At 45.0% G+C, this 257,500-nt stretch overlaps 5 protein-coding genes and 2 pseudogenes across 19 annotated transcripts in view; 4 read left to right on the forward strand and 3 right to left on the reverse strand.

The window, feature by feature from the left end:
- Positions 1-943: 943 nt before the first annotated feature.
- LOC121845835 lies at positions 944-5,034 on the forward strand (annotated as a pseudogene).
- A 2,316-nt stretch (positions 5,035-7,350) lies between these two features.
- On the forward strand, positions 7,351-40,600 carry LOC112240588 (annotated as a pseudogene).
- On the forward strand, positions 15,058-24,127 carry LOC121845837 (zinc finger protein 2 homolog). Its single transcript, XM_042317932.1, has 3 exons — positions 15,058-15,392; positions 22,202-22,385; positions 23,543-24,127. The coding sequence occupies exons 1-3, from the start codon at positions 15,339-15,341 to the stop codon at positions 24,031-24,033; spliced, it is 729 nt and encodes a 242-aa protein (XP_042173866.1). The 5' UTR covers positions 15,058-15,338; the 3' UTR covers positions 24,034-24,127.
- Positions 40,601-40,968: 368 nt separating the features above from the next.
- On the forward strand, positions 40,969-58,674 carry LOC112241033 (zinc finger protein OZF). Of its 5 annotated transcripts, none has more exons than XM_042317930.1 (4): positions 40,969-41,253; positions 55,058-55,404; positions 55,854-56,031; positions 57,211-58,674. In XM_042317930.1, exons 2-4 carry the CDS (start codon positions 55,399-55,401, stop codon positions 58,389-58,391), a joined length of 1,365 nt encoding a protein of 454 aa, XP_042173864.1. In that variant the 5' UTR covers positions 40,969-41,253; positions 55,058-55,398; the 3' UTR covers positions 58,392-58,674. The 5 variants fall into 5 exon arrangements, with proteins under 5 accessions (XP_042173864.1, XP_042173861.1, XP_042173860.1 ...); XM_042317928.1 differs by lacking the exon at positions 40,969-41,253 and adding an exon at positions 48,764-49,077; XM_042317931.1 differs by lacking the exon at positions 40,969-41,253 and adding an exon at positions 48,764-49,077 and having other exon boundaries at positions 55,187-55,404.
- Positions 58,675-71,873: 13,199 nt separating this feature from the next.
- On the reverse strand, positions 71,874-209,103 carry LOC112237995 (brain-specific angiogenesis inhibitor 1-associated protein 2). Of its 9 annotated transcripts, none has more exons than XM_042317935.1 (16): positions 208,765-209,102; positions 160,194-160,269; positions 153,084-153,170; positions 119,314-119,375; positions 116,504-116,575; positions 112,034-112,171; positions 95,495-95,647; positions 93,188-93,463; positions 88,088-88,255; positions 87,515-87,584; positions 86,711-86,912; positions 86,207-86,275; positions 83,282-83,435; positions 82,307-82,347; positions 73,278-73,373; positions 71,874-73,157 (listed from the first exon to the last, which is right to left on the reverse strand). In XM_042317935.1, the coding sequence occupies exons 1-15, from the start codon at positions 208,834-208,836 to the stop codon at positions 73,304-73,306; spliced, it is 1,710 nt and encodes a 569-aa protein (XP_042173869.1). In that variant the 5' UTR covers positions 208,837-209,102; the 3' UTR covers positions 71,874-73,157; positions 73,278-73,303. The 9 variants fall into 9 exon arrangements, 8 of the variants coding, with proteins under 8 accessions (XP_042173869.1, XP_042173871.1, XP_042173873.1 ...); XM_042317937.1 differs by adding an exon at positions 73,987-74,029 and having other exon boundaries at positions 71,874-73,373; positions 208,765-209,101; XR_006082802.1 differs by lacking the exon at positions 71,874-73,157 and adding an exon at positions 73,987-74,029 and having other exon boundaries at positions 73,309-73,373; positions 86,212-86,275.
- Positions 209,104-213,171: 4,068 nt separating this feature from the next.
- LOC121845836 (charged multivesicular body protein 6-like) lies at positions 213,172-222,086 on the reverse strand. 2 transcript variants are annotated; one of them, XM_042317923.1, is made up of 8 exons: positions 221,847-222,086; positions 221,294-221,403; positions 219,011-219,098; positions 218,075-218,161; positions 217,473-217,538; positions 217,233-217,313; positions 216,528-216,633; positions 213,172-215,855 (listed from the first exon to the last, which is right to left on the reverse strand). In XM_042317923.1, the coding sequence occupies exons 1-8, from the start codon at positions 221,910-221,912 to the stop codon at positions 215,806-215,808; spliced, it is 654 nt and encodes a 217-aa protein (XP_042173857.1). In that variant the 5' UTR covers positions 221,913-222,086; the 3' UTR covers positions 213,172-215,805. The 2 variants fall into 2 exon arrangements, with proteins under 2 accessions (XP_042173857.1, XP_042173859.1); XM_042317925.1 differs by having other exon boundaries at positions 216,534-216,633; positions 221,847-222,085.
- Positions 222,087-225,815: 3,729 nt separating this feature from the next.
- ttyh2l (tweety homolog 2, like) overlaps positions 225,816-257,500 on the reverse strand; it is a 95,128-nt gene continuing 63,443 nt past the window's right edge. Inside the window, exons 6-14 of one of the 2 annotated variants that reach the window (XM_042317921.1) lie at positions 251,017-251,089; positions 246,612-246,681; positions 245,733-245,788; positions 244,698-244,790; positions 233,193-233,285; positions 232,816-232,958; positions 231,750-231,935; positions 231,096-231,174; positions 225,816-226,946 (exon numbers count right to left, since the gene is read on the reverse strand). In XM_042317921.1, coding sequence (XP_042173855.1) covers positions 226,863-226,946; positions 231,096-231,174; positions 231,750-231,935; positions 232,816-232,958; positions 233,193-233,285; positions 244,698-244,790; positions 245,733-245,788; positions 246,612-246,681; positions 251,017-251,089 — 877 coding nt within the window. In that variant the 3' untranslated portion in view covers positions 225,816-226,862. The remainder of the gene's footprint in view (positions 226,947-231,095; positions 231,175-231,749; positions 231,936-232,815; positions 232,959-233,192; positions 233,286-244,697; positions 244,791-245,732; positions 245,789-246,611; positions 246,682-251,016; positions 251,090-257,500) is intronic. The other variant, XM_042317922.1, reaches the window with a different exon arrangement.

Genomic DNA, 257,500 nt, shown 5'->3' on the forward strand with positions numbered 1-257,500 from the left:
ATTATCTCATAGAACAAAATGTACTGTATAAGATCTCCTTAGCCTGTGCTGACCTTATTTTTGGTGTTCCAAAACCTTCATTTTCCCCCATTAATTTTTCCCATTGGGATGGCTGAACGAGCCAAAGGTAACTAATGTCCGAGTTTCAAGACTACAAGCTGGCAAGCTTTAAAGCTCTGTATAAATCGACATTGACATGATTGGTTGGCGGTAAGTGTATCAGTGCTTCCCTTATAAACACAAACTCCCTTCCTTGACTACTTCCTTCCAGCAGTGTGTATCAGGGAGATTCCTAGATGTGAGAAGTGTGCAGGAGGACCTGAGAGAAAGGAATGTGTAGTATTGATGTGAAAAGTTGTGTATAAACTGTAGGGGTGCTGGAGATCAGATGTGTCCAGTGAGAGAAAGACAGGTTGAGGTTACCAGGATCACAGTAGTGCAGAAGGTGTTGTATGCTGAGGCAGTGAAGAAAGTAGTAGAGGAAGATGGGTCCAGGGTGAGGGATCCTGAGAGGGTCTCTGTAATTAGGCCGAGGTCAATAGAGAGTGACAGGAATAACATGCTTCAGTAAGATTCATTTTTTTGGTGTTCATGGCCATGGTTGTCAACTGTACCACAGTAATAGAATGTAAAACACAGTGGATAGATGATGTGGTGGCAGCTGTTGAGAAGTACTTGGGTGTACAATATTTTACTGCAGAGTTACAAGGTGTTTTGAAGGATAATATCCCGTCCTCCCAGGCTTATGGCCTGGTGTTGAATCAGAGGGCCAAAGTAGTGGAATAATGATGAGGTTTTAATAGGTGTAGGGTTAGTTGGTTTTTCACAAAGTGTAATGAATTAATACTACAGAATAGTAGGCTGATACACAGCCAACACACTAGGTGGGGGCGTGCACCTATAGTCATTGTTTGCGGACCGCCATAACACTAAAGAAGAAGAAGACCACTTCCTTCTCAACATCTCTGGATCTGGTCTGTAAAGCGGAAGAATTATAAATCAATCCAATTTTATTGATCACATCCTTGTGTTTAGCAGATGTTATAGCGGGTGTAGCGAAATGCTTGTAACACACTGACTACTTCGGAGGTTGCATTGCTGTAAATGCTGCATGGTTCATAGCACGTATAGCTTGTAATTTGTCTGGTATTTTTTAGGCTACACTTACTGGGTCTCAGACAATTAAAACTATCTGGACTCCGGAAGAGGACGTTGTTCCAACAGACTCTGGGGTAGAGGGAGACGATAACAGTATTTTTGGTGAATAGGGTGTTGGACGTTTTATTGACTTTAATAGATTACAATCTTATCCAGGTGTTGATATTTATATTTACGTTTGTTCTGGTCTAGCTTTATCTGAACGCGGTAACAAAGAAAGTAACTAGTGTAGGCTAGCTACAGATTTACTGTCACGTTTTTTATTTGAAGAAACTTTGAAGAAAGAACGGCTTCAACGATGGATCAGGTAAGTTATGTCGACTTATTAACAGTTTTCCTACTGTGGTGTATAACATGTCTAGTTTAATCATCTTTGATCTTCCATAAACAATGGTGGTAATAAACACGTGGGATATTTTGTCCTTCAGCAAAGTAGCCTACTAGCCTAAAGCACACAGATTGATACAAGGCAATGCGCAACGAGCAGGTAAAGTCAGAACCATGGAGAAATAATGAGGGCAAAGCTACAACTTGCAGTAGCGGTGTGTAGGTAAAAATCACCAGGGAAGAAAGCCAGAAAAATAGCCATATTACATGTGGTGATAATTGCGTTGTTATAACCTGTTAGTTCATATGTCTGGACTCAGCTGAGACAAGAAGACAGCGGCAGAATACATTCAACCAGACCTTTGTTACATCATAAAACTAGAGAGCAACATCTGTCCTGTTAAGTTCACAAGAAATGTTGCATGTAACAGTTACATGACCTTCAGAATGGTCGAGCAAGTGAATGTTTTCTGAATACTAAACTAAACTATTGATTTAGAGTTACCGCAAGTCGAAAAGGAAACCGGTGCTTCCTCCACTGTTCAAGCACCATTTCAACTTCAACATCATCTAATTTAGTGACAACTAAAAGATACCAAAAACCAGGGGTGCAACTTTCACTGGGATGGAGTGTATCTGCAGGAACAGTCACACCCATGGCCCTCGTGCTAGCTCCACTTCTACCTACATAATATGTTAAGGAATCCCTAGTTATCTTTCCTTCCTCCCTAACTGTGCACTTGTTCACTTCCCTTCACTGTTTTGAAAGGAAATGGCTGTTATAAAACATATGGTGGATTCTCCCACTATCACATGACTCCACCAATCCAATGACGTTTTTTTCTCTCTTTGGTACAATTGTCATAAGTATGTTGTAGATTTTCGTAACTGTAAGTACAACGATGTTCCTGTCATTTGTTAACAATACATTTAACTATCATTTAATCAAACTGCTAAAAACTGAATTACGTAAGCAAAATTATCAAGTGTCAAGTTTACATACAGTATTTTTTTTTTTTAATGAAATGTGAAATGATGTAGTGTACAATGTACTGCTGAAATACTTGGGTGGTAAATTACAGTTTATTACACTCATTTTCTGAATGTTGACAGTTTTAAATGTGGATGCTGTTACAGTAATAAGACAAGTGGATCTTAAGCAATGTTACATGGGGCAGAAATTGCACCAGGCTACACCCATACCTTTTTACTGTGGGTTTCTACTACATGTCACAATACCCCCATATCTGATGGTTTCTTCTATGTATGTACTGTATAAGGATACTGAAACTATGAGACTGACATTTTTCTCAACATGCTCCAAGTGGGATAACTAGCAGCAGTAGTTCTGGTGTTTAGGTTTTTCATCACTGGTTATTTGAACAACATGATTTAGCAGGTGTTACCATCTTTCACACGTTGGAAGGGGAGGCGACATCTACATCTTGAAAGAGGGGGTGGAGCTTTTCGTTTCTGTTCTGCTCTTTGTTCTACCATCAAGTTTTATATGTCTTTAAATTTTGTAAAAAATATTCCAATTCTATTTTGACAAATTTGCCAAAGTGAAATATACAAGACATTTGTGGAAAGTAGTGAACGGTTACACACTTCAGGAGAAAGGAGGTATTATAAGGATGCAGCCATCAATCAGAGATTTAGACTAATCAAATGTTTGGTCTAATGATATTCTATGTACAATACTTCCTGTGGTCACCAGGACAGAGCTAGTCCGTCCCCCTCCACCCTGCCGGAGTCCCCTGGTCACAACTCTCCTGGTAGCGCCTTACCGCTGGATCTGAAGAGGGTTTCTGTGCTGCTGGTCGACTGCAGGAAAACACTAGGGCAGAGTGGAGCTGTGAGAGAAGGACACGAGGAGGATGGAGATCTGATTTCATCAAGTAAGAACAATGGGGGGTGTGGATTAGACTACAATCTCATTCTGCATCTTCTGTTAATTGATTGATAAACAGTAAACACTCAGTGGCCAGTAAATTGTTGATCCAGTTTCGTGTATGGAGGGCGATGTACCTAATAAATTGTTTGATGATAAGGGCAGCAGGTAGCCTCGTGGTTAAGAGTGTTGGGACACTAATCAAAAGGTTGCTTGTTCCAATCTCTTAGCCGACAAGGTTAAAAATCTGTCTGTGCCCTTGAGCAAGGTACTAAACTATAATTGCTCCTGTAAATTGCTCTTGATAAGAGCGTCTGCTAAATAATAAAACAATAAAAAATAAAAGTTTTGGAAATAGGGGTTCATATACAAATACTAACTATTCAAGGTCTTTATTTTACAGGGGACACCCCTAACCATCGTTCTCTTAGTGGGAGGGGCTTATCATCTGGGGAGCCTCAACAACATGTTGCTGAGGAGACAGAGAAGAGTCTCTCCAGATCAGAGCATCTCAAGAAACACCAGCAGAGACGTACAGGGAAGAAACCTCACCACTGCTGCTCTGACTGTGGGAAGAGTTTCACAAGCCAGAGTGGCTTCATTATTCACTGTGATCAGTGTGGGAAGAGTTTTGCTGCATCTAAAACCTTCAAATCTAATGTAAGAATTCATACAGGGGAGAAGCCTTACCCCTGCCTTGATTGTGGGAAAAGCTTTGTTAGTGCAGGAGCCTTAACCATACACCAGCGTGTACACACTGGAGAGAAGCCTTATAGCTGTGATCAGTGTGGAAAGAGCTTCAATCAGTCAGGCCACCTGACTACACACCAGCTAATACACACTGGAGAGAAACCTTATAGCTGTGATCAGTGTGGGAAGAGCTTTGCTGTACTTCCCTCCCTGACTACACACCAGCGAACACACACAGGAGAGAAGCCTTATAGTTGTGATCAGTGTGGGAAGAGCTTTGCTGTATCAGATAGACTAACTAGACACCAGCGAATACACACTGGAGAGAAGCCTTATAACTGTGGTCAGTGTGGAAAGAGCTTTACTGGAGTTTCCTCCCTGACTGCACACCAGCAAACTCACACTGGAGAAAAGCCTTACAGATGTGGTCATGTGGGAAGAGCTTTGCTGTAGCTTCCTCCCTGACTACACACCAGCGAACTCACACTGGAGAGAAGCCTTATAGCTGTGATCAGTGTGGGAAGAGCTTTGCTGTATCAGAAAAACTAACTATACACCAGCGAATACACACTGGAGAGAAGCCTTATAGCTGTGATCAGTGTGGGAAGAGCTTTGCTCAATCAGAAAAACTAACTAGACACCAGCGGATACACACAGGAGAGAAGCCTTATAGCTGTGATCAGTGTGGAAAGAGCTTTGCTGCATATAACACCTTTAAATATCATCTGAGAATGTATGAAGGGAGAAGCCTTACCCCTAGCTTGATCAGTGGGAAAACTTTGTTAATGCAGGAGCGTTAACCGTACACCAGCGTGATACACACAGGAGAGAAACCTTATAGCTGTGATCTGTGTGGGAAGAGCTTTGCTGTATCAAAAACACTAACTAGACACCAGCAGATACACACAGGAGAGAAGCCTTATAGTTGTGATCAGTGTGGAAAGAGCTTTGCTGGAGCTTCCCCCTGACTAGACACCAGGTAATACACACAGGAGAGAAGCCTCATTTCTGTCAGTGTGGAAGAGCTTTGCTCAATCAGCTTCCACCCTGACTTTACACCAGCGAACACACACAGGAGAGAAGCCTTATAGCTGTGTTCAGTGTGGAAAAAGCTTTGCTGTATTTTCCTCCCTGACTACACACCAGCGAGCACACACTGGAGAGAAGCCTTATAGCTGTGATCAGTGTGGGAAGAGCTTTGCTGCAGGTTCCACCCTGACTAGACACCAGCGAATACACACAGGAGAGAAGCCTTATAGCTGTGATCATTGTGGAAAGAGCTTTGCTCAATCACAAAAACTAACTAGACACCAGCGAACACACACTGGAGAGAAACCTTATTAGCTGTGATCATTGTGGAAAGAGCTTTAATCAGTTAGGGACCCTTTATTCACACCAGTGAAGACACACTGGGAGAAGGAACCTTATATCTGGTCTGTCTAGGTGGGAAGAGCTCTGTTTATTTAGGGCCAATGAGAAAGAAACAGAAAGCACAAACTTGCTGTAATTAGATAACCTGAATTCACACCAGCGAATACACGCTGGAGAGAAGCCTTATAGCTGTGTTTCATCTCCCTCCCTTCTGGCACCGTTTCCAGATCCCTAAATAAAGGATAAAATCAAATGTATTTATATAGCCCTTCTTACATCAGCTGATATCTCAAAGTGTTGTACAGAAACCCAGCCTAAAACCCCAAACAGCAAGCAATGCAGGATCAGTAGAAAACATCTAGTGAACAGTCATATCCATCTCCCATTCTTAAACAGTTGCCTCAGTCTGATCACCATGGTAACCTCTGTGCAGCATAATATGCAGCTCTGATCTAGGATCAGGTCTCCCCTGTGTCTATGTAATATCACACATTGATCTAAATGGATAAATGTTATCATAGGAAATGTTATAGGGAACTTGTGTGTGTGTGGTGGGGGGTGTTGATAATTTTGTATCTTCTTTCATATACTCATGATACTACTATTATTAAATGTCATTATGTAGAATAATGTAGAATAATGTTTCAACAATAGGTGTATATTCATGTATTCAATTGATCAATACATTCAATCCAATTATCTTCTAAACAAGAAGTTATCACTTAAATGGTGTATTTTATAAATCTGTATTGATTAAAATGATCCTAAATCTAATCCATAATATATTGGATAATTATTTCCATGAGTTCAAGGCTAGATCTATGCATACTGTGTCTTGTAACAACAGTTAATGTAATAACTTTTAGATTTATAATGTAATAAAGCCGGTAAATGTAACATCTTGTTGGTTAATATGATAAAATGTTGTCTAATAACCTTTTCCACTTAATGTAATAAGTTATTGGTATCAGGTAGCAACTTTTTTAATGAATAACGTAATAACTTAAACCGATCATGTAATAACACCTAAACCAATGTTTAATGTGTTACTTCACCAATGTTAATGCACATACCACCCTCCACCAATAACAAACCCACACACACAAACCTATGCCCTTGTACTCTTACACAAACAAGCACACAGTTATAGACACATACATTGATAAAAAAAAAAAAAATTAAATACATTGATTTAATTTTTTTTAAATTAACAATTCATCTGTACAAAGTTCTGAACAATAACCCAGTTTATTGAAAAATGAGACACTTGCATGGGGGAAAAAATAAATGAGACAGGGGGCTAGGTTGTGCAAGAAGAAGGAGGATTGGGAAACTGCAAATAACAATAATCTGAACTCTGCCTAGCAGAAACATCTTTGAATTTGCAACTATTCATGATTAGTTTATATTGTGTTAAAGTTAAGGGATGTCACCCTGCGAGGGGTGAACCATAGTAGGGGATATAAAAAGAAAACACCATCTTGAGAACTGAGTGTCTTGTTTGTAAATTGCTGTAAGTGTAAACTCTGGGTTGCAAACCATATTAAACAAACTAACCTCTGATTCCTGTGGTCACTTGTGGTCTGTGGTCACACCCTATAAAGGAATCTTGCCATGAGCTCATTTGAAAGACAACAGCAAAGAATTTCTCTAACTAAGCTGTTTTTTGTTGTTTCTACCTTAGATTTGTGATTTTAGATTTTATTTGCAAATATAAAAACAATACAACCACACGTGGACATAATGCATTTACTATCATTCAGGATGATACTAAAACAGTGAAACATGTAATGTACCGTTTAAATAGATTCATGATATAATACAAAAGTATTTTCTAGCATAATGACTCCCTAAACCGCCTCACCCACTTGAAGAGAGGTGTTGATGACTATATACAGTAGGTGGCGGCACCTCTTAAACACCACAGAAGAAGCTGAAAAGCATCAACAGGAAGTACTTTGTTACCATCCTCTATCTAGTTTTCAAACCAAATATAATTCAACCGGTTTTTGCAGGATGTTTCTAATGTAAGATTAGTCTAAATGAGACGTTCATTTGTCACAACTTAAATGGAGTTTTGATATTTATAAAGTTGTGGTCGAGCTTTTCTTTATCTGAACGCTGTGACAAAGAAAGTAACTGTAGCATACACATTTAGTGTCGTTGTTTATTTTTTAAAGAATACAGTAACGTCAGCTTCCACGATGGATCCGGTAAGTTTGGTTGACTTTTATTAATAGTATACCTATTGTGGTGTATAAAATGTCTAGGTCCAGTTTTCACGTGTGATCTTCCACATACATGAGTTCGATTTGAACAGCAGGAGAAAAGAAACCACGGTGGTAATTTCAGCCAAGTAGCCTACTAGCTCATCGCACACAGATTGATGAAACAAGGCAATGCGCAACCAGCAGGTCAAGTCAGAACCAGGGAGAAATAATTAGGCATCGCCGACACCAATTATGTATATAAACATTTATACACTAATTTGTTGCGCCCAAATAAAGAAAACGACCATTGAAAATAGGTGATTTCTGTTGCTAGGCTACCAGTTACGGTGCTTGTGTGCGCGCGACTTTATGCGGAAGTAATACAACAATGATAGCTAGTGTCGAAGAATGATATGGAGTTAATATTAGTCAAATTATTGAGCATATCCTCCGCGAAAATAAGCATCAGAAATTGTCCTTATTTAGCATATCAAGATCCAGATGTGGACCTCAGTCTAGAGCTTAAAACATACAATGTAGGCCTACTGTCAGTATTTGTCGTCATATTGAGAAAATAAGATGTCCACATAGGCCTATCACAGGATATTGAATGATTCCATATCCGCCCATAGGAAATGTCCATGTGTGATTTTCAGAGTAATCCCAATATCATATGTCTAAAGAAAAAGTTTTGACGTAGTTATTTACATTAGAACTTGAAAAAACATTGGAACAAAGACATCTGGATTGTTTTGATACAGTTGAAGGCGGGAGTTTACATCCACCTTATCCAAATACATTTGAACTCAGTCTTTCACAATTCCTGACGTTTAATCCTAGTAAAAATTCCTGTTTTAGGTCACTTAGGATCACCACTTTATTTAAGAATGAGAAATTTCAGAATAATTGTAGAGATAAGGATTTTACATACCCTCAATTACCCTCAGAAGTTTACATACCCTCAATTAGTATTTGGTAGCATTGCCTTTAATTTGTTTAACGTGGGTCAAACGTTTGGGTAGCCTTCCACAAGCTTCCCACAATAAGTTGGGTGAATTGTGTCCCATTCCATCTGACAGAGCTGGTGTAACTGAGTCTGGTATGTAGGCCTCCTTGCTCGCACATGCTTTTTCAGTTCTGCCCACAAATTTTCTATAGGATTGAGGTCAGGGCTTTGTGATGGCCACTCCAATACCTTGACTTTTTTGTCCTTAAGACATTTTGCCACAACTTTGGAAGTATGCTTGGGGTCATTGTCCATTTGGAAGACCCATTTGCGACCAAGCTTTAACTTCCTGACTGATATCTTGAGATGCTGCTTCAATATATCTACATAATTTTCTACCCTTATGAAGCCATCTATTTTGTGAAGTGCACCAGTCCCTCCTGCAGCAAAGCACCCCCACAACATGATGCTGCCACCCCCGTGCTTCACGTTTGGGATGGTGTTCGTCGGCTTGCAAGCCTCCCCTTTTTCCTCCAAACATAACGATGGTCATGATGGCCAAAACTTTATATTTTTGTTTCATCAGACCAGAGGCCATTTCTCCAAAAAGTACAATCTTTGTCCCCATGTTCAGTTGCAAACCGTAGTCTGCTTTTTTATGGCAGTTTTGGAGCAGTGGCTTCTTCCTTGCTGAGCAGCCTTTCAGGTTATGTGGATATAGATACTTTTGTACCTGTTTCCTCCAGCATCTTCACAAGGTCCTTTGCTGTTGTTCTGGGATTGATTTGCACTTTTCGCACCAAAGTGCGATTGTTATGAAAACTTCGGCCCTAATTAATCGGCCATGCTGATCGGTCGACCTCTAGTCATAATACCCATAAAACCTAGCGGCCAAAAAAAGGAAATGGTTCCAAATGTTTTTCCACCATGTAGAGAAATAGTAATGGCATCTATTTTCGGCACTGATTTTGCCATGGTTCACAGGTCAAAGCCTATGCCGTTTTTGTAGGGAGTTTGGATAAATGCCAAAAATAAGGTCTGTCGTAAACACAGGTTTAGGAGATATTATAGGTTTCGTTCTACGATCTTTATCAGTTAACGTCACTTCTTGTGAATGTTGAAGAATTTATGTTATAAAAAAGCATATAAATCATAAGATCATATTAACTGACTGCTATTATCTCATAGAACAAACGTATAAGATCTCCTTAGCCTGTGCTTATCTTATTTTCGGTATTTATTCCAAAACCCACATTTTTCCATTGGGATGGATGAACGAGCCAAAGGTAACTCATTTTTTTGTTTTAATTCTACAAGCTGGTGAGATCTAAAGCTCTGTTTAGCTCAACGTGGAAATGATTGGTTGACGTTAAGTGGGGCGGTACTTCCTGTATAAACACAAACTCCCTTCCTTGACTACTTCCTTCCAGCAGTGTGTATCAGGGAGATTTCTAGATGTGAGAAGTGTGCAGGAGGACCTGAGAGAAAGGTATGTGTAGTATTGATGTGAAAAGTTGTGTGTGTAAACTGTAGGGGTACACATGGTGCTGGAGATCAGATGTGTCCGGTGAGAGAAAGACAGGTTGAGGTTACCAGGATCACAGTAGTGCAGAAGGTGTTGTATGCTGAGGCAGTGAAGAGAGTACTAGAGGAAGATGGGTCCAGGGTGAGGGATCCTGAGAGGATCCCTGTGATTAGGCTGAGGTCACTAGAGTGACAGGAATAACATGCTTCAGTAAGATCTATTTTTTGACGTTCATGGCCATGGTTGTCAACCGTACCGCAGGAATAGAATATAAAACACAGTGGATAGATGATGTGGTGGCAACTGCAGAGAACTTGGGTGTACAATATTTTACTGCAGAGTTACAAGGTGTTTTGAACAATAATATCCCGTCCTCCCAGTCTGCTGGCCTGGTGTTGAATCAGAGGGCCAAAGAAGTGGAATAATGAGGTTTGAATAGGTGTAGGGTTAGTTGGTTGGGCATTTTTTTTCACAAAGTGTAATTGACTCATGTTACAGAATAGTAGGCTGATAAACAGACAAATCAGTAGGTAGCGCCATGCATCTATTACCATTTTTAGCGAACCGCCATAATACCAAAGAAGAAGACCCTTCCTTCACAGTCTGCTCTGCGTAGCGCAGGAAGTATTACCGCAAATCACAAAGATAACAGGGCTAATCATCGAGGTTTAGTCTTTTTTATTTTACTAGGCAAGTCAGTTAGGAACAAATTCTTATTTTCAATGACAGATTTGTACCTTGTCAGCTCAGGGATTCGAACTTGCAACCTTCCGGTTACTGGTCCAAGCTCTAACCACTAGGCTACCCTGCCGCCCCTAGTCTAACAACAGTGACAACTAAAAGATGCCATAAACGATTTTGTCCCATCAACCGAAGCTAAATATGAAGTGTCTATCCATGGTAACGATTTCTGTGTGTTGACTCAACCAATTTGTAGATTGATACAGTACACGGGTTTTTGTTGTGCCAGTGTAACAGTATAACTTTAGACCGTTCCCTCGCCCATACCCGGGCGCGAACCAGGGACTCTGCACACATCAACAACAGTCACCCACGAAGCATCGTTACCCATCGCTTGCAGAGCAAAGGGAACCACTACTTCAAGGTCTCAGAGCAAGTGATGTCACCGATTGAAACGCTAACTAGCTAGCTGTTTCACATCCGTTACACTAGGCAACCTGACTAAAATGCTTGTTTGAAAGCCTTTAATTCATGGCCAACGATGCGCTAGTCCAGCATGATGTTTGCCCCTTTTCAAATTATTACTATTTTTTGATCAGTAACTGTGATATACACATCTCACTACCAACACATTTTAAAAAAATATCATTTGGACAATTATTATTTTGTTATATTCCATTATATTATAACCGTGAGTTTAGAGTATTTTCTGCACCTGTTTAGCTCAAATTCTTGTTTTGGATTAAAACACCTGTTTTTATTTCGCCTTAATTTGATCAGGGAGTCATACATATAGCTTCTATAAAGTGACCTTTGGACTTGTTGGATTGACACATTTTGTAGATGCATCATTGTTTATTACATTGATAATTTCTCATTCTCAGATACACATTTCCATCCCATATGAACCAATGATGTGTGATCTTTTTGTGGCATTTCTGATACTAGTTTATTTTCAGCTTCATCTCAGAGTTCTAGCCTGGTCAGCATCTCTGTTGCTTGGCAACAATACAGCTGCTAGTAGCTAAAGTTAGCTTGTTTGTCCAAAGTCCAGCAGCTAAGTTATCTTTTGTAGCTAGCTAGCTAACGAACAGGCAAAGAAAGGTAACTAGCTTTAATTGTTCATGGAAGTGTTGTTTCTTAAATAACTGCAGACATTAGTTAGCTAGTAGACAACAACAGTTAGTTCATGTCCACATGGCAGTCCTACATTTTTCCACAAAACATTGCTAGTTACATCAGTTCAAACCAAATTGTCAGGCTGCTACCTTATAACAATGTAATGCAGTGGACTTTTGCAACGTGTTGTGGTAATTATTCTAATCAAAGGAGAAGCTTTTATATTTATTTCTACAAAGGTTACAACTTTTTATAGCCCTCCCAGTCCTCATGAAAAAGATATGTGAAATAATACAATGGTACATTGTGCTTTAAAGCAACAGACGGCAAGATTTACATGGCGCCAAATGTCTGTCTCTAGGACATTTACTGCTTGTTTATACAGAAAAGATCATGCATAGGACACTAGATCCTTCCCTCAACAGATGAAGTCCAGTGTCCATTTGTGATGTGGGAAAGAGAAACTGGGGGGAGAGTTTTCCTGGCCCTGGCAGACAGACCAGCATTTGACACAGACACTAATCATGCAATGGAATGTAGTCTTTAGGTCTTATCACCAAGGCATCATGAATCAACTGCCAGCATTAAGCCTCAGAGGCTCCTCTCAGGCCAACAGACAGTGTGAAATTACTAATTGAATAATACATTCTAATTTAAAAAGGTAATTTGAGTAACAATGTTGGAATTTCTACCACAAACGCTATCTAGCTCTTCCATAGTCCACGCTATGGTAAGATCTTGCCATATTTCATTGTCAGACAGGACACAATTCAAACTGTAGCTGAGAAAACAAATCAAATCAGATTGTATTGGTCCATACACATAGCAGATCTTATTGAGGGTGTAGTGAAATCCTTGTGTTCCTAGTTCCAACAGTGCAGTAACATCTAACAATACAAGTATGTATAAGTATGTGGACACCCCTTAAAATTATTGAATTTGGATATTTCAGCCACACCCGTTGCTGACGGGTGTATAAAATTGAGCACACAGCCATGCAACCTCCATAGACAAGCATTGGCAGTATAATGGCCTTACTGAAGAGTTCAGGATCTTTCAACGTGGCACCATAATAGGATGCCACCTTTCCAACAAGTCAGTTTGTAAAATGTCTGCCCTGCTAGAGCTTCCCCGGTCAACTGTTAGTGCTGTTACTGTTATTGTGAAGTAGAAACGTCTAAGAGCAACAATGGCTCCATCGAGAAGGGGTACGCCACACAGGCTCACAGAATGGGAACGCCGAGTATTGAAGCGCGTTGCGTGTAAAAATAGTTAGTTCTCAGTTCCAACATTAAGAACGTTAATGACGCAATGTCAGCACAATAACTGTTCGTCGGGAGTTTCATGCAATGGGTTTCCATAGCTGAGCAGCCTCAGATCACCATGTGCAATGCGAAGTGTCGGCTTGAGTGGTGTAAGGCTCACCGCCGATGGACCAATCTGGTTTGGTGGATGCCAGGAGAACGCTACCTGCCCCAATGCATAGTACCAACTGTAACGTTTGGTGGAGGAGGAATAATTGTCTGGGGATGTTTTATGGTTCGGGCTTGGCCCCTTAGTTCCAGTGAAGGGAATTCGTAATGCTATAGCATACAATGACATTCTAGATGATTTTGCTCTTCCAGCTTTGTGGCAAGTTTGGTGTAGGTCTTTTCCTGTTTCAGCATGGCAATGCCCCGGTGCACAAAGTGAAGTCCATACGGAAATGGTTTGTCGAGATTGGTGTGGAAGAACTTGACTGGCCAGCACTGAGCCCTGACCTCAACTCCATCGAACACCTTTGGGATGATTTGCAATGCAAGCTGTAGCCAGGCCTAATCGGCCAACCTCAGTACCCGACCTCACTAATAATCTTATGGCTGAATTGTAGCAAGGCCCCACAGCAATATTCCAACATCTAGTGGAAAGCCATCCCAGCAGAGTGGATGCTGTTATAGCAGCAAAGAAAGAACCAACTCCATGGACAGTGTGTGGATAGAATATCTACTATATCTGTACAATAATTATGATTGAATAGTGTGTATATACAGCAGTAGTTGAATAGTAACACATTTACTAGAAATGTAACCTTTATTTAACTATTTAATGACGGCCTACCCCGGCCAAACCTGGACGACGCTGGGCCAATCGTGTCGCCGCCCTTATGGGACTCCCAATCACAGCCGGATGTGATGCAGCCTGGATTCAAACCAGGTACTGCAGTGACACCTCTTGCATCACTGACATTGGGTGCTGTAGAGGTCTTGGAGGGCAGCTCCGACACCCATGCATACCCCACAACACATGCCACCAAAGGTCTCTTCAGGCCCCAAGTCCAGAACAGAATATGGGAGGCGCAGAGTACTACATAGAGCCATGACTACATGCAACTCCATTTCACATCAGGTACAAGATGCAAGCGGTAGAATCAGATTTAAAAAACAGATACAAATACACTTTATGGAACAGCAGGGACTGTGAAGAGACCCACAGACGCACATACACAGAAAACACGCACTCTACACACAAGTACACATGAAACACGCACTCTACACACAAGTACACATGAATTTTGTATTGTAGATATGTGATAGTAGAGATGTAGCCTGAGGGAACACAATGTGTTGTGAAAAGTGGTATGAATTGTAATATTTAAAATGGTATATAATTGCTTTAATGTTGATGGACCCCAGGGAGAGTAGCTGCTGCCTTGGCAGGAACTAAAGGGGATCCATAATAAATACAAATAAACCCTAAAAAGCCATCTTGCCATGAGCTCATTTGAAAGACAATAACACGGAATTTCTCTAATGTCATATTCAGCCTGCCACCTTCCAGCAAACCTCAGCCAGTCAGAGGCTGCAAGCTATTTTAGTTGTTTATATAAACATCTTATGATTTGTTGTGATTTTTATTGTATTTGCCCATTTTAAAATAATACAACCACATGTGGACATAATGCATTTACAAGCATTGAGGGTGACAAAAACGTGATACATCTAATAATTTACCATTTAAATTGATGAATGATGTATTGAATATACCAAAAATAGCCTACATTTTTGCCATTAATTTAACATACAATATGTTTGAGGCAATACAAACAGTTATTTTCTAGCAATAAATTACACTCCCAAAACTGCTTCACCCATTTGAAGAGAGGTGTTGATGACTGTGTACAGTAGGTGGCGGCACCTCTTAAACACCACAGAAGAAGCCGAAAAGCATCAACAGGAAGTTCTTTGTTACCATCCTCTATCTAGTTTTCAAACCAAATACAATTCTACAGGATCTTTCTGATGTAAGATTAGTCTACATGAGACGTTTGTTTGTCACAACTTAAATCCAGTTTTGATATTTAAAAGGACGTTTGATTGCGCTGGTCTAGCTTTTCTTTATCTGAACACGGTGACAAAGTAACTACCGTACACATTTAGTTTCATGTGTTTTATTTTAAGAAACGTTGAAGAAATAATCGCTTCCACGATGGATCGGGTAAGTTTGCTTGACTTATGAACAGTGTCCTTACTGTGGTGTATAACATGTCTAGGTCTCGTTTTCTTTGATCTTCCACATCTATGCGTTCCATTTGAACAGCTAGACAAAATAAACTATGGTGGTAATTTCATCAAAGTAGCCAATCGAACACAGATTGATACACGCAATGCGCAACCGGCAGGTCAAGTCAGAACCATGGAGAAATAATTAAGCACGGGCTACACCAGTGATGTATATAAACTCTGTATTGCTGATGATATGTATTGGCCATTGAGATGATGCATGTAACGTCTCATGCATTGGTTGAAGCTCAATGATAAATTAAAATCTCCCTCCCATTATTACACCAATTTCGATGAAATCTTGCAAATTAGCTTGATTGGAGATACACAACACAGTCCCCACCTCATCATGATCTGTCCAGTCGTTACGGAGTACCATATACCGGATTTCTAGTAGGGTCCTTAGCGATTGAGTTTTCACCAAGGGAAAGTTGGAGTTTATATTCACACATTCGGACAGACATTCTCCAAAAGCCATTTAAAATTGTATAAATCTCATTCACCGTTTGTCACAGAATCATCAAATTGATATGATTTATTCTATAAATGTCAAGCATACTTTTACAACCTTTTGAGTAAACATTACAGTTTAGATTGGATATAGATACATAAAATCTATATAAATCAACGTTTTCATTGATTATGACAATCATCAAGCTAGGTATGATTTATTCTATTAAATGTCCAGTATACTTTTACAACCTTTGTTTTGAGTAGAAATTCCAGTTTTGATTCGATAGAGGGCATGTATCAAATTAGTTATTGATTTATACCATTTTAAATGGCATTTTCTAGATTATGTATTTATATCAGATCAAAACAAAGGTTGTAAAAGTATGCTAGACATTTATAGAATAAACCATATCTATTTTTGTTGCTGTGACGATCAATGCATTAGTTATTGAAATTTGCCATTTTAAATGGCTTGGCGAATGTCTGAAATAGAAAACCAACTTTACCTTGGTGAGTATTTTCTGCACCCACCAAGGTCAAAGTCTAGAAGTCAGATTAAAACCAGCATATAGTTACCATAAAAAATGGATTGACTAAGTTTGTAGGTGCAACAGATTTGATTACAATTCATAATGTATCGCTCACATGCACATTCCATGCATTACGTTAGGAACCAACAATGAGTTCATTTTTTTGTAGAATTTCTGAGAATGATAAATTCTGAGGTTATCTAAACTGGTCATCAACAATACAGCTGCTATTAGCTTGCTTGTCCAAAATCCAGCAGCTAGCCTCTGTAAATAGCTAGCTTACTCCAGTCAGCTGATGTCCCACTACACAGGGCAATGTCCCAAATCACTTCCCTGGGGCATTGGGATATTTAGACCAGAGGAAAGAGTGCCTCCTACTGGCCTCCCAACACCACTTCCAGCAGTATCCAGTCTTCCATCCAGGGACCAACTAGGACCATCCCAGCTTAGCTTCAGACGCAGTGTGGTATGCTGCTGGAAAAGGCTGTAGGCTTGTTCATTTAGCTGACAAAATATACTTAAGGCCCATGTCATTATTTTACATTAAATCATTTTTATAGTAAGAAGAATATAATTGATCTTAGCTGAATAAAATAGGATATTTTTCCCATTCTGGAGCGAATATGAAGTGGCCATCTTGAGCGTAAAAGTGTTCATTTGAAACCGGTCCTATATGCTACATTTGGAGTTATTTGGCAACTTTAGTTATAAATGATAAATGCCAAGAGCTGAGCAAAGAAAAGAGTCCCCTCATCCAGCTGGTCCTGGAGCTGAGTTCACAAACCTGTTCTACTAACACACTGAAGCCTCAGGACCAGAACATCCAATCAATCAGAATAAACCAAATTACAAACACAGTCAAAACAGAACTACATTGCTTATTGGGGAAAACAAGCACAAACACAAAACAAAATGCAGTGCTATCTGGCCCTAAATCGACAGTACACCGTGGCTAAATATTTGACCATAGTTACTGATCAAAACCTTGACAAAGTACAGGCTCAGTGAACACAGCCTTGCCATTGAGAAGGGTAGACACAGGAAAACATGGCTCCCTGTAGAGGAAAGGCTGTGCAACCACTGCACAACAGCAGAACCTGAGAGTTGCATTTCCTGACAAAATGTAAAAAATATAAAACAATTAGTGCATCATTTCCCCAAATTTGAAACCCTTATTCAAGGCTTTAAAGACCCCTCTGATGAGAGTAGGCTACCCGTCCTGTTGGGAGAGGACACAGAGAGCTGTGGGGTGGCAGCGCACTACATCGCTGCCTGCCATAAGATGAGGGACAGTGTCTGACAGACCAGTCAACCTACACATGTCCTCTACTGTATGCTTATTGTTATTGTTGAATGTATGGTTATTTTGACCCTTGGTTATTGTTGTTACTGTTGTCCTGTTGACAATTTTGATTCTCATTTTTTATATTGTAAATATCCAAAATAGGCTTTGGCAATATGTACATTGTTACGTCATGCCAATAAAGCAAATTGAACTGAATTGATAAACCTTCTAGAATGTATTTGAAATCAAAACATATATGGGCTGCACAATGTGACTGTAGCCTGTTGATGATTTCAGGCAGTTCCAAAAAAAAGAAAGAAGCTTGTGTTCTGTTCCTCGCCTCAGGCTGTACAGCTGTTCTCACATCAAGTGGTCAGAGTTTCACCCATCAGACTATTCTCAATTTAATCTGGTTCTGATTTAGAATGGCCCATTATCAAATGGGCAGGAAAGGGAACAGGGGGAAACAGACAAATCAAATCACATTTTATTTGTCACATACACATGGTTAGCAGATGTTAATGCGAGTGTAGCGAAATGCTTGTGCTTCTAGTTCCGACAATGCAGTAATAACCAACAAGTAATCTAACTAACAATTCCAAAACTACTGTCTTATACACACAAGTGTAAGGGGATAAAGAATATGTACATAAAGATATATGAGTGATGGTACAGAGCGGCATAGGCAAGATACAGTAGATGGTATCGAGTACAGTATATACATATGAGATGAGTATGTAAACAAAGTGGCATAGTTAGTGGCTAGTGATACATGTATTACATAAAGATGCAGTAGATGATATAGAGTACAGTATATACGTATACATATGAGATGAATAATGTAGGGTATGTAAACATTATATTAGGTAGCATTGTTTAAAGTGGCTAGTGATATATTTTACATTTCCCATCAATTCCCATTATTAAAGTGGCTGGAGTTGAGTCAGTGTGTTGGCAGCAGCCACTCAATGTTAGTGGTGGCTGTTTAACAGTCTGATGGCCTTGAGATAGAAGCTGTTTTTCAGTCTCTCGGTCCCAGCTTTGATGCACCTGTACTGACCTCGCCTTCTGGATGATAGCGGGGTGAACAGGCAGTGGCTCGGGTGGTTGTTGTCCTTGATGATCTTTATGGCCTTCCTGTAACATCGGGTGGTGTAGGTGTCCTGGAGGGCAGGTAGTTTGCCCCCGGTGATGCGTTGTGCAGACCTCACTACCCTCTGGAGAGCCTTACGGTTGTGGGCGGAGCAGTTGCCGTACCAGGCGGTGATACAGCCTGCCAGGATGCTCTCGATTGTGCATCTGTAGAAGTTTGTGAGTGCTTTTGGTGACAAGCCGAAGACATGTCATCCTTACGCAGTTGAACAGCAAATGGTGGCAGCACACCGACCAGGTAGGCTACTTTTTTTCTTTTTTGCAGAGCATGTGCTTAATATGAGCAACTAAGAAATAAATATAAAAACACATTTCACTCCACACATCAACCACTGTTTGAGGAGCATGCTCTCACTGCACGACAGGTGATATTCCACCCAAACTCTGTATGCCCATTGGCTCTCCAACCCTGTTCCTGTAGCTAACCAATGCTTAACTTGGGAAACCAAGTGAAATCTATTGGGGAACATCGATACTAATATGATCTCACAATGAAACATATTTCACTAAACTGTTGACAGTGTGGTTGAGCACGCCTCTGCACGCTCAAGAAAGTAATATGATAATGAGGAGGTGGAAACGCATGATGGTGGTCAGCAACTATGTTGCTCTGCAATAATACAGCTGCTATTAGCCAATGTTAGCTTGCTTGTCCTAAGTCCAGCCTCTGTAAATAGCTAGCTAACACCAGTCAGCTGAAAGCTAGCAAATGAACATGCAAAGAAATGTAGCTAGATATATGTTTATGGAAGATTTGTTACACAAATAACTTCAGCCATTAGCTAGCTAGAGATGGACAACAACATATAACCTCAACACAGAAGGTAGATAACGATAGCTAGTTCACTAACGATAGCTAGTTCACTAACGATAGCTAGTTCACTAACGATAGCCAGTGCTAAATATTTCCACAAAACATAGATGGCTAACTACATCAGTTCAAAACCAACATCAAACTATGTGGAAAGTGTCAAAATACTACCTTGCAATGCAATTTGGCTTTTGCAACACTAGCTAGCTACTCTGTAGTCCAAGCTACCATATTTCACTGTCAGACAGGACACAACTCAAACTGTGGCTGAGAAAACAATACAAATGTAAACTGCATGTTGTGCACTGCAGTGAGCAAATGCTTGCTTGCTAACATCAGGACAAACCAGTTTCAAGCATCCAGAATAGATTCTATTATGCTCCTTTTAATCAAAATCGGTGCAAATCAACAGTAGGGCAGTGTGATGGTGAAGTGGGTCTAGAGTGGCAGGTAACATGGAGGTGATATGGTCCTTGACTAGCCTCTCAAAGCACTTCATGATGACAGAAGTGAGTGCTACGGGCAGTAGTCATTTAGTTCAGTTAGCTTTGCCTTCTTCGGTACAGGAACAATGGTGGCCATCTTGAAGCATGTGGGGACAACAGACTGGGGATAGGGAGCGATTGAATATGTCCGTAAACACACCAGGACGCGGCTAGGGATGCCGTCTGGGCCAGCAGCCTTGCGAGGGTTAACACGTTTAAATGTCTTACTCACGCCAGCCACTGAGGGGAGGGAGGGGGGGGCAGTCCTTGTTAGCGGGCCGCGACTGTGGCGCGGTATTATCCTCAAAGCGGTCAAAGAAGGTGTTTAGTTTGTCTGGAAGCGAGACGTCGGTGTCTGTGACGTAGCTGGTTTTCTTTTTGTAGTCCGTAATTGCCTGTAGACCCTGCCACATACGTCTCGTGTCTGAGTCGTTGAATTGCGTTGAATTGCGACTCCACTTTGTCTCTATACCGACATTTCGCTTGTTTGATTGCCTTGCGGAGGGAATAACTACACTGTTTGTATTCGGCCATATTCCCAGTGGTTAAATGCAGTGGTTCGCGCTTTCAGTTTTGCCCAAATGCTGCCATCCATCTACGGTTTCTGGTTAGGGTAGGTTTTAAGTCACAGTGGGTACAACATCTTCAATGCACTTCCTTATAAACTCACTCACCGAGTCAGTGTATAGATTGATGTTGTTCTGAGGCTGCCCGGAACATTTCCCAATCCGCGTGATCAAAACAATCTTTAAGCGTGAATTCTGATTGGACAGACATGCATTGAATGGTTCTAGTCACAGGTACATCCTGTTTGAGTTTCTGCCTATAAGACTGTAGGAGCAAGATGGAGTTGTGGTCGGATTTGCCAAAGGGAGGGCCTTGTATGCATTGTGGAAGTTAGAGTAGCAGGGGTTGAGTGTATTGCCAGTGCTGCAATCAAATTTTATTTGCTAAAATCCCCAGCTACAATAAATGCAGCCCCAGAATAGATGGTGTCCAGTGAAGTTCCTTGAGGGCCGTCGTCTGCTTGATGGGGTATATACACAGCTGTGACGATAACTGATGAGAATTCTCTTGGGTGATAATTTGGCCGGCATTTGATTGTAAGGAATTCAATGTTGGGTGAGCAGAAGGACTTGAGTTCCTGTATGTTGTTATGATTACACCATGATTCGTTAATCATGGAGCATACACCTGCCCTTCTCTTCCCAGAGAGGTGTTTATCTCTGTCGGTGCGGCGCATGAAGAAGCCCGGTGGCTGAACCGACTCTGACAACATATCCCAAGAGAGCTATGTTTCCTTGAAACAGAATGTTACAATCTCTGATGTCTCTCTGGAAGGCAATCCCTCTGGAAGGCAACTGGACATTGGCGAGTAGTCTACTCGGAAACGGTGGGCAAAGTGCACGCCTACGGCGCCTGACCAGGAGGCTGCTCAGTCTGCCTGTTCTGCGGCAACATTGTTTTGGGTCGGCTTCTGGGATTAGATCCACTGTCCTGGGTGGTGGTCCGAACTAAGGATCCACTTCGGGAAAGTCGTATTCCTGGTCGTAATGTTGGTAAGTTGACGTCGCTCTTATATCCAATAGTTATTCCCAGCTGTATGTAATAAGACTTAAGATTTCTTGGGGGTAACAATGTAAGAAATACATTTTAAAAACATGCATAGTTTCCTAAGGACTCGAAGCGAGGTGACCATCTCTGTCTGCACCAACTTGCATCAATCAATATTATCTCAGGGGTGAACTCCAATTATTCTCATAGGTTCTGAACATAAGCCGGGGCATTAAGAGTTATCAGTTTTGACATTTGTTTTAAGAGTGAAAAAATAAACATCTTCCATTTGAAAAATGTGCCAAAGTTATTTGGGAAAAAAACTGTACTTTTGTGGAAAGTAGTGAACGATTACACACTTCAGGAGAAAGGAGGTATTATAAGGATGCACCAATCAATCAGAGATTTAGACTAAAGTCATCACATTGTTTGGTCTAATGATATACTATGTACAATACTTCCTGTGTTCACCAGGACAGAGCTAGTCCGTCCCCCTCCAACCTGCCAGAGTCCCCTGGTCACAACTCTCCTGGTAGCTCCTTACTGCTGGGTCTGAAGAGGGTGTCTGTGCGGCTGGTCGACTGCAGGAAAACACCAGGGCAGAGTGGAACTGTGAGAGAAGGACACGAGGAGGGAGATGGAGATTTGATTTCATCAAGTAAGAACAATGGGGGGGTGTGTGAATTATACTACAATCTCATTCTGCAAATTCTATTAATTGATTGATAAACCATATACACTCAGTGGCCAGTATGTTAGGTACACCCGTTTGGTTCCGGAACAGACCCCCTTTTTCCTCCAAAACAGCCTGAATTGTCCGGCGTGTGGATTCTGCAACGTACCACGGGGATGATGGTCCATGCTGATTCGATGGCATCACGCAGTTGCTGCAGATTGGACAGCGCCACATTCATGTTGCCAACAGCCCGTTCCATCTCATCCCCAAGATACTCTGTTGGGTTTGGTCAGCAACAATGTTCAGATACACTGTGGTGCTGAGTTGGTATCAAGGGACCTAAACGTGTGCCAGGAAAACATCCCCCACATCAGTACACCAGCCTGTACCGTTGACACCAGGCAGATGGGTCCATGAACTCATGCTGCTTATGCCAAAATCTGACTGCTATCAGCATGAAGCAAAAGGAACCTGGATTTCTTTCCACTCCTTAATTGTCCAGTGTTGGTGATTGCGTTCTTACTGGAGCAGCTTCTTCTTGTTTTTAGCCGATAGAAGTGAAACAGTGTAGTCGTCTGCTGAAATAGCCCATTAGTGACGAGGATCTGAGAGTTTTTCGTTCCAAGATGCCACACTGCACACCACGGTTGTACTGCGCTGTTATTTGTCTATTTGTGGCCCGCCTGTTAGCTGGCACGATTTTTGCAATTCTCCTTCGACCTCTCTCATCAATGAGCTGTTTTCCCCCACAGGACTGCCGCTGACTGGATGTTTTTGTTTGTCGCACCATTCTTGGTAAACTCTGGACACTGTTGTGCGTGAAAAGTCCAGGAGGGCGGCTGTTTCTGAGATTCTGGATCCGGCGCGCCTGGCACCGGCGATCTTACCACGCTCAGTCGCCTAGGTCACTTGTTTTGCCCATTCTGATGTTCAATCAAACAGGAACTTAATGCCTCTGCCTGTCTGTCTCCTTTATATAGCAAGCCATAGCCACAACTCACTGTCTGTAGGAGTGACCTATTTTCATGAACTGGGGAGTGTACCTAATAAACTGTCCACTGAGTAATATATTGTTGATATATTTGTTTATGGACTCATATTTCCAAAACCTAGTTATTCATTCAATGTCTGTTTCACAGGGGACTCTCCTAACCGTCACTCTCTCAGTGGGAGGGACTTATCATCTGGGGAGCTTCAACAACAACATGTTGCTGACGAGGCAGAGAAGAGTCTCTCCCAATCAGAACACCTCAAACACCAGCACAGACGTACAGGGAAGAAATCTCACCACAGCTGCTCTGACTGTGGGAAGAGTTTCACTACACGGAGGTCCTTCATAATTCACCTGCGTATTCACACCGGAGAGAAGCATTATCACTGTGATCAGTGTGGGAAGTTCTTTGCTCGAGCTTCCAACCTGACTACACACCAGCGAACACACACAGGAGAAAAGCCTTATAGCTGTGATCAGTGTGGGAAGAGCTTTGCTGCATATAACACCTTCAAATATCATCTGAGAATTTATGAAGGGGAGAAGCCTTACCGCTGCCTTGATTGTGGGAAAAACTTTGTTAATGCAGGAGCCTTAACCATACACCAGCGTGTACACACAGGAGAGAAAGCCTTATAGCTGTGATCAGTGTGGGAAGAGCTTTGCTGTAGCTTCCACCCTGATTAGACACCAGCGCATACACACTGGAGAGAAGCCTTATAGCTGTGATCAGTGTGGAAAGAGCTTTGCTCGAGTTTCCACCCTAACTATACACCATCGAACACACACTGGAGAAAAGCCTTATAGCTGTGATCAGTGTGGAAAGAGCTTTGCTCGAGTTTCCACCCTGACTATACACCATCGAACACACACTGGAGAAAAGCCTTATAGCTGTGATCATTGTGGAAAGAGCTTTGCTGTAGCTTACAACATGATTATACACCAGCGCATTCACACTGGAGAGAAGCCATATAGCTGTGATCAGTGTGGGAAGAGCTTTGCTCTATCAGATAAACTAACTATACACCAGCGAACACACACAGGAGAGAGGCCTTATAGCTGTGATCAGTGTGGAAAGAGCTTTGCTCGAGCTTCCACCCTGAATTCACACCATCGAACACACACTGGAGAGAAGCCTTATAGCTGTGATCAGTGTGGAAAGAGCTTTGCTGAGTTAGGGACCCTGATTTCACACCAGCGAACACACACTAGAGAGAAACCCTATGTCTGTCTATGTGGAAAGAGTTTTTCTCTTTTAGGGCAAATAAAAAAACACCAGAAATCAAAAACGTGCCATATTTCATCTCCATCCTATACCCGACAGTGGTTATAGATCCCTAAATTAAAGGCTCTATAGAAAACATATCCATCTCACATTCTTAAACAGTTGACTTAGTCTGATCACCATGGTAACCTCTGTGGAGCATAATATGCAGCTCTGATCTAGGATCAGGTCTCCCCTGTGTCTTTGTAATATCACACATTGGGATCTAAATGGATAAATGTTATCATAGAAAATGTCATATTGTGTGTGGGAGGGGGGTGATGTTGATAATTGTATCGTCTTTCATATACTCATGATACTATTATTAAATCTCATTATGTATAATGTTTCAACAATCGGTGTATATTCATGTATTCAATTAATCAATAAATTCAATCCAATATCTTATAAACAAGATATCACTTTAATGTTATAGTTTTCTTGTGTGAGCAAGATGGTGCCAACAGAAAGGGTCGCCTCGCTTCTAGTCCAGCCGGGAAGAACTATTGGATATCAGAGTGACGTCAACTTACCAACAATTCGACCAGGAATACAACTTTCCCGATGCGGATCCTTTGTTCGCACCACCACCCAGGGCATTCGATCTGATTCCAGGGCCCGACCCAAAACAACGTCGCCGCAGAAGTGGTAGACGGAGCGGCCTTCTGGTCAGAATTCGGAGGCGTGCACACCGCCCACAGCTTCCGAGTATATTACTCACTAAAGTCCAGTCTCTAGATAACAAGGTAGACAAAATTAGGGCAAGGGTTGCTTTCCAGAGAGACATCAGGGACTGTAACATACTCGGTTTCACGGAAACATGGCTCTCAGGATATGTTGTCGGAGTCCGTACAGCCACCGGGATTCTTTATGCGTCACGCTGACAGAAATAAACATATCTCTGGGAAGATGAAGGGCAGGTTGTTTGTTTCATGATTAACGACTCATGGTGTAATCGTAACAACATACAAGAACTCAAGTCCTTTTGTTCACCTGACCTAGAATTCCTCACAATCAAATGCCAACCGTATTATCTCCCAAGATAATTCTCGTCTGTTATTGTCACCGCTGTGTATATCCCCCCTCAAGCCGATACCACGACGACCCTCAAGGAACTTCACTGGATTCTTTGCAAACTGGAAACGATATATCCTAAGGCTGCATTTATTGTAGCTGGGTATTTTAATTAACAAAGAAAATTTGAGAACAAGGCTACCTAAATTCTATCAGCATATTGATTTTAGCACTCGTGAGGGCAATACACTGGATCACTGCTACTCTATCTTCCGCGATGCATACAAGGCCCTCCCCTGCCCTCCGTTTGTCAAATCTGACCACGTCTCCATTTTGCTCCTGCCTTCCTATATGCAGAAACTCAAACAGGATGTATCTCCTGACGAGGACTATTCAACGCTGGTCGGACCAAGCGTAACCCACGCTTCAAGATTTGTTTTGATCGTGTGGACTGGGACATGAACCATGTAGCCTCAGAAAATAATATTGATTTATACGCTGATTCGGTGAGTGAGTTTATAAGGAAGTGCATTGGAGATGTTGTACCTACTGTGACTATAACCTACCCCAACCAGAAACAGTAGATAGATGGCGGCAGGTTCTGAAATTAACACCAGGCCAAGCGCTCCAAATGTGGGTAGATTATTTTCATTTGGCGAGTAAATCTCAGAAGGTTATCCGCCACACTGGCGGGTAAATGTTTGTACCAAAATAGTAATGTAATCAAATCTGGCATGATGGCTCAAGGGAATTACTCATGTTTGCCAGCCTACCACAGACCATCTCTAGTGCTTCTAGTTTCGCGACACTGTTTACCACACGGTACATCAGCTACTCGACATCACTCACTTGCCACGGGTCTGCTGCTAGCTACTGTTGAATAAATAGCTATTATGTGGCGATATTTACCCAGAGTGAGCCAACCTTTTTGAAACGAAAACCCACTGATGAAAAGGAGGACGAATCACAAAGTTTTGTGAGAAATGAAGGTTTGGAGATAAAGGCGTTTCAAGAGGCTGGCTACAGTAAGATGCGGAGACTGTGGTGATGAATTGTTCTGTGTGTCACCAGTATGCTGAAGATAAAAGCAGAAATAAAATGATGAAGCTGGAGAACATTTGTGACCATGAACACAGCAAGTGTCACATTGCCTGCGTGCCGAGTGTCCCAGGCTCAATCAGAGCCTCTCCTCTTGACACCCTCTGTGACGACAATAATGGCAATGTCAGAGCAGACCAGCACGAAGATGAAGATCCTGTTTAGAACTGTACATGCCATTGGCAAGAAGGTGAGACCACTTTCTGACTTCAAGTGGATGTGCGAGTAAGTGAATGTTGTTACTCTTGTAGCTAGACTAGTACTCTTGTAGCTAGACTAGTACTCTTGTAGCTAGACTAGTACTCTTGTAGCTAGATTTTTCAAGTCTATTTAGCAGATGTGGTCCAGTATTGTAGGTTATTTCTCAGTTATTGATAAGCTTTGGTTCACCTCAAAATAGTGTATAAATAACCAAATTATAGGCCTACTGATGATGACATGGATCTCCATGCTTTCCTATGGCTCTGTGACATTCTATTTGAATGTTTGTCTCCAGATGCTGTTTACATTTTGAAGCATTGTGACACAATTGACTTTACCAGCCTTATAGTGTTGACCCTTAAGTAAACAAAGGCTAGAAGGCTAATTTAGCACAATCAACTGACAGCTATATTGGATAACATGATTGTATATTTAATTATTATTGAATTAATTTGATGTCTTTATTTTTGCGGTTTCAATGACAAAAAAGGAATCGTTGTGGGCTCAACTAATAGAAATGAGAAGCAGGACAAAGAGTTTATGCACCATATTGCAGAGGTCTTGAAAAAGAAGGGTCAACACTGCAAATATTGACTCTTTGCATCAGCTTTATGTAATTGTCAATAAAAGCCTGTGACACTTATGAAATGCTTGTAATTATACTTCAGTATTCCATAGTAACATCTGACAAAAATGTCTAAAGACACTGAAGCAGCAAACTTTGTGGAAATTAATATTTGTGTCATTCTCAAAACTTTTGGCCACGACTGTACACCTTCTACCACACCAGTCCACTGAACAGGGCAAACCTGGTGAACAGCTTCCAGGCTCTTGGGCACACACCGCTGGTGCCCACCAGAATTGGCAGGACCCGATGGGGAAGGACACCTATTGCGTGCACTGGACCACTTCCTGCGAAGGTACCAGGGGCTTGCTTGTCCAGCGTCTGGAACAGGTAGTGGCTCTAGATTGCTATTCTAAGTACTCCAGAAGTCATCATCAATATGCAATGTCCAGTAAATAACAACAAACACGGTTACCGTTGGTAACATCATGTTTCAATGCTTTATGTACTGATAAAATGACATATCTAATATATTTTTTTTTGGACAGTAATTCATTGTCTATTTGTATGTCTTTGTTCTTTTTGGGTATTTCAGATTCAGTCTGAATCTGATGCCCAAAATGTCTGAGGTGTCCGGCAGGCCAAGGCCAGGAAATACTACAGTACTGCGAGGGAGGCTGTTGTTATCCACTTCTGTGGCTTCCTGCATGACACTCTAACACACCTGAGCAACCTGTTCGCCTGTCTGCAGAGGTCCACCATCACCATAGCAACCTGTTCGCCTGTCTGCAGAGGTCCACCATCACCATAGGAGAAGCCCACAGCTCCTTGTGCTCAACACAGGCAGTACTTAAGAAGTACAAAACCAGGTATGTTTATTTAATCTGCAATAAGAAAGACTTACCTTAAGATAATTAAGAGAAAGGACTGTCATTAAGAGAGGGAGAGAGAGTGTTGTAAAAGAACATTCTGAAAGGATGGTAAAATGAGCCTGTTGTCATCAGAGAAGGGCCTGTGATGAAGGCCACAATGGCCAACAGATATGAGGGGATTTCGATTGCCCTATGGTGACAGCAAGACACTCGTCACATCACCGGACAAAATGCTTGACGGGCTAGTGGAAGTATGACTGACAGGTTCCAGGACCCCAGTGTAGAGGTCCTGTGTGTCAACAAGCTGGTCAGCTTCACCAGTGTAGAGGTCCTGTGTGCCAACAAGCTGGTCAGCTTCACCAGTGTAGAGGTCCTGTGTGCCAACAAGCTGGTCAGCTTCACCAGTGTAGAGGTCCTGTGTGCCAAGAAGCTGGTCAGCTTCACCAACTGGCCAGAGTCAGGATTTTGTATTACAGGGCAGTCAGGTTACATTATGTGTTGTATTACAGGGCAATCAGGTTACATTATGTTTTGTATTACAGGGCAGTCAGGTTACTTTATGTTTTGTATTACAGGGCAGTCAGGTTACTTTATGTTTTGTATTACAGGGCAGTCAGGTTACATTATGTTTTGTATTACAGGGCAGTCAGGTTACATTATGTTTTGTATTACAGGGCAGTCAGGTTACTTCATGTTTTGTATTACAGGGCAATCAGGTCAGGTTCAGGATCATATGTATACAGTTATTATAGATTCTGGAGACACTGAACTGGAAACCCTGGTGGACCACTTCCTGTCCTGGAGACCTCTGGCATCCATGTTGAAAGGATCCCTGACCAGTGGACTGTCCTGGAGACCTCTGGCATCCATGTTGAATCCCTGACCAGTGGACTGTCCTGGAGACCTCTGGCATCCATGTTGAAAGGATCCCTGACCACTTCCTGTCCTGGAGACCTCTGGCATCCATGTTGAAAGGATCCCTGACCAGTGGACTGTCCTGGAGACCTCTGGCATCCATGTTGAAAGGATCCCTGACCAGTGGACTGTCCTGGAGACCTCTGGCATCCATGTTGAAAGGATCCCTGACCAGTGGACTGTCCTGGAGACCTCTGGCATCCATGTTGAAAGGATCCCTGACCAGTGGACTGTCCTGGAGACCTCTGGCATCCATGTTGAAAGGATCCCTGACCAGTGGACTGTCCTGGATGCTGACCTCAGGGCATCCATGTTGAAAGGATCCCTGACCAGTGGACTGTCCTGGAGACCTCTGGCATCCATGTTGAAAGGATCCCTGACCAGTGGACTGTAAAAGACCTCTGGCATCCATGTTGATAGGATCCCTGACCAGTGGACTGTCCTGAAGACCTCTGGCATCCATGTTGAAAGGATCCCTGACCACTTCCTGTCCTGGAGACCTCTGGTATCCATGTTGAAAGGATCCCTGACCAGTGGGCTGTCCTGGAGACCTCTGGCATCCATGTTGAAAGGATCCCTGACCAGTGGACTGTCCTGGAGACCTCTGGCATCCATGTTGAAAGGATCCCTGACCAGTGGACTGTCCTGAAGGTGCTGATATACTAAAAGCCCCAGTCCCTGTAGAAGATGTCCTGGTTCTGTGTCAATGTAACGGATGTGAAACGGCTAGCTTAGTTAGCGGTGGTGCGCGCTAAATAGCCTTTCAATCGGTGACGTCACTTGCTCTGAGACCTTGCAGAGCAAGGGGAACCACTACTTCCAAGGGCCGCGGCTTTTGTGGAGCGATGGGTAACGATGTTTCGTGGGTGTCAGTTGTTGATGTGTGCAGAGGGTCCCTGGTTCGCGCCCGGGTATGGGCGAGGGGACGGTCTAAATTTATACTGTTACATCAACAGCAGCGATCAGCAGTCCTGCCCTGATGTGCTGGCATTGGTTGATCTGGTCCTTCCCTGCCTCTACAGCTGAATGTGAAAGAGGTTTTTATACAATGAAACAGATGAAAACTGATTGGTGGTCCAACCTAACGTCTGATACATTGTCAGATCTTTTTATTTTTTATTTTTTTATTCAACCTTTATTTAACCAGGTAGGCTTGTTGAGAACAAGTTCTCATTTGCATCTGCGACCTGGCCAAGATAAAGTGTAGTAATTCGACATATACAACAACACAGAGTTACACATGGAATAAACAAAACATACAGTCAATAATACAGTAGAACAAAAGAAAACAAAAAGTCTATATACAGTGAGTGCAAATGAGGAAAGTTAAGGAAATAAATAGGCCATGGTGGCGAAGTAATTACAATATAGCAATTTAAACACTGGAATGGTAGATTGGCAGAAGATGAATGTGCAGGTAGAGATACTGGAGTGCAAAGGACCAAAATAAATAAATAAATACCAGTATGGGGTCGAGGTAGGTAGATAGATGGGCTGTTTACAGATAGGCTAAGTACAGGTGCAGTGATCTGTAAACAGCTCTGACAGCTGGTGCTTAGCTAGTGAGGGAGATGTGAGTCTCCAGCTTCAGAGATTTTGCAATTCGTTCCAGTCATGGGCAGCAGAGAACTGGAAGGAAAGATGACCAAAGGAGGAATTGGCTTTGGGGGTGACCAATGAGATATACCTGCTGGTGCGCGTGCTATGAGTCTCCTTATGGTCCAGCTGTCCTCTCCAGAGATCAGGGAGTATGATCTGATAAATGCTGTGATGCTGTGGCACCAGGACTCTGTCAGGAGCAGGAGGCCAGACTTCATGGACCGTGCAAAGAGGGTGATTGCGGTAGAGAATGAGGAGTCTGAGGTTTAAGTTGATTAAAATGTTTAAGCATCTGATAGGTTTACAAAACCTTCAAATGTACTTTTAGGTTTGATCCTTAAGTACATTTAATAGCAAACACTTCAGTAGAATTTTGATAAAAGATAGCTCTTTGGAAGCTCTCACCATCACTTTGGTCACAATGTTTCTGTCCTACAGTGCTCATCATCAATGAGTCATGAGGTCTTCAGCTTGTTTTAGGCTGTCTTTTACACACTGCTTGTACACTTATTTTGCAGTGCTCTGCAATCTCTTCAACTTTTTAAAAAGTAAAATAAAGGAATTATTGACATGTACACACCTGTACGCACCTGTACACACACACACACACACACACACTTGGGTAATGCAAGTTATTTTGCTGGTAGGGGAATAACCTGTGTGTGAATGTAATAATCTGCTGAATGAATGAATGAAATATTCTTATGAAATACTTTTTTCTTTACATAGTTGAATGTGCTGACAATAAAATCACACACACATTATCAATGGAAATCAAATTTAGCAACCCATGGAGGTCTGGATTTGGAGTCACACTCAAAATTAAAGTGGAAAACCACACTACAGGCTGATCCAACTTTGATGTAATGTCCTTAAAACAAGTCAAAATGAGGCTCAGTAGTGTGTGTGGCCTCCACATGCCTGTATGACCTCCCTACAACACCTGGGCATGCTCTGTTGGAGCGAACCATTGAGGAGAGAGCTGAGCATTACATAGGTCTGGTTGCAAGGCTGAAATAGCAAGGACATGCACATTAAGAGAAGGTGACATATACTCTATTTTTGAAAGAATACATTAACCAAGACCATACGTGCATTTATGACAGCTGAACGTGCTGTGGTCAGCAGGATACAGGAAGAAAGATGTAGGCAAGATAACTGATGACACGTAAAACATAAGCATGCAATACATACATTATTTTTAGAACATGGAAAGAGTTCTGTCATCGTTATAACCTAACCAAAAGCAGATATGAGCGTTAGTGGGTGTAAACAAGCAAAGAACTCAGAATATGAATTTAATGGTGGCAGACGAACTAAGGGGGAGTAACTTTATTTACATATGTGATGTACACAAATACTATGTATGTATAAAAGCAGAGCCAGTGCTAAGAAGGGGCGGCTGTTCCGCGGACGGTGCTAAGAAGCACGGCTCTTAATAACTTGTATTAAAGTCTACATTGAATTCACAAAGTTCTGAGAGTATTATATTTCTGAAACAATTATCCACGACAACTCCTGATGAGGTGGCGGATGGTCTCCTGAAGGATCTCCTCCCAGACCTGGACTAAAGCATCCGCCAACTCCTGGACAGTCTGTGGTGCAACGTGGCGTTGGTGGATGGAGCGAGACATGATGTCCCAGATGTGCTCAATTGGATTCATGTCTGGGGAACGGGCAGGCCAGTCCATAGCATCAATGCCTTCCTCTTGCAGGAACTGCTGACACACTCCGGCCACATGTGGTCTAGCATCGTCTTGCATTAGGAGGAACCCAGGGCCAACCGCACCAGCATATGGTCTCACAAGGGGTCTGAGGATCTCATCTCGGTACCTATTGGCAGTCAGGCTACCTCTGGCGAGTACATGGAGGGCTGTGCGGCCCCCAAAAGAAATGCCACCCCACACCATGACTGACCCACCGCCAAACCGGTCATGCTGGAGGATGTTGCAGGCAGCAGAACGTTCTCCACGGCGTCTCCAGACTCTGTCACGTCTGTCACATGTGCTCAGTGTGAACCTGCTTTCATCTGTGAAGAGCACAGGGCGCCAGTGGCGAATTTGCCAATCTTGGGGTTCTCTGGCAAATGCCAAACGTCCTGCACAGTGTTGGGCTGTCGTAAGCACAACCCCCACCTGTGGACATCGGGCCCTCATACCACCCTCATGGAGTCTGTTTCTGACCGTTTGAGCAGACACATGCACATTTGTGGCCTGCTGGAGGTCGTTTTGCAGGGCTCTGGCAGTGCTCCTCCTGCTCCTCCTTGCACAACGGCGGAGGTAGCGGTCTTGCTGCTGGGTTGTTGCCCTCCTACGGCCTCCTCCACGTCTCCTGATGTACTATCCTGTCTCCTGGTAGCGCCTCCATGCTCTGGACACTACGCTGACAGACACAGCAAACCTTCTTGCCACAGCTCGCATTGATGTTCCATCCTGGATGAGCTGCACTACCTGAGCCACTTGTGTGAGTTGTAGAATCTGTCTCATGCTACCACTAGAGTGAAATCTAGGAACTGAGAAGTGGTCTGTGGTCACCACCTGCAGAACCACTCCTTTATTGGGGGTGTCTTGGTAATTGCCTATAATTTCCACCTGTTGTCTATTCCATTTGCACAACAGCATGTGAAATGTATTGTCAATCAGTGTTGCTTCCTAAGTGGACAGTTTGATTTCACAGAAGTGTGATTGACTTGGAGTTACATTGTGTGGTTTATTTTTTGGAGCAGTGTATATAAAGTTCATATTAACTGACTGCTATTATCTCATAGAACAAACGTATAAGATCTCCTCAAGCCTATGCTTATCTTATTTTCGGTATTTATTCCAAAACCAAACATTTTCCCCATTGGGATGGATGAACGAGCCAAATGTATCTCATTTCCGAGTTTCAAGACTACAAGCTGGCGAGCTCGTATAGCTCGACATCGAAATGATTGGTTGACGGTAAGTGAGGGCGGTACTTCCTGTATAAACACAAACTCCCTTCCTTGACTACTTCCTTCCAGCAGTGTGTATCAGGGAGATTCCTAGATGTGAGAAGTGTGCAGGAGGACCTGAGAGAAAGGTATGTGTAGTATTGATGTAAACAGTTGTGTGTATAAACTGTAGGGGTACACATGGTGCTGGAGATCAGATGTGTCCAGTGAGAGAAAGACAGGTTGAGGTTACCAGGATCACAGTAGTGCAGAAGGTGTTGTATGCTGAGGCAGTGAAGAGAGTAGTAGAGGAAGATGGGTCCAGGGTGAGGGATCCTGAGAGGATCCCTGTGATTATGCGGAGGTCAATAGAGAGTGATAGGAATAACATGCTTCAGTAAGTTTTGGCCAAGTTCATGGCCATGGTTGTCAACTGTACCACAGGAATAGAATGTAAATCACAGTGGATAGATGTTGTGGTGGCAGCTGTTGAGAAGTACTTGGGTGTACAATATTTTACTGCAGAGTTACAAGGTGTTTTGAAGGATAATATCCCGTCCTCCCAGGCTTATGGCCTGGTGTTGAATCAGAGGGCCAAAGTAGTGGAATAATAATGTTTAAATGGGTGTGTAGGGTTAGTTGGTTTTTCACAAAGTGTAATGAATTAATACTACAGAATAGTAGGCTGATACACAGCCAACACACTAGGTGGGGGCGTGCACCTATAGTCATTGTTTTGCGGACCGCCATAACACTAAAGAAGAAGAAGACCACTTCCTTCTCAACATCTCTGGATCTGGTCTGTAAAGCGGAAGAATTATAAATCAATCCAATTTTATTGGTCACATACTTGTGTTTAGCAGATGTTATAGCGGGTGTAGCGAAATGCTTGTAACACACTGACTACTTCGGAGGTTGCATTGCTGTAAATGCTGCATGGTTCATAGCACGTATAGCTTGTAATTTGTCTGGTATTTTTTAGGCTACACTTACTGGGTCTCAGACAATTAAAACTATCTGGACTCCCGAAGAGGACGTTGTTCCAACAGACTCTGGGGTAGAGGGAGACGACAACAGTATTTTTGGTGAATAGGATGTTGGACGTTTTATTGACTTTAATAGATTACAATCTTATCCAGAATCTTTCTGAAGTAAGATTAGGCTACATCAGACATATATTTGTCACAACGTAAATAGAGTGTTGATATTTATATTTACGTTTGTTCTGGTCTAGCTTTATCTGAACGCGGTAACAAAGAAAGTAACTAGTGTAGACTAGCTACAGATTTACTGTCACGTTTTTATTTGAAGAAACGGCTTCAACGATGGATCGGGTAAGTTATGTCGATTTATTAACAGTTTTCCTACTGTGGTGTATAACATGTCTAGTTTAATCATCTTTGATCTTCCATAAACAATGGTGGTAATAAACACGATGGATATTTTGTCCTTCAGCAAAGTAGCCTACTAGCCTAAAGCACACAGATTGATACAAGGCAATGCGCAACAAGCAGGTAAAGTCAGAACCATGGAGAAATAATGAGGGCAAAGCTACAACTTGCAGTAGCGGTGTGTAGGTAAAAATCACCAGGGAAGAAAGCCAGAAAAATAGCCATATTACATGTGGTGATAATTGCGTTGTTATAACCTGTTAGTTCATATGTCTGGACTCAGCTGAGACAAGAAGACAGCGGCAGAATACATTCAACCAGACCTTTGTTACATCATAAAACTAGAGAGCAACATCTGTCCTGTTAAGTTCACAAGAAATGTTGCATGTAACAGTTACATGACCTTCAGAATGGTCGAGCAAGTGAATGTTTCTGAATACTAAACTAAACTATTGATTTAGAGTTACCGCAAGTCGAAAAGGAAACCGGTGCTTCCTCCACTGTTCAAGCACCATTTCAACTTCAACATCATCTAATTTAGTGACAACTAAAAGATACCAAAAACCAGGGGTGCAACTTTCACTGGGATGGAGTGTATCTGCAGGAACAGTCACACCCATGGCCCTCGTGCTAGCTCCACTTCTACCTACATAATATGTTAAGGAATCCTTAGTTATCTTTCCTTCCTCCCTAACTGCACTTGTTCACTTCCCTTCACAAATTTGAAAGGAAATGGCTGTTATGAAACATATTGTGGATTCTCCCACTATCACATGACTCCACCAATCCAATGACGTTTTTTTCTCTCATTGTTATAATTGTCTTAAGTATGTTGTAGATTTTCGTAACTGTAAGTACAACGATGTTCCTGTCATTTGTTAACAATACATTTAACTATCATTTAATCAAACTGCTAAAAACTGAATTACGTAAGCAAAATTATAAAGTGTCAAGTTTACCTACAGTGTAAAAAAATATGAAATTAGAAATGATGTAGTGTACAATGTACTGCTGAAATACTTGGGTGGTAAATTACAGTTTATTACACTCATTTTCTGAATGTTGACAGTTTTAAATGTGGATGCTGTTACAGTAATAAGACAAGTGGATCTTGAGCAATGTTACATGGGGCAGAAATTGCACCAGGCTACACCCATACCTTTTTACTGTAGGTTTCTACTACATGCCACAATACCCAGTATTTTTGGGTGATGGTTTCTTCTATGTATGTACTGTATAAGGATACTGAAACTATGAGACTGACATTTTTCTCAACATGCTCCAAGTGGGATAACTAGCAGCAGTAGTTCTGGTGTTTAGGTTTTTCATCACTGGTTATTTGAACAACATGATTTAGCAGGTGTTACCATCTTTCACACGTTGGAAGGGGAGGCGACATCTACATCTTGAAAGAGGGGGTGGAGCTTTTCGTTTCTGTTCTGCTCTTTGTTCTACCATCAAGTTTTATACGTTTTTACATTTTGTAAAAAATATTCCAATTCTATTTTGAAAAATTTGCCAAAGTGAAATATACAAGACACTTGTGGAAAGTAGTGAACGGTTACACACTTCAGGAGAAAGGAGGTATTATAAGGATGCAGCCATCAATCAGAGATTTAGACTAATCAAATGTTTGGTCTAATGATATTCTATGTACAATACTTCCTGTGGTCACCAGGACAGAGCTAGTCCGTCCCCCTCCACCCTGCCGGAGTCCCCTGGTCACAACTCTCCTGGTAGCGCCTTACTGCTGGATCTGAAGAGGGTTTCTGTGCTGCTGGTCGACTGCAGGAAAACACCAGGGCAGAGTGGAACTGTGAGAGAAGGACACGAGGAGGGAGATGGAGATCTGATTTCATCAAGTAAGAACAATGGGGGGTGTGGATTAGACTACAATCTGATTCTGCATCTTCTGTTAATTGATTGATAAACAGTAAACACTCAGTGGCCAGTAAATTGTTGATCCAGTTTTAGGTATGGAGGGGAATGTACCTAATAAATTGTTTGATAAGGGCAGCAGGTAGCCTCGTGGTTAAGAGTGTTGGGACTCTAATCAAAAGGTTGCTTGTTCCAATCTCTGAGCCGACAAGGTGAAAAATCTGTCTGTGCCCTTGAGCAAGGTACTAAACCTAATTGCTCCTGTAAATTGCTCTTGATAAGAGCGTCTGCTACATAATAAAACAATTTTTTAAAAATGGAAATATGGGTCCATATACAAATACTAACTATTCAAGGTCTTTATTTTACAGGGGACACCCCTAACCATCGTTCTCTTAGTGGGAGGGGCTTATCGTCTGGGGAGCCTCAACAACATGTTGATGATGAGACAGAGAAGAGTCTCTCCAGATCAGAACACCTCAAGAAACACCAGCAGAGACGTACAGGGAAGAAACCTCACCACTGCTGCTCTGACTGTGGGAAGAGTTTCACAAGCCAGAGTGGCTTCATTATTCACTGTGATCAGTGTGGGAAGAGTTTTGCTGCATCTAAAACCTTCAAATCTAATGTAAGAATTCATACAGGGGAGAAGCCTTACCCCTGCCTTGATTGTGGGAAAAGCTTTGTTAGTGCAGGAGCCTTAACCATACACCAGCGTGTACACACAGGAGAGAAACCTTATAGCTGTGATCAGTGTGGAAAGAGCTTCAATCAGTCAGGCCACCTGACTACACACCAGCTAATGCACACTGGAGAGAATCCTTATAGCTGTGATCAGTGTGGGAAGAGCTTTGCTGTACTTCCCTCCCTGACTAGACACCAGCTAATACACACAGGAGAGAAGCCTTATAGCTGTGATCAGTGTGGGAAGAGCTTTGCTGTATCAGAAACACTAACTATACACCAGCGTATACACACAGGAGAGAAACCTTATAGTTGTGATCAGTGTGGAAAGAGCTTTGCTGGAGCTTCCTCCCTAACTAGACACCAGGTAACACACACTGGAGAGAGAACCTATGTCTGTCTATGTGGGAAGAGCTTTGCTCTAGCTTCCACCCTGACTGTACACCAGAGAACACACACTGGAGAGAAGCCTTATAGCTGTGATCAGTGTGGAAAGAGCTTTGCTGTATCAGAAAAACTAACTAGACACCAGCGAATACACACTGGAGAGAAGCCTTATAGCTGTTATCAGTGTGGGAAGAGCTTTGCTCAATCAGACAATCTAACTAGACACCAGCGGATACACACAGGAGAGAAGCCTTATAGCTGTGATCATTGTGGAAAGAGTTTTGCTGCATATAACACCTTTAAATATCATCTGAGAATGTATGAAGGGGAGAAGCCTTACCCCTGCCTTGATTGTGGGAAAAACTTTGTTAATGCAGGAGCGTTAACCGTACACCAGCGTGTACACACAGGAGAGAAACCTTATAGCTGTGATCTGTGTGGGAAGAGCTTTGCTGTATCAAAAACACTAACTAGACACCAGCGCATACACACAGGAGAGAAACCTTACAGTTGTGATCAGTGTGGAAAGAGCTTTGCTGGAGCTTCCTCCCTAACTAGACACCAGGTAATACACACTGGAGAGAGACCTCATTTCTGTCTATGTGGGAAGAGCTTTGCTCTAGCTTCCACCCTGACTGTACACCAGAGAACACACACTGGAGAGAAGCCTTATAGCTGTGATCAGTGTGGAAAGAGCTTTGCTGTATCAGAAAAACTAATTAGACACCAGCGAATACACACAGGAGAGAAGCCTTATAGCTGTGATCAGTGTTGGAAGAGCTTTGCTCAATCAGACAATCTAACTAGACACCAGCGGATACACACAGGAGAGAAGCCTTATAGCTGTGATCATTGTGGAAAGAGCTTTACTCAGTTAGGGACCCTGAATTCACACAAGCAAACACACGCTGGTGAGAAAGAAGCCTTATAGCTGTGATCATTGTGGAAAGAGCTTTACTCAGTTAGGGACCCTTTATTCACACCAGTGAAGACACACTGGAGAAGGAACCTTTGGTCTGTCTAGGTGGGAAGAGCTCTGTTTATTTTGGGCCAATGAGAAAAAAACAAAGCACAAACTTGCTGTAATTAGATAACCTGAATTCACACCAGTGAATACACACTGGAGAGAAGCCTTATAGCTGTTTCATCTCCCTTCCTTCTGGCACCGTTTCCAGATCCCTAAATAAAGGATCAAATCAAATGTATTTCTATAGCCCTTCTTACATCAGCTGATATCTCAAAGTGCTGTACAGAAACCCAGCCTAAAACCCCAAACAGCAAGCAATGCAGGATCAGTAGAAAACATCTAGTGAACAGTCATATCCATCTCCCATTCTTAAACAGTTGCCTCAGTCTGATCACCATGGTAACCTCTGTGCAGCATAATATGCAGCTCTGATCTAGGATCAGGTCTCCCCTGTGTCTATGTAATATCACACATTGATCTAAATGGATAAATGTTATCATAGGAAATGTTATAGGGAACTTGTGTGTGTGTGGAGGGGGGGGGTGTTGATAATTTTGTATCTTCTTTCATATACTCATGATACTACTATTATTAAATGTCATTATGTAGAATAATGTTTCAACAATAGGTGTATATTCATGTATTCAATTGATCAATACATTCAATCCAATTATCTTCTAAACAAGAAGTTATCACTTAAATGGTGTATTTTATAAATCTGTATTGATTAAAATGATCCTAAATCTAATCCATAATATATTGGATAATTATTTCCATGAGTTCAAGGCAAGATCTATGCATACTGTGTCTTGTAACAACGGTTAATGTAATAACTTTTAGATTTATAATGTAATAAAGCCGGTAAATGTAATATCTTGTTGGTTAAATGGTAAAATGTTGTCTAATAACCTTTTCCACTTAATGTAATAAGTTATTGGTATCAGGTAACAACTTTTTTTCATGAATAACGTAATAACTTAAACCGATCATGTAATAACACCTAAACCAATGTTTAATGTGTTACTATACCAATGTTAATGCACATACCACCCTCCACCAATAACAAACCCACACACACAAACCTATGCCCTTGTACTCTTACACAAACAAGCACACAGTTATAGACACATACATTGATTTAATTTTTTTAAATTAACAATTCATCTGTAGTTCTAATAGTCAATGAGACAGGGGGCTCGGTCGGGCAAGAGAAAGGAGGATTGGGAACTGCAAATAACAATAAGCTGAACTCCGTCTAGCAGAAACATCTTTGTATTAGCAACTATTAATGATTAGTTTATATTGTGTTAAAGTTAAGGGATGTCACCCTGGGAGGGGTGAACCATAGTAGGGGATATAAAGAGAAAACACCATCTTGAGAACTGAGTGTCTTGTTTGTAAATTGCTGTAAGTGTAAACTCCGGGCTGCAAACCATATTAAACAAACTAACCTCTGATTCCTGTGGTCACTTGTGGTCTGTGGTCACGCCCTATAAAGGTATCTTGCCATGAGCTCATTTGAAAGAAGATAGCAAAGAATTTCTCGAACCAAGCTGTTTTTGTTGTTTCTATAAATACCTTAGATTTGTGATTTTAGATTTTATTTGCAAATATAAAAACAATACAACCACACGTGGACATAATGCATTTACTATCATTCAGGATGATACTAAAACAGTGAAACATGTAATGTACCGTTTAAATAGATTCATGATATAATACAAAAGTATTTTCTAGCATAATGACTCCCTAAACCGCCTCACCCACTTGAAGAGAGGTGTTGATGACTATATACAGTAGGTGGCGGCACCTCTTAAACACCACAGAAGAAGCTGAAAAGCATCAACAGGAAGTACTTTGTTACCATCCTCTATCTAGTTTTCAAACCAAATATAATTCAACCGGTTTTTGCAGGATGTTTCTAATGTAAGATTAGTCTAAATGAGACGTTCATTTGTCACAACTTAAATGGAGTTTTGATATTTATGAAGTTCTGGTCGAGCTTTTCTTTTTCTGAACGCTGTGACAAAGAAAGTAACTAGCATACACATTTAGTGTCGTTGTTTATTTTTTAAAGAATACAGTAACGTCAGCTTCCACGATGGATCGGGTAAGTTTGGTTGACTTTTATTAATAGTTTACCTATTGTGGTGTATAAAATGTCTAGGTCCAGTTTTCACGTGTGATCTTCCACATACATGAGTTCGATTTGAACAGCAGGAGAAAAGAAACCACGGTGGTAATTTCAGCCAAGTAGCCTACTAGCTCATCGCACACAGATTGATGAAACAAGGCAATGCGCAACCAGCAGGTCAAGTCAGAACCAGGGAGAAATAATTAGGCATCGCCGACACCAATTATGTATATAAACACTGGATTGCTGATGCTGTATATTGGCCATTAAGAGGCTTTGAAGGCACCGGTTAACTTCTTTGAACACCTCAAATTGTTTCTTCAGATGTCAGTTCGACCACACAGCGTTTATACACTAATTTGTTGCGCCCAAATAAAGAAAACGACCATTGAAAATAGGTGATTTCTGTTGCTAGGCTACCAGTTACGGTGCTTGTGTGCGCGCGACTTTATGCGGAAGTAATACAACAATGATAGCTAGTGTCGAAGAATGATATGGAGGTAATATTAGTCAAATTATTGAGCATATCCTCCGCGAAAATAAGCATCAGAAATTGTCCTTTTTTAGCATATCAAGACCCTGAATTGGACCTCAGTCTAGAGCTTAAAATACACAATGTAGGCCTACTGTCAGTATTTGTCGTCATATTGAGAAAATAAGATGTCCACATAGGCCTATCACAGGATATTGAATGATTCCATATCCGCCCATAGGAAATGTCCATGTGTGATATTCAGAGTAATCCCAATATCATATGTCTTAAAAGAAAATAGTTTTGACGTAGTTATTTACATTAGAACTTGAAAAAACATTGGAACAAAGACATCTGGATTGTTTTGAAACAGTTGAAGGCGGGAGTTTACATCCACCTTATCCAAATACATTTGAACTCAGTCTTTCACAATTCCTGACGTTTAATCCTAGTAAAAATTCCCTGTTTTAGGTCACTTAGGATCACCACTTTATTTAAGAATGAGAAATTTCAGAATAATTGTAGAGATAAGGATTTTACATACCCTCAATTACCCTCAGAAGTTTACATACCCTCAATTAGTATTTGGTAGCATTGCCTTTAATTTGTTTAACGTGGGTCAAACATTTTGGGTAGCCTTCCACAAGCTTCCCACAATAAGTTGGGTGAATTGTGTCCCATTCCATCTGACAGAGCTGGTGTAACTGAGTCAGGTATGTAGGCCTCCTTGCTCGCACATGCTTTTTCAGTTCTGCCCACAAATTTTCTATAGGATTGAGGTCAGGGCTTTGTGATGGCCACTCCAATACCTTGACTTTTTTGTCCTTAAGACATTTTGCCACAACTTTGGAAGTATGCTTGGGGTCATTGTCCATTTGGAAGACCCATTTGCGACCAAGCTTTAACTTCCTGACTGATATCTTGAGATGCACAACATGATGCTGCCACCCCCGTGCTTCACGTTTGGGATGGTGTTCGTCGGCTTGCAAGCCTCCCCTTTTTCCTCCAAACATAACGATGGTCATGATGGCCAAAACTTTATATTTTTGTTTCATCAGACCAGAGGCCATTTCTCCAAAAAGTACAATCTTTGTCCCCATGTTCAGTTGCAAACCGTAGTCTGCTTTTTTATGGCAGTTTTGGAGCAGTGGCTTCTTCCTTGCTGAGCAGCCTTTCAGGTTATGTGGATATAGATACTTTTGTACCTGTTTCCTCCAGCATCTTCACAAGGTCCTTTGCTGTTGTTCTGGGATTGATTTGCACTTTTCGCACCAAAGTGCGATTGTTATGAAAACTTCGGCCCTAATTAATCGGCCATGCTGATCGGTCGACCTCTAGTCATAATACCCATAAAACCTAGCGGCCAAAAAAAGGAAATGGTTCCAAATGTTTTTCCACCATGTAGAGAAATAGTAATGGCATCTATTTTCGGCACTGATTTTGCCATGGTTCACAGGTCAAAGCCTATGCCGTTTTTGTAGGGAGTTTGGATAAATGCCAAAAATAAGGTCTGTCGTAAACACAGGTTTAGGAGATATTATAGGTTTCGTTCTACGATCTTTATCAGTTAACGTCACTTCTTGTGAATGTTGAAGAATTTATGTTATAAAAAAAGCATATAAATCATAAGATCATATTAACTGACTGCTATTATCTCATAGAACAAACATATAAGATCTCCTCAAGCCTGTGCTTATCTTATTTTCGGTATTTATTCCAAAACCCACATTTTTCCATTGGGATGGATGAACGAGCCAAAGGTAACTCATTTTTTTGTTTTAATTCTACAAGCTGGCGAGATCTAAAGCTCTGTTTAGCTCAACGTGGAAATGATTGGTTGACGTTAAGTGGGGGCGGTACTTCCTGTATAAACACAAACTCCCTTCCTTGACTACTTCCTTCCAGCAGTGTGTATCAGGGAGATTTCTAGATGTGAGAAGTGTGCAGGAGGACCTGAGAGAAAGGTATGTGTAGTATTGATGTGAAAAGTTGTGTGTGTAAACTGTAGGGGTACACATGGTGCTGGAGATCAGATGTGTCCGGTGAGAGAAAGACAGGTTGAGGTTACCAGGATCACAGTAGTGCAGAAGGTGTTGTATGCTGAGGCAGTGAAGAGAGTACTAGAGGAAGATGGGTCCAGGGTGAGGGATCCTGAGAGGATCCCTGTGATTAGGCTGAGGTCACTAGAGTGACAGGAATAACATGCTTCAGTAAGATCTATTTTTTGACGTTCATGGCCATGGTTGTCAACCGTACCGCAGGAATAGAATATAAAACACAGTGGATAGATGATGTGGTGGCAACTGCAGAGAACTTGGGTGTACAATATTTTACTGCAGAGTTACAAGGTGTTTTGAACAATAATATTCCGTCCTCCCAGTCTGCTGGCCTGGTGTTGAATCAGAGGGCCAAAGAAGTGGAATAATGAGGTTTGAATAGGTGTAGGGTTAGTTGGTTGGGCATTTTTTTTCACAAAGTGTAATTGACTCATGTTACAGAATAGTAGGCTGATAAACAGACAAATCAGTAGGTAGCGCCATGCATCTATTACCATTTTTAGCGAACCGCCATAATACCAAAGAAGAAGACCCTTCCTTCACAGTCTGCTCTGCGTAGCGCAGGAAGTATTACCGCAAATCACAAAGATAACAGGGCTAATCATTGAGGTTTAGTCTTTTTTATTTTACTAGGCAAGTCAGTTAGGAACAAATTCTTATTTTCAATGACAGATTTGTACCTTGTCAGCTCAGGGATTTGAACTTGCAACCTTTCGGTTACTGGTCCAACGCTCTAACCACTAGGCTACCCTGCCGCCCCTAGTCTAACAACAGTGACAACTAAAAGATGCCATAAACGATTTTGTCCCATCAACCGAAGCTAAATATGAAGTGTCTATCCATGGTAACGATTTCTGTGTGTTGACTCAACCAATTTGTAGATTGATACAGTACACGGTTTTAGTTGTGCCAGTGTAACAGTATAACTTTAGACCGTTCCCTCGCCCATACCCGGGCGCGAACCAGGGACTCTCTGCACACATCAACAACAGTCACCCACGAAGCATCGTTACCCATCGCTTGCAGAGCAAAGGGAACCACTACTTCAAGGTCTCAGAGCAAGTGACGTCACCGATTGAAACGCTAACTAGCTAGCTGTTTCACATCCGTTACACTAGGCAACCTGACTAAAATGCTTGTTTGAAAGCCTTTAATTCATGGCCAACGATGCGCTAGTCCAGCATGATGTTTGCCCCTTTTCAAATTATTACTATTTTTTGATCAGTAACTGTGATATACACATCTCACTACCAACACATTTTCAAAAAATATCATTTGGACAATTATTATTTTGTTATATTCCATTATATTATAACCGTGAGTTTAGAGTATTTTCTGCACCTGTTTAGCTCAAATTCTTGTTTTGGATTAAAACACCTGTTTTTATTTCGCCTTAATTTGATCAGGGAGTCATACATATAGCTTCTATAAAGTGACCTTTGGACTTGTTGGATTGACACATTTTGTAGATGCATCATTGTTTATTACATTGATAATTTCTCATTCTCAGATACACATTTCCATCCCATATGAACCAATGATGTGTGATCTTTTTGTGGCATTTCTGATACTAGTTTATTTTCAGCTTCATCTCAGAGTTCTAGCCTGGTCAGCATCTCTGTTGCTTGGCAACAATACAGCTGCTAGTAGCTAAAGTTAGCTTGTTTGTCCAAAGTCCAGCAGCTAAGTTATCTTTTGTAGCTAGCTAGCTAACGAACAGGCAAAGAAAGGTAACTAGCTTTAATTGTTCATGGAAGTGTTGTTTCTTAAATAACTGCAGACATTAGTTAGCTAGTAGACAACAACAGTTAGTTCATGTCCACATGGCAGTCCTACATTTTTCCACAAAACATTGCTAGTTACATCAGTTCAAACCAAATTGTCAGGCTGCTACCTTATAACAATGTAATGCAGTGGACTTTTGCAACGTGTTGTGGTAATTATTCTAATCAAAGGAGAAGCTTTTATATTTATTTCTACAAAGGTTACAACTTTGTATAGCCCTCCCCAGTCCTCATGAAAAAGATATGTGAAATAATACAATGGTACATTGTGCTTTAAAGCAACAGACGGCAAGATTTACATGGCGCCAAATGTCTGTCTCTAGGACATTTACTGCTTGTTTATACAGAAAAGATCATGCATAGGACACTAGATCCTTCCCTCAACAGATGAAGTCCAGTGTCCATTTGTGATGTGGGAAAGAGAAACTGGGGGGAGAGTTTTCCTGGCCCTGGCAGACAGACCAGCATTTGACACAGACACTAATCATGCAATGGAATGTAGTGTTTAGGTCTTATCACCAAGGCATCATAAATCAACTGCCAGCATTAAGCCTCAGAGGCTCCTCTCAGGCCAACAGACTGTGTGAAATTACAAATTGAATAATACATTCTAATTTAAAAAGGTAATTTGAGTAACAATGTTGGAATTTCTACCACAAACGCTAGCTAGCTCCTCCATAGTCCACGCTATGGTAAGATCTTGCCATATTTCATTGTCAGACAGGACACAATTCAAACTGTAGCTGAGAAAACAAATCAAATCAGATTGTATTGGTCCATACACATAGCAGATCTTATTGAGGGTGTAGTGAAATCCTTGTGTTCCTAGTTCCAACAGTGCAGTAACATCTAACAATACACAACAATAATGTTACACATCTAAAAGTAAAAGAATGGAATTCAGAAATATATAAATATTAGTTTCAGAGTATAAATACAGTACATTCATAAGTATGTGGACACCCCTTCAAATTATTGGATTTGGATATTTCAGCCACACCCGTTGCTGACGGGTGTATAAAATTGAGCACACAGCCATGCAACCTCCATAGACAAGCATTGGCAGTATAATGGCCTTACTGAAGAGTTCAGGATCTTTCAACGTGGCACCATAATAGGATGCCACCTTTCCAACAAGTCAGTTTGTAAAATGTCTGCCCTGCTAGAGCTTCCCCGGTCAACTGTTAGTGCTGTTACTGTTATTGTGAAGTAGAAACGTCTAAGAGCAACAATGGCTCCATCGAGAAGGGGTACGCCACACAGGCTCACAGAATGGGAACACCGAGTATTGAAGCGCGTTGCGCGTAAAAATAGTTAGTTCTCAGTTCCAACATTAAGAACGTTAATGACGCAATGTCAGCACAATAACTGTTCGTCGGGAGTTTCATGCAATGGGTTTCCATGGCTGGTCAGCCTCAGATCACCATGTGCAATGCGAAGTGTCGGCTTGAGTGGTGTAAGGCTCACCGCCGATGGACCAATCTGGTTTGGTGGATGCCAGGAGAACGCTACCTGCCCCAATGCATAGTACCAACTGTAACGTTTGGTGGAGGAGGAATAATTGTCTGGGGATGTTTTATGGTTCAGGCTTGGCCCCTTAGTTCCAGTGAAGGAAATTCGAAATGCTATAGCATACAATGAAATTGTAAATGATTTTGCTCTTCCAGCTTTGTGGCAAGTTTGGTGAAGGCCTTTTCCTGTTTCAGCATGGCAATGCCCCGGTGCACAAAGTGAAGTCCATACGGAAATGGTTTGTTGAGATTGGTGTGGAAGAACTTGACTGGCCAGCACTGAGCCCTGACCTCAACTCCATCAAACACCTTTGGGATGATTTGCAATGCAAGCTGTAGCCAGGCCTAATCGGCCAACCTCAGTACCCGACCTCACTAATAATCTTATGGCTGAATTGTAGCAAGGCCCCACAGCAATATTCCAACATCTAGTGGAAAGCCATCCCAGCAGAGTGGATGCTGTTATAGCAGCAAAGAAAGAACCAACTCCATGGACAGTGTGTGGATAGAATATCTACTATATCTGTACAATAATTATGATTGAATAGTGTGTATATACAGCAGTAGTTGAATAGTAACACATTTACTAGAAATGTAACCTTTATTTAACTATTTAATGACGGCCTACCCCGGCCAAACCTGGACGACGCTGGGCCAATCGTGTCGCCGCCCTTATGGGACTCCCAATCACAGCCGGATGTGATGCAGCCTGGATTCAAACCAGGTACTGCAGTGACACCTCTTGCATCACTGACATTGGGTGCTGTAGAGGTCTTGGAGGGCAGCTCCGACACCCATGCATACCCCACAACACATGCCACCAAAGGTCTCTTCAGGCCCCAAGTCCAGAACAGAATATGGGAGGCGCAGAGTACTACATAGAACCATGACTACATGCAACTCCATTTCACATCAGGTACAAGATGCAAGCGGTAGAATCAGATTTAAAAAACAGATACAAATACACTTTATGGAACAGCAGGGACTGTGAAGAGACCCACAGACGCACATACACATAAAACACGCACTCTACACACAAGTACACATGGATTTTGTATTGTAGATATGTGATAGTAGAGAAGTAGCCTGAGGGAACACAATGTGTTGTGAAAAGTGGTATGAATTGTAATATTTAAAATGGTATATAATTGCTTTAATGTTGATGGACCCCAGGGAGAGTAGCTGCTGCCTTGGCAGGAACTAAAGGGGATCCATAATAAATACAAATAAACCCTAAAAAGCCATCTTGCCATGAGCTCATTTGAAAGACAATAACACGGAATTTCTCTAATGTCATATTCAGCCTGCCACCTTCCAGCAAACCTCAGCCAGTCAGAGGCTGCAAGCTATTTTAGTTGTTTATATAAACATCTTATGATTTGTTGTGATTTTTATTGTATTTGCCCATTTTAAAATAATACAACCACATGTGGACATAATGCATTTACAAGCATTGAGGGTGACAAAAAACGTGATACATCTAATAATTTACCATTTAAATTGATGAATGATGTATTGAATATACCAAAAATAGCCTACATTTTTGCCATTAATTTAACATACAATATGTTTGAGGCAATACAAACAGTTATTTTCTAGCAATAAATTACACTCCCAAAACTGCTTCACCCATTTGAAGAGAGGTGTTGATGACTGTGTACAGTAGGTGGCGGCACCTCTTAAACACCACAGAAGAAGCCGAAAAGCATCAACAGGAAGTTCTTTGTTACCATCCTCTATCTAGTTTTCAAACCAAATACAATTCTACAGGATCTTTCTGATGTAAGATTAGTCTACATGAGACGTTTGTTTGTCACAACTTAAATCCAGTTTTGATATTTAAAAGGACGTTTGATTGCGCTGGTCTAGCTTTTCTTTATCTGAACACGGTGACAAAGTAACTACCGTACACATTTAGTTTCATGTGTTTTATTTTAAGAAACGTTGAAGAAATAATCGCTTCCACGATGGATCGGGTAAGTTTGCTTGACTTATGAACAGTGTCCTTACTGTGGTGTATAACATGTCTAGGTCTCGTTTTCTTTGATCTTCCACATCTATGCGTTCCATTTGAACAGCTAGACAAAATAAACTATGGTGGTAATTTCATCAAAGTAGCCAATCGAACACAGATTGATACACGCAATGCGCAACCGGCAGGTCAAGTCAGAACCATGGAGAAATAATTAAGCATAGGCTACACCAGTGATGTATATAAACTCTGTATTGCTGATGATATGTATTGGCCATTGAGATGATGCATGTTACGTCTCATGCATTGGTTGAAGCTCAATGATAAATTAAAATCTCCCTCCCATTATTACACCAATTTCGATGAAATCTTGCAAATTAGCTTGATTGGAGATACACAACACAGTCCCCACCTCATCATGATCTGTCCAGTCGTTACGGAGTACCATATACCGGATTTCTAGTAGGGTCCTTAGCAATTGAGTTTTCACCAAGGGAAAGTTGGAGTTTATATTCACACATTCGGACAGACATTCTCCAAAAGCCATTTAAAATTGTATAAATCTCATTCACCGTTTGTCACAGAATCATCAAATTGATATGATTTATTCTATAAATGTCAAGCATACTTTTACAACCTTTTGAGTAAACATTACAGTTTAGATTGGATATAGATACATAAAATCTATATAAATCAACGTTTTCATTGATTATGACAATCATCAAGCTAGGTATGATTTATTCTATTAAATGTCCAGTATACTTTTACAACCTTTGTTTTGAGTAGAAATTCCAGTTTTGATTCGATAGAGGGCATGTATCAAATTAGTTATTGATTTATACCATTTTAAATGGCATTTTCTAGATTATGTATTTATATCAGATCAAAACAAAGGTTGTAAAAGTATGCTAGACATTTTTATAGAATAAACCATATCTATTTTTGTTGCTGTGACGATCAATGCATTAGTTATTGAAATTTGCCATTTTAAATGGCTTGGCGAATGTCTGAAATAGAAAACCAACTTTACCTTGGTGAGTATTTTCTGCACCCACCGAGGTCAAAGTCTAGAAGTCAGATTAAAACCAGCATATAGTTACCATAAAAAATGGATTGACTAAGTTTGTAGGTGCAACATATTTGATTACAATTCATAATGTATCGCTCACATGCACATTCCATGCATTACGTTAGGAACCAACAATGAGTTCATTTTTTTGTAGAATTTCTGAGAATGATAAATTCTGAGGTTATCTAAACTGGTCATCAACAATACAGCTGCTATTAGCTTGCTTGTCCAAAATCCAGCAGCTAGCCTCTGTAAATAGCTAGCTTACTCCAGTCAGCTGATGTCCCACTACACAGGGCAATGTCCCAAATCACTTTCCTGGGGCATTGGGATATTTAGACCAGAGGAAAGAGTGCCTCCTACTGGCCTCCCAACACCACTTCCAGCAGCATCCAGTCTTCCATCCAGGGACCAACTAGGACCATCCCAGCTTAGCTTCAGACGCAGTGTGGTATGCTGCTGGAAAAGGCTGTAGGCTTGTTCATTTAGCTGACAAAATATACTTAAGGCCCATGTCATTCTTTTACATTAAATCATTTTTATAGTAAGAAGAATATAATTGATCTTAGCTGAATAAAATAGGATATTTTTCCCATTCTGGAGCGAATATGAAGTGGCCATCTTGAGCGTAAAAGTGTTCATTTGAAACCGGTCCTATATGCTACATTTGGAGTTATTTGGCAACTTTAGTTATAAATGATAAATGCCAAGAGCTGAGCAAAGAAAAGAGTCCCCTCATCCAGCTGGTCCTGGAGCTGAGTTCACAAACCTGTTCTACTAACACACTGAAGCCTCAGGACCAGAACATCCAATCAATCAGAATAAACCAAATTACAAACAGTCAAAACAGAACTACATTGCTTATTGGGAAAAACAAGCACAAACACAAAACAAAATGCAGTGCTATCTGGCCCTAAATCGACAGTACACCGTGGCTAAATATTTGACCATAGTTACTGATCAAAACCTTGACAAAGTACAGGCTCAGTGAACACAGCCTTGCCATTGAGAAGGGTAGACACAGGAAAACATGGCTCCCTGTAGAGGAAAGGCTGTGCAACCACTGCACAACAGCAGAACCTGAGAGTTGCATTTCCTGACAAAATGTAAAAAATATAAAACAATTAGTGCATCATTTCCCCAAATTTGAAACCCTTATTCAAGGCTTTAAAGACCCCTCTGATGAGAGTAGGCTACCCGTCCTGTTGGGAGAGGACACAGAGAGCTGTGGGGTGGCAGCGCACTACATCGCTGCCTGCCATAAGATGAGGGACAGTGTCTGACAGACCAGTCAACCTACACATGTCCTCTACTGTATGCTTATTGTTATTGTTGAATGTATGGTTATTTTGACCCTTGGTTATTGTTGTTACTGTTGTCCTGTTGACAATTTTGATTCTCATTTTTTATATTGTAAATATCCAAAATAGGCTTTGGCAATATGTACATTGTTACGTCATGCCAATAAAGCAAATTGAACTGAATTGATAAACCTTCTAGAATGTATTTGAAATCAAAACATATATGGGCTGCACAATGTGACTGTAGCCTGTTGATGATTTCAGGCAGTTCCAAAAAAAAGAAAGAAGCTTGTGTTCTGTTCCTCGCCTCAGGCTGTACAGCTGTTCTCACATCAAGTGGTCAGAGTTTCACCCATCAGACTATTCTCAATTTAATCTTGTTCTGATTTAGAATGGCCCATTATCAAATGGGCAGGAAAGGGAACAGGGGGAAACAGACAAATCAAATCACATTTATTTGTCACATACACATGGTTAGCAGATGTTAATGCGAGTGTAGCGAAATGCTTGTGCTTCTAGTTCCGACAATGCAGTAATAACCAACAAGTAATCTAACTAACAATTCCAAAACTACTGTCTTATACACACAAGTAAGGGGATAAAGAATATGTACATAAAGATATATGAATGAGTGATGGTACAGAACGGCATAGGCGAGATACAGTAGATGGTATCGAGTACAGTATATACATATGAGATGAGTATGTAAACAAAGTGGCATAGTTAGTGGCTAGTGATACATGTATTACATAAAGATGCAGTAGATGATATAGAGTACAGTATATACGTATACATATGAGATGAATAATGTAGGGTATGTAAACATTATATTAGGTAGCATTGTTTAAAGTGGCTAGTGATATATTTTACATTTCCCAATTCCCATTATTAAAGTGGCTGGAGTTGAGTCAGTGTGTTGGCAGCAGCCACTCAATGTTAGTGGTGGCTGTTTAACAGTCTGATGGCCTTGAGATAGAAGCTGTTTTTCAGTCTCTCGGTCCCAGCTTTGATGCACCTGTACTGACCTCGCCTTCTGGATGATAGCGGGGTGAACAGGCAGTGGCTCGGGTGGTTGTTGTCCTTGATGATCTTTATGGCCTTCCTGTAACATCGGGTGGTGTAGGTGTCCTGGAGGGCAGGTAGTTTGCCCCGGTGATGCGTTGTGCAGACCTCACTACCCTCTGGAGAGCCTTACGGTTGTGGGCGGAGCAGTTGCCGTACCAGGCGGTGATACAGCCTGCCAGGATGCTCTCGATTGTGCATCTGTAGAAGTTTGTGAGTGCTTTTGGTGACAAGCCGAAGACATGTCATCCTTACGCAGTTGAACAGCAAATGGTGGCAGCACACCGACCAGGTAGGCTACTTTTTTTCTTTTTTACAGAGCATGCGCTTAATATGAGCAACTAAGAAATAAATATAAAAACACATTTCACTCCACACATCAACCACTGTTTGAGGAGCATGCTCTCGCTGCACGACAGGTGATATTCCACCCAAACTCTGTATGCCCATTGGCTCTCCAACCCTGTTCCTGTAGCTAACCAATGCTTAACTTGGGAAACCAAGTGAAATCTATTGGGGAACATCGATACTAATATGATCTCACAATGAAACATATTTCACGAAACTGTTGACAACGCCTCTGCACGCTCAAGAAAGTAATATGATAATGAGGAGGTGGAAACGCATGATGGTGGTCAGCAACTATGTTGCTCTGCAATAATACAGCTGCTATTAGCCAATGTTAGCTTGCTTGTCCTAAGTCCAGCCTCTGTAAATAGCTAGCTAACACCAGTCAGCTGAAAGCTAGCAAATGAACATGCAAAGAAATGTAGCTAGCTATATTTGTTTATGGAAGATTTGTTACACAAATAACTTCAGCCATTAGCTAGCTAGAGATAGACAACAACATATAACCTCAACACAGAAGTTAGATAACGATAGCTAGTTCACTAACGATAGCTAGTTCACTAACGATAGCCAGTGCTATACATTTCCACAAAACATAGATGGCTAACTACATCAGTTCAAAACCAACATCAAACTATGTGGAAAGTGTCGAAATACTACCTTGCAATGCAATTTGGCTTTTGCAACACTAGCTAGCTACTCTGTAGTCCAAGCTACCATATTTCACTGTCAGACAGGACACAACTCAAACTGTGGCTGAGAAAACAATACAAATGTAAACTGCATGTTGTGCACTGCAGTGAGCAAATGCATGCTTGCTAACATCAGGACAAACCAGTTTCAAGCATCCAGAATAGATTCTATTATGCTCCTTTTAATCAAAATCTGTGCAAATCAACAGTAGGGCAGTGTGATGGTGGTTGCATCGTCTGTGGACCAGTTGGGGCGGTATGAAGTGGGTCTAGAGTGGCAGGTAACATGGAGGTGATATGATCCTTGTCTAGTCTCTCAAAGCACTTCATGATGACAGAAGTGAGTGCTACGGGCAGTAGTCATTTAGTTCAGTTATCTTTGCCTTCTTCGGTACAGGAACGATGGTGGCCATCTTGAAGCATGTGGGGACAACAGACTGGGATAGGGAGCGATTCAATATGTCCGTAAACACACCAGGACGCGGCTAGGGATGCCGTCTGGGCCAGCAGCCTTGCGAGGGTTAACACGTTTAAATGTCTTACTCACGCCAGCCACTGAGGGGGGGCAGTCCTTGTTAGCGGGCCGCGACTGTGGCGCGGTATTATCCTCAAAGCGGGCAAAGAAGGTGTTTAGTTTGTCTGGAAGCGAGACGTCGGTGTCTGTGACGTAGCTGGTTTTCTTTTTGTAGTCCGTAATTGCCTGTAGACCCTGCCACGTCTGAGTCGTTGTCTCTATACCGACATTTCGCTTGTTTGATTGCCTTGCGGAGGGAATAACTACACTGTTTGTATTCGGCCATATTCCCAGTGGTTAAATGCGGTGGTTCGCGCTTTCAGTTTTGCCCAAATGCTGCCATCCATCCACAGTTTCTGGTTAGGGTAGGTTTTAAGTCACAGTGGGTACAACATCTTCAATGCACTTCCTTATAAACTCACTCACCGAGTCAGCGTATAGATTGATGTTGTTCTGAGGCTGCCCGGAACATTTCCCAATCCGCGTGATCTAAACAATCTTTAAGCGTGAATTCTGATTGGACAGACATGCATTGAATGGTTCTAGTCACAGGTACATCCTGTTTGAGTTTCTGCCTATAAGACTGTAGGAGCAAGATGGAGTTGTGGTCGGATTTGCCAAAGGGAGGGCCTTGTATGCATTGTGGAAGTTAGAGTAGCAGGGGTTGAGTGTATTGCCAGTGCTGCAATCAATAGGCAGATACAATTTGAGAACAAGGCTACATAAATTCTATTTGCTAAAATCCCCAGCTACAATAAATGCAGCCCCAGAATAGATGGTGTCCAGTGAACTTCCTTGAGGGCTGTCGTCTGTTTGATGGTGTATATACACAGCTGTGACGATAACTGATGAGAATTCTCTTGGGTGATAATTTGGCCGGCATTTGATTGTAAGGAATTCAATGTTGGGTGAGCAGAAGGACTTGAGTTCCTGTATGTTGTTATGATTACACCATGATTCGTTAATCATGGAGCATACACCTGCCCTTCTCTTCCCAGAGAGGTGTTTATCTCTGTCGGTGCGGCACATGAAGAAGCCCGGTGGCTGAACCGACTCTGACAACATATCCCAAGAGAGCTATGTTTCCTTGAAACAGAATGTTACAATCTCTGATGTCTCTCTGGAAGGCAATCCCTCTGGAAGGCAACTGGACATTGGCGAGTAGTCTACTCGGAAACGGTGGGCAAAGTGCACGCCTACGGCGCCTGACCAGGAGGCTGCTCAGTCTGCCTGTTCTGCGGCAACATTGTTTTGGTTCGGCTTCTGGGATTAGATCCACTGTCCTGGGTGGTGGTCCGAACTAAGGATCCACTTCGGGAAAGTCGTATTCCTGGTCGTAATGTTGGTAAGTTGACGTCGCTCTTATATCCAATAGTTATTCCCAGCTGTATGTAATAAGACTTAAGATTTCTTGGGGGTAACAATGTAAGAAATACATTTAAAAAAACATGCATAGTTTCCTAAGGACTCGAAGTGAGGTGACCATCTCTGTCTGCACCAACTTGCATCAATCAATATTATCTCAGGGGTGAACTCCAATTATTCTCATAGGTTTCTGAACATAAGCCAGGGCATTAAGAGTTATCAGTTTTGACATTTGTTTTAAGAGTGAAAAAAAATAAACATCTTCCATTTGAAAAATGTGCCAAAGTTATTTGGAAAAAAACTGTACTTTTGTGGAAAGTAGTGAACGATTACACACTTCAGGAGAAAGGAGGTATTATAAGGAGGCACCAATCAATCAGAGATTTAGACTAAAGTAATCAATTGTTTGGTACTTTCTGTGGTCACCAGGACAGAGCTAGTCCGTCCCCCTCCACCCTGCCGGAGTCCCCTGGTCACAACTCTCCTGGTAGCTCCTTACTGCTGGGTCTGAAGAGGGTGTCTGTGCGGCTGGTCGACTGCAGGAAAACACCAGGGCAGAGTGGAGCTGTGAGAGAAGGACACGAGGATGGAGATTTGATTTCATCAAGTAAGAACAATGGGGGGGTGTGTGAATTATACTACAATCTCATTCTGCAAATTCTATTAATTGATTGATAAACCATATACACTCAGTGGCCAGTATGTTAGGTACACCCGTTTGGTTCCGGAACAGACCCCCTTTTTCCTCCAAAACTGCCTGAATTGTCCGGCGTGTGGATTCTGCAACGTACCACGGGGATGATGTTGGTCCATGCTGACGCGATGGCATCACGCAGTTGCTGCAGATTGGACAGCGCCACATTCATGTTGCCAACAGCCCGTTCCATCTCATCCCCAAGATACTCTGTTGGGTTTGGTCAGCAACAATGTTCAGATACACTGTGCTGCTGAGTTGGTATCAAGGGACCTAAACGTGTGCCAGGAAAACATCCCCCACATCAGTACACCACCCTGTACTGTTGACACCAGGCAGATGGGTCCATGAACTCATGTTGCTTATGACAAAATCTGACTGCTATCAGCATGAAGCAAAAGGAACCTGGATTTCTTTCCACTCCTTAATTGTCCAGTGTTGGTGATTGCGTTCTTACTGGAGCAGCTTCTTCTTGTTTTTAGCCGATGGAAGTGAAACAGTGTAGTCGTCTGCTGAAATAGCCCATTAGTGACGAGGATCTGAGAGTTTTTCGTTCCAAGATGCCACACACTGCACACCACGGTTGTACTGCGCTGTTATTTGTCTATTTGTGGCCCGCCTGTTAGCTGGCACGATTCTTGCCATTCTCCTGCGACCTCTTTGGTCAATGAGCTGTTTTCACCAACAGGACTGCCGCTGACTGGATGTTTGCTTTGTTGATGCACCATTCTTGGTAAACTCTGGACACTGTCGTGTGTGAAAAGTCCAGGAGGGCGGCTGTTTCTGAGATTCTGGATCCGGCGCGCCTGGCACCGGCGATCATACCTCGCTCAGTCGCTTAGGTCACTTGTTTTGCCCATTCTGATGTTCAATCAAACAGGAACTTAATGTCTCTGCCTGTCTGTCTCCTTTATATAGCAAGCCATAGCCACGTGACTCACTGTCTGTAGGAGTGACCTATTTTCATGAACTGGGGAGTGTACCTAATAAACTGTCCACTGAGTGTATAATGATATATTGTTGATGTTTGTTTATGGACCCATATTTCCAAAACCGAGTTATTCAATGTCTGTTTCAATGTCTGTTTCACAGGGGACTCTCCTCCTCTCAGTGGGAGGGACTTATCATCTGGGGAGCTTCAACAACAACATGTTGCTGACGAGGCAGAGAAGAGTGTCTCCCAATCAGAATACCTCAAACACCAGCACAGACGTACAGGGAAGAAATCTCACCACAGCTGCTCTGACTGTGGGAAGAGTTTCACTACACGGAGGTCCTTCATAATTCACCTGCGTATTCACACCGGAGAGAAGCCTTATCACTGTGATCAGTGTGGGAAGTTCTTTGCTCGAGCTTCCAACCTGACTACACACCAGCGAACACACACAGGAGAAAAGCCTTATAGCTGTGATCAGTGTGGGAAGAGTTTTGCTGCATATAACACCTTCAAATATCATCTGAGAATTTATGAAGGGGAGAAGCCTTACCGCTGCCTTGATTGTGGGAAAAACTTTGTTAATGCAGGAGCCCTAATTGTACACCAGCGTGTACACACAGGAGAGAAGCCTTATAGCTGTGATCAGTGTGGAAAGAGCTTTGCTGTAGCTTCCACCCTGATTAGACACCAGCGCATACACACTGGAGAGAAGCCTTATAGCTGTAATCTGTGTGGGAAGAGCTTTGCTGTATCAGATAAACTAACTATACACCAGCGCATACACACAGGAGAGAGGCCTTATAGCTGTGATCAGTGTGGAAAGTGCTTTGCTTTAGCTTCCACCCTGAATAAACACCAGCGCATACACACTGGAGAGAAGCCTTATAGCTGTGATCAGTGTGGAAAGAGCTTTGCTCGAGTTTCCACCCTGACTATACACCATCGAACACACACTGGAGAGAAGCCTTATAGCTGTGATCAGTGTGGAAAGAGCTTTGCTCTAGCTTCCACCCTGACTGCACACCAGCGAACACACACTGGAGAAAAGCCTTATAGCTGTGATCATTGTGGAAAGATCTTTGCTGAGTCAGGGACCCTGAATACACACCAGCGAACACACACTGGAGAGAAGCCTTATAGCTGTGATCAGTGTGGAAAGAGCTTTGCTGAGTCAGGGACCCTGATTTCACACCAGCGAACACACACTGGAGAGAAACCCTATGTCTGTCTATGTGGAGAGAGCTTTGCTCGTTTAGGGCAAATTAAAAAACACCAGAAAGCTCAAATTTGCCATATTTCAACTCCCTCCTATTTGACACAATTTTCAGATCCCTAAATAAAGGATCAATGGAAAACATCTAGTGAACAGTCATATCCATCTCCCATTCTTAAACAGTTGCCTCAGTCTGATCACCATGGTAACCTCTGTGCAGCATAATATGCAGCTCTGATCTAGGATCAGGTCTCCCCTGTGTCTATGTAATATCACATATAGATCTAAATGGATAAATGTTATCATAGATAATGTCATAGTGAACCTGTGTGTTGGGGGGGGGGTTGATAATTGTATGTTCTTTCATATACTTATGACACTATTATTATTAAAATGTCATTATGTAGAATGTTTGAACAATAGGTGTATATTGGGCGGCAGTTGGGCGAGTAACCGGAAGGTTTGCTGGATCGATTCCCAAACTGACAAGGTAAAAATCTGTCATCTGACCCTGAAGAAGGCAGTTAACCCACTGTTCCCCGGTAGGCTGTCATTCTAAATAAGAATTTGTTCTTAACTGACTTGCCTAGTTAAATAAAGTTTCAATTAAAATAACTCATGTATTCAATTGATCAATAAATTCAAGCCATTATCTTCTAAACAAGAACTTTAATAATATCTAAATTGATTTGTTCCTAAAATGAATCAATTATACAATTATACATTGAGTAATAATATCCATGAGATCAAGGCAAGAACTATGTATGCTATCTTGTAACAACGGTTAATGTAATAACTTGATTGTTAATGATAAAATATTGAATTATTATAGTAATAATTTTCCATTTAATGTAGTATGTTACGTTATCAGGTGAGTAATCATTTATGAATAACGCAATGACTTCAACCGATCATATAATAACACCTAAACCAATGTTTTAATGTATTAATATCCTAATGTTAATGCACATACCACTAATTGTTAACCGACACACAAATCTAGCGCAGCGGTAATCAGTCTGGTATTTTATAGGCTACACTTACTGGGCATCAGACAATTAAAACTATCTGGACTCTTGAAGAGGACGTTGTTCCAACAGACTCTGGGGTAGAGGGAGACGATAACAGTATGTTTGGTGAATAGGGTGTTAAACGTTTTGACTTTAGTAGGTAGATCAGGTCAAATCTTATCCAGGATCTTTCTGAAGTAAGATTAACCCACATCAGATCTTTATTTGTCAAAACTTAAAATCTAGTTTTAATATTTAAAAATGTTTGATTGCTCTGGTCTGGCTGTTCTTTATCTGAATGCTGTAACAACGAAAGTAACTGTAGTGTAGGCTAGCTACAGATTTACTGTCACTAAGAAACGCTGAAGATTTAATAGCTAACTACGGATTGGGTAAATTTGGTTGACTTATTAACAGTATTCCTACTGTGGTGTATAACATGTCTAGTTATCATATTTGATCTTCCATATCCATTCGTTCCATTTGAACAGTTGGACAAAATAAACAATGGTGGTAATAAACACGTGGGATATTTTGTCCTTCAGCAAAGTAGCCTACTAGCCTAAAGCACACAGATTGATACAAGGCAATGCGCAACGAGCAGGTAAAGTCAGAACCATGGAGAAATAATGAGGGCAAAGCTACAACTTGCAGTAGCGGTGTGTAGGTAAAAATCACCAGGGAAGCCATATTACAACCCACGTGTTGTGATAATTGCGTTTTTTGTTCTAGCCTGTTACTTCATATGCCTTGACAAGAAGACAGTGGCAGAATCATTTCAACCACACCTTTGTTAAATCATGAAACCGGAGAGCAACATCTGTCTTGTTAGGTTCACAAAAAATGTTGCACGTAAAAAAGTTACATGACCTTCAGAACAGTCAAGCAAGTTAATGTTCCCTACGTTTTCGGACTACTTAACAACTATTGCATTAGTTACGCAAATAAAGCAGGCGCTGCCTCCACTATTCAAGCACCATTTCAACTTCAACATCATCTAAATCACCTATGCTTTAGTCCACTACAGTGACAACTCAAATACACGTACGTGTCCATTAAGAACCAACGATGTGCTACATTTGTGTAGCAATTCTGACAAGACTAACTTCGTTTCAGACGAATCTCAGCGTTCTAACCAGGTCAGCGACTTGGTTGCTTGGCAACTTGGTTGCTTGGCAACTTGGTTGCTTGGCAACTTGGTTGCTTGGCAACTTGGTTGCTTGGCAACTTGGTTGCTTGGCAACTTGGTTGCTTGGCAACTTGGTTGCTTGGCAACTTGGTTGCTTGGCAACTTGGTTGCTTGGCAACTTGGTTGCTTTAGCTAAGGTTGGCTTCTTTCAGCAGCTGGCCTCTGTAGCTAGCTAGCTAACACAAGTACGCTGAAAGCTAGCTAGGTAGCTAGCTAGCTAGCCTAACGAAATGGAAAAGGTAGCTAGCTGTAATTGTTTATGGAATGTCTTTTACACAAATAACTATAGCCATTAGCTAGCTAGCTAGCAGACAACGACACAAAAGCTAGTTAACGATAGCAAGTTCACGTCCAAATGCCAGGCCTACATTTTTTTCGCAAAACATAACTAGTTAGCTAGCTAGCTACATCTGTTCAAAACCAAATTGTCACACTGCTACCTTTAGAATGCATGCAATGTAATAGTTTTCCAATGCTAGCTAGCTACTCCCATGGTCGCATACACAAACTTTGCAGATCTTATTGCAGGTGTAGTGAAATGCTGGTGTTCCTAGTTCCAACAGTAGAGTAATATCTAACCATTCACAATACACACATCTAAAAGTAAAATAATCAAATTAAGAAATATAATATTAGGACGAGCAATGTCGTATTCTTGAGTATGTGGACACCACTTCAAATGATTGGATTTGGCTATTTCAGCCACACCCGTTGCTGACAGGTGAATAAAATTGAGCACACAGCCATGCAACCTCCATAGACAAGCATTGGCAGTAGAGTGGCCTTACTGAAGAGCTCAGTGACTTTCAAAGAGGCACCATCATAGGATGCCACCTTTCCAACGTCAGTTTGTCAAACTTCTGCCCTGCTAGAGCTTCCCCGGTCAACTGTAAGTGCTGTTTTTGTTAGGTAGAAACAACGGCTCAATTGAAAAGTGGTAGGCCACACAAGCTCACAGAACGGGACCATCGAGTACTGAAGCACAAAAATCCAAGAGGTGGGAAAAGCAAGAAAATAATGGTCTGAAAGTGCAACGTGAGTGATAATGGGTTTCCATAACTGAGCAGCCGCACACAAGCTTAAGGTCACGATGTGCAATGCCAAGTGTCGGCTGGAGTGGTATAAGACTCGCTGCCGACTGAGTTTGGCGGGTTTGGCGGATGCCAGGAGAACGCTACTTGCCCCAATGCATAGTGTCAAGTGTCAATTTTGGTGGAGGAGGAATAATTGTCTGGGGCTGTTTTTCATAGTTCGGGCTAGGACCCTGAGTTCTGTTAAATTTGCGTCAATTCGAATCTGGTATCAGGATAAATATGACAATGAGTCACCGATTGTATGCTATGTATTTTTTATTAGCTAAGCAATAAGTGGTAAATGCAATTTTCGTATATACGGGCTCTCTGTCCCACCTCGCAGGGCAAACAGAGAACTGACTTGTTCTTGACAAAGATATTATAAATATACCCTGACAGAAAAAGTTCCTGCTTCCGAGCCGGCCTGTCAGAGTAGGGACTGGGCGTGGTTTAGACTCACCCAGCCTATCGTTGATGTCGTACGAGCTGGTACCAGCCCCCGGGCGCTGCAGTTGATAGATGTAACTTGCTGTGTCGAGTATCTATGCACTCATTCCCTAGATACCGTTATCACATATCTGGTTTCTGTTATTGTTAAGTTTGAGTTCTAACAAAAACAGTCTGGTTTGCTACACTACGTTCTGTATGTGTCCATTTTTATGTTATTCTGTATTTTTCCATCATGAGAAAGGCCCATGGCCCTGAAACTGTTAACAATGGTTCAAGTCAGCTATGTTGCATAACACCTACATACATCCACACAAGCCAACAGCAGATAATATTCAATCACATATATGGTAACGGGCTATAGTGCATAACACAGAATCCTCATAATTCCAGTGAAGGAAAAATCTTAACACTACAGCATACAATGACATTCTAGACGATTCTGTTTCCAACTTTGTGGCAAAAGTTTGAGGAAGGCCCTTTCCTGTTTCAGCATGACAATACCCTGTGCACAAAGCGAGGTCCATACAGAAATGGTTTGTCGAGATCGGTGTGGAAGAACTTGATTGGCATGGACAGAGCCCTGATCTCAACCCCATCGAACAACTTAGGGATGAATTGGAATGCAGACTGCAAGCCAGGCCTAATTGCCCGACCTCACTAATGCTCTTGTGGCTGAATTGCAATCCCAACTTATAGTAGAAAGTCTTTCCAGAAGAGTGTAGTCTGTTATAGCAGCAAAGGGGGGACCAACTCCATATTAATGCCAGTGATTTTGGAGTGAGCTGTTCGACGAGCAAGTGTCCAAATACCTTTGGTCATGTAGTGTACACTCTAAGTCAATCTTAAATGAATCATTGTTTATTATCAGCATGCTCTAGAGGTCAAAGTCAAACTTAGGAAGCATAAAGTACCGTTCTGAAGGTAGCTCCCTCAGGGCAGTCCCATTAGATCTCTTATATACTGGTTACAGACACGTTACATAGTCATAGGGTTGGTTCTGGCATGTCTGGCACAGTCTCCTATCATAACTTATAGAACATGTTCTGGGCGTTTTGACAGATGGTCCTGAGGAGGGGGTCATGTTCATGGTCATTATTTTGTTCAGATCCTCAGAGTTCTTTGCCATGAGGTGCCATGTTGAACTTCCAGTGACCAGTCAGTATGAGGGAGTGTGAGAGCGATGACACCAAAGTTAACACACCTGCTCCCCATTCACACCTGAGACCTTGTAACACTAATGAGTCACATGACACTGGTGAGGGAAAATGGCTAATTGGGCCCAATTTGGACATTTTCACTTAGGGGTGTACTCACTTTTGTTGCCAGCGGTTTAGACATTAATGGCTGTGTGTTGAGTTATTTTGAGGGGACAGCAAATGTACACTGTTATACAAGCTGTACACTCACTACTTTACATTGTAGCAAAGTGTAATTTCTTCAGTGTCACATGAAAAGATATACCCAAATATTTACAAAAATGTGAGGGGTATACTCACTTTTGTGATATACTGTATATATGTGTGTATGTATATAATATATATGTATACAGTGGGGAGAACAAGTATTTGATAACCTGCAAAATCGGCAGTGCTTCCTACTTACAAAGCATGTAGAGGTCTGTAATTTTTTAGCATAGGTACACTTCAACTGTGAGAGACGGAATCTAAAACAAAAATACAGAAAATCACATTGTATGATTTTTAAGTAATTGATTAGCATTTTATTGCATGACATAAGTATTTGCTACAGAAACCTTTGTTTGCAATTACAGAGATCATACGTTTCCTGTAGTTCTTGACCAGGTTTGCACACACTGCAGCAGGCATTTTGTCCCACTCCTCCATACAGACCTTCTCCAGATCCTTCAGGTTTTGGGGCTGTCACTGGGCAATACGGACTTTCAGCTCCCTCCAAAGATTTTCTATTGGTGTCAGGTCTGGGGACTGGCTAGGCCACTCCAGGACCTTGAGATGCTTCTTACGGAGCCACTCCTTAGTTGCCCTGGCTGTGTGTTTCGGGTCGTTGTCATGCTGGAAGACCCAGCCACGACCCATCTTCAATGCTCTTACTGAGGGAAGGAGGTTGTTGGCCAAGATCTCGCGATACATGGCCCCATCCATCCTCCCCTCAATACGGTGCAGTCGTCCTTTCCCCTTTGCAGAAAAGCATCCCGAAATAATGTTTCCACCTCCATGCTTCACGGTTGGGATGGTGTTCTTGGGTTTGTACTCATCCTTCTTCTTCCTCCAAACACGGCGAGTGGAGTTTAGACCAAAAAGCTCTATTTTTGTCTCATCAGACCACATGACCTTCTCCCATTCCTCCTCTGGATCATCCAGATGGTCATTGGCAAACTTCAGACGGGCCTGGACATGCGCTGGCTTGAGCAGGGGGACCTTGCGTGCGCTGCAGGATGTTAATCCATGACGGCGTAGTGTGTTACTAATGGTTTTCTTTGAGACTGTGGTCCCAGCTCTCTTCTGGTCAGGTCCTGCCGTGTAGTTCTGGGCTGATCCCTCACCTTCCTCATGATCATTGATGCCCCACGAGGTGAGATCTTGCATGGAGCCCCAGACCGAGGGTGATTGACCGTCATCTTGAACTTCTTACATTTTCTAATAATTGCGCCAACAATTGTTGCCTTCTCACCAAGCTGCTTGCCTATTGTCCTGTAGTCCATCCCAGCCTTGTGTAGTCATTTTTCCAACAATTGTTAACGGGCAGATTGTTTAACTTTTAATTCACTGTATCACAATTCCAGTGGGTCAGAAGTTTACATACACTAAGTTGACTCTGCCTTTAAACAGCTTGGCGAATTACAGAAAATGATATCATGGCTTTAGAAGCTTCTGATAGGCTAATTGACATCATTTGAGTCAATTGGAGGTGTACCTGTGGATGTATTTCAAGGCCTACCTTCAAACTCAGTGCCTCTTTGCTTGAAATCATGGGAAAATGAAAAGAACTTCACCAAGACCTCAGAAAATCGTATTGTAGACCTCCATATGTCTGGTTCATCCTTGGGAGCAATTTCCATACGCTTGAAGGTACCACATTCATCAGTAGAAACAATAGTACGCAAGTATAAACACCATGGCACCACGCAGCCGTCATACCACTCAGGAAGGAGACCCGTTCTGTCTCAGAGATGAACGTACTTTGGTGAGAAAAGTGCAAATCAATCCCAGAACAACAGCAAAAGGATCCTGTGAAGATGCTGGAGGAAACAGGTACAAAAGTATCTATATCCACAGTAAAATGAGTCCTATATTGACATAACCTGAAAGGCCGCTCAGCAAGTAAGAAGCCACTGCTCCAATACCGCTATAAATAAAACTAGACTACGGTTTGCAACTGCACATGGGACAAAGATCATACTTTTTGGAGAAATATCCTCTGGTCTGAAAAATAGAACTGTTTGGCCATAATGACCATCGTTATGTTTGGAGGAAAAAGGGGGAGGCTTGCAAGCCAAAGAACACCATCCCAACCATGAAGCACGGAGATGACAGCATCATGTTGTGTGGGTGGTTTGCTGCAGGAGGGACTGGTGCACTTCACAAAATAGATGGCATCACAAGGAAGGAAATTTATGTGGATATATTGAAGCAACATCTCATCAGTTAAAGCTTGGTCGCAAATGGGTCTTCCAAATGGACAGTGACCCCAAGCATACTTCCAAAGTTGTGGCACAATGGCTTAAGGACAACACAATCAAGGTATTGGAGTGGCCATCACAAAGCCCTGACATCAATCCTACAGAATGTGTGGGCAGAACTGAAAAAACGTGTGTGTGCAAGGAGGCCTATAAACCTGATTCAGTTACACCAGCTCTGTCAGGAGGAATGGGCCAAAATTCACCCAACTTATTGTGGGAAGCTTGTGGAAGGCTACCCGAACCATTTGACCCAAGTGAAACAATTTAAAGGCAATGCTACCAAATACTAATTGAGTGTATGTAAACTTCTGACCCACTGGGAATGTGATGAAAGAAATAAAAGCTGAAATAAATCATTCTGACATTTCACATTAAAGTAAAGTGGTGATCCTAACTGACAGGTAATTTTTACCTGGATTAAATGTCAGGAATTGTGAAAAACCTTAAACACATTTCAACTCAGTTTATGTAAACTTCTGACTTCAACTGTGTGTGTGTACATTTTGAGGAAAGCTAAGCAATATGGTATCTGAAATAAGTCCACTTCTCTTCGCTCTATCAACTTAACTTTTTTGTCTGTTACATGTTCAAGGGGGAGGACGTATAATGCCTCCATGCAACGGTCTCTTTCAGCTCACAAGTCAGGCAGCACCCAATTTCATTGCTGTTTGCAGCAAATTTTTCTTTCTACTTTACCGGTGTGCTCTACTGAACACAACCCAGGTCATCATGGTATGCTCTACTGAACATAACCCAGGTCATCATGGTGTGCTCTACTGAACACAACCCAGGTCATCATGGTGTGCTCTACTGAACACAACCCAGGTCATCATGGTATGCTCTACTGAACACAACCCAGGTCATCATGGTATGCTCTACTGAACACAACCCAGGTCATCATGGTATGCTCTACTGAACATAACCCAGGTCATCATGGTATGCTCTACTGAACACAACCCAGGTCATCATGGTATGCTCTACTGAACACAACCCAGGTCATCATGGTATGCTCTACTGAACACAACCCAGGTCATCATGGTATGCTCTACTGAACATAACCCAGGTCATCATGGTATGCTCTACTGAACACAACCCAGGTCATCATGGTGTGCTCTACTGAACACAACCCAGGTCATCATGGTATGCTCTACTGAACACAACCCAGGTCATCATGGTATGCTCTACTGAACATAACCCAGGTCATCATGGTATGCTCTACTGAACACAACCCAGGTCATCATGGTGTGCTCTACTGAACACAACCCAGGTCATCATGGTATGCTCTACTGAACATAACCCAGGTCATCATGGTATGCTCTACTGAACACAACCCAGGTCATCATGGTATGCTCTACTGAACACAACCCAGGTCATCATGGTATGCTCTACTGAACACAACCCAGGTCATCATGGTATGCTCTACTGAACACAACCCAGGTCATCATGGTATGCTCTACTGAACACAACCCAGGTCATCATGGTATGCTCTACTGAACACAACCCAGGTCATCATGGTATGCTCTACTGAACATAACCCAGGTCATCATGGTATGCTCTACTGAACACAACCCAGGTCATCATGGTGTGCTCTACTGAACACAACCCAGGTCATCATGGTATGCTCTACTGAACACAACCCAGGTCATCATGGTATGCTCTACTGAACATAACCCAGGTCATCATGGTATGCTCTACTGAACACAACCCAGGTCATCATGGTGTGCTCTACTGAACACAACCCAGGTCATCATGGTATGCTCTACTGAACATAACCCAGGTCATCATGGTGTGCTCTACTGAACATAACCCAGGTCATCATGGTGTGCTCTACTGAACACAACCCAGGTCATCATGGTGTGCTCTACTGAACACAACCCAGGTCATCATGGTGTGCTCTACTGAACACAACCCAGGTCATCATGGTATGCTCTACTGAACACAACCCAGGTCATCATGGTATGCTCTACTGAACACAACCCAGGTCATCATGGTATGCTCTACTGAACATAACCCAGGTCATCATGGTATGCTCTACTGAACACAACACAGGTCATCATCCTTTGTTTCTGACATGAATAGCAGTAGTTAGCACACACTTCTTGTGTCCAATTGTTTTATTTCATACAAGGTCATGAATGTGTACAAAGGGCATTTTTGTACAGATATACAGATACAGGAACAGAGTGAGAAAATATTATAAAACCGTATAAAATGTATTTGAAACCCTTCTGGTGTGCCTAGCCAGTGGTTTACCTGTTCGCAAACAGTCGTCTAAAGTTGAATCCAACCAGTGGTATCTATTGAGACTCCGATTCTTACACTCATATCAGTTTCTCTCTCTCATACCTCCACACTAACCAGCGTGACTACTGTCCATTCTCTGACCCCTATTGAAGACTATCAATAAGTGTCCAAAATGGCAGCCTATTACCTATGTAGTGCCCAGATTGGCTCTGACCAATAGTAGTGCACTAAAGGGAACAGGGTGTGGTTTCAGATAGGCCTACAGTGTATAATACTGAGTCAGCATGATCACACTATGACAATAACATGCTATTTGTTATTCTGAGGTCGGGAAACTAGATCTGAACGTCAAATCATATCAGCTATTATTTCTACTGTAGCTAGCTAACATCTTATAAAGTTATAATACTCACTTTAAAAAGAAAAAAATGTAGAAGGGAATTCATAGCATTTCTCTATTTGTATTCTACCATTAGAGTATGTAGTAGTACAGTAGTAGTTTAACATATTCAAGCAACAAAAACATTTTGTTTACAGTAGAATTACTTAGCAGACTGATCAAACATTTTCGAAAAGTCTAAATCAAAGAAAATAACATTTGTGACATTCTGAAGAACAATATAACAAACAATATCCAGATAAAAGTGATACATGTTCCCTTTGCTTATAGCAGTGTTTTAGGATGATGGTTTAACCTGAAGCTGCATAGGAAACGACAGGCAGACAGAAGGCACAGTCCCCATGTTACTGGGCATACTGTTTCACGACTCCTAGACAATATGGTGTTATTTATGGTGGTCTATGGCCTGTACAGAAGCATTAGCTAATGTTTGCAGTTGTGTTTGATCACATTCATTGTACATCACTATGCATTTCCATGAGCTGCTAAACGACCCCTGCCTTAGTTGAAGGACACATTGCTGTAAGGTACCTCATTTCACTGCAAAGAAGATCGGTATGGACTGAACAAGAAAGAGTTTGTGATATGCATATCTGACCGGGTTTCTGCAAGCCTTCATCCAATGCTCATACTGTAACTTAGTAGTCTATCTATAGGATGTTCAATGTCAAATGTACAGTGTTTTCATCAAAGAATACTGAGGTCTATTATGGAAAAACATGATTTGTACAAATGAAAACAAATGGATTGGTCAAACAAACCGACACCTTTTAAACTGCAAGAAGACATTAACTATCTACAGTGCCTTGCAAAAGTATTCATACCCCTTGGATTTCTTCACATTTTGTGTTACAAAGTGGGATTAAAATTGATAAAATTGTATTTTTTGGGGGTTAACAATCGACTCAAAATACACCAATGTCAAAGTGGAAGATTTTTTTGAAGATGAATAAAAGTAGATAACCAAAATATAGCCCCTTTGTTCAGACCTAAATAAGTTTGATTTAACAAATAACACAAGTTGGCCCAGGAGCAGAAGGCAGATCTTTTACCCCAACCGATTGTGTTTTTTGTTTTATCTGCGTTGTTTGACTAATTTTTGTACATAATGTTGCCGTTACTGTCTTTTATGACCGAAAATGACTTCTAGAGGACTGATATTACTCACCACGGACTAGCAGAATCCTTTCTCTTCTTTCACAACTCTGATGAGCCCGAGGCGGAGGATATACGGCTCCCACAGGAACAGGCCCCAGTGATCTGCGTGAAGAGGAGGTGGAGATAGAGGCCGGACTGCCTTCTGAGGAGTAGGCGGCGATCGAATAAACCCTAACTCCCCGCAATTCTGCTCGCAAACATGCAATCTTTGGACAATAAAATGGACGAGTCATTGGGAAGATTAAACTACCAACGGGACATTAACTGTAGCATCATAAGCTTCACGGAGTCGTGGCTGAATGACAACAATATCAACATACAGCTGGCTGGTTATACTATGTACCGGCAGGATAGAACAGCGGCATCTGGTAAGACAAGGTGTGGCGGTCTATGTATTTTTGTAAACAGCTGGTGGACGATATCTAAGGAAGTCTCGAGCCATTGCTCATCTGAGGTAGTTTCTCATGATAAGCTGCAGACCACATTACAACACAGGGGCCACTCAGGGGTGCGTGCTCAGTCCTCTCCTGTACTCCCTGTTCACTCATGACTGCACGGCCAGGCACGAATCCAACACAATCATTAATTTTGCCCATGACACAACAGTGCTCGGCCTGATCACCGACAATGAGACGAGCCTATAGGGAGGAGGTCAGAGACCTGGCCATGTCGTGCCAGGACAACAACCTCTACCTCAACGTGATCAAGACAATGGAGATGATTGTGGACTACAGGAAAAATAGGACCGAGCACGCCCCCATTCTCATCGACGGGGCTGCAGTGGAGCAGGTTGAGAGCTTCAAGTTCCTTGGTGTCCACATCCTGCTATCCAGGACCTCTATACCAGGCGGTGTCAGAGGAAGGCCCTGAAAATTGTCAAAGACTCCAGCCACCCTAGTCATAGACTGTTCTCTCTGCTACCACACGGCAAGCGGTACCAGAGCGCCAAGTCTAGATCCAAGGGGCTTCTAAACAGCTTCTACCCCCAAGCCATAAGACTCCTGAATATCTAGTCAAATGGCTACCCAGACTATTCACATTGCCCCTCCCCCCACCACTGTCACTCTCTGTTGTCATCTATGCATAGTCACTTTAATGAACTCTACCTACATGTTCATACTACCTCAACTAACCGGTGCCCCCGCAGATCGACTCTGTACCGGCACCCCCCTGTATATATTGTTATTTTTTACTGCTCCTCTTTAATTACTTGTTACACTTCTCTCTTATTCTTATCCATATTTTTTTAACTGCATTGTCAGTTAGGGGCTTGTAAGTAAGCATTTCATCTGTTGTATTCGGTACATGTGACTAATAAAATTTGATTTGAAGTTATATGGACTCACTGTGTGTAATAGGGGTTGACATGATATTTTAGTGACTAACCCTTCCTCTGTACCCCATACATACACCATCTGTAAGGTCCTTCAGTCAAGTATTGAATTTCAAGCACAGATTAAATGACAAAGACCAGGGACCTTTTCGAAAGCCTTTTTCAGAAGGGCAGTGATTGGTAGATGGGTAACAATAACAAATCAGACATTGAATATATATTTAAGCATGGTGAAGTTAATCATTATTATGTGGATGGTGTATTAAACCACCCAGAGACATAAAAGATGCCTTCTTTTGAACTGAGCAGCAGGATTGAAACAGCTCAGGGATGTCACCATGGTGATTTTAAAAAAGCTGTGATTGGAGAAAACTGAGGTTGGCCCAACAACATTGTAGAGACTCCACAATAATGACTTACAATGGCAGATTGAAAAGAACAATACAAATATACAGAATAAAAATATTCCAAAACATGCATGTTGTATGCAACAAGGCACACAAGTTATACTTTCTAAAAAACACTGCAAAGCCTTACATTTGGGGCAAATCCAACAACACGGAGTAACTAACTGCCTCCTTATTTTTAAGCATGGTGGTGGCTGCATCATGTTATGGGTATGCTTGACATCGGCAAATACTGGGCAGTTTTCCAGGATAAAAAGAAACGGGATGAAGCTATGCACATGCAAAATCCTTGAGGCTTCAGTCTGCTTTACACCAGTCACTGGGAGGGGAATTCACTTTTCAGCAGGACAATAACCTACAACACAAGGCCAAATCTACACTGGAGTATTTTACCAAGAAGACAGCGAATGTTCCTGAGTGGCCAAGTTACAGTTTGACCTAAATCTGCTTAAATCAATAGCGAGACATCTTGACAGAGCTTGAAGAACTTTAAAAATAATAAATGGGCTAATATTGCACAATCCAGGTGTGTAAAGCTTTAAAAGACTTACCCAGGAAGACACAGATGTAATCGCCCCCTAAGTCAAATGTATCGACTTAGGGAGCTTAATACTTATGCAACGACAATATGTTTGTTATGTAATCTCTATTCATATTAAATCAATAAAACACTTTGACTTGAGTATTTTGTGTAGATTGTTGACAACAAAAAAATATTTTATTTATTATTAATCCCACTTTGTACCAACAAAATGTGAGGAAATCTGAGGGGTGTGAACACTTTTGCAAGGCAGTGTAAGTGTAGTTGTAGTGGTGGAGCCTCCCTAACGCCCATCCTAGTTGACAGCAGTTCCAGGCTAGCATGTAGGCCTGCTGCAGGGCTGCCCAACCCTCTTCCTGAAGACCTACCGGCCTGTACTTTTTCACTCACTCACCTGATTCTAATTATTAGCAGGTCCCCCAGACCTTAACTAGTGGAATCAGGTATGTTTGATTACGGTTGGATTGAAAACCTACAGGATGGTAGATCTTCAGGAAGAGTGTTGGGCAGACTTGGTTTAAAATATCAAGTAATAGTTTTAAATGAAAAAAGTATTTACAAATGTACTTATGTTATACTGTACATCTACATCCAGTGTAACTATCAATTTACTGTAATATAACCTATATACATACCACACGTTGTCCTCCCTCTCAATATTTACCTTCAACCTCTTAAATAATGTACAGCAAACTGTCTTAAGTTACAGGAACATAGAAATGAAAAATATATGTTCATTATTATCAGTATTGTGACTAGAGGCCAGAGACCTACAGGGGTCTTAAGAGGAGGGCGAGGGGCCAGGGACACACAAGCTGGTTAGGGGGAGGTGGTGGGGCCAAGGACCCCCAGGTGCCTACAGGGGGGTTGTGAGAGGAGGATCGGAGGCCAGGGTGCCCCAGGGACCTACAGGGTTGCTGTGAGGGGAGGGTGAGAGGCCAGGGACCTATAGGGGTGCTGTGAGGGGAGGGTGAGAGGCCAGGGACCTACATGGGTGTGGTGAGGGGAGGGTGAGAGGCCAGGGACCTACAGGGGTGCTGTGAGGGGAGGGTGAGAGGCCAGGGACCTACAGGGGTGCTGTGAGGGGAGGGTGAGAGGCCAGGGACCTACATGGGTGCTTTGAGGGGAGGGTGAGAGGCCAGGGACCTACATGGGTGCTGTGAGGGGAGGGTGAGAGGCCAGGGACCTACAGGGGTGCTGTGAGGGGAGGGTGAGAGGCCAGGGACCTACAGGGGTGCTGTGAGGGGAGGGTGAGAGGCCAGGGACCTACATGGGTGCTTTGAGGGGAGGGTGAGAGGCCAGGGACCTACATGGGTGCTGTGAGGGGAGGGTGAGAGGCCAGGGACCTACAGGGGTGCTGTGAGGGGAGGGTGAGAGGCCAGGGACCTACAGGGGTGCTGTCAGGGGAGGGTGAGAGGCCAGGGACCTACAGGGGTGCTTTCTGGGGAGGGTGAGAGGCCAGGGATCTACAGGGGTGCTGTCTGGGGAGGGTGAGAGGCCAGGGATCTACAGGGGTGCTGTGAGGGGAGGGTGAGAGGCCAGGGACCTACAGGGGTGCTGTGAAGGCCCCTGCTAGTAGAATATAGGGGCTGATCTGTCATCATTGATGGGTTGTCTGAAGTAAATCTCCAGGGCTCGGTCACTGTGGAGAGAGGGAGCAAGGAAGAGAGATGTTTAGTCTGGATAGAACACACATGGAAGACACTTAGGTCAAACCCCTAATCCCAACTCATCACCCACCCTAAGGTATTTATCTTCAGTCTTCTGTTTGGTAGATTATAATGACCCCTATAGAAACCAGAAAGTACAATAACAGTAGCCATTCTCCACTGACTAAATACTTTTGTTTCTCAATGTGTCTGTAGTTATTATTTATAAAGGGAATGTTAGAGCCAGCATGCAGGCGAGAACAAACAATGCTGTAGTGCTTATTATTGGAGTGAAGTGTTAAACATTTACTCTGAGAGTACAGAACAGACAGGCAGGGTTAGAAGGACTTAGAGTCTTCTGACACTTTTACCTCCATGGAAAAACATTATTTTGCAACCCAGGGCCTCCTGGATTGGCCGGAAGAAACCCCGCCTCAGGAAGGAAAGCCAATCAGAGAGGTCGAAGGTTGGAAAAGGAAAAAACAAAAACAGGGATGTCCAGCACCTTACTGAAGCCAGACAGCCAATGACAGCCGAGAGAACCAGAGAGAGTGTGATTAGTTGGTTGGCTGAGTGAGCGAGCGGCGATGGAGGCTGGTGACTTACTGACGTCCTGTTCTTTCAGAACCGGGACATTTCTGGACCCAAACTGGAAGGTAAAGAAAACCCTTGGGTTTGACTGCCTTAGTGTGCATCCAAAACTGCACCGTATTCCCTATGCAGTGCACTACGTTTGAGTGTACTATGTAGGGAATAGGGTGCTTAAAGCTCATCTCTCATAGTGAAGTCATGCATAGTGAGGTCACAGTTCTTAAAGGCATTGGCACAGCTAGTTAGTCTGATGTCAGATGAACATACGTTAACTAATATACGGTTCATTTCCCAGGCACAAATTAAACCTGGTATATGTCCACAACGGAACCCTATTCTCTATATAGTGCACTACTTTAGACCAGAGTCCTGATCAAAAGTAGTGCACTATAAAGGGTTTAGGGTTCCATTTGGGAGGCAAACTATTCCTGGTTTAAAAATCATGGCTGCTTGAGAAATGATTATTTTTTGTTCCAAGACTACAGGATTCATCTGTGTCTGGGAAACCAGCTCTTTGGACTGGATTTGTGAAGAACGATGGAAGACTGACAATACACATTTTCATGCCCTCAACTTAGCCAAGTCACAGCCTGATGTTTGCCTGCAGAGATGATGTGTAAAAAGCCTAACCACAGAGCTGTCAATGGGACTTGTGTGGCTGCTATAGCACAGCACCTTCTCTACTACAGGTCTCCACAACCAGGGTACTAGGACTTTACACAGGGGGTACTAGGACTTTACACAGGGGGTACTAGGACTTTACACAGGGGGTACTAGGACTATACACAGGGGGGTACTAGGACTATACACACAGGGGTACTAGGACTATACACAGGGGTACTAGGACTATACACAGGGGGTACTAGGACTATACACAGGGGGTACTAGGACTATACACAGGGGGTACTAGGATGTGTCCTATGGCTTCAGGCTATAACCCTAATACAACTGGAAGTTCAAACAAACCAGGATTATATTCACATGGCAGCAAAACTAGAGAAATACTGTCTGAAGAAGGAGAGGGGGCAGGAAGGAAAGAAAGGAGAGGAGGCAGGAAGGAAAGGAGAGGAGGCAGGAAGGAAAGGAGAGAAGGCAGGAAGGGAGAGGAGAGAAGGCAGGAAGGGAGAGGAGAGAAGGCAGGAAGGAAAGAAAGGAGAGAAGGCAGGAAGAGAAAGGAGGTAGGAAGGAGAGGAGAGGAACACATCTATAGTGCCATTCACCACACACACTGATACTCAAATGGTTCAAACCACATCATGATGCCGTGGCGATCAGAGCTTGGTTGCTATGGGAGTGGCGATCAGAGCTTGGTTGCTATGGGACGCCAGAGGTAGTGCATAGAGGAGGAGGTGGACAGGGAGAGGTAGGGATGAGGTGTGTTCCATGCAGACGCCATGACAACAGACAATACTTCATATGTTTGGCCAGTACTGGTCCAAAACATACTGATGTCAATCAAAATAGAAAAAATATTAAATTAAATCATATCAAATATATCTATTTTTTAAGTCATTAATTTGACAGAACAGATCTCTCCTCTGAACAAACTGTTTATTAATATATAGATATGTTTTATTTAGAATACTTTTTGTAAAAAGTCACCATACATTCAATGTCAAAGTTCAATAGTATCACATTTCTGATCATTGCGCCGTAGCATGCTCAAAGATAATGACTTTTTATATTATTCAAATAAATATTTTATATTTTTCTGGAAATCTTTTTACAACAACACTTAACGCATTTTTCAAAGAAATGAAGACCAAAAAAGGACATAATCACTCAGGACATACGATGATACCTATATTATTAAACATATTGTTTGTACTTTCTTTCAACTAGATCACAGCAGTTATGGAGAAAACTAGACAAAGGTCATGGAAGGTTCAAATGGTTGTAGCGGGGTCAATGATGACTGCCCCAACTGCTGAAAGAGCATCTTCAGGGGTCAGAAAAGGTCCAAACTGAGCTCCATCAAGGAGTATTTGAAGGAAAATGAATATTTCAGACTGACCACTCATGGGATGGCTTGGAGGAGGTCCTAGAAAGGACTGGATGTATATAGTGTGATCTGAATTTGAAACCAGATATATTTTGCACTGTGAAACATTTATTTATATTTTTAACAAAATAATCATCTTAATTTTAAGAATTATAAAAAGAGGAAAATACCAAATTCGTCCTGGATGGTAATGATCACCCAGACAAAAGTTGATAAAACAAAAGTTGATTCTTGCGTCAAATTTGAAAGGGGTGTCCAAGTTAAACTAAGATATTTATATTCCACAACCTAAGTTGCACATTTAAACTACCACAGAAAAAAAGGAAAATTTCAGAAGTAAGGCATAATGACACCGTCGAAAACCCCCTCAAATCGACTTCAGCATTGACAGGTCACACCAGGCAATGAGTGCAACGCCACATAGTGTATATCAAAGGAACAACAGACAGAATATCTGCACAGCCTCAATGCAAACAAAGGCTACGTCACAAACAGCACCTATTCCCCATAGAATGGGCCCTGGGCAAATGTACATAGGGAATAGGGTTCCATTTGACACATCCAAAGTCTCCATTATCATGTTGAGTCATTCCACGTGCTTTAGAAAAGCAGTTTAGTCCAGTTCAGTGGCTGAGTGAAGTACAATGACTGTATACAATGTTGATCTTTTTGGCACTTGTACCGTACACGAACATGTCTTTTCAGATTGAACAAAATGACACAACCATGTACATGCATGAAAGTCAAAGACAAGCAGTGGCAAAGGCAGTCTCTTGTTTGAGATTGAGAGTTAGTAGTGTCCATTTTGTCTCTCGCACAGACATTGATTAGATAGAGAAGTTCAAAGTTAAGAGTTCAGAGTGGGAAACGCTGCAAGCCGATTGGTGGACGGGCTTCTCCCTGGCTCTCCCTCTCAGCGCCCTCCTCATCCTCTACCCACCAACCGCCACTGTCACCGCCACCGACCCGAGGAAGGAAGGAGTGAAGGAGGGATCAAGGAGAGGAAGAAAGGACAGAAAGGAGGGATGAGACTTGGAGCTCTTCCACTTGGAGAAGGAGTGCGTGGAAGCAGGGGGGAGGAGGGGGGATACAGGGAGACTGAGGGGGAGAGACAGGGAGGAGACTGAGGGGGAGAGACAGGGAGGAGACTGAGGGGGAGAGACAGGGAGGAGACTGAAGGGGAGAGACAGGGAGGAGACTAAGGGGGAGAGACAGGGAGGAGACTAAGGGGGAGAGACAGGGAGGAGACTAAGGGGGAGAGACAGGGAGGAGACTAAGGGGGAGAGACAGGGAGGAGACTAAGGGGAGAGACAGGGAGGAGACTGAGGGGGAGACAGGGAGGAGACTGAGGGGGAGACAGAAAGGAGACTGAGGGGGAGAGACAGGGAGGAGACTAAGGGGAGAGACTAAGTGGTGAGATTGAGGTGGAGAGACTAAGTGGTGAGATTGTTGGGAAGAGACTGAAAGGGGGCTGGGAAGAGAGGGGGCGGCCCCTGTGCTATCCGGTAGGGAGCTGTCTCTGTCTGTCTGTTCTCACACTGTCGAAATCAATTTGCCATCGGGATCAGAACTGTGGAACAAGGAACAAAGAGAAAGGAAGCTTGCCAGGTGGGAAGAGAAGAGACACACTCTGAGAGAAGATGGAGGGACAAGACAGCCACAAGGCAAGGAGGGCAGGCAGGCAGGCAGGGGTGGATTTGGGAGGAGCGGTGTAGGGAGGAGAGGGGTGCTGTACCATCAGCGTGTTTTGAGGGGATCAGTTTGAACAAGGCAAGGCACAGAATCACTCATCTTGATCACACAATGAGTAGTGATCAGTAGTTCGTTGAAGATCAGTGATTCTGCACAGTCAGACTGCAGTGTCGTCCATCTCAAACACACACGAGTAGCAAGTACTTCCCTCCCACCTAAACCTCCCACACCAAAACACACCTGGCTGCCATAGTTACCGAGATGGGACTCCCTTCATCAGGGTCATGTTCATTAGGACACACAAAACGCTTTGCAACAGACATTTGCATTTCTTATTGTACAAGTCCAGGTTAGTGGCACTTGTTTGTCAGTTTTCCTCCGTTTGGTAACCTAATGAACACAACCCAGGCCTCTATATCTATCTGAGTATTAATGATGATAGCACAAAACTAACTTCTGAAGGGTAAAGAAATGGAATGTATTGATATTTGAATGTTTCACAGAATCACTTGTCTTTTTGAACAATATGCAAATTCAACCCAAGTAACCTAGAGGCCATTTGTGATGAGGTAATCCAAGTCATCTGGTTGGCAGTGGGGGTCTGGTGTAAGATGAGTTCAGTGCCTCTAGGGTGGAGACACCCTGGGCCTGTTAGGTCTATAAATACAAGATCTGACCCAGAATCAGATATTCAGGAACAAAAGGAGTATGTGAAACGACCATAGACTTGGATAGACAGCTCAAGTGCAACGAAGGCTGTTTTAGCATGGACAGCTCCATTGAGGACATTCACCATTTTGAAGTAGTCAACTGGGTGGGACTTTCTATTGATTATGGAAGGATCACATAATTCCATCCAGGTCATCAGGAGGGATCAGCCAATGAATGATACTACGGAACAAACATTATATAAATGGAGGCGGTTGTATATAGCCAACCTTGGATTTATACCTGTTCAGACAACAGACTACAGGTGGCAGTGTTGATCATTTCAGTTTGTTAACAGACTGTCAATAGAAGAAGAAGAAGAAATTGCCTTCTTTCTTTTAGAGGAAAACTCCACCCAAAAGCGATCTTTTGGTATTTGTTTCATTGGTCCATTGTTGACATAGTCCCCAAAAAGTTTTTCATGTCAGCAAGATATGCAACTAAAAAAAAAACTGAAATCATCCCCGTAAAATACAGCATCATATGATGGGTGTGATTTCTGTTTTTTTTTAAAGTTACAAATGTTGAAAACTTGATTGCTGACAAGTAAAACATTTTTGGTACTATGTCAACAATGTACTAATGAAACAAATACCAAATGATCGCTTTTGGGTGGAGTTTTCCTTTAAAATGGAGAAATCCCTCAATGGTGCCACCAATGCTGTCACAGAAGCCAATATGGCAAAGATGCAAAAAAGAGCTCTCTATCAAACTCTATGTAGAAGCACTTGTAGCGCCAGACCAGAGCTCATCAGAGCTCCAGCCTCACCAAGCAGTGATGTCAACATGAGGTCAGAATGATGTCATTCGATATGTCACAAGACACAAGTAAACACATACACATAAATACACACACACACACCTTCCCCATTGTCAGACAGACAGAAATAAATCAATCTCTTCGGATGAACCTAGGTTAACCCCTCCTCCCAGAGCAGTGGATCTGACTTCTGATTGGATTACAGAAACTAACTCTGTCCCAAATGAAACCCTATTCCTAATTATCTGCACTGCTTCTGAAAAGGGCCCACAGGGCTCTGGTCAAAAGTAGTGCACTCTCGGGAATAGGGTGCCATTGGGCTGGGGTTAAAAGTAGTGCACTATGTAGGGAATAGGGTGCCACTTGGGATAGAGTCAGTTTGAGAGACAAACATTGACTCAGAAACAGTTGGAGAATAAACCTTCTAGACACTAGTTATATGAAATGCTGTTGTCATTAAATGACAAGTCAATATAGCAGCTATGGAGTCTGAGGAAAAAGCAAGCAAGACCCCAAAAGAGGAGAAATGAAAGCTTCCTCAGAGCTGGACATCCAAGACTGGTCTTATATAATATATGCCATTTAGCAGACACTTTTATCCAAAGCCTGAAGAGCTGCAGTGTCTCCAAGTTTGAACTCAAACTAAACAGCTAAACTTCCACATCAAAGCAATATTGGTCTTTACTGATCTACACTGAACAAAAATATAAACACAACATGTAAAGTGTTGGTCCCATGTTTCATGAGCTGAAATAGAAGATCCCCCAATTTTTACATACGCACAAAACAGCTTATTTCTCTCAAATTCTGTGCACAAATGTGTTTACCTCCCTGTTAGTGAGCACTTCTTTTTTGCCAGGATAATCCATCCACCTGACAGGTGTGGCATATGAAGAAGCTGATTAAACAGCATGATTATTACACAGGTGCATCTTGTGCTGTTGACAATAAAAGGTCACTCTAAAATGTGCAGTCACACAACACAATGCTACAGATGTCCCAAAAGTTTTGAGGGAGTGTGAAATTGGCATGCTGACTGCAGGAATGTCCACAAGAGCTGTTGCCAGAGAATTTAATGTTCATTTCTCTACCATAAGCCGCGTCCAATGTCATTTTGGAGTATTTGGCAGTACGTCCAACCGGCCTCAACCACAGACCACGTGTAACCACAGACCACGTGTAACCACAGACCACGTGTAACCACGCCAGCCCAGGACCTCCACATCCAGCTTCTTCACCTGCGGGATCGTCTGAGACCAGCCACCCAGACAGCTGATGAAACCGAGGCTTTGCACAACTGAAGAACTTCTGCAAAAACTGTCAGAAACAGTCTCAGGGAAGCTCATATGCATACTTGTAGTCCTAATTAGGGTCTTGACCTGACAGGCATCGTAACAGACTTCGCTGGCCGCTGGAGAAGTGTGCTCTTCACAGATGAGTCCTGGTTTCAACTGTACCTGGCAGATGGCAGACGTGGTGTTGTGTAGGTGAGCGGTTTGCTGATGTCAACGTTGTGAACAGAGTGCCCCATGGTGGCGGAGGGGTTATGGTATGGGCAGGCAAAAGCTAAGGACAACGAACAAAATTGCATTTGAATCGATGGCAAATTGAATGCATAGAGATACCATGTCGAGATCCTGAGGCCGATTGTTGTTCCATTCATCCACCGCCATCACCTCATGTTTCAGCAAGATAATGTACGGCCCCATGCCGCAAGGTTCTGTACACAATTCCTGGAAGCTGGAAATGTGCCAGTTCTTTCATGGCCTGCATACTCACCAAACATGTCATCCATTGAGCATGTTTGGGATGCTCTGGATCAACATGTACGACAGTGTGTTCCAGGTCCCGCCAATATCCAGCAACTTTGCACAGCTATTCCACAGGCCTCAATGAACAGCCTGATCAACTCTATGGGAAGGTGATGTCGTGCTGCATGGGGTAAATGATGTTCACACCAGATACTGACTGGTTTTCTCATCTACTCCCCTACTGTTTTTTTAAGGCATCTCTGACCAATAGATGCATATCTGTATTCCCAGTCATGTGAAATCCATAGATTAGGGCCTAATGAACTTATTCCAATTGACTGATTTCCTTATGAACTGTAACTCATGTTGCGCTTATATTTTTGTTCATTGTAGTTTTATTTTTCCTCTCATATCCCAGTCTAGTCAGTGATGTGTATTCATTTTTTTACATTTGAATTTTTACCCCCTTTTTCTCCCCAATTTCGTGGTATCCAACTGTTAGTAGCTACTATCTTGTCTCATCACTACAACTCCCGTACGGGCTCGGGAGAGACGAAGGTCGAAAGTCATGCGTCCTCCGTTACACAACCCAACCAAGCCGCACTGCTTCTTGACACAGCGAGCACAGCCGCACCAATGTGTCAGAGGAAACACCGTGCACCTGGCAACTTTGGTTAGCGCGCACTGCGCCCAGTCCGCCACAGTAGCTCACATTCATACTACATGGTGATCAGTCATTCATACCACTCAGTGTAACTACCAGGTCAGTACAGTAGCTCACATTCATACTACATGGTGATCAGTCATTCATACCACTCAGTGTAACTACCAGGGTCAGTACAGTAGCTCACATTCATACTACATTGTGATCAGTCATTCATACCACTCAGTGTAACTACCAGGTCAGTACAGTAGCTCACATTCATACTACATTGTGATCAGTCATTCATACCACTCAGTGTAACTACCAGGTCAGTACAATAGTTCACATTCATACTACATGGTGATCAGTCATTCATAGCACTCAGTGTAACTACCAGGTCAGTACAGTAGCTCACATTCATACTACATGGTGATCAGTCATTCATACCACTCAGTGTAACTACCAGGTCAGTACAGTAGCTCACATTCATACTACATTGTGATCAGTCATTCATACCACTCAGTGTAACTACCAGGTCAGTACAGTAGCTCACATTCATACTACATGGTGATCAGTCATTCATACCACTCAGTGTAACTACCAGGTCAGTACAGTAGCTCACATTCATACTACATGGTGATCAGTCATTCATACCACTCAGTGTAACTACCAGGTCAGTACAGTAGCTCACATTCATACTACATGGTGATCAGTCATTCATACCACTCAGTGTAACTACCAGGTCAGTAGTTCAGGGAGGTTGATAATAAGGTTCTTACCTTGCAGCAGCAAAGCGACTGTCATAGTCCTCAAGGGCAGGCTGAAATGGAAATGAGCATTATCATGACACAGTTCATTCCTACATTAGAACACTCCTTAACACACAGTTCATTCCTACATTAGAACACTCCTTAACACACAGTTCATTCCTACATTAGAACACTCCTTAACACACAGTTCATTCCTACATTAGAACACTCCTTAACACACAGTTCATTCCTACATTAGAACACTCCTTAACACAGTTCATTCCTACATTAGAACACTCCTTAACACACAGTTCATTCCTACATTAGAACACTCCTTAACACACAGTTCATTCCTACATTAGAACACTCCTTAAAACTTCTTATGGCTGGGGGAAATATTGAGTAGCTTGGATGAATAAGGTTCCCAGAGTAAACTGTCTGCTACTCAGGCCCAGTTGCTAATATATGCATATTATTAGTGGATTTGGATAGAAAACACTTTCAGAAACTCTCATGTATAAAAGCAGTTATTGATAGAGAACCTCCAGCAGATGGCGCCAAAGCCACGTTCCTACTCTATATCCCTGTGTTCTCCTGCAGTATTACTCCTTACAGTACATAGTGTTAACAGAACAATACAGCAAACTGACTGGAGACCTCCAGATAGCCAATCAGACCAGACACCTCTACTCTCCAGACTGAATCAACCACAGTGGATTACTGGGAAGATGGTGTGTTCTGAGTGGGAGATTCTGTCCGGAGTCCTCCAGATAGCCAATTAGACCAGACACCTCTACTCTCCAGATTGAATCAACCACAGTGGATTACTGGGAAGAGGGCGTGTTCTGAGTGGGAGATTGTGTTTGTCATGTGTCTTTAGAAGTATATGGCTGTCTGTTTCAGTTGTGTAGAGAAAATGGTGTAGGGCCGTGGCCTGGTGTGTGTCAGCGTCTATCCATCTGTGTCAGCATCTGTCCGACTGCGTGTTCACTCACAAACACTGACCTGTGTGGTAAAGCCTGCCATGCTGTAGGGCCTGGGTCTGCTCTGTGCCAGGCTCTGTGCCAGCAGGCGGGCAGTCAGGCCGTAGTCGGGCATGGGCAGAGACATGTCGCTCTCCAGCAGGTTCCCAGTGCTGCTGCTCTTCCCATGGTGCAGACTGGAGGGGACAGCAATCATTCAGTCAATCAAATCAATCTTTACTGAACATGAAGAGATGAGACTGTATTTATTTATTTATTTTGCTCCTTTGCACCCCATTATTTCTATCTCTACTTTGCACCTTCTTCTACTGCAAATCTACCATTCCAGTGTTTTACTTGCTATATTGTATTTACTTTGCCACCATGGCCTTTTTTTGCCTTTACCTCCCTTATCTCACCTCATTTGCTCAAAAAAAAATATATATATATTTTTTTAAATTGACATTATCATATTATTGTTCCAGCCTGAATGGTATAGTACTGGCTAGGATATTATCTACTTACTTCACCTGAATGGTATAGTACTGGCTAGGATATTATCTACTTACTTCACCTGAATGGTATAGTACTGGCTAGGATATTATCTACTTACTTCACCTGAATGGTATAGTACTGGCTAGGATATTATCTACTTACTTCACCTGAATTAGTACTGGCTAGGATATTATCTACTTACTTCACCTGAAATAGTACTGGCTAGATATTATCTACTTACTTCACCTGAATGGTGTAGTACTGGCTAGGATATTATCTACTTACTTCACCTGAATGGTATAGTACTGGCTAGGATATTATCTACTTACTTCACCTGAATGGTGTAGTACTGGCTAGGATATTATCTACTTACTTCACCTGAATGGTGTAGTACTGGCTAGGATATTATCTACTTACTTCACCTGAATGGTATAGTACTGGCTAGGATATTATCTACTTACTTCACCTGAATGGTGTAGTACTGGCTAGGATATTATCTACTTACTTCACCTGAATAGTACTGGCTAGGATATTATCTACTTACTTCACCTGAATGGTATAGTACTGGCTAGGATATTATCTACTTACTTCACCTGAATGGTATAGTACTGGCTAGGATATTATCTACTTACTTCACCTGAATGGTATAGTACTGGCTAGGATATTATCTACTTACTTCACCTGAATGGTATAGTACTGGCTGATATTATCTACTTACTTCACCTGAATGGTATAGTACTGGCTAGGATATTATCTACTTACTTCACCTGAATGGTATAGTACTGGCTAGGATATTATCTACTTACTTCACCTGAATGGTATAGTACTGGCTAGGATATTATCTACTTACTTCACCTGAATGGTATAGTACTGGCTATGGAGTATTATCTACTTACTTCACCTGAATGGTATAGTACTGGCTAGGATATTATCTACTTACTTCACCTGAATGGTATAGTACTGGCTAGGATATTATCTACTTACTTCACCTGAATGGTATAGTACTGGCTAGGATATTATCTACTTACTTCACCTGAATGGTATAGTACTGGCTAGGATATTATCTACTTACTTCACCTGAATGGTATAGTACTGGCTAGGATATTATCTACTTACTTCACCTGAATGGTATAGTACTGGCTAGGATATTATCTACTTACTTCACCTGAATGGTATAGTACTGGCTAGGATATTATCTACTTACTTCACCTGAATGGTATAGTACTGGCTAGGATATTATCTACTTACTTCACCTGAATGGTATAGTACTGGCTAGGATATTATCTACTTACTTCACCTGAATGGTATAGTACTGGCTAGGATATTATCTACTTACTTCACCTGAATGGTATAGTACTGGCTAGGATATTATCTACTTACTTCACCTGAATGGTATAGTACTGGCTAGGATATTATCTGAACTTACTTCACCTGAATGGTATAGTACTGGCTAGGATATTATCTACTTACTTCACCTGAATGGTATAGTACTGGCTAGGATATTATCTACTTACTTCACCTGAATGGTATAGTACTATTATCTACTTACTTCACCTGAATGGTGTAGTACTGGCTAGGATATTATCTACTTACTTCACCTGAATGGTATAGTACTGGCTAGGATATTATCTACTTACTTCACCTGAATGGTGTAGTACTGGCTAGGATATTATCTACTTACTTCACCTGAATGGTATAGTACTGGCTAGGATATTATCTACTTACTTCACCTGAATGGTATAGTACTGGCTAGGATATTATCTACTTACTTCACCTGAATGGTATAGTACTGGCTAGGATATTATCTACTTACTTCACCTGAACGGTATAGTACTGGCTAGGATATTATCTACTTACTTCACCTGAATGGTATAGTACTGGCTAGGATATTATCTACTTACTTCACCTGAATGGTATAGTACTGGCTAGGATATTATCTACTTACTTCACCTGAATGGTGTAGTACTGGCTAGGATATTATCTACTTACTTCACCTGAATGGTATAGTACTGGCTAGGATATTATCTACTTACTTCACCTGAACGGTATAGTACTGGCTAGGATATTATCTACTTACTTCACCTGAACGGTGTAGTACTGGCTAGGATATTATCTACTTACTTCACCTGAATGGTATAGTACTGGCTAGGATATTATCTACTTACTTCACCTGAATGGTATAGTACTGGCTAGGATATTATCTACTTACTTCACCTGAACGGTGTAGTACTGGCTAGGATATTATCTACTTACTTCACCTGAATGGTGTAGTACTGGCTAGGATATTATCTACTTACTTCACCTGAATGGTATAGTACTGGCTAGGATATTATCTACTTACTTCACCTGAATGGTATAGTACTGGCTAGGATATTATCTACTTACTTCACCTGAATGGTATAGTACTGGCTAGGATATTATCTACTTACTTCACCTGAATGGTGTAGTACTGGCTAGGATATTATCTACTTACTTCACCTGGAGCTTCTCCTTCTCACTCTCTGGCAGCACCCGTGTGTAAGAGAAGGGGAACCAGCCACGCCTGAGGGGGAAACGGGTAAGATGAGTTAAGATGAAGACATGCTGGAAACTACATTAGATCTGAATCCTCTTGAGATCTGCGGTTAACTCTGACTTCTGTGGAAATCACGCATTGATGTTTAACCAAAGACTTGCGCAAAATCCTCAGTTCTGAATGTCAGTCTACAGGTTAATATGCAGCACAGGAGGTTGGTGACACCTTCATTGGGGAGGACGGGCTCATGGTAATGGCTGGAGCGGAGTAAGTGGAATGGTATCAAATATATTAAACACATTGTTTCCATGGTTTCCATGGTTTACAGGTGTTTGATGCCATTCCATTGACTCCGTTCCAGACATTATTATGAGCCCGTCCTCCCCTCAGCAGCCTCCATTGATATGTAGTACTGAACACACAAGCTTTCATTCCATGTCTCTGTGACAGACAGACACTTACATCTTGTTCTTCTCGTTCTCCCCATAGTGCCATCCATCACGGGCCTCTGGGACCAGCAGGGTGATGATGTCTCCCTCAGAGAAGCTGAGCAGGGTGCTGTTGTCTCCGGCCGCGTGGGAGAAGATGGCCTGGACACGGGCACGACCGTTCTTCTCCAGCCCCGCTGCCATGGAGCTAGACCTGGGCAGGGTACGGGTCTCACCTGGGGCCAGGGTGGAGAAGGGGGACATCAGTGTCACACTACACAGCACAATGTGGCTCCTGGAAGATTTTTTACTAAGGAAGATGCTATGTTAGTTGCTAACTTGGTTACTAAGACTAGCTGATTCACAACGTCATTGTTATTCCCATCTGCTTTGAGGAGATGAACCTGTTTACGTGACGCTGGCAGTATACGGTTCTCTCACCGGACAGTAACAGTATACAGTTATCTACCAGAGACTAGCAGAGTTAGCTTAAGTTCTCTTACCAGACAGTAACGTAACAGTATACAGTTATCTACCAGAGACTAGCAGAGCTAGCTTAAGTTCTCTTACCAGACAGTAACGTAACAGTATACAGTTATCTACCAGAGACTAGCAGAGTTAGCTTAAGTTCTCTTACCAGACAGTAACGTAACAGTATACAGTTATCTACCAGAGACTAGCAGAGTTAGCTTAAGTTCTCTTACCAGACAGTAACGTAACAGTATACAGTTATCTACCAGAGACTAGCAGAGCTAGCTTAAGTTCTCTTACCAGACAGTAACGTAACAGTATACAGTTATCTACCAGAGACTAGCAGAGCTAGCTTAAGTTCTCTTACCAACAGAGGTCTTGTTCTTGGCAGGCTGGGGCCTGCGGACGGGCAGGGTATTGGAGTAGTGCTCACTGACCTGCATAGAGATACATGCATTACCTGTATATTATCTACATGACCTGTATATTATCTACATGACCTGTATATTATCTACATACAGTGTGTGAGATATATATATATATATATGCTCAGTAGACAGTTTATTAGGTACACTACCCCGTTCATGTACACTACCCCGTTCATGAAAATAGATCACTCCTACAGACAGTGAGTCACGTAGCTGTGGCTTGCTTTATAAAGCAGGCAGGCAGGCATCGAGGCATTCAGTTACTGTTCAATTGAACATTAGAATGGGCAAAAACAAAGTGACTTAAGCGATCACCAATCACATTGCTTGTTTTGACCCAGTGTAGAAACAACAGTTACAGAATCATCTGCATCCACTTGAATATTAACAGACACACATTTACATAACATTTTAGCATTAGCAGACACTAAGATTGATCCCTGGAGGATATCAATTGTATTATATACTACCAGTATATATACTATCTATGTAATTCTGTGTTCTGTGCTGACCTGTCTCTGGGTGGGGGCCTGTCCCTGGGGTAGGGAAGGGGCCTGGGGGGAGGAGGGTCTTCCTTGGAGCTGGGAGACTGACACCCCCCCCTCTGTCCAGTACTCTTCCTCTCCGTGGAGTCCTGTCGTACCGTTCACCATGGACATCCCATCTGAACCCATCAGCCTCTGGAAACACGGAATATATACATTCAGAAACATGCACTACAGCAGGGATCATCAACTAGATTTAGCTGCAGGCAACAACAAAAAAATGATTGAGCGCATGATCGGTGGGCCGGAACATGATCATTTATAGACTGTAAATTTGACGGGCCACCAGTTGGGGAACTGCACTACTTGACACATTAACAACAGTAGTATACTGTACATACATTCACATACGGTCTGGTATCTATAGTGTGTGTGGGAGAAGCTATAGTATATCCATATACAGTCTGGTATCTATAGTGTGTGTAGGAGAAGCTACAGTATATCCATATACAGTCTGGTATCTATAGTGTGTGTAGGTTGTGTGGGAGAAGCTACAGTATATCCATATACAGTCTGGTATCTATAGTGTGTGTAGGAGAAGCTACAGTATATCCATATACAGTCTGGTATCTATAGTGTGTGTAGGTTGTGTGGGAGAAGCTACAGTATATCCATATACAGTCTGGTATCTATAGTGTGTGTAGGTTGTGTAGGAGAAGCTACAGTATATCCATATACAGTCTGGTATCTATAGTGTGTGTAGGAGAAGCTATAGTATATCCATATACAGTCTGGTATCTATAGTGTGTGTAGGTTGTGTAGGAGAAGCTACAGTATATCCATATACAGTCTGGTATCTATAGTGTGTGTAGGTTGTGTGGGAGAAGCTACAGTATATCCATATACAGTCTGGTATCTATAGTGTGTGAAGGTTGTGTAGGAGAAGCTACAGTATATCCATATACAGTCTGGTATCTATAGTGTGTGTAGGAGAAGCTACAGTATATCCATATACAGTCTGGTATCTATAGTGTGTGTAGGAGAAGCTATAGTATATCCATATACAGTCTGGTATCTATAGTGTGTGTAGGAGAAGCTACAGTATATCCATATACAGTCTGGTATCTATAGTGTGTGTAGGTTGTGTAGGAGAAGCTACAGTATATCCATATACAGTCTGGTATCTATAGTGTGTGTAGGTTGTGTGGGAGAAGCTACAGTATATCCATATACAGTCTGGTATCTATAGTGTGTGTAGGAGAAGCTACAGTATATCCATATACAGTCTGGTATCTATAGTGTGTGTAGGTTGTGTGGGAGAAGCTACAGTATATCCATATACAGTCTGGTATCTATAGTGTGTGTAGGTTGTGTAGGAGAAGCTACAGTATATCCATATACAGTCTGGTATCTATAGTGTGTGTAGGAGAAGCTACAGTATATCCATATACAGTCTGGTATCTATAGTGTGTGTAGGAGAAGCTACAGTATATCCATATACAGTCTGGTATCTATAGTGTGTGTAGGAGAAGCTATAGTATATCCATATACAGTCTGGTATCTATAGGAGAAGCTACAGTATATCCATATACAGTCTGGTATCTATAGTGTGTGTAGGAGAAGCTACAGTATATCCATATACAGTCTGGTATCTATAGTGTGTGTAGGTTGTGTAGGAGAAGCTACAGTATATCCATATACAGTCTGGTATCTATAGTGTGTGTAGGTTGTGTAGGAGAAGCTACAGTATATCCATATACAGTCTGGTATCTATAGTGTGTGTAGGTTGTGTAGGAGAAGCTACAGTATATCCATATACAGTCTTGCGTTCAATGTTTCGTCTAGAACAGGGACAGGCTACTTTAATGGAGGTGGGGCCAAATCAAATCTGATGGGGGTGGGGCCAAATCAAATCTGATGGGGGTACCCACACCCGTACCCACACCCTCACCCGTACCCTCACCCGTACCCACATCCGCACCCACAACCGTACCCACACCCACACCCACATCCGTACCCACACATGCAGCAACTTTGTGAGCAAAACATTTTAGCAGCCCCCCTCTTGACAGCAGAGAGAACTTTTAGAGGTCATTTCCTGCAATTCTTCACCTTCTGCCATGGAGCATAGAGACGATTTAACCAGTTTGCTGACTGACTTCCTGGGGATTTATTCAGAAAGTGAAATGATGGATAAAAGCTTTTGGCAAAGATCCAGTTAGAGAATAAATATTCAGACAGAGGTGTTGTTCATAGGTCATATGTAAAGCCTCCACTTCTCATCTTACAAAACGAGTGTAATACCTAATTAATAAGCTGCATCATTAAAAGTGTAATATGTAAATGAGTAGTTTAGTTTCCCCACCGAGGGCCAGGAGTCTCTGGCTACAGGCTGATTTAGTCTGTTTACTCAGGAAGCAGAGACAATTTATTCACAGACACACTCGCCTGAAATCCAAGCTTAAATTAAGAGTATCAATTAATTTGTTGTAATTCGGTGTGTGTATTCTCTACATTTCTTATATACTCATATTATTATTAGCCCTTAAACGACTTAAACTGTTCAAACGAAATCAACTTCCAGACTGCCCCAACTCGGGTTGCTTGAAAAAATATTTTGGGTAGCATTTATACTTTTTAAACTATAACAATATTTAAATGAGCTCCTAATGCATTTCAAATGGAGGGGGAAATGGGCCATAGACTTGAATGGTAAAACATGTCATTTCTATTCATCTCCCCTTTCCCCGTTTAAACTGTCAACTCCAAACTGACCCAAATTAGATGCATTGCATTCAGATAACGTTTATACTTCCTGAAACCATTTTAAAAATGGCAATAAAAGCTCCCTAGGCTTGAATGGGAAGTATTTGGATTCAACTCTGATGTTAAACCGTTTAAGATATCAATGTCAAACTAATGTTTGTTCAGAGATGTTCAGACTGACCCAACTTAGATTGCACGCATTCAGATTTAATACTGTTTATATATTTTATCAAATATAAGCATTTAAAATGTGCCTACATTTACATGGGTTTGAATGAGAACCACAGTAATACAGTGGTAGGTATTTAAAATGGTCCTGCTCCTTGGCCAAATAAGCTATAGGCTATAGGCACCAAACCAACTTTCACATGTTCAGGCTATCAATCAATCAATCAATCAATTGATCCTTCACAAGCTAGAGTTCACACCACATTTTCTTCAGGATATGTACCTCTAGAGTTATGTTAGAGGCTGTTCTGTCGTCTTCAAAGATATTGTATGCTTCCCTGTGCTTCATATATTTGACACCTTTAACTGCTCTGACTCCTTTACCGCTTACCGCTCTGACACCTTTACCGCTAATGGGGATCCACAATAAACCCCAGGAAGAATAGCTGCTGCTTTGGCAGGAACTAATGGGGATCCAAAAATAAACCCCAGGAAGAGTAGCTGCTGCTTTGGCAGGAACTAATGGGGATCCATAATAAACCCCAGGAAGAATAGCTGCTGTCTTGGCAGGAACTAATGGGGATCCATAATAAACCCCAGGAAGAGTAGCTGCTGCTTTGGCAGGAACTAATGGGGATCCATAATAAACCCCAGGAAGAATAGCTGCTGTCTTGGCAGGAACTAATGGGGATCCATAATAAACCCCAGGAAGAGTAGCTGCTGCTTTGGCAAGAACTAATGGGGATCCATAATAAACCCACAGGAAGAGTAGCTGCTGTCTTGGCAGGAACTAATGGGGATCCATAATAAACCCCAGGAAGAGTAGCTGCTGTCTTGGCAGGAACTAATGGGGATCCATAATAAACCCCAGGAAGAGTAGCTGCTGCCTTGGCAGGAACTAATGGGGATCCATAATAAACCCCAGGAAGAGTAGCTGCTGTCTTGGTAGGAACTAATGGGGATCCATAATAAACCCCAGGAAGAGTAGCTGCTGTCTTGGTAGGAACTAATGGGGATCCATAATAAACCCCAGGAAGAGTAGCTGCTGATTTAATACTGTTTATATATTTTCTTGGTAGGAACTAATGGGGATCCATAATAAACCCCAGGAAGAGTAGCTGGCAGGAACAGTAATAATGGGGTAAACCCCTTGCTGCTTTGGCAGGAACTAATGGGGATCCATAATAAACCCCAGGAAGATTGTAGCTGCTGTCTTGGCAGGAACTAATGGGGATCCATAATAAACCCCAGGAAGAGTAGCTGCTGTCTTGGCAGGAACTAATGGGGATCCATAATAAACCCCAGGAAGAGTAAGGAACTAATGGGGATCCATAATAAACCCCAGGAAGAATAGCTGCTGTCTTGGCAGGAACTAATGGGGATCCATAATAAACCCCAGGAAGAGTAGCTGCTGCTTTGGCAAGAACTAATGGGGATCCATAATAAACCCCAGGAAGAGTAGCTGCTGTCTTGGCAGGAACTAATGGGGATCCATAATAAACCCCAGGAAGAGTAGCTGCTGTCTTGGCAGGAACTAATGGGGATCCATAATAAACCCCAGGAAGAGTAGCTGCTGTCTTGGCAGGAACTAATGGGGATCCATAATAAACCCCAGGAAGAGTAGCTGCTGTCTTGGCAGGAACTAATGGGGATCCATAATAAACCCCAGGAAGAGTAGCTGCTGTCTTGGTAGGAACTAATGGGGATCCATAATAAACCCCAGGAAGAGTAGCTGCTGTCTTGGTAGGAACTAATGGGGATCCATAATAAACCCCAGGAAGAGTAGCTGCTGTCTTGGTAGGAACTAATGGGGATCCATAATAAACCCCAGGAAGAGTAGCTGCTGTCTTGGTAGGAACTAATGGGGATCCATAATAAACCCCAGGAAGAGTAGCTGCTGTCTTGGCAGGAACTAATGGGGATCCATAATAAACCCCAGGAAGAATAGCTGCTGCTTTGGTAGGAACTAATAAAAACCAATACAATTCACAGCTGAGTGAGAGAAACCCTCCCCAGACATCAACATTACCAGCTCGCTCACCCAGACCCACCACTTAACGCTCGGTGCCCCAGCCCACCACTCACCGCCTGGTGCCCCAGCCCACCACTCACCGCCCGGTGCCCCAGCCCAACACTCACCGCCTGGTGCCCCAGCCCAACACTCACCGCCTGGTGCCCCAGCCCAACACTCACCGCCTGGTGCCCCAGCCCACCACCCATGAAGACGGCCAGTTCTGGGGGGACAGGGAGTGGCTGAGCCCCGGGGATGGGGTCAGAGATGACCAGGTTGGACAGGTTAGACTTGGAGGTGTTCAGGGGGCTGGAGCCCCCCATGGTCAGGGAAGCGGTGCCCGTGCTGGACCCGGAGCCCATCTGCTGGGCTAGGAGCATGGCCCGCTCTGGTAGCTTGTTGGGGTCTGAACAAGCCTGCTGCCATACTGGAATCTTCTGGGTCAGCAGGTCTTTACCCTGGACAGATAGAGATCAATCAATAAGTCAACACACACCAGATGAGTCTATAGACAGTCATTGATTAGTGTAACACGTGGAAGCTGAAACACATGACTACGATTTAGAGATCCACTTCTTTAGATCCTTGTCGTCTTGACTACAACGTCTGCCACACCAAGCTCTTCTGATCTAACACACATCATCACCTTGAAGATCTCCAGTCATCTTTCATGGTAACTTTCACTCTCCCTCCAACATTCCTGTTCTGTTCCTCTCTTATATTCCCTCTCTGTCTGTGTTCCAAATGGCTCTCTATTCCCACCCTACTTTGTATGGGCTCTGGGCTAAACTAGTGCACTATGTAGGGAATAGGGTGCCATTTAAGAGACAGCCTCTATTCAGCCCCATTCATCCCAGAGAGCAGAGCAGCTTCCCTGTGTGTGTGTGTGTGTGTGTGTGTGTGTGTGTGTGTGTGTGTGTGTGTGTGTGTAGAACCAACCAGGCTGCACCAATGAGTCCTAGGTGACTCAGACCACAACCTAGATGCTTCGCTGCGGCAGCTGTACTCTCACTCTCTCGCTCGCCAGTCTCTCTTACTCACTCCGTCTCTCTGTCTCTCTGTGTGTGTCTCTCTCTCTCTGTGCATCTCTCTCTTTCCCCTCTCTCCGAGAGGACTCTTCAGCACAGCCTTTGAGCTCTTCCCACACAAACCCCCGTGCTGATTAAACCACTGGACTCCATGTTCTAGAAATGGTCAGCAGCAGTGTGTGTGTTTGTACGTACTTGTCGCCCCGTCCGCCACGCACACACACACACCAACCCTCCCTCCTTAGTGATCCCAGGAGACAGCTGCACTAACACCCACCCATCCACCCACACCTGGACAACCTCTTTACATATCCTCCTCTCCATAACGTTTCTCAGGAAATACGGTATTATTCATATGCAGCAATGAAATAGACTATGAATATTATATCAACTGGATCTATCATGAAGCCAGAACATCTCCTAACAGCCTGTCATATATTATGTCCCAAATGGTAACCTTTCAAAGAGGGTCCTGGTCTAAAGTAGTGCACTACATAGGGAATAGGGTGCCATTTGGTATAATACCTTAATCGGTTTTGACAAATAGAGTTGTGATGAGATGACCCCAGGCCAAGGTCACAGAGTTATATATACACACTTTGCACATTCTTCCATTGCAAATCTACCATTCCAGTGTTTTACTTGCTATATTGTATTTACTTTGCCACCATGGCCTTTTTTGTCTTTACCTCCCTCATCTCACCTCATTTAATCACATCGTATATAGACTTGTTTATACTGTATGTTTGTTTTATTCAATGTGTAACTCTGTGTCGTTGTATGTGTCGAACTGCTTTGCTTTATCTTGGCCAGGTCGCAATTGTAAATGAGAACTTGTTCTCAACTTGCCTACCTGGTTAAATAAAGGTGTTCTCAACTAGCCTACCTGGTTAAATAAAGGTGTTCTCAACTAGCCTACCTGGTTAAATAAAGGTGTTCTCAACTAGCCTACCTGGTTAAATAAAGGTGTTCTCAATTAGCCTACCTGGTTAAATAAAGGTGTTCTCAACTAGCCTACCTGGTTAAATAAAGGTGTTCTCAACTAGCCCACCTGGTTAAATAAAGGTGTTCTCAACTAGCCCACCTGGTTAAATAAAGGTGTTCTCAACTAGCCTACCTGGTTAAATAAAGGGGAAATAAAAAAACACACACACACACACACACACACACACACACACACACACACACACACACACACACACACACACACACACACACACACACACACACACACACAATATATCTATATATATTGTATACATAGATTATATTACAGAGAAGTATAGGCTTATCATTCAGTTATATGACCATTATAAAGGAGCAGAAAATATGACTGATTACGCCATTGAGACAGACAGATACCAAACCCATGCATTTTACATTGCCACCTGGACAACAAACCCCCCTTCCCCCCCACCATACACACCACCACCCCACAGAGCCAGTTGTGTTAACCCTTACCTTGCCGTGGTAGGCGCTGCTGTTCTTGGCCACAGCACACTGTCTGTCCACCAGGAAACAGTACCTCCTGCGCTCCTCAGACAGAGCAGTCTTGTAGCCCTCTGCTATGAAGGTGTCCAGTTCACTCTGCTTACTACTGATGGTCTCCACAAACTACAGGACAAAACACAGGAGACAAGAGGTGAGACAGTGGCCCTCCAAAACACACCTTTAGATGTTAGGACAAAAAACTAAGTCCATGTAAACTGTGTTGTAAACAGCCATTGTGCACCTGTGTGTGTTGATAATGAACTCCGTAATAACAGTGTCAGGTACGTCTGTGTGTTGATAATGAACTCCGTAATAACAGTGTCAGGTACGTCTGTGTGTTGATAATGAACTCCGTAATAACAGTGTCAGGTCTTTCTGTGTGTTGATAATGAACTCCGTAATAACAGTGTCAGGTACGTCTGTGTGTTGATAATGAACTCCGTAATAACAGTGTCAGGTACGTCTGTGTGTTGATAATGAACTCCGTAATAACAGTGTCAGGTACGTCTGTGTGTTGATAATGAACTCCGTAATAACAGTGTCAGGTACGTCTGTGTGTTGATAATGAACTCCGTAATAACACGTCTGTGTGTTGATAATGAACTCCGTACGTCTGTGTGTTGATAATGAACTCCGTAATAACAGTGTCAGGTACGTCTGTGTGTTGATAATGAACTCCGTAATAACAGTGTCTGTGTGTTGATAATGAACTCCGTAATAACGAGTGTCAGGTACGTCTGTGTGTTGATAATGTAATAACAGTGAACGTCTGTGTGTTGATAATGAACTCCGTAATAACAGTGTCAGGTACGTCTGTGTGTTGATAATGAACTCCGTAATAACAGTGTCAGGTACGTCTGTGTGTTGATAATGAACTCCGTAATAACAGTGTGTCTGTGTGTTGATAATGAACTCCGTAATAACAGTGTCAGGTACGTCTGTGTGTTGATAATGAACTCCGTAATAACAGTGTCAGGTACGTCTGTGTGTTGATAATGAACCCCGTAATAACAGTGTCAGGTACGTCTGTGTGTTGATAATGAACTCCGTAATAACAGTGTCAGGTACGTCTGTGTGTTGATAATGAACTCCGTAATAACAGTGTCAGGTACGTCTGTGTGTTGATAATGAACTCCGTAATAACAGTGTCAGGTACGTCTGTGTGTTGATAATGAACTCCGTAATAACAGTGTCAGGTACGTCTGTGTGTTGATAATGAACTCCGTAATAACAGTGTCAGGTACGTCTGTGTGTTGATAATGAACTCCGTAATAACAGTGTCAGGTCTTTCTGTGTGTTGATAATGAACTCCGTAATAACAGTGTCAGGTACGTCTGTGTGTTGATAATGAACTCCGTAATAACAGTGTCAGGTACGTCTGTGTGTTGATAATGAACTCCGTAATAACAGTGTCAGGTACGTCTGTGTGTTGATAATGAACTCCGTAATAACAGTGTCAGGTACGTCTGTGTGTTGATAATGAACTCCGTAATAACAGTGTCAGGTCTTTCTGTGTGTTGATAATGAACTCCGTAATAACAGTGTCAGGTACGTCTGTGTGTTGATAATGAACTCCGTAATAACAGTGGCAGGTCTTTCTGTGTGTTGATAATGAACTCCGTAATAACAGTGGCAGGTCTTTCTGTGTGTTGATAATGAACTCCGTAATAACAGTGGCATTCCCATGTGAGAACACTCATTCTGGGAAAGAGAGTTTATTAATCTCCGACACACTGGAGATCAGATATATGACTCTGTTCCAACACACACACACACACACACAGACAAGAGTGGAGCTCCCAGCCAGTCAGCCATTGTTATTGACTTGTATCATATCTCTACAGTGTGAGTGACAGACAGTATCTAATGAGACCGCTCTCTCACTCTCGATCCACACACAATACAGAAATCTCACAACAATCATATTCAATCATAATACCCTATTCTCCCGTAGCTTCATCAGTCGGGGCTGATTAGAACGAGGCTGATTAGAGCTGAAAGGAACGAGGCTGATTAGAGCCGAAAGGAACGAGGCTGATTAGAGCCGAAAGGAACGAGGCTGAAAGGAACGAGGCTGATTAGAGCCGAAAGGAACGAGGCTGATTAGAACGAGGCTGATTAGAGCCGAAAGGAACGAGGCTGATTAGAACGAGGCTGATTAGAGCTGAAAGGAACGAGGCTGATTAGAACGAGGCTGATTAGAGCTGAAAGGAACGAGGCTGAAAGGAACGAGGCTGATTAGAACTGAAAGGAACGAGGCTGATTAGATTTGAAATGTGCCACTATACACTGAGCTCTGGGGTGTATTCATTAGACGAAGACCATAGCAAACAGTTGAAAAAAATGTTTTGTTATGGAAAATGTTTACTCCAAATGGAAAACATTTGCAACAAAAAGGAGAGTTCAGTTTTCTTCCATTAGGTTGTTTGGTTTGAGTTGACAGAGCAGTTACACATCTTCACCAGCACTGGGCGCTGTTTCCCCACTGACTAACAGTGGACACCTGTACATTGGAATTTCAACTGCGTTGGAATCAACAAAACCAGACAGATGAAACTGAACAACATCAAAACTACTTTAGTTGGATGAAATAGCTTGTGCATTAGGATAAACCCACCAACTATCCTTTACAACAACAACTCAGAGCAGACACAACCTGAGATGGAAGGATCATGACTAGAGATTCCTGTCTCTGTGTGTGTCTCTGTGTGTGTCTGTGTGTGTGTCTGTGTGTGTGTCTGTGTGTGTGTCTGTGTGTGTGTCTGTGTGTGTGTCTGTGTGTGTGTCTGTGTGTGTGTCTGTGTGTGTGTCTGTGTGTGTGTCTGTGTGTGTGTGTCTGTGTGTGTGTGTCTGTGTGTGTGTCTGTGTGTGTGTCTGTGTGTGTGTCTGTGTGTGTGTCTGTGTGTGTGTCTGTGTGTGTGTCTGTGTGTGTGTCTGTGTGTGTGTCTGTGTGTGTGTGTCTGTGTGTGTGTGTGTGTGTGTGTCTGTGTGTGTGTCTGTGTGTGTGTCTGTGTGTGTGTGTCTGTGTGTGTGTGTCTGTGTGTGTGTGTGTCTGTCCGTGTGTGTCTGTGTCCGTGTGTGTGTGTCTGTGTCCGTGTCCCCCAGCCAGAGTAGAGCAATAAAGCGAGTCAGTAGTCGTGATGGGAGCCATTTCAATGAACCATTACAGCACAGAATGGAATACAGAAGTCTGACAAGATGAAGATGGTTTTATTCTCTTTTTTATTAGTTATTTCTGTTTCGTGAAAAAGTTAGACTGCTGTGGAATGAGTCACACTACATACTGCAGAGCGAGAGAGCGAGGGAGAGAAAAGACAGTATCTGGACCAGCACGTTTGAAAAGACTGACATTTCAGCCTGTTTTGGTGGGATGGAGCTTTGGCCTGCCTGGCTCGGGTGGTGGCTGAGGTCTGGCTCGGGTGGTGGCTGAGGCCTGGCTCGGGTGGTGGCTGAGGTCTGGCTCGGGTGGTGGCTGAGGCCTGGCTCGGGTGGTGGCTGAGGCCTGGCTCGGGTGGTGGCAGAGGTCAGACTCGGGTGGTGGCTGAGGCCTGGCTCGGGTGGTGGCTGAGGCCTGGCTCGGGTGGTGGCTGAGGCCTGGCTCGGGTGGTGGCTGAGGTCTGGCTCGGGTGGTGGCTGAGGCCTGGCTCGGGTGGTGGCTGAGGCCTGGCTCGGGTGGTGGCTGAGGCCTGGCTCGGGTGGTGGCTGAGGTCTGGCTCGGGTGGTGGCTGAGGTCTGGCTCGGGTGGTGGCTGAGGCCTGGCTCGGGTGGTGGCTGAGGTCAGGCTCGGGTGGTGGCTGAGGTCTGGCTCGGGTGGTGGCTGAGGCCTGGCTCGGGTGGTGGCTGAGGCCTGGCTCGGGTGGTGGCTGAGATCAGGCTCGGGTGGTGGCAGAGGTCAGACTCGGGTGGTGGCTGAGGCCTGGCTCGGGTGGTGGCAGAGGTCAGACTCGGGTGGTGGCAGAGGTCAGACTCGGGTGGTGGCTGAGGTCAGGCTCGGGTGGTGGCTGAGGTCAGGCTCGGGTGGTGGCTGAGGTCAGGCTCGGGTGGTGGCTGAGGTCAGGCTCGGGTGGTGGCTGAGATCAGGCTCGGGTGGTGACAGAGGTCAGGCTCGGGTGGTGGCAGAGGTCAGGCTCGGGTGGTGGCAGAGGTCAGGCTCGGGTGGTGGCAGAGGTCAGGCTCGGGTGGTGGCAGAGGTCAGGCTCGGGTGGTGGCAGAGGTCAGGCTCGGGTGGTGGCAGAGGTCAGGCTCGGGTGGTGGCAGAGGTCAGGCTCGGGTGGTGGCAGAGGTCAGGCTCGGGTGGTGGTAGAGGTCAGGCTCGGGTGGTGGCAGAGGTCAGGCTCGGGTGGTGGCAGAGGTCAGGCTCGGGTGGTGGCAGAGGTCAGGCTCGGGTGGTGGCAGAGGTCAGGCTCGGGTGGTGGCAGAGGTCAGGCTCGGGTGGTGGCAGAGGTCAGGCTCGGGTGGTGGCAGAGGTCAGGCTCGGGTGGTGGCAGAGGTCAGGCTCGGGTGGTGGCAGAGGTCAGGCTCGGGTGGTGGCAGAGGTCAGGCTCGGGTGGTGGCAGAGGTCAGGCTCGGGTGGTGGCAGAGGTCAGGCTCGGGTGGTGGCTGAGGTCAGGCTCGGGTGGTGGCTGAGGTCCATGATGATCTTCTCTGCCTTCCTGTGACATTTCTTCAGCCTCCTGAGGTTGAAGAGGTGCTATTGCGCCTTCTTCACCACACTGTCTGTGTGAGTGGACCATTTCAGATTGTCAGTGATGTGCAAGCAGAGGAACTTAAAGCTTTTCACCCTCTCCAGAGCAGCCCCATCGATGTGGATGGGGGTGTGTTCTCTTTGCAAGTCCACGATCAGCTCCTTTGTTTTGTTGACATTAAGGAAGAGGCTATTTTCTCAGCACCATTCCACCAGGGCTCTCACCTCCTCCTTGTAGGCTGTCACTGTTACTAATCAGGCCTACAACTGTTGTATCATCGGCAAACTTGATGATTGAGTAGGAGATTAATAGTCAAGTCCATTATTCAAGACCAAGGAAGCTCCACTAATACTTATAGCCTGTTCATTTCTGAACTGTGTGTAGGTGATAGGCCCATGCTACATGTATCCAGCAGTGCTGGGCATCAAAGACTAAATAAAATAATGAACAGTACATGATGCTGTTCCTGTGCTTTATTCCTGCACACACAACCATCCTATCCATCTATCTCTCTCTCTCTCTATCCATCCATCCCTCTCTCCATCCATCCATCCATCCATCCATCCATCCATCTCTCTCTCTCTCCATCCATCCATCCATCCATCTTATCCATCTATCTCTCTCTCTCCATCCATCCATCCATCCATCCATTTCCATTCACAAGTTTGGGGTCACTTAGACATGTCCTTGTTTTTTAAAGAAAAGCACAAAGAACTTTCCTCTGAAACTCATCAGTCTATTCTTGTTCTGAGAAATGAAGGCTATTCCATACGACAAATTGCCAAGAAACTGAAGATCTCGTACAACGCTGTGCACTGCTCCCTTCACAGAACAGCGCAAACTGACTCAAACCAGAATAGAAAGAGCCACCGTGCTTCTACACCTGCATTGCTTGCTGTTTGGGGTTTTAGGCTGGGTTTCTGTACAGCACTTTGAGATATCAGCTGATGTACGAAGGGCTATATAAATAAATTTGATTTGATTTGAAAGAGGAGTGGGAGGCCCCGGTGCACAACTGAGCAAAAGGACAAGTACATTAGAGTGTCTAGTTTGACAAACAGGTGCCACACAAGTCCTCAACTGGCAGCTTCCTTACATAGTACCCGCAAAACACCAGTCTCAATGTCAACAATGAAGAGGAGACTCCGCGATGCTGGCCTTCCAGGCAGAGTTCCTCTGTCCAGTCTCAATGTCAACAATGAAGAGGTGACTCTGCGATGCAACTCCGCGATGCTGGCCTTCCAGGCAGAGTTCCTCTGTCCAGTCTCAATGTCAACAATGAAGAGGAGACTCCGCGATGCTGGCCTTCCACGCAGAGTTCCTCTGTCCAGTCTCAATGTCAACAATGAAGAGGAGACTCCACGATGCTGGCCTTCCACGCAGAGTTCCTCTGTCCAGTCTCAATGTCAACAATGAAGAGGAGACTCCGCGATGCTGGCCTTCCAGGCAGAGTTCCTCTGTCCAGTCTCAACGTCAACAATGAAGAGGCGACTCCGCGATGCTGGCCTTCCAGGCAGAGTTCCTCTGTCCAGTCTCAACGTCAACAATGAAGAGGAGACTCCGCGATGCTGGCCTTCCAGGCAGAGTTCAACGTCAACAATGAAGAGGAGACTCCGCGATGCTGGCCTTCCAGGCAGAGTTCCTCTGTCCAGTCTCAATGTCAACAGTGAAGAGGTGACTCCGCGATGCTGGCCTTCCACGCAGAGTTCCTCTGTCCAGTCTCAACGTCAACAATGAAGAGGCGACTCCGCGATGCTGGCCTTCTAGGCAGAGTTCCGCTGTCCAGTCTCAATGCCAACAATGAAGAGGCGACTCCGCGATGCTGGCCTTCCAGGCAGAGTTCCTCTGTCCAGTCTCAACGTCAACAGTGAAGAGGCGACTCCGCGATGCTGGCCTTCCAGGCAGAGTTCCTCTGTCCAGTCTCAACGTCAACAGTGAAGAGGCGACTCCGCGATGCTGGCCTTCCAGGCAGAGTTCCTCTGTCCAGTCTCAACGTCAACAATGAAGAGGTGACTCCGCGATGCTGGCCTTCCAGGCAGAGTTCCTCTGTCCAGTGTCAACGTCAACAATGAAGAGGAGACTCCGCGATGCTGGCCTTCCACGCAGAGTACCTCTGTCCAGTCTCAACATCAACAATGAAGAAGAGACTCCGCGATGCTGGCCTTCCAGGCAGAGTTCCTCTGTCCAGTCTCAACGTCAACAATGAAGAGGAGACTCCGCGATGCTGGCCTTCCAGGCAGAGTTCCTCTGTCCAGTCTCAACGTCAACAATGAAGAGGCGACTCCGCGATGCTGGCCTTCCAGGCAGAGTTCCTCTGTCCAGTCTCAACGTCAACAGTGAAGAGGCGACTCCGCGATGCTGGCCTTCCAGGCAGAGTTCCTCTGTCCAGTCTCAACGTCAACAGTGAAGAGGCGACTCCGCGATGCTGGCCTTCCAGGCAGAGTTCCTCTGTCCAGTCTCAATGTCAACAATGAAGAGGCGACTCCGCGATGCTGGCCTTCCACGCAGAGTTGCAAAGAAAAAGCCATCTCTCAGACTGGCCAATAAAAATAAAAAATTAAGATGGGCAAAAGAACACAGACACTGGACAGAGGAACTATGCTGAGAAGGCTAGCATCCCGGAGTCACCTATTCACTGTACACACACACACAAATGTCAGAATGATAATTCTCTCTATTTATTTCAGCTTTTATTTCTTTCATCACATTCCTAGTGGGTCAGACGTTTACATACACTTACTTAGTATTTGGCAGCATTGCCTTTAAATTGTTTAACTTGGGTCAAACGTTTTGGGTAGTCTTCCACCAGCTTCCCACAATAAGTTGGGTGAATGTTGGCCCATTCCTCCTGACGAAGCTGGTGTAACTGAGTCAGGATCTAGGCCTCTTTGCTTGCACACGCTTTTTTCAGTTCTGCCCACACATTTTCTATAGGGTTGAGGTCAGGGCTTTGTGATGGCCTTGACTTTGTTGTCTTTAAGCCATTTTGCCACAACTTTGGAAGTATGCTTGGGGTCATTGACCATTTGGAAGACCCAGTTGCGACCAAGCTTTAACTGATGTCTTGAGATGCTCCTTCAATATATCCACATCATTTTCCATCCTCATGATGCCATGTATTTTGTGAAGTGCATCAGTCCATCCTGCAGCAAATCACCCCCACAACATGAGGCTGCCAACCCTGTGCTTCACGGTTGGGATGGTGTTCTTCGGGTTGCAAGCAACCCCCTTTTTCCTCCAAACATAATGATGGTCATTATGGCCAAACAGTTCTATTTTTGTTTCATCAGACCAGAGGAATTTCTCCAAAAAGTACGATCTTTGTCCCCATGTGGTGCAGTTGCAAACCGTAGTCTGGCTTTATCATGGCAGTTTTGGAGCAGTGGCTTCTTCCTGGCTGAGCGGCCTTTCAGGTTATGTCGATATAGGACTCATTTTACTGTGGATGGATACTTTTGTACCTGTTTCCTCCAGTCTCTTCACAAGGTCCTTTGCTGTTGTTCTGGGATTGATTTGACCTTTTCGCACCAAAGTACCTTCATTTCTAGGAGACAGAACACGTCTCCTTCCTGAGCGGTACGACGGCTGCGTGGTCCCATAGTTTTTATACTTGCGTACTATTGTTTATACAGACGAGCGTGGTACCTTCAGGTGTTTGGAAATTGTTCCCAAGGATGAACCATACTTGTGGAGGTCTACAATATTTTTCTGAGGTCTTGGCTGATTTCTTTAGATTTTCCCATGATGTCAAGCAAAGAGGCACTGAGTTTGAAGGTAGGCCTTGAAATACATCCACAGGTACACCTCCAATTGACTCAAATGATGTCAATTAGCCTATCAGAAGCTTCTAAAGCCATGATCCACACACAATATTTTCTGGAATTTTCCAAGCTGTTTAAAGGCACAGTCAACTTAGTGTATGTAAACTTCTGACCCACTGGAATTGTGATACAGTGAATTATAAGTGAAATAATCTGTCTGTAAACTATTGTTGGAACATTTACTTGTGTCATGCACAACATAGATGTCCTAACCGACTTGCAAAAACTATAGTTTGTCAACAAGAAATTTGTGGAGTGGTTGAAAAACGAGTTTTAATGACTCCAACCTAAGTGTATGAAAACTTCTGACTTCAACTGTATATACAATTGGTTAGGACAACGTCGGGGGTGTGCGCATATGTGGCGTGTGTGTGTGTGTGGTGTTGGGGTTGGGGTGTGTGTGGTGTTGGGGTGTGTGTGTGGTGTTGGGGTGTGTGTGTGTGTGTGTGTGTGTGTGGTGTTGGGGTGTGTGTGTGTAGTGTTGGGGTGTGTGTGTGTAGTGTTGGGGTGTGTGATATTCATCTAAAAGGTCCTTCCTGCTGCACCTAGCCTTGGTCCACTCTAGTCAACGACATAACGAGATCATTAGCAACATTAACATCACAGGGCTACTAAGCAGCGTGTGTGTGTGTGAGTGTGTGTGTGTGTGTGTGTGTAGTGTGTGATGTTGGGGTGTGTGTCGTGCTACAAAGAGATGGTGAACAAAAGAGACAGACAAACAGAGAACCTTAACCATTCCTGTCCTCGACCAGACTGCACTCACACATCATTTACTTCCCTGACACAACAGAAGAGAAGAAAACATTCTGTCACACCCACCGCCATCTTAAACACATGTTTAGTGTGTGTGTTATATTATGAGGAAAAACAACATCAGTGTTCAACATTCACAACCCTGTTAGAAGGTGTGTTAGAATGATCCAATCAATCAGCTTTTAATCAGTTTCTCTAATAGCATTACCATGTTAGATATAGTCCCCCCAGTCTGGTGAGGTACTACTGTAGCTGGCTGTTGTTCCCAGGCTGGTGAGGTACTACTGTAGCTGGCTGTTGTTCCCAGGCTGGTGAGGTACTACTGTAGCTGGCTGCTTTTCCCAGGCTGGTGAGGTACTACTGTAGCTGGCTGTTATTCCCAGGCTGGTGAGGTACTACTGTAGCTGGCTGTTGTTCCCAGGCTGGTAAGGTACTACTCTAGCTGGCTGTTGTTCCCAGGCTGGTGAGGTACTACTGTCCCAGGCTGGTGAGGTACTACTGTAGCTGGCTGTTATTTCCAGGCTGGTGAGGTACTACTGTAGCTGGCTGTTGTTCCCAGGCTGGTGAGGTACTACTGTAGCTGGCTGTTATTTCCAGGCTGGTGAGGTACTACTGTAGCTGGCTGTTGTTCCCAGGCTGGTGAGGTACTACTGTAGCTGGCTGTTATTTCCAGGCTGGTGAGGTACTACTGTAGCTGGCTGTTGTTCCCAGGCTGGTGAGGTACTACTGTAGCTGGCTGTTGTTCCCAGGCTGGTGAGGTACTACTGTAGTTGGCTGTTGTTCCCAGGCTGGAGGTACTACTGTAGTTGGCTGTTGTTCCCAGGCTGGTGAGGTACTACTGTAGCTGGCTGTTATTTCCAGGCTGGTGAGGTACTACTGTAGCTGGCTGTTATTCCCAGGCTGGTGAGGTACTACTCTAGCTGGCTGTTGTTCCCAGGCTGGTGAGGTACTACTGTAGTTGGCTGCTGTTCCCAGGCTGGTGAGGTACTACTGTAGTTGGCTGTTGTTCCCAGGCTGGTGAGGTACTACTGTAGCTGGCTGTTATTCCCAGGCTGGTGAGGTACTACTCTAGCTGGCTGTTGTTCCCAGGCTGGTGAGGTACTACTGTAGTTGGCTGCTGTTCCCAGGCTGGTGAGGTACTACTGTAGTTGGCTGCTGTTTCAATGTTGGCGGTATAAGAGTCTGTGTCGGACTGTAGGCTGCGGTTCTGTAGTCCCAGTGGAGTGTGTGTGTGCGTTTGTGTGTGTGTGTGAGGGGGACTGTAGCTGTAGTTGCTTAGTCCCAGTGGGGCTCCAGCACAAATGAGTTGACTCCCTCCCCCTCCCTCTCTCCCCCCTCTCTCCCTCCCTCACCCACGGCCATACTGTACTTGATATGATCAGGAAAATTGAGCAGTGTGAAAATGAGAAGGGAGATTGCTTTCTCCTCTCCCTGGTAAGGTACCATGTGTTATTAGGACCAAGGCTAGATGAGTTGGGACCTGTCTGCAGGTGGGCCCAACAAGCAAACAGCCAAGCCATACTTTTTTAATCAACATACTAGGCTCACCCATACAGAGAATGTGTAACCCTAATGCGCCATTGGTTGATTCGGGTGCATCATGTCCTCTTATCTCATTAACAGCTGTTGTCAAACAGTCTGGAAAGACCGTTCTCTTCCTCAGTGAATTCTACTAGATGAAAAGCCTAAATGAGTATAACATCCTCGCATTTAAAGCATACCTGATTGTTTAAATTTCACACTACTAAAACGTTCTATTCTCGAAAACCTAAAATGACTACTATTTAGAATGCAAGTATGGGAATTGGGACACGTCCAATGTGTTTGTTTTCTGTGACATTGTTTTGCATTTGATGTGTGTATTTTTGTCATTCAGAGCTCATCTGTATAAAGAGGCCTTGGTCGGAGTTTGACTCCCTGATAAAATACACTGAATCGAGCTTTCAGGGGAGGATGGGACTGACTGAGGATGACCCATGGTATGCTGTGGGTGAGGTAGTAGAATAAATATTACAAGGTAACATAAGTCTGCTAAAGGAATGGGGCTGGAGGATGGGACTGACTGAGGATGACCCATGGTATGCTGTGGGTGAGGTAGTAGAATAAATATTACAAGGTAACATAAGTCTGCTAAAGGAATGGGGCTGGAGGATGGGACTGACTGAGGATGACCCATGGTATGCTGTGGGTGAGGTAGTAGAATAAATATTACAAGGTAACATAAGTCTGCTAAAGGAATGGGGCTGGAGGATGGGACTGACTGAGGATGACCCATGGTATGCTGTGGGTGAGGTAGTAGAATAAATATTACAAGGTAACATAAGTCTGCTAAAGGAATGGGGCTGGAGGATGGGACTGACTGAGGATGACCCATGGTATGCTGTGGGTGAGGTAGTAGAATAAATATTACAAGGTAACATAAGTCTGCTAAAGGAATGGGGCTGGAGGATGGGACTGACTGAGGATGACCCATGGTATGCTGTGGGTGAGGTAGTAGAATAAATATTACAAGGTAACATAAGTCTGCTAAAGGAATGGGGCTGGAGACAGTGTTAGATAGTGCTCTATACATCACAGTACTCAACACTCTCTCCCTGGTACTCTGACAGACACAATACCGAAATTTTGAGACTAAGCTTCAATCTGACATTTTTGTCAAATAAGAGTGAGTCCCCATAGGAGTGAGTCCCCATAGGAGTGAGTCCCCATAGGAGTGAGTCCCCATAGGAGTTAGTCCCCATAGGAGTTAGTCCCCATAGGAGTTAGTCCCCATAGGAGTTAGTCCCCATAGGAGTGAGTTCCATATACATATACAGATGGTTCTTGAAAAAGTACTAGACTAGAAAGTTCTATCTGCATAAACCCCAATGCAAGCCAATCAAAAGCCTGACCAAATACAGACGAACCAATCAGAACAACACGTCTTTGCCAGTAAAAACTGAACATGTCTAAAAACTGGACTGTGTCAGATAGGACCTTACGGCTCTGAAATATCAATCTGGGTTCAACCTTAAAAGGTTCTATCTGCAATTGCACCCCTCTAAACATGATATATTTACAAATGTCTCAGGGTTTTGATACTCTGCACTTTAGGAACCTTTAAGGTGAGGACGTTAATGGGTTATGAAAGAAGAAGTCACTACAAAACAGTTCTGAGATCTGGGAATTGAAAACTTTGATGCTCAATACCTTCGAACTATGCTTTGAATAGATAGAACCTCATCAAATCACATGTTATTGGTCACATACACATGTAGCGAAATGCTTATCGTCCCACCGTCACACAGTGGCAAGCCACATCTAACACTTCTAGCCTGTCCCTGTCACCAGAGGAAGGGCTGGAGCATCCAGGAGAGGTAACAGGGGAGCCCAGCAAAACATGCAAAGCTCCCCCTAGGAGGGGTGCATCGCTGATGTGATCTTCCGGTCCGGGTTGGCGCCCCCCCCTCGGGTTCGTGCCGTGGGGGGAGATCTTCATGGTCTGTACTCGGCCTTGTCTCGGGGTAGTAAGTTGGTGGTTTGAAGATATTCCTCTAGTGGTGTGGGGGCTTTTTACTCAATCACCTTGTCCCGGACCTGCTGTTATCAACTCTCTGCTTTGAAAAAACAACTGTGATTTCCTCCTGAGGTGCTGACCTTGTTGCACCCTCTACAACCACTGTGATTATTATTATTTGACCTTGCTGGTCATCTATAAACATTTGAACATCTTGGCCACGTACTGTTATAATCTCTACCTGGCACAGCCGGAAGAGAACTGGCCAACCCTCAGAGCCTGGTTCCTCTCTAGGTTTCTTCCTAGGTTCCTGCCTTTCTAGAGAGTGTTTTCTAGTCACCGTGCTTCTACGCGGGGCTGGGTTTCTGTACAGCACTTTGTGACATCGGCTGATGTAAAAAGGGCATTATAAATACATTTGATTGATTTAAATAAATGTTATTGATGGTCCCTGAACAGCTTCCGCATCACGTCTCACAGCAGCAGTCAGACTCCAGCTTTAGTATGGATCAGCTGGATGTCTCCTAACTCTGACAGTTCTGTCTGGCTACTCCTCACCACACTGCAGGTCTCACACTAACTCTGACAGTTCTGTCTGGCTACTCCTCACTACACTGCAGGTCTCACACGAACTCTGACAGTTCTGTCTGGCTACTCCTCACCACACTGCAGGTCTCACACGAACTCTGACAGTTCTGTCTGGCTACTCCTCACCACACTGCAGGTCTCACACGAACTCTGACAGTTCTGTCTGGCTACTCCTCACCACACTGCAGGTCTTACACGAACTCTGACAGTTCTGTCTGGCTACTCCTCACCACACTGCAGGTCTTACACGAACTCTGACAGTTCTGTCTGGCTACTCCTCACCACACTGCAGGTCTCACACGAACTCTGACAGTTCTGTCTGGCTACTCCTCACCACACTGCAGGTCTCACACGAACTCTGACAGTTCTGTCTGGCTACTCCTCACCACACTGCAGGTCTCACACGAACTCTGACAGTTCTGTCTGGCTACTCCTCACCACACTGCAGGTCTCACACGAACTCTGACAGTTCTGTCTGGCTACTCCTCACCACACTGCAGGTCTCACACGAACTCTGACAGTTCTGTCTGGCTACTCCTCACCACACTGCAGGTCTTACACGAACTCTGACAGTTCTGTCTGGCTACTCCTCACCACACTGCAGGTCTTACACGAACTCTGACAGTTCTGTCTGGCTACTCCTCACTACACTGCAGGTCTCACACGAACTCTGACAGTTCTGTCTGGCTACTCCTCACCACACTGCAGGTCTCACACGAACTCTGACAGTTCTGTCTGGCTACTCCTCACCACACTGCAGGTCTCACACGAACTCTGACAGTTCTGTCTGGCTACTCCTCACCACACTGCAGGTCTCACACGAACTCTGACAGTTCTGTCTGGCTACTCCTCACCACACTGCAGGTCTCACACGAACTCTGACAGTTCTGTCTGGCTACTCCTCACCACACTGCAGGTCTTACACTAACTCTGACAGTTCTGTCTGGCTACTCCTCACCACACTGCAGGTCTCACACGAACTCTGGAATCACACATTTACAACAGCTTCCGCATCACGTCGCACAGCAGCAGTCAGACTCCAGCTTTAGTATGGATCAGCTGGATGTCTCCTAACTCTGACAGTTCTGTCTGGCTACTCCTCACCACAATGCAGGTCTTACACGAACTCTGGAATCACACATTTACAAGAGCAAACCTGCTACAGCTACCAGACCTGTTTTTACACAGCGTTCAGCCCAACCCCGTGGGCTGAGCTACAGTAACAGGGGACCTGAGCAGTGATTCAATCACTGATACATGCCAGAGTAACACAGACACAGAAAAAAAGCTGAGTGAGGGTTTCAAAACAGGACTAGCAAACAGTTTGTTTTCTTACTTCCTGTGTGTCTGTGGGCCCTCTCTCTCCCTGCCACACTCAGGGCAGAGCAGTACTGTGCCCTCTCTCCCCTGCCACACTCAGGGCAGAGCAGTACTGGGCCCTCTCTCTCCCTGCCACACTCAGGGCAGAGCAGTACTGTGCCCTCTCTCCCCTGCCACACAGAGCAGTACTGTGCCCTCTCTCTCCCTGCCACACTCAGGGCAGAGCAGTACTGTGCCCTCTCTCCCCCTGCCACACTCAGGGCAGAGCAGTACTGTGCCCTCTCTCCCCTGCCACACTCAGGGCAGAGCAGTACTGTGCCCCCTCTCCCCTGCCACACTCAGGGCAGAGCAGTACTGTGCCCTCTCTCCCCTGCCACACTCAGGGCAGAGCAGTACTGTGCCCTCTCTCTCCCTGCCACACTCAGGGCAGAGCAGTACTGTGCCCTCTCTCTCCTTGCCACACAGAGCAGTACTGTACCCTCTCTCTCCCTGCCACACAGAGCAGTACTGTGCCCTCTCTCCCCTGCCACACAGAGCAGTACTGGGCCCTCTCTCTCCCTGCCACACAGAGCAGTACTGGGCCCTCTCTCTCCCTGCCACACAGAGCAGTACTGGGCCCTCTCTCTCCCTGCCACACAGAGCAGTACTGGGCCCACTCTCTCCCTGCCACACAGAGCAGTACTGGGCCCTCTCTCCCCCTGCCACACAGAGCAGTACTGGGCCCTCTCTCTCCCTGCCACACAGAGCAGTACTGGGCCCTCTCTCCCCCTGCCACACAGAGCAGTACTGGGCCCTCTCTCCCCTGCCACACTCAGGGCAGAGCAGTACTGTGCCCTCTCTCCCACTGCCACACAGAGCAGTACTGGGCCCTCTCTCTCCTGCCACACTCAGGGCAGAGCAGTACTGTGCCCTCTCTCCCCCTGCCACACTCAGGGCAGAGCAGTACTGTGCCCTCTCTCTCCCTGCCACACTCAGGGCAGAGCAGTACTGTGCCCTCTCTCTCCCTGCCACACAGAGCAGTACTGTGTCCACGGTTCTCCAATACTCTCCACCCTCAGTCCTGGCCCTGTGTGCATCTAATCAGCATCTAAAGCATCTAAAGCTAGCCATCAGCCATCAGCCTATATAAAGCTAGCCATCAGCCTGGTGGAGCTGAACTACCAACTAACCATCTAAAGCTAGTCATCAGCCTGGTGGAGCTGTACTACCAACTAACCATCTAAAGCTAGCCATCAGCCTGGTGGAGCTGAACTACCAACTAACCATCTAAAGCTAGCCATCGGCCTGGTGGAGCTGTACTACCAACTAACCACCTAAAGCTAGTCATCAGCCTGGTGGAGCTGTACTACCAACTAACCATCTAAAGCTAGCCATCAGCCTGGTGGAGCTGAACTACCAACTAACCATCTAAAGCTAGCCATCAGCCTGGTGGAGCTGTACTACCAACTAACCATCTAAAGCTAGCCATCAGCCTGGTGGAGCTGTACTACCAACTAACCATCTAAAGCTAGCCATCAGCCTGGTGGAGCTGAACTACCAACTAACCATCTAAAGCTAGCCATCAGCCTGGTGGAGCTGTATCACCAAGGCCATCAGACTGTTAACCAACTGCTCATCTGAAGCTAGCTAAGATGGCACAAACAGACCTGGACCTGAGGTGAGCAAAAGTGTGTGTTGACCCCTTTATCCCTTGCTTGTGTGAGTGAGTGAGTGAGTGAGTGAGTGAGTGAGTAAGTGAGTGAGCAGCCGTGTGAGAGAGCAGCCGTGTGTCCATCCGCGTGTGCGTGCATCCATGCGTGTAGCCGTGCGTCCGTCCGAGCCTGTCGGCCCTTCCATAGAGACTGACCTGCATCTCCTTCTCTCCGTACTTGGAGGGGTTCTTGCTGCCCTGGCTCTTCCTGCGGAGTTTCTTCAGTTCAGCCTGACACTTCTCCAGACTCTCTCCCTTACTCTTGTGCTCCACTTGGTACTTCTTCAACGCAGCCTGAAGGGGGCAGGAGAGAGCACACAGAAAGTTAGTTTATCAGCAATGGGGAGAACAAGTTGCCCTTTAAAGTTTATCTTAGGTCAGTGTCTAGGGGGCAATGTCACCCTATATGGATCTGTCATAGAGTATGTAACAAGTTGCCCTTTTAGAATTTGTCTCTCTAAGGCCCGGTGTGTACTATCTATTAGCCTCCTGAAGCCCTGTCATCTTAACTGTCTGAGCACATCTCAACAGCTGTCTATCATGTGGCAGTGCTGGAGACAGACCATTATGGGAGGGTCCTGGCCCTGTGTGCATCTAATCAGCATCTAAAGCTAGCCATCAGCCTGGTGGAGCTGTAGACCATTATGGGAGGGTTCATCAGGATTACCATGATGTGTGTGTGTGTGTGTGTGTGTTCTGATCCTCCCTCACATTAAGTTTAACACGTTATCTCCTGCTCCCACCCTGCCACATCCAGTAATCTGATCTATTCCATGACTAACACATGTGATTCAACTCATCAAGGGCTTGATGATGAGCTGACCAGTTGAATCAGGATCACACAGTGTGGAACAGAGGGGGGGGGGGCTCAGGAAAAGGTTTTATGGATAGAGATCATGTGAACTTTGTACTGGTCTCTGACTAGTAATCTATATGGGAACTTTGTCCAGCGGATTGGTAATCTATGGTAAGTTTTCCCGTTCAACCGTTTGGCATTTCAGGAACGTGTCCAAGCCCTGACATCTGTGAGTGATTGAGAGCGGTTGTAAAATGCTGGTCAAGTAATCATTTTTCAAACGGAGAGAGAGAGAGATAAGTCAAGCAAGCCTGGTTTGTTGTAAAGTAAGCCTATTGTACTTTATATTGGTTTGAGAGGATGAATCGTTCATTTCTGACTGGAAAACGGTACTTGAAGACTTGCTGCTATAGCAACTCTGTGCTTTTGTCTTGATAAAACGTAACGTGTAGCCTACAAACAAGACAATAAACCCTTTAATTGTCTGCACGTACAGACTTGTGAAATATTGCATTATTCAATAGTGTAATATGTTTTAGAATAAAAGTGTCTCATTGTTGAATTGTTTGTGCTTACTGGCTAGTGGCTCCTGTGATACTGATGCTCAATTTGAGCTGCGGACCAAGCCACAACGAAAGGTAAGGGTGTAATGTGAAAGTAGAATTCTCTTTCGCCACCCGGTTCCTCAGACTCTCCTTCATGTCTCGTAGTGGGAAAAGGGACGAGGTCTTCAGGTGGCTTTTATTTGTTCATGTTGTTTACCGCCTACCCCTTTCAGATATACCAAAAAGATGCTCTACAAATGCAGGCCTGATAAATTAGTGGGATTTTGTCTGAGTATAAGTCAGTGAGTGAGAGAGAGATTCCTCCATAGGGAGTAGTGTAGCTACAACAAGTTTCCTTCCTGATGGAAAATGTTTTTTTTTCCTGAAATGACTCGCAAGAAACATTAATAATTCACAAAGCAAAACCATTGCTATTACCTCTGATGCTATTTTTTAAAAGGAATTCATTACTGTGAATTGATGGCATTTTAATACCCAGAACAAGGCTAGGTTCCAAATGGCACCCTATTCCCTATTCCAGGGGTACTCAACTCTTACCTTACGAGGTCCAGAGCCCGCTGGTTTTCTGTCCTACCTAATAATTAACCAGGTCTAAGTTAGTGCCTGATTAGAGGGGAACAATGAAAAAAAAAAAAGTAGTGGAACTGGCTTCAAGGTCCAGAGTTGAGTTTGAGGGCCCTAGATAGTCCACTACTTTTAATTAAATTCCATAGGGTAGTAGTGCACTATATAGGGAATAGGGTGCCATTCGAGATGGATGATAATGAATGAGGGCTCTGGCTTGTTTGACAGATGGCATTCAGAAAGGAAAAGTGTTTTCTGGCTCTGTGTGTGTGTGTGTTTTCCTATTGAAATAAATAAGCATCAGAGGATTAGTGAACCAATTGATCGTTGATCTCTTCTCTTATCAGTGTAACGGAACAGAAACATCTCTGATGGGTCTATAGCGGCAATAAAAAACAGAGATCCATTGTGGGTATAGCCTCCAGTTACTACAGAATGAGGCATATTTAACATCAGCTATTGGCATGGTTCGGTTTGAACCCAGTTTCATAAGAGTTCCCAGAACACTCACTGGCAGTATCCAAAATGGCATCCTATTGCCTATACAGTGCACTGCTTTTAACCAGAACCCTATTGATTTTGGTCAACAGTAGTGCACTACATAGGGAATAGGGAGGTACACACTGTTGCCCACAGAACAGTGTGACAGAGAGAAGAAAAAAATGGACTTAAAAATAATAATAGAATTCTAAGAAAACCGACCGGACGGAACCGAGACAAACAAGCTATGAATAGGAGAGGGCTGCTGGAGGGAAACCTGGATGTCCACACAGAGAAACAGACACAAACCTTTGCTTACATTTGTATACGATCACATCTCTATTATGCATGGGAATACTTGGGGAACAGATTTCTTAAAATAAAATCACTTGGAGATGATTTTCTGGTGTTTTTACAGTCTTACAGTATTTCCAACAATGAACATTAAAAATGTTTTTAAAAATGTAAAAAATTATATATATACACACACACACTACTTTTTTTGGCTCAGATAGAAACCCCGCAGGCCACCAATTGGGGTACCCTGGCGTAGCATACCCAACAGGCTAATGCTACAGCTAGCATACCCAACAGGCTAATGCTACAGCTAGCATACCCAACAGGCTAATGCTACAGCTAGCATACCCAACAGGCTAAAGCTACAGCTAGCGTACCCAACAGGCTAATGCTACAGCTAGCATACCCAACAGGCTAATGCTACAGCTAGCATACCCAACAGGCTAATGCTACAGCTAGCATACCCAACAGGCTAATGCTACAGCTAGCGTACCCAACAGGGTAATGCTACAGCTAGCGTACCCAACAAAGTCTAATGCTACAACTAGCGTACCCAACAGTCTAATGCTACAACTAGCGTACCCAGCAGTCTAATGCTATAACTAGCATACCCAACAGTCTAATGCTATAACTAGCATACCCAACAGTCTAATTCTACAGCTAGTACAATGGTGTATGATGATGACAACACCACCTCGTCCCCCTAACCTGCAGCACAGCCACACTGCTGCTCCTCCACATGGAGTTGGCTGGTTGCAGCCCGCTCACTGCCCACTCATTCTAAGTATATCACTCCTGCTGCTTCAGACTTCAATGCATGCTGCAGGAAATGTTAGGTTGTAATTCTCTCTTTGCTTATTGGTTATGTCGTTTCTAAATATTCTAAAGAGTTGTTTTCTCAAAAGCTTCATATTCAGGAAAAGGAGCCGTACTGTTTAAATGGAGGTCCAGAGTAAGAACAACAAACACTTTGGCAAAGACCTGGGCTGAATAACTGGTCTGAATAACTGGTCTGAATAACTGGTCTGAATAACTGGTCTGAATAACTGGTCTGAATAACTGGTCTGAATAACTGGTCTGAATAACTGGTCTGAATAACTGTGTTGCTGAATAACTGTGGTGCTGAAGGTGGACAGTAGGTGAAAGACAGACATGGTCTGAATAACTGTGGTGAAGTTGGACAGTAGGTGAAAGACAGACATGGTCTGAATAACTGTGGTACTGAATAACTGTGGTGCTGAATAACTGTGGTGCTGAATAACTGTGGTGCTGACCGGGGACAGTAGGTGAAAGACAGACATGGTCTGAATAACTGTGGTGCTGAATAACTGTGGTGCTGAATAACTGTGGTGCTGAATAACTGTGGTGCTGAATAACTGTGGTGCTGACAGGGGACAGTAGGTGAAAGACAGACATGGTCTGAATAACTGTGGTACTGAATAACTGTGGTGCTGAATAACTGTGGTGCTGAATAACTGTGGTGCTGAATAACTGTGGTGCTGACCGGGGACAGTAGGTGAAAGACAGACATGGTCTGAATAACTGTGGTACTGAATAACTGTGGTGCTGAATAACTGTGGTGCTGAATAACTGTGGTGCTGACGGGGGACAGTAGGTGAAAGTGTAGCTGTTCAAACAAAGTGTGTGTGTTTGGGCCGGGATGAAAATCGTTAGTATGTTGGGAAGGAAACAGAAAACAACTTCAAGGAAAACAGAATGTTGGAAACAAACACCATTATGTTGTCATCCAGAGTCCTGTATTTCCCCCCAAGCTACAGCACACAATGTTCTACAGCATTTAAAAAGGAACAAAGAGTTAAATATGCTTTGTATTTTCATTTTTGGCATGGAAAAACCATTGCGATACGGATATCGTCACAGCCCTAGTGTGTGTGTGTTTCAGCCATTTAGTCAGATGCTCACCGTCAGGTAACGAGCATCCAGCTCAACCTTCTTCTCCAGCTCAGACAGCAGCTCGTTGTGGAAAGACTTCAGCTGCATGGACGGACAGATGGAGCGATTGAGGGGTGTAGAGAAGCACAGGGTTAACGGTGACATCACTCTCACAACAGAACAGAGTTAGGACCAGGTGTTCATCCTGATCATGTGATCATATAGGAGGAACATAATATATTCGAAGCCTTAGAATAACACAAATACATGCTTATAACGCTGGTTTTACAACAGCTGTTTTTCTATCCATCGGCAGGACAGAACAGCAGCTTCAGGTACGCTCAGGGGAGGGGGCGTGTCTTAATTAACAGGACAGAACAGTAGCTTCAGGTACGCTGAGGGGAGGGGGCGTGTCTTTATTAACAGGACAGAACAGCAGCTTCAGGTACGCTCAGGGGAGGGGGCGTGTCTTAATTAACAGGACAGAACAGTAGCTTCAGGTACGCTGAGGGGAGGGGGCGTGTCTTTATTAACAGGATAGAACAGCAGCTTCAGGTATGCTCAGGGGAGGGGGCGTGTCTTAATTAACAGGATAGAACAGCAGCTTCAGGTACGCTCAGGGGAGGGGGCGTGTCTTTATTAACAGGACAGAACAGCAGCTTCAGGTACGCTCAGGGGAGGGGGCGTGTCTTTATTAACAGGATAGAACAGCAGCTTCAGGTACGCTCAGGGGAGGGGGCGTGTCTTTATTAACAGGATAGAACAGCAGCTTCAGGTACGCTCAGGGGGGGCGTGTCTTTATTAACAGGACAGAACAGCAGCTTCAGGTACGCTCAGGGGAGGGGGCGTGTCTTTATTAACAGGACAGAACAGCAGCTTCAGGTACGCTCAGGGGAGGGGGCGTGTCTTTAATAACAGGACAGAACAGCAGCTTCAGGTACGCTCAGGGGAGGGGGCGTGTCTTTATTAACAACAGCTGTTGTTCCATCTCCAATATTACGGATGTCTCCAGGTTCTGCTCGCCTGAATTACAATATCTCATGATAAGCTGTAGACCTTAGATGCTGGCACTAAGACCACACTCAACGAGCTGTATAACCCAAACCCTCCCCAAACAAGAAAATGCTCACCCAGAGGCGGTGCTCCTATTGGCCAGTGATTTTATTTTATTTTAGAATTTTCTCTTTTACCCCTTTTTCATGGTATCCAATTGGTAGTTATAGTCTTGTCTCATCGCTGCAATCCCATATGGACTCAGGAGAGGCGAAGTCGAGAGCCATGCGTCCTCCGAAACACGACCCAACCAAGCCGCACTGCTTCTTGATACAATGCCCGCTTAACCCGGAAGCCAGCCACACCAATGTGTTGGAGGACAGACCGTGCACCTGGTGACCGCGTCAGCATGCACGCTCCCGGCCCACCACAGGAGTCGCTAGAGCGCAATTGGAAAATGACAAACCCTCCCCTAAACTGGACGACGCTGGGCCAATTGTGTGCCATCCCAGGGGTCTCCCGGTCGCGGCCGGCTGCGACAGAGCCTGACTCGAACCAGGATCTCTAGTGGCACAGCTATCAACTGAGATGCAGTGCCTTAGACCACTGGCCCGGCGATTTTAATACAGGAAAACTGAAATCTGTTTTACCTAATTTCTACCATCATGTCACCTGTGCAACCAGAAGCGGAAACTCTAGACCATCTTTACTCCACACACAGAGACGCATACAAAGCTCTCCGTCAGTCTTCGTTTGTCAAATCTGACCATAACTCTATCCTCCTGATTCCTGCTTTCAAGCAAAAACAGGAAGTACCAGTGACGTGTGCAATACAGAAGTGTTCCGATGAAGCGGATGCTATAGGCTACAGGACTGTTTTGCTAGAACAGACTGGAATATGTTCTGGGATTTATCCCAGAAGTTTACCACATCAATCACCAGCTTCATTAATAAATGTGTCGACAACGTCAACTCCACAGTGACGTACATATCCCAACCAGAAGCCATGGATTACAGGCAAAAATCGCACTGAGCTAAAGGCTAGAACTGTCGCTTTCAAGGAGAGGGACACTAATGCGTACACTTCTAAGAAATCCCATTACGACCTCTGACAAACCATCAAACAGGCAAAGCGTCAATACAGGACCAAGATCAAATCCTACTAAACCGGCTCTGACGCTCGTCAGATGTGGCAGGGCTTACAAACTATCACGCATTACAAAGGGAAACCCAGCCGCGAGCTGCCCGGTGACGCAAGCCTACCAGACGAGCTAAATACCTTCTATGCTCGCTTCGAGGCAAGCAACACTGAATCATGCATGAGAGCACCAGCTGTTCCAGACAACTGTGTGATCACACTCACCGTAGCCAATGTGAGTAAGACCTTGAAACAGGCACCCAGAGTATGCGCTGACCAGCTGGCAAGTGTCTTCACTGACACTTTCAACCTCTCCCTGACCCAGTCTGTAATACCTACATGTTTCAAGCAAACCACCATAGTCCCTGTGCCCAAGAACACCACGGTAACTAGTTTAAATGACTATCGCCCCGTAGCACCCACATCTGTAGCCATGAACTGCTTTGAAAGACTCACATCAACACCATCATCCCAGACACCCTGGACCCACTCTAATTACCTCCCCAACAGATGACACAATCTCTACTTTACTCCACACTGCCCTTTCCCACCTGGACAGAAGGAACACCTACATAAGAATGCTGTTCTTAGACTACAGCTCAGCATTTAAATCAAAGTTATTTGACCTCTATTCCTACAGTACACCATCTCCTCTAGCAATCTGCTTATGATTGTGTCATAAAGTCCTTATGAAGGTTCATATACCCACCATCTCCTCTAGCTGTACTTGGATCTGTCTGTGGACCTCAGCCATCTGAAACAGCACGTCCCCTAAAGAGAAACACACAGAGCAGATGTCAACAAACATCCCTCACTACAGACAGAGCAGGAGAGGGGAGCGAGAGAGCAGGAGAGAGAGTGCAGGAGAGCGGGGAGAGAGAGCGCAGGAGAGCGGGGAGAGAGAGCGCAGGAGAGCGAGGAGAGAGAGCGCAGGAGAGAGAGATCAGGAGAGGGGGAGAGAGATCAGGAGAGGGGGAGAGAGATCAGGAGAGAGGGGGAGAGAGATCAGGAGAGGGGGAGAGAGATCAGGAGAGGGGGAGAGAGCGCAGGAGAGGGGGGGGGAGAGAGATCAGGAGAGGGGGGAGAGAGCAGGAGGGGGGGGGGAGAGAGCAGGAGAGGGGGAGAGAGCGAGAGGGGGGAGAGAGCAGGAGAGGGGGGGGGAGAGAGCAGGAGGGGGGGAGAGAGCAGGAGAGGGGGAAGAGAGCAGGAGAGGGGGGGGAAGAGAGCAGGAGAGGGGGAGAGAGAGAGCAGGAGAGGGGGAAGAGAGCAGGAGAGGGGGAAAGAGAGAGAGAGCAGGAGAGGGCGGAAAGAGAGAGATCAGGAGAGGGGGAAAGAGAGAGAGAGCAGGAGAGGGGGAGAGAGAGAGAGCAGGAGAGGGGGAGAGAGAGAGAGCAGGAGAGGGGGAGAGAGAGAGAGCAGGAGAGGGGAGAGAGAGAGAGCAGGAGAGGGGAGAGAGAGAGAGCAGGAGAGAGAGAGAGCAGGAGAGGGGGAGAGAGAGCAGGAGAGGGGGAGAGAGAGAGAGCAGGAGAGGGGGAGAGAGAGAGAGCAGGAGAGGGGGAGAGAGAGAGAGCAGGAGAGGGGAGAGAGAGAGAGCAGGAGAGGGAGAGAGAGAGAGAGAGAGAGCGCAAGAGAGATCCCAGTGTGCAGAGAGCCCATGCAGCAACACAACGACACAACAGACGCACTAACAGACAGAGGACAGACTGGTAGCCAGGATGGTGCATGGTGGAACATTTGGATGTCTCAACAGGAAACACATTTAACTGATAAATAAAATACAATGACACATTAAACAAGACAGAAAGGAAAGGAGGAGGGAAGGAAATGATGCAAATAAACGTGAAGGACATCTTCTAAAGAAGTTGTAGTGAAAGAAACTTCAAAAAGTGGTACAAGCAAAAAATATATATTATTCAAACTTTATATAACTGCTGTTGTTTTATGTGGAGATCAAACATATTGGTTGGTTGATCTTTATATTGGCAATACGACAAATAATAAACAAAAAACAACAGTTAATCTCCAAACGAAAGAGGAGTAAGAGAGAGAGAAGTAAAGAAGGAGAGGGAGAGTCATGCAGCCAGTGGAAGATTGGTCCTGGTGTTTTTAATATACCTACACGCTGCCTCTTCTGATTATGCAATGCATTGTAAAGAAAAGGAACAAAATATCTAGATTGAGAAGGACAGACCTTGAGACAGAAATACACAGAGAGAGACAGAGAGAGAGAAAAAGAGAGAGACATTACAAAGGGGATGGAAACAGGTTCCCATTACCAAGTCCAAACCCTCCTTTAACACCAGAGGACTATGGACTAGACTACGTTTCTACTCTAAATACACATGGGTAAAATAGTCAGACCCAAAGTCCATTTCTGATTAAAGCAAAGCCATTCATAATGGAAATACATTTTCAAACAGCACATTTATTACATGTGTGAAATATTTGTAAAGAACCATCTACCTCAAAGTCAAAGCTAGTCTTATTGTTCTGTGTTTGATGACCGTTTACTAAAGAACATTAAAGAGTCTAAGTCTTCAAACCTGAGACATCTTTTGAAACTGAAATTCTTAAAGTTCTATCAGAGACCTCAAAGGAATCAGAGAACAACTTCCATCAAATCCTCAGAACCATCTGATGTTAAGAAGATGGGGCCTGAACCATCTCAGTTCTAATGTTAAGACTCTGGTCCATCTCAGTTCTAATGTTAAGACTCTGGTCCATCTCAGTTCTAATGTTAAGACTCTGGTCCATCTCAGTTCTAATGTTAAGACTCTGGTCCATCTCAGTTCTAATGTTAAGACTCTGGTCCATCTCAGTTCTAATGTTAAGACTCTGGTCCATCTCAGTTCTAATGTTAAGACTCTGGTCCATCTCAGTTCTAATGTTAAGACTCTGGTCCATCTCAGTTCTAATGTTAAGACTCTGGTCCATCTCAGTTCTAATGTTAAGACTCTGGTCCATCTCAGTTCTAATGTTAAGATGCTGATTGATCTGAGTTTTTACCCATGGGGTAAAGACAGACAGAACGTATATCAGTGGGGTTTAGACTGGTCTGTATCTCATCAGACAGAACGTATCAGTGGGGTTTAGACTGGTCTGTATCTCATCAGACAGAACGTATCAGTGGGGTTTAGACTGGTCTGTATCTCATCAGAGAACGTATATCAGTGGGGTTTAGACTGGTCTGTATCAAGAGAAGAGAAAAGAGTAAACCCCCTTGGGTTGTGCCGTGGCGGAGATCTTTGTGGGCTATACTCGGCCTTGTCTCAGGATGGTAAGTTGGTGGTTGAAGATATCCCACTAGTGGTGTGGGGGCTGTGCTTTGGCAAAGTGGGTGGGGTTATATCCTTCCTGTTTGGCCCTGTATCATCGGATGGGGCCACAGTGTCTCCTGACCCCTCCTGTCTCAGCCTCCAGTATTTATGCTGCAGTAGTTTGTGTCAGTTTGTTATATCTGGAGTACTTCTCCTGTCTTATCTGGTGTCCTGTGTGAATTTAAGTATGCTCTCTCTAATTCTCTTTCTTTCCCTCTCTTGGAGGACTTGAGCCCTTGGACCATGCCTCAGGACTACCTGGCATGATGACTCCTTGCTGTCCCCACACACTGAAGACAGACAGATATCACAAGAAACAACAGCAAACAGAGCAGCAAAGCAGCGTGGGTTGTTAAATACAGGAGTTTGAACACAGTAGAACTACTCATTCTAACCCTGTAGAGGGAGTTTGAACACAGTAGAACTACTCATTCTAACCCTGTAGAGGGAGTTTGAACACAGTAGAACTACTCATTCTAACCCTGTAGAGGGAGGGAGAACACAGTAGAACTACTCATTCTAACCCTGTAGAGGGAGGGAGAACACAGTAGAACTACTCATTCTAACCCTGTAGAGGGAGTTTGAACACAGTAGAACTACTCATTCTAACCCTGTAAAGGGAGGGAGAACACAGTAGAACTACTCATTCTAACCCTGTAGAGGGAGGGAGAACACAGTAGAACTACTCATTCTAACCCTGTAGAGGGAGGGAGAACACAGTAGAACTACTCATTCTAACCCTGGTAGAGGGAGTTTGAACACAGTAGAACTAGTCATTCTAACCCTGTAGAGGGAGTTTGAACACAGTAGAACTACTCATTCTAACCCTGTAAAGGGAGGGAGAACACAGTAGAACTAGTCATTCTAACCCTGTAGAGGGAGGGAGAACACAGTAGAACTAGTCATTCTAACCCTGTAGAGGGAGGGAGAACACAGTAGAGCTAGTCATTCTAACCCTGTAGAGGGAGGGAGAACACAGTAGAACTAGTCATTCTAACCCTGTAGAGGGAGGGAGAACACAGTAGAACTAGTCATTCTAACCCTGTAGAGGGAGGGAGAACACAGTAGAACTAGTCATTCTAACCCTGTAGAGGGAGGGAGAACACAGTAGAACTAGTCATTCTAACCCTGTAGAGGGAGGGAGAACACAGTAGAACTAGTCATTCTAACCCTGTAGAGGGAGGGAGAACACAGTAGAACTAGTCATTCTAACCCTGTAGAAGGAGGGAGAACACAGTAGAACTAGTCATTCTAACCCTGTAGAGGGAGGGAGAACACAGTAGAACTAGTCATTCTAACCCTGTAGAGGGAGAACACAGTAGAACTAGTCATTCTAACCCTGTAAAGGGAGAACACAGTAGAACTACTCGTTCTAACCCTGTAGAGGGAGAGAGAACACAGTAGAACTACTCATTCTAACCCTGTAGAGGGAGAGAGAACAGTAGAACTACTCATTCTAACCCTGTAGAGGGAGAGAGAACACAGTAGAACTACTCATTCTAACCCTGTAGAGGGAGAGAGAACACAGTAGAACTACTCATTCTAACCCTGTAGAGGGAGATCAAAGTAGAACTACTCGTTCTCTGGAAGTAAAAACAGTTCCATATAGTCACAGAAACAAGGCATGTTTTGATTGTCTGTCTATACTCATGTGATTAGCGAAGTTGTAGTTGTAACCTAGAGCCTTGATATTGTGGTTTATAAACAGAAATCTAAACTGTATTTCAGGTAGACTGATTAGATTGAATGGTGTACCAGGTAGACTGATTAGATTGAATGGTGTACCAGGTAGACTGATTAGATTGAATGGTGTACCAGGTAGACTGATTAGATTGAATGGTGTACCAGGTAGACTGATTAGATTGAATGGTGTACCAGGTAGACTGATGTTTTCTTCTTCTTTGTGTGTTTGAGAGACCATGTGCTAGACCTCCTCTCCACAGATGATGGCAGATGAAGATGATGGCGTCTGTCTGTCGCTCTGTCTGTCGCTCTGTCTGTCTGTCGCTCTGTCTGTCTGTTCGCTCTGTCTGTCTGTTCGCTCTGTCTGTCGAAGCAGAGAAAGCGTTTCTAAGACTATGGAGATGTTTCCTGAGTGAGTGTTACAACACTGATCGTCTGTCGATCCAAGAAGCACAAGAGCAGGCCATAACATCCTGTCAGGCAGGCCTGCTAAGCTGATTACAGATAATACTGATCCCCTGATCACAGCCCCCAGGGGCTTAGGGAGCCGGGCATTCTGTTGGTCGGGTCTTAGTGGCTGGATCAATTAACAAATGGGTAGCAACTGGAAGAATGGCCATACAGACAACATTATCACACACACACACACACACACACACACACACACACACACACACACACACACACACAGTACTCCCCCGTTTCACTCGGTTTAATTTTATTCCTACGGAGGACAACCCAGGATTTCCTCAACAGGCACATTGTTTACAACAGAAGACTTATAGGATGAAGGGAAAATATGTTGCATGATGTTTTGGAATAAAGCAGGAATGAATAATACAGATGTCAAGCAGGTGGAGACACGCTGCAGGATGCTAGAGTTGTTCAGATGTCAAGCAGGTGGAGACACGCTGCATGATGCTGGAGTTGTTCAGATGTCAAGCAGGTGGAGACACGCTGCATGATGCTGGAGTTGTTCAGATGTCAAGCAGGTGGAGACGCTGCAGGATGCTGGAGTTGTTCAGATGTCAAGCAGGTGGAGACACGCTGCATGATGCTGGAGTTGTTTAGATGTCAAGCAGGTGGAGACACGCTGCATGATGCTGGAGTTGTTTAGATGTCAAGCAGGTGGAGACACGCTGCATGATGCTGGAGTTGTTTAGATGTCAAGCAGGTGGAGACACGCTGCATGATGCTGGAGTTGTTCAGATGTCAAGCAGGTGGAGACACGCTGCATGATGCTGGAGTTGTTTAGATGTCAAGCAGGTGGAGACACGCTGCATGATGCTGGAGTTGTTTAGATGTCAAGCAGGTGGAGACACGCTGCATGATGCTGGAGTTGTTTAGATGTCAAGCAGGTGGAGACACGCTGCATGATGCTGGAGTTGTTCAGATGTCAAGCAGGTGGAGACACGCTGCAGGATGCTGGAGTTGTTCAGATGTCAAGCAGGTGGAGACACGCTGCAGGATGCTAGAGTTGTTCAGATGTCAAGCAGGTGGAGACACGCTGCAGGATGCTGGAGTTGTTCAGATGTCAAGCAGGTGGAGACACGCTGCATGATGCTGGAGTTGTTCAGATGTCAAGCAGGTGGAGACACGCTGCAGGATGCTGGAGTTGTTCAGATGTCAAGCAGGTGGAGACACGCTGCAGGATGCTGGAGTTGTTCAGATGTCAAGCAGGTGGAGACACGCTGCAGGATGCTGGAGTTGTTCAGATGTCATTCACTGGGTAAACATGAGGATGTTTCCAGCATGACATTGCAATGGAAATGTTCATTGTTGCCATGACAACTTTTATCTTGTATCAAACAGAAAATTGGACAAAAAATAACGTTGGCATGGTTACTGCAGAGACTACTAGACAGAAACAGATTCATGTGTCTCAAATGTCACCCTATAGTCTATAGGCCCATAGGGCTCTGGTCTAAAGTAGTGCACTATATAGGGAATAGGGTGTCATTTGGGACTCACAGCCTGAGATAGAATCAATATATGACGTTATTAGGAAACTTTGTTCGACTCGGTTGTGTGCAATGATGGTGTGTGTGTGTGTGACAGAAACCAGCAGCCAGCAGAAACCGGAGAGGTTTGGCAGCTTTAACAAGGATGTCCGCATACCAGCTAATCACCATTCAGCTTTGCTATGACAGACGGGTTGATAGGAGAACCCCCCCCCCTAATAAATACCACAGTGGTGTATCAGTGTATTACACCCCTCTCTATCCTAACACCACCCACAGCAACATGGAGAACAATAGGCCTGTGTGTGTGTGTCAACAAGTGAGCACGTCTGACAGCTCCCAGATATAAACAGAGTTCAGTGGAGTAAACACAGACCCTTTCCACATCCCCTCGGTTAGTGTATGGAAGCTTTCTCATTACAACACTGATATGTAGTCATCACCATCACAGACAGAAAACACCAAAGGAGAGGAGAGCCTGAGAGGAGAGGCTGAGAGGAGAGCTTGAGAGGACAGGAGAGCCTGAGAGGAGAGCCTGAGAGGAGAGGCGAGCCTGAGAGGAGAGGCGAGCCGAGCCTGAGAGGAGAGGCGAGCCGAGCCTGAGAGGAGAGGAGAGGCGAGCCGAGCCTGAGAGGAGAGGCGAGCCGAGCCTGAGAGGAGAGGAGAGCCGAGCCTGAGAGGAGAGGAGAGCCGAGCCTGAGAGGAGAGGAGAGCCGAGCCTGAGAGGAGAGGAGAGCCGAGCCTGAGAGGAGAGGAGAGCCGAGCCTGAGAGGAGAGGAGAGCCGAGCCTGAGAGGAGAGGAGAGCCGAGCCTGAGAGGAGAGGAGAGCCGAGCCTGAGACGAGAGGAGAGCCTGAGAGGAGAGGAGAGCCTGAGAGGAGAGGAGAGCCTGAGAGGAGAGAGGAGAGCCTGAGAGGAGAGGAGAGGAGAGCCTGAGAGGAGAGGAGAGGAGAGCCTGAGAGGAGAGCCGAGCCTGAGAGGAGAGGAGAGGAGAGCCTGAGAGGAGAGGAGAGCCGAGCCTGAGAGGAGAGGAGAGCCTGAGAGGAGAGGAGAGCCTGAGAGGAGAGGAGAGCCTGAGAGGAGAGGAGAGCCTGAGAGGAGAGAGGAGCCTGAAAGGAGCGTAAGCTGTGAATCAATCAGTGAAGGTCAGACAGGAATCACTATAGGTTGTCACGGAAGCAGCATAATGCTAGGGTCGTTGCCATGGGAGAAGTTGAGGCAGCGGTTTCAAAAAGAAAGTGTGTGTGTAGCTATTAACAAACACTGTTAACACTGTCCTCCTACACATTTTCCTTCATATGACATCAGCAATCTCTTCAGGTGACCCTGTCCCACAGCACACTGATGCAATCAGGGAGTGGTGTGTTAAGGTGTGTGTGTGTGTGTGTGTGCCTAGCACACAGTCTATCCCTAAGGGGGAAACCGACATGAATACTGATAATGGGAGGATTAATAATGTGTGATACAGGTAACAGCTGAAACCCCTGACAGAGACAGACAGTGTGTGCAGGTGCATGTTACAACAAACAGAGCTAATCTTTACACAGAGGCGGTTTGAGCTTATTTTCCACATGATCCGTGTCTATGCACCCCCACACATTAACTCTATTTATGAACCACGTCTCCTTCCCTAGTTCTCTATGCACCCCACACACTAACTCTATTTATGAACCACGTCTCCTTCCCTAGTTCTCTATGCACCCCACACACTAACTCTATTTATGAACCACGTCTCCTTCCCTAGTTCTCTATGCACCCCACACATTAACTCTATTTATGAACCACGTCTCCTTCCCTAGTTCTCTATGCACCCCACACATTAACTCTATTTATGAACCACGTCTCCTTCCCTAGTTCTCTATGCACCCCACACATTAACTCTATTTATGAACCACGTCTCCTTCCCTAGTTCTCTATGCACCCCACACATTAACTCTATTTATGAACCACGTCTCCTTCCCTAGTTCTCTATGCACCCCACACACTAACTCTATTTATGAACCACGTCTCCTTCCCTAGTTCTCTATGCACCCCACACACTAACTCTATTTATGAACCACGTCTCCTTCCCTAGTTCTCTATGCACCCCACACACTAACTCTATTTATGAACCACGTCTCCTTCCCTAGTTCTCTATGCACCCCACACATTAACTCTATTTATGAACCACGTCTCCTTCCCTAGTTCTCTATGCACCCCACACATTAACTCTATTTATGAACCACGTCTCCTTCCCTAGTTCTCTATGCACCCCACACATTAACTCTATTTATGAACCACGTCTCCTTCCCTAGTTCTCTATGCACCCCTCACACTAACTCTATTTATGAACCACGTCTCCTTCCCTAGTTCTCTATGCACCCCACACACTAACTCTATTTATGAACCACGTCTCCTTCCCTAGTTCTCTATTCACCCCACACACTAACTCTATTTATGAACCACGTCTCCTTCCCTAGTTCTCTATGCACCCCACACATTAACTCTATTTATGAACCACGTCTCCTTCCCTAGTTCTCTATGCACCCCACACACTAACTCTATTTATGAACCACGTCTCCTTCCCTAGTTCTCTATTCAGCCCACCCATCTATTTCTATTCAACTGTCTTCTTAAAACTCTTCTCCCAGTGACCTCAGCCTCTGTGGAGGAGGCTTGTTGATCAATGCACTACATAACCAATCGTCGAACATCTCATTCCAAAATCATGGGGATTAATATGGAGTTGGTCCCTCCTGTGCTGCTAAAACAGCCACCACTCTTCTGGGAAGACTTTCCACTAGATGTTGGAACATTGCTGTGGGGACTACACTTCAGCCACAAGAGCATTAGTGAGTTCGGGCACTGATGTTGGGTGATTGGGCCTGGCTCGCAGTCGGCGTTCCAATTCATCCCAAAGATGTTCGACAATAACAGCATTTACAGTTGACCGGGGAACCCCTAGCAGGGCAGAAATTTGACGAACTCACTTGTTGGAAAGGTGGCATCCTATGACGGTGTCACTGAGCTCTTCAGTAGGGCCATTCTACTGCCAATGTTTGTCTATGAAGATTGCATGGGTGGGCGCAACATTTACACCTGTCAACAACGGGTGTGGCTGAAATAGCCGAATCTACTCATTTGAAGGAGTGTCCACATACTTTTGTCTATATAGTGTATGTCTGTGTGTGAGGCATGATAGCACAGTGCTAAAAGTGTCAGAGCCTGGTGGCTATGTAGTTCTGTGTGTGTGTGTGTGTGTGTGTTTGTGCCTGTGATGTGTAGTTCTCTGTGTGTGTGTGTGTTATGTGTTTGTCAGAGCCTGGTGGATGTGTAGTTCTCTGTGTGTGTGTGTGTGTTTGTCAGAGCCTGGTGGCTGTGTAGTTCTCTCTCTGTGTGTGTGTGTGTGTGTGTTTGTCAGAGCCTGGTGGCTGTGTAGTTCTCTGTGTGTTTGTTTGTCAGAGCCTGTGTAGTCCCAGGCCACGGCTGCTCCCTACAGCCTACTGACCCAGTAACTTGTTCTACCATGACGTCATCACCCCTGCATGTAGGACAACAGCAGAGACAGTAGGGTCTGTTCAGGAAGGTATAGCATTACAGAGACAGTAGGGTCTGTTCAGGAAGGTATAGCATTACAGAGACAGTAGGGTCTGTTCAGGAAGGTATAGCATTACAGAGACAGTAGGGTCTGTTCAGGAAGGTATAGCATTACAGAGACAGTAGGGTCTGTTCAGGAAGGTATAGCATTACAGAGACAGTAGGGTCTGTTCAGGAAGGTACAGCATTACAGAGACAGTAGGGTCTGTTCAGGAGGGTACAGCGTTACAGAGACAGTAGGGTCTGTTCAGGAGGGTACAGCGTTACAGAGACAGTAGGGTCTGTTCAGGAAGGTATAGCGTTACAGAGACAGTAGGGTCTGTTCAGGAAGGTATAGCGTTACAGAGACAGTAGGGTCTGTTCAGGAAGGTATAGCATTACAGAGACAGTAGGGTCTGTTCAGGAAGGTATAGCATTACAGAGACAGTAGGGTCTGTTCAGGAAGGTATAGCATTACAGAGACAGTAGGGTCTGTTCAGGAAGGTATAGCATTACAGAGACAGTAGGGTCTGTTCAGGAAGGTATAGCATTACAGAGACAGTAGGGTCTGTTCAGGAAGGTATAGCATTACAGAGACAGTAGGGTCTGTTCAGGAAGGTATAGCATTACAGAGACAGTAGGGTCTGTTCAGGAAGGTATAGCATTACAGAGACAGTAGGGTCTGTTCAGGAGGGTACAGCATTACAGAACCTTCAGATTGTATACATTTATACAGAAACTGATGGACTGAGGGACATCTAGTGGAAATATAGACAGGGTTTGGAGTGTGCAGTCTGAAGTACAGTTCAGAGAATCTGGAGGATGTCAGTGTGGAGTATTGCGGTGTACAGAGTATTGCGGTGTACGGAGTATTGCAGTGTACGGAGTATTGCGGTGTACGGAGTAGAGTATTGCGGTGTACGGAGTATTGCGGTGTACGGAGTATTGCGGTGTACGGAGTATTGCGGTGTACGGAGTATTGCGGTGTACGGAGTATTGCAGTGTACGGAGTATTGCAGTGTACGGAGTAGAGTATTGCAGTGTACGGAGTAGAGTATTGCAGTGTACGGAGTAGAGTATTGCAGTGTATTGGAGTAGAGTATTGCAGTGTACGGAGTATTGCAGTGTACGGAGTATTGCAGTGTACGGAGTATTGCAGTGTACGGAGTATTGCAGTGTACGGATTATTGCAGTGTACGGAGTAGAGTATTGCAGTGTACAGAGTAGAGTATTGCAGTGTACGGAGTAGAGTATTGCAGTGTACAGAGTAGAGTATTGCAGTGTACGGAGTAGAGTATTGCAGTGTACGGAGTAGAGTATTGCAGTGTACGGAGTAGAGTATTGCAGTGTACGGAGTAGAGTATTGCAGTGTACGGAGTAGAGTATTGCAGTGTACGGAGTAGAGTATTGCAGTGTACGGAGTAGAGTATTGCAGCGTGCGGAGAGACATTCAGATACATTGCAGTGATGCTGATTGTGACAGAAAACACTGCGTGCGCAGGAGTGTCTGTCTGTGGGGGTCTGTCTGTGGGGGTCTGTCAACTAATCCTGCTATGGGTACTGATATGCAGAGGTGTGACAGTGGAGTGGAGCTGTAATAATGTACACTGATAATAATAGTGGTTTTGAAAGGGGATGTCTGGAGAGAAAAGTAGCAACGCTGAAATTAAATGAGAAACAGAGATTTGCAATGTAAAGAGAGAGAGGACAGAGGAGAGAAAGAGGAGAGAGACAGGAGAGAGAGAGAGAGAGAGAGGCGAGAGAGAAAAGTAGAGCGAGAGGAAAGAGGAGAGGAGTGAGAGGAGAGTAGAGTAGAGAGGAGAGAGGAGGAGAGAGGAGAGTAGAGAGAGGAGAGTAGAGTAGAGTGGAGAGAGGAGGAGAGAGGAGAGTAGAGAGAGGAGAGTAGAGTAGAGTGGAGAGTAGAAAGAGAGGAGAGAGGAGGAGAGGAATAGGAGTGAGAGGAGTAGAGGAGTGAGAGGAGTAGAGGAGTGAGAGGAGTAGAGTAGAGAGGAGAGTAGAAAGAGAGGAGAGTGAGGAGAGGAGAGAGAGGAGAGAGAGGAGAGAAGCGAGAGGAGAGTAGAAAGAGAGGAGAGTAGAAAGAGAGGAGAGGAGATTTTGGAGAGTAGAGAGAGAGCGATAGTAACCTTAGTGCAAAGCAGGAGGAGAACGACACAACAAAAGACTTGAGAATTGTCTCTAAGAAATGACCTCCAGCAACATTTCCAACTCAGTCAGCTGAGGAGCAGAGTCATCTGTTGTCCAGGAGGATCCTACTTCTCTGATTCAGACTACAGAGGCAATGGAAACATGATCATGAATCTACCTGTTGAGGTATGGGGATTCAGCTGAGGAGCAGAGTCAGCTGTTGTCCAGGAGGATCCTACTTCTCTGATTCAGACTACAGAGGCAATGGAAACATGATCATGAATCTACCTGTTGAGGTATGGGGATTCAGCTGAGGAGCAGAGTCAGCTGTTGTCCAGGAGGATCCTACTTCTCTGATTCAGACTACAGAGGCAATGGAAACATGATCATGAATCTACCTGTTGAGGTATGGGGATTCAGCTGAGGAGCAGAGTCAGCTGTTGTCCAGGAGGATCCTACTTCTCTGATTCAGACTACTGAAGCAATGGAAACGTGATCATGAATCTACCTGTTGAGGTATGGGGATTCAGCTGAGGAGCAGAGTCAGCTGTTGTCCAGGAGGATCCTACTTCTCTGATTCAGACTACTGAAGCAATGGAAACGTGATCATGAATCTACCTGTTGAGGTATGGGGATTCAGCTGAGGAGCAGAGTCAGCTGTTGTCCAGGAGGATCCTACTTCTCTGATTCAGACTACAGAGGCAATGGAAACAGCAGAGGGAAGAGGATACTGCTAATCATGACGAGATGGAGTAAAGAGAGCGAAATATCCCTCTCGTGTGACCACACTCCAGTCTGAAGACAATGGAAATCAGACAGCCTGTAATTTCCCCAGCACCCTCTACCACAGTAATCACAACTGTATCAGGGAGCAGGGGAGAGGAGTGATTCACCACATAACTCACCCTCTCCCAACCGCCGCACTACTGACCATATACACACACCTTACACACGCTAATGAATAAACACGTCCACCCTCCTAAAAGAGGGTTTATTGAATTTTAAAAAGCATTCCATTCGGCACGAAGTTCTATTGTTCAAAATTCTCCAAAGTGGGCTTGGTGGTAAAGGTTTATGACTTAATAAAATACATGCACACAGAAAATCAAAACCCAAAGAACATCATTATTTCCGTGAGGTGTGAGACAAGGCTGCAGTTTGAGTCCAAACCTTTTCACCATTTTTATCAATGAATTAGCAGACATGTTGTACCATTCTGCAGCCCCAGGACACTATTTGGCACGGAGGTAAAACACCTGCTATATACTGATGATCTGGATCTTCCATCACCAACCACTCTGTCAGAGATACGAAGCAGAGACCGATCCTTACCAAGTACAGGCTGAGTGACCACCAATTGACAGGGCTTCCCAAACAGGAGCGTGTATGTGGTCACCTCTCACCAAGGGAGGTAGAGACCGAGATGTACTTTCTCCACTACAGTGAGACATATTCCTCACCAAGAGATTCATTATTCTCAGAAAATACTAAACATATTCCACATGTTATCTTACTACTCCCAGAGGAAAAACAAAGATACTAATGTGTGACGGAGCAACAGCTCCTCTAGCAGCCATATATGTATTAGCCCTCTGCCACAGCCTGAGAGACACTGAATAATAACATCTGCATAGGAAGCAGGAAAACTCTATTATTACTACAAATAGTGGGACAAGTAGTAGGTGTGATGATGATAATGGTGGTGGTATGGTAGTAGTAATGACGATGATAATGGAGGTGGTATGGCAGTAGTGGTAATGATGATGATAATGGAGGTGGTATGGCAGTAGTGGTAATGATGATGATAATGGTGGTGGTATGGCAGTAGAAGTAATGACGATGATAATGGAGGTGGTATGGTAGTAGTAATGATGCTAATGGTGGTGGTATGGTAGTGGTAATGATGATGATAATGGTGGTGGTATGGTTGTAGTAATGATCATAATGGAGGTGGTATGGCAGTAGTGGTAATGATGATGATAATGGTGGTGGTATGGCAGTAGAGGTAATGACGATGATAATGGATGTGGTATGGCAGTAGTAACGATGATGATAATGGTGGTGGTATGGTAGTAGTAATGATGATGCTAATGGTGGTGGTATGGCAGTAGAGGTAATGACGATGATAATGGAGGTGGTATGGCAGTAGTGGTAATGACGATGATAATGGAGGTGGTATGGTAGTAGCAATGATGATAATGGTGGTGGTACGGTGGTAGTAATGATGATGATAATGGTGGTGGTGTGGTAATAGTAATGATGATGATAATGGTGGTTTTATGACAGTGGCGGTAACGATGATGATAACGGTGGTGGTATGGCAGTAGTGGTAATGATGATAATGGTGGTGGTATGGCAGTAGTAACGATGATGATAATGGTGGTGGTATGGCAGTAGTAACGATGATGATAACGGTGGTGGTATGGCAGTAGTAATGATGATAATGGTGGTGGTATGGCAGTAGAGGTAATGATGATGATAATGGAGGTGGTGTGGTAGTAGTAATGATGATGATGGAGGTGGTGTGGTAGTAGTAATGATGATGATAATGGTGGTGGTATGGCAGTAGTAACAATGATGATAACGGTGGCGGTATGGTAGTAGTAATGATGATGATAATGGTGGTGGTATGGCAGTAGAGGTAATGATGACGATAATGGAGGTGGTATGGCAGTAGTGGTAATGACGATGATAATGGAGGTGGTATGGTAGTAGCAATGATGATAATGGTACTGATAGTTGCAGTACTGATGTAATTGTGATGACAGTTGGTGGTAATGGTAGTAGTAGTAATAGTAATGGTGGTGGTAGTTGCAGTACTGATGTAATTGTGATGACAGTTGGTGGTAATGGTAGTAGTAGTAGTAGTAGTAGTAGTAATGGTGGTGGTAGTTGCAGTACTGATGTAATTGTGATGACAGTTGGTGGTAATGGTAGTAGTAGTAGTAGTAATGGTGGTGGTAGTTGCAGTACTGATGTAATTGTGATGACAGTTGGTGGTAATGGTAGTAGTAGTAGTAGTAATGAAGGTGGTAGTTTCGGGACTGATGTAATTGTGATGACAGTTGGTGGTAATGGTAGTCATAGTCAGGTAGTCAGGTAGTCAGGATAGCTATCGTATTAGCGTTAATAATAGTGGTGGTAGCATTCGTTTTAGTGGTAATAATAGTAGTATGTTTGTTTTCCATGTTTGACCTTTTATTGTCCCTGTTATGTACGCTGTTATTCTAGTACAATTTACTGCTATCTTTATACTGCTGTTATTTATATTAGTTCATTATTACTGATAATTTTACTACAATAAAGCAACGGTGAGAGCGAGGGGAGAGAGAGGAGAACGCGAGAGAGCGAGGGGAGAGAGAGGAGAACGCGAGAGAGAGAGGGGAGAGAGAGGAGAACACGAGAGAGCGAGGGGAGAGAGAGGAGAACACGAGAGAGCGAGGGGAGAGAGAAGAACACGAGAGAGCGAAGAACACGAGAGAGCGAGGGGAGAGAGAGAAGAACACGAGAGAGCGAGGGGAGAGAGAGAAGAACACGAGAGAGCGAGGGGAGAGAGAGGAGAACACGAGAGAGAGAGGGGAGAGAGAGGAGAACACGAGAGAGAAGAACACGAGAGAGCGAGGGGAGAGAGAGAAGAACACGAGAGAGCGAGGGGAGAGAGAGAAGAACACGAGAGAGCGAGGGGAGAGAGAGAAGAACACGAGAGAGAGAGAGGGGAGAGAGAGGAGAACACGAGAGAGCGAGGAGAGCGAGGAGAACACGAGAGAGCGAGGGGAGAGAGAGAAGAACACGAGAGAGCGAGGGGAGAGAGAGGAGAACACGAGAGAGCGAGGGGAGAGAGAGGAGAACACGAGAAAGCGAGGGGAGAGAGAGGAGAACACGAGAGAGCGAGGGGAGAGAGAGAAGAACACGAGAGAGCGAGGGGAGAGAGAGAAGAACACGAGAGAGCGAGGGGAGAGAGAGAAGAACACGAGAGAGCGAGGGAGAGAGAGAAGAACACGAGAGAGAGAGGGGAGAGGGAGGAGAACACGAGAGAGCGAGGGGAGAGAGAACACGAGAGAGCGAGGGGAGAGAGAGGAGAACACGAGAGAGCGAGGGGAGAGAGAGAAGAACACGAGAGAGCGAGGGAGAGAGAGAAGAACACGAGAGAGAACACGAGAGAGGAGGGAGAGAGAGGAGAACACGAGAGAGCGAGGGGAGAGAGAGAAGACACGAGAGAGCGAGGGGAGAGAGAGAAGAACACGAGAGAGCGAGGGGAGAGAGAGAAGAACACGAGAGCGAGGAGGGGAGAGAGAGAAGAACACGAGAGAGCGAGGGAGAGAGAGAAGAACATGAGAGAGAGAAGAACACGAGAGAGAGGGGAGAGAGAGGAGAACACGAGAGAGCGAGGAGAACACGAGAGAGAAGAACACGAGAGAGCGAGGGAGAGAGAGAAGAACACGAGAGAGCGAGGGGAGAGAGAAGAACACGAGAGAGCGAGGGAGAGAAGAACACGAGAGAGCGAGGGGGAGAGAAGAACACGAGAGAGCGAGGGAGAGAAGAACACGAGAGAGCGAGGGGAGAGAGAAGAACACGAGAGAGGGAGGAGAGAGAGAAGAACACGAGAGAGCGAGGGGAGAGAGAGAAGAACACGAGAGCGCGAGGGGAGAGAGAGAAGAACACGAGAGAGCGAGGGGAGAGAGAGAAGAACACGAGAGAGCGAGGGGAGAGAGAGAAGAACACGAGAGAGCGAGGGGAGAGAGAGAAGAACACGAGAGAGCGAGGGGAGAGAGAGAAGAACACGAGAGAGCGAGGGGAGAGAGAGAAGAACACGAGAGAGCGAGGAGAGAGAGGAGAACACGAGAGAGAAGAACACGAGAGAGCGAGGGGAGAGAGAGAAGAACACGAGAGCGAGGGGGAGAGAGAGAAGAACACGAGAGCGAGGGGAGAGAGAGAAGAACACGAGAGAGCGAGGGGAGAGAGAGAAGAACACGAGAGAGCGAGGGGAGAGAGAGAAGAACACGAGAGAGCGAGGGGAGAGAGAGAAGAACACGAGAGAGCGAGGGGAGAGAGAGAAGAACACGAGAGAGCGAGGGGAGAGAGAAGAACACGAGAGAGCGAGGGGAGAGAGAAGAACACGAGAGAGCGAGGAGAGAGAGAAGAACACGAGAGAGCGAGGGGAGAGAGAAGAACACGAGAGAGCGAGGGGAGAGCGAAGAACACGAGAGAGCGAGGGGAGAGAGAGAAGAACATGAGAGCGAGAGAGCGAGGGGAGAGAGAGAAGAACGTGAGAGAGGGGAGAACGTGAGAGAGGGGAGAACGTGAGAGAGGGGAGAACGTGAGAGCACGAGCACACACACAGAGAGAGAGAGAGAGAGATTGTCTCAGCCACTGGTCTCCCAGCATGCACTGCGTGTCACCTATATAGAGCAGGTGCAGGCAGGCAGGCAGGGAGGGACCTCTGGGAGTGAGAAGCTGAGCTAAGAAAAGAGCAGAGCTGAGCTAAGAAAAGAGCTCCCTGCTCCCATTCTAACAGAGCGAGGTGGTAGAGGGAGAGAGGTCTGACAGACTACTGGAACACTGGAAAAACCGCCGCCAGCTAGCACTGTGTATGTGAGCGTACGTGCGTGAGAGTGTGTGTGTGTTCTGATGTCATGGTTTGCTCTTGGTAGTTATAAACGAGAGCCATAAACTCCATTTACACATGCACGTGTGTGTGTGTGTGTGTGTGTGTGCGTGCCAGCGTATCGCTACACGTTACATACGCCTCTTGGAGGAGGGAACGCAACACCCTGCTACACTCACCTCCCCGTGGAGGTAAAGAGGTATGTGACTGTAGGTGGAGGTAAAGAGGTATGTGACTGTAGGTGGAGGTAAAGAGGTATGTGACTGTAGGTGGAGGTAAAGAGGTATGTGACTGTAGGTGGAGGTAAAGAGGTATGTAACTGTAGGTGGAGGTAAAGAGGTATGTGACTGTAGGTGGAGGTAAAGAGGTATGTGACTGTAGGTGGAGTGAAAGAGGTATGTAACTGTAGGTGGAGGTAAAGAGGTATGTAACTGTAGGTGGAGTGAAAGAGGTGTGTGACTAGATGGAGTGAAAGAGGTATGTAACTGTAGGTGGAGTGAAAGAGGTATGTAACTGTAGGTGGAGTGAAAGAGGTATGTAACTGTAGGTGGAGTGAAAGAGGTGTGTGACTAGATGGAGTGAAAGAGGTATGTGACCTTGATGATGTGGTGATTAATTCATCTATTTGAAAAGTGTGTTTCAGCGGTTGGTGGATGCTTCTTTAACCCTCAATTTGGCCAAGTGTGAGTTTGGGGAAGGCTACTGTGACTTACTTAGGGAAGCAGGTGGGACGAGGTCAAGTGTGAGTTTGGGAAGGCTACTGTGACTTACTTAGGGAAGCAGGTGGGACGAGGTCAAGTGTGAGTTTGGGAAGGCTACTGTGACTTACTTAGGGAAGCAGGTGGGACGAGGTCAAGTGTGAGTTTGGGAAGGCTACTGTGACTTACTTAGGGAAGCAGGTGGGACGAGGTCAAGTGTGAGTTTGGGAAGGCTACTGTGACTTACTTAGGGAAGCAGGTGGGACGAGGTCAAGTGCGCCCAGTAACTGGCAAAGTGGAAGCAATTGTTGCTTTTCCTGCTCCCACGACTCACCGACAGTTGCGCAGATTCCTGGGGATGGTAGGGTACTATCGTACCTTCTGTAAGAATTTCTCAACGGTAGTAGCTCCCCTTTCATCTCTGCTTAGTCCCAAGGTACCATTCAAGTGGTCCAAGGACTGTAACTATGCTTTTGAGTCCGCTAAAGTGCTACTTTGTAGTGCCCCAGTGCTTGCCGCCCCCAACTTTGAAAAACCTTTTAAAATTGGAGGTAGATGCTAGTATAGTGGGGGTGGCAGACGCTCTATCACGGGTTTAGTAACTGGGGATGCGTGTTGGTTTTGTCTTTGTCTTTTAGGTTTTTGTCCGGCTGAAAAGTGAATTTTGACTCCTTGTGTCTGTTGGAAAGACGACAACCAGGTTTTGCCTGTGCTTAGCTGCATTCAGTTTCTTTTTATCCTAAAAAACTCCTTAGCCCTTCCAATGACAAGCATACCCATAACATGATGCACCCACCAACATGCTTGAAAATATGAAGTGGTACTCAGTGATGTGTTGGATTTGCCCCAAACATTACTTTTTGTCCTGAATACAAAGTGTTAAGTAATACTGCAAAAATGTGGCAAAGAAATGAAGTGGCTTGTTGCAAACAGGATGCATGTTTAGCAATGTTTTTTTTATCTGTACAGTCTTCCTTTTCACTGTCATTTAGGTTAATATTGTGGAGTAACTACAATGTTTATCCATCCTCTGTTCTAATAGCACAACCATTAAACTCTAACCATTAAAATCACCATTGGCCTCATAGGGAAGTCCCTGGGCAGCTTCCTCCCCGTCAACTGAGGGAGGAAGGACGCCTGTATCTTTGTAATGACTGGGTGTATTGCTACATCATCCAAAGTGTAATTAATAACTTCACCGTGCTCAAAGGGATATTCGGTGCACTTCTTTGCGAGGCTTTAAAAAACCTCCCTGGTCTTTGTGGTTGAATCTGTGCTTGAAATTCACTACTCAATTGAGGGACCTCACAGATAATTATATATGTAGGGTACAGAGAATGATAGTCATTCAAAAATCATGTTAACCACTATTATTGAAAACAGAGTGAGTCCATACAACTCATGTGATTTGTTAAGCACATTGTAACTCTAGGCTTGCCATAAAGGGGTTGAATACTTATCGACTCAAAACATTTCAGCATTTCATTTTTTTAATGAATTTCAGAAATGTTCTACAAACAAAATTCCACTTTGACATTATGGAGTATTATGTATGGATCAGTGACACAAAAACTAAATGGAATCCATTTTAAATTCAGGCTGTAACAACAAGATGTGGGTAAAGGGGTGTGAATACTTTCTGAAGGCTCTGTAGCTGCATCCTATCCATTAACCTAAAAAAGACAATTACGCTAAATCACTTTTTATGCCTAATTTCCCCCGTGTCATCCTCATTACAGTGTGTGTGTGTGTTCTTCATTACTAAGGTAATCACCGTTAGATGCTACTTAAGGTGTCAGGTGTCAAATAGTATTTGTTTTCTTTCAAATGACTTGAAAGGTTTTATTGAGCCTGTCTGTTCCAGTTCCCGAAGGACACTTTCACTTTGGGACTATTCCATTGGTCCTATCACATCAGGTAGGCTCAATCCTACACTGAAAGAAAACAAATATTATTTGAACCCAGGTCTGGTTGGTAATTACTGAGGGATGTTAGATGTTGATTACGTGCTACTCCCTCCAACCACTAGGTAGGCTACGGTACTTGAGCCCTGATTTCCCACAGTACATAACAGTGTGCTGATTCCTCCATGATTAGACCCTGATGGTAAAGTAAACAGAGAATGTCATGGGAGTTGGTGAAGAGGGAAACAAGGCGTCTGCTAGTTGTGTTGTATTCTGACTAGTCGACCTGGAATGTGAGGACTGAGGTGGAGCTGTAGCTGGCCTAGTCCCCCGCAGACTGTAGCTGGCCTAGTCCCCCGCAGACTGTAGCTGGCCTAGTCCCCCGCAGGCTGTAGCTGGCCTAGTCCCCCGCAGGCTGTAGCTGGCCTAGTCCCCCGCAGGCTGTAGCTGGCCTAGTCCCCCGCAGACTGTAGCTGGCCTAGTCCCCCGCAGACTGTAGCTGGCCTAGTCCCCGCAGACTGTATCTGGCCTAGTCCCCCGCAGACTGTATCTGGCCTAGTCCCCCGCAGGCTGTAGCTGGCCTAGTCCCCGCAGGCTGTAGCTGGCCTAGTCCCCCGCAGGCTGTAGCTGGCCTAGTCCCCCGCAGGCTGTAGCTGGCCTAGTCCCCCGCAGACTGTAGCTGGCCTAGTCCCCCGCAGACTGTAGCTGGCCTAGTCCCCCGCAGACTGTAGCTGGCCTAGTCCCCCGCAGACTGTAGCTGGCCTAGTCCCCCGCAGACTGTAGCTGGCCTAGTCCCCCGCAGACTGTAGCTGGCCTAGTCCCCCGCAGACTGTAGCTGGCCTAGTCCCCCGCAGACTGTAGCTGGCCTAGTCCCCCGCAGACTGTAGCTGGCCTAGTCCCCCGCAGACTGTAGCTGGCCTAGTCCCCCGCAGACTGTAGCTGGCCTAGTCCCCTGCAGACTGTAGCTGGCCTAGTCCCTCTAGCTGTGTGTGTGTAGCGTCTTTCAAATCCTTCATTAAACAGAACTTTATTAAAAGACCCAGTGCAGTTCATTTATTTGAGTTTTTCCTGTGTTTTATATATATTTCCACACAAGTTGGAAAAATACTGTGAAAATAATTATAAATGCCCTTTTAGCACAAGAGCCTTTTGAAAAGATCACCTGAAAAGTCAGCCTGTTTGGTGGGAAGGAGTTTTGGCCTTCCATGGTGACATCACTATGGGGTAAATGAGTTAATAGACCAATAAGAAAAGACAGTTCAAAACCTCAGCCAATAACAGTTAGTTTTCCCCTCCACAACTCAAAACACTCCCACATAGCCCGAGCAAAATTCTTGCTTGTGAAATTGCTCTTTGCTAAGAAGCAATTAAATACTTAATTGTTACCCAGAAATGATTCGACATCGAGATCATAACATCTGCATTGGATCTTCAAACCAAATGGATGAGATCAAACTTCCATTGTCGGCTTTTAAAAGGGCTCAATGTAGGGGGTGAACCCCATAGAAATACTATTATTAGAACAGGTATCCTCAACTGAGAGGCTAATTACCCAATCTAGTAATTCTATTTGTATGGTTAATCCTGTGTGTCTCATAGCTTCAGAATGTAGTGAAACCGAGGCTAACCATGTAGGGCAGCTGGCAGGGCAGAGAGACGAGCCCAGAGCAGAGCACAGAAGAGCTCTGAACTCTTCACCTGAGCAGGGGGGATATACCGGGGAAAGGAAGCCCAGCATTTCACTGAGCATCGTAAATTACACACATTGCGTCCCAAATGACACCCTATACCCTACATAGTGCACTACTTTCAACCTGAGCCCTATGGCACCCTATGGGCCCTGGTTAAAAGTAGGGCACTGTATAGGGAATAGGGTGTTATCTGAGACATAACCACAGGCTCTGTGCTGGCTTCTAAAGTCTAATAAATCAAACTAAAACATGGCGTGTCACTTTAGTTGATAATAAATAACAGCAGAGTCCATCTTCTGAAAACATGTGATACCCTACCTCGTCAAAGAGCACCTTGAATAATCCCACAGCATTTTTCATGAACTTGACTGTTTCCCCTCCTCTTACTAGCTCTGACTCTGCTGAAAGCTACTTTACTGAGGAAAAGTGTATTTACTATGACTACTATGTGGATGGAAATGCCATCATTGTAATAAGTGTCTGTTAAGCATATTCTTATCCTTCTACAGAGGAGGGAGTTAGGGGAGGAGAGGAAGACATGGATGGAAGAGGGATGGAAGGAGGAGAAAAAAGGGAGAGAAATGTGGGACAGAAGAGAGCTTGGAGAGGGAGAGAAGAGAGAGGAGAGAGAGAAGAGGGAGAACCTGGGTATGAGGAGAAGAGAGGAGGGAGAGAAGAGAGGGAGAACCTGGGGAGGAGGAGAAGAAAGCCGGGGGATGGAGAGAGAAGAAGAAAGAAGAGATGTGGGAGCGAGGGCAGGAGAGAGTTGGGAGGAGGGAAAGAAAGAAGAGAGAAAGAGATGGAGTGTGAGGCGTGTGTGAGTGGGAGGAAGGGAGAGTGACGGGATGATTAGACCAAGCCGAGGAGGGGAATGAGTGTGTGGGGGTGGAGGAACCACAGTCTCCTTTGGCACAGGGAATACACACACACAAACGTCTCACACACTATATAGTCACGCGCACACACACACACACACAACACACACACACGCACACACCAGTCAAAGTCACATTATTCTATGATTTATCATATATGTTTTAGCTGAGGACTATAGTTTATATGATGATATAATGTTCATGTAATGAAACCTGTATGGAATCAACCTGTGGAATATCTGATGTTCTGATAATAAAATGGCATGACAGAACATTCTCTCTCAAAGACAAATACACGCTTTAAGCATAATGACAGAACATTACCTCTGAAAGCAGTTTAAGTACACGCTTCAAGCATAATGAGAGAGACAGCGAGAGAGAGAGACAGCGAGAGAGAGAGACAACGAGAGAGAGAGACAACGAGAGAGAGACAGAGAGAAAGAGAGAGACAGAGAGAGAGAGACAGAGAGAGAGCGAGACAGAGAGAGAGAGAGAGAGGAGAGAGAAAGGATGACAGTAAAAGCTGCCTCGTCTCAGATGTGTAGGTGGAACCATTTACAGTTAGTCTCATAATGAACCCAACGGCTTTAACAGACTAACAGCCACTAAACACACACTGAAAAATACAGATCACCCCCAGGCAGTCGACGTACCACAGCGTAACACACACATACACACCTGGACACACACCAGCCACAGACACTCCAGAGAGAGAGTGAAGAACAAACATGCTGTTACAGGCCTTGTTGATGCTCTACTCCCCTGTAGCAGTGGAACAGGAAACACCTAGCATGAGGAGCCTCACCTCTGACTGTGGGTGTCTCCCTAGAGAGAGAGAGCTACAACAACAGGGGAAAGTGGGTGTGGTCTACCTAGAGAGGGAAGGAGAGATACAACTACAGGAGAAAGTGGGTGTGGTCTACCTAGAGAGAGCGCTACAATTACAGGAGAAAGTGGGTGTGGTCTACTGAGAGAGAGAGCTACAACTACAGGATAAAATGGGTGTGGTCTACCTAGAGAGGAAGGGAGAGATACAACTACAGGGGGAAAGTAGGTGTGGTCTACCTAGAGAGAGAGTTACAACTACAGGAGAAAGTGGGTGTGGTCTACCTAGAGAGGAAGGGAGAGATACAACTACAGGGAGAAAATGGGTGTGGTCTACCTAGAGAGAGAGTTACAACTACAGGAGAAAGTGGGTGTGGTCTACCTAGAGAGAGAGCTACAACTACAGGGGAAAGTGGGTGTGGTCTACCTAGAGAGAGAGCTAAAACTAGAGGAGAAAGTGGGTGTGGTCTACCTAGAGAGAGAGAGCTACAGCTATAGGAGAAAGTGGGTGTGGTCTACCCAGAGAGAGGGAGAGGTACAACTACAGGAGAAAGTGGGTGTGGTCTACCAAGAGAGGGACCCACAACTACAGGGGAAAGTGGGTGTGGTCTACCTAGAGAGAGCTAGAACTACAGGGGAAAGTGGGTGTGGCCTACCTAGAGAGAGCTACAACTACAGGGGAAAGTGGGTGTGGCCTACCTAGAGAGAGAGCTACAACTACAGGTGAAAGTGGGTGTGGCCTACCTAGAGAGAGATAGAACTACAGGTGAAAGTGGGTGTGGCCTACCTAGAGAGAGAGCTACAACTACAGGGGAAAGTAGGTGTGGTCTACCTAGAGAGAGAGCTACAACTACAGGAGAAAGTGGTGGGTGTGGTCTACCTAGAGAGGGAAGGAGAGATACAACTACAAGAGAAAGTGGTGGGTGTGGTCTACCTAGAGAGGGAAGGAGAGATACAACTACAGGAGAAAGTGGGTGTGGTCTACCTAGAGAGAGCGCTACAATTACAGGAGAAAGTGGGTGTGGTCTACCGAGAGAGAGAGAGAGAGAGCTACAACTACAGGGGAAAGTGGGTGTGGTCTACCCAGAGAGAGGGAGAGGTACAACTACAGGAGAAAGTGGGTGTGGTCTACCTAGAGAGAGAGCTACAACTACAGGGGAAAGTGTGTGTGGTCTACCTAGAGAGAGAGCTAAAACTAGAGGAGAAAGTGTGTGTGGTCTACCTAGAGAGAGAGAGCTACAGCTATTGGAGAAAGTGGGTGTGGTCTACCTAGAGAGAGATAAAACTAGAGGGGGAAGTGGGTGTGGTCTACCCAGAGAGAGGGAGAGGTACAACTACAGGAGAAAGTGGGTGTGGTCTACCTAGAGAGGGAGCTACAACTACAGGGAGGAAGTGGGTGTGGCCTACCTAGAGAGAGAGCTACAACTACAGGTGAAAGTGGGTGTGGCCTACCTAGAGAGAGAGCTACAACTACAGGGGAAAGTAGGTGCGGTCTACCTAGAGAGAGAGCTACAACTACAGGGGAAAGTGGGTGTGGTCTACCTAGAGAGAGAGCTAAAACTAGAGGAGAAAGTGGGTGTGGTCTACCTAGAGAGAGAGAGCTACAGCTATAGGAGAAAGTGGGTGTGGTCTACCCAGAGAGAGGGAGAGGTACAACTACAGGAGAAAGTGGGTGTGGTCTACCAAGAGAGGGACCCACAACTACAGGGGAAAGTGGGTGTGGCCTACCTAGAGAGAGCTAGAACTACAGGGGAAAGTGGGTGTGGCCTACCTAGAGAGAGAGCTACAACTACAGGGGAAAGTGGGTGTGGCCTACCTAGAGAGAGAGCTACAACTACAGGTGAAAGTGGGTGTGGCCTACCTAGAGAGAGCTAGAACTACAGGTGAAAGTGGGTGTGGCCTACCTAGAGAGAGCTACAACTACAGGTGGAAGTGGGTGTGGCCTACCTAGAGAGAGAGCTACAACTACAGGGGAAAGTAGGTGTGGTCTACCTAGAGAGAGAGCTACAACTACAGGAGAAAGTGGTGGGTGTGGTCTACCTAGAGAGGGAAGGAGAGATACAACTACAGGGGAAAGTGGGTGTGGTCTACCTAGAGAGAGAGCTACAACTACAGGAGAAAGTGGTGGGTGTGGTCTACCTAGAGAGGGAAGGAGAGATACAACTACAGGAGAAAGTGGGTGTGGTCTACCTAGAGAGAGCGCTACAATTACAGGAGAAAGTGGGTGTGGTCTACCGAGAGAGAGAGAGAGAGAGAGAGAGAGCTACAACTACAGGGGGAAAGTGGGTGTGGTCTACCTAGAGAGGAAGGGAGAGATACAACTACAGGGGGAAAGTGGGTGTGGTCTACCTAGAGAGAGAGCTACAACTACAGGGAGGAAGTGGGTGTGGCCTACCTAGAGAGAGAGCTACAACTACAGGTGAAAGTGGGTGTGGCCTACCTAGAGAGAGAGCTACAACTACAGGGGAAAGTAGGTGCGGTCTACCTAGAGAGAGCTACAGCTACGGGGGAAAGTGGGTGTGGTCTACCTAGAGAGAGCTACAACTACAGGAGAAAGTGGGTGTGGTCTACCTAGAGAGAGCTACAGCTATGGGGGAAAGTGGGTGTGGTCTACCTAGAGAGAGCTACAGCTACGGGAGAAAGTGGGTGTGGTCTACCTAGAGAGAGCTACAACTACAGGGGAAAGTGGGTGTGGTCTACCTGGAGAGAGAGCTAAAACTAGAGGAGAAAGTGGGTGTGGTCTACCTAGAGAGAGAGCTACAGCTATAGGAGAAAGTGGGTGTGGTCTACCTAGAGAGATACAACTACAGGAGGAAGTGGGTGTGGTCTACCCAGAGAGAGGGAGAGGTACAACTACAGGAGAAAGTGGGTGTGGTCTACCTAGAGAGAGAGCTACAACTACAGGGGAAAGTAGGTGTGGTCTACCTAGAGAGAGCTACAGCTACGGGGGAAAGTGGGTGTGGTCTACCTAGAGAGAGCTACAACTACGGGAGAAAGTGGGTGTGGTCTACCTAGAGAGAGCTACAACTACAGGAGAAAGTGGGTGTGGTCTACCTAGAGAGAGCTATAACTACAGGGGAAAGTGGGTGTGGTCTACCGAGAGAGTGAGGAGAGATACAACTTCAAGAGAAAGTGGGTGTGGTCTACCTAGAGAGGGAGGGAGAGATACAACTACAAGTGAATGTGGGTGTGGTCTACCTAAAGAGAGAACGAGCTACAACTACAAGTGAATGTGGGTGTGGTCTACCTAGAGAGGGAGCTACAACCACAGGGGAAAGTGGGTGTGGTCTACCTAGAGAGGGAGCTACAACTACAGGGGAAAGTGGGTGTGGTCTACCTAGAGAGGGAGCTACAACTACAGGGGAAAGTGGGTGTGGTCTACCTAGAGAGGGAGCTACAACTACAGGGGAAAGTGGGTGTGGTCTACCTAGAGAGGGAGCTACAACTACAGGGAAAGTGGGTGTGGTCTACCTAGAGAGGGAGCTACAACTACAGGGGAAAGTGGGTGTGGTCTACCTAGAGAGGGAGCTACAACTACAGGGGAAAGTGGGTGTGGTCTACCTAGAGAGGGAGCTACAACAATAGGGGAAAGTGGGTGTGGTCTACACGTAGTATGGAAGAGTAGAAATTGGAACAACAGTTACGTAGTGTTATTATCAAAAACATGTTGATGTGTTTAAACTATTCACACTTTGATTTCACACACACACACACACACACACACACACACACACACACACACACACACAGGAATGAATAATTTCAAATATATAGTTTAATCTGTTGAGAAAACCTATGGAGAAGAGGGGGATCGGTTCCACACACATAGCTATCCTGGAGACAGACACACCTCTATGGGACAGACATTGTGTTCCTGTAGAGGGTCTGAGCTGGGTAAATGGTATGAGATATGGTCTGATTCCTACACATGTTAACACCTTGAAGTCAATGGGAAACCTCTCAGGGCTCAGGACTGTGTGTGGTGTGGAAAATCCCACAGCACCCCCTCCCCCACAAAAACATACCTTTCATGAACTAACACTCCCACTTTCCCTCACTAGAGCTGACTGTACTGATAGTAAGTACATTTTTCCTTAGTAGCTGTGACAGATATGTGGTTGTCTCACCTAGCCCTCTTCTGATGATGAACTAACTATACGTCTCTCTGGATAAGAGCGTCTGCTAAATGACTAACGTGTAAATGTAAAATGAAAAGCGCTTTTACTGAATAAAACATCCACAAATCACTTCCATGTCTTTCCCTCTGGCTGACTGATTAGCTCAGGGAAGCCCCAACTACGCTGTCCTCCACCTTACAGAACACCCCCCAGCTGTCCTACTACAGAACACCCCCCAGCTGTCCTACTACAGAACACCCCCCAGCTGTCCTACTACAGAACACCCCCCAGCTGTCCTACTACAGAACACCCCCAGCAGTCCTACTCCAGAACACCCCCCCCCATCTGTCCTACTACAGAACCCCCCTCCATCTGTCCTCCTACAGAACACCCCCATCTGTCCTCCTACAGTACCCCACAGTACACCCCCATCTGTCCTCCTACAGAACCCCTCCCCCATCTGTCCTACTAAAGAACACCCGCCCCCTATCTGTCCTACTACAGAACACCCCACACCATCTGTCCTACTACAGAACACACCCCCATCTGTCCTACTACAGAACACCCACCCCACAGCTGTCCTCCTACAGAACCCCCTCCCCATCTGTCCTACTACAGAACCCCCTCCCCCCCCTATCTGTCCTACTACAGAACACCCCTCATCTGTCCTACTACAGAACACCCACCCCCATCTGTCCTACTACAGAACACCCCCCCCATCTGTCCTACTACAGAACACCCCCATCTGTCCTACTACAGAACACCCCCATCTGTCCTACTACAGAACACCCCACCTATCTGTCCAACTACAGAACACTGTCCCCCACCCATCTGTCCTACTACAGAACACCCCCATCATCTGTCCTACTACAGAACACCCCCCCCATCTGTCCTACTACAGAACATCTGTCCTACTACAGAACACCCCCCATCTGTCCTACTACAGAACACCCCCATCCCCCAACATCTGTCCTACTACAGAAAACCCACAGAACACCCCCCCCAGCTGTCCTACTACAGAACACCCACCCCCAGCTGTCCTACTACAGAACACCCACCCCCAGCTGTCCTACTACAGAACACCCACCCCCAGCTGTCCTACTACAGAACACCCCCACCATCTGTCCTACTACAGAACACCCCCACCATCTGTCCTACTACAGAACACCCCCATCATCTGTCCTACTACAGACCCCCCCCCCCTCCCCATCTGTCCTACTACAGAACCCCCTCCCCATCTGTCCTACTACAGAACCCCCCATCTGTCCTACTACAGAACACCCCCCCTCCATCTGTCCTACTACAGAACACCCCCATCTGTCCTACTACAGAACACCCCCATCTGTCCTACTACAGAACACCCCCTCCATCTGTCCTACTACAGAACACCCACCCTCCATCTGTCCTACTACAGAACACCCACCCCCCAGCTGTCCTACTACAGAACACCCACCCCCCAGCTGTCCTACTACAGAACACCCAGCTGTCCCCAGCTGTCCTACTACAGAACACCCACCCCCAGCTGTCCTACTACAGAACACCCAGAACACCCCCAGCTGTCCTACTACAGAACACCCACCCTCCAGCTGTCCTACTACAGAACACCCACCCTCCAGCTGTCCTACTACAGAACACCCACCCTCCAGCTGTCCTACTACAGAACACCCACCCTCCAGCTGTCCTACTACAGAACACCCACCCTCCAGCTGTCCTACTACAGAACACCCCCTCCAGCTGTCCTACTACAGAACACACCCCCTCCAGCTGTCCTACTACAGAACACCCACCCCAGCTGTCCTACTACAGAACACCCACCCACCCCCACCCCAGCTGTCCTACTACAGAACACCCCCCACCCCAGCTGTCCTACTACAGAACAGCTGTCCTACTCCCCCCCACCCCAGCTGTCCTACTACAGAACACCCCCACCCCAGCTGTCCTACTACAGAAACACCCCCACCCCAGCTGTCCTACTACAGAACACCCCCAGCTGTCCTACTACAGAACACCCCCCAGCTGTCCTACTACAGAACCCCCCCCAGCTGTCCTACTACAGAACCCCCCCATCCCCCCAGCTGTCCTACTACAGAACCCCCCCCCAGCTGTCCTACTACAGAACCTACCCCCCAGCTGTCCTACTACAGAACACCCCCCCCCCAGCTGTCCTACTACAGAACACCCCCCCCCCCAGCTGTCCTACTACAGAACACCCCCCCCCCCAGCTGTCCTACTACAGAACACCCCCCCCCCCCAGCTGTCCTACTACAGAACACCCCCCCTGTCCTACTACAGCTGTCCTACTACAGAACACCCCCCAGCTGTCCTACTACAGAACACCCCCCCCAGCTGTCCTACTACAGAACACACCCCCCAGCTGTCCTACTACAGAACACATCTGTCCTACTACAGAACACCCCCAGCTGTCCTACTACAGAACACCCCCCCCCAGCTGTCCTACTACAGAACACCCCCCAGCTGTCCTACTACAGAACACCCCCCCCCCAGCTACAGTCCTACTACAGAAACACCCCCCAGCTGTCCTACTACAGAACACTACAGAACACCCCCCCAGCTGTCCTACTACAGAACACCCCCCCCCCAGCTGTCCTACTACAGAACACCCCCCCCCACCCCAGCTGTCCTACTACAGAACACCCCCAGCTGTCCCTACAGAACACCCCCAGCTGTCCTACTACAGAACACCCCCCAGCTGTCCTACTACAGAACCCCCCCCAGCTGTCCTACTACAGAACACCCCCCCCCAGCTGTCCTACTACAGAACACTACAGAACACCCCCCCAGCTGTCCTACTACAGAACACCCCCAGCTGTCCTACTACAGAACACCCCCCCCCCAGCTGTCCTACTACAGAACACCCCCCCCAGCTGTCCTACTACAGAACACCCCCCAGCTGTCCTACTACAGAACACCCCCCCCCAGCTGTCCTACTACAGAACACCCCCCCCCCAGCTGTCCTACTACAGAACACCCCCCCCCCAGCTGTCCTACTACAGAACACCCCCCCAGCTGTCCTACTACAGAACACCCACCCCCCCCCAGCTGTCCTACTACAGAACAGCTGTCCTACTACAGAACACCCCCCAGCTGTCCTACTACAGAACACCCCCCCCAGCTGTCCTACTACAGAACACCCCCCCCAGCTGTCCTACTACAGAACACCCCCCCACCCCCAGCTGTCCTACTACAGAACACCCCCCAGCTGTCCTACTACAGAACACCCCCCCCCCAGCTGTCCTACTACAGAACACCCCCCCCCCAGCTGTCCTACTACAGAACACACCCCCCCAGCTGTCCTACTACAGAACACCCCCCTGTCCCCCAGCTGTCCTACTACAGAACACACCCCCCCCCCAGCTGTCCTACTACAGAACACCACCCACCCCAGCTGTCCTACTACAGAACACCCCCCCCCCAGCTGTCCTACTACAGAACACCCCCACCCCAGCCCCCCAGCTGTCCTACTACAGAACACCCCCAGCTGTCCTACTACAGAACACCCCCCCCAGCTGTCCTACTACAGAACACCCCCCAGCTGTCCTACTACAGAACACCCCCCAGCTGTCCTACTACAGAACACCCCCCCAGCTGTCCTACTACAGAACACCCCCCAGCTGTCCTACTACAGAACACCCCCCAGCTGTCCCCCAGCTGTCCTACTACAGAACACCACCCACCCCAGCTGTCCTACTACAGAACACCACCCACCCCAGCTGTCCTACTACACCCTACAGAACAGAGCCATGAAAACCTGTCAGAATAAACAGCTTGTTGTTCATGGATCAAGGAGAGGAGAATCCTATCACAGACACTGATGTCTTCACAGAGACTGATGTCCCCAGAGTGGAGATAAAACATTGGGACCGCCAGCTGTTGCCACGGCAACTATTGTATCCGAGGGCAGCAGCTCCTGTCAACGTGTGAATCTGTAGACCTTTATAAATGGACCAGGACACAAGGAAGGACACACACACACACACACACACACCTATACATCCCCTCTGAGCTGAAACCAATCCACTTTTAAGTGGAACTGAATCAAATCCACCAAGCTGCTGTCTGTCACAAAATGAAATGACTTTTTGAAATCTAATTTGCAGAAGACGTCGCCTCTCGCTCTTTCTCTCTCCTTCTCTATCCTCATCATTCATCGGTCTCCTCCACATTGACAAGGTGCGAGTTGAAAATGGCACCTCATTACCCATAGGGCCCTGGTCAAAAGTGACATCTTATGTCCAGTTAAGGGTTTCTGCTTGTATTAGAGGTCAACCGATTCATCTGAATGGACGATTAATTAGGGTCGATTTCAAGTTCATAACAATCAGTAATCTGAATTTTGGACGCCGATTACATTGCACACCACGAGGAGACAGTGGCAGGCTGACCACCTGTTACGCGAGTGCAGCAAGGAGCCAAGGTAAGGTGCTAGCTAGCATTAAATGTATCTTATAAAAAAACAATCTTCACGTAAATCACTAGTTAACTACACATGGTTGATGATATTACTAGCTTATCTAGCTTGTCCTGCGTTGCATATAATCGATGCGGTGCCTGTTAATTTATCATTGGATCACAGCCTACTTCGCCAAACGGGTGAAGATTTAATAAGTGCATTCTCGAAAAAAGAACGGTCATTAAACCAATGTACCTAACCATTAACATCAATGCCTTTCTTAAAATCAACACAAGTATATATTTTAAACCTGCATATTTAGTTACACTAAATTCATGTTAGCAGGCAATATTAAACTAGGGAAATTGTGTCCCTTCTCTTGTGTTCAGTGCACGCAGAGTCAGGGTATATGCAACAGTTTGGGCCGCCTGGCTCATTGCGAACTGTGTTTCTTCCTAACAAAGAGCGTAATTAATTTGCCAGAATTGTACATAATTATGACATAACATTGAAGATTGTGCAATGTAACAGTAATACTTAGACTGATGGATGCCGCCCGTTAGATAAAATACAGAACGGTTCCGTATTTCATTGAAAGAATAAACATATGTTTTCGAAATGATAGTTTCCGGATTTGACCATATTAATGACCAAAAGCTAAATCTGTGTGTTTATTATAATTAATAAATTATAAATAATTCTAGCAGCAGTCCTCTTCCTCCTCTCTGACCTCTTCAACGAAGATCCCAGAGGTCTCTACGTTACGGACAAGATGTGTGTATGAAAACCAATCAGAAGTGAACAATGTTTTCATTCACATTTACCACAAATAACAAGGTTTGAATGCTGTCATGTGCACGTTTTGTTACTCATCTGTATAATTCATATTTTTGTTTTCACTGACTTCACCCTCCCTACATCGCTGATGAATAGAACTGGAAACCTGTTCCATCATCATGCACTGACAAATCATTCTGGCTGTGGAGACAAAGGACATCAACACATTAACATGCCAGAGGAGAAACTGATTGAACTTGGAGCTCTGCTCGGAGTTTACCTCATACTTACATTTTTTTATTCTGCTTTTACACTAAAATCATAAAATATTATGTTATTGTTATGCATATTAGTAATAATAATAATAATAATAATAAGTGGGTAAAAAAAGAAAGAACCCAAAAAGGTTATTTGAGGAACCATTAAGGGGGTTCTTTGAGGAACCATTAAGGGGGTTCTTTGAGGAACCATTAAGGGGGTTCTTTGAGGAACCATTAAGGGGGTTCTTTGAGGAACCATTAAGGGGGTTCTTTGAAGAACTGAGAGGTTCCCCCACAGTTCAATTTGAAGAACCCCTAAAGGATCTTCCAGGAAGCTTTTCTTTTTAGAGTGTAGGAGTGACCCCACAACGCTGCCTGCGTAGAAAACAAAGACTGGGTCATCTCTCTACAGACCTGACATTACTGTGACACAAACACAGGAAGTGACTGTGTGTGTGTTGGCCAGCAGGAGAGCCCAGTTAACCGCCCCCCTTTAGGTCCAGAGAAGGGAAAGAGATATGTAGCAGCTGATAGACACGGACAAACGGACTTACAGTACACACACTAAGACAAGCATTGGCCAGCATTGAATACCCCTTTAGGTCCAGGGACGGGCGGGACACCATATCCTGACAGCTGATTGGCTACTACTCACCCATGTCCTTGGATCCCTGGCTCTCACTGGCTAGCTCTCCCATCCTCACCAGGGCATCAAAGTAGCCCTTAGCAGCAAACGTCACATCTGGGGACAGAGGAAGAACAGCATGAGATCAGGGTCAGAGGTAGAGAGGTAGAGGGCAACTCCGTGGCCTAAAAAGACGCACACACAGAAGTGTTCGCACACATCCTCACGTCGAGAGAGAGGACGATGCTATAGAGAGTAATGGTGTGTCTCATGTGGAGAGAGAGGACGATGCTATAGAGAGTAATGGTGTGTCTCATGTGGAGAGAGAGGACGATGCTATAGAGAGTAATGGTGTGTCTCATGTGGAGAGAGAGGACGATGCTATAGAGAGTAATGGTGTGTCTCATGTGGAGAGAGAGAGAGAGAGAGAGAGAGAGAGGACAATGCTATAGAGAGTAATGGTGTGTCTCATGTGGAGAGAGAGGACGATGCTATAGAGAGTAATGGTGTGTCTCATGTGGAGAGAGAGGACAATGCTATAGAGAGTAATGGTGTGTCTCATGTGGAGAGAGAAGACGATGCTATAGAGAGTAATGGTGTGTCTCATGTGGAGAGAGAGAGAGAGGACAATGCTACAGTAGTAATGGTGTGTCTCATGTGGAGAGAGAGAGAGAGAACGATGCTACAGTAACACGTTGTTCAGGATCTAGCTAGCTACTGTAACGCTACAGTAGCTAGCTAGATCCTGAACAACTAGTTATTATGGGCTGTCTAGTGCAGCTAGCTGGATCCTGAACAACTAGTTATTATGGGCTGTCTAGTGCAGCTAGCTGGATCCTGAACAACTAGTTATTATGGGCTGTCTAGTGCAGCTAGCTGGATCCTGAACAACTAGTTATTATGGGCTGTCTAGTGCAGCTAGCTGGATCCTGAACAACTAGTTATTATGGGCTGTCTAGTGCAGCTAGCTGGATCCAACCTAGACCAGACCTCTGCTGTGGCTGTCAACACTCACAAGGGACTGACAGGCTGTGAGAAGTGAGAACCAGAGTGGGTCAAAGTCAGACACCACTGTTGCCTGCCAACCTGCCTCTCCCCAAACAGGATGACAGAAGCAGTGGCCAACTCTGGCCCCGAGTCTGACTGAACATGAACAAACCAGCCCACTATCCATCATCACTGACAGTGGACAAGTAGACTGACTGAACATGAACAAACTAGCCCACTATCCATCATCACTGACTGACTGGCTGACAGCAGCGGTGGCTAACTCTGGTCCGCCTGAACAACTCCTCACTTGTCATATCCAGCCCAGCCCAGTCCAGCCCAGTCCCGTCCAGCCCAGCCCCGTCCAGCCCAGCCCCGTCCAGCCCAGCCCAGCCCAGCCCCGTCCAGCCCAGCCCCGTCCAGCCCCGTCCAGCCCAGCCCCGCCCAGCCCCGTCCAGTCCAGCCCCGTCCAGTCCAGCCCAGCCCCGTCCAGCCCAATCCAGCCCTGCCCAGCCCTGCCCAGCCCTGCCCTGCCCAGCCCTGCCCTGCCCTGCCCTGCCCAGCCCAGCCCAGCCCCATCCAGCCCAGCCCCGCCCAGCCCTGCCCTGCCCAGCCCAGCCGGTAGGGGGATCTGGGTTCAGATTGGTCTGGATTGGAAGTTACAGCCTGCCTTGTGGAAGGGCTGGAGCACTGGTTGGTATTAGCTGTATTGATTGACAGTAGAGATCAGATGAGGATTGAGTAGGTTTGTTAACTCTTTAAGGGTGATTGATTAGTAACAGGCCTTTTCTAGTTTCAAGCCCCCATGTAGTGTTTTAATGAGATGTTTGTATCATCACTGTATGTCAAATACATCTGTTTATTTCATGACAATAACAAATATATATTTAATACTTTATTTCCTTGTGCCTCCTTTTGCCATTGAAATGCTCAGTCTGATTATGTGGGCGTGTTGATATAAATGTCAATATATATTTGTGTCTGCAGGGGGGGTGGTGTGTGTGTGTGTGTGTTGTGCGTGCCCTCTTCAACACACAGCTAATAGTGGGCAGTGTGTGTGTGTGTGTGTGTGTTGGGGTAGATTAGCTGAGTTACTTTACTTCCTTCCAACAGAATGTAGAGGGACAGACAGGACCAACGTAATGTAGAGGGACAGACAGGACCAACGTAATGTAGAGGGACAGACAGGACCAACGTAATGTAGAGGGACAGACAGGACCAACGTAATGTAGAGGGACAGACAGGACCAACGTAATGTAGAGGGACAGACAGGACCAACGTAATGTAGAGGGACAGACAGGACCAACGTAATGTAGAGGGACAGACAGGACCCACGTAATGTAGAGGGACAGACAGGACCAACGTAATGTAGAGGGACAGACAGGACCAACGTAATGTAGAGGGACAGACAGGACCAACGTAATGTAGAGGGACAGACAGGACCCACGTAATGTAGAGGGACAGACAGGACCAACAGAATGTAGAGGGACAGACAGGACCAACAGAATGTAGAGGGACAGACAGGACCAACAGAATGTAGAGGGACAGACAGGACCAACAGAATGTAGAGGGACAGACAGGACCCACGTAATGTAGAGGGACAGACAGGACCCACGTAATGTAGAGGGACAGACAGGACCCACGTAATGTAGAGGGACAGACAGGACCCACGTAATGTAGAGGGACAGACAGGACCCACGTAATGTAGAGGGACAGACAGGACCAACGTAATGTAGAGGGACAGACAGGACCAACGTAATGTAGAGGGACAGACAGGACCAACGTAATGTAGAGGGACAGACAGGACCAACGTAATGTAGAGGGACAGACAGGACCAACGTAATGTAGAGGGACAGACAGGACCCACGTAATGTAGAGGGACAGACAGGACCCACGTAATGGAGAGGGACAGACAGGACCAACGTAATGAAGAGGGACAGACCAGAGGATTAGGGTCTATGACTGGGCAGCAGACAGTGGGTGGGGAGAGAAGGGTCAGACAGGGTAGTGATCCACCACTTCCTAGCTACCTTAGAGAGAGGACACCATCTACCTCAGGGTTAGGATGCAACTCCCTTGACATGCAGAATTCCAAATGGACTCCTATAGTCCCAGCCCCCAGTCCCCAGCCCCCAGCCCCCCAGTCTCCAGCCCCCAGTCCCCAGTCAGTCCCAGCCCCCAGTCTCCAGCCCCAGCCAACAGAAGAGTCCTGTCCAGGGGGTGAACTTGTACACCAAGCTGCCTCACATTACAAAAACAAGACAGGCTCCTGCCCTATGGACCGTTGAGGCTCAGACTAAAGCTTAGTTACTTACTACTGACTAACACGACCATATGGGTTTACAGCATGTGTCCACCCACGCCCCCTCCTCTTCACTCGCCTCTTAATGGTCTAATTGGCCTGGGCCAATCCTCCAGGTCTCCCTATTAGATCTGTCCAGTCTACCAGGAACAGATAAACTGGCCTGGGCCAATCCTCCAGGTCTCCCTATTAGACCTGCCCAGCCTACCAGGAACAGAAACTGGCATGGGGTGAAGAAGGGGGGGTCAGAGACCAGCCAGTCAGAGAAGGAGCTACACCCCCCTGACCCACCAACCCACTGCAGAGGGCAGACTCCTTCATGGGTCATTATCCCACTGTAGAGGGCAGACTCCTTCATGGGTTATTATCCCACTGCAGAGGGCAGACTCCTTCATGGGTCATTATCCCACTGCAGAGGGCAGACTCCTTCATGGGTTATTATCCCACTGCAGAGGGCAGACTCCTTCATGGGTCATTATCCCACTGCAGAGGGCAGACTCCTTCATGGGTTATTATCCCACTGCAGAGGGCAGACTCCTTCATGGGTTATTATCCCACTGCAGAGGGCAGACTCCTTCATGGGTTATTATCCCACTGCAGAGGGCAGACTCCTTCATGGGTTATTATCCCACTGCAGAGGGCAGACTCCTTCATGGGTTATTATCCCACTGCAGAGGGCAGACTCCTTCATGGGTTATTATCCCACTGCAGAGGGCAGACTCCTTCATGGGTTATTATCCCACCAAGTTATCTGGATATATTCAGTGTTGAGGAGACAGTGATAGACTCTTCTGTCAGCGAATGTGTTCTTGTGTCAGTGGTGTGTATTGGGGTGTTGACAGACCTGACCTACGGTACAAAGTGAGAGATATCTGAGCAAGTTATGTTCAACTACACTCTGTCCTCTGTGTGATAAGTCCATCTGTACTCGTCTGCTCTCCTAAACCTCTTTAGTAAAAGCAAAGAGTGAGCAAACACACACACACACACTTCCATTGTCTTTCAGATCTTTTATAGTGAACTGTCTATCACTCCACCAGAGGTACACAGTGCTCCGTCTCTGCTCTGATTAGGACCCAGCTGTCGATTGTACTGCTGCTCTGCTCTGATTCGGACCCAGGCGTTGATTGTACTGCTGCTCTGCTCTGATTAGGACCCAGGCGTTGATTGTACTGCTGCTCTGCTCTGATTAGGACCCAGCTGTCGATTGTACTGCTGCTCTGCTCTGATTCGGACCCAGGCGTTGATTGTACTGCTGCTCTGCTCTGATTAGGACCCAGGCGTTGATTGTACTGCTGCTCTGCTCTGATTAGGACCCAGCTGTCGATTGTACTGCTGCTCTTGCAACACACCTCTCTGTCTGAGTCCCAAACAACACCCTATTCCCTCTGGTCTAAAGAAGTGCACTATGTAGGGAACAGGATACCGTTTGGGAAACATCCTCACTCCTGAGGCTGTGCCAGGGGTTGCAGACCAGATGATAAGACTGGCTGTGTGACTGCTACGGTGTCAGGATGAGAAATATCATCTCTTTCTTTAAATGAGACGGCACAAAGGAGACTGGGAGCAGGAGGCTGGTGACTGGCTGCCTAGACCTGGAGAGGAGAGGGAGAGGAGTGGGAGGAGAGGAGAGGAGAGTGAGAGCAGGAGGCTGGTGACTGGCTGCCTAGACCTGGAGAGGAGAGGGAGAGGAGTGGGAGGAGAGGAGAGGAGAGTGAGAGCAGGAGGCTGGTGACTGGCTGCCTAGACCTGGAGAGGAGAGGGAGAGGAGTGGGAGGAGAGGAGAGGAGAGTGAGAGCAGGAGGCTGGTGACTGGCTGCCTAGACCTGGAGAGGAGAGGGAGAGGAGTGGGAGGAGAGGAGAGGAGAGTGAGAGCAGGAGGCTGGTGACTGGCTGCCTAGACCTGGAGAGGAGAGGGAGAGGAGTGGGAGGAGAGGAGAGTGAGAGGAGAGGGAGAGGAGAGGGAGTGGGAGGAGAGGAGAGTGAGAGCAGGAGGCTGGTGACTGGCTGCCTAGACCTGGAGAGGAGAGGGAGAGGAGTGGGGAGGAGAGGAGAGTGAGAGGAGAGGGAGAGGAGGGGAGGAGAGGAGAGGGAGAGGAGTGTGAGGAGAGGAGAGTGAGAGTGAGAGCAGGAGGCTGGTGACTGGCTGCCTAGACCTGGAGAGGAGAGGGAGAGGAGTGTGAGGAGAGGAGAGTGAGAGTGAGAGCAGGAGGCTGGTGACTGGCTGCCTAGACCTGGAGAGGAGAGGGAGAGGAGTGTGAGGAGAGGAGAGTGAGAGTGAGAGCAGGAGGCTGGTGACTGGCTGCCTAGACCTGGAGAGGAGAGGGAGAGGAGTGGGAGGAGAGGAGAGGAGTGGGAGGAGAGGAGAGTGAGAGCAGGAGGCTGGTGACTGGCTGCCTAGACCTGGAGAGGGAGAGGAGTGGGAGGAGAGGAGAGTGAGAGTGAGAGCAGGAGGCTGGTGACTGGCTGCCTAGACCTGGAGAGGGAGAGGAGTGGGAGGAGAGGAGAGTGAGAGCAGGAGGCTGGTGACTGGCTGCCTAGACCTGGAGAGGGAGAGGAGTGGGGGAAGAGAGGAGAGGAGTGGGAGGAGAGGAGAGTGAGAGCAGGAGGCTGGTGACTGGCTGCCTAGACCTGGAGAGGGAGAGGAGTGGGAGGGAGAGGAGAGGAGTGGGAGGAGAGGAGAGTGAGAGCAGGAGGCTGGTGACTGGCTGCCTAGACCTGGAGAGGGAGAGGAGTGGGAGGAGAGGAGAGTGAGAGTGAGAGCAGGAGGCTGGTGACTGGCTGCCTAGACCTGGAGAGGGAGAGGAGTGGGAGGAGAGGAGAGTGAGAGCAGGAGGCTGGTGACTGGCTGCCTAGACCTGGAGAGGGAGAGGAGTGGGAGGAGAGGAGAGTGAGAGTGAGAGCAGGAGGCTGGTGACTGGCTGCCTAGACCTGGAGAGGGAGAGGAGTGGGAGGAGAGGAGAGTGAGAGCAGGAGGCTGGTGACTGGCTGCCTAGACCTGGAGAGGGAGAGGAGTGTGAGGAGAGGAGAGTGAGAGCAGGAGGCTGGTGACTGGCTGCCTAGACCTGGAGAGGAGAGGGAGAGGAGTGTGAGGAGAGGAGAGTGAGAGCAGGAGGCTGGTGACTGGCTGCCTAGACCTGGAGAGGAGAGGGAGAGGAGTGTGAGGAGAGGAGAGAGTGAGAGTGAGAGCAGGAGGCTGGTGACTGGCTGCCTAGACCTGGAGAGGAGAGGGAGAGGAGTGTGAGGAGAGGAGAGTGAGAGTGAGAGCAGGAGGCTGGTGACTGGCTGCCTAGACTTGGAGAGGAGAGGGAGAGGAGTGTGAGGAGAGGAGAGGAGAGGAGAGTGAGAGCAGGAGGCTGGTGACTGGCTGCCTAGACCTGGAGAGGAGAGGGAGAGGAGTGTGAGGAGAGGAGAGGAGAGGAGAGTGAGAGCAGGAGGCTGGTGACTGGCTGCCTAGACCTGGAGAGGAGAGGGAGAGGAGTGTGAGGAGAGGAGAGGAGAGTGAGAGCAGGAGGCTGGTGACTGGCTGCCTAGACGTGGAGAGGAGAGGGAGAGGAGTGTGAGGAGAGGAGAGGAGAGTGAGAGCAGGAGGCTGGTGACTGGCTGCCTAGACCTGGAGAGGAGAGGGAGAGGAGTGGGAGGAGAGGAGAGTGAGAGCAGGAGGCTGGTGACTGGCTGCCTAGACCTGGAGAGGAGAGGAGAGGAGTGGGAGGAGAGGAGAGAGTGAGAGCAGGAGAGAGTGAGAGCAGGAGAAAGAGAGAGCGAGGTGAGGAACAGATGACAAACAGAGGAGAGAAGAGAAGAACAAGCCACAGAACCAGATTAGAGGAGAGGAAGAATAGAACACTCACTGGATAGGGCCTTCTCATAGCTCTTCCCCATGGCAACGAAGTTCCGCAAGCAGGGGTTGAACTGTTCCATGATGGACTGAAAGAGAGAGAAGGGAGGGGAGTTTGTTAGAGGAGAAACAGACAATGACAGTAGAACAAGCTGGCATACTACTAGAGTGGCCATAAATACACACACACACACACACACAGGCTTGCCCACTTGCTTGCCCACACACATAATAAACAATCGTAGGGACACAGCACTTCTCAATTTCTAGAATAACCCTGTTGAATCAATAGTCCACCTACAGTGCTTTTCAACATGTTCTGTTATCAATGACTGTAGCAGAGGAGGAGAGGAATATGGAGGAGAGGGAGGACCATTGATTATGGAGGTGGAATGAGAGAGACTGCAGAGGACTGAAATAATGCCGTGGTCTTTCTGCATAGTATTACATGGAAAGCACAGTGGAGGCTGCTAAGAGGAGGACAGCTGGAACGGAGTAAATGGGATGGCATCAAACAAGCGGAATCCCATTCCCCTCATTCATCTCCAGCCATTACAACGAGCCCCTCCTCCCCAAGATGCCACCCACCCCCTGTGATGGAAACAGAGGTGTGTGTGGATAAGGAATAACAATGTCCACTATATATACACAGAATAACATGCCCAGTCTTCTCTCTACAATGACAATGCAACCATTACTACAAACACGGAACAGGCTTGACATCTCCCATCCACACCTCCTCTCTCTCCCTCTCTCTCCCTCTCTCCAGGGTTTCTTCCAATTAGTCCAGTCCCAGTCTGACAGGTGTGTAAAGACAGCTACTCCAAGCAGTCCCCCTGCTTCCTCAGTCCCTGTCCATACTGCTGGCAGGTCCAGTGTACTGTACCTTACTCTGCTGTACTTCTCCAATTATAATACCCTGCAATGGTACCAATGTGTTCCAGAGTGAAAAATCCTTCAGTATCTGCACACCATAATGTGTAAACCACTACAGTTTGGCAAGTCATTTGTGATTCCCCACATCTCTGTGTAGCCTGTTAAACCAAGGTTGGTGCAGTCGCTCTTCAGGTCCACTAACTCCCTCCCTGGACACTGATTGGCTGACACCAGTTCCCTGGGCACTGATTGGCTGACACCAGAGGTCACCTTCCTGGTTCTGCCAAACTTTCTGAACGTTCAGTAAAACTGGGTCTGGGGGGACGGACTGGAGGAGAGACTAATCGGGACGGAGCAAAACAGTGCACAGGGCCAGGAGTGGTGGCTCAGCGTTATCAGCATCTGCAGCAAACAGACACTCACGCATGCAGACAGGTGCACACACACACACACACACTAGAGGTCGACCGATTAAGCGGAATGGCCGATTTCAAGTTTTCATAACAATCGGAAATCTGTATTTTTGGTCGCTGATTTGCCGATTTTTAAATGTATTTTTACACCTTTATTTAACTAGGCAAGTCAGTTAAGAACACATTCTTATTTTTAATGACGGCCTAGAAACGGTGGGTTAACTGCCTTGTTCAGGGGCAGAACGACAGATTTGTACCTTGTCAGCTCGGAGGATCCATTCTTGCAACCTTACAGTTAACTAGTCCAAGGCAATAAAGAACGCTGCTTCGATGGTGGCTGTTGTCGTTGTGTTGCTGGTTCGAGCCCAGGGAGGAGCGAGGAGAGGGACGGAAGTTATACTGTTACACTGGCAATACTAAAGTGCCTATAAGAACATCCAATAGTCAAAGGTTAATGAAATACAAATGGTATAGAGGGAAATAGTCCTATAATTCCTATAATAACTACAACCTAAAACTTCTTACCTGGGAATATTGAAGACTCATGTTAAAAGGAACCAACAGCTTTCATATGTTCTCATGTTCTGAGCAAGGAACTTAAACGTTAGCTTTCTTACATGGCACATATTGCACTTTTACTTTCTTCTCCAACACTTTGTTTTTGCATTATTTAAACCAAATTGAACATGTTTCATTATTTTCATGTATTATATTAAGTTAAAATAAGTGTTAATTCAGTTCATTCAGTATTGTTGTAATTGTCATTATTACAAATAAATAAATACAAATAATCGGCAGAGTAATCTGTATTGGCTTTTTTGGTCCTCCAATAAATCGGTATCGAAAAATCATAATCAGTCGAACTCTAATACACACACACACAGGCGAACACACATACACAGACAGGCGCACACACATACACACAGACAGAGAGCGTCAGAGTGAGTATCAAGCTAACTGATTTTATAATGCCCTTTTTCACAAAGTGCTTATACAGAACACATGAAGTAGAATAGATAGGAAGATAACGACTGCTGCTGCTGAAACACAGCCCTGCCTGAGAGCACTAGATCTAACAGTACGGCAAACAGACATCTTCACGGGCAGATGAAGGTTGATGTATTCAATGAAAAGGAGAGCCAGAGGCAGTTAGATGGGTTCCATGCAGAAAACAGATGTTCAGGAAAGAGAGTGGGGACCATCTTACAGGGAATGATCATCGTCTCAGGTAGACCGAGACATCGAGATGTTACAGTAAGGTGAAGGATCCTCCTCACAGGGAGATCAAGGTTGATACTCTATATTGTTATTCCATGCAAGCAGGAATAATGCTGCAGGTAGAACACAGATGGAATTATAACGCTGCAGGTAGAACACAGATGGAATTATAATGCTGCAGTTAGAATGCAGATGGAATTATAATGCTGCAGGTAGAACACAGAGATGGAATTATAACGCTGCAGGTAGAACACAGATGGAATTATAATGCTGCAGGTAGAACACAGATGGAATTATAGTGCTGCAGGTAGAACGCAGATGGAATTATAGTGCTGCAGGTAGAATGCAGATATGGAATTATAATGCTGCAGGTAGAACGCAGATGGAATTATAACGCTGCAGGTAGAACACAGATGGAATTATAACGCTGCAGGTAGAACGCAGATGGAATTATACCGCTGCAGGTAGAACGCAGATGGAATTATAACGCTGCAGGTGGAATTATAACGCTGCAGGTAGGACGCATATGGAATTATAATGCTGCAGGTAGAACGCAGATGGAATTATAATGCTGCAGGTAGGACGCATATGGAATTATAATGCTGCAGGTAGAACGCAGATGGAATTATAATGCTGCAGGTAGAACGCAGATGGAATTATAATGCTGCAGGTAGAATGCAGATGGAATTATAATGCTGCAGGTAGAACACAGATGGAATTATAATGCTGCAGGTAGAACACAGATGGAATTATAACGTTGCAGGTAGAACACAGATGGAATTATAATACTGCAGGCAGAACACAGATGGAATTATAATACTGCAGGCAGAACACAGATGTATGTCTGTTTTATGTCAGAGACACACCATTATACTAATTGGTTTAGAGTCTTACTCAAAGTCCCCGGGGAGCACAGGTCAACAGAGGTAACCAGCCATAATTCCATCTCTGTGTGTGTAAATGAGACATCTTTACTGTTTAACAATACAGTTGTTGACAATAAGGGGGGCACACAGATGTAATGACATGAAACACAGAGACTAAACTCAGCAAAAAAGAAAAAGTTCCTTTTTCAGGACCCTGTCTTTCAAAGATAATTTGTAAAAATCAAATAACTTCACATATCTTCATTGTAAAGTGTTTAAACACTGTTTCCCATGCTTGTTCAATGAACCGTAAACAATGAATGAACATGCACCTGTGGAACAGTCGTTAAAACACTAACAGCTTACAGACGGTAGGCAATTAAGGTCACAGTTATGAAAACTTAGGACACTAAAGAGGTCTTTCTACTGACTCTGAAAGACACCAAAAGAAAGATGCCCAGGGTCCCTGCTCATCTGCGTGAATGTGCCTTAGGCATGCTGCAAGGAGGCATGAGGACTGCAGATGTGGCCAGGGGAAAGAAATTGCAATGTCTGTACTATGAGACATCTAAGACAGCACTACAGGGAGACAGGACGGACAGCTGATCGTCCTCGCAGTGGCAGACCACGTGTAACAACACCTGCACAAGATCGGTAGATCCGAACATCACACCTGCGGGACAGGTACAGGATGGCAACAACAACTGCCCGAGTTACACCAGGAATGCACAATCCCTCCATCAGTGCTCAGACTGACCGTAATAGGCTGAGAGAGGCTGGACTGAGGGCTTGTAGGCCTGTTGTAAGGCAGGTCCTCACCAGACATCACTGGCAACAACGTCACGTATGGGCACAAACCCACGGTCGCCGGACCAGACAGGACTGGCAAAAAAGTGCTCTTCACTGACGAGTCGCGGTTGTGTCTCACCAGGGGTTATGGTCAGATTCGTGTTTATCGTCAAAGGAATGAGCGTTACACCGAGGCCTGTACTCTGGAGCGGGATCGATTTGGAGGTGGAGGGTCCGTCATAGTCTGGGGCGGTGTGTCACAGTATCATCGGACTGAGCTTGTTGTCATTGCAGTCAATCTCAATGCTGTGCGTTACAGGGAAGACCTCCTCCTTCCTCATGTGGTACCCTTCCTGCAGGCTCATCCTGAGATGACCCTCCAGCATGACAATGCCACCAGCCATACTGCTCATTCTGTGTGTGATTTCCTGCAAGACAGGAATGTCAGTGTTCTGCCATGGCCAGTGAAGAGCCCGGATCTCAATCCCATTGAGCACGTCTGGGACCTGTTGGATCGGAGGGTCAGGGCTAAGGCCATTTCCCCCAGAAATGTCCGGGAACTTGCAGGTGCCTTGGTGGAAGAGTGGGGTAACATCTAACAGCAAGAACTGGCAAATCTGGTGCAGTCCATGAGGAGGAGATGCACTGCAGTACTTAATGCAGCTGGTGGCCACACCAGATACTGACGGTTACTTTTGATTTTGACCCCCCCCTTTGTTCAGGAACACATTATTCCATTTCTGTTAGTCACATGTCTGTGGACCTTGTTTAGTTTATTTCTCAGTTGTTGAATCTTGTTCATACAAATATTTACACATGTTAAGTTTGCTGAAAATAAACGCAGTTGACAGTGAGAGAACATTTCTTTTTTTGAGTTTATAATGACATGAAAATAAGTGATTCCAGTACATTGCAACCAGCTGATGAGGACCTGGGGAAATCACCTCACAATCACAACAACATACTCCAGTCCCTCAAAAATACGTGACACACAGTTCCCCTCTGAGGAAGATAAACCACAACACTCCCCACGGGGGACCTGCTAAATGTTTGTCCCTCTCTGTCCGTCTCTGTCCGTCTCCGTCCGTCTCTGTCGTCCTCTTTCCGTCTCTTTCCATCTCTGTTCTTATGTAAGGCATTGAGAGGAAACCTGACACACACACAGCTTTGTAAACAGTGGTAGAGTGTTGTTGACTGGTAGGATGATTAAATAAAGCAGAGTCCACTACAGTCCAGCAGGTCAGCAGCATGCTGGCTCCCAGAGAGACACACACACGCGCTCCCAGAGAGACACACACACGCTCCCAGAGAGAAGGCACAGCTGTGGGACACAAAGGGGTGGAGGTGACCCACCCTCCTAGAGAGAAGGCATGGTCTCCCCTACCACCCGGTCTCCCCTACCACCCGGTCTCCCCTACCACCCGGTCTCCTCTACCACCCCGTCTCCCCTACCACCCCGTCTCCCTACCACCCCGTCTCCCTACCACCCCGTCTCCTCTACCACCCCGTCTCCTCTACCACCCCGTCTCCTCTACCACCCCGTCTCCTCTACCACCCCGTCTCCTCTACCACCCCGTCTCCTCTACCACCCCGTCTCCTCTACCACCCCGTCTCCTCTACCACCCCGTCTCCTCTACCACCCCGTCTCCTCTACCACCCCGTCTCCTCTACCACCCAGTCTCCTCTACCACCCAGTCTCCTCTACCACCCAGTCTCCTCTACCACCCAGTCTCCTCTACCACCCAGTCTCCTCTACCACCCAGTCTCCTCTACCACCCAGTCTCCTCTACCACCCAGTCTCCTCTACCACCCAGTCTCCTCTACCACCCAGTCTCCTCTACCACCCAGTCTCCTCTACCACCCAGTCTCCTCTACCACCCAGTCTCCTCTACCACCCAGTCTCCTCTACCACCCCGTCTCCTCTACCACCCCGTCTCCTCTCCCACCCCGTCTCCCCTACCACCATTTCCTGCTGTACTGTGTAAAATAATAAAGACAGGATTCAGATCTCCTTAAAGAACATCCACTAAAGCGTCCTGACGTGATTGACAGAGACAGGTGGTGCACCAACTCCATAAGTACATAGTAAGTGGGTTGAGAATCTCAACATGGCTGTGTGACAGCTGGGGGCTTTGAGAGTGTCTGGGGGTCCAGTCAAACTAGACTCTCTCACAGTTCAGAACAACAGTGTTAGTTTACACTATGTATCAGCCTACACTAGATCTGTTGATGTAGCACAACATACCACGCATATTACGTCCATGTAAGAAACACTTTGAAAAGTCTCCCTCTCTCTCACTCCATTCTCTCTCTCCTTGTTGTGTGAGCTAATTGGAAAATGGGGCACTGAGAAGAAAGTGTGTATGTCAGGGTTATTCCTGAGTCTACAGGAGCAGGTCATACTGCTCTGTGCTACATCAACATCTCCAATTAAGTCACATACAAGAAGCAAGAGAACACACCCCCCTACAGTAAAGACAGAACACACCCCCCTACAGTAAAGACAGAACACACCCCCCTACAGTAAAGACAGAACACACCCCCTACAGTAAAGACAGAACACACACCCCTACAGTAAAGACAGAACACACCCCTACAGTAAAGAAGACAGAACACACCCCCTACAGTAAAGAAAAGACAGAACACACCCCCTACAGTAAAGACAGAACACACCCCCTACAGTAAAGAAAAGACAGAACACACCCCCTACAGTAAAGAAAAGACAGAACACACCCCCTACAGTAAAGAAAAGACAGAACACACCCCCTACAGTAAAGACAAAAGACAGAACACCCCCTACAGTAAAGAAAAAAGACAGAACACACCCCCTACAGTAAAGAAAAGACAGAACACACACCCCTACAGTAAAGACAGACAGAACACCCCCTACAGTAAACAGACAGAACACACCCCCTACAGTAAAGACAAAGACAGAACAGAACACACCCCCTACAGTAAAGACAGAACACACCCCCTACAGTAAAGACAGAACACACAGAACACCCCTACAGTAAAGACAGAACACACCCCCTACAGTAAAGACAGTAAAGACAGAACACATCCCCTACAGTAAAGACAGAACACACACCCCTACAGTAAAGAAAAGACAGAACACACACCCCTACAGTAAAGACAGAACACACCCCCTACAGTAAAAACAGAACACACCCCCTACAGTAAAGAAAAGACAGAACACACACCCCTACAGTAAAGACAGAACACACCCCCTACAGTAAAACAGAACACACCCCTACAGTAAAGACAGAACACACCCCCTACAGTAAAGACAGAACACACACCCCTACAGTAAAGACAGAACACACCCCTACAGTAAAGACAGAACACCCCCTACAGTAAAGAAAAGACAGAACACACCCCCTACAGTAAAGACAGAACACACCCCCTACAGTAAAGACAGAAAACCCCCTACAGTAAATAAAAGACAGAACACCCCCTACGTAAAGACAGAACACACCCCCTACAGTAAAGACAGAACACACCCCCTACAGTAAAAGACAGAACACACCCCCTACAGTAAATAAAAGACAGAACACACCCCCTACAGTAAAGACAGAACACACCCCCTACAGTAAAAAAACAGAACACACCCCCTACAGTAAAGACAAACCCCCTACAGTAAATAAAAGACAGAACACCCCCTACAGTAAAGACAGAACACACACCCCTACAGTAAAGACAGACACACCCCCTACAGTAAAGAAAAGGCAGAACACACACCCCTACAGTAAAGACAGAACACCCCCTACAGTAAAGACAGAACACACCCCCTACAGTAAAGACAGAACACACACCCCTACAGTAAAGACAGAACACACCCCCTACAGACAAACACACCCCTACAGTAAAGACAGAACACACCCCTACAGTAAAGACAGAACACACCCCTACAGTAAAGACAGAACACCCCCTACAGTAAAGACAGAACACACCCCCTACAGTAAAGACAGAACACACACCCCTACAGTAAAGACAGAACACACCCCCTACAGTAAAGACAGAACACACACCCCTACAGTAAAGACAGAACACACCCCCTACAGTAAAGACAGTAAAGACACACCCCTACAGTAAAGACAGAACACACCCCCTACAGTAAAGACAGAACACACCCCCTACAGTAAAACAACAGACAGAACACACCCCCTACAGTAAATAAAAGACAGAACACACCCCTACAGTAAAGACAGAACACACCCCCTACAGTAAAGACAGAACACACCCCCTACAGTAAAGACAGAACACACCCCCTACAGTAAATAAAAGACAGAACACCCCCTACAGTAAAGACAGAACACACACCCCTACAGTAAAGACAGAACACCCCCTACAGTAAAGAAAAGGCAGAACACACACCCCTACAGTAAAGACAGAACACCCCCTACAGTAAAGACAGAACACACCCCCTACAGTAAAGACAGAACACACACCCCTACAGTAAAGACAGAACACACCCCCTACAGTAAAGACAGAACACACCCCCTACAGTAAAGAAAAGGCAGAACACACACCCCTACAGTAAAGACAGAACACCCCCTACAGTAAAGACAGAACACACCCCCTACAGTAAAGACAGAACACACACCCCTACAGTAAAGACAGAACACACCCCTACAGTAAAGACAGAACACACACCCCTACAGTAAAGACAGAACACACCCCCTACAGTAAAGACAGAACACACACCCCTACAGTAAAGACAGAACACACCCCCTACAGTAAAGACAGAACACACCCCCTACAGTAAAGACAGAACACACCCCCTACAGTAAATAAAAGACAGAACACACCCCCTACAGTAAAGACAGAACACACCCCCTACAGTAAAGAAAAGACAGAACGCACACCCCTACAGTAAAGACAGAACACCCCCTACAGTAAAGACAGAACACCCCCTACAGTAAAGACAGAACACACACCCCTACAGTAAAGACAGAACACCCCCTACAGTAAAGACAGAACACACACCCCTACAGTAAAGACAGAACACACACCCCTACAGTAAAGACAGAACACCCCCTACAGTAAAGACAGAACACACCCCCTACAGTAAATAAAAGACAGAACACACCCCCTACAGTAAAGACAGAACACACCCCCTACAGTAAAGACAGAACACACACCCCTACAGTAAAGACAGAACACACCCCCTACAGTAAAGAAAAGGCAGAACACCCCCTACAGTAAAGAAAAGGCAGAACACACCCCCTACAGTAAAGACAGAACACACCCCCTACAGTAAAGACAGAACACACCCCCTACAGTAAAGACAGAACACACCCCCCTACAGTAAAGACAGAGAACTCACCCCCCTACAGTAAAGACAGAGAACACACCCCTACAGTAAAGACAGAGAACACACACCCCTACAGTAAAGACAGAGAACACTCCCCCTACAGTAGAGGTACAGTAGGTGAACTCCTTCAAACAAAGATGTCTTGGTACCTCTGTCTCTCCTCCCTCTCCTGGCTGATGTGATTAACAGACTAGCCGTACGGTTCTCATTACCTCCATGTCCTCTCTGGTCCCCATACATTCCTCTGTGATGACGTAACAGTTCTGCTGTAGTATGATGTCTGTTCATCACACACAAAATAAAATCAGTGGTTTGGGGGCTTCTTGTGAACCAGATCAACTACTGTGTGTTCGTGTGCACACTGCTGTGTGAGTCAGTCACCTGGATGGGGGGGTACATTGTCTTACATGTCAGTTGTGATTGTGAGGTGATTTCCCCAGGTCCTCATCAGCTGGTTGCAATGTAATGGAATCGCTTATTTTCATGACATTATAAACTCTGTGGGGATGCTGTGATGGTGAATAGAGGGGTGAGTGTGTGTGTGTGTGTGCGTCCTTGACTGTGGGCTAATGTGTGTGAGAAGACAGGCGTGCAGAGTGGGTACAGGAGGATGGAGTCATTTACTACTGATCACAGAGTGGGTGGATACAGGAGGATGGAGTCATTTACTACTGATCACAGAGTGGGTGGATACAGGAGGATGGAGTTATTTACTACTGATCACAGAGTGGGTGGATACAGGAGGATGGAGTCATTTACTACTGATCACAGAGTGGGTGGATACAGGAGGATGGAGTTATTTACTACTGATCACAGAGTGGGTGGATACAGGAGGATGGAGTTATTTACTACTGATCACAGAGTGGGTGGATACAGGAGGATGGAGTCATTTACTACTGATCACAGAGTGGGTGGATACAGGAGGATGGAGTCATTTACTACTGATCACAGAGTGGGTGGATACAGGAGGATGGAGTTATTTACTACTGATCACAGAGTGGGTACAGGAGGATGGAGTCATTTACTACTGATCACAGAGTGGGTGGATACAGGAGGATGGAGTTATTTACTACTGATCACAGAGTGGGTGGATACAGGAGGATGGAGTTATTTACTACTGATCACAGAGTGGGTGGATACAGGAGGATGGAGTCATTTACTACTGATCACAGAGTGGGTGGATACAGGAGGATGGAGTTATTTACTACTGATCACAGAGTGGGTGGATACAGGAGGATGGAGTTATTTACTACTGATCACAGAGTGGGTGGATACAGGAGGATGGAGTTATTTACTACTGATCACAGAGTGGGTGGATACAGGAGGATGGAGTCATTAACTACTGATCACAGTTAGATGAACGTTCCACAGGTACAAAGAGTAATTTATCTTTAAGAGCCTGACCTCATTTTGTCCGGTTGCTTTACATTGAGAGGTATTTATTTTGACTGGGATGGGAGTGGAAATCATTTATCCTTCTTTATTCTACAAAGAAAATAAAAATAATAGCTCTGCTTCTCCCTCCAGCATCATTCCCCCTTACAGCACTTAAAACGTGTGTGTGCGCGTGCGCGTGTTTGTGTGTGATAGTCTTTCTTTATTGTTCTCTGAAAAGACAAGGTCTCCCTCCCTGGTTCTCCTTCCAGCCTCCTCTTTCTTACTGAAACATTTGATCTGGCCTGTTCCATTTCTCTCTCTCATACGTCCTCTGATTGGCTCCTTTAATTTGAGCCCTCTGAGCTGCTATAATGAATCCAACACTCCCAGGGGCTCTCATGTACAGACACACTGACGGGTGACCTCAGAGAGAGGGAGCGCAAAGGACTATAGAAACTAGCAGCCTGCAGACCTCGATTCAAAACACTGAAATCCTTCAACTACTTTTAATGAGCGTCTGCTCTAGTCTGCCAGATAGAAAGGATTTGCGGTTTTGGGACTATTCTATTTGTCCATTAAGGATCAGCATCCAGGCAAGCGATAAAGTCAAGTTCTTCATGTTGTTGGCACAAAGAAAACTCATTCTAGAAGCCCCAAAAAAGTCCTAGATTATGAGGAATGTTCCTCTGATATCATAGCAGACTATCTGCATTGTGTCCCGCCACCCACCAACCCCTCTGTTACGCTACTCTCTGTTCATCATATATGCATAGTCACTTTAACCATATCTACATACTACCTCAATCAGCCTGACTAACTGGTGTCTGTATGTATCCTCTCTACTGTATATAGCCTCTACTGCTACTCTGTTCATCATATATGCATAGTCACTTTAACCATATCTACATACTACCTCAATCAGCCTGACTAACTGGTGTCTGTATGTATCCTCTCTACTTTTATAGCCTCGCTATTGTATATAGCCTGTCTTTTTACTGTTGTTTTATTTCTTTACTTACCTATTGTTCACCTAATACCTTTTTTGCACTATTGGTTAGAGCCTGTAAGTAAGCATTTCACGATAAGGTTGTTGTTTGGCCCTGTCTGGGGTGTCCTCTGACCCCTCCTGTCTCAGCCTCCAGTATTTAATGTGTCGGGGGCTAGGGTCAGTTTGTTACATCTGGAGTACCTCTACTGTCCTATGTGAATCTAAGAGAGACTCTCTCTCTCTCTCTCTCTCTCTCTCTCTCTCTCTCTCTCTCTCTCTCTCTCTCTCTCTCTCTCTCTCTCTCTCTCTCTCTCTCTCTCTCTCTCTCTCTCTCTCTCTCTCTCTCTCTCTCTCTCTCTCTCTCTCTCTCTCTCTCTCTCTCTCTCTCTCTCTCTCTCTCTCTCTCTCTCTCTCTCTCTCTCTCTCTCTCTCTCTCTCTCTCTCTCTCTCTCTCTCTCTCTCTCTCTCTCTCTCTCTCTCTCTCTCTCTCTCTCTCTCTCTCTCTCTCTATCTCTCTCTCTCTCTCTCTCTCTCTCTCTCTCTCTCTCTCTCTCTCTCTCTCTCTCTCTCTCTCTCTCTCTCTCTCTCTCTCTTCTCTCTCTCTCTCTCTCTCTGCTGCTGCTCCAGTTTCAACTGTTCTGCCTTATTATTATAATACGACCATGCCGGTCATTTATGAACATCTTGGCCATGTTCTGTGATAATCTCCACCCGGCACAGCCAGAAGAGGACTGGTTTCTTCCTAGATTTGTATTCGGCACACGTGACAAATAAACTTTGATTTGATGTCTATTGGTCATTACTAAAGGATGGCACAGGGGAGGACAGAGAGGTCGTTCATTGATCATTTTCTGGCTCTAAGTTGTTGACTACTAGCCTTTAGGGGACTCTTGGTAAGATTTTGTTGCGGGGCCTCGCTATTGTATATAACCACTTCACATTAAAACATGTTGACAGCAGAAAGAAAAACACGTTTTAAAGTTAATTTCCTGCAATTCTACAAATTATTCCAGAACTTCTGTCATGTTAACATGATATCTGAGTGAGTGACAAACAATCAATGGAGGACCCCTGGAGGTCAGGGCCACGTTCTGAAATTACACCTGGTGACTATTTTAACTCTCCATAGGATGTTGAGACCTCGACTGAGTTCTTCAAAATAAAAATAGGCCACTTATGTTGCTTTTGCCTGGAGCCGAGCCTGTATTAGTAACTGTTCTGTTATACCTCCTCCTGGTATAGGGCCTGTATTAGTAACTGTTCTGTTATTCCTCCTCCTGGTATAGGGCCTGTATTAGTAACTGTTCTGTTATACCTCCTCCTGGTATAGGGCCTGTATTAGTAACTGTTCTGTTATTCCTCCTGGTATAGGGCCTGTATTAGTAACTGTTCTGTTATACCTCCTCCTGGTATAGGGCCTATATTAGTAACTGTTCTGTTATTCCGCCTCCTGGTATAGGTCCTATATTAGTAACTGTTCTGTTATTCCTCCTCCTGCCTGTGACATGGTATAGGGCCTGTATTAGTAACTGTTCTGTTATTCCTCCTCCTGCCTGTGACATGGTATAGGGCCTGTATTAGTAACTGATCTGTTATTCCTCCTCCTGCCTGTGACATGGTATAGGGCCTGTATTAGTAACTGTTCTGTTATACCTCCTCCTGGTATAGGGCCTGTATTAGTAACTGTTCTGTTATACCTCCTCCTGGTATAGGGCCTATATTAGTAACTGTTCTGTTATACCTCCTCCTGGTATAGGGCCTGTATTAGTAACTGTTCTGTTATACCTCCTCCTGGTATAGGGCCTATATTAGTAACTGTTCTGTTATTCCTCCTCCTGGTATAGGGCCTGTATTAGTAACTGTTCTGTTATTCCTCCTCCTGGTATAGGGCCTGTATTAGTAACTGTTCTGTTATTCCTCCTGGTATAGGGCCTGTATTAGTAACTGTTCTGTTATTCCTCCTGGAGCCGAGCCTGTATTAGTAACTGTTCTGTTATTCCTCCTCCTGGTATAGGGCCTGTATTAGTAACTGTTCTGTTATACCTCCTCCTGGTATAGGGCCTGTATTAGTAACTGTTCTGTTATACCTCCTCCTGGTATAGGTCCTATATTAGTAACTGTTCTGTTATACCTCCTCCTGGTATAGGGCCTGTATTAGTAACTGTTCTGTTATACCTCCTCCTGGTATAGGTCCTATATTAGTAACTGTTCTGTTATTCCTCCTCCTGGTATAGGTCCTGTATTAGTAACTGTTCTGTTATTCCTCCTCCTGGTATAGGTCCTATATTAGTAACTGTTCTGTTATACCTCCTCCTGGTATAGGGCCTGTATTAGTAACTGTTCTGTTATACCTCCTCCTGGTATAGGGCCTGTATTAGTAACTGTTCTGTTATTCCTCCTCCTGGTATAGGGCCTGTATTAGTAACTGTTCTGTTATTCCTCCTGGTATAGGGCCTGTATTAGTAACTGTTCTGTTATTCCTCCTCCTGGTATAGGGCCTGTATTAGTAACTGTTCTGTTATACCTCCTCCTGGTATAGGGCCTGTATTAGTAACTGTTCTGTTATACCTCCTCCTGGTATAGGGCCTGTATTAGTAACTGTTCTGTTATTCCTCCTCCTGGTATAGGGCCTGTATTAGTAACTGTTCTGTTATACCTCCTCCTGGTATAGGGCCTGTATTAGTAACTGTTCTGTTATACCTCCTCCTGGTATAGGGCCTGTATTAGTAACTGTTCTGTTATACCTCCTCCTGGTATAGGTCCTATATTAGTAACTGTTCTGTTATACCTCCTCCTGGTATAGGGCCTGTATTAGTAACTGTTCTGTTATACCTCCTCCTGGTATAGGGCCTGTATTAGTAACTGTTCTGTTATTCCTCCTCCTGGTATAGGGCCTGTATTAGTAACTGTTCTGTTATTCCTCCTCCTGGTATAGGGCCTGTATTAGTAACTGTTCTGTTATTCCTCCTCCTGGTATAGGGCCTGTATTAGTAACTGTTCTGTTATACCTCCTCCTGGTATAGGTCCTATATTAGTAACTGTTCTGTTATTCCTCCTGGTATAGGTCCTGTATTAGTAACTGTTCTGTTATTCCTCCTCCTGGTATAGGTCCTATATTAGTAACTGTTCTGTTATACCTCCTCCTGGTATAGGGCCTATATTAGTAACTGTTCTGTTATTCCTCCTCCTGGTATAGGGCCTGTATTAGTAACTGTTCTGTTATACCTCCTCCTGGTATAGGGCCTGTATTAGTAACTGTTCTGTTATACCTCCTCCTGGTATAGGTCCTATATTAGTAACTGTTCTGTTATTCCTCCTCCTGGTATAGGGCCTATATTAGTAACTGTTCTGTTATTCCTCCTCCTGCCTGTGACATGGTATAGGTCCTGTATTAGTAACTGTTCTGTTATTCCTCCTCCTGCCTGTGACATGGTATAGGTCCTGTATTAGTAACTGTTCTGTTATTCCTCCTCCTGCCTGTGACATGGTATAGGTCCTGTATTAGTAACTGTTCTGTTATTCCTCCTCCTGCCTGTGACATGGTATAGGTCCTGTATTAGTAACTGTTCTGTTATTCCTCCTCCTGCCTGTGACATGGTATAGGGCCTGTATTAGTAACTGTTCTGTTATACCTCCTCCTGGTATAGGGCCTATATTAGTAACTGTTCTGTTATACCTCCTCCTGGTATAGGGCCTGTATTAGTAACTGTTCTGTTATACCTCCTCCTGGTATAGGGCCTGTATTAGTAACTGTTCTGTTATACCTCCTCCTGGTATAGGGCCTGTATTAGTAACTGTTCTGTTATACCTCCTCCTGGTATAGGGCCTATATTAGTAACTGTTCTGTTATTCCTCCTCCTGGTATAGGTCCTATATTAGTAACTGTTCTGTTATTCCTCCTCCTGCCTGTGACATGGTATAGGTCCTATATTAGTAACTGTTCTGTTATTCCTCCTCCTGGTATAGGTCCTATATTAGTAACTGTTCTGTTATTCCGCCTCCTGGTATAGGTCCTATATTAGTAACTGTTCTGTTATACCTCCTCCTGGTATAGGTCCTGTATTAGTAACTGTTCTGTTATACCTCCTCCTGGTATAGGTCCTATATTAGTAACTGTTCTGTTATTCCGCCTCCTGGTATAGGTCCTATATTAGTAACTGTTCTGTTATTCCTCCTGCCTGTGACATGGTATAGGTCCTGTATTAGTAACTGTTCTGTTATTCCTCCTCCTACCTGTGACATGGTATAGGTCCTGTATTAGTAACTGTTCTGTTATTCCTCCTGCCTGTGACATGGTATAGGGCCTGTATTAGTAACTGTTCTGTTATTCCTCCTGCCTGTGACATGGTATAGGTCCTATATTAGTAACTGTTCTGTTATTCCTCCTGGTATAGGTCCTATATTAGTAACTGTTCTGTTATTCCTCCTCCTGGTATAGGGCCTATATTAGTAACTGTTCTGTTATTCCTCCTCCTGCCTGTGACATGGTATAGGTCCTATATTAGTAACTGTTCTGTTATTCCTCCTCCTGGTATAGGGCCTATATTAGTAACTGTTCTGTTATTCCTCCTCCTGCCTGTGACATGGTATAAGTCCTATATTAGTAACTGTTCTGTTATACCTCCTCCTGGTATAGGTCCTATATTAGTAACTGTTCTGTTATTCCTCCTCCTGGTATAGGTCCTATATTAGTAACTGTTCTGTTATTCCTCCTCCTGCCTGTGACATGGTATAGGTCCTATATTAGTAACTGTTCTGTTATTCCACCTGCCTGTGCCACATTATTCAGTCAGATACTGCTGTTCCATGTCCTGGATGTTTGGGGTGGACAGGCTTGGTGAGCAGGGAGGCAGGCAGCAGCTCAGTGTTGGGAGTGAACAGGCTTGGTGAGCAGGGAGGCAGATGGAGATGATATGAATCTACTCCTCTACATCACCAACATCTGCGCATTTCTATGTTTTGTAGTAAGAAAGATAAAGGAAGACGAGTGTTTCCAATGACATGATCAACCAATTAGTAGACAATGCCTCTTCATAATTGGTTAAAATTCCAATGCACACCGATGATGTCATTGGAAACACGCATCCTCCTCCATACTATATAGAAACACACAATGTTGGAGTGGTGCTGAAGACTATGAAGTAGAAACATTTAGAAATGGGCAGAGAGAGATGGCAGAGAGAGAGTGAGATGGCAGAGAGTGAGATGGCAGAGAGAGAGAGATGGCAGAGAGAGAGAGATGGCAGAGAGAGAGAGATGGCAGAGAGAGAGAGATGGCAGAGAGAGAGATGGATGGAGAGAGAGAGATGGCAGAGATGGCAGAAAGAGATGGCAGAGATGGAGAAAGAGATGGCAGAGAGAGAGATGGCAGAGAGAGAGAGATGGCAGAGAGAGAGAGATGGCAGAGAGAGAGAGATGGCAGAGAGAGAAAGAGATGGCAGAGAGAGAGAGATGGCAGAGAGAGACAGATGGCAGAGAGAAAGAGATGGCAGAGAGAGAAAGAGATGGCAGAGAGAGTGAGATGGCAGAGAGAGAGAGATGGCAGAGAAAGAGATGGCAGAGAGAGACAGATGGCAGAGAGAGTGAGATGTCAGAGAGAGTGAGATGTCAGAGAGAGATAGATGGCAGAGAGAGAGATGGCAGAGAGAGAGAGATGGCAGAGAGAGAGAGATGGCAGAGAGAGAGAGATGGCAGAGAGAGAGAGATGGCAGAGAGAGAGAGATGGCAGAGAGAGACAGATGGCAGAGAGAGTGAGATGGCAGAGAGAGAAAGAGATGGCAGAGAGAGAGAGATGGCAGAGAGAGAGAGATGGCAGAGAGAGAGATGGCAGAGAGAGAGATGGCAGAGAGATGGCAGAGAGAGAACACACTATTTAACCATTAGTACAGAGATGTCTCCGGCAGGTGATATCTCTCTCTCATAGTAATCTATTAGCTAGAGGCTCAGGTAGTGAGAAGGAACCCTCTCTCCTGCCATAAACAGCCCTCCTCAACATCCTCCCTCTGTCAGGCTGCAGTACCAACACTCACTACCAGATGATCGTTGGCTGGAGGGGGACGGCTGTATGATCTCCTGTTTGTTTATGGAGTACTACTAACCCTTCACACACACACACACACACACACACACACACACACACACACACACCTCCTGGAACAACCACAGTGCTCAGTTAAAAAGCAACAACAAAGTGCTGGTTGGTTTCTATGGCAACAGTGATCTGGACAGTAAGGGCTGCTGCTTAATGGGCTCCAGTTTGTCCCTAATTCACTCTCTCTGAGCTGCTAACTATTACCAACTGAAGACATTCATAAATTAGTTATTTTTGTTCAAAACATCCCTCGCTGGAGAACACAGAATGCGTCCCAAATTGCACCCTAATTCCCTATGTATGGTTCTGGTCAAAAGTAATGTACTAGTGTGCCCTTTGGGACGCAACCCTAGTGTGTTCAGAATGTTCTGCAGTTCTTCTGTGCTGTGTTGACGTATTGAGAATCACACAGAAAGAGGTTTCTGTGCTGTGTTGACGTATTGAGAATCACACAGAAAGGTTTCTGTGCTGTGTTGAGCTGTGAATGTCAAAGCAGGTCCATAAAGGATGTGATGCCGGTGTTCCTTTGACCCAACACAGATACAGATTACCCAGTAGCTGTAGCAGTCATCAAATCAACACGTGTACACAATCAACAGTTCTGTCAACCTCAGTTCGCTGATTTCATGAGGTTTGAAAAGAGGATTTTCTGACTTTACTTACGAGCCCTTCCCCAACAATGTAGTATTATAAAAATACCACAAGAATGAAGCTATATCCATGGAGTATCAGTACCAGAACAGCAGCTGACCGGAGCTAGCAACAGCCAGACCTGTTATAGCAGGTGAAAGCTAGCCTCTGCAGAGTCTCCAACAGCCAGACATGTTATAGCAGGTGAAAGCTAGCCTCTGCAGAGTCTCCAACAGCCAGACATGTTATAGCAGGTGAAAGCTAGCCTCTGCAGAGTCTCCAACAGCCAGACCTGTTATAGCAGGTGAAAGCTAGCCTCTGCAGAGTCTCCAACAGCCAGACCTGTTATAGCAGGTGAAAGCTAGCCTCTGCAGAGTCTCCAACAGCCAGACCTGTTATAGCAGGTGAAAGCTAGCCTCTGCAGAGTCTCCAACAGCAGATGTTCCAGTTGAGAGGAAATGGAAGGAGAGCCTGTAAGTTCTGCATTTGTCCATTAACAAGGTAACACTACACCTCCACATTTACTGGATTGGTTGAATTGTGCAGAAGATAACCTCCCCAGATGTTTTAAATTCTCTCAAAACCAGTATGTAGGGGATCTAGTTTATTTCACGCCTGCTACTGTACGTTAGCCTTGTGTAACAGTATAACTTTAGACCGTCCCCTCTCCCATACCCGGGCGCGAACCAGGGACTCTCTGCACACATCAACAACAGTCACCCACGAAGCATCGTTACCCATCGCTCCACAAAAGCCGCGGCCCTTGCAGAGCAACCACTACTTCAAGGTCTCAGAGCAAGTGACGTCACCGATTGAAACGCTATTTAGCGCACACTGCTAACTAAGCTAGCCGTTTCACATCCGTTACACTCACCCCCCTTTTGACCTTCCTCCTTTTCCGCAGCAACCAGTGATCTGGGTCAACAGCATCAATGTAACAGTATAATTTTAAGCCGTCCCCTCGCCCATACCCGGGCGCGAACCAGGGACCCTCTGCACACATCAACAACAGTCACCCACGAAGCATCGTTACCCATCGCTCCACAAAAGCCGCGGCCCTTGCAGAGCAAGGGGAACTACTACTTCAAGGTCTCAGAGCAAGTGACGTCACCGATTGAAACGCTATTTAGCGCGCACCGCTAATTAAGCTAGCCATTTCACATCCGCTACACTTGCAGTCACCTGGAAGCTTCTGCTTGGTTGGACTGGGTAGGTGTGACTGTAACCACAGCTTCCTAGCGACAAAAAAACACAGAAAAGCCCATTAAAAGCCTTGCAGTGAACTGGAAGAGAACTGCAGGGTTGCCTGGGTAGGTGGGTGTGACCAGAGACAGACCACAGCTAGCTAGCAACAGCCACAGACCAGGCCAGCCTAAAGGTGAGCTGCTGCTAGGTTGGCTGGGTAGGTGGGTGCGACCAGAGACAGACCACAGCTAGCTAGCAACAGCCACAGACCAGGCCAGCCTAAAGGTGAGCTGCTGCTAGGTTGCTTGGGTAGGTGGGTGCGACCAGAGACAGACCACAGCTAGCTAGCAACAGCCACAGACCAGGCCAGCCTAAAGGTGAGCTGCTGCTAGGGAGGCAGGGTGGGTGGGTGCGACCAGAGACAGACCACAGCTAGCTAGCAACAGCCACAGACCAGGCCAGCCTAAAGGTGAGCTGCTGCTAGGTTGCCTGGGTAGGTGGGTGTGACCAGAGACAGACCACAGCTAGCTAGCAACAGCCACAGACCAGGCCAGCCTAAGGGTGAGCTGCTGCTAGGTTGCCTTGGTAGGTGGGTGTGACCACAGCTAGCCACAGATGTGTCATGTCAGGAACAGGTGAACAAACCATTCCCACTGACCCACGATGACAGAGAGATAGAGGCCTCACACCACTTCCCGATCCTCTGTTTCTCTCCTTCCCCCACTCTCCCTCTCTGGGTAATTACAGACCAGATCTCTCACCAGTAATAAGGGACCATTTCCACTTCTCTTTCCCCTCTCTCTGTCCCCCTCTGGCCAGGTCTTCCACCCCCTCATTGCAGTAGAGACTAGCCCAGCCATGCCTCTCTTCCATTCTCCCTCTTCTCTTTAGCAGGAACCTCTGGCTGCTCTATCAAACGTGTGTATCATACAACCCTCCAACACACTAGACCGTTGTCTCAGCTCTGACGGTCATATCTCCCTTTACACTGGTCTCTCTGCCTCCATCACCACACACACAACTCAGATTTACACTGACTAATATTCCTTCAATGCTTCATTGTGGATTGGCTGATTAGTCACCCTGGCGAGGCCCTTTGACAAAGCAGTGCAGCCTTGAGTTTCTGCCTATGCAGAGAAAGATGCGACAGAGAGGCAACTATTCAAGCATTTCTTTAGAGAAAAAAGGGAAAGAGAGAGGGAGATGGAGTGAAAGAGATGGAGACAGAGAGAGAGGAAAAGAGAGAAAGAGTGGAAGAGAAAATGTCTAAGCCATCCGCCCCCGAAGGAGAGAAGGTGGGTGTGTGGATCATCTAGTCCTCACAGCTTCTCTCACAAAGGAACACACAGTTACACAGGCACTCTGACACACACACACACACACACACACACACACACACACACGTTATGATATCTCTGACAGATGCAATATTCCAGACCTAAGGCGGTGTAATGGGGCTGATATGCTGCTTCATTTCAGAAACACATTCTGGGGACTAGTACAAGTCATTTCAGACTCTATTAGATGTTCTGCAGAGCGAGGATGACATGGGTGATGAATTGCTATAGGTTGACAGTAGAGGAGGAGATGGGTGATGAACTACTATAGGTTGACAGTACAGGACAACATGGGTGATGAATTGCTATAGGTTGACAGTACAGGAGGAGATGGGTGATGAATTACTATAGGTTGACAGTACAGGAGGAGATGGGTGATGAATTGCTATAGGTTGACAGTACAGGAGGAGATGGGTGATGAATTGCTATAGGTTGACAGTACAGGAGGAGATGGGTGATGAATTGCTATAGGTTGACAGTAGAGGAGGAGATGGGTGATGAACTACTATAGGTTGACAGTACAGGACAACATGGGTGATGAATTGCTATAGGTTGACAGTACAGGAGGAGATGGGTGATGAATTACTATAGGTTGACAGTACAGGAGGAGATGGGTGATGAATTGCTATAGGTTGACAGTACAGGAGGAGATGGGTGATGAATTGCTATAGGTTGACAGTACAGGAGGAGATGGGTGATGAATTGCTATAGGTTAACTGTAATACGATGATGGATGGCATCTTTATATAGTTGTCAGGGTCATTTTAATACCCACTGGACCACAGAGACATATAGTTGTCAGGGTCGTTTTCAAACCCACTGGACCACAGAGACATATAGTTGTCAGGGTCATTTTAAAACCCACTGGACCACAGAGACATATAGTTGTCAACCCACTGGACCACCGGGACATATAGTTGTCAACCCACTGGACCACCGAGACATATAGTTGTCAACCCACTGGACCACCGAGACATATAGTTGTCAACCCACTGGACCACAGAGACATATAGTTGTCAACCCACTGGACCACCGAGACATATAGTTGTCAACCCACTGGACCACCGAGACATATAGTTGTCAACCCACTGGACCACAGAGACATATAGTTGTCAACCCACTGGACCACAGAGACATATAGTTGTCAACCCACTGGACCACCGAGACATATAGTTGTCAACCCACTGGACCACAGAGACATATAGTTGTCAGGGTCGTTTTCAAACCCACTGGACCACAGAGACATATAGTTGTCAGGGTCATTTTAAAACCCACTGGACCACAGAGACATATAGTTGTCAACCCACTGGACCACCGGGACATATAGTTGTCAACCCACTGGACCACAGAGACATATAGTTGTCAACCCACTGGACCACAGAGACATATAGTTGTCAGGGTCGTTTTCAAACCCACTGGACCACAGAGACATATAGTTGTCAGGGTCATTTTAAAACCCACTGGACCACAGAGACATATAGTTGTCAACCCACTGGACCACCGGGACATATAGTTGTCAACCCACTGGACCACAGAGACATATAGTTGTCAACCCACTGGACCACAGAGACATATAGATGTCAACCCACTGGACCACAGAGACATATAGTTGTCAACCCACTGGACCACCGGGACATATAGTTGTCAACCCACTGGACCACCGAGACATATAGTTGTCAACCCACTGGACCACAGAGACATATAGTTGTCAGGGTCGTTTTATAACCCACTGGACCACAGAGACATATAGTTGTCAACCCACTGGACCACAGAGACATATAGTTGTCAACCCACTGGACCACAGAGACATATAGTTGTTTTAAAACCCACTGGACCACAGAGACATATAGTTGTCAGGGTCGTTTTATAACCCACTGGACCACAGAGACATATAGTTGTCAGGGTTGTTTTAAAACCCACTGGACCACAGAGACATATAGTTGTCAGGGTTGTTTTAAAACCCACTGGACCACAGAGACGTATAGTTGTCAACCCACTGGACCACAGAGACATATAGTTGTCAGGGTCGTTTTATAACCCACTGGACCACCGGGGAAACGGCTGCATCTCAAATCACACTATTCCTTAGTGCCCTACCAGGTAGTATATTCCCTATGTAGTGCACTACTTTTAACCAGAGCCCAGGTAGTATATTCCCTATGTAGTGCACCACTTTTGACCAGAGCCCTATGGGGAAAAGGGATTAGGGTGCCATTTGGGATGGAGAGTTTCAATACATCCTTTACTGTCCCTATGGGCCCTGGTCAACAGCAGGGCACTACATAGGGACTATACTACCTGGGCCCTGGTCAACAGCAGGGCACTACATAGAGACTATACTACCTGGGCCCTGGTCAACAGCAGGGCACTACATAGAGACTATACTACCTGGGCCCTGGTCAACAGCAGGGCACTACATAGGGACTATACTACCTGGGCCCTGGTCAACAGCAGGGCACTACATAGGGACTATACTACCTGGGCCCTGGTCAACAGCAGGGCACTACATAGGGACTATACTACCTGGGCCCTGGTCAACAGCAGGGCACTACATAGGGACTATACTACCTGGGCCCTGGTCAACAGCAGGGCACTACATAGGGACTATACTACCTGGGCCCTGGTCAACAGCAGGGCACTACATAGGGACTATACTACCTGGGCCCTGGTCAACAGCAGGGCACTACATAGGGACTATACTACCTGGGCCCTGGTCAACAGCAGGGCACTACATAGGGACTATACTACCTGGGCCCTGGTCAACAGCAGGACACTACATAGGGACTATACTACCTGGGCCCTGGTCAACAGCAGGGCACTACATAGGGACTATACTACCTGGGCCCTGGTCAAAAGCAGGGCACTACATAGGGACTATTCTACCTGGGCCCTGGTCAACAGCAGGGCACTACATAGGGACTATTCTACCTGGGCCCTGGTCAACAGCAGGGCACTACATAGGGACTATACTACCTGGGCCCTGGTCAACAGCAGGGCACTACATAGGGACTATACTACCTGGGCCCTGGTCAACAGCAGGGCACTACATAGGGACTATACTACCTGGGCCCTGGTCAACAGCAGGGCACTACATAGGGACTATACTACCTGGGCCCTGGTCAACAGCAGGGCACTACATAGGGACTATACTACCTGGGCCTTGGTCAAAAGCAGGGCACTACATAGGGACTATACTACCTGGGCCCTGGTCACCAGCAGGGCACTACATAGGGACTATACTACCTGGGCCCTGGTCAAAAGCAGGGCACTACATAGGGACTATACTACCTGGGCCCTGGTCAACAGCAGGGCACTACATAGGGACTATACTACCTGGGCCCTGGTCAAAAGCAGGGCACTACATAGGGACTATACTACCTGGGCCCTGGTCAAAAGCAGGGCACTACATAGGGACTATACTACCTGGGCCCTGGTCAAAAGCAGGGCACTACATAGGGACTATACTACCTGGGCCCTGGTCAAAAGCAGGGCACTACATAGGGACTATACTACCTGGGCCCTGGTCAAAAGCAGGGCACTACATAGGGACTATACTACCTGGGCCCTGGTCAAAAGCAGGGCACTACATAGGGACTATTCTACCTGGGCCCTGGTCAACAGCAGGGCACTACATAGGGACTATACTACCTGGGCCCTGGTCAACAGCAGGGCACTACATAGGGACTATACTACCTGGGCCCTGGTCAACAGCAGGGCACTACATAGGGACTATACTACCTGGGCCCTGGTCAACAGCAGGGCACTACATAGGGACTATACTACCTGGGCCCTGGTCAAAAGCAGGGCACTACATAGGGACTATACTACCTGGGCCCTGGTCAAAAGCAGGGCACTACATAGGGACTATACTACCTGGGCCCTGGTCAAAAGCAGGGCACTACATAGGGACTATACTACCTGGGCCCTGGTCAAAAGCAGGGCACTACATAGGGACTATACTACCTGGGCCCTGGTCAAAAGCAGGGCACTACATAGGGACTATACTACCTGGGCCCTGGTCAAAAGCAGGGCACTACATAGGGAATATACTACCTGGGCCCTGGTCAAAAGCAGGGCACTACATAGGGAATATATTACCTGGGCCTTGGTCAAAAGCAGGGCACTACATAGGGAATATAATGCTGTTTGGGACATAGATATTTTGCCAGTTTATGTGCTCTTTGTCAATAAAGGCTTTTAGAGAGAGATGAAACTGCTTTTCATTAGTCTCTTCAGGGTCTTTACACTCCACACATACGCATGCAAGCACGCACACACAAATATGTACAAAGCACGAGGATGCTGACAGAAACACACTCTCTCTAGACCTCCATAGACACGGTATCTTCTCTCTTCTCAGCTGAATGACAGAAACGCATAACAGCATGTTGTTGCTAAGAAACCACCTGTTCTCCTCTCCCACATGAGAGCTCTGTGGAACCGAGCGCAGAGGGAGGGAAGTCCTCTTATCACTGGCTCTAAACTAATCATTTCGCTCTCTGTGTGCCTGTCTGCAGTCATCAGCAATTGCTGAGGGAAATGTCACAAATGTTTCCATGAGAGAAAAAGAGAATGTATCGCTAAAGAGAAACATCTAATGTCGGAGATCGAAATGAGACAACAGATAATGAGATTTAGTATAAGACCACTGATACAGAGACAGACATCTCTATCCTGGTATGTCAAATTAGTAATTGATGAAAAACAGAGAAGATATAATAGACAGATATTATATAGAGATGTCAGTAAGGGAAACTGAAGCACAGATAATGGGATTGGGCTGATGGACAGCAGTACCACAGTAGTACCAGACAGACTGTTAGGCACATAAGACAGATGGGCATTTCCATGTAAAAGGACCCATGAGCACCAACATGTGACGTTTATAGCAGCATGTCAAATTAAAGTCTATATTTGAGAAATGAAGGCATATATTTATTTTCCAACAATTTTTCCATTCAACAACAAAACAATGTATAAGCAAAGGTTTTGATTTCTTGCCAAACAGATGGAAAAGGAGTTTTAGGAAAATATCAACCAGAAAAAGTCTTAAGATATAAAAAAAAAAAAAAACATCAAAACACAATGTTGAAGTAAAAATTCATGCCAACTAATATCAACACATATTTAGTTAAGGATCATTTTTTCCTACTTCTGCAAGTTTAAGAAACCTTGCCTTGTGCCTTGGAATTCCATTACCAAAACAAACATCTTTCAGATATTTTCTACTTCTCTCCCTCATGAGGGACGATGATGAAAGTTCACAGCAGTAACAAGTTAGATATTACATTTTTACTGATATCAATTTTGTTTTTGAATTAAGTAATTCAATCTCAAAATTCTGTTACCTAGTAAAAGAATTTCAGAAAAATCTAAATGGAATTTCTGCTAGTCTACGACACAATGATCCTCCCTAGACTAGCCTACGACACAATGATCCTCCCTAGACTAGTCTACGACACAGTTATCCTCCCTAGACTAGCCTACGACACAATGATCCTCCCTAGACTAGCCTACGACACAATGATCCTCCCTAGACTAGCCTACGACACAATGCTCCTCCCTAGACTAGCCTACGACACAATGCTCCTCCCTAGACTAGCCTACGACACAATGCTCCTCCCTAGACTACGACACAATGATCCTACCTAGACTAGTCTCCGACACAACGATCCTCCCTGGACTAGTCTCCGACACAATGATCCTCCCTAGACTAGCCTCCGACACAATGATCCTCCCTAGACTAGCCTCCGACACAATGATCCTCCCTAGACTAGCCTCCGACACAATGATCCTCCCTAGACTAGCCTCCGACACAATGATCCTCCCCAGACTAGCCTACGACACAATGATCCTCCCCAGACTAGCCTACGACACAATGATCCTCCCCAGACTAGTCTACGACACAATGATCCTCCCCAGACTAGTCTACGACACAATGTTCCTCCCCAGACTAGTCTACGACACAATGTTCCTCCCCAGACTAGTCTACTTCACAGTTATCCTCCCCGGACTAGTCTACGACACAATGATCCTCTCTGGACTTCCCTACGACACAATGATCATCCCTAGCCTACGATACAATGATCCTACCTAAACTAGCCTACGACACAATGTTCCTCCCCGGACTAGCCTACAACACAATGATCCTCCCCGGACTAGTCTACGACACAATGATCCTCCCCGGACTAGCCTACGACACAATGATCCTCCCTGGACTAGCCTACGACACAATGATCCTCCCTGGACTAGCCTACGACACAATGATCCTCCCTGGACTAGCCTACGACACAATGATCCTCCCTGGACTAGCCTACGACACAATGATCCTCCCTGGACTAGCCTACGACACAATGATCCTCCCTAGCCTACGACACAATGATCCTCCCTAGCCTACGACACAATGATCCTCCCTAGCCTACGACACAATGATCCTCCCTAGCCTACGACACAATGATCCTCCCTAGCCTACGACACAATGATCCTCCCTAGCCTACGACACAATGATCCTCCCTAGCCTACGACACAATGATCCTCCCTGGACTAGCCTACGACACAATGATCCTCCCTAGCCTACGACACAATGATCCTCCCTAGCCTACGACACAATGATCCTCCCTAGACTAGCCTACAACACTATGATCCTACCTAGACTAGCCTACAACACAATGATCCTACCTAGACTAGCCTACAACACAATGATCCTACCTAAACTAGCCTACAACACAATGATCCTACCTAAACTAGCCTACAACACAATGATCCTACCTAGACTAGCCTACAACACAATGATCCTACCTAGACTAGCCTACAACACAATGATCCTACCTAAACTAGCCTACAACACAATGATCCTACCTAGACTAGCCTACAACACAATGATCCTACCTAGACTAGCCTACAACTGTTATCCTTCCTAGACTAGCCTACAACACAATTATAATTCCTAGACTAACCTACAACACAGGTATCCTACAACACAGTCATCCTACCTAGACTAGCCTACAACACAGTCATCCTACCTAGACTAGCCTACAACACAGTTATCCTTCCTAGACTAGTCTACAACACAGGTATCCTACAACACAATTATCATTCCTAGACTAACCTACAACACAATTATCATTCCTAGACTAACCTACAACACAGGTATCCTACAACACAGTCATCCTACAACAGTTATCCTACCTAGACTAACCTACAACACAATTATCCTTCCTAGACTAGTCTACAACACAATTATCCTTCCTAGACTAGCCTACAACACAGTTATCCTTCCTAGACTAACCTACAACACAAGTATCATTCCTAGACTCACCTACAACACAGTTATCCTTCCTAGACTAGCCTACAACACAGTTATCCTTCCTAGACTAGCCTACAACACAGTTATCCTTCCTAGACTAACCTACAACACAATTATCATTCCTAGACTAACCTACAACACAATTATCATTCCTAGACTAACCTACAACACAATTATCATTCCTAGACTAACCTACAACACAATTATCATTCCTAGACTAATCTACAACACAGGTATCCTACAACAGTCATCCTACAACAGTTATCCTACCTAGACTAGTCTACAACAGTTATCCTTCCTAGACTAGCCTACAACACAGATATCCTTCCTAGACTACAACAGTTATCCTACCTAGACAACAACAGTTATCCTACAACACAGATATCCTTCCTAGACTACAACACAGTTATCCTACCTAGACTACAACAGTTATCCTACCTAAACTAGCCTACAACAGTTATTCTACCTAGACAACAACACAGTTATCCTACATCACAGATATCCTTCCTAGACTACAACAGTTATCCTACCTAGACTAGCCTACAACAGTTATTCTACCTAGACTACAACACAGTTATCCTTCATCACAGATATCCTTCCTAGACTACAACAGTTATCCTACCTAGCCTAGCCTACAACAGTTATCCTACCTAGCCTAGCCTACAACAGTTATCCTACCTAGCCTAGCCTACAACAGTTATCCTACCTAGCCTACAACAGTTATCCTACCTAGCCTACAACAGTTATGCTACCTAAACTAGCCTACAGTTATTCTACCTAAACTAGCCTACAACAGTTATCCTACCTAGACTACAACACAGTTATCCTACATCACAGATATCCTTCCTAGACTACAACAGTTATCCTACCTAGCCTAGCCTACAACAGTTATTCTACCTAGCCTAGCCCACAACAGTTATCCTACCTAGCCTAGCCTACAACAGTTATCCTACCTAGCCTACAACAGTTATCCTACCTAGCCTACAACAGTTATCCTACCTAGCCTACAACAGTTATCCTACCTAGACAACAACAAAGTTATCCTACAACACAGATATCCTTCCTAGACTACAACACAGTTATCCTACATCACAGATATCCTTCCTAGACTACAACACAGTTATCCTATATCACAGATATCCTTCCTAGACTACAACAGTTATCCTACCTAAACTAGCCTACAACAGTTATCTTACCTAGACTAGCCTACAACAGTTATCCTACCTAGACTACAACACAGTTATCCTACATCACAGATATCCTTCCTAGACTACAAGAGTTATCCTACCTAGCCTAGCCTACAACAGTTATCCTACATCACAGATATCCTTCCTAGACTACAAGAGTTATCCTACCTAGCCTAGCCTACAACAGTTATCCTACCTAGCCTAGCCTACAACAGTTAACCTACCTAGCCTAGCCTACAACAGTTAACCTACCTAGCCTAGCCTACAACAGTTATCCTACAACAGTTAACCTACCTAGCCTACAACAGTTAACCTACCTAGCCTACAACAGTTATCCTACCTAGCCTACAACAGTTATCCTACCTAGACTACAACAGTTATCCTACCTAGCCTAGCCTACAACAGTTATTCTACCTAGCCTAGCCCACAACAGTTATCCTACCTAGCCTAGCCTACAACAGTTATCCTACCTAGCCTACAACAGTTATCCTACCTAGCCTACAACAGTTATCCTACCTAGCCTACAACAGTTATCCTACCTAAACTAGCCTACAACAGTTATTCTACCTAGACAACAAAGTTATCCTACAACACAGATATCCTTCCTAGACTACAACACAGTTATCCTACAACACAGATATCCTTCCTAGACTACAACAGTTATCCTACAACACAGATATCATTCCTAGACTACAACAGTTATCCTACCTAGACTAGCCTACAACAGTTATCCTACCTAGACTAGCCTACAACAGTTATCCTACCTAGACTACAACACAGTTATCCTACATCACAGATATCCTTCCTAGACTACAAGAGTTATCCTACCTAGCCTAGCCTACAACAGTTATCCTACCTAGCCTAGCCTACAACAGTTAACCTACCTAGCCTAGCCTACAACAGTTATCCTACCTAGCCTAGCCTACAACAGTTAACCTACCTAGCCTAGCCTACAACAGTTATCCTACCTAGCCTACAACAGTTAACCTACCTAGCCTACAACAGTTATCCTACCTAGCCTACAACAGTTATCCTACCTAGCCTACAACAGTTATCCTACCTAGCCTACAACAGTTAACCTACCTAGCCTAGCCTACAACAGTTAACCTACCTAGCCTAGCCTACAACAGTTATCCTACCTAGCCTACAACACAGTTATCCTACCTAGCCTACAACACAGTTATCCTACCTAGCCTACAACACAGTTATCCTACCTAGCCTACAACACAGTTATCCTACCTAGACCACAACACAGTTATCCTACCTAGACCAGCCTACAACAGTTATCCTACCTAGACCAGCCTACAACAGTTATCCTACCTAGACCAGCCTACAACAGTTATCCTACCTAGACCAGCCTACAACAGTTATCCTACCTAGACTAGCCTATGGGTAATGTAATGAATGATTGCCTTGTTGTTTTCTAGTGAGAACAACACAGTTATCCTAGACTATTCTATGGGTAATGTAATGAATGGTTGCCTTGTTGTTTTCCAGTGAGAACAACACAGTTATCCTAGACTAGCCTATGGGTAATGTAATGAATGGTTGCCTTGTTGTTTTCCAGTGAGAACAACACAGTTATCCTAGACTATTCTATGGGTAATGTAATGAATGATTGCCTTCTTGTTTTCCAGTGAGAACAACACAGTTATCCTAGACTATTCTATGGGTAATGTAATGAATGGTTGCCTTGTTGTTTTCCAGTGAGAACAACACAGTTATCCTAGACTAGCCTATGGGTAATGTAATGAATGATTGCCTTGTTGTTTTCTAGTGAGAACAACACAGTTATCCTAGACTATTCTATGGGTAATGTAATGAATGGTTGCCTTGTTGTTTTCCAGTGAGAACAACACAGTTATCCTAGACTAGCCTATGGGTAATGTAATGAATGGTTGCCTTGTTGTTTTCCAGTGAGAACAACACAGTTATCCTTGACTATTCTATGGGTAATGTAATGAATGGTTGCCTTGTTGTTTTCCAGTGAGAACAACACAGTTATCCTACAACAGTTATCCTACCTAGACCAGCCTACAACAGTTATCCTACCTAGACTAGCCTATGGGTAATGTAATGAATGATTGCCTTGTTGTTTTCTAGTGAGAACAACACAGTTATCCTAGACTATTCTATGGGTAATGTAATGAATGGTTGCCTTGTTGTTTTCCAGTGAGAACAACACAGTTATCCTAGACTAGCCTATGGGTAATGTAATGAATGGTTGCCTTGTTGTTTTCCAGTGAGAACAACACAGTTATCCTTGACTATTCTATGGGTAATGTAATGAATGGTTGCCTTGTTGTTTTCCAGTGAGAACAACACAGTTATCCTAGACTATTCTATGGGTAATGTAATGAATGGTTGCCTTGTTGTTTTCCAGTGAGAACAACACAGTTATCCTAGACTATTCTATGGGTAATGTAATGAATGGTTGCCTTGTTGTTTTCCAGTGAGAACAACACAGTTATCCTAGACTATTCTATGGGTAATGTAATGAATGGTTGCCTTGTTGTTTTCCAGTGAGAACAACAGTTATCCTAGACTATTCTATGGGTAATGTAATGAATGGTTGCCTTGTTGTTTTCCAGTGAGAACAACACAGTTATCCTAGACTATTCTATGGGTAATGTAATGAATGGTTGCCTTGTTGTTTTCCAGTGAGAACAACACAGTTATCCTAGACTATTCTATAGGTAATGTAATGAATGGTTGCCTTGTTGTTTTCCAGTGAGAACAACACAGTTATCCTAGACTAGCCTATGGGTAATGTAATGAATGGTTGCCTTGTTGTTTTCCAGTGAGAACAACACAGTTATCCTAGACTATTCTATGGGTAATGTAATGAATGGTTGCCTTGTTGTTTTCCAGTGAGAACAACACAGTTATCCTAGACTATCCTATGGGTAATGTAATGAATGGTTGCCTTGTTGTTTTCCAGTGAGAACAACACAGTTATCCTTGACTATTCTATGGGTAATGTAATGAATGGTTGCCTTGTTGTTTTCCAGTGAGAACAACACAGTTATCCTAGACTATTCTATGGGTAATGTAATGAATGGTTGCCTTGTTGTTTTCCAGTGAGAACAACACAGTTATCCTAGACTAGCCTATGGGTAATGTAATGAATGGTTGCCTTGTTGTTTTCCAGTGAGAACAACACAGTTATCCTAGACTATTCTATGGGTAATGTAATGAATGGTTGCCTTGTTGTTTTCCAGTGAGAACAACACAGTTATCCTAGACTATTCTATGGGTAATGTAATGAATGGTTGCCTTGTTGTTTTCCAGTGAGAACAACACAGTTATCCTAGACTATTCTATGGGTAATGTAATGAATGGTTGCCTTATTGTTTTCCAGTGAGAACAACACAGTTATCCTAGACTATTCTATGGGTAATGTAATGAATGGTTGCCTTGTTGTTTTCCAGTGAGAACAACACAGTTATCCTAGACTATTCTATGGGTAATGTAATGAATGGTTGCCTTGTTGTTTTCCAGTGAGAACAACACAGTTATCCTAGACTATTCTATGGGTAATGTAATGAATGGTTGCCTTGTTGTTTTCCAGTGAGAACAACACAGTTATCCTAGACTATTCTATGGGTAATGTAATGAATGGTTGCCTTATTGTTTTCCAGTGAGAACAACACAGTTATCCTAGACTATTCTATGGGTAATGTAATGAATGGTTGCCTTGTTGTTTTCCAGTGAGAACAACACAGTTATCCTAGACTATTCTATGGGTAATGTAATGAATGGTTGCCTTGTTGTTTTCCAGTGAGAACAACACAGTTATCCTAGACTATTCTATGGGTAATGTAATGAATGGTTGCCTTATTGTTTTCCAGTGAGAACAACACAGTTATCCTAGACTAGCCTATGGGTAATGTAATGAATGGTTGCCTTGTTGTTTTCCAGTGAGAACAACACAGTTATCCTTGACTATTCTATGGGTAATGTAATGAATGGTTGCCTTGTTGTTTTCCAGTGAGAACAACACAGTTATCCTAGACTATTCTATGGGTAATGTAATGAATGGTTGCCTTGTTGTTTTCCAGTGAGAACAACACAGTTATCCTAGACTAGCCTATGGGTAATGTAATGAATGGTTGCCTTGTTGTTTTCCAGTGAGAACAACATTCTAGTCTCCTCCAGGCTGCAATTCACATGTCCTTTGATGAACGCCATGTTATTTGTATGTTTCATTTGATTTGCATCAGTTGTGGTTTGACTCTGGACGTTTGATAAAGTGTAGAAAGGCCCAGTAGCAGGCCAGTCTGGCTGTATAGTTACTACTGTCTGTTGCAGATCATCATTCTCCCAAGTCGTCCTATAATAATGGGGCCACGTATGTTCCCAGCAGGCCCTGTTATTCAGGACAGCTTAGCATGTGCTCTGCCCCACCCCCCCAACACACACACACACTTCCATTCTTCCCTTGGTCAACTCATATTTAACCGGTCACTATACCCTACCATTAAGTTAGTCGGGGATAATTGGGTCTGAGTGTTCCTTGCCACTGGCAGTGTGGTAGTGTTGACAGTTTGGGAGGGGTGCTGGGAAGGGAATGGAAGGAGGGAACACCTGAGGGCAGGTAAGGATGGGACACACCCTTCTCTCCTCTCTCCTGGCCAGGCTGGCAGGGTGCGGTCGGTTGGTTAGGAACACAACCACAACACTGCTGTTTCACAATCCCTGTAAACCACACAGAGACATATATAGAGATGTTTACGTGGCTCAGATGGAAACTGTCCTAGTTGACACATTCTGGAGCCAGAGCATGGCAGACAGGGGGTTTCAACCTCTCTTCCCACCTCTCTTAGACGACTCCCCTTCTATTCTCCTCCCACCTCTCCTAGACTCCTCCCCTTCTATCATCTTACCCCACCTCTCCTACACTCCTCCCCTTCTATCATCTTACCCCACCTCTCCTACACTACTCCCCTTCTATTCTCCTCCCACCTCTCCTAGACTCCTCCTCTTCTATTCTCCCCCCACCTCTCCTAGACTACTCCCCTTCTATTCTCTCCCCACCTCTCCTAGACTACTCCCCTTCTATTCTCTCCCCACCTCTCCTAGACTACTCCCCTTCTATTCTCTTCCCACCTCTCCTAGACTCCTCCCCTTCTATTATCTTACCCCACCTCTCCTAGACTCCTCCCCTTCTATTATCTTACCCCACCTCTCCTAGACTCCTCCCCTTCTATTATCTTACCCCACCTCTCCTAGACTCCTCCCCTTCTATTCTCCTCCCACCTCTCCTAGACTCCTCCCCTTCTATTCTCCTCCCACCTCTCCCAACACCTCCTCACCTTGTCTCCTGTTTCCCTATTCCCTCCCAACACCTCCCTTATTCTCCTTCCCTCACCATCTGCCCCCTCCTTCCCTCACCATCTGCCCCCTCCTTCCCTCACCATCTGCCCCCTCCTTCCCTCACCATCTGCCCCCCACTCTTATTTGGCAGCCAAGATCAGTCCAGATGTGACATCCCCCTAACTGTTAAAATGAGGATTAGTGGGATGTTAATCAGCCAGTCTGTGGTTAAGGAGCAGCTCCTACCTCGGGCCTATGAGGTCAGCCCTCTGTCCACCCCTCCCCCTCCAGACCCAAGCCACAAAGCTTGCTACAGATCTAGGATCATGCCCCCATCCCATCCATGTGTTGTTCTTCATTGTCTTCTAAAAGGCTAAACTGATCCTAAATCAGCAGTCCTACTCAGACACTGATACATATGGCCTGTGAACTCTGAATTGGGCCTGAGGGTTTGAGGCCAGCCCCTCTTTTCCCCTCCCTCTCCCATCCCCCTGCCACAGTGTTGTGTCGTGTTGACTTTCCCCATTGTCTGCCCTCCTTGGTCCTAACAACCAAGTTGCCTAGTAATATCACACACCCACACACACATCCCCGCCCCCAGCCCCGCCCCGCGAGATTACAAGCTAGCCTGGTGGAGATCAGACGTATGCAAACATGCACACACACCGAGGCTATATGCACACACACACACACACACACACTCACCAAACCTAGGCTATATGCACACACACACACTCACCAAACCTAGGCTATATGTACACACACACACACACTCACCAAACCTAGGCTATATGTACACACACACACACACTCACCAAACCTAGGCTATATGTACACACACACACACACTCACCAAACCTAGGCTATATGCACACACACACACACACACACACTCACCAAACCTAGGCTATATGCACACACACACACACACACTCACCAAACCTAGGCTATATGCACACACACTCACCAAACCTAGGCTATATGCACACACACTCACCAAACCTAGGCTATGAGTGTCAGTCTGGCGACGCCCTGATCTCAGAAAGCCTTACTAAGCCCGTGAGTGTCAGGATGACCGGGTTCTGGAGCTCCATGTTTAGAACTGTTCAGGCCCTCTCTCTCTCTCTGTCTCTCTCTGTGTGTGTAGCGGTCTGTCTCCCACTAAGGCAAACAAAGTAGAGGGAGGGTGAGTCACCATACTGAGTCACTGTAGGGTTCAGAGGCCTGTCTCTCCTTCAGGTAGTAGAGGGATGGTCACTGATGGGAGTGGGGGCCACAAACTCTGAACTCATCATGAGGGGCCACAGTGGCTCGCGGGTCTGAGTACTCACATCTATACCCACACATGCAGTCAGAGCCAGGGGACCGGAGCTAAACGGTCCCCCCGCGAACATAACATTTTAGCCCCCCTTGACAGAAGAGACTGATGTTTCAAGTTCATTTAAATTCAACACACTTTGCCATGGGGGTGTAGAGAAAATGTTGCAGTTTTAAAGCAAGTTTGTTGCTATTCTACACATTTTGCCCTGTGGGCAGAGAGAAGATGTTTAGTTTTATAATGCTATTCCACACATTTTGCCCTGGGGGCAGAGAGAAGATGTGTTTAGTTTTATAATGCTATTCCACACATTTTGCCCTGGGGGCAGAGAGAAGATGTTTAGTTTTATAATGCTATTCTACACATTTTGCCCTGGGGGCAGAGAGAAGATGTTTAGTTTTATAATGCTATTCTACACATTTTGCCCTGGGGGCAGAGAGAAGATGTTTAGTTTTATAATGCTATTCCACACATTTTGCCCTGGGGGCAGATTGAAGATGTTTAGTTTTATAATGCTATTCTACACATTTTGCCCTGGGGCAGAGAGAAGATGTTTAGTTTTATAATGCTATTCCACACATTTTGCCCTGGGGCAGAGAGAAGATGTTTTAGTTTTTATTATGATATCTGAGTGAGAGTAACTAACAAAAATCTATGGGGGCTCCCCGGTCGATAATTCGATCATAACTACTACAATTTTAGAAAGCTGGCTACTAACTTACCAATCCAAAACATGCTACCTGACATGGCTCATTGAGTGACTGTTCGTGACATAAGCATTTTATTTCGACCTCTCAACAGTAAGTTTAGAAACCGACTGAGTAAAAACAAATAAAAGTTTGTTTTACAGTGGGGCAAAAAAGTATTTAGTCAGCCACCAATTGTGCAAGTTCTCCCACTTAAAAAGATGAGAGAGGCCTGTAATTTTCATCATAGGTACACTTCAACTATGACAGACAAAATGAGAAGAAAAAAATCCAGAAAATCACATTGTAGGATTTTTAATGAATTTATTTGCAAATTATGGTGGAAAATAAGTATTTGGTCACCTACAAACAAGCAAGATGTCTGGCTCTCACAGACCTGTAACTTCTTCTTTAAGAGGCTCCTCTGTCCTCCACTCGTTACCTGTATTAATGGCACCTGTTTGAACTTGTTATCAGTATAAAAGACACCTGTCCACAACCTCAATCAGTCACACTCCAAACTCCACTATGGCCAGGACCAAAGAGCTGTAAAAGGACACCAGAAACAAAATTGTAGACCTGCACCAAGCTGGGAAGACTGAATCTGCAACAGGTAAGCAGTTTGGTTTGAAGAAATCAACTGTGGGAGCAATTATTAGGAAATGGAAGACATACAAGACCACAGATAATCTCCCTCGATCTGGGGCTCCACGCAAGATCTCACCCCGTGGGGTCAAAATGATCACAAGAACGGTGAGCCAAAATTCCCAGAACCACACAGGGGACACCACCACGGCCAGTCTGTGTAAAGGAAAGAATGAATGGGGGCATGTATCGTGAGATTTTGAGTGAAAACCTCCTTCCATCAGAAAGGGACTTGAAAATTAAACGTGGCTGGGTCTTTCAGCATGACAATGATCCCAAACACACCGCCCGGGCAATGAAGGAGTGGCTTCGTAAGAAGCATTTCAAGGTCCTGGAGTGGCCTAGCCAGTCTCTAGATGGCCCCATAGAAAATCTTTGGAGGGAGTGGAAAGTCCATGTTGCCCAGCAACAGCCCCAAAACATCACTGCTCTAGAGGAGATCTGCATGGAGGAATGGGCCAAAATACCAGCAACAGTGTGTGAAAACCTTGTGAAGACTTACAGAAAACATTTGACCTCTGTCATTGCCAACAAAGGGTATATAACAAAGTATTGAGATTAACTTTTTTTATTGACCAAATACTTATTTTCCACCATAATTTGCAAATAAATTCATTAAAAATCCTACAATGTGATTTTCTAGATTTTTTTCCCTCATTTTGTCTGTCATAGTTGAAGTGTACCTATGATGAAAATTACAGGCCTCTCATCTTTTTAAGTGGGAGAACTTGCACAACTGGTGGCTGACTAAATACTTTTTTGCCCCACTGTATTATGTTTTGGGAGATGAATCCACTATAAAAGGGGGTCCGTGGGCCACATCCCTGAGGAAGAGCGTGAGATTCCAACACCCCCACAGCGGTGCTTACAAACCCTGCCCTGTACTCATGTAGACTCAAACCAAGGAGTGCCCCTTTACTGAACAAACAGTGCCACAATGAGATTCAACCCACACACTGCTGTGCTTACAAACCCTGCCCTGTACTCTGACACACACAGTGGTGTCATGTGAGTCACAACAGCGTGTTGGCATCTCCTCCACCCGGTGCAGCCGCCGGCTGCTTAGGTACGCGTGCACAAGACCGCGCGAATGCATTCTGTAGTGAAATGACCCAGCAGGATTCAAATGTCTCCTAAACCATATCACAATCAATCCCCAGTCCTGCTAACAACCAATGAGGCTTGGGGAAACCCCAGACTAGAAGGAGACAGGAAACAGTATGGAGAGTGGAGTTTGGGGTTTTAGGCTGGGTTTCTATACAGCACTTTGAGATATCAGCTGATGTACGAAGGGCTATATTAATAAATTTGATTTGATTTGATTTGGAGTTCAAACCCAGTCAAGTTAGGTGACACGACCACGGCCAGTCATCCAGTCCGGTGACACCGCCTCGGCCAGTCCGGTGCACTCCAGTACAGTAGGTGGCGTTAATGCACAATAATGTTGGATGACAGCCACGATAAACACCACAGAAGAAGGGGCGGGGTCGACACCGGTAGCTAGCTAGTGTTGTGCGGTATCCAGATTTTCGGCCGTCTCCTCCTCCTCCATCTTCTTCAGCAGAGCAGACAGGCCCGTTGCCCTAGCGACTCGACAGACACAGCGTGTACACATGCTGCTCCAGAGCAGACAGGCCCGTTGCCCTAGCGACTCTCCATCCCCTCAGAGCATGTAAAGCTAGGCGGTTTATACATCATTCTACCTTGGAAATGGACCTGGCTGTACCATGCAGTCACCCATAGCAGAGCCAACCAAATCAAACTTTATTTGTCACATGCGCAGAATACAAGTGTAGACTTTACCGTGAATTGCTTACTTACAAGCCCTTAACCAACAGTGCAGTTCAAGAAGAAGAATATATTTACCAAGTCTGCTAGAATAAAAAGTAATAATAAAAACTAACACAGTAAGAATAACACGGTTATATACAGGGGGCACCGGTACAGAGTCAGTGTGCAGGGGTACAGGCTAGTTGAGGTAATCTGTACATGTAGGTGGGGGCGAAGTGGCTATGCATAGGTAACAAACAAACAGTGAGTAGCAGCAGTGTACAAAAGGGAGGGAGGGGGGGAGTCAATGTAAATTGTCCAGTGGCGATTTTTATGAATTGTTCAGCAGTGGCTGGGGGTTAGCAGCTGTTGAGGATCCTTTTGGTCCTAGACTTGGCGCTCCGGTACCACTTGCTGTGCGGTAGCAGAGAAAACAGTCTATAACTTGAGTGACTGGAGACTGACAATTTTATGGGCTTTCCTCTGACACCGCCTATCATATAGGTCCTGGATGGCAGGAAGCTTGGCCCCAGTGATGTACTGGGCCATTCACACTACCCTCTGTAGCGCCTTACGGTCAGATGCCCGGCAGTTGCCATACCAGGATGCACGGCAGTTGCCATGCAGTTGCCATACAATGCTCTCGATGGTGCAGCTGAAGAACCTTTTGAGGATTTGGGGACCCATGCAAAATCCTCTCAGTCTCCTGAGGGGGAAAAGGTTTTGTTGTGCCCTCTTCACAACTGTCTTGGTATGTTTGGACCATGATAGTTTGTGGGTGATGTGGACACCAAGGAACTTGAAACTCTCGACCAGCTCCACTACAGACCCGTTGATGTTAATGGGGGCCTGTTCCTGTAGTCCACCAACAGCTCCGTTGTCTTGCACACATTGAGGGAGAGGTTGTTGTCCTGGCACCACACTGCCAGTTCTCTGACCTCCTCCCTATAGGCCGTCTCATCATTGTCGGTGATTAGGCCTACCACTTGTGTCGTCAGCAAACTTAATGATGGTGTTGGAGTCGTGTTTTGCCACGCAGTCATGGGTGAACAGGGAATACAGGAGGAGACTAAGTACACACCCCTGAGGGGCCCCAGTGTTAAGGATCAGCATGGCAGATGTGTTGTTGCCTACTCTTACCACCTGGTGGCAGCCTGTCAGGAAGTCCAGGATCCAGTTGCAGAGGGAGGTGTTTAGTCCCAGGGTCCTCAGCTTATTGATGAGCTTTGAGGGTACTATGGTGTTGAACGCTGAGCTGTAGTCAATGAATAGCATTCTCACATAGGTGTTGCTTTTGTCCAGGTGAGAAAGGGCCGTGTGGAGTGCAATAGAGATTGCGACATCTGTGGATCTGTGGATCTGTTGGGGCGGTATGCGAATTGGAGTGGGTCTAGGGTATCCGGGAGGATGCTGTTGGTGTGAGACATGACCAGCCTTTCAAAGCACTTCATGGCTACCGATGTGAGTGCCACGGGGCGGTAATCATTTAGGCAGGTTACCTTTGCTTCCTTGGGCACAGGGACTATGGTGGTCTGCTTGAAACATGTAGGTATTACAGACTCGGTCAGGGAGAGGTTGAAAATGTCAGTGAAGACACTCGACAGTTGGTCCACGCATGCTTTGAGTACACGTCCTGGTAATCCGTCTGGCCCCGCGGTTTTGTGAATGTTGACCTGTTTAAAGGTTTTGTTCACATCGGCTGCCGAGAACGTTATCACACAGTCATTCAAAACAGCTGGTGCTCTCGTGCATGATTCAGTGTTGCTTGCCTCGAAGCGAGCATAAAAGGCATTTAGCTCGTCTGGTAGGCTCGTGTCACTGGGCAGCTCGTGTCTGGGTTTCCCTTTGTAGTCCGTAATAGTTTTCAAGCCCAGCCACATCCGACGAGCATCAGAGCCGGTGTAGTAGGATTCAATCTGAACCCTGTATTGATGCTTTGCTTGTTTGGCGATTCGTCTGAGGGCGTAGCAGGATTTCTTATAGGCGTCTGGATTAGTCTCCTGCTCCTTGAAAGCAGCAGCTCTAGCCTTTAGCTTGATACGGATGTTTCCTGTAATCCAGGGTTTGTGGTTGGGATATGTATGTACAGTCACTGTGGGGACAACGTCATCAATGCACTTATTGATGAAGCCAATGACTGAGGTGGTGTATTCCTCAATGCCATTGGATGAATCCTGGAACATATTCCAGTCTGTGCAAGCAAAACAGTCCTGTAGTGTAGCATCCGTGTCATCTGATCACTTCCGTATTGAGCGAGTCACTGGTACTTCCTGCTTTAGTTTTTGCTTGTAAGCAGGAATCAGGAGGATAGAATTATGGTCAGATTTGCCAAATGGAGGGCGAGGTAGAGCTTTGTATGCATCTTTGTACTACACAGGGCCAGTACTACTACTACTACTACTACTACTACTACTACAACAACACAGGGCCAGTACTACTACTACTACTACTACTACTGCTACACAGGGCCAGTATTACTACTACTACTACACAGGGCCAGTATTACTACTACTACTACACAGGGCCAGTACTACTACTACACAGGGCCACTACTACTACTACTACTACACAGGGCCACTACTACTACACAGGGCCACTACTACTACTACTACTACTACACAGGGCCACTACTACTACTACTACTACTACTACAACACAGAGCCAATACTACTACAACACAGAGCCAATACTACTACAACACAGAGCCAGTACTACTACAACACAGAGCCAATACTACTACAACACAGAGCCAATACTACTACTACTACTACTACTACTACTACTACTACACAGGGCCACTACTACTACTACACAGGGCCACTACTACACAGGGTCACTACTACAACTACACAGGGCCAGTACTACTACTACTACTACTACTACAACAACACAGGGCCACTACTACTACACAGGGTCAGTACTACTACACAGGGCCCCTACTACTACATAGGGCCAGTACTAGTACTACTACTACTACTTCACAGGGCCACTACTACTACATAGGGCCAGTACTACTACTACTACTACACAGGGCCAGTACTACTACTACTACTACTACTACTACACAGGTCCACTACTACTACACAGGGCCAGTACTACTACTACTACAACACAGGGCCCCTACTACTACATAGGGCCAGTACTAGTACTACTACTACTACTACTACACAGGGCCACTACTACTACTACACAGGGCCACTACTACTACTACACAGGGCCACTACTACACAGGGTCACTACTACAACTACACAGGGCCAGTACTACTACTACTACTACTACTACAACAACACAGGGCCACTACTACTACACAGGGTCAGTACTACTACACAGGGCCCCTACTACTACATAGGGCCAGTACTAGTACTACTACTACTACTCCACAGGGCCACTACTACTACATAGGGCCAGTACTACTACTACTACACAGGGCCAGTACTACTACTACTACTACTACACAGGTCCACTACTACTACACAGGGCCAGTACTACTACTACTACAACACAGGGCCCCTACTACTACATAGGGCCAGTACTAGTACTACTACTACTACTACTCCACAGGGCCACTACTACTACTACACAGGGCCAGTACTACTACTACTACTACACAGGTCCACTACTACTACACAGGGCCAGTACTACTACTACTACACAGGTCCACTACTACTACTACTACACAGGGCCAGTACTACTACTACTACTACTACTACTACTACACAGGGCCCCTACTACTACATAGGGCCAGTACTAGTACTACTACTCCACAGGGCCACTACTACTACATAGGGCCAGTACTACTACTACTACTACTACTACACAGGGCCAGTACTACTACTACTACTACACAGGTCCACTACTACTACACAGGGTCAGTACTACTACTACTACACAGGTCCACTACTACTACACAGGGTCAGTACTACTACTACTACTACTACAACAACACAGGGTCACTACTACTACACAGGGCCACTACTACTACTACTACTACACAGGGCCAGTACTACTACTACAACACAGGGCCACTACTACTACACAGGGCCAGTACTACTACTATTACTACTACACAGGGCCAGTACTACTACTACTACAACAACACAGGGCCAGTACTACTACTACACAGGGCCACTACTACTACTACTACTACTACTACTACTACTACTACACAGGGCAACTACTACTACTACACAGGGCCACTACTACTACACAGGGCCACTACTACTACACAGGGCCACTACTACTACACAGCGCCACTACTACTACTACTACTACACAGCGCCACTACTACTACTACTACTACACAGCGCCACTACTACTACTACTACTACACAGCGCCACTACTACTACTACACAGCGCCACTACTACTACTACACAGCACCACTACTACTACTACTACTACTACACAGCGCCACTACTACTACTACTACTACTACACAGCCACACTACTACTACTACAGCGCCACCACTACTACTACTACACAGCACCACTACTACTACTACTACTACTACACAGCGCCACTACTACTACTACTACTACTACTACACAGCGCCACTACTACTACTACTACACAGCGCCACTACTACTACACAGCGCCACTACTACTACTACTACTACACAGCGCCACTACTACTACTACACAGCGCCACTACTACTACTACTACTACACAGCGCCACTACTACTACTACACAGCGCCCACTACTACTACTACTACTACACAGCGCCACTACTACTACTACTACACAGCGCCACTACTACTACTACTACTACTACTACTACTACACAGCGCCACTACTACTACACAGCGCCACTACTACTACTACTACTACACAGCGCCACTACTACTACTACTACTACACAGCGCCACTACTACTACTACACAGCGCCACACTACACTACTACTACTACTACTACTACACAGCGCCACTACTACTACTACTACTACACAGCGCCACTACTACTACTACTACACAGCGCCACTACTACTACTACTACACAGCGCCACTACTACTACTACTACTACTACACAGCGCCACTACTACTACTACTACTACTACACAGCGCCACTACTACTACTACTACTACTACACAGCGCCACTACTACTACTACTACTACTACACAGCGCCACTACTACTACTACTACTACACAGCGCCACTACTACTACTACTACTACTACTACTACTACACAGCGCCTACTACTACTACTACTACACAGCGCCACTACTACTACTACTACACAGCGCCACTACTACTACTACTACTACTACTACTACACAGCGCCACTACTACTACTACTACTACTACTACTACTACTACTACACAGCGCCACTACTACTACTACTACTACACAGCGCCACTACTACTACTACTACTACACAGCGCCACTACTACTACTACACAGCGCCACTACTACTACTACTACTACTACTACTACTACTACTACTACTACTACTACTACTACAGCAGCGCCACTACTACTACTACTACTACACAGCGCCACTACTACTACTACTACACAGCGCCACTACTACTACTACTACTACACAGCGCCACTACTACTACTACTACTACACAGCGCCACTACTAATACACAGCGCCACTACTACTACTACTACACAGCGCCACTACTACTACTACTACTACTACTACTACACAGCGCCACCACTACTACTACTACTACTACTACACAGCGCCACCACTACTACTACTACTACACAGCGCCACTACTACAACTACTACTACAGTGCCACTACTACTACTACACAGTGCCACTACTACTACTACTACTACTACTACTAATACACAGCGCCACTACTACTACACAGCGCCACTACTACTACTACTACAACTACTACTACTACACAGCGCCACTACTACTACTACTACTACTACTACTACTACTACTACACAGCGCCACTACTACTACTACTACACAGCGCCACTACTACTACTACTACACAGCGCCACTACTACTACTACTACTACAACACAGGGCCACTACTACTACACAGGGCAACTACTACTACTACAGGGTCACTACTACTACTACACAGGGTCAGTACTACTACTACACAGGGCCAGTACTACTACTACAACACAGGGCAACACAGGGCCAGTACTACTACTACACAGGGCCAGTACTACTACTACTACTACTACTACACAGGGCCAGGCCTACTACTACTACTACTACTACACAGGGCCAGTACTACTACTACACAGGGCCAGTACTACTACTACACAGGGCCAGTACTACTACTACTACTACTACACAGGGCCAGTACTACTACTACTACTACTACACAGGGCCAGTACTACTACTACTACTACACAGGGCCAGTACTACTACTACTACTACACAGGGCCAGTACTACTACTACTACTACACAGGGCCAGTACTACTACTACTACACAGGGCCAGTACTACTACTACTACACAGGGCCAGTACTACTACTACTACACAGGGCCAGTACTACTACTGCTACACAGGGCCAGTACTACTACACAGGGCCAGTACTACTACTGCTACACAGGGCCAGTACTACTACTACACAGGGCCAGTACTACTACTACTACACAGGGCCAGTACTACTACTACTACTACACAGGGCCAGGAGGCATCATTATCAACACTGGAGGACTAATGATTCATCAAAGTGCATATAGAGACTCAAACAGTATCAGGTGTGTATCCATCCAGAGAACAAACACTTCCCCGCCTCCCTCCTTCAGGGTCTCTAAAAGAAGCGTCTCCCTCCCAGCCTCTCGTCATCTGGCCTCCTTTCTGACGTCTGACAGATTCCCAAAAGAAGAGCAAGAGAGACCTCAGCTCCCCTCAGCCCTATTCTGGGATCCGACATGTCCTTCTTTCAGAGTAGAACTGTGCCTGGTGAAGGCTGAGAGAAGAGGGGGGGTTGTATGGAAGTCGGTGCACTGCAGTGAACAGGGCAAATGGGTGGTTAGTTGGATGTTGGGGCTTGGGTGGTGTTCAGTAGGGAGAAAACGGTTTGAAGGATTTTGAAACATAGATGGTAGAAACTGAACAATAACCAAAAAGAACAAAGATTTGGTTTCTTTTGCCAAACCTTTTCATACGGTGGGCCCTACTAACATTGCCATGGTCTCTCCACCTTGAAAAGCTGATAGGAGAACATGGAGGCTGTGTGTTTAGAATCATAGTGATGTGATTCCATGTGTAACAGGAAGTTGTTGGTATCCTCATAACCAGAGAGTTTTGTTAGCATTCCACAACAACTATGCACCAGGTGTTTCCCATAGCGTTTCATTAAAAAGGTTCAAGCCCTGTTGCCAAGCGCAAGGAAGTCAACTTGAGCCCTATGGCCAGCCAACATGTGGTAGTTGAGACCCTTAGCATACTTTAAAATGGTTACAACTGAACTGAGTGTTTTAGTCCAGGTATTTCTGTAGGCTTATATGTGCAGACCCCCCACTACAACAAAATACCTTGTTTCAGGTCCAAACCCCAAGGCCCTTCCATGTTCTGGAAGCCAGTTCGTTTCCTATAGGCCGAGGGCTCTAGGCTATGCAGTGTAAAAGGAAGGTTCTGTCCCATCTGAAATCTCAGCCGTCAGGTGTCAACTAGTTGAGGGTTTCCTAAAGGTGGTCCTGCCCCCAGTGAACATTTTGTTCCCCCCCCAGCACTACACAGCTGATTCAAATATTCAAAGCTTGATGAAGAGTTGGTTATTTGAATCAGCTGTGTAGTGATAGGGGAAAAATATACATACACCCAGGGGGCCCAGGACACCCGCCTTCTCTGAAACACCTCTCCCTCTCTCTCTCTCTCACTCTCCCCCTCTCCCTCACTCTCCCCCCTCCCCACACACTCCCCCCCCCCCTCCTCACACACACTCTGCCCCCCCCCCACACACACTCTGCCCCCCCCTCCCCACACACACTCTGCCCCCCCTCCCCACACACTCTGCCCCCCCCCCCCCACACTCTGCCCCCCTCCCCACACACACTCTGCCCCCCCCCCCTCCCCACACACACTCTGCCCCCCCTCTGCCCCCCCACACACACTCTGCCCAAATATGCTAAACTAGTTACATTCTTTTGAATTTCTGCCTTTGATATCAAATCAAAATGCATTTATAAAGCCATTTTTACATCAGCAGAACGTGTGTATACAGAAACCCAGCTTAAAACCCCACACAGCAAGTAATGCAGATGTGGAAGCACGGTGGCTAGAATTTATTATAGTTCTATAAATAACAGATAAATAAAAATCCCCAGGACCGACTGAGAAACCCTGAACTAGCTAGTAATATACAGTTAGATCTAGCTGTCCTAGTGGATCAGTTGGGAGGCTGTTCTCTTAGGTCAGCAATGGAATATGAACGCCTGGAAAGAAGCTCGTCCCAATATGAAACTAACAGAGGCTCCAGCCCAGGCTTATTTTTGCTGAACAGGTTTTGTGATGTTGAAATCCCCAGGGCAAATGTTTGAAGTACCTGTTACAACACAGCCTGATAGCTGCCCTACCTCTACTACCTCCTCCTCCTTCCTGCCCTGTCAACCAAACACAAATGTGTAGGAATGTCTCCCTCTTTCTCTCTCTCACACACACACCCTGTTCTAGTGGACACAGTAGGGTGCCAACATGAAATACATTGAAAGAAGTTAATGTGTAATGAATCTATTGATTAAATGTGACTGTGCCACGGTGTGTGTCATATGTAGCCTGTCCATTACATGTTCACCATCTCTCACATCAACATAATACTGAGCCTGAACGTATTACAAACATGATCTAGTTATTATGTCAGAAGCATAGCGCAGTATGACATGTCTGAACAGTGGTGTGTAGCCTACATTGTGCGGCTGCGCCGAGGAGCGCTGATTTTACTGTAGAAATGTAGTCCTACCTGATGCCCCACGGACGGCAACAAAATGAAAGCTACGCGTCGCTATTGACTGTAAAATACGTATGATAACTCACAGAATGTCATTAGGGAGGTAGGTCGTAATTTTGAAAAGTACATTTATTCAGAAAAGTAGGCCAATATAATTGAACAGGGAAGATTCTTCAATAAAGAGCATCGAACGCTCCCTCGGGAATTCTCTTCGAATGAAGAGATTCTAATCGCAGTTCAAGATGCGCACCGAATGGGGGAGGGCAAAAACGCTATTAAAATCACTAATAAAAGCACATTCCAAAATATTTACATAACTTATATTATGAGTAGGCCTATATCGTCTGTCAATAACCTGTGGTATCAAACTTTTTATAGTTGTAGAAGCTTACCTTGTAGACATTCTCCGTTATGCGGTGAACCTCGTCGGTGCGAGACATCTTGAAATCTTCGGTCAAAACCATAAACAGTATTTTCCTTTAGAGAGAAGTTATCCGAGTGAAATACGCCGAATGGGTAGAGAGAGTAGCCTAAACGAAGAGAAGATGTGATGCGATTTACCGCGAAGGTACGTGTGCCTGAAAGAAAGACAGTAACCGGAAAATTCTCTTGGTCGGTTGCACCCACTCAATCCCTCTCACGCAATCAATCGCTGCGGTGTTCGCCAAAGCGTCTTGTCACATCGCGAAGCTTTTCCAATTACAAGAGCACCACCCGCCTTCTCTGAAACACCGCCTCTCCCCTTCTCTCTCTGCCCAAATATGTTAAACTAGTTGCATTATTCATTTGAATTTCTGACATTGATTTCAAATCAAATTTATTTATAACGCCAAATGTATTTATAAAGTGCTTACACAGAAACCCAGCCTAAAACCCCAAACAGCAAGCGTTGCAGAAGCACGGTGGCAAGGATTTATTATAGTTCTATAAAGCTTAATATTTTATAAATATATACAGTGCCTATAGAAAGTCCAAACATGGCACAGGAAGACAACTTTTGGCCTGAATGCAGAGCCTTATGTTTGAGGAAAATCCAACAACACATCACTGAGTAACTGCCTCCTTATTTTCAAGCACGGTAGTGGCTGCATCATGTTATGGGTATGCTTGACATCGGCAAATACTGGTCAATTTTTCAGGATGAAAAGAAATGGGATGGCGCTAAGCGTAGGCAAAATCCTAGAGGAAAACCTGCTTCAGTCTGCTTTACACCAGACACTGGGAGAGGAATTTACTTTTCAGCAGGACAAGAACCTACAACACAAAGCCAAATCTACAGCGGAGTAGTTTACCAAGAAGAAGTGGAGGATAGCGCTGTGTGGAACACACCCACCGTTATGGATACAATGGTTTTTACATGGAGAGATGATCCATTATACAAGGAGCCAGCGTAGTTTATGAAGGAAGATGTCCACAACATTAGAAGACTACCTTTCACAGACATGTGAACCAGACTTCCTGTTCCTGATCAGCTAGTCACCAGCAGTAGGAGGTCTGTAGTTCTGGCTTCAGGAAACTAGACTTCCTGATCAGCTAGTCACCAGCAGTAGGAGGTCTGTAGTTCTGGCTTCAGGAAACTAGACTTCCTGATCAGCTAGTCACCAGCAGTAGGAGGTCTGTAGTTCTGGCTTCAGGAAACTAGACTTCCTGATCAGCTAGTCACCAGCAGTAGGAGGTCTGTAGTTCTGGCTTCAGGAAACCAGACTTCCTGTTCCTGATCAGCTAGTCACCAGCAGTAGGAGGTCTGTAGTTCTGGCTTCAGGAAACCAGACTTCCTGTTCCTGATCAGCTAGTCACCAGCAGTAGGAGGTCTGTAGTTCTGGCTTCAGGAAACCAGACTTCCTGTTCCTGATCAGCTAGTCACCAGCAGTAGGAGGTCTGTAGTTCTGGCTTCAGGGCAGCAGCGGTGTGGGCCGAAGCCTTGTGGGTGGAATCCAGTCCACATCTGACTTGGGCTCCAGCCAGCCAGGCAGAGCACTGTGGTATACTGCCCAGAGAGGGAGACAGGTAGACAGAGAGCTGTGGTATACTGCCCAGAGAGGGAGACAGGTAGACAGAGAGCTGTGGTATACTGCCCAGAGAGGGAGACAGGTAGACAGAGAGCTGTGGTATACTGCTCAGAGAGGGAGACAGGTAGACAGAGAGCTGTGGTATACTGCCCAGAGAGGGAGACAGGTAGACAGAGAGCTGTGGTATACTGCCCAGAGAGGGAGACAGGTAGACAGAGAGCTGTGGTATACTGCTCAGAGAGGGAGACAGGTAGACAGAGCACTGTGGTATACTGCCCAGAGAGGGAGACAGGTAGACAGAGCACTGTGGTATACTGCTCAGAGAGGGAGACAGGTAGACAGAGCACTGTGGTATACTGCCCAGAGAGGGAGACAGGTAGACAGAGCACTGTGGTATACTGCCCAGAGAGGGAGACAGGTAGACAGAGAGCTGTGGTATACTGCCCAGAGAGGGAGACAGGTAGACAGAGAGCTGTGGTATACTGCCCAGAGAGGGAGACAGGTAGACAGAGAGCTGTGGTATACTGCTCAGAGAGGGAGACAGGTAGACAGAGCTGTGGTATACTGCTCAGAGAGGGAGACAGGTAGACAGAGCTGTGGTATACTGCTCAGAGACGGAGACAGGTAGACAGAGCTGTGGTATACTGCTCAGAGAGGGAGACAGGCAGACAGAGAGCTGTGGTATACTGCTCAGAGAGGGAGACAGGTAGTCAGTCAGAGAGTGGGAGAGAGATGCCAGTGCCAATACTCCTGTCCTCACCTTGACTAAGCCAGTAAGTGGACTGTTGTGGGAACAGTTCTACTAACCCACACAATGACATCATAGCTTTGTGTTCTAATGTTTGACTGTCAGACAGGTCCAGCATATTGTATCCTCTATAAATACAGCAACAATACCTTATCCTCTGGTCATATAAACATGCTCTACAATAACACAATATACAACCATCTGCATAAACACATTTGGATAGAAAACGTTGTACCCTATACCAGGGGTGTACAACTCTTACCCTATGAGGTACAGAGACAGCTGGTTTTCTGTTCCCCCTGATAATTAAATTGTACCCACTTGGTGTCCCAAGTCTAAATCAGTCCCTGATTAGAGGGGAACAATGTAATCCCAGGTCTAAATCAGTCCCTGATTAGAGGGGAACAATGTAATCCCAGGTCTAAATCAGTCCCTGATTAGAGGGGAACAATGTAATCCCAGGTCTAAATCAGTCCCTGATTAGAAGGGAACAATGTAATCCCAGGTCTAAATCAGTCCCTGATTAGAGGGGAACAATGTAATCCCAGGTCTAAATCAGTCCCTGATTAGAGGGGAACAATGTAATCCCAGGTCTAAATCAGTCCCTGATTAGAGGGGAACAATGTAATCCCAGGTCTAAATCAGTCCCTGATTAGAGGGGAACAATGTAATCCCAGGTCTAAATCAGTCCCTGATTAGAGGGGAACAATGTAATCCCAGGTCTAAATCAGTCCCTGATTAGAGGGGAACAATGTAATCCCAGGTCTAAATCAGTCCCTGATTAGAGGGGAACAATGTAAATACTGCAGTGGAACTGGCTTCAAGGTCCTGAGTTAAGTTTGAGAGCTGTATACAATAGCATTATGTAAGGTAGGAAACCCATGGGGGCAAACTAATTGTTTTCCATAGCACCGTCCGTGGGTGATATTGTTCAGAGTGGGTAATTGGTGTTAGCTCATTGTTCATTCCAAGTATTCTGTTTAGTGTAGAGTCCTGGCTGTAAACAATGCAGTGGCTCTCTCACCTGGATAAAACGTCTCACACATCACAGCCCAATCCCACGTTGACCCCTAGAGTGGAGCAATATGGTAATAGCTACAACTTGCCCTCTGATAGGCTAACTCAGGGGTAGGCAGCCCTGTTCCTGGACCAATGTGCCCTCTGATAGGCTAGCCCAGGGGTAGGCAGCCCTGTTCCTGGACCAATGTGCCCTCTGATAGGCTAGCCCAGGGGTAGGCAGCCCTGTTCCCGGACCAATGTGCCCTCTGATAGGATAGCTCAGGGGTAGGCAGCCCTGTTCCTGGAGAGCCACAGCATTGTGCTTTAAACCAACCTGGAAGACCAGGTGTGTTGAATTTAGTCAATCACTGAACTGACCAATTGAGCTAATTGATCAGTTCAGCAAATTACTAAATTCAACACACCTAGTCTTCCAGGTTGGTTTAAAGCACAATCCTGTGGCTCTCCAGGAACAGGGCTGCCTACCCCTGACCTGGGGGAAAGTTTCACCATACTGCTTATACCAATCAACTCCTCTCTGAATAGGTTCTAGGGGTTGGTTTGGAATTGGGCCTCTCTTTTCTTTGCCAAAAACACTTACGTCTCCAAACTGGTTCTGAGAACTCTCTCACTGGTGTCTAGTGCCACCTTGTGGTGAGATTATATACTACACACTGAATATGGTCTTCAGTGAGCATCTATGAAAAGGGATCATGTTGCTAAAAAAACAACAATCAAATATGACTTTAAAAGTGTTTCTGATGCATGAATATTAAAATGTGGACATATAGTGTAATTAGTTGTGCTGTGTTTCGCTTGTTATCGACCTAGCAGAGTACAACAGGAGATGAGGTGAAAAGAGCGAGACACAGAGTTGTCTGTAAATCACAGCTCTGCCTTTTAATTATGGAGAACAAGGGTTTTAAAATGACATTATCTTCGTTTACGTCTCACTTCATTTTTCAGTCGTGTGAATTATAAAGGAATTTGTACAGTGACAACATGTTACCAATCAATCCAAACCATATACTGAGAGACGGCAATCATTTTCCCTTTAGTGTTTAATTCATCATTACAAACAGAGTGACCAGAGGAGACTTCAGCACAAATGTTCTCCTAGGCCTCGGGGACCAGAGGAGACTTCAGCACAAATGTTCTCCTAGGCCTCGGGGACCAGAGGAGACTTCAGCACTAATGTTCTCCTAGGCCACGGGGTGTGTGTGTGTCTGCTTGTACACATCTGTGTGTGTACACATTTGTTCCTGTTTTTGCTACAAATCAGATTGTTCAGTGTTGGGACAATAAAGTTTTTGTACTTCTGTACCTGCACTCCATTCTATGAGACAGAGGGGGATCAGGGACTGGACAGACCAGCAGAGTGAGTCTGGATGGATGCATTCTGCTCCTCCATGCAGTGAGAGACCAGCATGATGACTAGCTCCATCCATAGCTACTGTTGATGTTGTTGTTGAGTTAGTTGTACTAGCTCCATCCATAGCTACTGTTGATGTTGTTGTTGAGTTAGTTGTACTAGCTCCATCCATAGCTACTGTTGCTACTGTTGTTGCTATTGAGTCAGTTGGACTAGCTCCATCCATAGCTACTGTTGCTACTGTTGTTGCTATTGAGTCAGTTGGACTAGCTCCATCCATAGCTACTGTTGCTACTGTTGTTGCTATTGAGTCAGTTGGACTAGCTCCATCCATAGCTACTGTTGATGTTGTTGCTATTGAGTCAGTTGGATTAGCTCCATCCATAGCTACTGTTGCTACTGTTGTTGCTATTGAGTCAGTTGGACTAGCTCCATCCATAGCTACTGTTGCTACTGTTGTTGCTATTGAGTCAGTTGGACTAGCTCCATCCATAGCTACTGTTGTTGTTATTGAGTCAGTTGGACTAGCTCCATCCATAGCTACTGTTGCTACTGTTGTTGTTATTGAGTCAGTTGGACTAGCTCCATCCATAGCTACTGTTGCTACTGTTGTTGTTGTTGAGTCAGTTGGACTAACTCCATCCACAGCTACTGTTGTTGAGTCAGTTGGACTAACTCCATCCACAGCTACTGTTGTTGTTATTGAGTGAGTTATACTAACTCCATCCACAGCTACTGTTGTTGAGTCAGTTGGACTAGCTCCATCCACAGCTACTGTTGTTGAGTCAGTTGGACTAGCTCCATCCACAGCTACTGTTGATATTGTTGAGTCAGTTGGACTAGATCCATCCACAGCTGCTACTGTTATTGAGTCAGTTGGACTAGCGCCATCCACAGCTACTGTTGGTATTGTTGTTGTTGAGTCAGTTGGATTAACTCCGTCCACAGCTACTGTTATTGTTTTTGAGTCAGTTGGACTAACTCCATCCACAGCTACTGTTGATGTTGTTGAGTCAGTTGAACTAACTCCACCCACAGCTACTGTTGATATTGTTGTTGTTGAGTCAGTTGGACTAGCTCCATCCACAGCTGCTGCTGTTATTGAGTCAGTTGGACTAGCTCCATCCACAGCTGCTACTGTTATTGAGTCAGTTGGACTAGCTCCATCCACAGCTACTGTTGATATTGTTGTTGTTGAGTCAGTTGGACTAACTCCATCCACAGCTGCTACTGTTATTGAGTCAGTTGGACTAGCTCCATCCACAGCTACTGTTGTTATTGTTGAGTCAGTTGGAGTAACTCCATCCACAGCTACTGTTGTTATTGAGTCAGTTGAACTAACTCCATCCACAGTTGTTGTTGTTATTGAGTCAGTTGGACTAACTCCATCCACAGCTGCTACTGTTGTTGAGTCAGTTGGACTAACTCCATCCACAGCTACTGTTGTTGTTGTTGAGTCAGTTGGACTAACTCCATCCACAGCTACTGTTGTTGTTGTTGAGTCAGTTGGACTAACTCCATCCACAGCTACTGTTGTTGTTGTTGAGTCAGTTGGACTAACTCCATCCACAGCTACTGTTGTTGTTGTTGAGTCAGTTGGAATAACTCCATCCACAGCTACTGTTGTTGTTGTTGAGTCAGTTGGACTAACTCCATCCACAGCTACTGTTGTTGTTGTTGAGTCAGTTGGACTAACTCCATCCACAGCTGCTACTGTTGTTGTTGTTGAGTCAGTTGGACTAACTCCATCCACAGCTGCTACTGTTGTTGTTGAGTCAGTTGGACTAACTCCATCCACAGCTGCTACTGTTGTTGTTGAGTCAGTTGGACTAACTCCATCCACAGCTGCTACTGTTGTTGAGTCAGTTGGACTAACTCCATCCACAGCTACTGTTGTTGTTGTTGAGTCAGTTGGACTAACTCCATCCACAGCTACTGTTGTTGTTGTTGAGTCAGTTGGACTAACTCCATCCACAGCTACTGTTGTTGTTGTTGAGTCAGTTGGACTAACTCCATCCACAGCTACTGTTGTTGTTGTTGAGTCAGTTGGACTAACTCCATCCACAGCTACTGTTGTTGTTGTTGAGTCAGTTGGACTAACTCCATCCACAGCTAATGTTGTTGTTAAGTCAGTTGGACTAACTCCATCCACAGCTGCTACTGTTATTGAGTCAGTTGGACTAACTCCATCCACAGCTACTGTTGTTGTTGTTGAGTGAGTTGGACTAACTCCACCCACAGCTGCTACTGTTATTGAGTCAGTTGGACTAGCTCCAGCTACTGTTGTTATTGTTGAGTCTTGTCTCTACGCTGCCAGCATCTCTCTGTTCTCCTTGTTCCTTGCTGGTCTTCTCTCTTGAGAACAAAGAAACCATGGTCAGGGACTGTATCTACAATGTGTCTCAGAGTAAGAGTGCTGATCTAGGATCAGGTCCCTCTGTCCATGTAATCCTATTAATAAATTACCTAAAAAGGCCAAACTGTTCCTAGATCAGCTTTTACTGTGAGACTGTCAATACTTACCACCACAATGATTGAGGTAATGTAACAGGGTAGACAGTACTACTACCATCATAATGATTGAGGTAATGTAACAGGGTAGACAGTACTACTACCATCATAATGATTGAGGTAATGTAACAGGTTAGACAGTACTACTACCATCATAATGATTGAGGTAATGTAACAGGGTAGACAGTACTACTACCACCATAATGATTGAGGTAATGTAACAGGGTAGACAGTACTACTACCATCATAATGATTGAGGTAATGTAACAGGGTAGACAGTACTACTACCATCATAATGATTGAGGTAATGTAACAGGGTAGACAGTACTACTACCATCATAATGATTGAGGTAATGTAACAGGTTAGACAGTACTACTACCATCATAATGATTGAGGTAATGTAACAGGGTAAAGACAGTACTACTACCATCATAATGATTGAGGTAATGTAACAGGGTAAAGACAGTACTACTACCATCATAATGATTGAGGTAATGTAACAGGGTAGACAGTACCGTTACCTGGCTCTGTCTCAGCTGGTTCTGGGACCTCTGGTAGAGGCTCAGTGGGGACCTCTGGTAGAGGCTCAGTGGGGACCTCTGGTAGTTCTACATCTTCTCCCTGCAGCGGTAGAGGGAGACAACGGTTACACAGGTTAAACAGGACTTGATCAGGTCAACCAGTTAAGTGCAATTAACTACCAGGTGGAAAAGAAAACCAGAAGTGTTTTGGTCCTCCATGGCAGGTGTTGTTTCACCACCCTCTTCCTCTTCCTCCTGGTATTATACCCAGAGGAGACTGATGTAGATCAGTATGATACACACCTGAGTGATAGCCTCCAGCTCAGATAACAGCCAGAGGAGACTGATGTAGCTCAGTATGATACACACCTGAGTGATAGCCTCCAGCTCAGATAACAGCCAGAGGAGACTGATGTAGATCAGTATGATACACACCTGAGTGATAGTCTCCAGCTCAGATAACAGCCAGAGGAGACTGATGTAGATCAGTATGATACACACCTGAGTGATAGCCTCCAGCTCAGATAACAGCCAGAGGAGACTGATGTAGATCAGTATGATACACACCTGAGTGATAGTCTCCAGCTCAGATAACAGCCAGAGGAGACTGATGTAGATCAGTATGATACACACCTGAGTGATAGCCTCCAGCTCAGATAACAGCCAGAGGAGACTGATGTAGCTCAGTATGATACACACCTGAGTGATAGCCTCCAGCTCAGATAGCACAGCATCCTCATCCTCCTGAGTCAGGGAGCCTGACAGCAGCTCATCTATTTGCTGTAGGATCAACCAGAGCAGAGCATGTCAGCTGGGAAGCAACAGGCAGCAACACACACTACACTGAAGACTGAAGTACTTGGGATGGATTAAGAGTTAGGACTGTAAAAAGGGGCGTATCCAATTGATTGATGACACCATGGGAACAGAGAAACTCACCCTCTGGTATTCTATAGCATCCTGGGTCTCATCCATGATCCTCTCCACGTCCTCTAGTGACATGGCCTGAGAGGACGAGACAGGGACAATGTCAAGTTAGGAGCAGAAAGTCTTCTAGTTTACTTATTCTCTGTGTCTCTGTCTCTCTGTGTGTGTATGAGAGAGAGATTAAACATTGTCTCTCTTAAAGAGAATAATTCACTGAGCAGGTTGTGGCCAGACAGCCAGACAGACAGCCAGCCAGCCAGCCAGAGTAACCCAGGATACGGAGCAGCAGTCACACCACTAGGCTCGCTGTAGTCAGGGATTTGGAACCTAATCCTTTAATCTTCAAACAATGTGCACAGTGACGCTAGCTAACACACCGTCTGTTTTTCTGGGGTGCAGATCACATAAAAGGTTACATGCCAGTGGAAGGTTTATTTATTAACACTTAGGACACTGAGCTGAATGTCTTACACCTGTGTGAGTGTGTGTGCATGCCTAACCACACGTGAATGTGTGACTGTGAACGTGTGCTTAGTCTGTCATGTGACTCACTTGTATTCTGAGGAAGAGCAGATTCCCCCATAGAAAACCCTAAGAAGCGAACCATAACCTACCTCATGCATACTCTTCAGACAGTCATTTCCAACCTTCAGCCCCTCAATGACTTTCATCTCGATCTGGACAAACTCAATGTCTTGAACCTGTGAAAACATTTACACTACATGCTAAGATAGGAGAACCCAGCATTGAACCTGTAAAAAAACATCAGTACGTTAAGATAGGAGAACCCAGCATTGAACCTGTAAAAAAACATCAGTACGTTAAGATAGGAGAACCCAGCATTGAACCTGTAAAAAAACATCAGTACGTTAAGATAGGAGAACCCAGCATTGAACCTGTAAAAACGCATCAGTACGTGAAGTAAGATAGGAGAACCCAGCACAGAACCTGTAAAAACACATCAGTACGTGAAGTAAGATAGGAGAACCCAGCACTGAACCTGTAAAAACGTAAAAACAAATCAGTACGTGAAGTAAGATAGGAGAACCCAGCACAGAACCTGTAAAAACGCATCAGTACGTGAAGTAAGATAGGAGAACCCAGCACTGAACCTGTAAAAACGCATCAGTACGTGAAGTAAGATAGGAGAACCCAGCACTGAACCTGTAAAAACGCATCAGTACGTGAAGTAAGATAGGAGAACCCAGCACTGAACCTGTAAAAACGCATCAGTACGTGAAGTAAGATAGGAGAACCCAGCACAGAACCTGTAAAAACGCATCAGTACGTGAAGTAAGATAGGAGAACCCAGCACTGAACCTGTAAAAACGCATCAGTACGTGAAGTAAGATAGGAGAACCCAGCACTGAACCTGTAAAAACGCATCAGTACGTGAAGTAAGATAGCGTTCATCATACAGAACATCCAGGATATACCCAACCAGGAAGCCTTTTAAAAGAGAGGTTGGCTGTGCAAAACATGACATCATTGTAGTTACATTCTATAAAAGTCAATGAAACCATAGGACCCAAGAAGAGCCTCAGCCTCACCATGCGTTCCAGGTTTGATATCTGGTTCTCAGTCTTGTCTAGCAGTTGATCCTGATAACGCTTCTTCTTGAGAAGAACCAGTGCCTTCCTACGAAGTGGAAGAACAACACACTGCACAATAAACCAAGGCCTAACATAACAAGTGTTTATTTTGCTTATCATAAAGTCATGCATTGATCAGTTTCAGTCAGTCCACAATCCAACAGTTAGATTCTGGTGATATGCATGCATTGGTGATTTGACTAGACTTGATATATCTTAGTCCCAGCTGTTTGCTAGTGTAATGGGACATCTAAGATGAATAACGTTCATATGCAGTTAAGTGGTTAACACAATGTATTCTACTTTTCCATTCTGTAATACACAGGATTGTATTGGTGCAAGGTTGAATGTTATGGCCAGTTCTATGAGCTGATAGTGTGGGAGCCAGTTGTACGTGCTGATAGTGTGGGAGCCAGTCTAAAGGTGCCAGTTGTACGTGCTGATAGTGTGGGAGCCAGTTGTACGTGCTGATAGTGTGGGAGCCAGTTGTATGTGCTGATAGTGTGGGAGCCAGTTCTACGTGCTGATAGTGTGGGAGCCAGTTCTACGTGCTGATAGTGTGGGAGCCAGTTGTACGTGCTGATAGTGTGGGAGCCAGTTGTACGTGCTGATAGTGTGGGAGCCAGTCTAAAGGTGCCAGTTCTACGTGCTGATAGTGTGGGAGCCAGTTCTACATGCTGATAGTGTGGGAGCCAGTTGTACGTGCTGATAGTGTGGGAGCCAGTTGCACGTGCTGATAGTGTGGGAGCCAGTTGTACGTGCTGATAGTGTGGGAGCCAGTTCTACGTGCTGATAGTGTGGGAGCCAGTTCTACGTGCTGATAGTATGGGAGCCAGTTGTACGTGCTGATAGTGTGGGAGCCAGTTGTACGTGCTGATAGTGTGGGAGCCAGTCTAAAGGTGCCAGTTCTACGTGCTGATAGTGTGACAGCCAGTTCTACGTGCTGATCGTATGGGAGCCAGTTCTACGTGCTGATAGTGTGAGAGCCAGTTCTACGTGCTGATAGTGTGGGAGCCAGTTCTACGTGCTGATCGTATGGGAGCCAGTTCTACGTGCTGATAGTGTGGGAGCCAGTTGTACGTGCTGATAGTGTGGGAGCCAGTTCTACGTGCTGATAGTGTGGGAGCCAGTTGTACGTGCTGATAGTGTGGGAGCCAGTCTAAAGGTGCCAGTTCTACGTGCTGATAGTGTGGGAGCCAGTTCTACATGCTGATAGTGTGAGAGCCAGTTCTACATGCTGATAGTGTGAGAGCCAGTTCTACGTGCTGATCGTATGGGAGCCAGTTCTACATGCTGATAGTGTGAGAGCCAGTTCTACGTGCTGATAGTTTGGGAGCCAGTTCTACAAGCTGATAGTGTGGGAGCCAGTTCTACGTGCTGATAGTGGGGGAGCCAGTCTAAAGGTGCCAGTTCTACGTGCTGATAGTAGGGGAGCCAGTCTAAAGGTGCCAGTTCTACGTGCTGACAGTGTGGGAGCCAGTCTAAAGGTGCCAGTTCTACATGCTGACAGTGTGGGAGCCAGTTCTACGTGCTGATAGTGTGGGAGCCAGTTCTACGTGCTGATAGTGTGAGAGCCAGTTCTATGTGCTGATAGTGTGGGAGCCAGTTCTACGTGCTGATAGTGTGGGAGCCAGTCTAAAGGTGCCAGTTCTACGTGCTGATAGTGTGGGAGCCAGTTCTATGTGCTGATAGTGTGGGAGCCAGTTATACGTGCTGATAGTGTGAGAGCCAGTTCTATGTGCTGATAGTGTGGGAGCCAGTCTAAAGGTGCCAGTTCTACGTGCTGATACTGTGAGAGCCAGTTCTACGTGCTGATAGTGTGAGAGCCAGTTCTACGTGCTGATAGTGTGAGAGCCAGTTCTACGTGCTGATCGTATGGGAGCCAGTTCTACGTGCTGATAGTGTGGGAGCCAGTCTAAAGGTGCCAGTTCTGAGGACACTGGTTATTATTGTTGTATCTGCAGACTGTGTGAGTCACTGCCTTGTCTTTGGTCATGTGTTTAGAGAACATGTGTGATTAGAAATGGATGTAAGAGCTCAGAAACGGCTCGTTATTTTGCTCTGCTTCTGTGCTGGAGGCGTCTCCCTGTTGCAACGTGTACTAATCCACTGACTTCATCAACAACCGTGCCGGTCTTAATTTAACCTGGAAACACCCCATTACAACAAGACAGAACAAACACATCTGGGACCTGGCTATAGCCTAGATGATGCCTGAACAAGTGAAGTATCCATTCTCACTCTTTCTTTCCATCCTTCAGCAGCTGCTTGGCCAGACTCCTCTCCTTCTCCAGCTGCAGGGTGACTCTCTTCTGGTAGTGCTTCAGTTTATCTCTCTGCTGTTTCAGTTGCTGGAGAGTTGAACATACACAACGGGATAACCAGACACCGTCTCAATACACTCTTTTCTGAACATTGTTTACCATGTAGATAGCTAGTTACCTACAATATAATTCTGCCATGAAAATAGTTAGCTGGCTACAGTCCCTAGCTAGTTAGCTATAAATACCTGTCACACCCTGTCATTTGCAGGCTCAGACACTGCTGATGCGATCACAGCTGGCTAATCTAATTTAGTTAGCTACTGTTGATCACTTTGAGACGTCACGTCATCGTTTTAACAACTGTGACTGTCCCATGATCGCGCCTGGGTGTTGATAACTAGCTAACGTTAGCTAGCAGGCAATTGTTACCAAGTTAGTGTGTAGATCAGACAGCTATAGCTAACGTTAATCCGGGCCAGCAAACTAGCTAGCATCTCTACTATTGAAACAGGCTAGCAACAACAACTGACCAGAATCGCTCGGTCTTGTTCTGTAACTCGAGAAGGGCGACTCTTTCTCCCGAAAACGTTTCCCATAACGTAGCCACATCCCCGCCACGATCCTCTACTTTGATACAAAAGCTATTTTTTCTTGGGGGAACATGTTTTTGTCATTATGCTTACAAGTCGTTGTTCTTAGCTAACACATTCTGGTAACATAATTCAAAGCCACATCCTGTCCGGGTTTAGTACGGCATCCGGGAAGGGTTCATTTATTCCAATGACGTCGGTAAACCCTGGATTGCGCATGCTATGTATCAGCCAATGAGAGCCTTTGAAACCACCTGTCGGCTATATTGCCACTCCCCAGTGGTGCAACCGATCAACCACCAGTCGCTCCATTAAAAAGGTGGAAAAACCTTGCGTATAGTCCTCCATAGGAATTAATATAAGTCTACAGTATTTCAATTAAATATTTCAAGGACAAAATTACATGTATTTAAGTATTTGTTTGTTGTAGTGGGGACACTTTCTAACTCTTATGTGTGTGAGTGCCTTAAAATATAGAATGCCGAGTGCCTTAACATCTATAATGCTGTGTGACTTACAATCTATAATGCTGTGATCCTTACAATCTAGAATGCTGTGTACCTTACAATCTATAATGCTGTGATCCTTACAATCTATAATGCTGTGATCCTTACAATCTATAATGCTGTGATCCTTACAATCTAGAATGCTGTGATCCTTACAATCTATAATGATGTGATCCTTACAATCTAGAATGATGTGTACCTTACAATCTAGAATGCTGTGTACCTTACAATCTAAAATGCTGTGTACCTTACAATCTAGAATGCTGTGTACCTTACAATCTATAATGCTGTGTGCCTTACAATCTAGAATGCTGTGTACCTTACAATCTAGAATGCTGTGTACCTTACAATCTATAATGCTGTGATCCTTACAATCTAGAATGCTGTGATCCTTACAATCTAGAATGCTGTGATCCTTACAATCTATAATGATGTGTACCTTACAATCTAGAATGCTGTGATCCTTACAATCTATAATGCTGTGTACCTTACAATCTAGAATGCTGTGATCCTTACAATCTAGAATGCTGTGATCCTTACAATCTAGAATGCTGTGTACCTTACAATCTATAATGCTGTGATCCTTACAATCTATAATGATGTGATCCTTACAATCTATAATGATGTGATCCTTACAATCTATAATGCTGTGATCCTTACAATCTAGAATGCTGTGATCCTTACAATCTAGAATGCTGTGTACCTTACAATCTAGAATGCTGTGTACCTTACAATCTATAATGCTGTGTACCTTACAATCTAGAATGCTGTGTACCTTACAATCTAGAATGCTGTGTACCTTACAATCTATAATGCTGTGATCCTTACAATCTAGAATGCTGTGATCCTTACAATCTAGAATGCTGTGATCCTTACAATCTATAATGCTGTGTACCTTAACATCTATAATGCTGTGTACCTTAACATCTATAATGCTGTGATCCTTACAATCTATAATGATGTGTACCTTACAATCTAGAATGCTGTGATCCTTACAATCTATAATGCTGTGTACCTTACAATCTAGAATGCTGTGATCCTTACAATCTAGAATGCTGTGTACCTTACAATCTAGAATGCTGTGTACCTTACAATCTATAATGCTGTGATCCTTACAATCTATAATGCTGTGATCCTTACAATCTATAATGCTGTGATCCTTACAATCTAGAATGCTGTGTACCTTAACATCTATAATGCTGTGTACCTTAACATCTATAATGCTGTGATCCTTACAATCTATAATGATGTGTACCTTACAATCTAGAATGCTGTGATCCTTACAATCTATAATGCTGTGTACCTTACAATCTAGAATGCTGTGATCCTTACAATCTATAATGCTGTGTACCTTACAATCTATAATGCTGTGATCCTTACAATCTATAATGATGTGATCCTTACAATCTATAATGATGTGATCCTTACAATCTATAATGCTGTGATCCTTACAATCTAGAATGCTGTGATCCTTACAATCTAGAATGCTGTGATCCTTACAATCTAGAATGCTGTGATCCTTACAATCTAGAATGCTGTGTACCTTAACATCTATAATATAATAACATCAACCTGGTGGTGGGCCGGCTCGGCTACCCCAATTACATCAACCTGGTAGTGAGCCGGCTCGGCTACCCCAAGAACATCAACCTGGTGGTGGGCCGGCTACCCCAAGAACATCAACCTGGTGGTGGGCCGGCTACCCCAATAACATCAACCTGGTAGTGGGCCGGCTCGGCTACCCCAAGAACATCAACCTGGTGGTGGGCCGGCTCGGCTACCCCAAGAACATCAACCTGGTGGTGGGCCGGCTCGGCTACCCCAAGAACATCAACCTGGTGGTGGGCCGGCTCGGCTACCCCAATAACATCAACCTGGTAGTGGGCCGTCTCGGCTACCCCAAGAACATCAACCTGGTAGTGGGCCAGCTACCACAATAACATGAACCTGTCCACTTGGTGTCAGACTACACCACTTTTGATACTGGCATGTCTTTGTGCTTCATGCCAGTTCACCTCTGTTTTACCACTTGGCTAGATACACTAACTACCAGTGCTTGATTTGGACTGGAATAGGTTTGGGTTCACCTGCACTTGTCTTTTCTTACTATCAGTGACTGTGCTAATATCTGCTTTTTTGAGGGAAAGTTGTACTTACTATGACTGTAATATAGGGTTGTATCACCTAGCTACCTTAAGATGAATGTACTAACTATAAGTCACTCTGGATAAGAGTGTCTGGTAAATGACTCATATGTAATATTTGTGCAGTATAATATTGTGTAATCTATAAATGACTGTATATCTAAATGACGGTATATCTAAATGACTGTATATCTAAATGACTGTATATCTAAATGACTGTATATGTAGAAAATAGACAAACACAGAAATAGACAAACACAGATATTTAAAAAATGTTTTATGTAATTGATACACCTGGTCCAATACTTCAACAAACGCAGAAAATAAACAGTAGTTGAGAGGTTTCAAACAAAGAAGAAAAGCATGACCACAACAAAGAATCCACACTGTAGAATGATGGGTTCTCTGACTGTTAAGGGCCCCTGCAGTACTGTGAATGTGTCCAAGTCGTAGTAAACAAACATCACATCAGTGATAATACTTACCAGTAATTCACCATCAACACCATTTCAGTTGTTGATGGTTTCCTCTCATCCTAATCCAGGGAATGTTTAACATGCTAATGTACAGGCAGTAGGCTGATAGTCTAGAATCCAAAGGAAATATCACTGTAATTCAGACGGTGCAACCCAATGCTCTCTCCATCCTCCTGAAGTGTGAACTCATTCACTACTCCCTGCAAGTTCCAACGCATTGGATTGGTGTAGACTCAGGTTAGAGGAACAGTCATTTCCTTTCCATGCAGGGAAGTGAACAAGTGAGAGATTATTGGGACACAGCCACAGATTCAAGTGACACAATAGTGAACCAGAGCAATATTCAGTGTAGATGCCAAGCTACGGTAAAGCCCTCGGTGTCGTCCTGAAATGAACTGGCATGGAACCTAAACTGAATATCACTGTTTTATTCCTTTTGATGGTTCACTGACACAATAATGAAACGGACTGATATTCAGTCGGGGATCCAGGCTAGAATTGAGCAGGACACAGCATGCAGGATGACACAGCATAGAGAACAGAGAGAATCAGGTTACAGGAAATAAAGGCTTTAGAAACATCATCATGCATCCTTTCTCCTCAGTCCCCCTTACACATACATATAGAGTACACTCTTAGAAAACAGGGTTCTAAAAGGGTTCTTCGGCAGTCCCCATAGGAGAATCCCTTTCGGTTCCAGGTAGAACCCTTTTTGGTTCCAGGTAGAACCCTTTCCGGTTCCAGGTAGAACACTTGAGTTCCATCCTTTTGGGGTTCTACCTGGAACCAGAAGGGTTCTACTTGGAACCATAAAGGGTTCTTCAAAGGGCTCTCCTATGTGGACAGCCAAAGAACCCTTTTAGGTTCTAGACAGCACCTTTTTCTCTAAGAGTGTAGACATCATCACATTTCAATGAATGATCTGTTTTCCAGTCACATTTAAAAATAAGTCCATTATATTCGCCATTCCTTGATATCAATGAATAACCTGAAAGATAAGTGACAATAAATACGTGGTCCGTTTTCATCAAGTTTGACTCATCACTCTGACGGAAGACATCATGAAGACTTTGGGTTGTGTCAAATGTGTAATAGCTGTGTCGTCAAGTGTAAAAGCTGTGTCGTCAAGTGTAAGAGCTGCGTCGTCAAGTGTAAGAGCTGTGTCGTCAAGTGTAAGAGCTGTGTCGTCAAGTGTAAGCTGTGTCGTCAAGTGTAAGAGCTGTGTCGTCAAGTGTAAGAGCTGTGTCGTCAAGTGTAAGAGGAGCTGAATGCTAGACTGGTTAGATGACAGTTTGTAATAGCGATGACAGGTTGGGGAAGACTGAAGACAGTTCATGTAATAACCATTTAACAGTCTATGGCTGTGAAGGAAATCAATCTGGTTATTTGCTGTCCCCTGAAATCCATCAAAGGTGACGTCACTCACAGGAAAATATATAAACGCTCAACTTGGTTCATAACAATCATGTCTTCTGATCTTGTTCGCGATGAACACTCACATTTGAAGAAAACACATAACTGAATTGTTGGTTTGTTTGGGGAGAGATGCAAGTGCACTTTACACTCAGGGTTCTATGTAGTCTCCTGGTATCTACACGTACAGTACAGGACTTTGAGAGTGTCAGTGTGTTCCTGAGCTGTTGTTGACCCCATACCTCCTGCATTTAAGTAACAGATGGCCAGGAGAGCAGGGTGAGACATCCATGGACAGGGTGATCTGTAAACTCTGCTTCCTCAGTACAGTGGTAGTCCCAGACAGACCCTTCCTCAGTACAGTGGTAGTCCCAGACAGACCCTTCCTGAGGGGGACCAGTAGGCCATAGTTGGGGGCTATACCTGCTGGAAGTCTGTCCCAAAGTGTCTGATCTGTGCATCAGTCATAGACAGGTAGGTAGTTCTCATTCTGGGAGAATACTGCAGGAGGAAGGAACAAAAGACACGTTAGATCCCATAACTGTGTGAAAGAATTTTTTTTCAATCAAATTTTGAAAAAATTGCAGACATTTTCAGACATTTGTTTTGAATAGGAGGTGCTAGGTGGTGGGTAAGTTAGAGAGTCGTGCGACTCAGTGTTCTGAACTACAAGGTAGTTAAAGTCGGCAGGACACAGGTCACGGGTGAAGGGCAGGCAGAGGTCAAAGGTGAGGGGCGTGTGGCCGGGATTTGGGTTAGTGGCGGGAGGGCACATCACATGAAAAGTTCCACTCACAGGTTAACACACTGAGGACACAACATCGCCGGAGGTTAGAGGTCACAGAGCTTAGAGAGGTCACATTGGGATCAGGACCAAACGAGCTAATAATGTGGGTTAATAACGGGCTAATAATGGTCAGTCTCATTCCGGAGGTGTAGGGTTACAAAAGCAATAATTAGAACTAAGAACTAGAACTAAGAACTAGAACTAAGAATGATTATCTTATTAGATGGGCGGAAGGAGAATGAGAGCGGTACAACAAAGGAAACTATCCTCCTGAACAAAGGAAAGGGAGTGTAAAGGTACAGTAAGGTTGTGTGTAGTGTATCCTCCTTAACAAAGGAAAGGGAGTGTAAAGGTACAGTAAGGTTGTGTGTAGTGTATCCTCCTTAACAAAGGAAAGGGAGTGTAAAGGTACAGTAAGGTTGTGTGTAGTGTATCCTCCTTAACAAAGGAAAGGGAGTGTAAAGGTACAGTAAGGTTGTGTGTAGTGTATCCTCCTTAACAAAGGAAAGGGAGTGTAAAGGTACAGTAAGGTTGTGTGTAGTGTATCCTCCTTAACAAAGGAAAGGGAGTGTAAAGGTACAGTAAGGTTGTGTGTAGTGTATCCTCCTTAACAAAGGAAAGGGAGTGTAAAGGTACAGTAAGGTTGTGTGTAGTGTATCCTCCTTAACAAAGGAAAGGGAGTGTAAAGGTACAGTAAGGTTGTGTGTAGTGTATCCTCCTTAACAAAGGAAAGGGAGTGTAAAGGTACAGTAAGGTTGTGTGTAGTGTATCCTCCTTAACAAAGGAAAGGGAGTGTAAAGGTACAGTAAGGTTGTGTGTAGTGTATCCTCCTTAACAAAGGAAAGGGAGTGTAAAGGTACAGTAAGGTTGTGTGTAGTGTATCCTCCTTAACAAAGGAAAGGGAGTGTAAAGGTACAGTAAGGTTGTGTGTAGTGTGTCCTCCTTAACAAAGGAAAGGGAGTGTAAAGGTACAGTAAGGTTGTGTGTAGTGTATCCTCCTTAACAAAGGAAAGGGAGTGTAAAGGTACAGTAAGGTTGTGTGTAGTGTATCCTCCTTAACAAAGGAAAGGGAGTGTAAAGGTACAGTAAGGTTGTGTGTAGTGTATCCTCCTTAACAAAGGAAAGGGAGTGTAAAGGTACAGTAAGGTTGTGTGTAGTGTATCCTCCTTAACAAAGGAAAGGGAGTGTAAAGGTACAGTAAGGTTGTGTGTAGTGTATCCTCCTTAACAAAGGAAAGGGAGTGTAAAGGTACAGTAAGGTTGTGTGTAGTGTATCCTCCTTAACAAAGGAAAGGGTGTGTAAAGGTACAGTAAGGTTGTGTGTAGTGTATCCTCCTTAACAAAGGAAAGGGAGTCTAAAGGTACAGTAAGGTTGTGTGTAGGGTATCCTCCTTAACAAAGGAAAGGGAGTGTAAAGGTACAGTAAGGTTGTGTGTAGTGTATCCTCCTTAACAAAGGAAAGGGAGTGTAAAGGAACAGCAACATCCTGTAACATTACCAGTCAGGTCATACTGTAACATTACCAGTCAGGTCATACTGTAACATTACCAGTCAGGTCATACTGTAACATTACCTGTCAGGTCATGCTGTAACATTACCTGTCAGGTCATACTGTAACATTACCAGTCAGGTCATACTGTAACATTACCAGTCAGGTCATACTGTAACATTACCAGTCAGGTCATACTGTAACATTACCAGTCAGGTCATACTGTAACATTACCAGTCAGGTCATACTGTAACATTAACTGTCAGGTCATACTGTAACATTACCTGTCAGGTCATACTGTAACATTACCAGTCAGGTCATACTGTAACATTACCAGTCAGGTCATACTGTAACATTACCTGTCAACCCATACTGTAACATTACCAGTCAGGTCATACTGTAACATTACCAGTCAGGTCATACTGTAACATTACCAGTCAGGTCATGCTGTAACATTACCTGTCAACCCATACTGTAACATTACCAGTCAAGTCATACTGTAACATTACCTGTCAGGTCATACTGTAACATTACCAGTCAGGTCATACTGTAACATTACCAGTCAGGTCATACTGTAACATTACCAGTCAGGTCATACTGCTACATTACCAGTCAGGCCATACTGACTGGTACAGTAGCATCTCTCTAGAGTCATTAGCAGGCTATCCTTTCTCTACGGTCAGTAGCAGGTTAGCCTCTCCCTAGGGTCATTAGCAGGCTAGCATCTCTCTACGGTCATTAGCAGGCTAGCCTCTCTCTACGGTCATTAGCAGGCTAGCCTCTCCCTGGGGTCATTAGCAGGCTAGCCTCTCTCTACGGTCATTAGCAGGCTAGCCTCTCTCTAGGGTCATTAGCAGGCTAGCCTCTCTCTAGGGTCATTAGCAGGCTAGCCTCTCTCTAGGGTCATTAGCAGGCTAGCCTCTCTCTACGGTCATTAGCAGGCTAGCCTCTCCCTGGGGTCATTAGCAGGCTAGCCTCTCTCAACGGTCATTAGCAGGCTAGCCTCTCTCTACGGTCATTAGCAGGCTAGCCTCTCTCTACGGTCATTAGCAGGCTAGCCTCTCTCTAGGGTCATTAGCAGGCTAGCCTCTCTCTACGGTCATTAGCAGGCTATCCTCTCTCTACGGTCATTAGCAGGCTAGCCTCTCTCTACGGTCATTAGCAGGCTAGCATCTCTCTACGGTCATTAACAGGCTAGCCTCTCTCTACGGTCATTAGCAGGCTAGCCTCTCTCTAGGGTCATTAGCAGGCTAGCCTCTCTCTAGGGTCATTAGCAGGCTAGCCTCTCTCTACGGTCATTAGCAGGCTAGCCTCTCTCTACGGTCATTAGCAGGCTAGCCTCTCTCTAGGGTCATTAGCAGGCTAGCCTCTCTCTAGGGTCATTAGCAGGCTAGCATCTCTCTAGGGTCATTAGCAGGCTAGCCTCTCTCTAGGGTCATTCGCAGGCTATCCTCTCTCTACGCTCATTAGCAGGCTATCCTCTCTCTACGGTCATTAGCAGGCTAGCCTCTCTCTAGGGTCATTAGCAGGCTATCCTTTCTCTATGCTCATTAACAGACTAGCCTCTCTCTAAGGTCATTAGCAGGCTAGCCTCTCTCTAGGGTCATTAGCAGGCTAGAATCTCTCTACGGTCATTAGCAGGCTAGCATCTCTCTACGGTCATTAGCAGGCCTGCATCAGAGCATCAGGCCAATTAATGGCATAAGGGAGAAGAGCGTGTACTGTTTTGTCGGTATTTCAGTCCATGACCAGCAGAGAGCAGTCTTTCACCATAATGTGCAGTGGAAGGGCCAATCCCAAATCAACACTAGTGGAAATCTGAGAGTATTTGATTGGTATAAGCAATATGACGCAACGTCCAGATAGCCTATCAGATAGCAAGGTGGATCACAAGTGCATAGGGTGCAGGTTTTAGGAGACGATTTAGGACTGGGCCAATTATCTGGACCAGACGCTCTTATGCAGAGAGATTTACAGGAGCAATTAGGGTTAAGTGCCTTGCGCAAGGGCACATCAAATAGTCAGCTCAGAGATTTGAACCAGTGACCTTACGGTTACTGGCCCAACACTCTTAACCGCTAGGCTACCTGCCTCCCACAGGAGGTTTCTGTCAGGTTGTGGATACTGTACGGTAGACACAGTGACGGCAGCAGGGTGTCTTGGAGAATGTCTGTGGTCCTTCAGTACAATATGTGTTAGTGTTGATGCCATTATTTAACAAGGGACCTGTCTGGCGTCTGGCTCTACACACAGTAACTCTATACATGAGTGTGTCTGTGGTCCTTCAGTAGAACGGAGCACTGTTAATGTTAATGTTAATGTCAGTGACATCATCACACGAGGGACCTGGCCTCTAATGTTAGTGGCCAACGCACCGAGGGTGGCGGGGATCCCCTCCCGATCAGAGGAACGTTCTCATAACGAGGGTTCCCTCCAAACAGCATGGACTGATTCCTATAGGAGAGAGAGATGGGAGGAGAGACAGACAGAGAGAGAGTGAGAGATTTCGAGAGCCGAGAGAAACAGACAGAGAGAGAGAGAGAGAGAAAGAGAAACAGAGAGAGAGTCAACTTATCTGATAAAACAAACACAGTGCTGCTTATTCCAGACACACACACATGGACACAGATACGGACAGGGACACGCAGACACATGGACACAGATACGGACAGGGACACGCAGACATGGACACAGATACGGACAGGGACACGCAGACACATGGACGCAGATACGGACAGGGACACGCAGACACATGGACGCAGATACGGACAGGGACACGCAGACATGGACACAGATACGGACAGGGACACGCAGACATGGACACAGATACGGACAGGGACACGCAGACACATGGACACAGATACGGACAGGGACACGCAGACACATGGACACAGACATGGACACAGGGACACGCAGACATGGACACAGATACGGACAGGGACGCACAGACACAGACATGGACACAGACATGGACACAGATACGGACAGGGACGCACAGACACCCTACCGCACCTCCTCTCTCTACTTACATGTACTCTGAGGTGGGGAGGATGGCGGCAGTCTGTGGTGGAGGGTGTGGACTGGCCTGGCTGTCCAGACTGCTGCTGTAGCTACAGAAGCTGTGTACATGGCTGGCTCTGCTGGGGTTGAAGGTCATATGACGGGCCTGGGGGTTAAACGGATCCTCCTCATCGATGTCGTCATAGGCCCTGTCCCTAAGATCGCCACAGGGAAGAACACAGTCAGTCAGAGCCAGGCTTTCTGTTAGTTTCATTTCAAGGAAGGGCACAATGGTGCCCAAAGCAACATCCAGGCCCTCTAGCATCAACATCCAGACCCTCTAGCATCAACATCCAGACCCTCTAGCATCAACATCCAGGCCCTCTAGCATCAACATCCAGACCCTCTAGCATCAACATCCAGGCCCTCTAGCATCAACATCCAGCCCTCTAGCATCAACATCCAGACCCTCTAGCATCAACATCCAGACCCTCTAGCATCAACATCCAGCCCTCTAGCATCAACATCCAGACCCTCTAGCATCAACATCCAGACCCTCTAGCATCAACATCCAGACCCTCTAGCATCAACATCCAGGCCCTCTAGCATCAACATCCAGACGCTCTAGCATCAACATTCAGACCCTCTAGCATCAACATCCAGGCCCTCTAGCATCAACATCCAGGCCCTCTAGCATCAACATCCAGGCCCTCTAGCACACAGGAGGCTGGTGACACCTTAATTGGGGAGGACAGGCTCATGGTATTGGCTGGAGCTGGAGTCGGTGGAATTCTATGAAGTACATCAAACACATGGTTTCCATGGTTTCCAGGTGTTTGATGCCATTCCATTTGCTCCGTTCCAGACAGTATTATGAGCAGTCCTCCCCTCAGCAGCCTCCACTGGTCTAACATCAACATTGTTCATTGAAACCTATAAACACAGAATAACCACTATAGCAGACATCTTTTAGGCCGTGAATCTCCCAGTCCTTATTTGGTTAGGCTTAGGCGTAAAGGTCAAGGTTGGGGTTGGGGATGTGGTTACAGGTAGGTTGAAGACACGTAGACCAGATACAGTGTTACCAGTGCCTACCTGCTGGTGATGAGGGTCCATGCCCGGGGGGTGGCACACAGCATGGCACAGAAGGCACTGACCGACAGCAGAGAGAAGAGGCAGAGGTAGAGGAGACCCTCCACCCCGTCATAACACACCCCCATCAGACCATCCAGGTAGTTCTACAACACAACATACCCTCACTGTTACCCTCACTGATTAAGGTTATAACTCCTTTTCTATTTCTGGTATAGTCACAAAGTGGAGTGTTGTGAGATAATAGTTTTGGGGGGATTTCAAAGAACCTAAGAGCACCTTTTGTCTTTTCATTCAAGTGTATCTGGGTATGTTCTCATTCTACAGACGCATTCTGACTGTAACCATGACGTCCTCTCGTGTCAGGGTAATCATCTCACCTTATGGAGCCCCCTGCAGTCTAGCAGGGCTGTTAACTGGTTCAAGTTGAACTCTGTAGAGTTCAGCAGGCGCTGGATGCCCAGAAGATCTCTCTGTAGACAAGGTATAAAGACAGTGAGAGGAAAAACACACCTCACTATGTATCCTCCTGTAACTCTATGTGTCCTCCTGTAACACTATGGGTCCTCCTGTAACACTATGTGTCCTCCTGTAACTCTATGTGTCCTCCTGTAACTCTATGTGTCCTCTTGTAACTCTGTGTCCTCCTGTAACTCTATGTGTCTTCCTGTAACACTATGTGTCCTCCTGTAACACTATGTGTCCTCCTGTAACACTATGTGTCCTCCTCTAACTCTGTGTCCCCCTGTAACACTATGTGTCCTCCTGTAACACTATGTGTCCTCCTGTAACTCTATGTGTCCTCCTGTAACACTATGGATCCTCCTGTAACACTATGTGTCCTCCTGTAACTCTATGTATCCTCCTGTAGCACTATGTGTCCTCCTGTAACACTATGTGTCCTCCTGTAACACTATGTGTCCTCCTCTAACTCTGTGTCCCCCTGTAACACTATGTGTCCTCCTGTAACACTATGTGTCCTCCTGTAACTCTATGTGTCCTCCTGTAACACTATGGATCCTCCTGTAACACTATGTGTCCTCCTGTAACTCTATGTATCCTCCTGTAGCACTATGTGTCCTCCTGTAGCACTATGGGTCCTCCTGTAACTCTATGTGTCCTCCTGTAGCACTATGTGTCCTCCTGTAGCACTCCTGTAGCTCCACTAGTCTAAGGATTGTTGGGGAATAATCAGAATTGGTTGGTAACATAGGTAAGATGTTTTATATTCATCATATGTTTGTAAGTTACTTCTCATCAGAATGTTATTTTTGTATAATACTGTGGCGGGGTTGCAGTTATCTGTTCTATGTCAAGACTAAGTTGCATGGTCCGCAGAGAGGGGAGAGGTCAAGGTATCATCATGTGTAAACACATCTTTTGCTCCACTGTGTCTGTGTGCCAGTCACTCCCTACTTTTCCCATCGGGGATGGCAGTGTCTGGAATCATTCTATCCTCTCCGTGAGTTTGTCCAGGATTGGTTGTATTTAGAATTGGTTGTATCTAAATGACAATTTGATATATGCCTGTTGATATGGAGGGTTGGTTTATGGTTCTGGGGTTTGAGTAAGGAGACAAAGCTGAACGATTTATTATGTCTATGCTGTCTGACTATGTGTGTTCTTTGCTATTAAAGGATCTCAGTTGCAATGTGTAGGGGGCTCTCAGAGAATTCATCGATAGACACTGAATTGCCTGAGAGTCACAGGGTTGTGATAGAGCTCATATAATTAAAGATGGACTTTGATAACTGTGGACTCAAAAGATACTCTGCACTGTCCGGTTGCCAGTGACCAAGAGCCCTCCTGACACTGAATTGATCACAGTGGGGATTTGGTGAGGTCTGTCGGGGTGATGGGCCAGGGGGACTGTGTGTTCTAGGTGAAACACGGCACTTGGTGAAGCCCTATTGGAAGAAGGACCTCATTCTGTGCATCTGTGTGATTTGTCTAAGTGACCCTCAGATGTGGTGAATTCCAATTATTTTAAATGTGCTAGCCAGGTATGCCCTGGGTTACTCTGTGTGAGTATTTTGTTATGGGATCACTAGGTAATCGTTGTCGGACCGTTCTGTGTGAGCGGGGTAGGGTTGACTCTGTGTGGGCAAACCTTTTTTCTGATGTTCTGTGTGGACGTCTGACCAGTTCTATGTGAACATCTGACCAATCCTGTGTGGATGATCCTGAAAGTTCTGTGTGAGTACCTAAGATTTCTGAAGTTTTATATGGATTCTGTGAATTATTTGAAATTATGATACATTTTATGTGTGTATAATCAATTACTAGAGATTTGATAAAGTAATGCTGAGAATGATTAGATACAATTTAAACCACCCATTCGTAGACGTACGTAGGTTTTGAGTTGATATCTTAAATGGATAATTTGATAAAGATGAAGTTTTTAAGCACTATTAAAATAATCTACAAAATCTGGGAAATCGAGCTGTAGAAACTGATTAGAGTGTGTCCACGTTTGGTTATTTTACCCTAACGATGTAACTATAAAAATGATCAAGCTGTAGAAACTGATTAGAGTGTGTCCACTTTTGGTTATCTTACCCTAACGATGTAACTATAAAAATGATCGAGCTGTAGAAACTGATTAGAGTGTGTCCACGTTTGGTTATCTTACCCTAACGATGTAACTATAAAAATGATCGAGCTGTAGAAACTGATTAGAGTGTGTCCACGTTTGGTTATCTTACCCTAACGATGTAACTATAAAAATGATCGAGCTCTAGAAACTGATTAGAGTGTGTCCACGTTTGGTTATCTTACCCTAACGATGTAACTATAAAAATGATCGAGCTCTAGAAACTGATTAGAGTGTGTCCACGTTTGGTTATCTTACCCTAACGATGTAACTATAAAAATGATCGAGCTGTAGAAACTGATTAGAGTGTGTCCACGTTTGGTTATCTTACCCTAACGATGTAACTATAAAAATGATCGAGCTGTAGAAACTGATTAGAGTGTGTCCACGTTTGGTTATCTTACCCTAACGATGTAACTATAAAAATGATCGAGCTCTAGAAACTGATTAGAGTGTGTCCACGTTTGGTTATCTTACCCTAACGATGTAACTATAAAAATGATCGAGCTGTAGAAACTGATTAGAGTGTGTCCACGTTTGGTTATCTTACCCTAACGATGTAACTATAAAAATGATCGAGCTGTAGAAACTGATTAGAGTGTGTCCACGTTTGGTTATCTTACCCTAACGATGTAACTATAAAACGCATATTGGATTATCTCCTTCTGGGTGAAACATGTTAAATTAAACTGCCCTTAAGGTCTGAACATGTTATAATTTTTCTTCCCAGTATGAGAGAAGTTGCGGGTTTATTGAATAAACTGTTTTCCATAAAGTTAAAGAGAATTCGAGGGATTCTCAACGTCATTTATAATGTCGTACAAAGCCTAAGGTTTTCCATCAAACTAATTATCATTGCGTGATTAATGTGATGTAGTAAAGTAATTGAAATACGTTGCACAAGTAAACATAATCTACTTTTATTAAAAGGCGCAATATCTGTTTCCTAGTCATTACCTGTCGATTTTATTCTTTGATTGCTAATATATTCGTTTGGAATTTGAGAATCATAGCTGGAGTAATGTTTGTACTATTAAAATGGGGCTATTATTCTTCTGGGAATTACCGATAGTTTTGATTTTAGTTGTAAATGGGGTTTATATGTTGCAATAGCATTAGTGGTTCAGTGGTAGAATTCTCGCCTGCAACGCGGGAGGCCCGGGGTTCCATTCCCAGTCATGGCGCTGGCTGAATTCAGAGTTTTTGATTGTAAATAATCTATTTGTATGTTTTGCCTGGAAAGTTATGGTCGCTAGTGTTTGTATAAGAGATAAATTGAACATTTTTCAATAGATTGTTTAGGTTAAATTGACTAATTCAACTTAAAATAATAACGAAGCGAATTCTGATGCAAGAAGATGTCTGTTCACTAAATTATTTGCTGGAATAATGTATTGAGAATTGGGTCGTATTTAAATTACTGTATCAATAGAGAAGACAGTTACCTAAGTTAAAGAAATTCTGAATAATAGCGGGGAGAGAATGGCAATAGAAAGTGGTTACCGAAATGTTTTTCATTCTTATAGATTGACTGACGCATGTTATAATTTTGGCGCTGCGTGTTATTTTTAAAGAAATAGGATACATTTCATAAGTGTGGAGAGCAAAGTGAAGAGGAAGTTATAGAGTTGGGTTTTTAATCGTACGATAGAGGTAAGGAAAAACATTGAAATGAGAGGGGTTATATATTTTTGCCCAATGGGAAAAAGAAATAGGAAAGTTGGGCTGACAGTATGGAAGAGAGTTAGTTGCTATGTTGGCTACTAATTGTCAGGGAAAGTTGCTGGAGGCAGGTAGATTGTTGTAGAATAACGTAAATTTGCGTTATTAGTTTGAATATACAATAACCTTACTCTAATTGTTTTGACCGTTGTTCAGGTACATTTTTTTCTGTATTTCTAGCAGCTGATTTGCTAGGTGGGCATCATAGATTTGTGGCGTTTATATTTACTGTATTAGGCTATGAGAATTGGGAGACTGGATGTCTGAATTGTAAAACATCGTGGTAATGGATTCCGATGGTTGTGATTCCAGGTTTGATTGTTTATGTAACACCAGTGAATTTGAACACTGTTTCCATTGTGTGGAACCATGAATGGGTATGAATGTTGAAAAGCAAGCTTGGGCCAAACTAGTAAACTAGTATGTTAAGTGGGGAGGGTATCATAGATTTTAATTATAGTGTTGTTACCGCAATAGTCAAAACAATTTAATATGTTTTGGGAAATTAGCTGGGTTGAATTTGGTATTTGAGTTCCTTTATTATTTGCTTTTAAAAAGAAAGGTTGGAATCAAGTATGATGCCCTGGCACTTAAAATCAGATACCACCAGGAGCTGATGCCTTGGCACTTAAAATCAGATACCACCAGGAGCTGATGCCTTGGCACTTAAAATAAGATACCACCAGGAGCTGATGCCCTGGCACTTAACATCAGATACCACCAGGAGCTGATGCCTTGGTACTTAACATCAGATACCACCAGGAGCTGATGCCTTGGCACTTAACATCAGATACCACCAGGAGCTGATGCCTTGGTACTTAACATCAGATACCACCAGGAGCTGATGCCTTGGTACTTAACATCAGATACCACCAGGAGCTGATGCCTTGGTACTTAACATCAGATACCACCAGGAGCTGATGCCTTGGTACTTAAAATCAGATACCACCAGGAGCTGATGCCCTGGCACTTAAAATCAGATACCACCAGGAGCTGATGCCCTGGCACTTAACATCAGATACCACCAGGAGCTGATGCCTTGGTACTTAACATCAGATACCACCAGGAGCTGATGCTTTGGCACTTAACATCAGATACCACCAGGAGCTGATGCCCTGGCACTTAACATCAGATACCACCAGGAGCTGATGCCTTGGTACTTAAAATCAGATACCACCAGGAGCTGATGCCCTGGCACTTAACATCAGATACCACCAGGAGCTGATGCCTTGGTACTTAACATCAGATACCACCAGGAGCTGATGCCCTGGCACTTAACATCAGATACCACCAGGAGCTGATGCCTTGGTACTTAAAATCAGATACCACCAGGAGCTGATGCCCTGGCACTTAACATCAGATACCACCAGGAGCTGATGCCTTGGTACTTAACATCAGATACCACCAGGAGCTGATGCCTTGGTACTTAAAATCAGATACCACCAGGAGCTGATGCCTTGGCACTTAAAATCAGATACCACCAGGAGCTGATGCCTTGGCACTTAAAATCAGATACCACCAGGAGCTGATGCCTTGGCACTTAACATCAGATACCACCAGGAGCTGATGCCTTGGCACTTAAAAATCAGATACCACCAGGAGCTGATGCCTTGGCACTTAACATCAGATACCACCAGGAGCTGATGCCTTGGTACTTAAAATCAGATACCACCAGGAGCTGATGCCTTGGCACTTAAAATCAGATACCACCAGGAGCTGATGCCTTGGCACTTAACATCAGATACCACCAGGAGCTGATGCCTTGGTACTTAAAATCAGATACCACCAGGAGCTGATGCCTTGGCACTTAAAATCAGATACCACCAGGAGCTGATGCCTTGGCACTTAACATCAGATACCACCAGGAGCTGATGCCTTGGCACTTAAAATCAGATACCACCAGGAGCTGATGCCTTGGCACTTAAAATCAGATACCACCAGGAGCTGATGCCTTGGCACTTAAAATCAGATACCACCAGGAGCTGATGCCTTGGCACTTAAAATCAGATACCACCAGGAGCTGATGCCTTGGCACTTAAAATCAGATACCACCAGGAGCTGATGCCTTGGCACTTAAAATCAGATACCACCAGGAGCTGATGCCTTGGCACTTAACATCAGATACCACCAGGAGCTGATGCCTTGGCACTTAAAATCAGATACCACCAGGAGCTGATGCCTTGGCACTTAAAATCAGATACCACCAGGAGCTGATGCCTTGGTACTTAAAATCAGATACCACCAGGAGCTGTTTACATCAATAGTTGTTTTTAGAGGAACATGCAGACTGTGTTTTATTTGATTGAGATGTAAACATGAGTCTCTGAGCAATTTTGTCATCTGTAGTGAGTTCTTGTGTAGTTTGTTATTTGCATGAATTTATCACTGTATCATCTGCATACATTGGAACTTCAGACCCCTGTGCAGACTAAAGGAAGATCATTAATGGATGTGCTGAACAGTATTGAGTTTTTGTGGATATCAGTGGGGGAAAAAAATAAGTTTATTTTTATTTTTACGATGATGAGACAGCACCGACTTTTGAAAGATTTTAGATTTGTTTAAAAAAAATCAGGATTGGTTTTTACTAAATTTATATCAACAGGTTGAAATTATTAGGTTGCTGATTAAACGTTTTTTTATGAGTTGATTTAACTTAATTAAACATTGTATCATGCATATACATTGATTTGATTAAAACTTATGATTAATGATTTGAGGTACAGTGGAATTATCATTAGGTTTGGTTTATAGATCACGTTTGAGTTTCTGAATCGATGTAGTGTAATGAATACTAAGTGTTTTTGTGTTTTCTCCGGGAAAATGGATATTTCACTGTCTCTCTCTGGAATGTTTCCAGGGACTATACTCTTGGGGAGAGTGAATGAAATTGAGGCCATAAACTACCACATTGAAAGGGGCACTCACCACATGGGATTTTAATGAGTTTTTATTTTCTGACTTTTCATTACACACGCAAATTATTTAGATAAAGGAATGTTCTGGGAACATGGAAATACAAAAATGTTTGGAACTAGTTGATTATTGTTTGCAAATTGTTTCATATAGTGAAAAACACTGATTTGAAGGGTTTTGTATGACCTTCTGATGACTTTCCGTTGTGGCTTGATCACCCGCATTGGAAAGCCATTTGGATAAAAAAATGTATGGTCATCTGTAATACTGCTTTCAAAATAGTTTGTGTAATTGGTAAATATGTTTCTTAGCCATATTTGTAATTTGGACCAGTGTGAAGGGTATTGCTTTTAACTAAGGATATGCTGCTTTAAGTCTGTTTTCCTATGACCAGAGGGGTTCAATCATTCTTCTTTGTGGAGTTTTTTTTCAGTTTAGTGATTTTAATTTGATTAGGTTAGCTGACAATTTGTTTTACATTACTCTCATACGGAGAGATGTGTGTAAAACATGGGGAGGATTCCGTTTTTTGAGGGTTTGAATTGAAGTTATACAACTTAAGTGATATGTGAAGGAGTGTATTGTATTGTTGAGGGTATTGTATTGTTGTGTTTGTTTTGTTCTATTCCCGAGGGGTAGAGGTCTAACTTCTTGATCCTTGGCTCTACGGTGGAGTTGACAGTGAGATGGGGAGTATAAGTAGCACTCACATCCGTCATCATGAAGTGCTTTGAGAGACTAGTCAAGGACCATATCACCTCCACCCTACCTGACACCCTTGACCCACTCCAATTTGCTTACCGCCCAAATAGGTCCACAGACGATGCAATCTCAACCACACTGCACACTGCCCTAACCCATCTGGACAAGAGGAATACCTATGTGAGAATGCTGTTCATCGACTACAGCTCGGCATTCAACACCATAGTACCCTCCAAGCTCGTCATCAAGCTCGAGACCCTAGGTCTCGACCCCGCCCTGTGCAACTGGGTACTGGACTTCCTGACGGGCCGCCCCCAGGTGGTGAGGGTAGGCAACAACATCTCCTCCCCGCTGATCCTCAACACTGGGGCCCCACAAGGGTGCGTTCTGAGCCCTCTCCTGTACTCCCTGTTCACCCACGACTGCGTGGCCATGCACGCCTCCAACTCAATCATCAAGTTTGCGGACGACACAACAGTGGTAGGCTTGATTACCAACAACGACGAGACGGCCTACAGGGAGGAGGTGAGGGCCCTCGGAGTGTGGTGTCAGGAAAATAACCTCACACTCAACGTCAACAAAACTAAGGAGATGATTGTGGACTTCAGGAAACAGCAGAGGGAACACCCCCCATCCACATCGATGGAACAGTAGTGGAGAGGGTAGCAAGTTTTAAGTTCCTCGGCATACACATCACAGACAAACTGAATTGGTCCACTCACACAGACAGCATCGTGAGGAAGGCGCAGCAGCGCCTCTTCAACCTCAGGAGGCTGAAGAAATTCGGCTTGTCACCAAAAGCACTCACAAACTTCTACAGATGCACAATCGAGAGCATCCTGGCGGGCTGTATCACCGCCTGGTATGGCAACTGCACCGCCCTCAACCGTAAGGCTCTCCAGAGGGTAGTGAGGTCTGCACAACGCATCACCGGGGGCAAACTACCTGCCCTCCAGGACACCTACACCACCCGATGCTACAGGAAGGCCATAAAGATCATCAAGGACATCAACCACCCGAGCCACTGCCTGTTCACCCCGCTGCCATCCAGAAGGCGAGGTCAGTACAGGTGCATCAAAGCTGGGACCGAGAGACTGAAAAACAGCTTCTATCTCAAGGCCATCAGACTGTTAAACAGCCACCACTAACATTGAGTGGCTACTGCCAACACACTGTCAATGACACTGACTCTACTCCAGCCACTTTAATCATGGGAATCGATGGGAAATGATGTAAATATATCACTAGCCACTTTAAACAATGCTACCTTATATAATGTTACTTACCCTACATTGTTCATCTCATATGCATACGTTGATACTGTACTCTATATCATCGACTGCATCCTTATGTAATACATGTATCACTAGCCACTTTAACTATGCCACTTGGTTTACATACTTATCTCATATGTATATACTGTACTCGATATCATCTACTGTATCTTGCCTATGCTGCTCTGTACCATCACTCATTCATATATCCTTATGTACATATTCTTTATCCCCTTACACTGTGTATGACAGTAGTTTTTTTTGGAATTGTTAGTTAGATTACTTGCTCATTATTACTGCATTGTCGGAACTAGAAGCACAAGCATTTCGCTACACTCGCATTAACATCTGCTAACCATGTGTATGTGACAAATAAAATTTGATTTGATTTAAACCAATTTGAAAGAATAGTTTCAATAGAATGTGTTGATATTCTCTGTGAAATATGTTTAGATATGTGTGTTAAGAATAATTGGTAAAAGTCATCATTTATCATGTAGTTAATGAACTGAACTAAACTGTTGTTCTGATCTGTTCTTTCGAGGTTATCATGAAAAGTGACATCAGACGGTATCTTAATGCATGGAAGAGATAGTTGGACCATATGGTGTGTGTACCTCAAAACCCCCTCTAACTGGCTGAAGAAGGGTGACAAAGGCGTTGAAGGAGGCTTTCCAAACCACTTCTACTGAGAGAAAAGAACCAAGCCAGAAATGGGTGTACAGTATCAGATCTAAGCTATCAACTGCTTTTCTTTCATGGTTCTCTCATACTGTAATGAGTCCACTTGGAGTGATCATGGAGGAAGATCTGTTCTAACATTTTCTTATGATGCTGGTATATTGGTTGACGAATGGACAAGACATGAGTGGTAAAGATGAGACATTGAAATTGGGACATTATCATGGGCCGTCCACTTTGAACTGTAAAGCTATCTGAAGAAAAACGAAGATGCCAGAAGATGCCGTGCCTAAGAGAGGGAGGTTGGTCAACTGTGCCATTAAATTGTTTATACTTTTGTGGTATCAGGTTGATTGAAGAGGTCTACACCATGTAAATTGTAGTAATTTAGATTAAGAATGCATTGAGATACTGATCTGTATTATAATCATGATTAAAAAAGTTAATAGTAGAATTATGGGATAATTATACTGTATGTAAATCTGCTAATATTGATGTGTGTTAAATTGAGGTTTTTACTTTGAGTGATAAGACAAATTTGAGGAATGCTATTCTAAATATTGGTTTGATAAATAGTTGGGTTGTTACTTATGATTTGGAATATGAATGATTTCACTGCCCTATGCTCTATTCCTAAGTATATTTCTGAGCATGAGGACTTAGAGGGATGTCTGTCCTATATGTTGTGAGGAGGCCTGTGTTTAGACGCTGGTTCTCATGTAACTTAAAGAGCATAAATATGTTATGTTTTTATTTTCCTCAAATGGATTATTCTGTGTTATTAAACATGTGCAAGTTTGTCTTGTAGAATAAAGGTTGTAAACTTAGTTTCAGAAGGGAGAAAGCTTACATATAAGCTATGGTATTTGACATTGAGGGGATTTGAATTTTTAAATATTGAGTATGTTACTATTCTGATTCTTCAGAAGGGACGGAGTCCCTTGAGAGGGGAATGTTGGGGAATAATCAGAATTGGTTGGTAACATAGGTAAGATGTTTTATATTCATCATATGTTTGTAAGTTACTTCTCATCAGAATGTTATTTTTGTATAATACTGTGGCGGGGTTGCAGTTATCTGTTCTATGTCAAGACTAAGTTGCATGGTCCGCAGAGAGGGGAGAGGTCAAGGTATCATCATGTGTAAACACATCTTTTGCTCCACTGTGTGTGTGCCAGTTCACTCCCTACTTTTCCCATCGGGGATGGCAGTGTCTGGAATCATTCTATGCTCTCCGTGAGTTTGTCCAGGATTGGTTGTATTTAGAATTGGTTGTATCTAAATGACAATTTGATATATGCCTATTAATATGGAGGATTGGGTTTATGGGTTCGGGGTTTGAGTAAGGAGACAAAGCTGAACGATTTATTATGTCTATGCTGTCTGACTATGTGTGATCTTTGCTATTAAAGGATCTCAGTTGCAATGTGTAGGGGGGCTCTCAGAGAATTCATCGATAGACACTGAATTTCCTGAGAGTCACAGGGTTGTGATAGAGCTCATATAATTAAAGATGGACTTTGATAACTAACTCTGACTTGTGTGTGTGGTTTGCGCTCATGATTAGGTAAATAGAGGAAATTTCCACGACAGGATAACATTTCATTCTTCTATACACAGTGGCACAGAGCACTTTGAGAATTCATCTCCATGAGGGCTTTAACAGCGTTTTAACACTCTGCCCTCACACGTTGAGAAGAGAACATTGTCACCATGAGGGCTTTAACAGCGTTTTAACACTCTGCCCTCACACGTTGAGAAGAGAACATTGTCTCCATGAGGGCTTTAACAGCGTTTTAACACTCTGCCCTCACACGTTGAGAAGAGAACATTGTCTCCATGAGGGCTTTAACAGCGTTTTAACACTCTGCCCTCACACGTTGAGAAGAGAACATTGTCACCATGAGCACCAGATGTTGAGCTCCATAGAGATCTATGTACTGAATATAATAAATATAATGCTATTTCTATGTTGACGGCTGCTCCATCCCCCCCACCTCAGCAGTAGGGAAGACAGGTACAGAGAACTGCAGTAGTCCTTGTATCTGGATCTGCATGGTGGTCAGAGACCTCTGGAAGATAGTCAGAGACTGACACGCACACACACACACACACACACACACACACACACACACACACACACACACACACACACACACACACACACACACACACACACACACACACACACACCACATGCACACACACACACACACAAATTGTAGAGTCAAAGTTGTGTGGAAACATGAGTGAAAATAAGTCATAGAGTGTGTCATTATGGACACTTAATGGAGGACACGTTCATTTCAGATGGAGGGCCCCAGATTATCCGGATTACCCCCCCCCTCTGATCCCTAGCACAAATAACAGACAATATTTCCATTGGCTCAGCCATAAGAGGGCACATTATCCGTGTCTACTTAACAAGGCATAACACAACGCTTTAAATGGATACTGCTGTGTGTGTGTGTGTGTGTGTGTGTGTGTGTGTGTGTGTGTGTGTGTGTGTATGTGTGTGTGTGTGTGTGTGTGTGTGTGTGTGTGTGTGTGTGTGTGTGTGTGTGTGTGTGTGTGTGTGTGTGTGTGTGTGTGTGTGTTTACTGGCCATGAGGATGTATCTACTGCTTGTATATTACCTCAATACACGGACCATTAATGCTGCCCTTTAAGAACATTATATCCCAGGCATGGTAAATAAATACAAGGGATTTGGGGATGGAGGGGGGGATTGGTCTCTCTCTGTGTGTGTGTGTGTGTGTCTGGATTGTGTAGTCCTTGAGGCAGACTATACACACTGTCTATGTCTACACCCCACGAATGATCTCCAAATCTCACAGATAAAATGGACTTGGATCAAAGTGTATTTTTGTTATGGGCTTGAAGTCATTAAATTAGTAGCACTGCTTGTTTTTTTTTTATCCCCGGACGTTTTCATTAACATCTGCTTCTGAACTAATCAAACTAATGAAGGAAAACTACTTTTAAAACTAAAATATCATTAATGTGTGTGTGTTAGAACGTGATTTCAGTACCTGTTGGAAAGGGTTGGGTAGACTCTGACTGCAATACAGGTAGTAGTGTGTCACTTCTGTTAGGAGGAGAGAGAGAGGAGAGAGAGAGAGGGGGGAGAGAGCAAGAGAGAGGGAGAGGGGGAGAGTGTGAGAGGAGAAGAGGGTGGGAGAGAGAAAGGGGGGAGAGAGAGAGAGAGGGGGAGACAAAGAGAGCGAGAGATGGATGGAAGTGGAGAGAGAGAGGCGAGAGAGACAGGCAGGGAGAGAGAGATAGAGAGGGGGAGGGGGATAGAGAGAGAGGGGGGAGAGAGAGAGTGTGAGAGAATGAGTGAGGGACAGGAAGAGAGAGAGGGAGATTGGAGAGCATGAGAGAGAGCAGGAGAAGAGAGAGGGAGAGAGAGAGAGAGTCAAACAACCAAAGCTCATCCCAATGAAGATGAACCCAAACACACACTGTCCTAATTATGTTCATTCATTTTAGAAAGAAAAGACAACATAAACACATCTTAACATGTAGGATTTGTTCTGAAACAGTGGTTCTATCTGGCCAGTGGTTCTATCTGACCAGTGGTTCTATCTGGCCAGTGGTTCTATCTGGCCAGTGGTTCTATCTGGCCAGTGGTTCTATCTGGCCAGTGGTTCAGTCTGGCCAGTGGTTCTATCTGGCCAGTGGTTCTATCTGGCCAGTGGTTCTATCTGACCAGTGATTCAGTCTGACCAGTGATTCAGTCTGACCAGTGATTCTGTCTGACCATTGATTCTATCTGGCCAGTGATTCTGTCTGACCAGTGATTCTGTCTGACCAGTGTGAGCCAGTGTGGACTGTGAAGATAACTTGCATAAATCACTGTGTTAGTCTGTTATTAGTCAAACTTCAATTTGAACTTGAAGGTACTTCACCTGCACTGAGGAACTCCTTGGTCCTGTTTGCTATGAACTTGTCTGGAGACACACAGAAGTCACTGGTGCCCTGAAGGGGAAACAAGATAATATACTGTCAGAAGTCACTGGTGCCCTGAAGGGGAAACAAGATAATATACTGTCAGAAGTCACTGGTGCCCTGAAGGGGAAACAAGATAATATACTGTCAGAAGTCACTGGTGCCCTGAAGGGGAAACAAGATAATATACTGTCAGAAGTCACTGGTGCCCTGCAGGGGAAACAAGATAATATACTGTCAGAAGTCACTGGTGCCCTGCAGGGGAAACAAGACAATATACTGTCAGAAGTCACTGGTGCCCTGAAGGGGAAACAAGATAATATACAGTCAGAGGTTACTGGTGCCCTGCAGGGGAAACAAGACAATATACTGTGCAGTATTGGAGTCAACTCCATTCGAAATGGACAGTGATCTTACAGAACAAAGAAAATTGAGGACCCGTCATAAACACTTCAGACTCAAATCCCTTCCCAGAATCTCAATGACTGTTTTGTTTTATTAGACAGTCGATGGAGGCTGTGACAGAAAATAACATATTGTCAAAGTAAATCAACTAAAGATCACACAAGAGGGCTGTTAGTAACAACAGTCTACACGCCTCTTTAACCTGTGCTGAAAGTAGCAGAACCAACCATGGCATACAGTCTGTGTGTGTGTGTGTGTGTGTGTGTGTGTGTGTGTGTGTGTGTGTGGTTAGTGCTATCCGGGATCCTTGGGACATCCCAACCCTAAACTCTAACTCTAACCCTAACCTTAACCCTTACCTCAACCATTTCACATTTCAACTTTAATGGGGTGACCTCAGAGTTAGATGTCCCAAGGAACCCAGATAGCAAGGACCGTGCATGCGTGTGCATGTTTGTGTGTGTAGGGAGAGAGCCTGTTGATGTGCATGCATAAGCAATTACTGGCAAGCCAAAAAAAATCCCCATCCCCATACACATACACATAGAAATACAATGACATGTCTAGAAGATTAGAGGTAATCTATATAGTCATGATCTATTGACATTATATTTCTATGACCAAATATTTCTCTCCCTCTCTTATTATTGAGAGATGAGGAGTTGAGGAGGAGCAATGATCAGGGTTGAGGAGGAGGAGGAACAATGATCTGGGTTGAGGAGGAGGAGGAGGAACAATATTCTGGATTGAGGAGGAGGACGAACAATGATCTGGTTTGAGGACGAGAAGGAGGAGAAACAATGATCTGGGTTGAGCTGGAGGAGGAACAATGATCTGGTTTGAGGAGGAGGAGGAGGAACAATGATCTGGTTTGAGGAGGAGGAGGAACAATGATCTGGTTTGAGGTGGAGGAGGAACAATGATCTGGGATGAGTAGGAGGAGGAGGAGGAACAATGATCTGGTTTGAGGAGGAGAAGGAGGAACAATGATCTGGTTTGAGGAGGAGAGGGAACAATGATCTGGTTTGAGGAGGTGGAGGAGGAGGAGGAGGAGGAGGAACAATGATCTGGGTTGAGGATGACGAGGAGGAACAATGATCTGGTTTGAGGAGGAGGAGGAAGAGGAGGAACAATGATCTGGTTCGAGGAGGAGGAGGAACAATGATCTTGTGGATAAACTGGTCAGTGATGTCAACATGGCATGCATTACTGTAATTCTGACTGTTGTTGTGATACTGTTGCAGAGTATTTTCTGGTCAAATAAATGTAGACTCATGATTTCCTCATGTCACTCAATCCCTCCCCCTCCCTCCCCCCTCCCTCCCTCCCTCCCTCCCTCCCTCCCTCCCTCCCTCCCTCCCTCCCTCCCTCCCTCCCTCCCTCCCTCCCTTCCTCACTCCTGCCTGCGTCAGAAGAACACCTGCCCAGCCTCTGGATAATCCTAGTCCCATCATGCTGGCTCCTCTCTGGGATGGAGGGAGGGGGGAGAGGGATCCTGAATGTCCCTTTTATTAACAAAGTCTGCCTCCAAAAAAACACTAAGACTAGACATACTGTAGACACACATATACTACATGGCCAGGAGGAGGAGGAGGAACAATGATCTGGTTTGAGGAGGAGGAGGAGGAACAATGATCTGGTTTGAGGAGGAGGAGGAACAATGATCTGCTTTGAGGAGGATGAGGAGGAACAATGATCTGGTTTGAGGAGGAGGAGGAGGAACAATGATCTGTTTCGAGGAGGAGGGGGAACAATGATCTGGGTTTAGGAGGAGGTGGAGGAGGAGGCACAATGATTTGGGTTGAGGAGGAGGAGGAACAGTGATCTGGTTTGAGGAGGAGGAACAATGATCTGGTTTGAGGAGGAGGAACAATGATCTGGTTTGAGGAGGAGGAGGAACAGTGATCTGGTTTGAGGAGGAGGAGGAGGAACAATGATCTGGGTTGAGGAGGTGGAGGAACAAGGATCTGGTTTGAGGAGGAGGAACAATGATCTGGTTTGAGGAGGAGGAGGAGGAGGAACAATGATCTGGTTTGAGGAGGAGGAGGAACAATGATCTGCTTTGAGGAGGATGAGGAGGAACAATGATCTGGTTTGAGGAGGAGGAGGAGGAACAATGATCTGTTTCGAGGAGGAGGGGGAACAATGATCTGGGTTGAGGAGGAGGTGGAGGAGGAGGCACAATGATTTGGGTTGAGGAGGAGGAGGATCAGTGATCTGGTTTGAGGAGGAGGAACAATGATCTGGGTTGAGGAGGAGGAGGAACAATGATCTGGTTTGAGGAGGAGGAACAATGATCTGGTTTGAGGAGGAGGAGGAACAGTGATCTGGTTTGAGGAGGAGGAGGAGGAACAATGATCTAGGTTGAGGTGGAGGAACAAGGATCTGGTTTGAGGAGGAGGAACAATGATCTGGTTTGAGGAGGAGGAGGAGGAACAATGATCTGGTTTGAGGAGGAGGAACAATGATCTGGTTTGAGGAGGAGGAGGAGGAGGAGGAGGAACAATGATCTGGTTTGAGGAGGAGGAGGAGGAGGAGGAGGAACAATGATCTGGTTTGAGGAGGAGGAGGAGGAACAATGATCTGTTTCGAGGAGGAGGAGGAACAATGATCTGGGTTGAGGAGGAGGTGGAGGCACAATGATTTGGGTTGAGGAGGAGGAGGAGGAACAATGATCTGGTTTGAGGAGGAGGAGGAACAATGATCTGGGTTGAGGAGGAGGAGGAACAATGATCTGGGTTGAGGAGGAGGAGGAGGAACAATGATCTGGGTTGAGGAGGAGGAGGAGGAACAATGATCTTGTGGATAAACTGGTCAGTGATGACAACATGGCATGCATTACTGTAATTCTGACTGTTGTGATACTGTTGCAGGGTATGTTCTGGTCAAATAAATGTAGGCTCATGATTTCCTCATGTCACTCAATCCCTCCCTCGGTCCCTCCCTCGGTCCCTCCCTCCCTCCCTCCTGCATGCGTCAGAAGCACAGCTGCCCAGCCTCTGGATAATCCTAGTCCCATCATGCTGGCTCCTCTCTGGGATGGAGGGAGGGGGGAGAGGGATCCTGAATGGCCCTGTTATTAACAAAGTCTGCCCCATTAACCCCACTAAGACTAGACATACTGTAGACACACATACACTACATGGCCAGTATGTGGACACCTGCTCCTCAAACATCTCATTCCAAAATCATGGCCATTAATATGGAGTTGGTCCCCTCTTTGCTGCTATAACATCTTCCACTCTTTTGGGAAGACTTTCCACTAGATGTTGGAACATTGCTGTGGGGACTACACTTCAGCCACAAGAGCAATAGTGAGGTCGGGCACTGATGTTTGGTGATTGGGCCTGGCTCGCAGTCGGTGTTCCAATTCATCCCAAAGGTGTTCTATGGAGTTGAGGTCAGGCTCTGTGCAAGCCAGTCAAGTTCTTCCAGCTTGTGTGGCCTACCACTTTGTGGCTGAGCCGTTGTTGCTCCTAGACGTTTCCACTTCACAATAACAGCACTTACAGTTGACCAGGGCAGTGCTAGCAGGGCAGACATTTAATGAACTGACTTGGAGGAAAGGTATCATCCTATGACGGTGTCACATTGAAAGTCACTGAGATCTTCATTAAATCCATTATACTGCCAATGTTTGTATATGGTGTATGTATGGATGTATGTTCGACTTTATATACCTGTCAGCAATGGGTGTGGCTGAACTACCTGAATACACTCATTTGAAAGGGTGTCCACATACTTTTGTATAGATAGTGTATGTGTAGGACAGGTCATAGTTTGGTTGCTATCTGGCCAGATAATCAGATTATAACCAGTGAAAGATGTAAAGAAAATGATCATTTTGCAATCAGAACACAACCTGACCATGACATCACAAAAGACATAAGAATGAGATCACTTGAATCAGTTTTTTAATTCGAGCATGTTTGGCGATGACGGGACAGAACAGACACTCACCACGGCAGTAGCAGTGCCTGCTCCTAATGATGCCCAGCTCAGGACCAGAGATATCACCCCAAACACCATGATCCTGAAACAGAGAGAGAGAGAGAGAGAGAGAGAGAGAGAGAGAGAGAAAGAGAGAGAGAGAGAAACAGGGAGAGAGAGAGAGAGAGAGAAACAGGGAGAGGTAGAGAGAGAGAGAAAGAGAGAAACAGGGAGAGGTAGAGAGAGAAAGAGAGAAACGGAGAGAGGTAGAGAGAGAGAAAGAGAGAAAAAGGGAGAGGTAGAGAGAGACAGAAAGAGAGAAACAGGGAGAGGTAGAGAGAGAGAGATAGAAAGAGAGAAACAGGGAGAGGTAGAGAGAGAGACAGAAAGAGAGAAACAGGGAGAGGTAGAGAGAGGGAGAGAGAAAGAGAGAAACAAGGAGAGGTAGAGAGAGAGACAGAAAGAGAGAAACAGGGAGAGGTAGAAAGAGAGACAGAAAGAGAGAAACAGGGAGAGGTAGAGAGAGGGAGAGAGAAAGAGAGAAACAGGGAGAGGTAGAGAGAGACAGAAAGAGAGAAACAGGGAGAGGTAGAGAGAGAGAGAGAAAGAGAGAAACAGGGAGAGGTGGAGAGAGAGACAGAGAGAAACAGGGAGAGGTAGAGAGAGAGAAAGAGAGAAACAGGGAGAGGTAGAGAGAGAGAGACAGAAAGAGAGAAACAGGGAGAGGTGGAGAGATAGAAAGAGAGAAACAGGGAGAGGTAGAGAGAGAGAGAAAGAGAGAAACAGGGAGAGGTAGAGAGAGAGATAGAAAGAGAGAAACAGGGAGATGTAGAGAGAGAGAGAGAAAGAGAGAAACAGGGAGAGGTAGAGAGATTGATAGAAAGAGAGAAACAGGGAGATGTAGAGAGAGAAAGAGAGAAACAGGGAGAGGTAGAGAGATTGATAGAAAGAGAGAAACAGGGAGAGGTAGAGAGATTGATAGAAAGAGAGAAACAGGGAGAGGTATAGAGAGAGAGAGAGACAGGGAGAGGTAGAGAGAGAGAAAGAGAGAAACAGGGAGAGGTATAGAGAGAGAAAGAGAGAAACAGGGAGAGGTAGAGAGAGAGAAAGAGAGAGAGAAACAGGGAGAGGTAGAGTGAGACAGAAAGAGAGAAACAGGGAGAGGTAGAGAGAGAGAGAGAAAGAGAGAAACAGGGAGAGGTAGAGATTGATAGAAAGAGAGAAACAGGGAGAGGTAGAGTGAGACAGAAAGAGAGAAACAGGGAGAGGTAGAGAGAGAGAGAGAGAAACGGAGAGGTAGAGAGAGATTGATAGAAAGAGAGAAACAGGGAGAGGTAGAGAGATTGATAGAAAGAGAGAAACAGGGAGAGGTAGAGAGAGAGAAAGAGAGAGACAGGGAGAGGTAGAGAGACAGAAAGAGAGAAACAGGGAGAGGTAGAGAGACAGAAAGAGAGAAACAGGGAGAGGTAGAGAGAGAGAAAGAGAGAGAGAAACAGGGAGAGGTAGAGAGAGAGAAAGAGAGAAACAGGGAGAGGTAGAGAGAGAGAAAGAGAGAAACAGGGAGAGGTAGAGAGAGAGAAAGAGAGAAACAGGGAGAGGTAGAGAGAGAGAAAGAGAGAGAGAAACAGGGAGAGGTAGAGAGAGAGAAAGAGAGAGAGAAACAGGGAGAGGTAGAGAGAGAGAAAGAGAGAAACAGGGAGAGGTAGAGAGAGAGAAAGAGAGAAACAGGGAGAGGTAGAGAGAGAGAAAGAGAGAGAGAAACAGGGAGAGGTAGAGAGAGAAAGAGAGAGAGAAACAGGGAGAGGTAGAGAGAGAGAAAGAGAGAGAGAAACAGGGAGAGGTAGAGAGAGAGAAAGAGAGAAACAGGGAGAGGTAGAGAGAGAGAAAGAGAGAAACAGGGAGAGGTAGAGAGAGAGAAAGAGAGAGAGAAACAGGGAGAGGTAGAGAGAGAGAAAGAGAGAAACAGGGAGAGGTAGAGAGAGAGAAAGAGAGAGAGAAACAGGGAGAGGTAGAGAGAGAGAAAGAGAGAGAGAAACAGGGAGAGGTAGAGAGAGAGAAAGAGAGAGAGAAACAGGGAGAGGTAGAGAGAGAGAAAGAGAGAGAGAAACAGGGAGAGGTAGAGAGAGAAGACAGCAGCAGAAAGATAAATAGAGTGAGTAAGAAAACAAAGGGCTCCCAGATGGTTGTTAAAAGGCTGGGATGGTTTCAGCTCATATCTCTCCTCTGGTAGTCTTACAGCAGCAGTAGAGTGGCTGAAAGCTCTTGATAATGAGTTAAGGGTATAGTAGTACACATACTGGAGAGCAGGCCGGTCGATAGACATTAGTGGACACCATCAGAGAGAAGACAAGAAGTCTTCAGCAGAACTGTGCAACATCACTGATACAGTCAGACACAGACATATTAAAGCGGAATGAGATATGATGATAATTACTGGGATGTTGTTGACTTGTTTAAACTTCGCTGCTGGACACAGATATTGAATAGTGAGGTGTTTTCTTGTCAAGTTTTGGGTCGAGTCTATATAACTGGGCTTTTGTGTCCATTGTCCAGAGGGGGTAAGAAACCATCTCTACAGTAACCTACTGTATGTGGTTGGTAGTCACCTCAGCTCTACAGTAACTTACTGTATGTGGTTGGTAGTCACCTCAGCTCTACAGTAACTTACTGTATGTGGTTGGTAGTCACCTCAGCTCTACAGTAACTTACTGTATGTGGTTGGTAGTCACCTCAGCTCTACAGTAACTTACTGTATGTGGTTGGTAGTCACCTCAGCTCTACAGTAACTTACTGTATGTATTTAGTAGTCACCTCAGCTCTACAGTAACCTACTGTATGTGGTTGGTAGTCACCTCAGCTCTACAGTAACTTACTGTATGTGGTTGGTAGTCACCTCAGCTCTACAGTAACTTACTGTATGTATTTAGTAGTCACCTCAGCTCTACAGTAACTTACTGTATGTGGTTGGTAGTCACCTCAGCTCTACAGTAACTTACTGTATGTGGTTGGTAGTCACCTAAACTCTACAGTAACTTACTGTATGTATTTAGTAGTCACCTCAGCTCTACAGTAACTTACTGTATGTGGTTGGTAGTCACCTCAGCTCTACAGTAACTTACTGTATGTGGTTGGTAGTCACCTCAGCTCTACAGTAACTGTTACTTTATGTGGTTGGTAGTCACCTCAGAACTACAGTAACTTACTGTATGTGGTTGGTAGTCATCTCAGAACTACAGTAACTTTTACTGTAAAGGTTGGTAGTCACCTCAGCTCTACAGTAACTTACTGTATGTGGTTAGTAGTCATCTCAGAACTACAGTAACTTTTACTGTATGTGGTTGGTAGTCACCTCAGAACTACAGTAACTTACTGTACGTGGTTGGTAGTCACCTCAGAACTACAGTAACTGTTACTGTATGTGGTTGGTAGTCACCTCAGCTCTACAGTAACTTACTGTATGTGGTTGGTAGTCACCTCAGCTCTACAGTAACTTACTGTATGTATTTAGTAGTCACCTCAGCTCTACAGTAACTTACTGTATGTGGTTGGTAGTCACCTCAGCTCTACAGTAACTTACTGTATGTGGTTGGTAGTCACCTCAGCTCTACAGTAACTGTTACTTTATGTGGTTGGTAGTCACCTCAGAACTACAGTAACTTACTGTATGTGGTTGGTAGTCATCTCAGAACTACAGTAACTTTTACTGTAAAGGTTGGTAGTCACCTCAGCTCTACAGTAACTTACTGTATGTGGTTAGTAGTCATCTCAGAACTACAGTAACTTTTACTGTATGTGGTTGGTAGTCACCTCAGAACTACAGTAACTTACTGTACGTGGTTGGTAGTCACCTCAGAACTACAGTAACTGTTACTGTATGTGGTTGGTAGTCACCTCAGCTCTACAGTAACTTACTGTATGTGGTTGGTAGTCATCTCAGAACTACAGTAACTGTTACTGTATGTGGTTGGTAGTCACCTCAGCTCTACAGTAACCTACTGTATGTGGTTGGTAGTCACCTCAGAACTACAGTAACTGTTACTGTATGTGGTTGGTAGTCACCTCAGCTCTACAGTAACTTACTGTATGTGGTTGGTAGTCACCTCATAAATATAGTAACTGTTACTGTATGTGGTTGGTAGTCACCTCAGAACTACAGTAACTTACTGTACGTGGTTGGTAGTCACCTCAGAACTACAGTAACTGTTACTGTATGTGGTTGGTAGTCACCTCAGCTCTACAGTAACTTACTGTATGTGGTTGGTAGTCATCTCAGAACTACAGTAACTGTTACTGTATGTGGTTGGTAGTCACCTCAGCTCTACAGTAACCTACTGTATGTGGTTGGTAGTCACCTCAGAACTACAGTAACTGTTACTGTATGTGGTTGGTAGTCACCTCAGCTCTACAGTAACTTACTGTATGTGGTTGGTAGTCACCTCATAAATATAGTAACTGTTACTGTATGTGGTTGGTAGTCACCTCAGAACTACAGTAACTGTTACTGTATGTGGTTGGTAGTCACCTTAGCTCTACAGTAACTGTTACTGTATGTGGTTGGTAGTCACTTCAGAACTACAGTAACTTACTGTATGTTGTTGGTAGTCGTCTCAGAACTACAGTAACTTACTGTATGTGGTTGGTAGTCACCTCAGAACTACAGTAACTTACTGTATGTGGTTGGTAGTCACCTCAGCTCTACAGTAACTATTACTGTATGTGGTTGGTAGTCATCTCAGAACTACAGTAATTTACTGTATGTGGTTAGTAGTCACTTCAGAACTACAGTAACTTACTGTATGTGGTTGGTAGTCACCTCAGAACTACAGTAACTTACTGTATGTGGTTGGTAGTCACCTCATAACTATAGTAACTGTTACTGTATGTGGTTGGTAGTCACCTCAGAACTACAGTAACTGTTACTGTATGTGGTTGGTAGTCACCTTAGCTCTACAGTAACTGTTACTGTATGTGGTTGGTAGTCACTTCAGAACTACAGTAACTTACTGTATGTTGTTGGTAGTCGTCTCAGAACTACAGTAACTTACTGTATGTGGTTGGTAGTCACCTCAGAACTACAGTAACTTACTGTATGTGGTTAGTAGTCACTTCAGAACTACAGTAACTTACTGTATGTGGTTGGTAGTCACCTCAGAACTACAGTAACTTACTGTACGTGGTTGGTAGTCACCTCAGAACTACAGTAACTTACTGTACGTGGTTGGTAGTTGTCTCAGAACTACAGTAACTTACTGTATGTGGTTGGTAGTCACCTCAGAACTACAGTAACTTACTGTACGTGGTTGGTAGTCACCTCAGAACTACAGTAACTTACTGTACGTGGTAGGTAGTCGTCTCAGAACTACAGTAACTTACTGTATGTGGTTGGTAGTCACCTCAGAACTACAGTAACTTACTGTATGTGGTTAGTAGTCACTTCAGAACTACAGTAACTTACTGTATGTGGTTGGTAGTCACCTCAGAACTACAGTAACTTACTGTACGTGGTTGGTAGTCACCTCAGAACTACAGTAACTTACTGTACGTGGTTGGTAGTTGTCTCAGAACTACAGTAACTTACTATATGTGGTTGGTAGTCACCTCAGAACTACAGTAACTTACTGTACGTGGTTGGTAGTCACCTCAGAACTACAGTAACTTACTGTACGTGGTAGGTAGTCGTCTCAGAACTACAGTAACTTACTGTATGTGGTTGGTAGTCGTCTCAGAACTACAGTAACTTACTGTATGTGGTTGGTAGTCACCTCAGAACTACAGTAACTTACTGTATGTGGTTAGTAGTCACTTCAGAACTACAGTAACTTACTGTATGTGGTTGGTAGTCACCTCATAACTATAGTAACTGTTACTGTATGTGGTTGGTAGTCACCTCAGAACTACAGTAACTGTTACTGTATGTGGTTGGTAGTCACCTTAGCTCTACAGTAACTGTTACTGTATGTGGTTGGTAGTCACTTCAGAACTACAGTAACTTACTGTATGTTGTTGGTAGTCGTCTCAGAACTACAGTAACTTACTGTATGTGGTTGGTAGTCACCTCAGAACTACAGTAACTTACTGTATGTGGTTAGTAGTCACTTCAGAACTACAGTAACTTACTGTATGTGGTTGGTAGTCACCTCAGAACTACAGTAACTTACTGTACGTGGTTGGTAGTCACCTCAGAACTACAGTAACTTACTGTACGTGGTTGGTAGTTGTCTCAGAACTACAGTAACTTACTGTATGTGGTTGGTAGTCACCTCAGAACTACAGTAACTTACTGTACGTGGTTGGTAGTCACCTCAGAACTACAGTAACTTACTGTACGTGGTAGGTAGTCGTCTCAGAACTACAGTAACTTACTGTATGTGGTTGGTAGTCACCTCAGAACTACAGTAACTTACTGTATGTGGTTAGTAGTCACTTCAGAACTACAGTAACTTACTGTATGTGGTTGGTAGTCACCTCAGAACTACAGTAACTTACTGTACGTGGTTGGTAGTCACCTCAGAAC

This window comes from Oncorhynchus tshawytscha, unplaced genomic scaffold (assembly GCF_018296145.1).
Source record: "Oncorhynchus tshawytscha isolate Ot180627B unplaced genomic scaffold, Otsh_v2.0 Un_contig_2389_pilon_pilon, whole genome shotgun sequence".
In the NCBI taxonomy this organism is placed as follows: domain Eukaryota; kingdom Metazoa; phylum Chordata; class Actinopteri; order Salmoniformes; family Salmonidae; genus Oncorhynchus; species Oncorhynchus tshawytscha.

Excerpts from the sequence above, each read along its gene's own strand:
- LOC121845837 (XM_042317932.1), top strand. The coding sequence starts at position 15,339 with ATGTGTTTTATTTTAAGAAACGTTGAAGAAATAATCGCTTCCACGATG. Across the intron at positions 15,393-22,201 it reads TCGCTTCCACGATGGATCGG|GACAGAGCTAGTCCGTCCCC; the intron begins GTAAGTTTGCTT and ends TGTGTTCACCAG. Across the intron at positions 22,386-23,542 it reads TGGAGATTTGATTTCATCAA|GGGACTCTCCTAACCGTCAC; the intron begins GTAAGAACAATG and ends TCTGTTTCACAG.
- LOC121845836 (XM_042317923.1), bottom strand. The coding sequence starts at position 221,912 with ATGGGAAACGTTTTCGGGAGAAAGAGTCGCCCTTCTCGAGTTACAGAA. Across the intron at positions 219,099-221,293 it reads CTGAAGGATGGAAAGAAAGA|GAAGGCACTGGTTCTTCTCA; the intron begins GTGAGAATGGAT and ends TCCACTTCGTAG. Across the intron at positions 215,856-216,527 it reads TGAGACAGAGCCAGGTAACG|AGAGAAGACCAGCAAGGAAC; the intron begins GTACTGTCTACC and ends TTTGTTCTCAAG.
- LOC112237995 (XM_042317933.1), bottom strand. The coding sequence starts at position 208,836 with ATGGTTTTGACCGAAGATTTCAAGATGTCTCGCACCGACGAGGTTCAC. Across the intron at positions 86,913-87,514 it reads CAAGAACAAGACCTCTGTTG|GTGAGACCCGTACCCTGCCC; the intron begins GTAAGAGAACTT and ends CCCTGGCCCCAG. Across the intron at positions 86,276-86,710 it reads GAGAACGAGAAGAACAAGAT|GCGTGGCTGGTTCCCCTTCT; the intron begins GTAAGTGTCTGT and ends TTTCCCCCTCAG.
- LOC112241033 (XM_042317926.1), top strand. The coding sequence starts at position 49,024 with ATGTGTTTTATTTTAAGAAACGTTGAAGAAATAATCGCTTCCACGATG. Across the intron at positions 49,078-55,853 it reads TCGCTTCCACGATGGATCGG|GACAGAGCTAGTCCGTCCCC; the intron begins GTAAGTTTGCTT and ends TGTGGTCACCAG. Across the intron at positions 56,032-57,210 it reads TGGAGATTTGATTTCATCAA|GGGACTCTCCTCCTCTCAGT; the intron begins GTAAGAACAATG and ends TCTGTTTCACAG.